A 250286-nucleotide genomic window follows, 5' to 3' on the forward strand; every position below is an offset into this window, starting at 1 on the left:
CTGCACCAGGCAAGGTGAGGACACAGCACTGGACAAGACCCGCCCCTCCCGCCCGGTGTTCCTTCTGGTTAACGGCACAGACGCTCTCAGTGAAGTGGGACTTGGCCAGCAACAGAAATGAACGGGGCGGACTCCTCCACCAGCTATAGGCTATGGCACTGACATCTGCTGGATGGAAGTGGTGCCCGTCCCGCTGCTTCCAGGAGACAGGCAGAGTTACCGCAATGGTGGCAGCCCCTCTGCTGCTTTTCCCTCCCCTCCCCCGGGGCACCCCGCAGCACCCCACTTCTAGAACTAAGAAAGGTGGGCTGTATTCTAAGATGTTGCTTGCAAGTCAGTCATTTGAAATGTGAGATGTATTTTACCCCAGCAACACTGTGATGAAAGGCAAATGCTGGCCCCAAATAGCCCATGAAACCAAGTCAGCTCATGTGTTTGAAACAGTACACACTTGTCATGAAAAATAATTGAAAATGATTGTCCTAGAATACAAACAGGATCCTTGCTTCATGTGACCTCAGCAGCCTGTGGGTACAGATGCGTCTAGATTAGCGAGGGCACCAAAGACCTTACCTGCTCTCACCCCACCTCTCACACGGGTCCTTCTGGCCCTGAGAGCTACGCCCGCCCAGATGTCTCTAGGAGACCCATGCTGTCGGTTCTCTCTCCTACGACTGCAGCATGTGCCGAGGCCATCTTGGGGGCCAGCGTTGGTGCTGAGGACAAAAGATGCCTTGGGGCCCTTGAGCAGCCTCCTGCGGCACCAGAACCTTGAATCTGGTGACCGTCAGCCTGTGGGGCCCCCTCTGGCCCTTGGCCTGGAGGAATGGGGTAGGGAGGGGTGCAGTGAACCCCTTCACAATGCCCAGCACACTGGAGTCCAGTCTGCAAGTTGGCCAACATACTTGAAAGGAGTCACTGTTGGGTGTCTTTGGAGGCAGAAAATGTCTTGGTGGCTGGTCATTTCTGCTAATGCCATTGAAAGAACTTTCCAGAACTTAGGAGGCGAGGAACCAGAGAGTGATTTTTCACTCCCCTCAGTTTGCTCAATCTGTAGCCATTCACTGAGCATCGCCCACCTGTTTCTCTAGTTTTGGATCTAAAGAAGTATATTTGCCATTGCCTAGCACTAGAAGGCCTGGATTCCTGCCTTGCTATTTCAATAGACATATAAAGCCTCCTTGAGCTTTCGTCTCCTTGTCTTTGTCTTTGAAACAGTTCTTTTTTGTTTGTTTGTTTGACAGGGTCTTGCTGTTGCCCAGGCTGGAGTGCAGCGGTATGATCATAGCTCATTGCAGCCTCAACCTCCTGGGCTCAAGCAATCTTCTCATCTCAGCCTCTTGAATAGCTGAGACTACAGGCAGACGCCACCATGCCTGGCTAATTTTCTACTTTTTGTAGAGACTGAGTCTCATTATGTGGCCAGGTTGGTCTTAAACTCCTGGACTCAAGCAATCCTCTTGCCTCAGTCTCCCAAAGTGCTGGGACTGCAGGCGTGTACCACAGCGTCCGGCCTGAAACAGCTCCTGCTTCACAAAGTTGTTACAAGGGTTAAAGAAGATAAACACATGCCAGCATTCTGTAAATTGGAACACACTAGGTAAATGCCAAATAACTAAGTAAACACAGAATGCGTAGGCAGATGGCTTTGGGGTACAGGTTCTTCCAGGGCTTTATTACTGTTTTATTTATGATAAAATTAATGATAGAGTATGCAAATGCTTAAACCCACTACCACCTCAGAATAGTACCCTTCCCCATCCAAGCATGGTGGTGAACTCACAAGGAGTCAAATAAAATCAAAGTAAAATCTTCTGTGTACCTATACATATAGTGGGATACGAGGATGATATTATAGCACATGCATATTTTTTTCACGTAAATCCTGGTCAATTACCAATCCTGGTCAAAACATACAGGTCTAGAGTGAGGGCCCTTTGCCTGTCATGCAGATGGGCTCCAAGGCATGGGAAGGCCTGGAAATCCTGGGAAGAGTTCACAGGGTGTCACATATCACGTTCCCATGGGAGCCTATAACCTCCAAGCCGAGGATGCTGCTTCAGGTCGGTGCTTCCCCAGCACCCTTGTGCACACAGATCATGGGGGCCTTTATCAAAAATCAGGTTCTGGGTCGGGCGCGGTGGCTCATGCCTGTAATCCCAGCACTTTGGGAGGTCGAGGCGGGCGGATCACGAGGTCAGGAGATCAAGACCATCCTGACTAACACGGTGAAACCCCGTCTCTACTAAAATTATAAAAAATTAGCTGGGTGTGGTGGCAGGTGCCTGTAGTCCCAGCTACTTGGGAGGCTGAGGCAGGAGAATGGCGTGACCCCGGGAGGCGGAGCTTGCAGTGAGCTGAGATCACGCCACTGCACTCTAGCCTGGGTGACAGAGTGAGACTCTGTCTCAAAAAAAAAAAAAAAAAAAAAAAAAAATCAGGTTCTGCTGGGTGCAGTGGCTCATGCCTGTAATCCCAGCACTTTGGGAGGCCAACGCAGGCAGATCACTTGAGGTCAGGAGTTCAAGACCAGCCTGGGCACCATAGCGAAATCACTACAAAAATAGAAAAATTAGCCAGGTGTGGTGGCTCATGCCTGTAGTCCCAGCTACTCAGTAGGCTAAGGCAGGAGAATCGCTTGAGCCTGAGAGGTGGAGGTTGCGGTGAGCTGAGATCACGCCACTGCACTCCAGCCTGGGCAAGAGAGCAAGACCCAGTCTCAAAAAACAAACAAACGAAAAACAAAACTCAGGTTCTAGCTCAGAAGTTCTGGCGTATGGCCTGAGATTCTGTGTTTCTACCAAGACCCCAGGATGCTGCTGGGGCCCAGGCCTGGGTCTCGCAGCCTTCATCCCAGGCAACAGGTTCGGGTCACCTCGAGGGCTATAGGAGTAGCGTCTGGGCTCCAGCCCCCGAAGCATTTCTGTTTTCTTCATCTGGGTGAGCCTGAGCATTGGCACATTTTAAAAAGCTCCCTAGGTGATTCTTACATTAATCTAAGACTGTCCATTCCAGGGCAGCAGATTTGTCAACCGAGCAAAATGTTCATATTCTCTTACTATTAAAATAAAACATATGATGCTGTTTAATGATCATGTCAAAATAAAATAAAATAAAACATGGGGATGCAAGGAGAAAGTGGGAAAGCACCTACCGCAGTGGATGTCGGCACACAGCCACTCAGGCAGTGTGAGCCATCATCAACAACAGGGCAATATTAAAGACAGTTAAGATGGGAGGATAGCTTGAGCCCAGAAGTTCAAGACCAGCCTGGGCAACATGGCAAAACTCGGTCTCTACTAAAACTCAAAAAATAAATAAAGTAGCTGGGCCTGGTGGTGTGAACCTTTGGTCCCAGCTACTCAGGAGGCTGAGGTAGGAGGATCACTTGAGTCCGGGAGGTCGAGGCTGCAGTGAGCTGAGATGGCACCAATGCACTCCAGTCTGAGCAACAGAGTAAGACCCTGTCTCCACCACCCACCCCCAAAATAAAGTAAAACAAAAAATAGTTAACAATTGTGTGACGCAGAAAGTGAAATCTAATGTCAACTGTGGACTTTAGTTAATAATAATGTATTGGTATTTCAATATTGGCTCATCAATTGTAACAAATGTACCATACTAATCAAGGTGTAAACAGTGAGGAAATTGGGGTAGGAGAGTATATACTCTGAATGTTCTGCTCAATTTTTCTGAAACTTAAAAATGCTCCAAAAATAAAAAGTCTATTAATTAAAGAAAAATTAATAACTGGTACCACACAGACACTGGCCAATGCTGAGTCCCACAGGCCCCCTGAGAAGCAGGGAGCAGCCCTTTAGTTACTGAATTATAGGGAGGGAGGGAGGGAGGGAAGGAAGCAGAGAGGGTCTCAAGGGATGCGGTGGGCTGCAGAATTATTTTGATATTTAAACAACTGGCATGGCCCTAACACCTGGATATCAACTCTGATGAATAATTTTTTTTAAGAGACAAGGTCTTGTTCTGTCACCCAGGCTGGAGTGCAGTGGCACAATCATTGCTCATCGCAGCTTCAAACTTCAAGCTGCTCCCACCTCAGTCTTCCGAGCAGGCAGGACTACAGGTGCGTGCCACCATGCCTAGCTATTTTTTATAAAAAAGTTTTGTAGAGATGGGGACTCACTATGTTGTCCAGTCTGGTCTCGAACTCCTGGGCTCAAGCAATCCTCCTGCCTTGGCCACCCGAAGTGCTGGGATTATAGGCGTGAGCCACCACACCCAGCCTATTTTTTTTTTTAATATTTATTTCTTTATTTATTTTGAGACCAGGTCATGAGACTGGCTAATTTTTGTATTTTTGGTAGAGACAGGTTTTCATCATGTTGCCAAGGCTGGTTTTGAATTCCTGGGCTCAAGCAATCCACCCACCTCGGCCTCCCAAAGTGCTGGGATTACAGGCGTGAGCCACTGCGCCCAGCCCCAGCCTATTATTATTGTTGTTATTATTTTATATTAGTTAAAAGGAGAAATGAAAAAAGCAAAGAAGTAGCAACCCAATAGAACAGGTACAATTATCCTCATTTTACACATGAAGAAACTGAAGCACAGAGAAGTTTGCTTTGTCCAAGGTCACGCAACGGTCCAATGGAGAAGCTGGGATTTGAACCCAAGTTTATCTGCCTCAAAAGCTAAGCTCTTTTCAGAAGAGAAAGACTCTCCCTGGCCAAGATTGCTGGCACCTAGCTCGTCTGTTACCAGTTTACTCCTTCATGAAGATGGTCATGAAGCTGGCGTTTGCAAAGTGCCAAAAGTACAGCTGCACTTGCAATCTGGAGGTGAGAGCTCCCGCACAGCATGGCCAAGCCCCTCCCTGGGCGGATCCCTTCTCTTCCCAGTGCCTCACCTTTACATCTGGAGAAAGTCAGTGTCGTAAGGACCCTTACACCTCATCTGATCGGTTGTCCTGACTTCCCATTTTATAGATGGGAAAAGTAGGGTTCAGATAGGGAGACAACTCGGCTAAAGTCACGCAACCCCTGTGTGCAGAGCTGGGGCTGGGCACCAGGTCCTCTGCCACCCAGCACGCTGCTCTGCCTGCCCCCGTGGAGCCACAGCGCACACATGTGCCGCTGCCCTTGGCTGGAGTGCAGATCAGAGCATGTGCGTTTTCATTGCCTACGTACAAGTGCCCATGTGCTGTGTGCAATTAAGCCGTGAGGGGCCGTCTCCACCTTCAAGCCAGTGGGCCACAAGTCCACTCTCTGTGAGCCATGCTCAGTGACATCACTGGGAGTTGTCCACAGGTGACTTCACAGAGGTGTGACAGTGTCACACATACCTCCCTTTGCTTCAAATGCACAGGTCAGCATCTTTCTGGATTCTTCATACAGGTCAGTGTGTGCTTTGCAAAAACTAAGGATAGATGAGAGCCGATTTAGTACAATCAGGGGCTTGCTTTTATGAATAGGAAGAATAGGTTTTGTCCAGCAGCATGAAAAAGTTGTTTTAAAGTTAAAATTATGTCATTGGGTGGCCCTCAGACTCTGGCGATGAATGACACCTCACCAGACGGTTACAGGGGTGATTTCTTCCAAAAGGAGGTTAAAGCTGAGGATGCACAGTTCATGGCTTAGGGGGACACTCCCACTTGCTTCTGAGGCACTGTGTGAGCAGACTTTCAAGAAATATCCTGTCCTGGACCAGATTCCCGCCCTGAGAACACAGTTATTAAAGGCCCAGGTTGAAAGGGGACCACAGTCCTAATGAGTTCAGGTTGTGTTAAAAATGCACGTGCCATTGGGTACGTTGGTTGCCATTTGTATACCTAATGTCAATGTTTAAGGCTTTGACCTAGAGCTACAATGTCCAATATGAGAGCCACCAGCTAGGCATGGCTATTTAGGTTTGCACAAAGTAAAATGAAATATAATTAATAGGCTGGGCACAGTAGCTCACGCCTGTAATCCCAGCACTTTGGGAGGCCGAGGTGGGCGGATCACCTGAGGTCAGGAGTTCAAGACCAGCCTGGCCAACATGATGAAAGCCCATCTCTACTAAAAATACAAAAATTAGCTGGGCATGCTGGCACACGCCTATAATCCCAGCTACTCAGGAGGCTGAAGCAGAGAATTGCTTGAGCTCGGGAGGTGGAGGCTGCGGTGAGCCGAGATCATGCCATTGCACTCCAGCCTGGGCAACAAGAGCAAAACTCCATCTAAAAAAAAAAATAGAAATACAATTAATTCAGTTTCTTAGTCACCCTGGCCACATTTCAAGTGCTCAAGAACTACACGTGGCTCATGGCCACTGTATTGGACAGTGAAGATCCAGAACACTTCCATGATTGCAGAATCCACACGTGGGTCCAGAGAGCAAGTGCTGTTGATGGGAGAGAGAGTATCAGATACAGCCTGGGGAACCAATTGGCAAGGCCAGACCACCATGAGCACGGCACTGAGAGCCTGACAGCTAGACTGAATGGATTGAGGATCTTTGTCTCTTCTCCAGGGGCCACGCAGGCCTGAAGAACAGAGAGAAGCCACTGAAACAGATGCTTTCTCTAGACCTCGTCCGAAAATCTGGACCTCAGGACAGTGTGCGCCATCTCATCCTAAGACCAGCGGGGGCAGAACCAGTGACTGCACCATGGAATTAAAGCTGTTCTGCCTGGCATGAGTTCTAGAATAAACCTGCTTGGTGGGACACACGGAGGATTCACGCGGGGATTACAAGCAGGCTCTTACTTTGCAATTGGCACGTATCTTTGGTCCTGGAAAGCCAATTATGAGCAGATTATTATAAATCAAATCCTATTTTTCCAGGAAAATGTTTCTGGTTATTACTGAGGAATGTTTGGTTTCCAGGAACCAAATTGACCTCAATTAAGTAAAGGGAGATAATTCTCAGAAGTTGGGGAAATTGTGTAAAAGCTGAGGGAGGCAGTTCTGCCCTGACTGGGCTGGAAGTGGACTCTGAATGGCCAGGTGGTGCCCTATCCTTCCCATGTGCCCTCATTGCTGCTGTCTCGGCTGTGGATGTCATTCTTTTCTGTGCATACGGGCTTGTGTGGCTCCCGCATCAGCCCGCACGCCGTTCATCGTGGCTGACTCCAACGACTGGTTTCCATCCCCAGCCTCCCACGTTAGCTCCAGTGCCTGGGGCGCCCTCAGACCACAATCCAGTCTGAGGGAATCTGACCTGTCTGGTTTTATCTACACATCCAATCACTTGAGCCCGAGGGTAGATATATTCTAAGACTGGAAGGCACAGGTGCTCTCAAAAGGGGAGGAGGAGGAGGAGGAAATGGCGGCCTCTCGGGTATAGTTTGGCGTAAGTCAGAGCCACCTTCGTGGTGTGGTTAGAAAAGAGAAAACAACTGGAAACTCTATGATCATTCACAGTGATCAAACTCAGCTGGAAATTCAAGATGTGAACCTAAATTTACAGTGTCCAAGTATCAAGAAAGAGTCTGCTACATAAACAGCTTAATGAATATTTGTCCAACGAATACATGAATGAATGGACCCACTGAATTTCAAAAGACACAAAGGGGTCTGGGCACAGTGGCTCAAACCTGTAATCCCAGCACTTTGGGAGGCCAAGGCGGGCAGATCACTTGAGGTCAGGAGTTCGAGACCAGCCTGGACAACATGGTGAAACTCTGTCTCTACTAAAAATACGAAAATTAGCTGGACATGGTAGTGCATGCCTATAGTCCCAGCTACTTGGGAGGTTGAAGCAGGAGAATTGCTTGAACCCAGGAGGTGGAGTTTGCAGTGAGCCGAGATGGACTCACTGCACTCCATCCTGGGCAGGAGAGTGAGGCTCTGTCAAAAAAAAAAAAAAAAAGACAAAGGGTAGAGGAATTTTATATCATATATTTGACTGTAAGAAGGAAAAAAACTCCTTCCTTCTGCACCTCAAATGGACATTAAGTTTCCGACATCTTTCTTTTGATGGACATTTATTGAAGACCCACCCTGCAGCTCACACAGCAATGAAGGCGTAGACACAGAACCCGCCTCCCAAAACTCCAAGTCCTGAGTGCAGTCTAGTGGGGAAGACAAAAGTAGTAACCACATTAAAGTATGTGCAAATACCCCTAAAGATGAAGAAAATCTGAACGTATATTTCCTCACTCTCTTGATAAATTTCACTATAGCAAATACAACATCAACAATCACTCCAAAGTATTTTAAGAGGTGCTTAATGTTATTTTGAAGAGAAAGATGTTTCTCCCATCCAATAGCATTTTAAATATGTTTTAAGTTAACAAAATAATTTGCTTGTTGATTAAAAGTTAAGTACAGAATAGCATAACTGATCATTATATCAGGACTGACTATACCAGGCAAACCAGGATCTTCTCCCCACTGAAGTGTCATGTAGGATCCCATGCCTACTTTAAGTCAGCACCGAGAGTCTGCATAGAATGGGATGCCAAATATCTGAAATCAGGACCTTACTGGAGACTGTGTGTGTGTGGTCTCTGTATTTCCGTGAGCTTGGTTTCTATGTGGGCGCGGTGAGAAAACATCGTCGTCCATGAACCATGCAATCTCATGCGGTGACAAGACAGCACGCACACCTAAACACTAACAGTCCACCTTGTCAAAGGAACAGAGACCAGACAAGACGAGATATGGCCAAGGTAACGAGCTCCCAGGAAGGCCAGAAGCAGTGCGGTTACTGGGGCTTCATGATTTGAGATGAGACAGATTTCTTATTTTTTTTTTTTGAGATGGAGTCTCGCTCTGCCACCCAGGCTGGAATGCAGTGGTGCGATCTCGGCTCACCGCAACCTCCACCTCCCGGGTTCAAGTGATTCTCCTGCCTCAGCCTCCTGAGTAGCTGGGACTACAGGTGCGTGCCACCACGCCCAGCTAATTTTTTGTTTCTTTTTAGTAGAGAGGGGGTTTCACCGTGTTAGCCAGGATGGTCTTGATCTCCTGACCTCGTGATCTGCCTGCCTCAGCCTCCCAAAGTGCTGGGATTACAGGCGTGAGCCACCACGCCCGGCCGAGATAAGACAAATTTCAATCATCAAAGATCTAAGCATGACGTCTAGGTGAGGGAAGCAGCACCCTGTTGATGCAGAAGCCGGGAAGCGGGGAAGGGGAGGGGCAGTGCAGTTACTGAGCCCCTACCAACATCAAGGCTTGCGCTAGGTTCTTTATAGTTTAACTGATAGTCTTACAACCATGACCCTGCAAAATCCTATATCCAACAACCCTACAAAATAACCGTTAGATCCAGCCTCAGAGACGTGGAAAGACTTAGCCAAGACTCCCTGGGTAGCTGCAATGAGAGCTAACATGTACCCTTACCAGGTGTGCGTTCCAGGCCAGGTGTGGTGGTTTAGGAAGGGTGGGTCCAGGGGCGCTCTCTGCCCCAGGTGCAGGCAATAAGGACACGCATTGTCTGCAGATCATGTTAAAACAATAATAAAACTGACTAAAAGTTGCTCTGCTTGTTATTATCATCATGCCCATCAATTCTAAACAGTGTCACTGATAAAATACTCCTCCCTGAAAAAGATCCCTTTGTTCTAAACAATTGCTGAGGTTATGATGGTGTTTTAATAATACATATGTGAACTTCAGGTTTTTATTAGTTGTCCTTTCATAAACATATTCCGCACCTAAATTAATTCAGAGAACTCCTGGTTCCACAGCTGGCCTCTGATTCACACAGACTTGGCTACGTGTTCATTGGGAAAGTGTCCAAAGTTTTTTCAGTCCTTCAGCTGGCGGGCCAACTTGTTCCGGTTCACCCAGGACTTTTCTGATTTTAGCACTGAAAGTCCCAGACCAACAACTGACCACCTCACCTTTGCGCCCAGAACAAGAGCAAGACATATCTCCAACTCTCATGACATTTGCAAGAAACAGTATCACTGTGATTGTGAAGGCAAAGAGGCAGCATTTAACCAGTTAAATTCCATCATTACACATGGAGTTTTGGTGTTGAAAATTTAAACAGTGAAAATGTTAACTGCAAGATGGAATATTTTTGTTTGATACATGCAAACAAAATTTATTGTTTTAATTTATACATGAAATGTTTAACTCAGTTTGAATAATATCTTTAAAATTGAAGTTTCTTCTTTTAAAATTTTTTGTTTTACACCTAAAGAACACAACAGGAAAATCATGACTGCCTATTTTTACATAGGTTATCACAGAAAGTAATCCTATTGTATTGCGATGGTTCATACTGAGTGTCAACTTGATTGAACTGACAGTATTGATCCTGGGTGTGTCTGTGAGGGTGTTGCCAAAAGAGATTAACATTTGAGTCAGTGGGCTGGGGAAGGCAGATCCACCCTTAATCTGGTGGGCACCACCTAATCAGCTGCCAGCGGATATAAAGCAGGCAGAAAAACATGAAAAGGAGAGTCAGGCCTGGCCTCCCAGCTTCCATCTTTCTCCTGTGCTGGATGCTTCCTGGACTCGAACATCAGACTCCAGGTTCTTCAGTTTTGGGACTTGAACTGGCTCTCCTTGCTCCTCAGCCTGCAGACGACCTATTGCAGGACCTTGTGATTGTGTAAGTTAATACTTAATAAACTCCCCTTTATATAAATCTATAGAGAGAGAGATATCCTATTAGTTCTGTCCCTCTAGAGAACCCTGACTAATACATATACCAAGGAAGGGATGTCGAGAAAAATTAACTGTTTCAGGGGTCAAATACAGTAGCCACAGCCTTGGTGCTGTACGTAAATAATCTCATTTAATTCCCTTTGAGGTGGCTTCTATTATTTTCTCCATAGAGAGATGAAGAAACTGAGATTCAGGGAAATTAATTAACCTGCCTATGAGAGGCTGGGATTCAAATCCATGTGCTCCGTCTCCAGGGCCTGCCCTCTTGATATATTAAAACCCAGACATACCCAACCCCAAAGCTGGGCTCTTCCAGACAGAACTTCTTGCTGGGCTATAAGGGTCCTGGCTAAGAATTTCATTATAAGAATATTGTAGCTGCTTCTTTCAGTTGCATGGCTGCATAACAAATTACCCCAAAACTTAGTGGGGTTAACAACCATCTTTTATATGTCTGCTGGATTCTGGGGGTCAGGGACAATAGGTACTGGTTTGTCTGCTGGTTGATGTCTGTGAATGCAGCGCTCTTCAGGGACCGAGCTCTGTGGATTGCAGCCTTATAAGCGTCGCATGTTGCACTGAGCTTCTACAGTGAGCCTTGCACAAATCCATCTCCATTCTTCAAAACAACCTGGGGAGCCCTGGAGTGATCTCAGGTTCAGCCCCAAGGTGGGTATCCTCTGCCGTTCTCCTCTCCTTTCTTCTAGCAGTCCAGCCCTGCTTTTGTTCTGATAGTGGATGGTTCCCTAGGGCTGCTGTAACACAGCACCACAAACTGGGGCTTAAACAACAGAAATCTATCATCTCACAGTTCCAGGGGCCAGAGGTCTGAGATCAAGGGGTTGGCGGGCTGGCTTCCCTCTGAGGGCAGCGAGCATCTGCGCTGTGCCTTCCCCGAGCTCCCAGTGACTTACTGGTTGTCTTTGAAGTTCCTCGATGTGTAGAGGCATCACCCTTATCTCTGCCGCATTCACAAGGTGTTTTCCCTGTGCGTCTCCATCGTCCCCCATCTTTTTATGGCTCACTGCAGCCTCAAATTCCTGGACTCAAGCAATCCTCCCACCTCAGCCTCCTGAGTAGCTGGGACTACAGGCATGCACCACCACACTCGGCTAATTTTTTTGTTTTTAATTTTTTTTATAGATACCGGTCTCCCTATGTTACCCAAGCTGGTCTTGAACTCCTGCCCTCAAGCAATCCTCCTGCCTTGGCCTCTCGAGGCACTGGGATTATATGTGTGAGCCACTACACCCAGCCCCAAATTTCCCCTTTATATCAGGACACCAGCCCACCCTAACACCCTCATTTAACTTAATGACCTCCATAAAGACCCTATCTCCTAATAAATTCACATTCTGCAATACTAGGGTTAGGACTCAACATATGGTCTCGGGGGCAGGGGACATAAAGTAACCCATAACAGAGGGCATCTTCATGCTCTTCGTGGGAGGCCTGAACCCATTTCCACACAAAAGAGTGGATCCTAGTGGGTTTAGTCAACCATGGAGGGATGGGGGAAGGCGAAGGGATCCGTGCATTCCTCCTGGGGAGCCGAGGGGAAGGATGCTGGTCAAACTGGTTTCTTAGATAAAAAGAGACATAGAGGAAGAGACGCTTCTCCCTCTGTCCACAAGCCTTCCTGGGGCAGCCTTCTTGGAACCATGAGGAGAGCTGGGCCAACACCTGGGCAAGGAACTGCAAAAACAGGAAAAGAATCCAGGTCTTTAACGTTGTTCTTGAGGCTCCGAATACATGAAACTGGAGACTCCCTTCCCCAAGCCGCATTGCTACGTGAGATGACTGCTTTTCCTTATCGCTTAAGCCAATGTGAAATGTCACCGGTGCTTACCAGAACTCTGGTTAGAAACTGTCCTACAAGAAGGCAGAAGGAAGACTCTGACGGGCCTACCACAAGGGGCCGAGCCTGCCCTTGCCCGCCCGCTCTCAGACCCATTCCCCACTCCCACTGTGGCTCTGCTGTTTCTCTGGTGGAGTGGACAGGGCTGGCCTCGGAAAATTACACTGCCCAGGATCTCTTGTCAACAGGCTTCTGACTGGGAAGTGCTGGTGGGAGCCTGGAGGATGGGCGGAGGGGAGAGCTGGCTCCTGTCCCTCCTCTCTGTCTCCATCTCCCTCTCCCTCTCTTGGCTTCGCAGCCTCCCCAGCACTAGCTGCTTCCCCTTGGTGGTCAGTGTGTTTCTCTGTGGTCCCAGTTCCACTGGACAGCCCACAGGTGGCTGCCATGCTGCTGAGGACCCTCGTCCCCTTTCATCCCCAGTCCTCTGGGTGATAGTGGCTTCCTGCAGCTGTAAGATATGTCATCTCTGTAACTAGTTCTCTTGCTAAATTCCCTCTGCTGAACTGCCTGCCTGGGCCCTGAGCCATACAGGGCATGGAATGCCAAAGTGAAACATTCTGTGCCCGCATGTGGAGGCCGACCTGCCTTCTACGATGGCGGGGCCCTGCTGTCAGCCAGGATTTGGATGGACTGATGGAGGCTGGAGCTGGGTGAAGTAGCAGCCCCTGGGGGTGAGAAGCTGCTCCCCAGAGTGACTCCTCCTCTGCTCTCCCCTTCACAGCCCTCAGTCCTCTCCCAGAGGAAAGCTGGGCTTGTGGGCGGGAGCCTCCCTTGGTGCCCACAGGTCTTATTCTTGCCCTGGGTGCTGCAGGCCCCTCCCTAACTCTCCCTGGCCCTGGATGAGCCTTTCCAAACCCAGGCCCCTGCTCCCTCAGCTGCGTCCACCTCCTTTGTCTGTGTGACCACTGTCCCAGGGAGCAGAACCTAGAGAGCACAAGCCTGGGGGCAGCCTCCCCTCTGGACCATGAGCTCCTGGAGCACAGGGACCTCCTTGGCCTCCCCTCCTTCTCCCTGGCACCTGGCAGGGGCGCTGGCACAGAGCAAGTGCTCACAGCTGTTAGAACAGAGACAGGGAGCACTGCCCTCAGGGTACCCTACCCCTTGGAGGGCCCGCAAGGCTTGGTGTAGCAGACCCCAGCCACAGGCCCTTTGGATGGTCCCGCCTCTGACTTGGCAGGGACGCAGAGCTCACACTGCCCCTGGGCAGAGCACTCACCTTCCTGAAGACCCAGGTTGTGCAAGGGCCCTCCGCATGCTGCTCCCTGTCACGAGAGGAAAAAATCTTGCAGGCGCTGGGGCTTCCCAGAGGTGGGGCCCCACCAGGGTGAGGCTCTGGCAAAAATGGGGCAGTGGCAAAGCCCAGCAGAGGTGCTGCAACTTGTTGGGTCAGAGGGAGTCACCAGGAGCTTAGGAGAAAATAAAACAAAAGAGGCAGTTTCCTTAGGCACTGGGTAAAAGCGAGGCTTCTCTTGGCTCTTATCAATTCCCTGCTGGTCCCCAGGAACCCGGCCCAGCCACAGAGGGTCCTCCCTTGTCCTGCCTGCCACTTGCACACAGGTGGCACTCAGCAGACACGTATGGAATGAATCAACAAACAACTGACTAAAGGAAGAACACCCAGGGTCTTTTGTTCCCCTAATCTTAGATAGCACGTGGGGAGAAATTCTCCTGAGCTAATCACTCGTATAGCAACCACAAATGACCATTTTTCAGCACAGCCTCGCTTTCTTTCTTTTTTTCCCAATAGCCCACAGGTGCTACTAAACCCAGTTTCAACTTGACAATATTGAATGGCTTTGTGAGCCAGGAACCGGGCTAGAAACTGAACATATGGAGAGAAGAAAATCACGGTACTGATTTCAAAGGGAGAGTTGCGGGGAGGGGAAGGCAGGATGGAGGCAGGAAACAAAGGTGCCCACACCACGTGACCCACGTTACGATGGCAGGGGCAGGGTCTGTGGAACATCAGTGGCTCAGGGAGCTGGAGTGGCAGAAGAGGCTGGGAGGGTGGGCAGGGCAGGCCTCAGAGGGTCCTGAGTGCCAGGCTAAGGTGTTTGGACTTTACTCTGTTGACCAAGGGCCACCAGTGAAGGGCTTGAAACAGACAAGCCAAGTAGGCAGATGGCAAAGCTTCTGTCCACGTGTCGGATGGCATGTCTGAATACTGACTCGGTACAGGCTTAATGGGACTCTGACTTCTGCCCACTGAAAAAGACAAGGCCGTGGGAAGCAAAATAATGATAAACATCACTTTCCCCATGAAAATGAACTCCTCCAGGCCGGGTGCGGCGGCTCACACCTGTAATCCCAACACTTTGGGAGGCTGAGACGGGCGGATCATTTGAGGTCGGGAATTTGAGACCAGCCTGGCCAACATGGCGAAAACCTGTCTCTACTAAAAATACAAAAAATTAGCCAGGAGTGGTGGTGCACGCCTGTAGTCCCAGCTACTCAGGAGGCTGAGGCATAAGAATAACTTGAACCCAGGAGGCAGAGGCTGCAGTGAGCCAAGATTGTGCCACTGCACCACTCCAGCCTGGGTGACAGAGTAAGACTGTGTCTCAAAAAAAAAAAAAAAAAAAAAAAAGTACTCTTCCAAACTCTCAGCCTCCAGACAAGGGCCCCCTCTTCTCTGCAACTGTGTGTGCCCACTGACCTGCCCCCAGGGCCCTTCTGGGCTCCAGGAGGCCCTGGCCTAGTTCCTATTTGGCTCCTTTCCCAGCAGCTTCCCAGTGAGCCACACCAGGGCTGGGGCAAGGTAGGGCCGTGATGTAACACTTTATAAAACAAACATCCTGGGACTTCCACTTACACATGGGCGTCCTCTGCTTCCAGCAGATCCTTTTGGAGGAGCTCCACTTTTCTGATGATGCCACCATTGCTCAGAGGAAGGAAGGCCTCCCTGAAAGCTGCTTTCTATGCCTCAGGCACGCCATTTGGATTATGGGCAGAGATGGCACACTTTCCACCTTGGAGGGTGGATTGGATTTTTCGGAAACACCTAAAACCATTCAAAGGGCAAGGTTAAAGGACTGGTGAGTGACTGAGCTAAGGAAAACTATTTTTGGCCAAACATCCAGATGGAACTAGAGCATCTGTGACTAGTCTCCATTACCCAGGTGTCCTGAGTTAGGGCACCCTTGCCAGGGCAGAAGCTAACCTCCCAAAGTCCTCATGGGGCTGGAGGTCATGAGTCTCACTCCACAGTCCACTCTTCTATGCTTCTGGAAGAAGTTTGGTGAAGTAGAGTACAACCACGGACACATAAGCAGAGCCCAAACCCATTTTCCAGAAAGCTCTCAATGTCAAACTTTCCAATACTGAGTAAATGGATACACAAATGCTTGCTGGTTATTGTCTTCTATGTGACCTACTTCTTTTCGATAAGGGTGAGGCCAGGCATGGTGGCTCACGCCTATCATCCCAGCACTTTGGGAGGCCAAGGCAGGCAGATCACTTGAGGTCAGGAGTTTGAGACCAGCCTGGCCAACATGGTGAAACCCCATCTCTACTAAAAATAGAGAAATCAGCTGGATGTGGTGGTGGGCGCCTGGATTCCCAGCTACTCAGGAGGCTGAGGCAGGAGAATTGCTTGAACCTGGGAGGCAGAGGTTGCAGTGAGCCAGTATTGCGCCACTGCACTCCAGCCTGGGCAACAGAGCAAGCCTCTTGTCTCAAATAATAATAATAATAATGATAAGGGTGACTGCTTAAGTCTGCAATCACTATATACCTTTATAAGCCTTTTCATGTAAGTTAGCAAAGAAGAAAAAAGATACCTCCTTCATCAGACATGTTTTTGTTTTGGGTTTAGAAAACTTGGCCAGCGGATTTATACAGAACTCTGTGAAATAAGTAGATTCTTAGAACATTAGAAGGCAAGAAGAACCTGAGCTTTCAGCCAGTCCAACCACCCCATTTTCAGAAAGGTAGTCTGGAACCCAGAGAGGCAGAGTGATGTCCAAACTTTCATAATGAGCGGGGCAGGGCGGCGGGGGGGTGGTGAGGGGGCCCCAAGGAATCCTAAGAAAATGGGAGTTGGTCCCAGAACTTAGGTGAGATGACTAAGCTCTTAGAAGCATGTCCAGTGTAGTATCTGATGTTTTTATTCACTCTTTTAGCACCACACACAGAAGTCTCATCTCTGGCCAGGCACGGTGGCTCACGCCTGTCATCCCAGCACTTTGGGAGGCCGAGGTGGGTGGATCACTTGAGGTCAGGAGTTTGAGATCAGCCTAGCCAACATGGCGAAACCCCATCTCTACTAAAAATGCAAAAATTAGCTGGGCATGGTGGTACATGCCCGTAATCCCAGCTACTCAGGAGGCCGAGGCATGAGAATCACTTGAGCCCAGGAGGCAGAGGTTGCAGTGAGATGAGATCACGTCACTGCACTCCAGCCTGGGCAACAGAGTGAGACTCTCAGAAAAAATAAAAATAAAAAAGAAATCTTATCTCCACATGAGGGTGATTCCTAAGTGCGTGGCATCACGTATTTTTTTTTACAAAGATCTGTTGCTTTTTTCCGAAGAAAAGAAAATAGTAATGGAGAGGATGAAAATACATTGAAAGACAATAAAGTCATGCATTTTGAGTAAGGCCAGGTTTAGTCACCACCACCTGAGCTTCTGGAATCCAGCTGAGTGGTTGGGTTTCACAACTCCAGCCTTGCTGTCCACAGTTCTGCTGCCCAGGGCCTCTGCGGGTCTTCCTGCAGCCGCAGAGCAGAGCTCGGGGGAAGCAGCAGGCCTCCTTCCCTCCTTCTATTTCCCCTGCTGGGCTCTCCAGGCAAGGGCTCACCTTCCCAGCATGCGGGCAGGAGTTTGGGCTTTGGGGTGGGCTGGCGGGAGAGGAAGGTATGTGGGCGATAGCAGTGTGAGTGGCTTGTATGTGCAACAGTCAGAGCCCTCCTGGCTCCCTGAGCCAAGAACTGGCCTCTACGTTCCAGTTAATGTTTCTATCTGGCCACCCCCAGGCTGCTAGGGGAACCCTACCTGCCAAGACATCCAGGCCCTCTGCCTGGAGGCTGCATACTGGGCAGTGCTGGGAACGACTGGCTGATAGGTGTGCCGGGAAGCTGGGCGATTCTGGCAGTGCAGGACACTTCCGGAGTGTGAGGAAAATTGCGTCACTGGAACAAAGTGTTTCCTCACAGAGAGGCACAAAGTCCGCATCACCACAGAATCAAAGATGTCTCATTCAGCGCTGGAGCTATAACCGTTCTCTGATGGGTTTTGATGGTTAATCTCATCAAAAATTAAGCTTGTTAAGGGTGGAGCTAATCCCCCTCTCCCTCCCTCTAGTCGGGGGAACACGGTGCCCGGTGGGCGCTCAAGGACTATGTAAAGATAAAGTTGATAGGGGCGTACCACCCCCACATCCCTTCACATAGGAAGAAGACTCACTTCTGCTTACGGCTCGCGTTTGCTCCGTTTCTGTGGAAGTCGTGCCTGCTCCAGGAAGAGCTGGATCATCCATTCATTCATTCATGCATGCATTCATTAAACAGGTATTCACTGACTGTGCCTCAGACCTGGTTTTGGGTACCAAGGAAGTTTTTCAAAACCTCACAGGGCTTTGTAGCTATAAAGATACGTAAGGATCCTTGGGTTCGTTATCTGAAGCCCAGAGAAGGGAGATAACTTATCCAAGAGCACACAGCAAGTTGGGGGCAGCGCTGGGCCAGTGCTCTGAGCTCCTCCAACCCCGCCCCCACCCACCCAGGGCTAGATCTAGATCTACCCTCTCCTCTCCTTAACTCTTCATCGGCTGTACTCCCACCCTAGGGAGTCGAAATCCCCACCCTAGGGAGAGACATATCCTGTCTGGATTGTCCAAAAGGGAATGAAAGGTAAAAATGAAAAAAAAAAAAAAAGTGTCCCCAATTCAAGTCCAGTGCCTCCCTGGTGCGGGCATTCCAGCGTGGCCTGGAGTGAGTGGCAGTCCACCCCCAGAGGCGTCCCCTGGGCGCTCCTAGGGACTCGAATTTCCCACGCGGCTTTTTGCTTTATGTATTCACTGTTTAGACGTTTTCGGTCAAAGCATTTTGGGACTTCCGTAACTCTCAGAGCGCGCCAGGGAGCCGCCCTTAAAGATACCTAGTTACTGATGAGTTCCATCCGGTAAAGCAGAGGGTAGTGGGCGGCTTGGAGACTCAGGATCCGGCTCCCCTCACGCTCCTGGCTGAGTCCCTGGCTTCACAGGGGAAACTACCTCCGCAGGCCAGGACCCATCTAGTTACAGGATACCTCGATGTTACAAAGACGAGGCTTCCAGCGCGGGGGCGTGGAGGCGGCTGCTAGCCCTGCCCGCAGCGTGCTGGCGACCCCCGGGATGCCCCTTCCCTCCCGCGCCTCTGCTCCCTAGCTGGTGGGAGCAGAGCGGCACCGGGATCACTTCCAGGTCCCTTGCACCGGAGCAATGGGCGGCAGCAGGGTCCGGAGTAGGCCCGGCGGGGCCCACGTGGCCAGCACATCGGTCCTCCGCTCGCGATTTCCCTTTTCCGCTCTCGGGCACGAGGTACTGAACGCCAGGTGTAAGCACAGCTGTGCAGCTACAGGCTCTGCCGTTCAGCTGCCGCGGGCGGGGGCCGGGGCCTGCGGCGTCGTGCGCGTGCGCGGACCAGTTCCAGGCGGGCGCGACCGCCGCAGGGCGGGGCGGGGCGAGGCGGCCGCAGGGCGGGGAGGGCGGGGCGCGAAGCCGGGGGCGGGGGCCACGCGTGGGGCAGGCGGTGCTCGGCTCGGCTGACGTCGGCCCGCCGGCGCCCCACCAGCTCCGCGCGGGCCCGGGTTGGCCACCGTCGGGCCCCCGCCCCTCCCCCGGCGGTGTCCCGGCCGGAACCGATCGTGGCTGGTTTGAGCTGGTGCGTCTCCATGGCGACCCGCCGGTGCTATAAGTAGGAAGCGGCGCGCCGTGGGGCTTTGTCAGTCCCTCCTGTAGCCGCCGCCGCCGCCGCCCGCCGCCCCTCTGCCAGCAGCTCCGGCGCCACCTCGGGCCGGCGTCTCCGGCGGGCGGGAGCCAGGCGCTGACGGGCGCGGCGGGGGCGGCCGAGCGCTCCTGCGGCTGCGACTCAGGCTCCGGCGTCTGCGCTTCCCCATGGGGCTGGCCTGCGGCGCCTGGGCGCTCTGAGGTGAGGGACTCCCCGGCCGCGGAGGAAGGGAGGGAGCGAGGGCGGGAGCCGGGGCGGGCTGCGGGCCCCGGGTCCCGGGCACCGGGCACGTGTGCGGCGCGCCTCGCCGGCCTGCGGAGACACGTGGTCGCCGAGCGGGCCACGACCTTGAGGCGCCGCTTCCTCCCGGCCCGGGGTTCTCCCGCGGCTGGATAAGGGTGATTCGGGCGCCTCGTTCTGCCCCCGTCTTCACAGCTCGGGGCTGGAGGGGCCTAGGGGAGACCCACCCGGAGACCCTGCGGCCCCGCGCCGGCCTCTTTCCCAACCCGTCGGCGGCCGCGCGCTGGCCGGGGAGCCGTTGGGGAGGCCCTGGCGGCCGCGCAGCAGGTGCAGGGGCGCAGAGCCCGGGCTCGCCTTGGTACAGACGAGCGGGCCCCGGCCTTGGCGCCTTCAGTTTCCTTCCAGTTTTTATTTTCGCTGTGTCTACAGAGCAGATGACACCAATTTGGAAACCCGCGAGAGTGGGTAGAGCTAAGATAGTCTTGCTGTAGTAGCTGTGATATTAGATGCTCGGCCATGACTTAGAGGTGTTTATTTAAGGACTGTGAATGACTCGGTGATTTCGGAAAAGCTTGGCTTAGATGAACGGACATACACAGGGGAGACAGCCCTAAGGTTTGCAGAAAAGGCTGATTGTGCTGTTTGCGAAGTCGAAATAATTGGTGAAAGTGTAGAAGGCAGAACCTCTCAGGAATGTCTGGGGAGGACAAAGAATGTGTTGGCTGACTTTGTTTAAACATAAAATTGGGCAGACTTTAATTGATTTGTGAAATTTTTTTCAAAGTTTGTTTGAATTAGCCCCTATCTCTTCTAACATTATCCTCTTGTGCTAATTGATTGACCATTTTAAGTAACTTAGCTGTTACAGAAAGACCGAAAGGTGTTCTTCAGTAAAGTATATTTAAGTAAGTTACTTAAGTAACGCCTTAAAAGATACAGAAAAGCAAAAAAGTGTTGGCGTATTAAAAAGAAATCAAAACTTTCCAAGTTTAGGCCTGAACACTGCCTTAAAAATATTTAATAAGGCCTTAAATGACCCAGTTCGTGACTGCATGAGCCTATTTATTATTAAATTGTAAATATTCTTCATATAAACAAAAATATATAACCATGTCTGTAACAAAAATGGTTTTGCTAGCGTTGTTACTCTCTTCCCTTCTCCGAGGGGTGATTTAGGCAACTTCGGAGGTTGACAATGCCAAGCAGTCACAATAGATAGAGCTTTAAAGCAAATTCTATGCATGGGTTTGGATTTATGACAGGCCCGTCACCCTGGGCCTGTCATAGTACCCCATGCCAGAGCAAACTGTGTCCCCGAACCATTGCCTGGCCTCTGTGCCCGTAGGCTGCTGGCACTGAAGTGGGTTGCACAGTGGAAAAGAAGAAAGCTCTACCTGGCAGAAATTTTTAAAGGTTAAAATAAATAATTTTAAGAAAGCTGGTTCACAAGGTGCCACATTTGATGAAAGCAAAATACAGTGGCTTTTATTGTTACTAGAGTGATGTTCTTGCTTGTTTTTCTTACTGGTGAAGTTAGCCCCAAATTATTCTCATAGCTAAGCAAATACGAGAGTGACTGTAAGGACAGTTGGCATTCCCGGAATTGCTAAACTTGGTAGGCAACGCTGGTTTAAGAATACTGAGTTCTAGCCAGGCGTGGTGGCTCACGCCTGTAATCCCAACACTTTGGGAGGCTGAGGCAGGCGGATCACCTGAGGTCGGGAGTTGGAGACCAGCCTGACTAACATGGAGAAATCCCATCTCCAGTAAAAATATAAAATTAGCCAGGCCCCGGGTGTGGTGGCACATGCCGGTAATCCCAGCTACTCGGGAGACTGAGGCAGGAGAATCGCTTGAACCCAGGAGGCGGAGGTTGAGGTGAGCCGAGATCATGCCATTGCACTCCAGCCTGGGCAACAAGAGTAAAACTCTGTCTCAAAAAAAAAAAAAAATACTGAATTCTGATCAGGTAACAGCAACTGTAATACAATGTGATAAGTTGACTTGAAGATTACAGTTTTTAAGAAGTATATACCCAGCTAATACATGAAAATTAACTCGTAAAATCTCAAATGCTCCAGACATTTCCATGATGCCTGTTGGTCAGTAAAAATCATTCTAAGACTTAGTGGAAGTAGGAAATGTTTGTATGGCTGTGTATAAAGGCTATAATGTAATCCCAGCACTTTGGAAGACCGAGGGGGGTGGATCACCTGGGGTCAGGAGTTTGAGACCCGCCTGGACAACGTGGTGAAATCCTGTCTCTACTAAAAACACAAAAATTAGCCGGGCATGGTGACAGGCGCCTGTAATCCCGGCTGCTGGGGAGGCTGAGACAGGAGAATCGCTTGAACCCGGGAGGCAGAGGTTGCCGTGAGCCAAGATTGCACCGCTGCACTCCAGCCTGGGTGACAGCGTGAGACTCTGTCTCAAAAAAAATAAAAAAGTCTATAATGCTATTTTAAGTTTCTAAGGAACTGAAACTGCTCTGAAATAAATCAGACCATTATAAGACTTTTTTCCATATCAGTGAGCTAAGTGCAGATAAGCTTCTGAAACTTGCATGCTAGATTTTTTTGGTACAAATATTTGAAATGCTTAGTGTGCTGCCTTGGAAAAACCTGGTATTTTTTGTGGTGTCCTTATACTGCCAAGGTTTATGGAATCATGTACCTTATGCCTAGTAATAATCAGGATGACCAGGCCAGTGAGTGGTTCATATCCGGGGCATGATTAGCTCTGCGTGTGCTCGGCCAGTGCCCCATCTTCAACTCGATGTGTTCCTAAGGTAGACAGCAAATTCCCTATTTTATTTCTCAGATTGTCACTGCTGTTCCAAGGGCACACGCAGAGGGATTTGGAATTCCTGGAGAGTTGCCTTTGTGAGAAGCTGGAAATATTTCTTTCAATTCCATCTCTTAGTTTTCCATGTAAGTATTCAGTTTACATTTATGTTGCAGGTTAATCTTAAGAATTGTATTGCTAAGGCTTCTAAGTGAATTTCTCCACTCTATTTGCATTTTGTTGCATTTCAGAGGAACATCAAGAAATCATGAACAACTTTGGTAATGAAGAGTTTGACTGCCACTTCCTCGATGAAGGTTTTACTGCCAAGGACATTCTGGACCAGAAAATTCATGAAGTTTCTTCTTCTGTAAGTATATGAGGCCCATGCTGGCAGTGCAGCTGGGAGTGCCAGGCAAGTGGAAAACTTCGGCAGGGTCTAAGGAAGAGCAGTGAGGCTTACGTGTCTTGTTACGGAATGTAGAAGTTAATTCACTGGTGGTAAATTAATAGTGATAATGGTGATACTCATATCAGTGGCTAGACTCAAAAGAGCAGGATTCATTGTGACTGATGGGAATGAAGGTCGCTGGCTGCTGGTGTGGTGTGTGGTGAGGCTGCTAGTGAGTCACCTGTGACCACTCTTGTTTCAGGATGATAAGGATGCCTTCTATGTGGCAGACCTGGGAGACATTCTAAAGAAACATCTGAGGTGGTTAAAAGCTCTCCCTCGTGTCACCCCCTTTTATGCAGTCAAATGTAATGATAGCAAAGCCATCGTGAAGACCCTTGCTGCTATCGGGACAGGATTTGACTGTGCTAGCAAGGTAAGCGATAGCAGCAGGCCTCAAAAGTGTTGTATAAAATGGGCCTGGTATTCCCCACGAGGCAGATACAAGTTGTGTTTTTTGGGCAATAAATGCTCACTAAAGGCAAATGGGGCGGCGGGGTACATGACAACTTCCCATGCTTTTCTGTTTATTCCACGTGTTAAGCCACGTATGGATAGCATGACACCACTCTTCTTTTTCAGACTGAAATACAGTTGGTGCAGAGTCTGGGGGTGCCTCCAGAGAGGATTATCTATGCAAATCCTTGTAAACAAGTATCTCAAATTAAGTATGCTGCTAATAATGGAGTCCAGATGATGACTTTTGATAGTGAAGTTGAGTTGATGAAAGTTGCCAGAGCACATCCCAAAGCAAAGTGAGTTATTCCCCCATCTGAGGGCAAGATCGGGAGCATAAGATATGTGGATTCTTATCAAACAAACTTAAATTTCTGATTATTATATTTCTATACTTTAGTAGAAAGTAGTTGAAACCCCCTATTGAGTCATGAAGCCTGGGACTCAAACTACAGAATATATCAGCGACAGTGTTTAGAACAGGATTGTTTTTATTTTAATCGTGGCTATAAGTGAACATCTATGATGAGACATTTGCTGCACTTTCCTTGCTTGTAGGTTGGTTTTGCGGATTGCCACTGATGATTCCAAAGCAGTCTGTCGTCTCAGTGTGAAATTCGGTGCCACGCTCAGAACCAGCAGGCTCCTTTTGGAACGGGCGAAAGAGCTAAATATCGATGTTGTTGGTGTCAGGTGAGCTTTTGGTGGGATAGCTAGAGGTCAAGACATTGAACAGTTTGAGTTTTACAGACTTTCTCCTAGTGTTTGCTATTATTTTAAGAAATACTAAGACACAGTGTCTCGTCTCTTTATTTTACCCCAGCTTCCATGTAGGAAGCGGCTGTACCGATCCTGAGACCTTCGTGCAGGCAATCTCTGATGCCCGCTGTGTTTTTGACATGGGGGTGAGTATACGTGACCCTGTTAGGGAAGGGCGGGACACAACTGACAATAACTAGTCTTAATTCTAGAGTTAACTTTTTATGGCAGTTGGTTCTGTATTACATGGGTTTCAACCTATCTGCTGCATACATTTTTGTTATTAGCTGTGGATCTGGCTGACTTATTTTCTTGATTCTAGGCTGAGGTTGGTTTCAGCATGTATCTGCTTGATATTGGCGGTGGCTTTCCTGGATCTGAGGATGTGAAACTTAAATTTGAAGAGGTAATTTAGAACAAAACTGTAATACTCAGTAGCCGTTCTAATACCTTTTTGGAATATTTCAAAATTTAAGTGTCTTAACTAATACCACGATGGGCTGAAGTGTCTTGGTGTGATATTTTGAGTGATTTCTTTGTGCTGTCTGACATTACACTTGATACCATTTGGTTTTCTAAAGTGTGAATCAGCTTTCCCAGAAGTCTTGGATAATTGGTTACATTGGAAATCATGGCTCACACCTGTAATCCAGCACTTTGGGAGGCCGAGGTGGTAGGATCACTTGAGCCCAGGAGTTCGAGACCAGCCTGGGCAACACAGTGAGACCCCATCTCTACAAAAAAATTTTAAAATTAGCCTGGTGTGGTGGCGGGCACCTGTAATCCCAGCTACTTGGAAGGCTGAGGTGGGAGGATCACTTGAGCCCAGGAGGTTGAGGCTGCAGTGAGCCACGATCATGCCACTGCACTCAGCCTGGGCTACAGAGTGAGACCCTGTCTCAAAAAAAAAAAAAGAAAAAGCATGTTGCTGTGGGCGTCCTAGAGAATATGCTGACTGTAGCACATCATCACCCCAAATGTGCTTTGCTAGACCTATGCTTCCTCTCCTTAAAATGCTTGAAATGTTTAGTCACTTAGGAAGTTAAGCCATTATATTGGTGCTTGAATTTATAAAATACATCCACATGGTTTGTTAAAATCATGACGTAGGCAGAATAGGATTTTTATCCTGTTGGCATGTATTTGTTAAAATGTTTTGACATCTTGATGCCTTCCTAGGTAGTAGTTAGTTGCGTAATGTTCTTTGATAAAAATCATACCCATAACATCCTAAAGGAGATAGGGTGCCTGGAGGGGAATGAAAACGAGCCACCTGGGATATGTAGCCTGGTTTTCAGGGAGATGTTGATGTTTTTTTGCTTTTGTTAGTTAATGATAAACCTGTCTGTTGATGCCTGGTCTCATGATGTCATGTCACAAGGCCCTGTGATGTTACTCCCCCATGTGAATTTCCCACAGTGAAGGCTGCTCTTTCTTTTCTGTTTCACTCTCTTAGATCACCGGTGTAATCAACCCAGCGTTGGACAAATACTTTCCGTCAGACTCTGGAGTGAGAATCATAGCTGAGCCTGGCAGATACTATGTTGCATCAGCTTTCACGCTTGCAGTTAATATCATTGCCAAGAAAATTGTATTAAAGGAACAGACGGGCTCTGATGGTATGTATAAAGGACGAATCACTTCATGTATAACTGAAAGCTGATGCAAAAAGTCATTAAGATTGTTGATCTGCCTTTCTAGACGAAGATGAGTCGAGTGAGCAGACCTTTATGTATTATGTGAATGATGGCGTCTATGGATCATTTAATTGCATACTCTATGACCACGCACATGTAAAGCCCCTTCTGCAAAAGGTAATTTCTGAGCATACTGTATGAAACAATTAAGAGGACTGGTCACAACACGTGTAATTAAGCAGTACTTCCTCTCTCCGTCTCTTTATATAGAGACCTAAACCAGATGAGAAGTATTATTCATCCAGCATATGGGGACCAACATGTGATGGCCTCGATCGGATTGTTGAGCGCTGTGACCTGCCCGAAATGCATGTGGGTGATTGGATGCTCTTTGAAAACATGGGCGCTTACACTGTTGCTGCTGCCTCTACGTTCAATGGCTTCCAGAGGCCGACGATCTACTATGTGATGTCAGGGCCTGCGTGGTAAGTAAGCCATGCATGTTGATGGTGCTGCCAAGAATAGGCACCTTCTTGGATGTGTGCTTCTTGTCTAGACGAATAAGAAATTGTCTTGCCTAAGATTAAATATATATGGATATTTTTCCTAAGAAAAGTTTTAGAAAAGACTGATGAGTGTATTTCTATGTAATTGGAATATATTTAAGTTCATGCCATGTGTCTTGTGGTTTCCTTATTACCAAAACGGTGACTGAAGAAACGCTTGCTTTAGAAATACATTGAATTGGCCAGGTGTGCTGGCTCACACCTGAAATCACAACACTTTGGGAGGCCAAGGCAGAAGGATCACTTGAGCCCAGGAGTTCGAGCCTGGGCAACATAGTGAGACCCTGTCTCTACAAAAAATTAAAAAATTAGTTGGCCATGGTAGTGGGCGCCTGTAGTCCCAGCTGCTTGGCTAAGGTGAGAGGTTTGCTTGAGCCTGGGAGGTTGAGGCTGCGGTGAGCTATGATAGCACCATTGTATTCCAGCCTGAGTAACAGAGAAAGACCCTGTCTCAGAAAAAAAAAAAATACATTGAATTGTTTTCTGATGGGAAGTAAATACTCTCATGCCCAGTTAGGAGTGAGTCAGGGTTTTTAATATGCCACTTTTTCTTTCTCAGGCAACTCATGCAGCAATTCCAGAACCCCGACTTCCCACCCGAAGTAGAGGAACAGGATGCCAGCACCCTGCCTGTGTCTTGTGCCTGGGAGAGTGGGATGAAACGCCACAGAGCAGCCTGTGCTTCGGCTAGTATTAATGTGTAGATAGCACTCTGGTAGCTGTTAACTGCAAGTTTAGCTTGAATTAAGGGATTTGGGGGGACCATGTAACTTAATTACTGCTAGTTTTGAAATGTCTTTGTAAGAGTAGGGTCGCCATAATGCAGCCATATGGAAGACTAGGATATGGGTCACACTTATCTGTGTTCCTATGGAAACTATTTGAATATTTGTTTTATATGGATTTTTATTCACTCTTCAGACACGCTACTCAAGAGTGCCCCTCAGCTGCTGAACAAGCATTTGTAGCTTGTACAATGGCAGAATGGGCCAAAAGCTTAGTGTTGTGACCTGTTTTTAAAATAAAGTATCTTGAAATAATTAGGCATTGGGACGTTTTTATGGTGTGTTCATTCCAGACAGTTCACGAATCCCGTGTAGCTCGCTCTGATTCTCAGAGAACAATGAGTGGGTCCACCCACACACAGGTAGGAGGACAGGTGAGACGGAAGCCCCATCCTCCCATGTGGACGGTGCACATCTGCTCAGCCCACCCCACATGTCCAGAGTTGGCTGCGAACTCCGTGTCCAGAGCCCCTGGTAGTGGGACCTACTTAAGTCTGACGGACCTGTCCTGTCCAGGCCAGTGCCCAGGGAAGGTGTGGGAGGCCCTTTGAGCCTGGCCTGCAGAGACCATCCGTGTCCCCTCCCACTTTCATGCCCGTGAGAAGTTAGGAATGTATACGGTACCACATTTGGCAGTCAGCTTATTTTAATAAATTCAGCAACAGCAAGTCCCTACCATGTTGTGTATCTTCACCATCTTGTCTGACCATGACCACTGGCCTTGTGTGTTCTTTTACTCAACGTGTACCCCCGCTCTCCCCCAAAGTGTGGCAGGTTCTCATGCTCCTTAACCCCCACTGTGGCAATGTCTTACGGGTAGCGCTGAAGCTGCAGGAGGAGGGAAGGACACGTCAGAGCCACCAGGCAGTGGGAGCATCTTGGAGTCCCCACCAGCCTCATGAGGGGGACAGGAAGAGAGCAAATGTGTAGGGAGGAAGGCTGTGGCTCCTCCCGGGGTGGGAAGGTCAAGCCGATGCTGTCACCCATTTACCAAAGCTGAAGAGAGTGACTTCCTGCCTTTCTCAAAAGCATCACCTTCCCCTGAGCCCTGAGTCCAGAGAAGCCAGGGGCCCTCATGTGGCTGCCGAGTTAGCTCAGGGCTTGGCTTATCACCAACTCTGGTCTCCCTGGGCCAGGGTTGCCAAAACATGAAAGATTTTTTCAGGAGTCATAGAGGTTGGTTCTGACTGGAGGGGGAGGGCGGGAAGGAGTGCTGTAGTCCACAGCCCTGCCTTCCGGGAGCCTGAGAAGTAGGATGCTGGTGTGTTTGGGTAACTCTGAGCTCCCCAACAAGGGCAGTTCCCTGGGATCCGGGACCCACTATGTTGAGAGAGTTGGCACTGAGTATGTACTGTGTGCCAAGAAATTTGAGCTAGACACCAAGCCTAGAATCTTGGTAAATTAGGTCTTCCATCTTAAAAAGGAAGAAATTCCCGAGATCGCTTAGTGGCAGTGCTGAGCTTGGACTGAAAAGGGGGGTATTCCACTCAAAATCAACTAAGGCTTTGGAAACAATGCTCTTTCAGCCAGTTAGGGAAAATGTAATCCAACAACGGTCAGTAGTGCCAGTGGGGACAGAAACAGCCGCAGGTAATCCCGTGCTACACGTGAGCGGCCCCTGAAACCTCGCTTCTGACCACAGCTTGGCGCAGCCACTTACAGGCCCCAACAAAGCCAGACTTGGGTCTGTGAAATGATGTGGCCAGGCTTGATCAAGTGATCTTCCTTGGCCCTTGTACATGGGAGCAGGCAGGCGAATTTGGCAGAATAGACCAGAGAACGAGGACAACCAGACGGTAGCCGGGGCTGTGTCGACACCAGGCACCGTCCTCCAGGAGGCTTAAGTCCTGCTTTGCATTTGGGTATCTCCACGTCATTTTTAAAGATGGTGCTGTCTGGTCATGCACAGATACTGGGCCTTTCTAGACTCGTGACTTGAAGTGAATACAGCTCCACCATGACCACTTGTGAATTTCTTCCTGGCGTGCTGGCCCCCGGGAGAGGGGATTCAGGGGAATTGAGCTATTGGGCAAAGGTAAAGGCAGCCAGAGTGCATTAGAATCACTCAGGGTGCTTTTTAAAAATACTCATTATTGCTCCCTGACCACTTTCCCCAGACTCTGGGGATGGGGTAGTGTTGGAGCAACTGGAGAACCATCTGGAAGACATAAAAGTATCCCCAACTCCTGCTCCAAAATACATTCCAGATAGATGAAAGTTTTAAATATAACAGATTAGACCATAAACCTACTGGAAACAAAGTCAAAAGGCAAGGGACAAACAGGGCTACGATGCCCGTGAAAAGGACTAATTTTCTTCATATTAAAAACTCCAACAAATCAATAAAGTAACAATGCAATAGAAAGTGGGCAAGGCATAAACTTGGCTCACAGTAAACTTTTTTTTTTTTTTTTGGTAGGCAGAGTCTCACTCTCACCCAGGCTGGAATGCAGTGGCACCATCTCAGCTCACTGTAACCTCTGTCTCCCGGGTTCAAACGATTCTTCTGCCTCAGACCCCTGAGTAGCTAGGACTACAGGTGCATGCCACCACACCGGGCTAATTTTTGTGTTTGTAGTAGAGACGGTTTCACCATGTTGGCCAGGCTGGCTTTGAACTCCTGGTCTCAAGTGATCCACCCATCTCTGCCTCCCAAAGTGCAGGGATTATAAGCATGAGCCACTACACCCAGCCAACAGTAAACGTTTTGAACATGAAGACATTTGTCAACCAAAGGAAACACACAGTAAAACTATGAGAATCTATTTCTCACCTATCAGATTGGCAAAGACAAGAGTTCCCCAGCTCGCGGGGTGAGCAGGTGTGTTCAAGCACTGGGCGGAAAAGTAAATTAGAGCAACAGTCTCTTTGGAGGGAACTTGACAATATCAATAATCCACATTATCTTTGACCCAGCAGTTCTAAGAATTTCTCTGATGATACTCTTCGAAAATTATTCATTGTGGCATCATTTGTAAACAATCTCTTGTATACAAGCAGGTACTGATGAAATTGTCAATGGAACGGGATATACAGTGGTTAAGGAATGAAGCAGATTCATCAGTACTGATAAGGAACAAGCTCCAAGCTAGATTCAATGAGGATAGCAAAGCAAGGGGCACGTGTAGTATGCTACTATGTGTGTAAAAAGCAAAATCAAACCCCAACAAACTGTGTGTGTACATACATACTTGCATATGCATGGCATATTTCTGGAAGAGCTTGTAAGAAACAGGTAACAGAGGTTGCCTCTAGGCAGAAGAACCAGAGGCCTGGGCCGAGAGTGGGGACTGGCTCCACACTGCGCTTTTGACATTGGAATGTATTACTGACTTTACGAGGATTGTAAAATAGGTTTCCCACGTGAAGACATAAACTCAGAGATGAACTCAAGTCACGCAGATAGTGAGGCAGCATTCAAGCCAGGTCAGAGGACCCCAGCATTCATTCGGTGTTTCCCTACCCTGGGAACATGCTGTTAAGCAGCTGGAGGGTGGCTTGGGCAGTGGACTGGCTCAGGGGGACACGGTAGAGTTGCTCACGACCTGGTCCTCACCTTTGCAGGGTCCAGGAGGGCTGGCTCATGCCAACCCAGCTCATGAGGCCGACGAAGGCAGCAGACCCATCAGAAGCCAAAGATGGGAACATTCCTGGCACATCAGCAGGTGGTCAACCCCTCCCTCCCCGACAGTGTCAGGGCCAGGCACTGCCCCTCACAGATAGCCTGCAGCAACCAAGGGCAGGCCAGAAGCCGGTGGGCAGAGCAAGCCACGTGTGCCCCCTGCGGCCCTCTTGAGCCCTGGCTGACGCCCACTTTGCACTTTCTCGTGGGTAGGGCCTGCCCCTTCCCGGGCCTCACTCGGCTTGTCTTGTGAAGTCATGTGCTCGTCACACCCCCAGCAGTGACCTCTTCTACTGGGACCACACATCTCTTCGCAGGTTCCCTCCTTACTAGATTTTCCTAAGTGACTCGAAGTGGCTGGCTAGCCCCCTCCGCTTTAGGGGGTTTTCTGGCTGTCACCCTGTACCCTCTTTGACATGGGCCCTCCCCCATGATGGATCTGGGGGTTTGCTTTGCACCATCTCTGGGCCCGGCTGGAAAACTGCCCCTGAAGGCAAGAGTCGACCCGTTTCAAATCGGGCTGTGTCCCCACCAGGGATTCCCGAGAAGCCTCAGTGCCTGGGGGTGAGGGGGGCAAGTGGGGGGCTCTGCCTTCTCCGCCTCACCCAATCTCACCCATCGGGTTTCAAGGTAGGATGTCATGTGAAGCAAAGGCTTTGCTGAGTTCTCCCAGTTCTTGTGTTTTACAGATGGGATGAAGCCCAGAGAGGTCAAGTGACTCGTCCAAGGCGAGTCCGTGAGTTAGAAGGAGGGCCTGGGTGTCCTCAGGGCCCTGCCTCACCAGCCAGCTTCTGCTCCTGGGCTCTTGCTGAACAATGACCATGACTAGAATGCGGCATCCTTCTCTCACCAAGGGCAACGTGTTCCCGGCCCCTGCTCTCTGCCAATCCTATTCCCTGCCAGGGTGGCAGAGGCAGCCCCGAGCACCCATGGCTCCGGAATACCACAGAGGGTGGCACCTGGCCCTGCATTCCTGCTGTGGCTTCAGCTTCGGCTGGAGCTGGACAGACGAAGCTGGACCCAGGCCCCACACCTCACTAGGCACTAGCCAGACCCAGGCCCCATGCCTCACTAGGCACAGGGGTCCCCACGGCCGCCTCCTTCTGAGTGGGGGTTGAGCTGGTGCCCCCCACCCACGGCAGGGCAGCTACAAGGGAGGATAGGTGAAGGCCCGAATGCAGGGCACAGAGTGGAAGCGCCTCCGGAATTCTTGCTGCTGTTGGGAGTTAGGAGAATTTTATCCACGTGCAGCGTTGACTCCAGGCTGGAGAGGGCTGTGACCAGGCGTGCTCTGCCACTGGCCAGGGGTTACCTAGGTGGAGCTCAGTCAGGTGACTTGTGGAGCTCAGGCCCGTGAGCTTGTGAGCTGGGGATCGGGGGTCTCCAGGCTGGGCCAGCTCGGGGGTGGCTCCGCAGGGGAGGAGACCTGGTGCCCTGCTGGGCAAGGGTCAGTCTGGGCCTGGGTGGTTCCGCCAGGAGGGTCATGCACCTGGCCCTGGGGGTGCCTGTCAGAAGGCCTGGCCCTTCCAGCTTCTCACCCGCCCCAGGGCTGTGCAGGCCCCACTCCCTGGCTTCTCAAGGAGGGTTGCCAGATTTAGCACAAAGATAAGATACTGCACGGGACATATGTCAGCTGCAAAATTGCTTCTTGTTGATCTGAAATTCAAGTGTAACTGGGTGCCCTGTATTGTATCTGGCATTCCTATCTGGCAATAAGGCCTCTGGTCCTGGGTACCAGGAGCCTGGCCTCAGCTTTTGTGTGCCGTTTGGCCCACCATAAGTCAGGGGCTCCTCTGGGCCTCAGCATCCTCCTCCGTCATCAAATGCCGCCCAGGACAGAAAGCTTTTCTCGAAAGCAGGCCCACCTGGAACCAGCACACCCAAGCCCTGGATGGCCCTCCTAGCTATGGACACCAGGGGGCAGCAGCACCCCGCATTGGCAGCGCGGTCAGGGCCAGGAAAAGGTGGTCAGATCACTCGACCACTGGGCAAACACTGACAGCTGGACTATCACAGGGGGCCCTTGACAGCCTCAGGGCTGTGAGACTGGAGCGTGGCCTCGATCCAGAGCTCCCGACTCAGCCACTCCAGGGTCCCGGGGGCTTTGAGGAAGGGGCACCAGGCAGCCCAGTCCCCGACCAGACCACTCCCCTGACCCCCAAAACACTTCCTGAGGCCCCCCAGGTGAAGCCCCCAGCCCAGCCCCTGCACCCCTGCCCCATGTTGTAGAACCAGACCTGTGTACAGCTGATGGGGCCCTGCAGCCTTGGTCCTGCCTGTCCCCCTGCCCGTCCCCGAAGTGGCCCCAATCCCCTCTGAGGTGTTCCCAATCCTCCCCTGTGCCCACCAGCAACTGGTGACCCCACCCGGCCTCCCCTGACCACCCCCCATGATAGACTGAGTGGGCGGAGGGCAGATCTCCCCCCGCCACCCCTCCTGTGGGGCTGGTGCCTGGCACCTGTCCCTGAGCCAGAGGCAGAGCCCACCTGAGGCTGCCTGTGACGCCCTCCCCATCCCCCACACACCACCACACATGCAAACACACCACACACATCCACAGCGCACACTAAGACCACATGCCCCAGCCTCACACACACCCCACAAGACACCCGCACACATGGCTCCCATGCTCTGCCATCCCCGCCAGGGTGCCTGACCCTAACCCTGGGGCCCCCACCTTCCGAGGTCCCCAGGAACCTGGAGGTCAGGTCCTGCCCCTGAGGACCCTTGCCATTCCCCTCAAGGCCCTGCAGCCCCTCCCTCTGCCCCTGGTTCCCTGACCACATGGTTTACAGGTGAAGACACAGCGCTTGTCCAGTGCCAGGCGGCTCATTCGAGGTGGAGCTGGGACTTGGCCTGGGTCTCAGTGTGTGTCCAGGGCATAAGCTTGTGCGGTTCCAGGTGCGTGAAGACAGAGCAGAGCCACCTGCTGACCCTCCCTTCATTCATTCATCCCCACTCATTCCTGAGCAGCCTCGCAGGGATTCAGGGTGGAGACAACCAGAGTAATTTGATGAGGTCACCGAAGGCGACCTCTGGAGGAGGGGACATGGAGGCCTAGGACAGGCCTGGTGCAGGGAAGCTCAGCGTGGAGGGAGGCCACTGTGGGCCCAGGTGGGCCAGGAAGGGGAGCAGGGTGCCCAGAGCCCAGGCCCAGCCTCTCAGGCCACGGAGCCAGGCACCCCACCTGGCCCTCCTGGAATGAGCTGCCAGGGCTGCCACTCAACAGCCTCATGTGGCACTCCAGAAGCCACCCACCTGTGGACCCGGGTCCACCACAGCACACGCAATTCCACACACACACACACACACACACACACAAACACAGCACAGTACACACCACCACACACATCCACAGCACACGCAATGCCACACACACAGAGCACACACCACCACACACATCCACAGCACACAGTTACACCATGCCCCACACACCATGACACACAAACACACCACACACATCCACATCACACACACACAGCACAGTACACACCACCACACACATCCACAGCACACACAGTTACACCATGCCCCACACACCATGACACACACACACATGCATCCACATCACACACATGTACACATAGTTACACCATGCCCCACACACCACCACACACGCAAACATACCACACACATCCACAGCACACACACAGTCACACCATCCCTTACACACCACCACACACGCAAATACACCACACACATCCACATCACACAAAGTCACACCATACCCCACACACCACCACACACACACACAAACACACCACATCCACAGCACACACACACAGTCACACCATGCCCCACACACCACCACACACGCAAACATACCACACACATCCACAGCACACACACACAGTCACACCATGCCCACACACCACCACACATGCAAACACACCACACACCTCGACATCACACACAAAGTCACACCATCCCCACACCATTCCCACACACCCAAACACACCACACACATCCACAGCACACACTAAGACCACATGCCCCAGCCACACACACACCCAACACAACACACAGACGCACACACACACACCTAGTGGATGAGCCCGCTCGAGCCCGGAGGGCCTGGCTGCAGCTGGAAGAGGCCGTGGGCAGGTGGCTCCAGGGCGGGCCAGGGTCTGCCTTCCCGTGAACTGCAGGAGGCAGGTGGCCCCTTCAGGTCGGGGCCCCATGGTACAGTCCCACAGCCCGCTGGGAAGAGCCGGAGGAGCTGAGGCCTTCCAGGGGCCCTCCAGGGGCTGCCGCCCCGCCCGCCCCCGCTGGCCTCAGCCACCCCTCCTCCCGAGCTCCCTCCCACCCTCCCCAGCCTCCTGCCCCAGGCAGGCTGTACCCGCCCCCGCAGCTCCTGCGCCCCGGCAGTGCCCTGCTGTGCCATGCCCCACGCTGGCCCTGGGGAGGTGTTTGCTGGATAGACAGCTACCCCCCGGGGCCCAGGCCCGCAGTGCTCCTTCGCCACCATGTCTCCAGCATCACCCCGTCTCCTCTGAGACCTCTTCCCAGGCCACAGTAAGGGAGCCCCAAGCCAAGGAGAGGTCGTGCCCAGCTTAAAGGAAACTGACCTTGGCCCTGCCCTGCCCTGCCCTACCCCGCCCCACTCTGGGCCGGGATACATCGCTGCCGACCCGGAGCCGGAGCCCAGGACCAGCGGGCACCAGGCCCCTGCGCCGCAGTGGCGGGGTCAGAGCGGCAGGACTGGGTGGCTGGTGACAGGTGGGACTAGCACGGGACCACTTGCCTCTCGAGCTGAGCCCCGCCCCTGCCCCACAGCTCCATTTTCCTCTTGTTCCTTTCAGGGCTGCCAGGCTGCTTGCCCAAGCCGGAGTCTGTTCCCCGACGGCCGAGGCTCCCGCTGGCTGGCAGCTCCCCAGGTGTGTGGGCTTGATTCACAACGGCGCCCAGCCCAGGGCAAGGCGGCTGGGGGAAGGTCACGTCACGGATGAACCCAAGGCCGAACTCCTGTTTTTCTAAATACCTTTTCCTGGGCCCACGAGGTCCCTCTCAGAAGCCTGAAGGTCCTGTGGGTTCTGTCTCCTCTTGGGGGGCTGTGATCCTAACTGGACCCCCGTTTTGGGTCCCTGCTCATGCGCACCCCTGATCTCAAGAGGCAGATAGAAGATCTAATGACGTACCTGCCTAAGCCCGGCAAGGAGGGGAGGGTTCCATTGGGAGTCCAGTGCCCCGCCCTGAGAAACAGGCGCTCAGGAGGGCGCCCCTCAGGCAGTGGTGGGGAGGTGCGCCCCCTTCTCCACTAGGGCGTGACCTGGCACGGGGTGGGGAGGGAGTCAGGCCTGGGTGCCACAAATACAGTGAGTTTAAGTCTTGTTCAGGGACCCAGGGAGAAACCCCTTCATTTCTCTAGACACCAGGGGCCCTGAAGGAGGCCGCTGGCGAGGAAACATGGACCCGGCTCCAGCCCAGCTACTGGAAGACCTTTCTGGAATCGGGAGAAGATGCACCTCGGACTTGGGAGCTGATCCTTCTTTCAATTCCTGATTCTGCCACCTCTTGCTAAGGATTTCGGGCTAGTTACTTAACTTCTCTTAAACCAGCATTATCAATCTGTATAATGTGGTAGTGATACCACATTGCAGGGTTGATGGGAGGGTTAAATTAGACATTTAAAGTTTTAAACAGTGTCTGTACGTGGAAACCCTTGATAAATGGGAGCTAATGTTTTGCTAGCTCAATGCTGGTTCCCACGCGGGAGGCCAGTCTACCCAAGCAGAAAATGCCTGGGGCTGTATTAATTAAGGCCTAAGGTTCAGAGTAAGGAAGGTGACAGTCTTGCCCTACTAGGGGATAATCGTGGCCTGACTAGATGAACTGTCTTGGGACTAACACCCCATACTGCCACCCTCCCCTCCACACTCCAGGGCTTCCTTCCTTCGAGTCTAAACATTTTCCTGTCTCAGGAGTTGTTCCCATTACCCTGTGTTTACTCAGTGAGCATGGGACACCATGCAGTGAGTGTCAGGACAGCTGGTGGATGGGACCATGGAGCCACCGGAGCCATTTTCCAGAGTTTCTGTTGAGTCCACCCACATAAGCCTTGCTTAGGCAGGTACATGATTAGATCTTCTATCTGTCTATAGGATAAGGGACACTTGTATGCAACTCCCAAGGAACTTTAACAACTTGGAGTGCCCGTGCAGGATGGCAAAGGGTCTGGGATCCCCTGGGGCAAGGAGAAGGCAGGACAAGAGAGAAGCTTGCAGAAGGAGGGGGTTGGAGGTAGAGGAGGCAGGCCCAGGGCCAGTACTGCAAACTACCAGGGAAGGACAGATGGAGACACTTTCTTTCTTTCTTTCTTTCTTTTTTTTTTTTTGAGACAGAGTCTCTGTCACCCAGGCTACAGTGCAGTGGCACCATCTCGGCTCACTGCAACCTCCGACTTCTGGGTTTACGCCATTCTCCTGCCTCAGCCTCCTGAGTAGCTGGGACTACCGGCGCCCACCACCACGCCCGGCTAATTTTTTATATTTTTAGTAGAGACGGGGTTTCACCGTGTTAGCCAGAATGGTCTCGATTTCCTGACCTCATGATCCACCCGCTTTGGCCTCCCAAAGTGCTGTGATTACAGGCGTGAGCCACCGCACCCAGCCGAGACACTTTCTAACAACCCGCCCTGAAAGATCCTGATCCCGGACAAAGGAAGAGACTGAGGAGGCCTCCTGCTGGGTGGGTGGCATGGACGACAGTTTTGGGTTCACTTCTGGGTTCTTTCCCCCTCTGATAGGCTGGGCTTCTTGGCACAGGGACACCATCTTTGGGGTTCAATTCCCTGCCTTCCCAGAGAGCACTGGACTCCTGGACAAATCATACTGGCTTCTGTGAGCTCCTTGTAGGGCAGGGTCCACTAGGATCCCCATATCTACCTCCTCCACATCTGAGCAGAGGTGGTTATAATGGTTAATTTTATGTGTCAACATGACTGGGCCATGGGGTACCCAGACATTTGGGCAAACTGATTATTTTGGGTGTGCCCGTGAGGGTGCTTTTGGATGAATTTGACATTGGAACTGGTGACCAATGGGGGAACCAGGTGGGGTAAAGCAGATTGCCCTCCCCAGTGTGGGGATCCTCATCCACTCAGCTGAAGGCCTGAATAGGACAAAAGCCTGAGAATTTGTTCTTTGCCTCACAGTCTTGAGCTGGGACATTGGCCTCCTCCTCCCTTAAGATTCAGACTGGAACTACACCATTAGCTCTCCTGGGTCCCCAGCTTGCTGACCTCTGTCTACAGGGGACAGGGCTGCTTGTCTCCTTGGGACCTCTCAGCCTCCATAATCACGTATAAGCCAATTCCTTATGATAAATATCTCTATCTAACCATCCATTCGCCTACCCATTCATCCATCCATCCATCCATCCATCCATCCACCCACCCACCCACCCATCCATGCATCCACCCACCCATCCAACCAATCACCCACCCATCCATCCATCCATACATCCACCCACCCGCCCACCCATCCACCCATCCATCCAGCCACCCACCCCCCAACCCATCCATGCATCCACCCACCCACCCAACCATTCACCCATCCATCCATCCATCCATCCACCCACCCACCCCCCAACCCATCCATGCATCCATCCACCCACCCAACCATTCACCCATCCATCCATCCATCCACCCACCCACCCCCCAACCCATCCATGCATCCACCCACCCACCCAACCACTCACCCACCCATCCACCCATCCATCCATCCACCCGCCCACCCAACCATTCACCCACCCACCCATCCATCCATCCACCCACCCACCCATCCATCCACCCACCCATCCACCCACCCACCCATCCACCCATCCTCCCATCCATCCATCTACCCACCCACCCATCCATTCACCCACCCATCCACCCAGCCATCCATCCACCCACCCATCCACCTATCCATCCACCCACCCACCCATCCATTCACCAACCCATCCACCCAGCCATCCATCCACCCATCCATGCATCCACCTGTCTATGCATCCACCCACCCATCCATTCACCCACCCATCCCCTCACCCACTCATCCATCCATCCATCCATCCATCCATCCACCCACCCACCCATCCATCCACCCACCCCTCCCATCCATGCATGTCTCCTATCAGTTCTGTTCCTGGAGAACCCTGACTAATGTAGTGGTCACTCCCATCTGTTTCTGTTGGACTCTGTCCCCATCATAAGTGAGCCCTCCCCACAACAAGCACTCTTGATTTAACCTTTGCCAGTCCCAGTTAAATGTTTATAAAATTCAAGCCATTCACTGGCTATTCTTCCAGGTGAGGCAGTGTTGCCAAAGGCACCGTCTTGCCTCTTCGTAGCAAGCTAGATCTGCCCAGGGCACCTGGCCTCCATCTCTGCACCCCACCTGGTTCCCCCATCAAGGCTTGGTGGCTCTGGGTGCATGCGGAGTTTTACTATGAAATAGCTCTAGCAGTGCCATTGACTCAGAAGGCACTTGGCAAACAGACTCACCATTTCTATTAAAAGAGACATGGAGTCTTAAAAAATATTAAAATGACTAAAATCAACAAATTAGCTGCTGTTGCTGAAGGCCTGCTGGGAGGCAGGTTACAAGCCATGCACTTTGCATATGTGACCTTGAGCCACCCAGCTCCCCCCATCCCCTACAGTGAAGACACTGAGGCACAGAGGAGCCGACAGCAGCAGGCAGGTGGGCAGACGCCGTAGTGCCCGTCCTGGTAATAGAACCTCCATTCCACTCACCCCTTCCCAACCCTATGCCCTCTGGGGGAGGCGGATGCCTCCTTGGCCAAGGGCCATCTTGACCAGCGTAAGCCAGCCGTGGCCATGACATGGTCATCTTGTGAACACAGGCCATGGTTTCAGCCATGAGATGTGGGGCTGGTGGGGACGGGGTGGTGGGCGGATTCTGGAGGGTTTTCCTGTCCCTCAGTGGGAGGACAGAGGCTTCTCTCCCTGCCTCTTGATGCTCCCATGTCAGCTGTACTGCCCAGAACCACAACAGCAGTTGTGGGCACCCCAGGAAGACAAGCCTGAGGTGAAAAGCTGACTGTGATTAGGAGGCGCAGTGCTGTTCACCCGAGGTCCCAGCTACTCAGAAGGCTGATGCGAAAGGATTGCTGGAGCCCAGGAGGCTGAGGCCAGCCTGGGCAACATAGAGAGTCACTCTCTCTTAAAAAAAGAAAAAAAAAAAAAAAAAGACAAGCTGATGCCTGGGGATCCCCAGCGATGCTGCCTTTGGATCCCTTGGCAGGCGAGACCAACCCCCACTTCTTCAGCTGGGCCTTCTGCTGCTGGGACCAGAAGCACTGACGGCAGCGGCGAAGGCTGGATGGAGAACCAGGCCTGCCACCTCTGGGGCCAGCCTGACTGCACCCTTGGCTATGCCCGTCCTCTCTTGGAATGTGGCTTTCCTACGACCTGAAACCGTGGAAGGAGAAGGAGAGGGAAGGGCTGGGGGGAGGCAGAAGCCTGACCGTCAGATCTGCCAAGAACACTCATCGTTTATTTCCACGAGTATTTCTTGGCATTAGGCAGATATTGAAGAACAGGCTGCGCAAGATTTATAAACGCGGGGACAGCTGGAGGGACGTAAGAGGGGCCGGGTTTACCAACAGTGGTGGCACGCAGCAGACCCACCTTGCCTGGAGAGTGCAGGGGCCACGGCCTGAGGAATGGGGGCTCCCGCGAGCAGACGCAAAACTCAGAAAATGCCATTTATTTTATCATTTTAATACCGGAAATGCCAGACCAATCAACAGGGAGGACAGACCAGACACAAATGCCTGTGCTCACAACACGGATGGGAGGATCATCACGGCTCAGGGCACACATGCATTTCCTTAGAAACAGGCAGACAAAGAGAGCATAAATACCACACAACAGCCAGGCTCAGGGGGCTGCGGGCCACAGGGGGCTGCGCTTCAAAGGCAGTCAGAGGCATTAAATACGGGACCTACACAATACACTCCACTTCACCATACATAATTTATATATTAAAAGAAAGGGGACCACAGTATCTATACGTGCAAGCGGCTGTGGTGGAGAAAATGAACGGGGGGGCAGCCATGCACGGGAGAGGCTCCCTGTCTACCCTCCCGACGCCTCGTCCCCACCCTTCCCACAGAGTCACTTGGGATCACAAAACGCATGGGCCGGCCGGGGCGCAGCCTCGGGAGGTCCTGCCTGGTCTCCTCGGCGTGGACCTCTGAGCTCCCCGTGAGCCGGGAGGTGCCTGGAACCAAGAACACTTGAACCCTGCATGTCACCACATCCCTGGGAGTTGCCCTGGAAAGGACCGGGCCAGGCGTGAGGGGAGGAATGTCGCGTTGGTCAGGTGGAGGAGGGAGGCGCAGCCACCGGGCCGGGCAGGTGCGACGCATGCCCCAGGCCCGGGGCCCGGGAGAGCAGGAACAATTGCGGGGCATCCACTCTTGCAAGCAAAGCTTAAACGGCACGACAAGCCTGTGTTTCTCTGCAACTGTCCAGGGGCCGCTCGCTCAGAACTGACTGGCACTGCTGGGGTCGCACTGCAGCAGGCGGACGATGGAGGGGTCGCTCTTGGCACCTTTGATGAATTCTTCCAAGGACAGTTTGCCTGCAGGGGACCAGAGACAATGGGATTAGCCAGTGCTCACTGTCCTTTATGCTTCCAGAGAGGATGGGGACAGCTCTCAGGTCAGGGATGCTCCCTTTGTTGAAAGTCCTGAGCCTTCTTGAAGCTGGACGGTGTCTAGTCTCCATTCACTTTACAGGCATTTCTGAAAAAAATCCTTTTTCCTTTCCCTGCTCCCTGCAATACATCAGGTACCTCAAAGGGCTTACCCAGCAAGCTCAGCAGGACGTGGCTGATGAAGGCCATTTAAATCCTTTTAGAAATCACCCCACACTTTGCTTATTAAGGAACGTGTACACTGTGCAGAAAAATGAAGCATTTGCCTCTAACCCATACAGAATCCAGGCTGAGAAGGCCATGCTGGTTGGGGGCCCCCGGAAGCACGGTCCGGATCCTCCCTGGCATCAGCGTAGACCCGCTGCTCAGGCTTGGGGTACCGAACTCATGCTCTGTACTGTTTTGGCCCCATGCGGTGAGAGGAAAACCTAGAAAAAGATTGGTCGTGCTAAGGAATCAGCTGCCCCCTCATCCTCCGCATCCAATGCTGGTGACAACATATTCCCTCTCCCAGGACACAGACTGGGTGACTCCACACTGGGCTGAGTGGCCTCTGGAGGCTCGTGGCCTAGGGCGGGGCTCCGTAAGGCTGATCGGCTGAGCTGGGTGGGGTGAGGTTTTCTGACCCTCCGCTCCCCATCCCATAACCGCTGTCAATGAGCTCACACTGTGGTCACTATAGCCCTGGCTCTGCTAGTCCACAAGCAGGATAGGCTGTAAGGATTCTGCCCGTTCAGACGTGGCCTCAAGGGCAGGAGGCGGTCCCTCTGGCTCCAGCTGGTGGGGAAGGATGAGGTTTGAGGTTGGCTGCGTCCTGGCGGCCTGGGTCCTGGGGCAGCCCCTCCATGTGTCTGTTTGAGGCTCTGTGCTGTCAGCTGGAATCACTAGGGCACCCTGCAAAATGTCTGTGCAGGCAACACAGACGCATGCAGCCAGGCCCAGCACAGGGGAAGGCATGCAGGAGGGGCTCTCGGCTCTGGCACATGGCAAGCCACCAACGTTTCCAGGTCTCAGGATCTTCGTCTCGAAGGTGGGATAATGGGAACACCCATCTCAAAGGCGCCTGAGAGGATGCATTTGAGGACTCAGACCAGCACCAGGACGGAGGGCCCCTGCACAGTAGGGCCCTCCTGGGAATTCAGCCCCTCCAGCCCACTGGCAGGCAGGGACACCTGTCCTCATGGGACTCTGGCCCAGGCTTGGGCAGGCTGGCTTCTTCCAGGGCACGAACTTGATGCCTCTGGGGCCTGGGCAGCCTGCTGGCCCCAAGAGAGCCCAAACAATGCCCGGGCTAAGGGGTGGGTAGGGAGAGGGAGGGACAGCCAGGCCCTCAGCAGACAGTCCCCAGGACCCTCTGCCAATGGAGAGAGTGGCTCCCCACCCTCCACCTCTGACCACTCAGGGCAGCCAGCTGTGTGGTCATCTCCTTGGCTAGGTGTGGGGCCTCAGAGTCCACGGCCCCAGCCTCCCCACTTCCAGTTCCTGACCCCAGGCCCTCCTGTCTCAGGCCGAGAGAGAGCGGGCCAGCCCAGATGGACCTCCAGTCAGGAGAACCAGAGCTGCCCCAGGACGACTCTGAGCGCTGCTGAGATGCTGGGAGCTTCCGAAGGTTCCACTGGCTCCTCCTGATGGAGGGCAGGGCAGGCGAGGGGGTTGCTGAGCACAGCCTGTCCCACATGTGCGGCCTGACAAGCTGAGGAGAGGGTGGCTTTAATGATACTTGTGTCCTGGAGAAACCCATCAGCCCAGCCTAGAGGCCTGGAGCAGCCAGGCACCTTCCAGGGTGGCCAGGGAAGTTGGGGCAAACTCCAGGGCACCATCACTCCTGAGCAGTCCCCGGAGGAGCTTTGAGGGCCGAGGACCACTCCCTGAACTGACTCTGGCCCCTGGCTGCAGCCCCACCTTCCTGGTATCACTCTTCCCTCCTTGCCCCAAGCTCCAGGGACAGGCGGGTCCCCTGGGCTCACAGGAGGAAGTGCTCCATCCCAGCAGGCACATTAGCAACGACCATGCCATCCAAATTCCCAACCAACCTAGAAGATGCCCTCTGAAGAGGTGGGCAGGGCCAAGCCAGGAGGCAGATTCGGGCATCGAGTGACCATGGGTGGCTTCCCCAGGGACACTGTGGAGTTGGGAACAACAGCCATTATTTGTGGAGTGCAAGCCCTGCTAAAAGCTTTAAGGCATCATCTCGCTGAAACCTCACAACCCCATGGGACCGGATTCACCATCCCCACGAGGAGCGGACAGCCTCAGGAGAGCAGCAGCAGGTGCCCTGCTAGGCTGGAGGGTGGAACACACATTTCCCATCAGCCCAAAGGCAATGCCAGGCACCAGGCAGGCTTGTTTTCTGTGCGTGTGTGTTTTGAAACTGTGACCTGGCTGCCTGGAATGCTCTTTGCTGCTTACAGCTCCCCCACATCCCGTCTCCCGCTGGGGCCATGCTTAACTCACCCGAGGGCTGCACTCCAGACTTTGCAGAGCAGCTTCTTGGGCATTAGCTTATCTTTTAATCCCCAGCACAACCCAGGGAGTATTTCCTCTTTATTTTTTTGAAATGGAGTCTCACTCTATCGCCCAGGCTGGAGTGCAGTGGTGCGATCTCGGCTCACTGCAAGCTCTGCCTCCCGGGTTCACGCCATTCTCCTGCCTCAGCCTCCCGAGCAGCTGGGACTACAGGCACCCGCCACCACGCCTGGCTAATTTTTTTGTATTTTTAGTAGAGACGGGGTTTCACCGTGTTAGCCAGGATGGTCTCGATCTCCTGACCTCGTGATCTACCCGCCTCCGCCTCCCAAAGTGCTGGGATTACAGGCGTGAGCCCCCGCGCCCAGCCTGTATTTTCTCTTCTTAAGGTCGCGTTTCTTTATTGCTCAAAAGCAAAGCAAACCTGGTGCTGTGGCTGCTCTTGACAAAGCCGGCAAGAAGAGCAGAATGGGAGGGCCCCACAGCCCCCCTCACCTCACAGCCAATGCATAGGAGGGCACTCGAGGCACAGCCCCGTCACCACTGCTGCCACCCACCATCGTGAGACTTGCACTTCTGCAGTGGGGCTGAGTCTCCACAGAGCTGCTGTAGGTGGACAAGGTGGCAGCGTACATCCTGACAGTTCCCCTTGGACACTGGGGCCATCTGGGCAGCTTCTTCTCTCAGGATGGCAGCAAGAGAGGCATGGCCAGCACCCCAGGACCCCAACATCTGGGATCCTTTGATCTCAACCCCTCCAGGTTCAGGGCCACCAGCATGCTTGCCTCCCTGCCCCTAAACATTGTACCCACGGGAATATGGGTATGCCTGATTCTATAAGTGGGGAGACAGTGGCTCAGAGAGGCCACAACATGCCCAGCATCACAAAGCTGCACAGAGGAGCCAGGATACAGCACGCATGTCCCTGACTGCATCCCGCTTTTCCCTGGGCATGGCAGGCGCCAGGCAGGTGGCGGGTAGGGGTGGCCCTCAGGAGACCAAGAAGCTGCAGAGGGGAGGGGGTGCCCCAAACCACATGGTTTTGCCCCTACCGTGGCGTACACATGCAGCCCCGCCCCTACCCCGCACTACCGTCATTGTTGGTGTCCATCTGCCTGAAGATCTTGTCTGTGCGCTTCTCCGGGGTGGACTCGTCCTCCGGCATCTTCATCACAGACGACACCATCTTGTAGATGGCCTGTGGATGGGGGCAATGACAGTGTGCTCAGAGGCCCGGGGGCTTGGGCGGGTGCAGCAAGGGTGGGCTTCCACCCAGCCCACAACAAGGCTCGGAGAGGTCAGGGGCTCCCGGTGGCTTTCGGGACCCTTCCCCAGTGGGGAGAATGTTCCCTAGTGAACCTCACGGGTGTCTATGTGAAGTTCAAGAGCACAGCTGGCAGAAGGGTTCTACTGGGAGGGTGGTGAGGGTGCTGGTATCTCTGCCTGGGGGTGGGTAGTGCCAGGAAGGTGCCTAAGTGTCCCTGTCGGGGGCTGGGAATGCTGAGGGAGAGTGGTGGTCACAGATGTGTGAAATTCACCACACTGCCTACTGAGCTGTGTGCATTTTACTGCATGGCTGTTGCCCCTCAGTTTAAAAGAGACTGAGCCCCTGAAACTCACAGGGAAAGCCCCATCACCAGCCCCGACAGGACAGGAAGCAGCAGCACTGGGGTCTCCATGGCCTGTTTAGGGCACTGTCAGCCGAGGGCTCAGTCTAGCCACTGGTCTCTCTGCGTGTCTCTGCCTGAGTGGCCCAGCCTGGGGCATGTGACTCTGTGCTGCTGGTGGGTGTACAGAGGAGATGGTGATAGGACTGGTGAGTGGCCACTGAGCAGAGTGACATGCGTGGGGAGTGGTGGCACTGCTGCGGGATTTTCTGAGCACTCCACGTGAAGGTGGCTTGATATTCTCATTCCTGACAACAGACCATTTTCTCATTTTGAGAAAGAGGTAGCAACCAAGTGTCCCATGAGAAACACCACCCAGCCGGCCAGGGAGCCATCGATGGCGTGGGGGGAAGGCCTTCAGGGTTTGGGGACTTGGGGGCTGTCCCATTTGGACAGAAGTGGCTGCCCCTCACTGCTCGGAACAGTTCTACCAGTGCCTCGATGTTCTGACCAAGCCTCTGCGCGGCCAGTGACAGGCACACCTATTTGCAAAGGGTAAGGGTTAACACACAGGACAGGATGGGTGATTCCTGGGGAGTAGAATTCTTACTTCCGCCACTGCATGAAGCTAAGAGCCAGAAAGTGACGACAGTACCAGAGTTCCCCGAGCCCATGTTAATTTACTCTGACGGTGTGAAAACCATCTACGTGGGAAATGGGTCGCTCACTCCTGAGGCGGGCCACTGCTGCTGCAGAAGTTCACGGATTTGATACCCGCTACTGGAGGCCCATCCCTGAAGTTCCCTACCATGGGACCACCCCTTCTGAAGAGTTCCATTTTTTTCTTGTTTTGTTTTTGGTCTTTTTGGAGGTAAGGTCTCACTCTGTCACCCAGGCTGGAATGCAGCAGTGCAATCACAGCTCACTGTCACCTTGAACTCCTGGGCTCAAGCAATCCTCCCATCTCAGCCTCCCAAGTAGCTGGACTACAGGTGCATGCCACTATGCCCTGCTACTCTTTTAATTTTTTATAGAGATGGAGTCTCACTATATTGCCCAGGCTGGTCTCAAACTCCTGGGCTCACGCGATCCTCCAGCCTCGGCCACCCAAAGTGTTGGGATTACAGGCCTGGCCATGAGTTCTAGAACTGGATGCTCCTGGGCTCAGGGAGGCACTCAGGGGAATGCCAGGGAGGGGCAGCTCTGCTCTCTACTCTCTCTCGCATACCTAGGCACCTGGCCAAGTGAACAAAACTTGGTTTCCTTCTGAAACATGGCCTTTCTGCTAGAGCTGTTGATAGGCATGAAGGCGAAGAGATGCCTCCTAAAATTACGTCTTTCCTGTGCTGAGCTGATTCTCGTGATCGTTAATGCTTCAGTTTTACTTGATGACTGCGCATTCCTGGGGACATCACAAGCTATCTGTTGAGTTCTCAAATCCAGGGCTTTCCCCAGGTCTTGGCAGGTACCTCTTGCAAGTGCCAAGGAGCCCAGCAATCATATAATTCTTGGCCAGGCACGGTGGCCCATGCCTGTAATCCTAGCACTTTGGGAGGCTGAAGGCAGATCAACTGAGGTGAGGAGTTTAAGACTAGCCCGGCCAACATGGTGAAACCTCGTCTCTACTAAAAATACAAAAATTAGCTGGCTGCGGTGGCACATACCTGTAATCCTAGCTACATGGGAGGCTGAGACAGGAGAATCTCTTGAACCCAGGAGGTGGAGGTTGCAGTGAGCCGAGATCATGCCACTGCACTCCAGCCTGGGCGACAAAGTGAGACTCTGTCTCCAAATATATATAAAATATAATTTTTAGAAATTCATCTATTTGAGTCTCAGACTTTGTAAAATGCAGAGAATGACCCACGTTGTTGGGTTATGAAGATGAAAAAGGATCAAAGTGCTCCACCCGGCCCTGATGTATAGCAAGTGATCAATAAACATTGGCTTTTACCATTGCCCTTTGCAAGGGTCTGCCCAATCAGGTGACAACTGCTCACTTTCAAAAGTGCACCAGGTAGCAACCTGGCCAAGAAAGACCCAATGTCGAGTGAACATAAAGAACACAGGGAGGCCAGGCACGGTGGCTCACACCTGTCATTCTAGCACTCTGGGAGGCTGAGGCGGGCAGATCGCTTGAGCCTAGGAGTTCGAGACCAGCCTGGATAATGTGGCAAAACCCTCTCTCTACCATCAAAAATACCAAAAAAATTGACAGGGCATGGAGGTGCTCAAGAGGCTGAAGTGGAAAAATCACCTGAGCCCAGGAGGCAGAGGTTGCAGTGAGCTGAGATAGTGCCACTGCACTCCAGTCACTAGAACAAGATTCCTGTCTTAAAAAAAAAAAAAGCCCTGGGCTGGGAGCTGGGAGGGGACCTGGGCCCGCGGTGAGACCCGGGGCCTCGGGCACCGGTACCTGCACGATCTCCAGCATCTCGCTGCGGCTGATGTAGCCGTTGCCGTCCAGGTCGTACATGCTGAAGGCCCACTTGAGCTTCTGCTCCAGCTTGCCCCGCGAGGTCACGCTCAGCGCGATGATGAACTCCCGAAAGTCGATGGTGCCGTCGCCGTTGGTGTCGAAGGTGCGGAAGACGTGCTCGGCGAACTTGGAAGCGTCGCCGTAGGGGAAGAAGTTGGCGTAGATCTTCTTGAACTCGTCCACGGTCAGGTGGCCGGTGGGGCAGTCCTTGAGGAAGCCCTTGTACCACTCCTGCAGCTCGTGGTCGGTGAACTCCGTGTTCTCCCGCAGGTCCTGCAGCACCTCGGGCCGCAGCTTGCTGTTCTGTTTGCCCATGGCGGCTGGCGGCGGCGACTACACCTGCAAGACAGGGGGTCAGCCGGGGACGCCACCCACGGCCACGGAGCAGGGCTGAGCCATGTGCCGGAGAGACCAAATAAGCCCATCGCTGTGCAAGCACTGCGACTCAGCAACTCCCGGGTCCCCCATCGGAAGGCATGCCACTATCTTATGGACCACCAAGAAGGCCGAGAGACTCTAATTAAATCACGACAGCTCACCCTCACACTGCGGGACATGTTCTCACTTGGAGAATGTGGAAATGCGGGGGGGAAAATGCAACTTAAAATCAGTGTAACAGGGCATCATCCGGTGCCCACCAGGGTTTGTACAAGAGGCAAAGATTAAAATCAGTTCTTACTTTCATTCCCCTCATCAGCTCCAGGCAAAGTGGCCACCTCAGCCACATCCCAGACTCTTTGGGGCAGTTCTTCCCTCTTTCAGGCATCACATTATGTTTTTATCTTTAGAAGAGGCGTCTAGAAACTTTCAGGGAGTCACCCCCACCCACCTTCTTTATTTGTTTATTTGTTTGTTTATTTTGAGATGGAGTTTTGCTCTTGTCACCCAGGCTGCAGTGCAGTAGCAGGATCACAGCTCACTGTAACCTCCGCCTCCCAGGTTCAAGCAATTCTCCTGCCTCAGCCTCCTGAGTAGCTCGGATTACAGGCATGTACCACCGCGCCCAGATAATTTTTTGTATTTTTAGTAGAGACAGGGTTTCACCATGTTGGCCAGGCTGGTCTCGAACTCCAGACCTCAGGTGATCCACCTGCCTCCGCCTCCCAAGGTGCTGGGATTACAGGTGTGAGCCACTGTCCCCAGCCCACCCTCTTTATTTTGCCTTTGATAAACTGCCCCGGGTGGGAGGAGGATCTGGAATTAGCTCTAGGCTAATGATGTTCTGAATGGAACCAGGGAAAAATGAGGCACCTGTGGGAACGAGGAACTGCTCTGCTCAAAACCATCCCCCAGGGCGGTTCTCCACAAGTCCTGAATGCAAGACTGATTAACCGGCATTCACACAGCTGCCACTGCACCACCTCATGTTATTTTCTTACATTAACAGTTAACTGATATACAGGGCATAATAATTTTTGAAGTACATGGAAGAATGAGAAATAAAAAGATGTCTCCTACCCTAGCCACAGTGGCAACCACTTTGAACTCTGTGTTTGTGAATTCTAAACAGTAGGCACCAGCTCTCCATTATGAAAGGTAAGACAGACCACCCACACTGCCCACCACTTCCTTTCTTCTCTGCCTCTATCCCAGGGTTTTTTTTTTGTTTTTTTTTTTTTTTTTTTTTTGAGATGGAGTCTCGCTGTGTTGCCCTTCCAGGCACTTATGAGGAGTGTGCAGTGGTGTGATCTCGGCTCACTGCAACCTCCACCTCCTGGGTTCAAGCAATCCTCCCAACTCAGCCTCCTGAGTAGCTAGGATTATAGGCATGCACCACCACACCTGGCTATTTATTTATTTATTTATTTATGTATTTTTAGTAGAGACAGGGTTTCACACTATGTTGGCCAGGTTGGTCTCAAACTCCTGACCTCAAGTGATTCGCCTGCCTTGGCCTCTCAAAGTGTTAGGAGTATAGGCATAAGCCACCACGCCCAGCCCATCCCAGGTTTTATAGTACATACATGTTTTTGTTTTTACTTATCCTCTCTATATCAATCAATCTATCTATCTATCTATCTATCTATTTTTTATTTATTTATTTTTTGAGACAGGCTCTCTGTCACCCAGGCTGCAGTGTGTGATCATGGCTCACTGAAGCCTTGACCTCCGGTGCTCAAGTGATCCTCCCACCTCAGCCTCCTGAGTAGCTGAGACTATGGGCACACACCACCACACCCAGTTAATTTTTTTTTTTTTTTTTTTTTGTAGAAACAGGGCCTCACAATTTTGCCCAGGCCGGTCTCAAGCTCCTAGCTTCAAGCAGTCCTCCCACCTTGACCTCCCAATGTGTTGGGACTACAGCCGTGAGCCAAGATGCCAGGCGTTTTTACTTATCTTTATGACTTTATCTTTCAAAATTCCAAACACACATTCACCTTGACCCAGCCATCCCACTTCCAGAAACATCTAATGATACTCCCACCTGTGCAAATAATCTGTGCAGGCGGCCATTGCCTACGTGGTCTGTAACAGCAAACTACTCAGGTGCCCATCTTACGTACTCATAAGAAATATTCTTCAAGGTGTATTTTTATGTGAAAAGAGAAGCTGCACAACAGCAAGCAGAGCTTGTTACCATTTATGAAAAAAGAAGACAAACATACGTGCTTGTGTGTTTGTGCTCTGGAAGGGCTTATGAGGAAAGAATAACATTGGCCGGGAGGGAGAGAGACGGCTGGGTGGACATGGGCCCTGGGGACTTTTTTTTTTTGTTTTTTTTTTGAGAGGGAGTTTCGCTCTTGTCACCCAGGTTGGAATGCAATGGAGCGATCTCAGCTCACTGCAACCTCCGCCCCCTGGGTTCAAGCGATTCTTGTGCCTCAGCCTCCCAAGTAGCTGGGATTACAGGTATGCGCCACCATGCCCAGCTAATTTTTGTATTTTTAGTAGAGATGGGGTTTCACCATGTTGGCCAACCTGGTCTCGAACTCCTGACTTCAGGTGATCCACCTGCCTCAGCCTCCCAATGTGCTGGGATTACAGGTGTGAGCCACTGTGCCCAGCCCCTGGGGACTTTTTATTAAGAGAGAGGATTCTTCTCTCCTCCTGGCCAGTTAAGCCCAGCTCTGGATATGCAGCCACAGGAGGCCAGCCTCTCCAACTGCAGTTTGCCCCAGACGAGGACAAGCATGGCCCCTGTTTCATGGAGGAGTTGAGGAATCACATCAGACCCAGAACAATGTGCAGATAGGGGACCCCTGCACCCCCTGCCTCCATCATCCAGAAATATGACCCACCCTGGGGCTTGGGGATGACGCCTGCCAGCATGCTCTAAAGGGCTCAAAAAAGTCCTGGTTCTAACATGCAGCTAGTTCACTTTAGAAACTCAATTAATTCACAAGAGGAAATGGCCATAGAGATTTCTACATGGAAAAAAAAAAGGGGGAATGTAAAATCAGAAGATCACTATTACCAAAATACCTGACAGAAGAGAAAAAACAACAAAGATGCTACTGAGGTTTTTGGTTTGTTTGTAGAGATAGGGATCTTGCTACGTTGCCCAGGTTGCTCGAACTCCTGGCCCCAAAGTGATCCTCCCACTTTGGCCTCCCAGAGTGCCTGACAAGACTGCTATCCTGTTGGAAGAGCTCTGGACCTGGCTTGGAGATGTGGGCTCCCTCTGGATTCTGCTGTCACTGACAGCTCTCGGGTCTCACCCAGGTGAGCTCTGGACTCCTTCCTGTGTTGCCTTGGCGGATCCCAGACAGCTCTGTGCCCAGAAAGCCCCCCTCCGGCTGTCAGGGCTGTGTCCCCCAGAACTGCACAGTGCCCAGGGCATCACTCACTGGGGCAGTTCCACTTCCTAGGCCCAGATGCATGGGTTGAATCATGTCCTCCCCTAAAAGATGTTGAAGTCCTAACTCCCAGTATCTGTGAATGTGAATTAGGGTCTTTGCAAGGACCTATTTGCAAAGGTAGCCTGAGGACCTGAGGTTACCTTGACTGCCGCTAAGCCCTGAGGTGGTGGGAGCCCTCCTGACCACTGAGTTGAGGGCCTGGGCCATTGTGAAGGACCAGCCTTGCGTGGCACCTGAGGGAGAACCCACAGATGGATGGCAGAAGGACAGGTGGAGGATGGATGCCCGGCCTGAGGCCCTGCAGCACCCGTGGTGGCTCCTCCTGTGCTTTCTGCCCTGGCCCTCGGGTTGCTGTGTGGGGCCACTGAGTCAGCAAAGACGTACACACGCAGAGCCCGTGGAGCTCGCTAGGTGTTCACATGTCACTTCCACAAACAAGTCCCGGGTGGCACCGAGCCAGGCTCCAGGGCACAGGGGAAAGGCATTGAGTGTGGGCTCAGAGCCAGCTCCACCCACCCCTGCTGGGGGACCTTGGGGAGGTGGTCAACTTCCCGGAGCTCTGGACTCCCCCCGAATAACAGGGATGGCAGGGTGGTCGTGATGATGAAGAGGAGGCCTGGGGCACCCGACCAAACCGCATGTGGCTCCTTCACCATGCGGAAGCTTTTCCAGAACTTCCTGTGTGTCAGAGGGAGTGTGGGCAGTGAACAAAACCCATACAGTCCCTGCCTCGGGGGCTGACACCACACGGGGAGCACGGGGGTGAGGAGGAGAGGGGAGATGGCTCATAGACGGGGCATGGATCTGTGGATGGCTGCCCCAGAGAACCCCCAAACTGATAGAACATGGCAAGTGTCCTAGGAGCGCTTATGAGGATGAGGAATAACTGGTTTTATGGGAAGGGAGGGATGGGGGTGCGGGGCACCTGGGAGGTTGAGCTAAGCTGTGGAGTAGGGAATGGCCTCCCAGCCCCTCCAGCTCCCGCAGTCAGGCCAGTGAGTGGCAAAACAAGCTGCTGCAGCAGGTTGCCTGAGGCTCCCAGGCAGCACGAGGGACACCCAGCCCAGGGCCGGCCCCCCATGCGGCCTGGGGCAGGAGTCCCACCTCTCCGAGTCTGCAGAACCAGGCAGGGGTTGACCCACAGGGCTGTCCCACTCTGCGCTATGTCCCCCAGAGCACTGAGACTCAAGCTGGGGCACCCCGCAAACCCTGCACATCTCCACTTGGTCATTCCTAGGCTTCAAAAGGGCCCATTTTCCCATCCCTTCATCAGCTCAGCTGCTCTCAAGGCTTTCTATTGTCCACACTCCTCTCAAACTGTGGCGTTCTTGCAGCCAGCATCTGGAGGGGAAAGCAGGGTTTGTCTTAGGCGTCTCTAGTCCAGCCTCCCGTCTGACGCTGTAAGAGCAGCAGCGCACGTGCAGAATGGACCAGTACGTGAGAAGGCTGTGTTCTGCACCTGCTCGTCCTCATTCCTCACTCCTTTCAGCTGAAAGGTGATGACGTTCCTCCTGGCAGCGTGTCCGTGTGTGGTTTAAGGGGATGGCATCGTACTCCTCTCTGGCACGTGGCCAGAGAGAACCAGCTGTGAGCAGAATGAGACAGCTGCTGCTATGGCCTCAACTGTGCCTCCCCCAAATTCCCATGTTGAAGTCCTAACCCCAGGTCCCTCAGAATGGGACTGTACTTGGAGACACAGTCTTTAAAGAGGTCATTAGGTTAAAATGAGGTCACCAGGGTGGGCCCTAATCCAATATGACTGGTGTCCTTATAAGAAGAGGAGATGAGGACACAGACACACAGGGGAAACCGTGTGAAGACACAGCAAAATGACGGCCATCTGCAATTCTAGGAGAGGGGCCTCTGGAGGAAACAACCCTGCCAACTCCCAACCCTGCCAACACCCAACCCTGCCAACACCTTGGACTTCTGGCCTCCAGACCATGAGAAAACAGAGTTCTGTAGTTTAAGTGCCCAGTCTGCAGTCCCGTGCTACAGTAGCACAGCAGCCACCCTTGGGGAACTGACCTACAGCTGACAAATGTGTGTTATCGGTGTCTCTGGGGCAGGAGTGATGCCAGGTACCTTACACCTGCTCTCAGCAGGGACAGCCAGAAGCAGCAACCGTGGCCTGTGGGGCCCATTTTGTCAGATACTTTACCTATTAGTCACGCTTCACCACAAGTAAACCAACCCTGGGAGAGCCCCGGAACCTCTGAGAGGCAAAGCCAGGGCTTGGACCCAGGCGGTCTGGCCTCCTCCCCAGGCCTTGCATGGGCAGCAGAGGGGAGGCTGGCCCAGGCAAGGGCGACGTGGTGATGGACACATTGTTGGCTAGTGGCAGGCCCTTTCTGCCTGATTTGCACCCCTGCATTTTTCATTATCAAAATGAGCCACCTTCTGTGAAGTTCTAGGCCCTGGGAGTTGAGGATCACTGCCTTAAGAATCCACTCACCTCAATGAAAACCAAATCACCGCTCAGAACGAAGGGAGAAATTTATCCCAGGATGGATCGGTGATTTATGTTCTTACCGATCCCATTGGAATGCCAAACTCATAACACTTATCTGCCTGAAATCACAGATGCGTATAGAAAGGGAGGCACCAGATTAGGGGCAGTGCCAAACCCAGTGAGCACACCGCTAGAAGGTAACAGGCGGAGTGCATCATGGTCTGCTGGGGAGAAGCTCCCTGCATTCCCAGCACCTTCCTGCGTGTGCCAGAGGGCAGACGTGTGCGCCTGCGGCCTCCTGCCTCACTCAGCACCTCCTCTGGAAGTGCTTCCTACCCTTCACCCTCTCCCAGGTGACCCAGCTGGGCCTGGCACAAGGTGGGTGTCTGTGTTGGGTGAATGGACACTCTTGCTGTGGTTGCAGTTGCTGTGTATACACACATGCACAAGAACCTGCTTTGAGGTTTGGCTAACTTCAGAGGTAGGGAGGTTTGGACAAAGCTGGTATCCCAGTGTGACCCACTTTCGGAATGCAAGGGAGAGAATTCAAGCCTCACAGAGAGGAGTGACACCAGCCAGGAGCCTCTGAGCTGTGTCCCAGGAGCCCCAGGGACCTTCCTAAGGCTTTGGGGGTCCACAGGATGGGCAGGAGAGGAGGAAGGACTCTGGGCCTCCGGGCCCAGCACTGACCAGAGCAGCAACCCTCTGATCTGTTTCTGCATCTGTTCTCTTTCAAAGAAAGGATTCTGCTGATGCAAACAAAGTCTGATGCCAAGACCTGCTCATCCTAAGGTTCCAGGTCTAGCAGCATAAACACAACAGAAGAATGTGGAGGCAGAAGAGTGTAGGGACCCCAAAATAGTACAATACCTTTGCCGCTTCCTTTTGAAAAAATCCCCACCCCAACAAGGAGAACAAGAAAAAGAAAAGAAAGACTGTGCCTATGACCTTGATCACATCCACAAGCCCCAACACACATCAGTGGGAAGTGGGCAGGGAGATGGCAAACAGCTGAGCAGGGAGGGGGGCCAGGGAGGAGAAACAGGGCAACTGGAGCCCCAAAATTCCAGAAGGCTCAGGGATAGGGGGTCCCCAGAGCCTCAGGAGGTGTGGGAGGCAGAGTCTGAAGGAATGTGCAAGAATAGAGCCTGTGCCGAGACCATGTGCTCCTCTTACTCTATTGCCTTTTCTTCCAGGGCACACAGCCGGCCTACATTTCCCAGCCTCCCTTGCAGCCAGGTGGTACCATGTGACTACACTCTGGCCAATGGGATGTGGCCAGAGTGATGACCACACTTCTGGCCTGGGCCTCCATAACTCTCAGGGCAGCCCTTGCTGCACACGCCCTTTCCTGCCCTTTCTTGCTGGGCACCTGGAAGCAGACTATCCAGGGGAGGACTTGGAGGCCCCAGAGGGCATAGACCCTAAAGCATTTCTCAACCAGGCTTTCTCATCTGAACCACAGCCTGCAGTCAATGACTGGTGTGCCCATTTCCCCAACCAGTCATGCACCTAAGGATGGTGTGTAACTGGTTTCATTCCAGGTATGCAGGAGGAAAGTCGTTCCCTGCACACCATGATGCCTTTGCTGTGAGTCCTTGATTCCCTCCTGGAACCCCGGCTGAGAAAGGCTGTGAGACGAAAGACCTGCTAAAAAGAAGAAACTTAAGTCCTTGCGTGACTGCGTGGAATAGAGCCTTCGTCTCCTGCGGTGACATCCCACTGCAACACATCAGGAAACACTACTTCACTGGGCCAAGCAAAGGTTGGCACTTGTTTCTTACAGCAATTAGCCACCCCTGACCAACATGGAACCCTGTACTGCGACTCAGCAGTCGGGTAACCACCCCCACCCCAGCCCCATCTCCACAGCTTGGGGGAGGAATCTTCTCTGGAAAGACACTGGACAGGAGAACAACAGGCCCAGAGGAAGGCTGGTGAGGAACCCACAGAAGATGGGTGAGTTGAGGGAAGTCCGCCCTCTCCAGCCTACCTCCTTGCCCTGAGCAAGCGGGCAGCCAGCCGGGATCAGCCTCCGAGCAGGGGACTGGAGGATCTTTCTCCAGGGAAGTGGAAACATCAGCCTGTCCTTGGGGCCTGGTGCCAGCGGGGTGCTCAGTGTATTCCAGGCTGTCGGGCCCTCTGAGTGCCGAATCCCGGGCTGAGCACTGGGATGCCGGTCCCCAGTCACCAGCTCCCTGGGGGGCTTGAGTTATGGTGTAGGCACGCCCAGGATGGGGCATAAAAAGTGAATAAAGTGGGGTCCAGGGGAGTCACTCATTCCCGGGGCACTCGGCGGCTTGCCTAGGACAACGGCATTTGGAATCACAACCGAATGACAAGGAGGATTTCAAAGGCTGCAGGAGGCCCGGTCCCTGTAGGCCACATCCAGGGGAGGACACAGTGAAGATTCTAGGAGCTGGGAAAGTGGGGTCACTCCTGGCTAGGCCGAGAGGAGGCAATGTCAGCTCCACCTTAGGGACAAGGGACCGAGGCTTCGGTGGGGTGGTGGGCTGTGGACCCAGGAGGTCTGAGTGGAGAGCCCACCTCCTTCCCATTGTCCTGCAACCTCCCCTGGGCCCTTTCCATGCCAAGACCATAAGCAGCCGTGGAGGCCACCCAGGGTGCTCCTGGCTGGTGTCCAGCACTCTGCTTGTGCTCGCCAGGACAGCTTTGCAAGATGGCCTCCCCACTGGAACTTTTATGAAACTGGTAAATGGAGCCCATGAATGCCAAATGAAGGTGACGGCCACACACACACTCCCAGTCACTCACTGGGACAGCCAGCATTTGCTTATTAACAAGGGCCCAGATGAAATATGTAATCTGAAGGACCTCATTTTAGCTCTCTCCTGGAGGCTGTCGGGCCCGACGCAGGCTGCCTCACAAGAAACGGGGGGCGGGGGGAATGCTGCATGCTGCTGTGACCCCTCTGTCATTCATTAAGCAAAGGAACCAACCTTATTGGTGCTTGGCTGTCTAGTAAGACGACCGAGCAAAAGCAAGCCTTTCTGCAGAGACAGAAAGCCACCACTCACGTTTCCCAGCAGAAATGGCCACCTTGCTCCAGTAATTAGGCAAACCCAGCCTTCATTTCTCAGGAAGTCTTTCATCTCCAGGGAGGATGGTGGGGTGAGGAATGGGAGGCCCAGGGGAGGGCAGTCTATTTGAGAGCAGAACCATCTCCTGCTCGGCTTAAAAAGATTCATATTCAAGCAAAGCTCGGATCAAACTAGTAACAGTTGTCTGAGGGCATCAGCGATGACGTTTTAATTCATGGTGATGGAAACACAGGAGAGGGAGTTAATGAGTCACTTACAGCCACCTCTGTGGTTCTCAGTTACCCTGTTATTGTTCTTAATCTGCTGAATTGTAAAAAAAAAAAAAAAAAAAAAAAAAAAGAAGAAGAAAAAGAGGAACAAGGAAAGAAATGTAAACCTGCAGCTGGGGAGCCCTGTGAGAAATAGTTAACCCAGAGTCGGTATTGCCTGTAAATTAAAGCCTGTTTAGTGGCACAGTTCTAGCAGCTGCTCAGCGAGGCTCCTGGGAACCGAGGGCTTGATTGTCCTGTTAATCCCACCTCAGTGCCGGCTGACGGCATTGGTTGGCATCTCATCCCATTGCTCCAAAACGCTTTCATCAGTCAGATCCCCGAAGCTTGCCAGGCCAACCAGACTCTGAGATGCTTTGAGGGAAGGCGACCAGAGAGGTGGGAAACACCAAATGCTTATGAGAGACCCAGGCTGGCCGGGGCGCTGTGGCTCACACCTGTCATCCCAGCACTTCAGGAGGCCAAGGCAGTGGATTGCCTGAGCTCAGGAGTTCAAGACCAGCCTGAGCAACATGGTGAAACCGTCTCTACTAAAAATATAAAAAATTAGCTGGGTGTGGTGGCACGCACCTGGTAGTCCCAGCTACTCGGGAGGCTGAGACGGGAGAATTGCTTGAACCCGGAAGGTGGAGGTTGCAGTGAGCTGAGATGGTGCCACTGCACTCCAGCCTGGGCAACACAGCGAGACTCTGTCTCAAAAAGAAAAAAAAAAGACTGAGGCTCAGGAAGAGGCTGGAGAGGCGTTTGTTGTGAATTTGAACTTCAAGGAATCAGAGGGCTCAGGCCATTTGAGATGAGAGCTTGTTCTGCCTGGGGTGGAACAGGAAGGTGGAAGGCAGAAGGGGCCTGTGGAAGACAAACAGGTTTGTGCTCTTTCTTATCCAGCACCCAACCCAGTTCTTTCTCCCCGTGACCGCTGGACCCACACGGCCCCTGCAGCTAAGCCCCTCTCCTAGGGCTGACTGCATTTTTCAAAACAACTCGGGCCTGTGTCCTTCTTTTCTCCAAATAAGCAAGTGAGAGTCAAGCTGCCTGCAGCCTTAGCTTCCCGGTAGTTCTTCTAGGAGGGGCCCGTTTTGCCCCCGGGTGATTGCGGGGAGGCTGTGCCGGCTGCCAGGACCCAGGTGCAGGAAGGAGCCGATGCATCTGGGACCATCCAGGCTGAAGTGTGGCTGGGCCGACGCTAGAGGGAGCTGTTGAACAGGCTCCCAGGGCCTGAGCTGAGACCCCGCCCCTCTCAGGTGCCTCTGCGTCTCCACCTATAAGCTAGGGCTGCTTTGTCCACTATGGTCACAACCAGCCACACGTGGCTACTGAGCACATAAACCGTCGCCAGTCTGAACTCATATATGTGCCCTTAGTGTAAAATACACGCCGGATTTTGACGACTTCATATGAAAAAAAATAACATAAAATATCTCATTAATACTTTTTCTTTCTTGATTACATGTGAAATGGTAAATGATACCACTTGGGATCTAATGGTTTAAATCAAACAAGTTTTAAATTTCATCTTTTTTACTTTTCAATGCGGCTATAGAAAAAGTTACAATCACATAGGTATGTGTCTCCCACTATATTTCCCGTGGGCAGTGCTGGGTAGAAGTAGCATTCAGTGGGTGATACCAGGGACCCTGGATCTGGGGCTACCAAACAGGGACTCTTCAAGCTCATTAGCACCCTGTGGTATCCTTTATTTATTCACTCCTTAGTGCCCTTGAATGAAAGATCATGGCGTTTGTATTTCATAATTACCTGTGAGTCCCACACGGTTCTCTTTTCAGCAGGGAGGGCTAGCCTGAGAATGCTGCCAGAGGCCAGCTGCAGTGAGGACCCCAGGTCTGACCCCAGCTAAGGAATGAGGCTGGTGGGGAGGGGCTGCGGAAGGAAAAGGTTCCTCCTTCTCTTTGGAGCTGGAACAGCCAACCCTGCTGAGTCAGATCTGGGGAAAGAGGAGGTTAGTAACAACTCTAGAGTGACAGTTCCAGGGTGTGCCTGCACCTAAACCCAACCCACTGACCTAGAGCTCATTTCTGGAGGCCTTCCTGAAAGCTGTTGCATCACGGCATTTTACCCACTGGACGGGCTCCAGGCCAATGACCTGTTGTTGAGAAATCCAACCGAAACCTTCTTGACTTCTTACCCATCCCCAGCCTCTTAAACTCCCCACAACTCCCCAAAACCTTACAAGAAAAACATAACATATGGGAAGAGAGGGAGAGAGAGAGACCCAGCAGGGCATAGAAATCCCCTTCCTCTACCAATCTCTCCTTCTTTTCCACCCTCTCAAGGCTGAAATGCCCTAAATGAAGCTGGTGAGAAGGAAGAGGTGGAGAAAGGAAAAGGGAAATCCCCAAGAGCTGTACTTTCTCTTGCAGAAGCTGCTACTGCGACAGGAAGAGGAATGTGTGGGTGGCTGTCCCTGCACACCTTGTGCCTCTGCAGATATGAGTTCACCCATGTGGCATGCTCGCCTCAGCCACCCTGCCAACCCCTACTTATCCACCAAAGCCCAACGCAAAGGTCACTCCTCAGGCTTGCCTTTCCCAGCCCCTGCAACTGCTCTTCCCTTTGAATTCTAACAGCATTTTTCTAGTATGAACTCAGCTTTGAACGCATCACTTCTTTGTCTTTTTCCTTCATTAGACTGGGAGCTCCTGGGGGAAGGAGAATCCTTCATTTGTCCCAGTCAGAGAAGCTGCTCAGCGTGTTCCAGCCTCAGGGCCTTTGCACCTGCAGTTCCCTCCACCTGTCTGCTCTTCCTCCCCCTCAGTGTCTGCAAGGCTCACTCCCTCCAAGTTCATGTCCTTGCTCAACAGTCGTGGGGAAACCTCCTCCAAGGACCCACCTCAAAGAGCATCCACCCTCACCCTCTGGTCCCTCACCCTGACCCCTTTCTCAGCATTTCCTGCCACCTGGCACTATATTTACAAAATCTCTTGACTGTCTGCCTCCTTTTGTTCACCACTGTACCCCCACAGGGCCCAAAACAGGGCCTGGCACACAATTCAGTCAATAAATATGTTTGAATGAATGGTTGTGTATTCCAAGCGCCTAGCACAGTGCCTGAGCAAATGAACAAAGCAATGAGTGAGTGATTCTTTTTCTAGGATCCCTCTTATTCTAACATTCTGTGACTCTTCCAGTTTTAGGAATCGCTGGAGGAAGGTCAGGGGTTAGGATGGTCAAGTGCTCTCCTGCTCAGATTTGAAGCTGCTCCAAGAAGGCACATTCAGACTCAGTATTCTGGAAATCTCTGTTTTCTGGCATGGAAACAGCTGCAGCAGAGTAGAGTTTTGGGGCCATGCCAGACTTGGGGGTGTCCATTTATCAAACTGGTGCCAATCTCCTTCCCAGGTGAACACATCCCAGCTATATGGTCCTCAGCCAGTGGGGTGGGGGACAGGATGGGGGACTTCCTGCTACTCTCCAGTGAGATCATTCCCTGGACCAGTGCGGCGTCATCATAGAGCCAACATCACTCCAGCTTGAGTCTTTGGAGAGGAGCTCTTTGAGCTGCCTCCCAAGCAGAGAAAGGGAGGTGAGTGAAACGGACATACATGAGCCTCTGGGGAGAGAACAGGGAGACAGGAAAAGGGAAACGCCCAAGAGAATGCTCCCCTTCCGTCCGGAACCCTAACCCAGCAGGAAAAGGAAGCTCAAAGGCAGGACCAAAATGAGACCATAGACTTTCTGAAAGCAACCCCCGACTCATGTACGTCTGTCCCTGTGACAGTTCCGTGTTTCTACAGAGGTGGAGGGTGCCGGATGCCAGGCGGGGAGCAGAGCCATGCAGCACCCGTGCCAGGGCCAGGCTAGAGCGAGCCCGGTGGAAATCTGGGTGTGGAGTCCTGGCCACAGAGCCTGGGACTTCCTCTGCCCCCACCCAGGATCTCGCTTTGAAGGTGAAGTTGGGGTTTTCAGTGACAGACCCCAGAAACATCAGGCTGAAGTGAGAGTGGAGTCTCTGGACTGGTTCCTTCACCCACACCTCAGTGGTTCCCCAGTCCTGTTCCATGCTGGGTGTAGTCACACGTGGATGGACAAGACACAGACCCTTCCTGGGGCTCCTTGAAGTGACCCCACACACACGCCCATGAAACAGCAGTGATGGGCATGAAGAGACTTACGTGGGCTCAGGAGCTCGGGCGCAGAGCACAGAGGTCAGCTGGGATGGGACAGAGCTGAGGGCTGAGCCAGGGCTTAAAGGTTCCAGGAGTTCTCCAGCTGGGACAGACAAAGGGAACAGTGTGTGCCAGGGCATGGGGACAGCGAGCACTGGGTCCTGTGGCACTCAAGCCCTGCACGACGAGGAATCCCCACATGCCACAAAAGACTCTTCCAGTTTCAGTAATGCTGGAAGGAATGACTAAAGGAATTAGCGCGGAGCATGACTGTAGGAGAACGCATGTTGATGACAGCAAGGAGGGGTGAAGGGGAGAAACAGTAGAGGCTCAGTGTGCCCACCTCCCCACTACCCGGTAATGCTCCATAGAACACCAAGAATAATTCTATTACTATTCAATCACACAACAAAAACTCAAAAGCTGAAACAACCATGTGAATCACCCAACGTCCCACTTGCGGGGACTTGGCGCATACTGCAAGCTGACTGCTCTTTGGGAGAAAATGTAAGAGGGCACAGCAGGCTGGAGATACTGAGGCTTTAGACGCCCCTTCATCAGTCCCTCTAGATGTGGCCCCTCGTGCAGTCAGCCAGAGCTGGCAGGGCGCTGCTCCTGCCCGAGGCCCCCACCCTGGCTTGGCTGTGCTGATGACGCCTGGTGATTTGGCATGCCAGCTCCCAGGCATCTTGGAGCGCATTCTTCCTGGCTCTTTGTGCCAGCTGCAGAATGACTCAAGCACTGACCCATGCCTGGGGGGAAGATCTGCGCGTCAGATGGCAGAATTCCGTCTGCAAATTCCACCCTGATGTTCCAGGCCAAGAGGTGAGCAACAGCCCTTCCCCAGGGAACCGTGTTTCACCCTAGCGGGAGCAAAACTGAGACTACGGGGCCAACTCTGCTGTCGAGTGCCTCAGCCTGCCCCGCCAGCAGCCAGCACCCAGCACGCCCTGGAGGGGCCATGGAGGGACAGGCAGCTCTTCCAGGGTCTTGGAGCCATGCCCTGGAGTCAGGCAAGGCTGGGCTAGAGTTGCCAGTGTCAACGCTCCAGACCCAGCCTGTTTGCTCCTCTGTAAAATTGAACCAGAATGCCAGCTTCAGGGGCCTGCAGTCAGGATGAGGGTGTATATATGAGGGGTGCTGCTGGGAGCAGCCCGCAGACCCAGGGGCCCTGCTGGGGGCTCTGCCCAGCCTGCCCCGTCTCCAGCCATATGGTCCTGGCTGTCTCAACTTCTCTGGGCCTTATTTTCCTTGACTGTAAAATGGGAATAAGGGTCCCTGCCTGCAGGTTCTACTGAGCAGTTGTGAGGATAAAGGGAAATGGAATCTGTAAAAGGAGTGCCAGCTGGAAAGCACCAGTCAGATGCCTGGGGTATTGGCACAGCTTTACAAGAAAGGCGGCCATCTTGGGAGCCGATTCCTGACACTGAGCACAGCCCGGCGGGAGGTGGGGGCTGCGGCCTGGGCTCGGTGGAATCTCTGCACTGCCTGGCGAGCCCTTCTCGCTCGGCACACCCGAGCAGCGGCATTAAAATCTGGTCCTGAGGCCCAGCTGGGCAGAGAGCCTGGGACCACGGTGGCCTAGACACATCCAGCTGGGGCAGGGTGAGTGAAATTCCAACTCCTGTTCTTCAAAGAGAAAATAAAGAAAAAGGACAGAAGAAGCCCAGTCATGCCACAGCAGGGCAGAGCCCACTCGGTCCAAGATGCAAGAACTGCCCGACCCTGGGGCAGCAAAGGAGCCCGGGATCTGGGGGCTGCTCAGCGCCTGCAGGGCATGGGAGTGAGGCTGGGGCTGCCTCAGGGCATGAGGTCCCTCCTCTCATCTCCGTCTCTGGGGAGTCTGTGGCCGCTGACTGCTTTGGGTCTGTTTAAAAGGAAACGCAGCATCCTGCTGACCAGCACAGGCCAGGCTTTCTGCAGGATTTTGCAGACAATGTAGGAGATGGTCCCAGACTTACCCAGAGCGCTGGGGCTGATACCTGAGCTCAGCGGGGCTGGGAAAACACTCACCCAGCAAAGACGGGGTGAGGGGCATTCCAGGAGGAATCCACAGCGTGCTGGGAGGCAAAAGGGCATGGCTGGAGAAGGGCTGGCGGGGACACAGCTGGGGAGGAGGCCAGAGTCTGGCTGAGGTGGGAGCTCCTTCCAGTCCCAGACTTCATCCTGGGGTGTTTTCAAAGTGTGTAGGTGTCAATGACTCGCAGGCCCAAACTTTTGGGGAGACCACCACCAGCAAGTAATTGTCCCTGCTACAAACCTCTGGGCTGGTGACCTCTCCATGTACCTTCATGGGTAATGAATGGACAAATGATAGAGAACATTATGGAGCAGTGTATAGAGCAATAAAGAACAAACAGAATGTGGAACAAATGGGTACATTAACAAATGCAGGGTATGGGGAGGAGAGGCAGCCAGAAGAAGGAAGAGAAAAATACCATCGAAACCTAGGAATTCAGACCAATTACTTGAATGGTAGTTCAAATTTGTAAAGTCCGAGTCAAAAAAATACCTGAAAAATTGCCTCTGAATTCTTGATCAGGTAAGGACTGGAAAGAGTGGGCGTTTGTAATGAACGGATAAGAACTCTTTGTTGGCCGGACTCGGTGGCTCACGCCTGTAATCCCAGCACTTTGGGAGGCTGAGGTGGGCGGATCACCTGAAGTCAGGAGTTCAAGACCAGCCTGGCCAACATGGTAAAACCCCATCACTACTAAAAATACAAAAATTAGCCGGGCATCCTGATGGCAGGCACCTGTAATCCAGCTACTCGGGAGGCTGAGGCAGGAGACTCATTTGAACCTGGGAGGCGAAGGTTGCAGCGAGACAAGATCACATTACTGCACTCCAGCCTGGGTGACAGAGCAAGACTCCGTCACACACACACACACACACACACACACACGAACTCTTTGTTATGAGGGCATCATTTTCAACTGCAGAATGGAGCTGGAGGCCTGGGTGACAGTGGCTATGTCACACACCCTGACGGCTCTCACTTTCCTCATCAGGGTCCAATATGCGTTTGGACAGTGTGGCCCCTGAGGTATGAGCTAGCTCTAAAAAACATCCTTGAGAAAAACATTTAAAAATAAAGAAAAATAAATAAATAAATAAATAGAAAACTTCTTTGAGTCTATCCCCAGAGGAGGCTTCCAAAGCACCTGAGGAGCTGCTCACTGAGCCAGGACTGGTGTCCCTCTCCCCGGGACCTTGTTCAGCAGAACCAGCTGCCTAGCTCTTGTCTTAGTAGATGGTAAAAAGCTACATTTCTGCCAGGTCCCTGCTTGAGAAATGACTAAACTTTCAGTTCATGAGCCCCAAAGGAACTATTTCCAAATTTTGAATTCATGTGTCCCAAATGAATGGGCTTTGGCCACATTGTAATATATCTCGGGTGGAAACCATTTGTAGGAAATACCATTGTAAATGTTAGACTGAAGAGGTGTTTGTGAGACGCGCGTCCTCCCTGGGGTTTTGCGCAGGCTGCATGGCTCTGTCTGCAGGGCAAGGTCCACCCTGTGCTGTGCTGCCCACGGCTGAGCTCAAGGTGGGAGGGCTCCCGGGTGCCTGCCTGGTGTCCACACCAGCACACCCGTCAAAAACCTTTTCTTTAATTCTTTTTTAAATTTGGAAGGGAACCTCCAGTGAATCATCACATGCATTATTTGATTCATGTTTAATATCTCTGGGAAGCAATACAAACAATAAGTCATTCTTAATAAAATGGCCTCAGCCCGGCTGAAATGCTAGGCACAGAATGGTGATGTTCCAGCCGCCCTCAGTGGCCCCAGCAGCTACAGTCTGGAGTTAACTGTTGGCAAGTGACTTATCCATGATCACCCAGGCCTCTGACTCATAGAGAGTGTGTTTATAATCAGGAGTGGGGCAGCTCATAAAAGCCACTCTTTGCCATCTTTAGTCTTTAAATCACAGCACCAGAGGCCACAGATTCTGCAGGGAGAGTTGTGGCAACGCAACCACCCATACACACAAAGTGTAATCAACACGCAGTCACGGAACACCCCTTACGTGCAGGCCACAGTGCTAAGTGCTGGGAAGACACCGAAGTGTAAAACGCCCTCAGAGCGCTTCCAGTCTGGTCGGGAAAGCAAGACAGGAACTCCTTCTTTCCTTCTCCTACCAAGGTTCAGTTCCTGGCCGGGTGCGGTGACTCATGCCTGCAATCCCAGCACTTTGGGAGGCCGAGGCAGGCGGATTACCTGAGGTCAGGAGTTCAAGACCAGCCTGGCCAAGATGGTGAAACCCCGTCTCTACTCAAAATACAAAAATTAGCCGGGCGTGGTGGTGCGCGCCTGTAATCCCAGCTACTCAGGAGGCTGAGGCAGAGAATCGCTTGAACCCAGGAGGCGGAGCTTGCAGTGAGCCGAGATCACACCACTGCACTCCAGCCTGGGAGATAGAGCGAGACTGTCTCAAAAAACAAAAACAACAACAACAGCAAAAGCTTCAGTTCCTGCTCTGAGCCTGGCGCCGGGCTTGGGTGCTGGATGGCAGAGGGAGACAGCATTCCAACATGGACCAGCAGCCTCAAGCCTCCAGCTTCCCAGCTGGGCCCCAGTTCTCTCCTGACCCTTTTCCCAAGGACAGAGAGCTGGGTTCCATTTACCCAGGGTGTGGCTAGGAATAATCCCATAACCAATTATTAGCACAGCGCCTAAACACAGGAAGCACACAGTAATTGTTTGACGAGAGGCAGGAAGGAAGTCAAGGAGGGAGAGAGAAGGTCCGGGTGATCTGGGCGCTCCTTCCAGACAACTTCCAAATCCTCTGCAGATCCGGCCTTGGAATAGTGGATCTTCGGCCACCGCGGCACTGTCTGTGCACCCTCCGAGAGCCCCATCAGACACATTCTAGCCCAGATAGTCTCTAGCCTCAGCAAAAGAGCCAGTTTCCCGGAGACCCTCTGGGGGCCTAGGAACACCCAAAAGAACAGATATTTGCTAAACATCGTCTATGATCCCAGTGATTACTTCTAAGCTAAAAATTTGCACATGGGGTCTGAGAAGTCCAAGAATATTCTAGGGGGTAACTGAGAGAAAATGTGTAATCTGGGCTGTCCCAGAAATACCAGGCCCTGTGCCTGGGGTGGTGCTGGATGCCTCGGGAAGGGGAGCAAAGATCACTGTGGACTCCACCTAGAGAGGCCGGTGACATGGGTGGGGAGGAGCCTGGCTGGCTCGGACCTGGCCTGGAGACCCAGGGCCAACAGGCAGCAAGGTCAGGGGAGTGTCCTTGTGCAGCCTCGGCTGTGGCTGCCTGTGTGGCTGAGCAGACTAAGGGGCAGGTCAGCCGCCCTTCCTTCCACCTCCGCCTGGCATCTCCCAACCAGATGGGGAGCCTAGGCCGGTCTTGCTCACGTGGGATCTGGATGCAGCCCTTCACACAGAGCCCGACATGGAGCAGATGCTCCGGAGATGCTGACAGCTAGGATTCCCCCGCCAGGCACCTGGCGGTCCTGCAGAAGGGCCAGGACAATGTCCCCAGCCCTCCACTGATTCCAGGGCAGATGAGAATGCCAAGTTGTGCCTGCCCGCAATGTGTGTATGTGTGTGCGTGTGTGTGTATGTGTGCATGTGGGTGTGTACGTGTGTGCAGGCACGTGTCTGCCCACAATGCTTGTCAGACAGGATCTGCCCTCCGTGGCTGAGGGCTGGAGGGGACGACCACAGGAAGTGATACTGCCAAGTCATCCCAAGTCACCCTAAATATAACCCTCAATGTACAACACAGGAGGATTGTCCCTTCCCCGCTGCCTTGCCTCATGACCAGTGTCTGCCTAGGAGGGCACTTCCAGAAAGGCCGCTCAGATGGCTCTCTGAGATGCCCGCCTGGGATCCACGGCCTGGCCAGCACTAGAGGGGAGGCAAGCCTGGGGTCCTGCTCTTCCGGCCCCAAATCTCCATGGCCCTGTTCATCTAACTTCTTCCAGAAGAATTGTTGGCTACACAAATCACTATGAGCAACAATGATCTCTTAAGCCTGGGAGGAGGCATCCTTATTTAAGGGACACAGAGGGCTGCCGTATGGTGGGGGTCTGGCTGCGCCGAGATGCTGCTTGTACCTGTCTTCCTCAGCGATCGGGGTTGCCAGCATCCTGCCCCTCAGGTGTGACCCACTCTGACCTGGCTGAGCCGCCTGCTCACCCCCCTCCTTGCCACGGGTGCACGTCTGCCACAGGCCCTTTGCACCAGCTGCTCCTTAGCTAGAAGCACGCCCGTCCTTGGCCTCCTGCAGGCCTTTGATCAGGTCTCATCTCAGGAAGGCCTTCCCCAAGCACTCTATCCAAAACCGACACTCATTCTTTATCCCCTTTCCAGCTTGATCCTTTCTCTCATTTCTGTTTTGTTGAGTTCGCTGTCTGTCTCCCCTTGAGTGGAGCTCAAGGTCCTTGGGGCCAGGTTTACTCTGGTCTGTTCTCCATCAGAAGCCCAGAGCCTGGAAGCTTGTCTGACACAGGGTACGTGCTCCATGAACCCACCTCAAGGGAAGGAATGCGTGAGTGTCTGGGGACGTGGAGAGGGAGGCTGGTAGGGGAGGCTGGGACTCGAGCCTTAGTATGCAGGTGCTGCTTCTCCACTGCCCGGGGAGCGGCCTGCTGTACATGACCAAGGGCCAGGGGCAGAGAGAAGCGGAAGGCCCTTCCAGTGCCCATCACCTGACCCACAACATCCACGGCCAATGGTGTGAATGTGCTGGAAAGTGCCTTCTGATCCCAGAGTCCCTCAACTCGTGGTGGTGGTGGTGGCAGTGGCGGTGGCAGTGGCAGTGGTGGTGATGGTGGCAGTGGCGGTGGTGGTGGTGGTGGTGGCGGTGTTGGTGGTGATGATGGTGGTGGTGTTGGTGGTGGTGATGGTGGTGGTGTTGATGGTGGTGTTGGTGGTGATGGTGGTGGTGATGGTAGTGATGGTGGTGGTGGTGATGGTGGTGGTGATGGTGGTGATGGTGGTGGTGGTGATGGTGGTGGTGATGGTGGTGATGGTGGTGGTGGTGGCAGTGGTGGTGGCGGTGGCGGTGGCGGTGGTGGTGGTGATGATGGTGGTGGTGTTGGTGGTGGTGATGGTGGTGGTGTTGATGGTGGTGTTGGTGGTGATGGTGGTGGTGATGGTAGTGATGGTGGTGATGGTGGTGGTGATGGTGGTGGTGATGGTGGTGGTGGTGGTGGTGGTGGTGGTGATGATGCTGGTGGTGGTGTTGGTGATGGTGGTGGTGGTGGTGGTGATGGTGGTGGTGGTGGTGATGGTGATGGTGGTGATGCTGGTGGTGGTGGTGGTGATGGTGGTGGTGATGGTGGTGGTGGTGGTGGTGATGGTGGTGATGGTGGTGGTGGTGATGGTGGTGGTGGTGGTGATGGTGATGGTGGTGGTGATGGTGGTGGTGGTGATGGTGGTGGTGGTGGTGGTGATGGTGGTGATGGTGGTGGTGGTGGTGGTGGTGATGGTGGTGGTGGTGGTGATGGTGGTGGTGGTGATGGTGATGGTGGTGGTGGTGGTGGTGGTGGTGGTGATGGTGGTGGTGGTGATGGTGGTGGTGGTGGTGGTGGCGGTGATGGTGATGGCAGTGGTGGTGGTGGTGATGGTGGTGATGGTGGTGGTGGTGATGGTGGTGGTGGTGGTGATGGTGATGGTGGTGGTGATGGTGGTGGTGGTGATGGTGGTGGTGGTGGTGGTGATGGTGGTGATGGTGGTGGTGGTGGTGGTGGTGATGGTGGTGGTGGTGGTGATGGTGGTGGTGGTGATGGTGATGGCAGTGGTGGTGGTGGTGGTGGCAGTGATGATGGTGATGGTGGTGATGGTGGTGGTGGTGGTGGCGGTGATGGTGATGGCAGTGGTGGTGGTGGTGGTGGCAGTGATGATGGTGATGGTGGTGATGGTGGTGGTGGTGGTGGCGATGATGGTGATGGTGGTGGTGGCCGTGGTGATGGTGGTGGTGGCGGTGGTGGTGGTGATGGTGGTGGCGGTGATGGTGGCGGTGGTGGTGATGGTGGTGGCGGTGATGGTGGTGGTGGTGGCGGTGATGGTGGTGGTGGTGGCGGTGGTGGTGGTGGTGGTGATGGTGGTGGTGATGGTGATGGTGGTGGTGGTGGTGATGGCAGTGATGGTGGTGGTGGTGGTGGCGGTGATGATGGTGATGGTGGTGGCGATGGTGGTGGTGATCGTGGTGGTGGTGGTGATGGTGGTGGTGGTGGTGGTGATGGTGGTGGTGGCGGTGATGGTGGTGGTGGTGGTGATGGAGGTGATGGTGATGGTGGTGGTGGTGATGGTGATGGTGGTTGTGGTGATGGTGGCAGTGGTGGTGATGGTGATGGTGGTGGTGGTGATGGTGGCGGTGGTGGTGATGGTGGTGGTGGTGGTGGTGGTGATGGTGGTGGTGGTGGTGGTGATGGTGGTGGTGATGGTGGTGGTGGTGGTGGTGATGGTGGTGATGGTGGTGGTGGTGGTGGTGGTGATGATGGTGATGGTGGTGATGGTGGTGGTGGTGGTGGTGGTGGTGGTGGTGGTGATGGTGGTGATGGTGGTGGTGGCGGAGGTGGCGGCGGTGGTGGCGGTGGTGGCGGTGATGGCGATGGTGGTGGTGATGGTGGTGATGGTGATGGTGGTGGTGGTGGTGATGGCGGTGATGGTGGTGGTGATGGTGATGGTGGTGGTGGTGATGGTGGTGATGGTGATGGTGATGGTGGTGGTGGTGATGGTGGCGGTGGTGGTGATGGTGGTGGTGGTGGTGGTGGTGGTGGTGATGGTGGTGGTGATGGTGGTGGTGGTGGTGGTGGTGGTGATGGTGGTGGTGGTGGTGGTGGTGATGGTGGTGGTGGTGGTGGTGGTGATGGTGATGGTGGTGGTGGTGGTGATGGTGGTGGTGGTGGTGGTGGTGGTGGTGATGGTGGTAGCGGCAACGGCGGTGGTGGTGGTGGTGGTGGTGGTGCAGTGATATTATTTGCTGTGCGTGCACTGAAATGCCCCAGGGGTCTGGGGAGGGGAATGGACACCTCAGACCACCTCCTCTACCCTCTTCTGATCCCTTCGCCTGCTCCAGCTTCTTGACACGGGTATCAGCCTCAGCACGACCTGTCGGGCCAGGCGCCTCCCCTGTGCACCCGTGCTGACAGTGGCCTCAGGCCAGGACATTTGTATGCAGGTGACATCCAGGTAACACGGACCCAGATGTTCCCCCGCTCTCCAGCTCCAGTAAGGCTGGTGGATGGAGAATGAAGGAGTGGAAGTGGCCCCTTCACATGCAGTTGTGTCTATTTTCTGCTGAGAAAAATCCTTTTTTCTCAGCTAACCACACGCTAACTGGCACCCTGAGGCTGAGGCCCCAGCCTGGATGTCTCCTCCCAACCCAGCAGCCACTCTGGCAAGGAGAAAGCGGAAGGAGAAATCGCCTCCCTCAGGAAGAGGAAGGCAGGAAAACCCACCCCACCCACGGGATGCAGATCTAAGGGCGGAGCAGGGGACGGGCAGAGGGTGGGGAGCTCACTTTGCCCTGGAAACACCACGTGGGTGCGTTGGCGCCCAGCGGGAAAGCAGCCACGCCCGGGGTCTGCCCTGGGCCCTGGGCCTGACCGGCTGCGGGACTCACATCTACCAGGGCCACAGATGGAACCTGCCACTGGTATCTGCCCTCCACCCCTCACACAGCCCAGAACCCCGTCACGAACACTGAAATTAAGACAGTGATGCTTTAACAGGTTTTGGGTCCAAATTTTAGCCTGACTGAATATTCAAAGGTGGTTCCTTCTGAGTGGGAAGATGAAAATTATAAAGAGCATCTCCCGTGTCTAGGGCCAAGAAAATTCCAGACTTTTGGAAAGCGACTTTGTATGAGGACTTGGAGGACTTTAATCCTTATACAGGACCCTGCCAAACTCACCAGATGCAAGTCGGTGATGAGGGCTCTCAGGGGCTGGGCATGGCCAGATGGGGCTCTGTCCCCAAATGTCCCTCCCCCAGGTGTCCCCCCGGGAGCCTATGACAGCTGACCCTTGCCACATCCATGGCCCCAACTGATGCTCACAGTATGCAGGAGCAGGTGGGGCAGGGTGGTGAGTGACAAGAGTCACCATAATAGTCATGAGACCATGAGAGGGAGGAGGGAGAGAGAGGAGGAGCTGTGGGGCAGCCAGGTCCTGCCGGTCCAGATACGACAGGGACACTTCACTCCAGGTCTGATCTCGCATTGACCCTGAAGAGGGTGTTTTTATCAACCTTAATATGCACGAGATTGGAAGGGGCTGTGAAGAGGCACAGCCAGAATCACACACTCTCCAGCATCGCATACCTGGTTCCTTGCTTACAAACAAAACCAAACCCTCAACGCTGGAAGGGCAGCCCCACAGCATGGCTGGCGGGCTCTCCAGACCCGAGGGCAGCCCCAGGACATGGCCGGGCCTTCCTGTCTCGGGAGCTGGCAGGATGACCAGGGTCATGAGGAGCCCTCCCGAGCTCACGGAGTTAGCTCAGGCAGGGCCAGGAAGGATTCCAGATGGAAAAAGCCCCTAAGCCAGGCTAACACTGGGGGAGAGGCGACCAGTGGCCAGGCCAGGGTGGTGCATTCAAGCTGTAAGCACTTTGCCCTCCCTCAAGCCTTCCTCGCACCCAGAGCGGGCAGGGGCCTGGGGGGCTGCAGGGTGGCGGATTCAGACAGACCCTGGGCCCGGCAGGCTACGCTAACTGCTCTGAGGGGAGAGCCACATGCCCAGCTCCCAGTGCAGACGGCTTATCTGGTGTGGGTGGGGGTCCAGAGGGCTGAGTGGCCCTGACCATGCACAGGAGCCTGGGAGAAGGAAGCTTGCAGGCACAGGGCCTGCAGGGGATAGAAGACAAAGAAACCCGGACACTAAGACAGTGCCCTCCTTGCCCTCACCCACACGTCCTTCTCAAAGTTCTGGGCCCCTCATTCCCCTGACAAATCCCCAAACAGAAGCACCGAAGGTCACGCGATTTACCCAGAAAGACCTGGCCAGCTTAGGGCGAGAGCTGAGATGGCTGTGGGTGCTGGGGGGGTGTTTCTGTGCATCTCCGAGCCACAGTTTCCTGACCTGTCTAGGAGTGCTAGGTGGGCTGCCCCCCACGCCGTCTTCCCTGCTCTTTCTGCTGAGCTGGGTCCAGTCCCCACACATGGGCAGGACCCCACGGCACAGCAGGAGCCACCCACTTCCATCCTCAGTCCTCACCCACCCTGAGCCAGTCGGCCTCTGGGAGTGACTTACCAGAGACCAGGCGGAGGCTGAGAGGGAGCGGGTCAGAACCTCCGGGGAGTGTTTCCGCGTCCTGACCGGGCCACTAGACCATGCCCCTGGAAGAGAAGAGCGACAGGTCACGCGGGCTGTGACGACCCAGCCCGGAGCCCATGCCCCTCCGTCTGGTTGCATCTGTGGTGCCTGCTGGGGGATCACAGTTTTTGCAAGTGCCATGCTAAATACAGAAACCCCTGGCTCCTGGCCTCCGGCCAGCCACCATGGGCAGGGGCACATGCTCAAGGCCGCTGTACCCCAGCAGGCGGGAAGCCCAGGACAACGTTGATAGAAGCCCCAAGGTAAGATGCTGGCCACCCTTCGAGTGAGGTTGCTGGTTACTACAAAACTGGCATGGAAACTAAGTGTGGCCGGGACCTCTGTGGTCCACAAACTCAGGTTCGAATCCCAACAGCATTGTCACTTGGGGCCATCACAGACGCACAGCCTCCGTCCTCACCCAGCACTCTGCACTCTGCACCCAGGGCTGTTACAAGGGTTCAGTGGAATCAGGCACACCCAGGCCTGCCACCCACGACTGTGCCCTGCCCCCTTCAGGGTCCCTCCAGCCTCCACGGTTTCTTGACTGGCATACCTGGGTTGGCCCCTCATCACCCGACCTCCTCCTTGAGGCCCACATTGCCCCCAGCATGCCTCCTGGGCCCAGCGCAGGGCACACACTAGGTGCTCAGGAAGAGGTCAGGACGCATCACCTGACATTCAGCCGGCAGCTCAGCTCAGAAAACCATCCAGAGACTGAGAAGGAAAATTTGCACTGCGGGTGTCTAGGTGCTCGGCCACTCCCACCCTCAACCCTCACCGCCAGCTCTGGCACAAGTGTTCCAAGCACCATTCATGTAGCGTGAACTCGGGACGGGCCCGCCTCCCCGGGCATGGATTGGTGACTCCTCCTCCGTGAACCTGCAGCCTCTGGTACATATGTGTATTAACAGTGTTGAGGCCGACAGCTCTATACAACCAGGCTCCTTGCTAAAGGCTGTCTATGCATTTGTACTCATTATCCAACATAATCCACACAGCAGCCCTGGGAGGCAGGCACAATCATCATCCCCATTTGACAGACGGGGAAAAATGGAGGCTTACAGGAGCTAATTACCTGCAAGATCATGTGTCTTCCAAGGGGCCGAGCCAGGATGGAATCCTGACAGCCGCTTCACCTGACGGCCCGTTTCTCTTCCGCATCTACCACACACTCCCTAATTACTTTTTCCCAACACAAGGTTCTCTCTCTCATAGCAACGATCCCGCTTTACAAACACCCACTAGACAAAGTGGCTTGTTCACCCTAGAACACCCAGCCTCAGCACAGTGCGGCGTGCCAGCGGGGCTCCCCTCGCTCCTGCACAATGGGGGTGCTGCACCTCTCCCCTCCTTCCGCCCACCCACCAACCCACCCCACTGACTGTGAGCGCCACAAGGTCGGGAAATCGTCCGTTTCATGTCTGCGCATCCAGAGCCTGGACACAGCAGGTGCCCAACAAATAATGTTTGACAAATGAATGCCTCCGAGATGCCTCACGTGTGATCGGAAATAGGGTGTATCTTGCTCAGAGTTAAATTTCTACTGTTTCCCAAATATAGAATTTTGTAGGCCAATTATGGAATGTAAACTCACTGCTAGAATTCAAGACCTGACAAAGTCATACATCTTCCCACCAGAAATTCTCACTGCAAGGTCCCCATGCTTTTAAGATAGCAGTGTGTGTGTGTGTGTGTGTGTGTGTGTGTGTGTGTGTGTGTGTGTGTTTTAAAGATAGATTTTAGGCTGGACACCATTGTTCACGCCTGTAATCCCAGCACTCTGGGAAGCTGAGGCAGGTGGATTGCTTGACTCCAGGAGTTCGAGACCACCCTGGGCAACATGATGAAATGCCATCTCTACTAAAAATACAAAAAATTAGCCGTGCGTGGTGGTGCGTGCCTGTAGTCCCAGCTACCCGGGAGGCTGAGGTGGGAAGATCACCTGGGCCCGGAAGGCTGAGGTTGCAGTGAGCCGAGATCACACCACTGCACTCCAGCCTGGGTGACAGTGAAATGTTGTCTCAAAAAAATAAAATAAAATAAAAGATTTTATTTTTTAGGTCTTCCCAACAAGATTGAGCAGACAGTTCCCACACACCCCTTACACCACTCCCGGCCACAGCCTTCCCCACGATCCACATCCCCTGCCAAAGCAGGCCATTTGTTACAACTGAGGGACTTGCACTGACCATCATCACCCCCCAGGTCCACAGCTCACATTAGGGTTCACTCTTGGCGTGGGCCACTCCGCGGGCTTTGACAAACGTGTACCGACGCGCAACCACCATTACAGCATCACATAGTGCGGGCTCGCTGCCCTAAAGCTCCTCTGTGCTCTCCGCCTTGCCCCATATTTTCTCATGGCGTTTTCAAATCGATGATCTCAGCCAATTTATCTCACAGCTCCGTGCGCACTGCTTTGACACTCCGAGAAATCAAGACCTGGACAGGGTCAAGGGCTCTCCATGAGGAGAAACCCAGCAATGGAACCAGCAGCAGAATGTACCAGGTCCTCATTTCATCATCCCCTTCCTACCGGCCTGGCAGAGAGCTCATTCTCAACCGTTTATGGAGAAGGAAAGAGACTCCGGGACACCAGCTCAGGTGACACTCGGCTAAATGGGGTGTGGGGCGCCCAAAACACAAATCCCCAAACCCATGCTCTGTTCTTTTCAGCTGCTCTGGTTAGTTACAAGGTTTTTTGTTTGTTTGTTTGTTTTTCGGGAGACAGGGTCTCGCTCTGTCACCCAGCCTGGAGCGCAGTGGCACAATCAAAGCTCACTGCAGCCTCAACCTCCTAGGCTCAAGCAATCCTCCAGCCTCAGCCTCCCAAGTAACTGGGACTACAGGTGCACCCCAATCTTTTTTTTTTTTTTTTTTCATTTTTAGTAGAGATGAGATCTCACTGCATTGCCCAGGCTGGTCTCAAATTCCTGGGCTCAAGCCATCTGCCTGCCTTGGCCTCCCTCAGTACTGGGATTACAGGTGTGAGCCACCACACCCGGGCCTAAAGGGGATTTTTAAGAGGCCATGGAATGCAGTGAGTAAGCACCCTCCTGGGGTAGGAGGGGCCTCTGCATGCCCCCAGCTGGAGCAGGTGAGCACAAGCCTGCTGGCACGCTCAGCAAGCACACCCAATCTCCACATTGAGGTCCCTCGCTATCTGGTTGCAAAGGCCCCACTGTCTCCAGCTTCCTGGGGCAGGCCTGCCTGGCCAGCACTCTCAGTGACCAGCTCCACAGAGGCATCTTCCCTCTGTCCCACCACAGCCAGGCCAGCTGAAGGGGAAAATGCTGGGTGGTGGGAGGGTGGAGAGGAAGCGCTGGTTCCAGGTTGGCCTGTGCCTTGGGCACATCCTGTGACCTCTGCCATTTCCAGTTTCCCCATCTGTGACAAAGTGGATGAGCTGGACTCCGCAGAGGAGGCCCAGCCAGCTCTGACACCAGGCTTCCTAGCAGGAAGGGGGTCTGCTGTTCCGGAGACCTTGAAGGCATTGGCGCTCAGGCTGCTTGGGAACACTCCATTAACTCGAATTGCAAATTTCCTCCTGGCTCTATCTCTAAGCCACAGGGGCTCCCTGGCCACCAGCTTCCCAGTGACAGATAGAGATTACAGTCATTGCTCGAGACAGAATCAAGTAGCAGAAGTCATTATGCAGAAATAATTATGTTGAGTTATGTCTGGTTGCTCCCGATTTCTGTCTGGCGATTGTCTTACAAATTGCCATGCCTCTTCCTCTAGCAAAGCAAAATGCAGAGGCCTGGGTGATTCATACAGACCTGCTGGGCACAGATCTACTGCTCCAAAGTCCTGCCAGCTGGGGCGTCACACCCTAGGGTAGGGTGCTCTGTGCTGCCCTTTGGCTGAGCGCTTGGGAGAGGAGGTTAGAAGATGAAAGCCCCGGAAGGGGACATCCGAACTCCCCAACTGGGAGTCTGAGCCCTTTACACACATACTTTTCCTGGGGCCCTTCCGACCCCACCTCCCCCAGCCTTTTGTTCATGTCAGGCCTTAGGCCCCTCTCCAAGTCTCTGGAGAATGGCAGAGGGAGGCGGCAAGGCCAGGGGCTGCATGGCTGGACTGTCTGGAATCAAAACCCAGCTGGACTGTTTCCTATTTCCTAACAGTGTGACCTTGACCTGTTATCTCACCTCTCCCTGCTTCCACTCCCGCATTTGTAAAATGGAGATGACAATAGTACTACCTAGCTCATCAAGTTTTTGTAAAGATTAAATGAGCTAATGCACAACAAATGCTTGGTACATAGAAAGAACTCAATAAACGTCAACTATGACTGAAAGAGCAGGGAGAGGCCTGCAAAATCTAAGCCAAGTAGAAAGACACAAACTACCAGAACTGTCTCAAGAAAGAGACAATTTGAAAGACTTATAACACGTGAAGAGATTGAATTAGTAATCAAAACACTATCCACAAAGAAAAGCCCTGGCCAAATAGCTTCACTACTGAATTCTATAAATATTTAAGGAATACCAATTCTTGGCCAGGTGTGGTGGCTCGCACCTGTAATCCCAGCCCTAAGGGAGGCCAAGGTAGGAGGATCGCTTGAGCCCAGCACTGCGAGACCAGCCTGGGCAACATAGTGAGACCTCATCGCTACTAAATAAATAAACAAGCTAGGCATGGTGGTGCATGGGGGTAGTCCCAGCTACTCAGGAGGCTGAGGCAGAAGGATCACTTGAGCCCAGGAGTTCAAGGCTGCAGTGAGCTATGGTCATGCCACTGCACTCCCGCCCGAAGGATAGATCGAGACCACATCTTAAAAAACAACAACAGCCTGGCGTAGTGGCTCATGCCTGTAATCCCAGCAATTTGGGAGGCCAAGGTGGGTGGATCACGAGGTCAGGAGTTCAAGACCAGCCTGGACAAGATGGTGAAATCCCGTCTCTACTAAAAATACTAAACATTAGCCGGGTGTGGTGGCACGCGCCTGTAATCCCAGCTACTCCGGAGGCTGAGGCAGAGAACTGCTTAAACCTGGAGGGGCGGAGGTTGCAGTAAGCCGAGATCGTGCCACTGCACTCCAGCCTGGGCAACAGAGCGAGACTCTGTCACAAAAACAACAACAAGACCCCAAAAATATAATGAAAGACGCCAGACACAAAAGGACAAATGTGGTATGATTCCATCTATATAAAATGTCCAGAACAGAGACAGAAAGTAGATTCGTAGTTTCTTGGGGCTGGCAGAAGAGCGGACGGGGAAAGAGGGGCTAGCAGGTAAAGGGTACAGGTTTCCTTTTGGAGTGATGAAAGCACTCTAAAATTGACCATGGTGATAATTGCACATACAAGTGAATATGCTAAAAATCACTGAATTGTATACTTTACATTGTATACTTTAAATGGGTAAATGGTAGGTTATGTGAATTACATTTCCACAAAGCTGATTTTAAAAAAAAATAATAAAAAGGAATCTAAGTCAATATCCTCCTACTCCTATATGCCAGTGGACAGGAGAGCAAAGAGCAGAGTCACAAGAGCAAGGGGACAGAGTGTAGAGCTTCCAGGCCCTGCCAGCCAGGGGACATAACAGGTCTTAGTGCTTGTCACCCCTTACAGAGGGGAAGGGATGGATGGGTACCAACTTAGCTGACCGCAACCCCCCCTGGCAGCCTCAAATCCAGGACTGGGCCCCCAGGAAGGTGCTGGAGCTGAGCTATAAAGCTGCCTTGGAGAACTCCCCAGCAGGCCCTGCAAACCCAGGCCGAGTGCCCACCATGTGTATTAGGTACAGGGACAGCGTCCCCACCTTTGAGAAGCCCATGGCCCAGTGGGGTGCATGCAGATTAGTGCTGGGCATCGGGTAGGCAGTCAGACATAAGCTCTTAAGATCTCTCTGCCTTCAAGAAGGTGATCCAGTCCACTGAAGGTGGTGCCGGACCCCAGGCCCTCAGGAATATTCATGTTCTCTAAGGAGTTTACATTGGAGGAACTCTCCGCTCAACTCCAGAAACAGCCCAGGCTGCCACCATGGGCACTGCGGGTCACAGTGTAAGCAGGTTATGGTTCCGGGGCCATTTCTGGGGTCAGTTCCTCCCTCTTGGCCCAGTCCCAGGCCGGGGAGTGGGGTGCGTTCGGTGCCCATTTCCCTCGCTGGCTGGTCTTTGGGAAAGGGTACTGGAAAAGCTTCTTCCTCCCAGTATCCAACCTCTTGCCCAGGCACAGGCTTCACATGCTCACTGGGACCTGCAGAAAACCGGAAGTGGCCTCTCCTGCTTGCTCATAGCAGGCAGATGTGTGCTCAAGAGATGACAAATTATTTTAATATATTCTGAAATCCAACATAATTACAAAGCAAAGTCCCTTAGGGAGAAAAAATTATAATGGAGTCTGAAGTCAAAGATGGATGGTTTTGGATTATGACTATTTTGGAGGTGACTGGTTTTCAAATGACTAATTCCACTGTGGCCCCCAGGTGATAAGCACAGTTGCTCCAAGAATACTGTCACACAGACGTTTTGCACAATGACCTCTCTTCATAGAGGCATTTTCTTCCATTGTTCAATTCAAGAAACTGAGTTACAGAGGAGCCTACGTGTCCTGCAGAGACCACCAGGGTGGGCTGTGGTCTGAGACCAGACACAGAGCACAGGGTGGAAGCCAACATGTCCACATGAGACCATCCAGGTTGCAAGCTTCACACAGGTGAAGGTCTGGAAAGACCACCCAACACCTGAGCCGCGAGTGGTCATGACTAGTGCCCAGTACCAAACCCCTGGTTCCTGGGGCACTGGGAACTGGCTGGCAGGGATCCCTGACTTCCAGAGAATGTGCAATGTCTTACTGTAGCTCCTGCTGCCACTCCCACTACCAGGGCATTTGAGCTCTTGTCACATAATAAAAGGAATCTACTGTCTATGACCACTTTGAAAAACTGGCATATTTACTAAAGATGACCACACACATGCCCCGTGAAGCAGCAGCTGACCTCCTTCATGTATGTCCAACAGAAAGGACGCATGTCCACGAAAAAGCATGTGCAGGAACACTCAGAGCTGCACAATTTGTCCCAGCCCACCCTGGAAACTATCCAAACATCCATGTACACTCCACGGGCAGAGAAACTGGAGTACAGTCACAACAGAGTCCCATAAAGCAATCAGAATGAACCTCAGTGCCCCACACAACAGATGCATCTCACAACCGCAATGTTCAGTGAAGTCAGACACGAAGCCTTACTTAATACTGTGTCTTCCTCCAGGCCGCTCTAACAAATTACCATAGACTGGGTGGCTTCAATAACAAACATTTACCTCTTACAGTTCTGGGGGCTGGAAGTCCAAGATCAAGGTGCCAGCACAGTTGAGTTCTGGGGAGGACTGTCTTCCTGGTGTACAGATGGCTCCTGATCTTGCAGGGCAGGTGAGCCCCCAAATTGGGACTTAGCCCAGGAGGGTTCTTGGCTTCACCCAGGAAAGAATTCAAGTGTGAGCCGGTGGTATTAGCAATCTTACTGAAGCAGCTGTGCACAGCGGCAGCAGGGGGACTGTTCCTTGCGGGGCAGGGCTACCCCACGGGCAGTGTGCCCAGAGCAGCAGCTCAGAGGCAGCATTGCAATCATATTTATTCCCACTTTTAATTACATGCAAATTAGGGGGTGGATTATGCAGAAATTTCCAGGAAAAGGGTGGTAATTTCCAGGTCGTCAGATGATTGCCATGGAAAGGAGCAGTAACTTCCGGATATTACCATGGCAGTGGTAAACTGACATGCACACTGGTAGGCACGTCTTAGGGAAAGCTGTTTCTACCCTGGCCCTGTTTTAGCTAGTCCTCAATTTGGTCTGGTGTCTGAGTCCTGCCTCTGGAGTCGAGTCCCGCCTCCTACGTCACCTTCTCATTATATACTTGCCTGGTAGACAGCAGAGGCAGGTCTGGCTCGCATCCTCTTCCTATAAGGGCACTAATGACCAAATTACCTCCCAAAGGCCCCGCCTCCTAATAACATCCTACTCGGAGTGAGGGTCTCAGCACAGGAATTTGGGGGCACACACACAATGGGTCCACAGTACACACCAAGATGCTGCAGCGACCTGGACTCTTAAACACCGACGAGGCACTCACAGCTGCTGCTGGTGACAAAGACGGGGCTTCCCAGTAAGAGACGAGGTCGGCAGGGAGTGGGACTTGGGGGCTGGGGATGGAGTTTATATTTCATTTTAAGCACAATTGTTGTAGGAAAACTTTGAAAACCAGAGAGTGCTACAAAAATACCAGGCACCAGGGAGAGAAATCGCAGGAGTCCCTGGACCTGGGGGCAGCAGAGACAGACGGGAGACCGTGAGACCTGCAGTCTTCTCCCAGTGACAGGGGTGGGGTGGGGACAGGTCACCTCGAAACACGATGTGTTGTCTTGAGACTGAAACTTGTTTGTTCACTCAGGACCTTCCATAGGCAGGAAGGAAAATAAAACAGCTCGCTGCTCACTAACAGAATTCTGGAACCTCCCGAGCCCAGTCACTGCCACCCTCACCATGGCTCCCAGATGCCACTGACCTTCTCAGGCAGCATCTGAGGCACTGAGGCACCTCCTGTTCTGGAAGGAGGAAGATAAAACAAACCTTTGCCAACATCAGAACAGTGAGGCAGCCACAGGGGAAATGCCGACGGCCCCGGGGAGGCAGGGGACAATAAATCCGCTCCCAATCCAGTACTTTCTATTTGGGGAGCCTCCTACCCTCAGACACGCCGACTGTCTGCTGTCTGTCTTGGCCGGACAACGAGCCTCTGACCTTCTCAGGAGACCTTAGAACCCTAGGCCAGAAGCCTCCAATTGTCCTCTGGGGGCTGAGGGTCCCATGGGGGGGCCTGCGAGTGCAGGGAAGAAAAAGCATCCAGGCCTCCCTCCACCCCTGCATGGCCATTCACCTGCCGAACACACAGACCTCCACCTGTGATTTCAGTGGCAAGAAAAATGTTCAACTGCAAAGAAGGAGAAAAGAAAAGAAAGATCCGTCTTGCCCAACCCTTCCATTGTGCGGTTGAGCAAACAGGCCCTGAGAAGAAGGGTCTTACCTACACTCACAGGCCCAGGTATGACCAGCTAACACTCCAGGTGCTGTCATCTGCTGGGCAGAGATGCAAAGATTCAGGCATCGGAATAAGTGTCCCTTGCAGGTGTTCAGACCACAAGTCACCTTTCACCTGTTGGTCACTGTCACATGAGTCGGGGCCACAAGCCTCTCTGAGTACCACTGTTAAACTTTCTAAAGCTGTGTTCGTAATGATACCGGAAGAGCAAGACGAAGGACCAACAGGAATGCAGTTTGGAACCAGGGTCAGTACCGCCTGCTTACCAGCATGGGGCCACACTGTCCCTGGTGAGGTTGTCCCTGTGCCCACCTAGATGGCTCAGAAACAGCAGGTACCCAGAGCACCAGGAACGCTGTGGGGGTGAGAGGGTGGGGGAATACACCAAGCGCTTCTCCACGTGGACGTGCCCCACAGCAGCTAGAGCCGGTCCCCAATGCGTCACCGCATGGCCCTGGGCCAGTCACCCCCCCCTCCAGGACTGCTTCCTCCACGGTACCGTGGGCATCCCACTGCTCCTCCATGCCCTTCCTGAGGAGGCCGTGAGGCTGGCACAAGGAGGTGGATTCACACGGGACTACTCTTTGGACTCATGGTCCTTAACACAGAAGGCTGAATGTGGCACTTACGGGTCCCCTCAGGAGCCCTTGACTGCCACATCCTGTTCCACCTGCTCCTCATGGGTGCTGACAGGTACAGACCATCCCCCCATCTGCAGATGAGAAACAGGCTCTGAGCCACTTGCCCCGGGCGACACAGCCACCAGCACTGCACCAGGAATCACACTTGGGCCCACCTGGCCTGCAAGCCCCGCTTCTCCCACTGGCCACTCCCTGGGCACTGTCCCTGCCTCATGCGGAGGCCAGAGACCAACTCTCACCCAGAGAGCAATAAGAGAGTGAGGAAAGCAGCCCCAATGAGCCATTGCAGTGAAATTAAGCAATGCCGTGCAAGGCGGTGCAGAAGGTGGGTAGGGCCTGAGGTGGGTCCATGGAGAGGTGGAAGGGGTCCAGGCAGCGGGGCTGGTGGGGGGTGCTCCAGCTGGCCATCTGAAGCGTGGTCTCCTCCACCAAGCTCCAAGGCCTCTGCCACTGATGACAACCTCCTGCAGCTCCCCCAGCCTGCAGACCTTTGTGGTTTGGCATTCAAAGCCCCTGACACCCACCTGAGTCCTCAATCTCACCCAGTGGGCAGATTAAAGATGCCAAAAATTTGAGACTCTCCCACACTGCCATCTCACACCCCCTCACCCCCTCCCAGGGCCCTGGGCCACTTGGGAGGGCTTACCTGTAACCTGGGGGGGGTCTTTCTCCCCACATCGAAGCCCCTGCCCAGCATCTGCAGGCAGGGGGACTCTCAATAAACATGTAAATGATTCCACAGACCCACTCAGTGCTGAAACAACAACCAAAGAATAAACATTAAATGAATGAGTCAGTGAGTAGGCAGCTCAGAGCATGGAGCCACGCAAGAGAGGCCAGGGAGGAAGGACCAAGCCCATTCATGGAGGGCTTTGAATACTGAATTCAGGCTGCATTTGGCAACAGGGAGCCACGGTGGGCTCTTGAGCAATGGACCCAGAGGATCAACATGGTGGCCCGGGCAGGATGGAAGGCACATGTCTAAACTGACATCAGGCAGGCCCTGAGGAGGTGAGGGAGCAACCTAGGCTGGGGTGTGGCTGGCCCATGTGAAAGTCCAAGATGTTCAAGAGCGACTGTGACATTATGTGGCTCAGCTTGTCACACGCAAGTCCTGCTGTGTTATCGACATTAATATTCTAATTGCCAGACAGCCGTAAAACCCAAGGCCAGCACATGCTCAGTGGCCAGAGGCTTCCCAAACAGGCAGAGCAGGAAGAAAAGCCCCCAGAGAGGAGAGGCTCCGGACACCCCCCGACACGAGGCCGACAAATCAGCAGCCTGGAACCAGGCATCCAGGGCAGTGGGGGATTAAGCCAAATTCTCCTGCTGAAATCACTTAATCAGGAGCCTACAGAACATGTGGGGGCTCGGCTGCAGTGTCTATGATGAAGGAATAAGTCATCTGAAAACAGAAATAAATTATTCATTCCCCGCAAATGAGCAGCCTCTGGGTTCCCACAGCAGCCGTCGCGCCACAAACATCCAAAAGGCTCGGCAAATCCTATTAGTGACACCACGCGGCCAAGCAGACACCGGATTCTGCCATCATCCATGCAGACAGCTTGCCGTGATCTCCTCTACAGCTTCTCATTCTGCATCCGCAAGTGAAATCAGCCCAGCACACTGGATGAAAAAATCACAGCCCAGCCCGGCCTCCGAGAGAAGCAGCAAGTGTCCGCACCCAGGGAACTTGGATCACCAAGCCTCCCTGCCAGGGAAGCAAGCCTGGAGCAGGTGCTTGCTAGAATGCAGATTCCTGGGCCCTGTCCCACACAACCTCCAGGGGTTCAGCCCTGGACACTGCATTCCCGACAAGTGACTGGGAGCTGAAGCCACCAGTAGGAAGCACTGGGGTCCTGGAGTCCCCCAGGGATGTAAGCTCGGCAGGCCGGCCTCACCCCACTGGGCGGCCTTAGGTCAGATTCTCAGTCTCTCCAGGCCCAGGGGCTGGGAGGGGCTGATGGGAAGATAGCAGGGACCACCGCACAGCTGCTCACTCACATGCGCACTCAGTGGAGGCCACTCATGGTGGGGTCTTCCTGTCACCTCTTTTTTTTTTTTTTTTGAGACGGAGTCTTGCTCTATCGCCAGGCTGGCGCGATCTCGGCTCACTGCAACCTTCACCTCCCGGGTTCAAGTGATTCTCCTGCCTCAACCTCCCAAGTAGCTGGGATTACAGGTGTGTGCCACCATGCCCAGCTAATTTTTGTATTTTTAGTAGAGACGGGGTTTCGCCATGTTGGCCAGGATGGTCTCCATCTCTTGACCTTGTGATCCACCCACCTCGGCCTCCCAAAGCGTTGGGATTACAGGCATGAGCCACCGCACCCAGCCTGTCGCCTCTATCTTTATTTTCACATCTTTGATTTCAGTCTGCTCAGCTCACTTCACAATCAGAAAGAGAAGTCTTGAGGCTTTCTTTAAAAGTGCCAGCCCCGGCTGCCACTGCACTGTTTACTCTGCCTAGAACACTCCCTAACTCCCCAGTGAACTGCTCTTCCTTCAGACCCCAGCTCAGGGTCCCTCCCTAGGGAAGCCCCTGAAACTCCCAGCCACTGGCTTTTATAGCACTGAGCACCTCCCCTTCATCCCACTCTGCCACCGAGATTCCACTTTTCTGGGATTTGCAGATTAGCATCTGTAGCCCCATGGGGGAGGGGGCCTTGCCCCAGTGCCCAGCACAGCACCGTGCACCAAGCAAGCATGGCAGTTTGTGGAGGGCAGTAATGAGTGTGAGCGAGGGGACACCACAGATGGTAACCTGGGCTCTCCTCTCTCCCCAGGGTGGGTGCCCAAAACCCTTCCCTCCAGACACTCATCCCACGGGGATGAGTGGACGGTGTTCTCTCCCTCCACCCCTCTCCTCCCACAAGGGGTATTTTGCAAGAACACCACTGGCAGCCCCATCCACTCCTAGTGAGGGGAAGCGGCTCATCTGATGTGACTGAAGAAAGAAATGACCTTCCTGCAGGGCTGCCACCTCCCTCACCTTGTCCCCACCCGGAGGGAGGAGGTCTGGGGTTGTTCTCTTGTCTGCCTAGGATTGGGAAGTTTATTTTAAAGGGTGGGGCAAGTATTAGGATGCTGATTCTTGCCATGGAGCCAGCTTACCAATCCAGAGCCACCAGCAAAAGGTGTGTGTGTGTGTGTGTGTGTGTGTGTGTACGTGATGTGTATGCATGTGTAATTATATGTATACACATATAATTTAGTGACTTCAACCTGAGTGATTTTCCAGGGTACATTTGGCAACGTCTGGAGACATTTTTGGTTATTACAACTGGGGAGTTGAGGGGACATGCCTACTAGCATCTTATGGGTAGGGCCAAGGATACTGCTCAACACCCCACAATGCACAGGACAGCCCCCCCTTCCCTGCACACACCAAAGAATTATGCTTCTCCAAATGGCAACAGCACTGAGGTGAGGAGACTCGACAAATATATTCCCCTATTGGTCACCTCTTAGATTTACCTTTTTTTTTTTCTTTTCTTTTCTTTTGAGAAAGGGTCTCACTCAGGGCTGGGTGGCTCACACTTGTAATCCCAGCACTTTGGCAGGCCGAAGTGGGCAGATCACTTGAGGCCAGGAGTTTGAGACCAGCCTGGCCAACATAGTGAAACCCAGTCTCTACTAAAAATACAAAAATTAGCCGGGTGTGGTGGCAGGTGCCTGTAATCCCAGCTACTTGGCAGGCTGAGGCAAGAGAATTGCTTAAACTTGGGAGGTGGAGGTTGCAGTGAGCTGAGATCGCGCCACTGCCCTCCAGCCTGGGCAACAGAGTAAGATGCGGTCTGAAAAAAAAGGGGGGTGGGTCTCACTCTGTCACCCAGGCTGGAGCACAGTGGCGCGATCTTGGCTCATTGCAGCCTCAACCTCTTGGGCTCAAGTGATCCTCCTACCTCAGCCTCCTGAGTAGCTGGGACCACAGGTGCATGACACCACGCCAGGCTAATTTTGTTTACTTTTGTAGAGAGGAGGTCTTACTGTGTTGCCCAGGCTGGTCTGGACTCCTGGGCTCAAGCGATCCTCCTGCCTCAGCTTCCCAAAGTGCTGGGATGACAGGCATGAGCCGCCGCGCCCAGCCAGATTCACCTTTTGACTAGTTGCAGACTCTAATGGTAAGGGGTGTGCAGATTAAACCACGCCTCATTCCCAGAGGAGGAGTCAAAGGTGCTGCAGGGTGTCCCGCACACCACTGCCCTGGAGAGTGGTGCATGAGCGAGCCGCCACTCCCCTCCTGTTCTTAAACAGGAAGGAGCTCGAGGAAACGCAGCTTCAAGTGCTCAGGAAAAGGGCTGAGTGCCCTGTGGTGTGGCTGGGCAGAAACAGGAAAGTGTGCAGCCTTCATGGCTGGTTTGCTGTGGAGAGCACACTCCCACACTCAGCAGCTGCAGCCGGGCACAGGAGGTCTTTACTGGGTCCCACACGGGAGCAGGGAGGGGGTGGTGCATGCGGCTTCTCATCCAGAACCTCATAGAGCTGTTTGGTTCCTGCCTCTACTCTAGCTGACTTGCTTGGGATGCGTGGCCCTCCACGCAGTGCTTTGCATGTGGCCATTTCCCTTTTTTTTTTTAATTAATGAACTTTATTTTTTAGAGCTGTTTAGTTCACAGCAAAATCGGGTGGAAAGCACAGAGTTCTCTACATACCTCCTGCCCTCCCTACTACCAGGGTGGCTGTTTGTTACAACGGATGAACCCGCCTTGTCTCTTCACACGTCTTTATCACCCAAGTCCGTAGGTTACATTAGGACTCACTGCTGGTGCTGTATATTCTATGGGTTTTGACAACTGTGCAATAACATGGCTCCCCCACTACAGTATCACACTTAAAAAGACAGTTTCACTGCCTTAAAAATGCCCTGTGCTCTGCCTGCTCATCCCTCCCTCCCTCCTAACCCCTAGGAACCACTGATCTGTTTATTATCTCCATCGCTTTGCCTTTCCTAGGATATCATAGAGTTGCAATCCTCCATAGGCATAGCCTTTTCAGATTGGCTTCTCTCACCTACTCACATGCAGATGAGTTCCCCCATGTCTTTTCATGGCTTGCTAGCTCATTTCTTCTTAGTGCTGTGGAATAATATTCCATTGTCTGGATGCACCACAGCTAATTTATCCATTCACCTGCTGAAGGACACCTTCGCTGCCTCCAAGTTCCAGCTGTTATGAATAATCGTGAATAAAGTCGCTATAAACACCCATGTGCAGGTTTTTGTGTGGATATAAGTTTTTTTAACTCCTCTGGGTAAATATCAAGGAGCATGATTGTTGGATCACAGGGTAAAAGTGTGTTTAGCTTTCTAAGGATTTGTCAAACTGTCTTCCAAGGTGGCTGTACTGTTTTGCGTTCCCACCAGCAGTGAGTGAGGCTTCCTGTGGCTTCACATTCTCCCTCGCATTTGGTGCTGAGTGTCCTGGATTTGGGCCATTCTCATCGGTGTTTGCTTTGATTTACAATCCCTGACAGCCATTTGTTTTTAAGCCACATTACTTTAAGATCACACAGGACCAATCTTTACTGTGAACCAAAGTCTCAAAATGTGCCATCAGGGATCCCAAATGACATGATGCTCTGGTGGCGCAGAGCACCTGGGCAGGAGGTGATATAAAGGGAGGATACCCCAAGTTGCCCAGAAGACAGGCTGACAAACATTGTCCCTGTAGTCCTGCCTGATGTGACAACGCCCTGTCTACACTGGGACACGAACATCTCCACGCAGTGCGCATTACAGTCCAGAAGGAGCGTCGCATCCACTTTGTCACTTAATGCCTGGAAACCCAGACCTGAGGCGGGAGGAAACTTGCTGGAGCCACACAGCGGGAAGGGAGAGTCAAGGTCCCTGTGCGGAACTTCGGCTGGGGCTCAGCAGAGCCACGTCTCTGTTGTTCAAAGCACAACGTGACATCTTTGTGGAATCCTTTAAGGAGCTCAGATGCCTCCTTGCTTAGACTAAGGGCCTATCTGGTATTTCACAGATACATGCATCTCCTGGGTGGTGCCCACCTCAGGGGCACCTGCACACCTCAGACCGGGCCATCAGGCATCCTGGGGCCCCACTCTGCTCACCAGCCCCCATGAGAACTCCGGGGCTGCCTCTGTCCTGCACAAGCACTGATCCAGAGGACCCAGGCCATCAAGATCCCCAGCGGTTCCCACACTTGAACTTTCTTATTAGGGTGGCGGGCTGGTCTTCATGCTGGAATAGAAGTCTCATTTAGGCACTCTTTCACTTATTCAAAACATTCTTAATTGGACTCCTACTATGTGCCAGTCACCATCCTAAGATGCAGCAGAGAACAAGAGTGATTCCTGTTTTCAAGGAACCCGCAGTGTGATAAGTGCCCAGGAGATTTTGCGGCCAATGATATGTGCCATAGGTGAGTGAGTGCAGGATGCCAGGGGAGTCTGCAGAAGGGCCTCCAGCCCCACCTGGAATCTGGGAAGGCTTCCCAGAGGAGGTGACATCTAAACAGAGACTTGAAGAGTGAATAATAGTCATGTAGAGAGAGAGAGAAAATGGGGAGGGATGGGTTGTAGGGAGCAACCCTGCTAGGGACTTTACAAGAAGCTACACCCAGACAGAAGTAGCTCAGCCCTGCAGGAAGGTGGCCCTCTGTGGACACACCATGGAGGCCAGTGGGTGGTGGCAGTCAGCACCCCCAGCTTTCTAGGCCTGAATGGATCACAGCTGGGGAGGCCTTTGGCCCAGAGCCAGAAGGCTTGTCCCAGCAGACTGGTCTGGCTGGAAAAATCCCAATTCAACAACACAAGCAGCACACACCCACCCACACCCCTGCCCCAGCAGACCCTACATAAATAGTCCCCAGATCTCGTGGGCCCTGGTGTGCCCACTAAGATGGGGGCTGAGCCCAGGGGACATACATGTGGCTTATTTGCCAACCTGCCCACACACTTCCTCACTACCCCAGAGCACAGAAGCTGCTGTCTCCAGACCAAGCAAACCTTGCACACTTCTGACTGAGAGCTGCATTTGTTTTTCTTAATTGCGAATCTACTGTGTCCAAGGGAAAAGCCGCCCAACAATTGCACAACACGCTCAGTCTGCAGCTCTGAGACACAGGTACTCGTGCAATTAAATCTGTGCAGAGCTTTTCTGAAGTGGTTCTAATTCCTGCCTGGACCTCCAGGTGGACTCAGGTCAGGGAATCCACCTTCCCTAACAACAGGGCATGCCTGATTGGGGGAGCTTTGTCCAAAGTATTCATGGTTGGGCCACATCTGATTCCAGTTGAGGGGGGCTGCAGTATAGCCAGCATGGACAGACTAAGAAAGAGCCACTGGTTCTGAGTGTGCGCTCAAGCCTCTCCAATGCTATTGTCTCCCAAACCTATACTCTCATGAATGGACGACTCTATACTTAAACCAGAGTGCAAAGCCTGCCTTTAACCCTGTGAAATTTTATCTTATTTTCAGCTCATCTTTTCAAGCGACCAGAGCCTCTGGAATTTAATAGCATTCCAGTTTTGCACCCTTAGCCAATCTGATGTACATACCAGGGCTGATAAAGCGGATGGGGGAATTGCTGGCATGGTTAAGGCAAAGCCTATTGAGAGACATCCAGTGGTCATGGTCATCCCATCACTCAAGGCCTTGGAGGCCGGGTCATCGGACCATCTGCGCAGCCATCTAACTGTACCACTGCTCAGCTCCCATTGCAGAAGGGTCAGCCACGGCCATAGCTCCTGCCCATAGCCCAGCCCAGCCCACCAAGAAAAGGAGCCAGGCCTGTCCACTCCCACATCCATCCACCCTCAGGAGCCTCATGGGCCACACCCATGGGGTGTCACAAACACTTTCCCTCCAAAGTAACTTCCACAAGCAACACCTCGCTCATCCTCACAATTTTTCTGGGAAACCAGTTGTGAGGGACATTTACAAGCAGAAAGAGGGAGGCACGGGTTTTTGGAAAGCTGCAAGGCTGGACTTCAAATGTAGTCTTCGGAATCACGCACTGGCCCAGGTGGACAAATTTTTATATTTTTAGTAGAGATGGGGGTTTCACCATGTTGGCCAGGCTGGTCTCGAACTCCTGACCTCAGGTGATCTGCCCATCTTGGCCTCACAAAGTGCTGGGATTACAGGTAGGAGCGACCGCACCCGACCGCAAATATTTTTAATGATACAGGAAATGAATGATATTGTCTTAAGTGGAAAGAAAAAGCGGGACCTGAAACAAATACATAGCATGACTCAATTTCAGCATGAGTCTGTCCGCCTCGCTGTAAATGAATACTGACCAGAAGAAATGGACCCATATGTCTGCTGTGATGATCTCTGAATTGTAGGATTATGCATTATAATTGTTTCTGTATTTTCCACATTTTCTACCATGAGGATTTAACATCTATAACCAGCTCAGGTGCCCAGCAAACAGCAGCCTCTCCCCAGTTCCTCCCTGGAACATGCAATGTGGTCATGGACTGAACGGCTGTGCCCTCTCCTCAAATGTGTACCCAGGCGCCCTAACCCCGAGGGCGATGGTGGTAGGGGGTGGGGCCTTTGGAAAGTAATTAGGTTGCAGTGAGGTCAGGAGAGTGAGGCCCCCATGATGGTATTAGCGTCCTTGTAAGAAGAGGAAGAGACTATAGTTTGCTCTCATTCCACAGGAGGACACAGAGAAAAAAGCCACCTGCAAAGCAGGAAGAGCCCTCCCCAGAACCTGACAATGTGGACGCCCTGATCTAGACCTCCCGCCTCCAGAGCTGAGTATGTGTCTGCATTTAGGCGGCCCGGTCCATGGAGCTTTGTTATGGCAGCAGGTGAGGGCTGAGGCAAGCACCCTCCTTTATCGGGACAGGAAGTAAAACTAACAGCTGCAACCAAATCTGTCTGGCCCTGCACAAGCCTTGGAAATATTAACTGTGTGTGTGCAAACGAGTCCCACACCTCCCTTCAAAGCAGTAAAAAAAAAAAAAAAAAAACATGAAACCACCTTTCTCTACTTTTTCTTGGGCAAGGTAGCTGCAGAATCCTGACTCTGCAAGACGGCAGAGAATTCAGATGCTGACACCATCCTTAGGGTCCCGCCATGTCCTAAACCCCATCAAGAACCTTAAACCCAGACAAGTTACCCCAGAAGAGCCAGTGTCATCCCATCCTCCAATGTCCAGCCTGTCTTGAGGTCACAGGACTGGAAATTACCACCTTGGTCAATTAAGGCCTTCAGTCCAAAGTCGAAACGCCTCCCCGCCTCACCTGTGCCCTCAACCAGCATCTTCGCCGCCTCCAGCCCTCCTTCGTTGCACTCCCTGAAATGCCCTCCCTGTGCCTGCCCCGTCCCCTTGGTGGCTTGCCGCCCTTGAATACCCTCCCTCATGCCTGGCCCCCCTCGGTGGCTCACCACCCTGGGGATGGGGATGGGGATTCTGGTGTCCCTTTATGTTTCTGTGTTCACCGTTCACACTGGACTCAGTTCCTCAACAGAACACCCTCATAACCTTTTGTATCTCGGTGCCCGGCCAGGGTCTGCCCTCAGAGTGCATGCTCAGCCAGGGCTGCTCAGGAGGTGCCAGTGTGGGGAGGTGGGCAGGACACGGGAGCCAGGGGGAGGAGGGGGCTGCCGAGAGCTGGCAGGGGGCTTCAGAGGTGGCAGGGGCCCTGCCGACAGAGGGTGGAAGAGTGTGTGCGGGCAGACAGTGCGTGAAAGGACAGGGATGGGGGTGTGGTCGTGACACTCAGATGGCAGCAGGTGGGCACAGCAGGTGCCCGCGGCGAGTGAGAGTTGTTGACTGCACTGGTGTCCACAGAGTTGAGCAGCCGGCAGAATGCCAGTTACATTCGCAAGCACTGTCCAGACACCTTTCCAGGTAAAGCGCTGCTGGTGTGAAGCAGTGGAAAGGTGCAGCCTGGGGCCTGGCTCGGGGGCAGGGTTGCATTTGCTGCGGCTCCACTCAGCCGCCTTCCACCTGCCATTCGGGGCGGCGCGGCCTGCGTGGCAGCCTCCTCACACCTCTCAACAGTGCTTTCTAGAAGGATGCAGCCTCACTACTGAACAGCAGGATGTTCGTTAAAGAAGTTAACGGTGCACACCCAGGAACAGAGTACTGCCTTCAAATTTGGGCCACAAGGGATGATTTTAATAACACAGGACAACATATCTGATTAATACAATACAGTATGTATTATATTACATACATGTATTGTACTACATACAATATAATACGGTATGTATTGTATTACACACAATACAATACGGTATGTATTGTATTACATACTGTTACAATACGGTATGTATTGTATTACATACTGTTACAATACAGTATGTAAAAATATTCTGTTTATGGCAAACTTAAATAAAATATGCATTTTGTGACAGTCAAGAGATATAAAGGCTGGGGGCAGTGGCTCACACCTGTAATCCCAGCACTTTGGGAAGCCGAGGCGGGCAGATCACTTGAGATCAGGAGTTCAAGACCAGTCTGGCTAACATGGTAAAGCCCCATCTCTACTAAAAAATACAAAAATTAACCAGGTGTGGTGATGCACGCCTGTAATCCCAGCTACTTGGGAGGCTGAGGCAGGAGGATTGCTTGAACCCAGGAAGTGGAAGTTGCAGTGAGCCGAGATTGTGCCACTGCACTGCAGCTTGGGTGAGTGAGACCCAATCTCAAAAAAAAAAAGGGATTTTTTTTGTAAAGTCAAGTTTATTAAGGTATACTTTACACACAATTAAGTTCATCCTTTTTAGATGTACAGGTCACTAAGTTTTGACAAATGTGTAACCATCAACATAACAATTTCAGCACAAGACTGAAATCTTTTAAAATTATGTTAATAAATGGCTATGGCTAATGTGTTAGTCTGTTTGCATTATTACAAAGGAGTACCTGAGACTGGGGAATTTATCAAGAAAAGTGTCTTAATTGGCTCACAGTTCTGCAGCCTGTACAGGAAGCGTGGTGCCAGCATCTGCTTCTGGTGTAGCTTACGATCATGGTGGGAGGTGATGGGGAGCCAACGTGTCACATGGCAAGAGTGGGAACAAAAGAATAGGGAGGTGACACACTCTTTTAATCGACCAAATTGCTCACTCATCACCAAGGGGATGGCCCAAGCCATTCATGAGGAATCTGCCCCCCTGATCCAATCAACTCCCACCAGACCCCTCCTGCAATGCTGGGGATCACATTTCAACATGGACTTGGAGGGGACACGCATCCAAACCACATCAGCTACTATAATTATTTATTGTCTCCGCAGCTACTCTCTTGAATTATGTCATTAATTTGAGAGTTTGTCAATCGATTCCTTCGGGCCGTAAGGGAGCCAGCACCTGCTGAGTGCCTACCACGCATAAGGGGCTGTCATCGGGCTGTGTTTGGTTTCACTTCTTCCTTCAACTCTCAGAGAAAGGTATGATCCCTGTCCCTGTTGTACAGTGAGGGAACTAAAGTCTGGAAGGTAAGCACCCTGTCCCAGGCCACACAGCTGCTAACAGGATGATCTGGGCTCAAATCGATGTCAATTCTGACTTCAGAGTTTATGTTATCCCAACACGCCACACTGCAAACAACATCACTGTAATTTGTGTTCTTGGCTAACCACTTTTCTTCAAGCTTCCTAAAGGACACGAAATGGGAGTGGTGGTCGTACCTATGCCCCCTGGCCCCCCTCCCCCATGGCTCTGATGCACAGGGAGCTGTTGCTCCACAGCTGAGGCCCCCAGGAAAGCCCCGAGTCCTGGGAGGGGCCACTGAGTGTCCAGGTGGGAGGGGCTCCCTCGTCAGCCCTGTCCTGCCTGGTGAATTCTAGGGAAGAACAAAGTGTTGCTAAGTGGAAAAAACAAAAAACAAAAACAGGTTGTAAAATAGTAGATATGGAATGATCTGACTTATAGAATTATATCTATAGGAATATGCATCCAGCCAGGGCCTGCTGGGGCAGGGCACACTGTACTCCAAAATGTTACCTCTCCCGACAGGACTGTGGGTGGAAATGCTTTCCTCCCCTTCCCCGCCTCTTTTCTCTTCTGTGACTTTCTAGTATTTCTTCCCTAAAGGCAGCTGACTATGGTGGGAGAGGTCTTCAGCTCCTCTCCAGGCTCCCAGCTCCCTGCCAAGGCCTACTCCTCTGTGGCTGGCCCAAGGAATTCTTCCATGACACGGCCCCCAACCCATCTCTTCCTCCTTCTGTCCAGTCAGTATTTTAAGGCACCTATTCTCTGGGTGAATAAGGACAAGGGGTCCGGCCCCAGGGAGTTCTCCACTCTGGTGGAGGACACGTCAACAGCCAACATCAGCCAACAACAATCAACAAAAAAGATAAGATTACAGGCAGGGCCACGGCTGAAAGGCAGTGATCAGGGCACCTCCTCTACGCCGTGGGGTGGAACTGCCGCCTCCACTCTGAGACCTCCCTGCTGGTGCCCAGCTCAACCCCAGGCCCTTTCCAAGAAGCCTTCTCAGAACCACATGCTGTATTTGAATTAAATACCCCCGTGTCTGTCTCCCTGCATTTCTGGAGGGCAAGGTCTGGTTCCACCGCACCTCTTGCCCTGTCCCCCGCATGGGCCCTGCAGACAGGATGCCTCCCGCTGGACCGTCAGCTCCCTGAGGGCAGGCTCGGTCTCCTTGCATCCTGAAGAGGAACAGCTGTCGCTGTAATCCTTAAAGACCACAGCAAGAACAAGAATGGTCAACACAAAATCTTGTAACGCAGGTGCCAATACTGCAACAAAGCAACCAAAAGCCAGAAGGCTGCACACCACTGTGTGTGACTGTGTGAGAAGGCGACCATCAGTGATTTTTTTTTTCCCTGTATTTTGCCAATTTTCTGATATGTTCTTACATCACTCTTATAATTAAAATAAGTGTTTTATGCAGCCCGTTGTCCCAGGGCTCTGGCGTTCTGCCCCACTGACCTCGAGGACTCAGCTGAGACTGGGGATTCGAGACTCGGGGGACTTAGGACACCCTGAAGGAAGGAAGGAGCCTGCAGCATCTGGAGCACTGCAGGCAGCAGAAGCAAGAGCCGCTGCCTGTGGGGAAGCAGGCGGGCCGGGCCAGGCCACCCAAGCTCCAGGGCCAGCCAGCCATGAGACTAGGGAACAGAGGACTTGGCCAGGACAGACTTTCCCAGAGGCCCGAAGGATAAAAACAGACCTCCTGACCCAAATGCATCATAAAGGCAACCCCGCAGAAGCCCCTGTGATGGCCGGGTTGTCTGGCCCAGAAGTTCCCAAGGACCCTGAGTTCCAAAGATTTGACCTCGGTAAGATCCTTGGGGCTAAAGTGGACAGGTCCCAGTGTGGGGGCTGAGCCTCCCACTGCATGAAGATGGCATAAACCTCTCGGGGTGGTGCTGGTGACCTGGGCTGGGCCGCTGTGGGGGGCCTGTCTGTTCCAGAAGGCTGAGGAGCAGGTGAGAGGGGGCAGCTGCTCGAGGCTGGACGGTGGAGGCTGAGGAACCCCAGCACCTTAAGAATAGAGAAGCCTTTCATCCTTGCCTTAGAATTCTGAAACATAAAAAAACAAAAAACAAAAAAAAACCTCAGCCCAGGGGACGTTGTGTCTGATATCATCTATCCTGAGATCCGCTGAGCACCCAATCTCCAGTTTCTAGGAACATTTCTGTCACTCGTCACTTTCAGCGACTTTAAATTTTAATTTTTCTATTATTGAGTCGGATGATCTGATGATGCCGATGCTTCCGGGCGTCTGTGACCCCCTCATGTCTCACTCATGCAGAAGCAGCATGAGATCATGAACTGGGACCTGCTGGGGGCCCAGGCCCTGCCCCTCCCTCTGCCCCAAGCCTCAGTTTCCCCATCTGCCTCTCATCCCAAGCAAGGGATCTTACCACCTCCCTCGCCTCTGAGTCCCACTGGCCCAAATGCTGGCCCAAAGCCACTCTCCTTCCCAGAGCATCCTCTCCCTCTTCTTGGCCCTTGTAGTTACAGAAACCCAACTCATCCCTCCTGCTGCTCCAGGAAAACCCCGGCCCCGGGTCGCAGCTCTCAGGCTGCTGCTCTCACCCGCCCTGCACAGCCGTGTGGCTGAGCCTCAGAACACTGCCCAGGGCTCAGGCCAGCTTGGAGGAGAGCCAGGCAGCGCCTGTGTGTGAGGCTCCCTCTCTTGGGTCCCTTGTAGGGCTGATCCCTCCTTCTGGGGGCGAGAGGGGCTGAAGTCATGGAGGCCAGAAGAGGGGCTTTAGAGGCAGGAGGGGGGCCGCAGTCCCAGGACCCAGAGCCTGGCCACCTTCTCCAGAACTGGCCACAGTTTTGGGGTCAGGGAGTTGGCTCCTTACACACCCACAGGCTCCAGATCCTGTCCTTGGGGCAGGGAACAGGAACAGCTGTCACCGTCTCCACAGGTGATGCCCGTCTGAGGAGCAGCACAGGTGTGCTCTGGCCATGGCTGACGGAGAGCGATGGGACCCATGCCACCCTCCGGGCAGGCAGGGAGGAAGAGCTCTCCAGGCTGATCTCAGCTGTTTCGGGAAGGCTGCAGCTGGGTGTGGGGGCTTCAGGCCCCGGCTGCTGGGTTCTGCCTTGGTGACGCCACTTGCCCCACTGTGTCACAGCCATACGCTCGCCTGTCCGCCTCCCCGATCCAACTGGGAGTTGCTGAGTGTGTCACAGCCATACGCTCGCCTGTCTGCCTCCTCGATCCAACTGGGAGCTCCTGGGGGGCGATTATGCCTTACCCATCAATGTGTCCACTGTGTTGGACACAGTATCCGGGACATAATAGGTGCTTTGTAATTGACAGAAGGCATGGAGTGGGTGCTCCATTCGCTCCTATGACCCCAGCGGGGCCCCCATGGGGCTTCCCCCACCGACAACCCTCGTTCCCCACCTTAGCCGCACAGCACAGGGCACCACCCAGCTTCCTCGCCATGGCTCAGGACCTGGAGATGCGATTTTTCTGATCTTTAGCCCCGATTGAGGAATGACCAGAAATAAAGCAACACTAAAACCAGACCAGATGGTGAAAAGCGCTGGACTGATACATATTCACTGTGCACCCAACGTGTAAGCAACGTGTTTAGCTTTCAAATAAGACAAAGATGACCATTGTGTGTATTCCTTCATCTGCAAAAATAATCAGGGCAAACAAAAGAAAGGATGTGAAACACCCTCTAAGAAGGAGAGAAACATCTGAGGCACTGGCGGGCCTGGAGGAGGCGGCTGGCGGGCCTGGAGGAGGCGGCTGGCGGGCCTGGAGGAGGCGGCTGGGCCCGCTGGCTTAAGGCTGCAGCACAGAGCCAAGCCCTGAACTGAAGCCAGTGAGCAGCAGAAAACCCCCCAGACAAAGCCAGATGTCCCCAAGGGCACATGCCTCTCCCTATCCTCCATGGCACGCTGACCCCTGACAGCGAGGTTCCCGGAGCACACCAGGCCCAGGGACCTTTCCGGGCAGGCCCAGGTCCAGTGCCTGGCTGACACTCAGGTGACCTCCTCTAGCAGGTGAATAGGGAATCTTAGAGGGAGGAGGAGGAGTTTGGAATGGAAGGCAAGGGGAAGGCTGCCCTGGGAACAAAGGCAACAGTGTTGACTGGCGTCGAGGAGATAGACATGGTGTCTCCAAATTGTCCACTCTTCCCACTGACTGACCCCTCACTGCAACAGGACACAGGGCTCTGCAGGACCCCCAGGTCACAGCCAAGGTGGGGCCACACTGGGGGCTTCCTACCCAGGTGGGGCTATCCAGTCAGAGACCATCCCCCCACCCCACCCCACCCCACCCCCTGGGCCTACACCTGGGGCCTCAAAGCCCAGGTGAACAGGGCGAATGATTTAGGAAAAGCTCTTCTTGGAGGAGAGCCAGAAAAGGGTAAAAGATGGGGGCAGGTGTGGACACAAGCCTGGCTTGTCCACTCAGTTCTGAGGGCACAGTCACCTCCAAGGAGACAATGTATAGTCCCACTGGCATTCCCCTCCAACCCCGGTGGCCAGCCAGACCCACTAACCCAAACTGCAAATGACAGGGCCACAACAAACCACATGCCACCCCAAACCCGCCCTGCCTGGCCCCAGGGCTCCACCCCTGCTGCTCCAGGCCCTGGTAACACCCACCTGCCCACTGGCCTCCTCTGTTTGCTCCATGCCAGGTCACTGGACCCTGCAGCCTGGAGGTGCCTCCTCTGTTTGCTGGCTCCATGCCGGGTCACTGGACCCACAGCCTGGAGGTGCCAGCTCTGCCTCGGATCCCACAGGGGAAGGGGGCTGCCCCGTCACACGTCCAATTCTGTGACAACTTTAGATGGGCCCCCTTAGCTTGGAGATGAGGAAACTGAGCCCCATGGGGATGAAGGATAGCCAAAACCTGGTAGAAACGTTGGAATTTGAGCCCAAGTCCTCCCAGAACGCTGTTGCTACCTGGGAGCCCCCAAGACCCCCAGGAGCAGGGCACCACATCTTTGGGATTTTCCAAAAGCTGGTACACCTGTATGGGTGGCTCCAAAACACACCCCTGGCAGACTCCTGTGCTCTGCAAAAGGCCAATGCCAGCAGTGGCCCCATCATCTGGAGTCTGCCCTATGTGCCCTGGCATCATGGGGCAGCCTTGCCTGAGGGCCAGCTCACAGTTGCTGCTCAGTTCCCACATGTTAGACCCCGCTCTGGGGACCAGACAAAGTGGCTGGCCCTCAGCCAGCCCCTCCTCTGCTCCTTGGAGCCTCTTCCTACCTGCATCCAACTAAGTGTTCCCCAGAGAGCCAGCAGGATCTGCACATGAGGGTTTAGGGCTTGTATGGGTTGGAACAAAACAGGTCAGTGTCAAGCCAGCCTGGAAATCCTAACCCCAAAATCTTCCCCCACTGCCAAGTCCCAAGCATGCACCTGCAGGCAGGCATGGGTGAGCACAGGCTGCTTCTCCGTGCCCCCGCAACATACACAGGTGTCCCACCTGCTCCACGACTGATGGGAATTCGATTGGAAGAAGATAAAAGCAGAGGCGATTTGGGGAATGGGAAGGGAGCCACTACTGAAGGGAAGGAGAAATGCAGGAAGGAGAGTGGAAAGAGGGTGAGCAGATTAGCCAGGCATGCCCAATGGGCCCATACAAAGGAATGTGGAGACTCCACTTGGGCAGAAGGCCAAGGCCAAATACAGTATCTGTGTGCCTGCCACTCCTGAGGCCTAACCCAGCACATTTCTTGAAGATAAGTGGGCCAGGTAGGCGCCTGCACATTGAGATAAGGGCTAAGTATAGAAGGAGAAAGTTGTTTTTTCCAAAACGTTAAGAAGCACATTTCAAGGAATAAGGAGGTCTCAAGGACACACTGGGGGCAGCCTAATGAGGCCAGAGCCTTTTCCTTTTTCAAAATTACAAGCTGAACTTCTATGCCTCCTTTGAGCTCAATTTCAGCTTTCCCTAGTGGATCCGAACACGGCATATTCATTATTATTTGATTAATAAGGACCTGGTGACAGTTTCCAATGGACAAAGTTAGCTGGCTTAACCACCACCTCCTCCAAGAAGGCCTCAGGGATCCCCTCTCAGTTCTCTGCTACATTTAGGCTGCCCCTGAGTCCTATCAGAGCCCACCTCCCTCTGCCTGGAGCCCTTGCTGCTGTCGAACTTGCTCCTGCCTGGGACAGGTGTTCACAAATGCTGTCAAACGGGCCTGAGCTATGAGGCAGCCAGGAAGCCAGGGCTCCGGCCCCACCAAGTGTCAACATCCACCTTGATCCAGCCTCCCAGGCCTGCAAGTACTATGGACTCAGAGGCAGACATTCCTGTAGGGCCTCTATGGATTCTGCAGACGGGCAAGGCCAGAAAAAATCCCGAGAGAATTCCTCAAGGGCTGGAGGAAAATCCTAACTAGCCATGATGGCTGTGGAAGCCATCACAACCCCTCACAAGGGATATGTGAGCCCTGAGGTCAACGAACTCTAAGAGGCAAGATGGGGGCACAGAAATCAGGCCACGGGCATCATGTGACTCACATGGCAGGACTCAGTGGCCCTCTGCTCCCCACACCACAGAGCTGGAGGGGAATCCTTGTGTTGCTGCAGCCACCCCGGCACAGGGTTTTCAGCCTGAGAGGGCTCGTTGATGTGATGGGCAGGTTCCAGTGCGAAGGTGGCCGGCCTGAGGCGACCGTGAGTCCCCAGGCTTCCCCCAGTCACAGGGCAACGCCATCGGCTGCCGCCAGCTTGGGAGATGTGCTTTTGGGAAAATCAAGTCACCACAGCATTCTCCTGCTGTCCCTCCCCACTCGGTTTAGATGTTGGTGAAGAAAACGAAGCCAGTTACGGCAATGACTTCCAACAGATACAATCAAATAATCTATTCCTGGATTCCGCAAGTACTGAAATGTCGGTAATTCAATTCCTGAAATGCCATTTTGGAGCTGCCAGAGCAGGCTGCGGAGAAAGCTCAGTAAACACACACATCAGTTCAAGCCCAAACACACACCCACTGACCTTGAGCCCCGGTGCCCGGCGCTGTGCTGAGAGGCCAGCTCCCCAAGGGCGGCCACCACCAGACAGGGCCTGGGGAATGGGCGGTCCAGGAGGGAGGCAGCAGCGACAGCAAATAAATATTGACAACGCTGCAGGAGGCGTGCTGCTGGGAAAATGTGGACGAACTGCACTGAGCTCGAGGAAAGAGTACTCAGTGTGTCTGGGGGAGTCAGAAGGCTCCCAAAGCAGGCTTGACTTACTCTGTGATTAAAAGCCAGGCCGGAGCTGGGAGCTGGGGGAACAGAGAGGTGGGAACCACCCTGCCCTCAAGGAGCTCTGGCCGAGTGAATGCAGACACACATATGCTGACACGCACACACACCTACACACACATATGCACACACACCCACAAACCTACACACACTGCACACACACACCCACACATGCATATGTGCACACACATGCACACCTACACACACGTATGCACACACATGCACAAACCTACACACAATGCACACACCCCCACACATGCATATGTGTACACACGCACACCCCTACACACACGTATGCACACACATGCACAAACCTACACACAATGCACACACACACCTACACATGCACGTGTGCACACATGCACACACCTATACATGTGTATGCGCATATGCACACACAGGCACACACCTACACATGTGTATGGACACACACATGGAAAGCTTTGGAACTGAGGTCACCATGTGCACACACATCTACAATGCACACGTACACACATACACACCTACACAGGTATATACACACATGCACACACCTATATACACATATGCACACACCTACACATGCATATGGGCACACACGCACATACACACATGCAAGCACACAGGCACACAGTCCCAGGGCAGGCAGGGTAAGGCTCACATGAGGAATCCTGAACACCCCACACTGTGTGGGGATCCAGGGCCGGCGGGGGTGGCCGCAGCAGCAGAGGCTGCTCATGTCCGAAGCTCTGTCACCCTCCACTCCAGCACAGGGCTCACACTGACATCAGTTCTAAGGCTTTCCATGGGAGTGTGGGTCATGGGACTGTGATATGGGACAAGGGCTTTTCTGGCACTTTCGACACATTTTTGCAAGGAAGCATAAAATTTACATCTAAACCAACCCGTGGGATGACAGTGATTGTTGTTGCTATTATGATTTTGCTTTACATATTATTATACTTTCTGAAATGTATGAATTGGAGATTAAAATTTTAGTTGAGCCCAGGAGTTTAAGACCAGTCTGGGTAACATGGCAACATCCCATCTCTACAAAAAATTAGCCATGCGTGGTGGCGCACACCTGTAGTCCCAGCTATTCAGGATGCTGAGGTGGGAGGATCACTTGAGCCTGGGAGTTTGAGGTTGCAGTGAGCTATGATCGAGCTCGCACTCTAGCCTGGGTGACAGAGCAAGACTCTGTCTCAAAACAACAACAACAACGACAGCAACAAAATCCCCCCTTAAAACAACACTACCATCCGCCCGTCATCTGTATATTAAATATCTAACTGTAAAAAGTCTCAGCCTATTTTGAGAGATGAAGTTACCCTCAAGTCCCAAGCAGATGACAATAAACTGGAAAAGCAATGGGAAATCTCCAGACAGAACACCCAGGTCCTCCACCAGATGCTCCTCCCGGTCTCTGTTGGGCCATCTGGAGGGTGTCAGATCAGCTGGGCGAGCAAGGGCAGGGCCAGCCTCACTGTGGGATCTCAGGCAGCCTCCTCGCCCAGCCAACGTCTTTGCCCCAACACATCAAGGAACCTGGCGTCCCTCACCCCAGGAAAATCCTGGGCCTACACAGCCTCCTCAAACAAGGTCACTGTATGAGACACACTCAGAGCTGCCCCCGGCCCCAGCATCCTTGGATCTAGCAGTGAAATAGTTGGTGCCTTCACCGTGCTGTGGTGGGAGGCCCAGAGGTCAAGGTGCAGAAAGCCCGTACCACAGAGCTCCTAGTGGAGAAGACGGGAGTGGAAGCACACAATGCAGGAAGCCCGGGGCTGGGGAGCCGGGGCAGGTGCCAGAGAAGGTCTCCAGACCAAGCTTGAGCTGCGGGGCGGGAGTCGGATCATGGCCAGCACTGTGAGCTTGGTATGGGTGAGTCTCCTGATGCCAGACAGATGTGCTCTTGGAACAGCTGTCTGTGAACCTCATCTGGGAGAACCAGATCTTTATTTAAAGTAAATTAAGGGGCCAGGCGTGGTGGCTCATGCCTGTAATCTCAGCACTTTGGGAGGCCAAGGCAGGTGGATCACCTGAGGTCAGGAGTTCGAGACCAGCATGGCCAACATGGTGAAACCCCATCTCTACCAAAAATACAAAAATTAGCTGGGTGTGGTGGCGGGTGCCTGTAGTCCCAGATACTCAGGAGGCTGAGGCACAAGAATCGCTTGAACCCGGGAGGCAGAGGTTGCAGTGAGACGAGATCACACCACTGCACTCCAGCCTGGGCGACAGAGCAAGAACTGTCTCAAAAAAAATTAATAATAATAAAAAAAACAAAATAAAGCAAATTATGAGACTTTGCTCCTTAAGGGACCCAAAGACACACCCACTGACCTTGAGCCCTGGTGCCCGGTGCTGTGCTGAGAGGCCAGCTCTCCAAGGCCGGCCACCACCAGACAGGGCCCAGGGAATGGGCGGTCCAGGAGGGAGGCAGCGGCAACCGCGAATAAATATTGACAACGCTGCGGGAGGTGTGCTGCTGGGCAAACGTGGACGAACTGCACTGAGCTCGAGGAAAGAGTACTCAGTGTGTCTGGGGGAGTGAGCGCCTCCTCATGAGGCGTGCAGCCCTGGTCTATATCACGTATAGCTGATCTCAATGGGAGGCCGAGGACATGCGGTGTGGGCTCAGCACCCAGCAGGCGAGGCTCGCTCACAGAAAGGCAGCAAGAGGACCTCAACCCAGAATGCAGCAGGCCTAGGTCCAGTCTGGAGGGCCACCCACACCCCCTCACGCACCCTCTTCTCCAAGCCTCATCCCTGAAGTGAACACAGAAAGGCCCACTCAGGTGGGTGTAGGGAGCCTGAAGGAGGGTGGGCGGGGACCACCAAGCACCTGTTAGCTGTTGCCACACCTTAGGCTTTGAAGCAGCTAAGGGGGAGGGAGGTGTGCGGTTGGGGGTTGGGCGGGACATCATAACGCCAGGGCTGAAGGGGAACCACCCAAGGTCAGGTGGGAAGAGAAACAATGGCTCCTGGCTGCAGCCTCCAAGAAAAGCCATCCATGGGAGACCCACCAGTCCCTCCGCAAGCCTTTGACCCGCTCTACCTCCAACTCCTGCACAGACTCCGGGCTGTCTGTTCAAATAGCTGGCACCTCATCTGCCCATCTCCATCACACGAGGTGTATTTATTTCCAAGAACATGCCCCAGAGGAGGGGCTCACGCTCTTGCAATTACCGCGCCACCACCTGGAGGCAGGTGCACAGTGAGGGCACCCACTGGATGACCAAGATCCCAGCTGTCCTGGAATGCCACCCAATACCATCCAAGAGGAGCAAGGTCAGGGTCGGAGGCCTAGACCTCTCTGGCGCCCTCCATTTCTCCTTCTGTACATGAGGTGGCTAAGTTCAGAACTCAGGGCGGGTGGTGTGGACACTCTCATTTAGGGATGGGGATAGGGGTACATGAACCCCTTCCACCAAGCACCTGGAACTCTGGGAGATTTTGAGGCTGGTGGCCAAAGGCATCAGGACACACACACCTGGTGGCACCTGGGTGACATCACAGAGATGTACAAGCTCACATTGTAGAAGGCCCCACAGTGGACAGGGCTTGGGGAGGAGGGCTTGGTCCCCCTACCTCAGAGAGGGAGAAAAGGACATAAAAGCGGGGAGGGATGGTCAGGTGCAGTGACTCACACCTATAAACCCAGCACTCTGGGAGGCCGAGGCAGGAGGATTGTTTGAGCCCAGGAGTTCAAGACCAGCCTGGGCAACATGGCAAAACTCATCTCTACAAAATATACAAAAATTAGTCTGGTGTGGGGGCATGCACCTGTAGTCCCAGCTACTTGGAAGGCTGAGGTGGGAGGATCACCTGAGCCGGGGGAGGTCGAGGCTACAGTGAGCCATGATCGCACCACCGCACTCCAGCCTGGGTGACAGAGTGAGACACTGTCTCCAAAAAAAAAAAAAAGGAGGCGGGAGCTTAGGAGAGGAGGCAGTCAGGGCCGGGGAGGGAAGTTCATGGAAACCATCCCGAGGGAAGCAGCGAGGAGTCTCCCCCGGGACACCCGATCGGCCTCCTCGTGCCCCACACAGCCTCCAGCTTCTGCCTCCCTGGCCATCGCATTCCAGGTCACTGGCCTTGGGGCCCCTCCCTTCCCTGATGTCGGCAGTCGTTCCCAGGAGGGTGGGGGAAAGAGTAGGGGGGGCCTCACCCTCACCTCTCGGTGCTCAGGGCTCTGGCCAGTCCTTACTGTTCAAGAAAACAACCTCAGCTTCCCGGAGGGACCCCCGCCTGCCAGGCAGAAGTGGGGGCTCTGGGCCCAGCTCCCACACTCGACCCCAGGCAGACACCCACCTCTGGGTGCTCTCTAGGACCTTTGCCACCCACGTGCTGGGAGCCTGTGCACCCAGGCAGGGCAGGAGGACAAGGTCACTACCATCTCCAAGGTCACTGCAAGCTCCTCCCAAACTGAGGCCTGGAGGCCCTAATATAACCCACTCCCAAGGTCCACCCCTCCTCCAGGTGGCCTGCCCCACCAAGCTGGGACCAGTGCCCTTCCCCCCCACCACCCGGCCAAGCGCCCTGAATCACCAGGCCTCCCTGAGCACCAGCTGAGTCGGCTCAGGGCACTAAACGCTTACCAGAAGGCAGGCAACCCCGACAGTGCCTAAAACAGAAGGGGCAAGATTGCCACTTAACAGACCAGAGAACCAAGGCTCAGAGATGGGAAATAACTCATCCAAGGTCACGCAGCCCACACAGGGACTGGAGATCCGAAACAAGCCTGGCTCCCCAGCCTTGCCGTGCCCAAACTGTGGCTGGCCTCAGAGCCACCTCCGGAGCTTGTTTAAAATGCAGATTCCTGGCCCCACCCTAAAGATTTGGCTTCAGCAGGTCTGGGATGACCCAGGAATCTGCACTTCAGCTTGTGAGCTCCCCGGTGGTTCTGACAGGAGGAGGCTTCGGGTCACACACTTCCCAGAAATACAGCTACACCACATGGCTCTCCAGACCTGAAACGCCACGTGTAGAGGGTATAGGCAGGACTATGTAAGAGGCATCCCGAAAGGTCGCTTCTGGAAGCTCCTACAAACAGCCAAGAAAGCCCCAAGGTTCTTCAGTTGATCCAAGTTATCAGAGCAGCAGAAATGGGGGTGCTGGACGGTAAACCTCTGCCCAGCACCCCCAGCAGCTCCTGCCCACCTGTCACACCATGGAGCTCCAGGAGTCAGAAATACTTTTCTTGCCATGGTGTGGCAGCGGCCTCAGAAGGGCTGCAGGGGAATCACTCTCCCACCACTCCGCCCCCTAATGCATTTACAAAAAATAACAACCCTCCCATCTCAAGCCTACCTCAGGAAAAAAATCAGATACAGTATGGGTTAGAGTGAGAATGGGTTTTATTTTTTATTTATTTTTTGAGACAAGGTCTTGCTCTGTTGGCCAGGCTGGAATGCAGTGGTATGATCATGGTTCACTGCAGCCTCAACCTCCTAGGCTCAAGTAATCCTCCCACCTTGGCCTCCCAAAATGCTGAGATTACAGGCGTGAGTCACTGAGAGAACCATCAAAGGGGCGCCTAGCTGTGTGACTCTGGGAAAACCAGTTTCCCTCTCTGGGCCAGGGATTCCCCAGTCCGACTGTCCTCTGAGGTCCCCCTCTGCTCAGGAATGGTCCAAACTCATCCTCTCTAACACAGGCCACAGCTGTGCTAAAGCCACCATTCAACCCAATCTCATGACTCAGCATTCCTACCTGATGCAGGGGCTTCTGGCTGCCCTCCTCAGCGTCTGGGCTGGGGAAGGTGCCAGGAGAGCCCCTCTGTGAACAGACTCGCATTTGGGATGGCCTCAGGGCTACCCTCCCTTCTCTCCCAAAGCAGCAGAAATGGGATCCCGGTCTGCAGATAATCAGCCTGGGGCTGATATGTCCCCGGTGAGGCTGCCAAGTGGCAGAACGTTACAACAGAACACCGTGGAGGCCTTCCCCATCGCCCAGCTCACCTTTCCTTTCCTGAAGGAAAGAAGCAGACATGTTGCTTCCCTGTCCTCTCCTCCTCTTGCTCAGCCCGGCCCCCTGCATTCCGGGGGGTCTATCCACAGGAGTAGGACATGGAGGAGCTCAGGCTGGCCTCTCTCTGGAGCCAGGACTCAGGCATTCGAGGCTCTGCTTGCTGTCATGTGGCCCTCCCTGGACTGTTGTCCCCCACGCTCCTGCCCCCGCCCCCCATGCTGCCACTCCAGGACTGAGTGCCAACAGCTCATTCTCGACACCTGGGTTCCGAAGCTCCGTTTGCCTCCATGAGGCTGGCACACAGCAAATGCTCCAAATGCTCAATTGACTCGCTGGCAGAGCAAACTGGATGCAATGGCAGCAGAGTCAAGTGAACCAGCTCCACAGCCCTGCCCATCACTTACTAGCTAAGTGATCTTGGGCACATGACTTAACCTCTCTGAGCCTCAGTTTCCTCATTTTAAAAGAGATGAGAATCCCAATTCATAAGATTATTGTAAGAATTAAATTAGCTAATGTCAGCCACACATGGCAGCTCACGCCTGTAATCCCAACACTTTGGGAGGCTGAGGCAGATGGATCACTTAAGGTCAGGAGTCTGAGGCCAACATGATGAAACACCATCTCTATTAAAAATACAAAAATTAGGCAGGCATGGTGGCGGGCGCCTATAATCCCAGCTACTCGGGAAGCTGAAGCAGGAAAATTGCTTGAACCTGGGAGGCAGAGGTTGCAGTGAGCAGAGATCATGCCACTGCACTCCATCCTGGTTGTCAAGAGTGAGACCCTATCTCAAAAAAAAAAAAAAAATTTTAAGAAGTTAGCTAATGTACATGAAAGCATCTGGCAAGCTTTCGAGAACTATGGAAACGTTATTTATGTGATTATCAAAAGATAACAGTCGCCTTATGAGAAATCCTAGCCCTCTGATATATTAGGGTAATACTGATAACATAAGAAGGGCTTTCACACATGTGTACATGGCTGAGGAAATCAGTTTAAAAGAATTAATGAATCATCCACCTCAAGTCCCTAAACCTGACTGGTTTCCCAAGAACAATGAGAAGATAAGTCCTCAGCTAGACAGCTGGGATCTGTCAGGACCCTCTGCTGGCGTTTTTCCCTTCCAATAATTTGAAGGCAATTAGGGCAACTGATTAAAATTCCAGAGACAGAGCAAAACAAAGCATGACTTATCTGTACACTCTCCTCATTAGACAACGAGGCCACAGTGGAACCAGCCTGCTCTCTCTCTCTCTCTCTGGGATCCACCCATTCCCTCCCATCCCTCTACAACCATTGCTTGGGATCTCCCCACGAGCCCGACCACCCACCCGGGAGCCCACGGACTCGCCTGGAAAACCACACTGGCCACCGTCCAGCACTGGGGAGGCCAGACACGCCGGGCTTTCCAGGGCAGTCTCGCCTGTCTCATCTAGTATGACAGAAAAGGAGTCCCCAGGCCAACAGGCTCAGGACCATGTCCGGCTATGTCATTCCCACGGATCCCAGCCCGCAGCACACGCAAGGCACACGCCAGACACCCAGGAGGAGACCGTGGAGAGAATACTGCTGGACAGGCAAACAAAAGCATATTCAGAACATCCAAAGGCACGTGGTGAGGAGAGAGACAGAAAGCAGGGGAGGACGGAGCAAGCAGGCCAGATAGGAGGAAGAGGAGAGACAAGAGAGGAGAAGAGAGTCCCAGGTTAACTATGCTGGAATGGCTACAGGGCTGAGGCCTCACCAGGAAAATGGCTGGTTTCCCATCACAGGAGATTCGTTTTCCAAAGGAATGTGTGATAAGATTCAGGTAAGGCCGGGCGGCATGGTGGCTCACGCCAGCACTTTGGGAGGCCCAGGTGGGCGGATCACCCGAGGTCAGGAGTTTCAGACCAGCCTGGCCAGAATGGTGAAATCCTGTCTCTACTAAAAATACAAAAATTTTGCCAGGTGTGGTGGCGGGTGCCTGGAATCCTGGCTACTGGGGAGGCTGAGGCATGAGAATCGCTTGAACCCGTAAGGCAGAGGTTACGGTGAACAGAGATCGCGCCACTGCACTCCAGCCTGGGTGACAGAGCAAGATTCCATCTCAAAAAAAAAAAGATTCAGTTAACATCCACCCAGCAGGTGGAGGTTCTGTTCTGTTTCTGTTTTCCATTCCTCCATCTTCTGTATTTGAGCTCATTCGCTTTGTGAGAGAAGTCTCCCATGAAACGGGACCTCAGGGACTCTCCAAGGCCCTTCGGCTCACCCTGCCTGGGAGTCTAGGGAACTTCTCTTTCCCTTGGATGAGGCTCCTGGTGCCTGCTGCCTGGAATTCCCTTCCCTGGTGGTGCACCCCTCCCTTGCCAGCTCCTGGAGACCGCAGCAGAGTCACCCGACACGCTCTACCCGGGGGAATGAGGACATGGGTCCTTGGCACTGCACTTCCTCCAGCAAAGCTCTCCCCAGGGTCTGAGGCCTGCTGCACCAGGAGCCCGTGCTGGGTCCCGACACCCCACACAGTGAAGAATGAATGAAGGAATGAGTTAGTGACGGTGTGCTCAGCCCACATCAAACCTGGTGGGCGCTGTGGACCCGGCGGGCGCTGTGGACCCGGCGGGCACTGTGGACCTGGCGGGCACTGTGGAAGGAGGCAGGAGGCAGGTTCGGAGTGTGGAAGCTGAGGGGAGATGCAGCCTGCTCTGGAAAGGGCCCTCCCTGTGCCTTCACAATACATCAATAAAACCGCCACCGCTGTGGGGGACACGGGGATCTGGGTAAGGCCCCTTCCTCAGAGTGGAGAGGTGCTGGCCTGGCCTTGCCACTGCCCTTCAGGGAGTGTGGTCTGCCTGCGTTTGGAGGTGGGACCGCCAGCCACTGAGTGGGCCTGGAAGGCCACCGGAGCTTGGTCCTGATGGGCTCTAAAGAGTTCCAGGCCCTCAATGGGGCCAGAGCCCTGACTTCATCCTCCAGGCCACCTGGGAAGTGGGGTCCCCGAGGGACAGAGGGTGGGAGAAATGTTCCCTCTGGGCCAACTCTGCCTCTAATCCTGCTGCTGTCACAGAGGCCATGAGGCCGGGGCCTGTAGGGACTTTCCTCTGGGAACAAAGACATCTCAACTTCTTAATCTCTGCGTTGAAGTCTCCTGCCTGCAGGGGCTAGAAGGGAAAACAGAGGTGAGAGGAACCAGGTGACACGGAGCCACTAACCCATGCCAGCCGCAGGGTCCAGAGAGCCCCCAGCTGCCCACCTCCCCCTCGCCGAGCCAGCCCGCAGCAAACGTAGGCACACACCAGACACCCATGGACACCAAGGGAGCGGCCACCAGGAATTTCAGAAAACAGCAGGAAAATGTGGCTGTGAAACGGGAAAGGTTCCCTTTTCCCCCTCAAAGGGCGTGTGATGGGGGTATGGCTCGCTTCGTCAGTGTCCCACTGCTCAAACCTCTAGGGGAGCATGCAGACGGGTCAAACCTCGAGGGGAGCATGCAGACGGGTCAAACCTCGAGGGGAGCATGCAGACGGGTCAAACCTCGAGGGGAGCATGCAGACGGGCAGGCTGTGGGGCTCCAACCCCATGGTAGTGTCTAGGAGTGAATGTTTACAGCTGAAGCCCCGGTGGGCATTCAGGGTGCTCTTTTAGTTTGCCATCTGTAGGCAGCTTGTGTTAGTCAGCTCAATTATACCCCTGCCTTATCATAAGGACAGAGGACTTTCTGTATCCCTGGTTCCTGCCTTGGTGTACCAGAAGATCACACGTGGGCTTGGAGAATGAGTGCAAGGTTTTATTGAGCTCCCCCAGCAGATGGGGGAGCCAGAAGGGAGATGGTTTTCCTGACTCTTCTCCGACCGCCCCGGCCAAACTCCGGGGCATTCTGCTGGTCAGTGGCCTGCCAGCGTGCCGGCATCTGTTGTGTGCTCTTCCCCAGGGCATGTTCCCCCGACGTCCTCTCGACGTCCAGCCACGTGTGTCTTCTTCCACCCACGTGTTCCTCTCAATGTCCAGCCGCTTCTGTGTGTGCCTGCTAGGCTCTCGCGGTTTTTACAGGCACAGGATGGGAGTGTGGTGGGCCAGGGTGGTCTTGGGAAATGCAGCATTTGGGTGTAAAGGCAGGAGTGTCTGTCCTCACCTAGGGCTGTGGGCATGGGCCCAGGGGTGGAGCCCTCGACAGGGACCCGCCCTTCTCCCAGCACTTCCCTGCCCCACTTCCGTATCAGCTGGGAGTTCAGGACCAGTCTGGACAACATAGTGAGACTCCGATTCTATTAACAAAAATGGAAGAAGTGGTTGAGATCGTGACACTACTGATTTGTGCTTGTTTCCCTCCTCATCCTTTCTATCACAAAATAGGGCCTGACAACCTGATGTTACCGCACATCTATCCTGTTTATTAAAGTGGGGCCAGAATCATCCAGCCATCGGCCACGATTTTAGCCAGAAGCTGGTGCTGAGCCTTCTCCTTCTTCCAGCAACTCCTCCAGGTACAGGAGAAAGGCGCCTTCCACCAGGGCTGCTATACAGCACGGGGCCGTGTTGGACACGTGAAAGGAACCCTTCAGACAGGGCTGGGGTTTCAGCCCTGGGGCTGGTGCCGGCTCAAGGTCACAGCTTGTTTTCCTCAGGGGATCCCTGGGTAAAAGGTGACTGGGGGTAGGGCAGGTGTGGCCCCCTCCCTCTCCCTTCCCAGCTGCTCCTGCTTTCTGGCATAGCACACTTTTTTTTTTTTCCTGCCTAAAGAAGTCACTGCTGCTTCCTAACAGGAGGACGGTTTTGTTGTTGTTACAGTCGGGGATGGGATTATGCAGGGAGGAAAAACACGCTTTCTTGATTTTCTTCTGTAAACTGCAGGTGGGGAAAACAAAACGAGTAAATAACTGTTCTACAAACACCTCATGGGGAGGGAGGTCGTGATATTTACAAGAACATCGGCTTTCTGCTGGATTTCCATCTGAAGCGATCTAATAAAGATGCAGGAGGCATTTCTGCTCTTCTTAACACACTCCTCGGAGGAAACGCTGTCACAGGCGACGATCTAAAGCCAATCAGAGCAGAATTCTGCCATGGCCGAGCCCCACAGGGTCCACTCCCTCTGCATCCCCCTGGGGTGGTTCCCGGGCCCCTGCCACAGCTTCCCCGGCCCGCATCAGCACCACATAAGGTAAAGACATGGCCTCAGATGAAGAGGAAAGATAACAGTGCAGAAGAACAGGGGGAAAGCACGCAGGAGAAAGAGCAAAACCTGAGAGAGCTGACAACCTGGGCTGGGCCAGGAGTTGAGAACTTGGCCATGTGGCTGGCCTGGCTTGGTGGGTACTGCAAGCCTCTCATGTCCCACCTCAGCCACCCTCACCTTTACTAAAAGGAGGCTGTTCCTCAAAAGGAGAGCACAGGCCCTGAGGAGGAACGGAAGGCTCCTACGTCAAGCCTGGACAGCATCACCATCTTTTTTTTTAGACACAGAGTCTCGCTGTGTCACCCAGGCTGGAGTGCAGTGGTGCAATCATAGCTCACTGCAGCCTCAACCTCCTGGGCTCAAGGTATCCTCCCACCTCAGCCTCCCAAGTAGCTGGGACTACAGGCATGTGCCACCATGCCTAGCTAATTTTGTATTTTTGGGGGTGATGGGGTCTTGCTATGTTGCCTAGGCTACCATCACTATTTTAAAACACTCTACAGATGTGGATATGCAGCTGGGATTTGGAGATGGGTGGCCCCGCAGGGAGGAGTCTGTGGGAGAATGCACAGGGGCACAGGCACAGGTCCACCTGGAGGGAGGGGGGAAGCCAGGGCCTGAGGGAACACCAAGAGCATGGCTGGGCCTGGGAGCCCACAGGTGAGAGCATCTCAGCACCTCCGCCTCCCTGACTTACACACTGGGGGACGTGATTTCCTGTTGGCCAAGCGCCAGGTGGTGTGGTGTGTGGGGCACGGGGCCTGGCTATGGAGCCAGGTAGACCTGGGTTCAAATGCCACCTTATACGTAGGACCGGTTACTTAATCTTCCCGTGCCTCAGGCTCCTCTCCTGTCATTCAAGGAAATGCCACCTCAGGGAGTGGCTGCAGGATGGAAGGGGACAGTGGATGTGCCCCCCACCACCCTCTGAGTCCCACCGTCCTGGCACACACCGCCCTCCTTCAAGCTTCTCCTCTTGCTCTTACCCCAGTCTGTCCTTCAAGTCCCAGTTCAAAACCACCACCTCCCCAGTCCCTCAGGCAAAAGGGGTCTCCACTATGAACTCCCTTGGCACTAAGAGGCGTCCTGTGACCTTTAACACTCTCATGCTGCACTCATGATTCACTATAGGCCCGTCCTGTCTTCTCTTCCAGGCGAGCGGGAGGTTTAGTGGCTTAGGAGCTGCGTGTCCTTAGGCGAATTGCCCTACCTTGCTGGGCATCAGTTTAAACAGAAACCAGAGGTAACACCTGCCTCATAAGGTTGTTGCTGGACTCAGAAGAGCAAATGAATAAATGAACTGGCGGTTCCCTCGCCAGTTGGGAATGAGTACGTTTTGCCAAAAGGCCCACAAATCAATACCATCCCACCTGCTCTGTGCGGTCCCTGGGGTGAATTACTGAGCTGTGACTAGTGTTCCTGGGGAAGAGAATGCACTCTCCAAGCCTGAGCCCAAGGCTGTCACTAGAACATGTCCTCCAGCAGGGGCTCCCGGTGCCAAATAAGAGGAAAGTAGGTACCAGTTTCTGAGACCCTCATAGCCATGCCCTGTGCGTCCCCTACTCAGACCCAAAAGAAACCTTCACAAGGTTACTCTGTATCTATTTAGGAAAAAAAAAAGTGTCCATCTCTGTGGAGCCTAATCTTCAAATGCCTTTGCAAACTGCTCCCCAATCTCCTTGAGCCCTGGACAGTGGGCAAGAACGGAGGAGGTGACACAGTTCTTGATTTTCCCACCCGCTCTCTGGGTGTCCCTGTATAAGCCAGCAAAGTTGCAGCAGTGTCTCCAGGAAAACGAAACCCTCTTCACTGCTGCCCACTGAACAACTTTTTACATTTTCCAGAATGCTGAAGATTCATAACCCACCTACTTCTGAGTGATCAGTGGTGTGGCTGTCCCGTTAAACTCTTATGCACCCTTCAAAGCCCAATTCAAATGTCCCCTCTCTTTGCTGCTGCCACCACCTAGCCCCAGGAGGATCCTACCAGCTGTTCCCTCAGGCTTTAAACACATGATACACATGCCCACTTTGCTTCCTGTCCTTCTGCTAGTCTGTTACCTGCCTGGGCACAGGCCATCATCCTCCTCATCTTCATCTCTGCAGCACCTAACACAGTGCCTGGTGCACGGTGGGTGCCCGGGGGCTTGTTGAATTCAATTGTTGAATTGAAGGATCTATGAGGAGGGGACCACAGTTTGCAAAGCAAACGTCGCATCATTAAGTTCTAACACAAGGTCAGCACGCAGGGCTGTGTATTTAAGATCAGACACGTTTGGAAAACCCAGGGCATTTGTACAATAAGCTCACATCCATATCCTCCCTCCTTGAAGCCTATGCAAGAACCCAGAAAGAAGTCAAAGTAAAATACGTAAACAGTAGTTTTTGAGTAGTTAAAATTCCTGTCTCTGCCTCAGTGCGTCGGATAACGGAAAGAATGTGAGCACAGCCAAGGGCCCGGAATTTGAGTCCCGACACCTCGGCCATGGCTGTGCGATGAGCCCTGGGAGCTCTGCTTCTGTAAAACAAACCAACCCAGGACACCCTGGCAAGTCAACCTGGAAGGTGGCCGACCATGACCGTGGCCTTAATGTGGCCAAGTCGACATTGGTTTCAGCCCAGAATTCACTAGAAGAGATTGAAGACTCTGTTCAAGTGAACAGTTGAGCAAAGTGTCCCCTTACAGTACAGGGAAGATAGCAGGCCCTGGGAAGCTTCCAGAAGGTCCTCTGAAGTGCCTGAAAGGCAGGAGGCCCTTAGAACGTATTTGTGGAATGAAGAACGAGGACATGCAGGATTGTATGGCTGAAGGGCTGCGCCTGGAGAAGACAGAGAGGACTTCTGCTGGGCCTGAGGGGTTGAGAAAGAAGAGAGTGAGTTGAGGCTTCAGGAAGAGCAAGTTAAGGAAGGATTAAGCAGTAGAACTACATAATTCGACGGCTGGAACGCATCGCCGTGGGAGGAGTGAGTGCCTTGTCACTGGAGAAATGCAAGCCCAGAGGAGATGACAGATCACATCACAAAACCACAGTAAAAAAGATCTAAATATGGGTACTTACCATTAAAAAAGTCCCTCAACCCAGGGATCCAGCATTCCACATTCCAGACCAGGGGTCAGCAGATCTCTGCCTGCTGCATGAGGGTAGCCGGACACAATGACATAAAGCAAATGAGTGTAGCTGTTCCAATAAAATTGTATTTGAGACCAGGTGTGGTGGCTCACGCCTGTAATCCCAGAACTTTGGGAGGCTGAGGTGGGAAGATTGTCCAAGAGTTCAAGACCAATCTGGGCCACATAGTGAGACATCGTCTACTAAAACTCAAAAAAATTAGCCGGGCATAGTGGCACACGCCGTAATCCCAGCTACCTGGGGAGGCTGAGGCAGGAGGATTGCTTGAGCCTGGGAAGTCAAGGCTGCAGTGAGCCCTGATCACGTCACTGCACTCCAGCCTGGGTGAGAGAGCAAGATCCTGTCTCAAAAAAATTTAAAAAATTTAAAAAGAAACCTGCCCAGAGTCTGGCCCTACATGGAAAGCTGATCATTTCAGTCCTGCCTTCTCTAAAAGACAAACCAGTTGCCAGGGGCCACTGGCCCTGAACCAGTATCCCCACACCTGCAGACAGGGCCCCCCACGACAGCACTGGCACAGGAGCTCGGCAGAAAGAGAAGGATGGCACTGGGGCCTTCTCTGCTCTACAGACACTCTTTTAGAGGACGGGCTTTCCTTCTGAGACTGTGCTTGTTCTTGCTGTTGCAGGTGTTAAATGTCCTTGGTATTAATATTATGAAGAATAATAGTAGGTCCCATGCGCAACACAGGCCTCAGCTGGTTCTCAGACAAACTTGTGCCCAGCATGCCCAAAACACTGCCCATTTGACAGATGAGGAAACTGAGGTGCAGAAAGGCATAGCGGCCTTTTTCTGAGTCTCCTGGCAAATTGACAGCAGAGATGAGAACTGCATCGGCACGACTGCCTGCCAGCTTAGGACCCTGGGGATTCATTCTTCCCTTACCCTAACCTGGTCAACCAAAATTCCAATCGCCTTTCTCTACAGAGCTGACAAAGCATCATTTTCATGAAGAGTCTTCTCGTTCAGTGACCAGAGCATGTCAAAAATATTCAGTATCCAAACGGCTCTGAGTTTTTTCTAATGTCAAGAATGGTACCCACCTTCAAAGAGCTTACTAGTTGGCCAGAAAGACTAGAAGAGTCTTTTCATTCAGCTATAGAGAGGGCAGAGGGCTGGAGTGATCTCTGTGTGCTCAGAAGGCCTGGGCAGAGCCAAGAAAGACTCCAAAGGTCCCTCCTGATGGGGGGCACCAGGCCCTCAGCTCCCTCCCCAGCTCTCCCTGGGGGGGCCTGAGCTGGCTACTGTAGCTCTCCTGACACCCTGGCATTGAGACACCCATGCGAAGGTGAGCTAAGCGTGGCCCAACCAAGGAACCAGATCCCAGACGTCCCCAGGGGACTGCAGAGGAAGGGATAGGCCTGGATCTTGCCCCAGCATGCATGGCCTCTGCTGATGGCACAGCTGCTGGAAGATGAAGTCAACTGCTTCCGGGAGGACTAATTTAGCTCCAAACATAAACCCTACTGGGAAATCAGTTCTTAAGAGAGAGAGATTCAAGACTAGAACGGAAAAGTTTTAGCAGAGCGTAGGTGGGAATCAAGGTGTCTTCTCTCTCTTGAGAAGGGGCTACAAGGGATGGGGAAGGGAAAAAGGAAGTAAGGTCCCAAACAGGCTGAAAGGAAAGCAAGAACCTCCCTTACCAGAACAGTGAGATGGGGAGAGGGAAGGTGAGTGGGAGGCATATGGATAGGCAGAACACTTGTGGTTCACATACCATACAATTCACATATTTAAATTCCACGGTTGGCTGTGTAATCCCAGCACTTTGGGAGACTGAGGCAGATGGATCCCTTGAGGTCAGGAGTTTGCGACCAGCCTGGCCAATAAGGCAAATCTCCATCTCTACTAAAAATACAAAAATTAGCCAGGTGTGGTGGTACGCACCTGTAATCCCAGCTACTTGGGAGGTTGAGGCATGAGAATCTCTTGAACCCAGGAGGTGGAGGTTGCAGTGAGCTGAGATCGCGCCACTGCACTCCAGCCTGGGCAAGAGTGAGACTCCGTCAAAAAAAAAAAAAAAAGAAAAGAAAGAAGAAAGAAGGAAGGAAGGAAGGAACTCAATGGTGACACAACTGTGCAACCATCGCTCATCACCATGATCAATTTTGTAAAGAATCACTGCCCCCTTTTTCAGACAGGGAGAATTTTACCCTTTATTTGTTTGTTTGTTTGTTTTATATTTGAGACAGGGTGTTGCTCTGTCACCCAGGCTGGAGTGCAGTGGCACGATCATGGCTCCCTGCAACCTCAACCTCCTGGGCTCAAACAATCTTCCCACCTCAGCCTCCCAAGTAGCTGGGACCACAGGCACACACCACCACACCTGGCTAATTTTTTTCTTTTTAGTAGAGACAGAGGTCTCGCCATGTTGCCCAGGCTGATCTGGAACTCCTGAGCTCAAGCAATCCTCCTGACTCGGCCTCCCAAAGTGCAATGATTGTTGGCATGAGCCATGGCACCTGACCAGAACATTTTTATCTTCCCCAAAAGAAACCATATACCCATTCACCGCCACTCCCCATTTCCCCTCAGCCTCCCAGTCCCAGCCCCAGGCAACAACTAATCTGCTTTCTGTCTCTACAGATTTGCCTATTCTGGACATTTCACATAGATGGAATCGTATTATATGTGGTCTTTTGTGACTGGCTTCATTCACTTAGCATATCTTTTCAAGGTTGGTCCATGTTGTAGCATGAATCTCAACTTCATTCCTTTTACTGCTCAGTGATATTCCATTGTATGGATAGACTACATTTTGTTTATCCATTCATCAGTTGATGGACATTTTGGTCATTTTCACTTTCTGGCTGCTATGAATAATGCTGCTGTAAACATTTATGTGTAAGTTTTCATTTCTCTTTCATTCTTATATGCCTAGGAGTACAACTGCTAGGTCATATGGTAACTCTAGATTTAAGCTTTTGAGGAACTGCCAGGCTGTTTTCTGAAGAGGCTGCACCATTTTCGTCCTACCAACAGCGTATGAGGGTTCCACCTTCTCCATTTCCTCATCTCCGCTGGAGTTCATAGAACTTTTTGATTCTAGCAGTCTTACTGGATATCTCGCTGTGGTTTTCATGTGCATTTCCCTCATGACTAATGATCTTGAGCATCTTGTCATGTGCTTCTTGGCCACTTGTATATCTTTGGAGAAACATCTATTCAAGTCCTTTGCCCATTTTTTAATTGGGTTGTCTTGTATTATTGAGTTGTAAGAGTTCTTTATATATCCTAGATCCAAGTCTAGAATCTATACAATTCGCAAATATTTTCTCCTATTCTGTGAGCTGTCTCTTCACTTTCTTGACAGTATTCTTTGAGGCACAGGTGTTTTAAATTTTGGCTGGGTGTGGTGGCTTACCAGCACTTGGGAGGCTGAGGCAGATGGATCGCTTGAGCCCAGGAGTTCGAGACCAGCCAGGGCAATATGGTGAGATCCTGTCTCTACAAAAATACAAAAATTAGCCAGGCATGGTGGCATGCACCTAATAGTCCCACCTATTCAGGAGGCCGAGGTGGGGGGATTGCTTGAGCCCAAGAAGCAGTGAGCCATGATCATGCCACTGCACTCTAGCCTGGGCAACAGAGCGAGACCCTGCCTCAAAAAAAAAAAAAATGACATAGATTTTTAAAAGGCCAGAAGAAAGCAGACTTCATTAGCTGCTTCCCCTAATTGCCCCTGGACTATGGGGCATGCTCTGTCCCCTTCTGGGTGCATAGAGCATGTGGGACCCTTCGGGCAGATGCACTCTGAGCCCACCAAGACTCAGTTACGTTTGTTTCCAAATCTGCTTATACCAGTAGTACTTATGTAATTACCAAAGTTAATTAAATTTTATGCAAACCCTCAGAAGAGGAATTAAAAGGAGTTGGTTTTATGAAACAGAGTTGAATGTTTGGGGGAAGATGGCTGTTCAATTAGGCATGAACAAAATAACTGTATAATATCAGCGGTATATGAAATCGGCAAGGATTTGGTGCTAGTTCCTACTTTACTTGACAGAAACAGAAACTGAGAATCTCAGAAAATGCATTAACAGTGTGGATAGTGCAAAAAAGACATATCAGGACAGAAGCCAGTGGACCCATAATCCAAGAGAGGTCTTGGCCCTGTATCAAGAGATGGGGAATAAATGCATGTTTTATATGAAAATGAAACGTTTTATGTCAAAACGAAATGCTCAATATGTCGATATCATTTTTTTTTTTTTTTTTTTTTTTTGAGACAGAGTCTCGCTCTGTCACCCAGGCTGGAGTGCAGTGGCATGATCTCGGCTCACTGCAAGCTCCGCCTCCCAGGTTCACGCCATTCTCCTGCCTCAGCCTCCTGAGTAGCTGGGACTACAGGTGCCCGCCACCACGCCCAGCTAATTTTTTGTATATTTAGTAGAGACAGGGTTTCACCGTGTTAGCCAGGATGGTCTCGATCTCCTGACCTCATGATCCAAACGCCTCAGCCTCCCAAAGTGCTGGGATTACAGGCGTGAGCCACCGTGCCTGGCGTCTATATCATTTTTATGATCCCCTCTTTAATAATCTTTTTCAGTTACCCAACTCCCTGCCAGGTCAGATAATACTGGAAAAGCAGGCTTCTTACAAGCACTCAAATAGAAGAGTGGTTGCCTGGGCAGGGGTGACAAAATATTATTTTTTGTCTCCTTCTTACCTCTTAGTATGTTTGAGACGTTCTAATAAGTATGGATGACCTTTATGGTAGAGAAAAAGTATGTAAAATTTATTTTTGAAGATTCAGATTCCATTACCACCTGTTAATAAAGGGAAGAAATTTGGAAACGCTGCACTGCCGTGGCCAGCATTGTTACTGCAGCCAAGAACATGCCCCTGTGCCACAAAGATAAACAAGCAGGAAATGTGCAAAAGGAACAACATAAAACAATAAGACCATCAGGCTCAAATGCGTGGCTACTTTAACTGAAAGCTAATAAAACGCTGAAATAGATGCTGAATGTGATTGAATTCAGACAGGCCCTTTCCTGAGCTCTCTGGTTAAAGCTACTGGGCACCGTGAGAGGCAGACATACTTTTGGAAAGCCGGGCTGCTGGACTAAATGGGTTCAAGGAACATCATCCCAGACAAATCTGGATTTCCCAGGAGAAGGCCAGAATCCAGAGTTTTGTTTTGTTTCTTGAGACAGAGTCTCACTCTGTCGCTCAGGCTGGAGTGCAGTGGCGGGATCAGAGCCCATTGCAGCCTCAGACTCCTGGGCTCAAGTGATCTTCCCACCTCAGCCTCCCAAGTACCTGGGACTGTAGATGCACACCACCCTGCCTGGCTAATTTTTTTTATATATATATTTTTTTGTAGAGACAGGATCTTGCTATGCTACCCAGGCTGGGCAAATACTCCTGGGCTCAAGCGATCCCCCCACCTTGGTCTCCCAAAGCGCTGGGATTACAGGTGTGAACCACCACAGCTGGCCCAGAGTTTTTTCTGTTGTTGTTTTTTGTTTTTTGAGATGGAGTCTTGCTCTGTCATGCAGGCTGGAGTGCAGTGGAGCGATCTTGGCTCACTGCAACCTTCGCCTCTTGAGTTCAAGTGATTTTCCTGCCTCAGCCTCCCGAGTAGCTGGGATTACAGGTGTGTACCACCATGCCCAGCTAATTTTTGTATTTTTAGTAGAGATGAGGTTTCACCATGTTGGCAGGCTGGTCTTGAACTCCTGATCTTAGGTGATCTGCCTACCTTGGCCTCCCAAAGTGCTGGGATTACAGGCATGAGCCACTGTGCCCAGGCTGACCCCTAGTATTTTTAAAGAAACACAATGTCACTGCTCTGATATGTACAAAATAAGTGATTAAGAGGTCTGTCTCACTGACCCTAAATCCCTGCCCCCTTGAACTTGATCTTGCTTTTATATCCCCACCATGCTAGGCTTACAGTAGGTATCTAATCACTGTGTTAAAGCATGAACAAATGCAAGCTTAAGAGTGACTTATGAAAATACCAATCTTTCTCCTGTAAACCAGGGCTTCTGAAATGGTCCTTCTACAGCACTCCTCCCCTCCCCCATTCCCACGCTGCATTTTCTTATGTTTGAGACACAGTTTGCTAAACCCAACCTTGTCTGAATTAATGAGGACACAGAAGTGAAGGGTTTGGGGAGCTAAACATTAAACCGATTTGGCCCACACTCCGTGCCAGGCTTCATACTGGATCCCAGTGAAACACAGGAGGCCTCAGAAAATGCCCAACCCCGCCCCGCAGACACAGTGCCCTGGGAAAGGCTGCTGCTGGAGTGTTTAAACCTGTGAGGAACAGCACCAGAAAGGCCCAGACAGCCAGAGCTGGGCCTGAAGGAAGAGCAGGGTGGGTGCTGAGGACAGACACCCACAGATCAGCTCCTGGGACCCCAGGGTGGCAGGAGGCACTTCCAAAGGAGAAGTAGTGGGTGTGGCCATTTTAAACCTCTTTCCTCCTCCCCACGCCCACCTTTGCCCCACCGTGGTCCACACCTGGGGCTGGAGCTTAGGCGAAGTGACCATTATCAGGCGCTGGGGGGCACATTTTATACCATCAGGAAATTCCTGTGAGCCAAGTCAGCCCCAGCTCATGGGCCTTCCCTGAAGGCCCTGCTCCCCATGAGACTCTGAGGCAGGGCTCTGCCTGGTGTGGATGACAGGCTCAGAAAAGGGTGGGCCGGGGGCTGGGTGACCAAGCCAACGACGGAAGGAGCAAGTTGTTCTAAAGAACAGGCGCCCACCGTATGGGTCACGGATGCCAGGGAGGCAGACACTCTCTCTCACTGAGGCTGGCCTGTGTGTCAGGCTGAACTCCAGCACCTGCGGGGGGCAGGGGCGGTGTGGGGCTCTCTAGAGACTTCTGAAAGTGAATCCCAGTAATGTCAAACTCTTCTATGAGCACTCTGCTCCTCTGAGGATGAAAACAGTTTGTACCACTCTGCAAGCAAATATAAATCCCTTAGAAACTAATCTGGGTGGGTGGGTGGGGTGGTGGGGGTGACAAGAGGAACAAATGTTTAAAATCTAACATCCTCAAGGGTGGTCCTGACCCCAGTTAGAAGGAGAGAGAAGGAAGAGGGTGGGGGGAGGGAGCCAGGGCCTGTCTGTGCTGGGGAGGGAGCAGTGGAGGAGCACAAAGACATGGAGAAGGAAGGGGAGGAAGGGGAGAGAAGTGAGAAGCTCTCACAGTCTCGTTTTTGTACTATCATGGTGAAAACACAGTACACTTCATTCTGTTTGATGATGCCAACGCTTGCTACTGGAAAACACTCTCCTTGCACATCATACCCATAAATAAATGCCAGTCCCGCGTCTGTGGGGCTCAGCCTGGTAGACCGGTTATGTCAACTGGACAGTGCTTTTAATGGACCATTTATAGCCTGACTGGCTCACAACAAAAATGCCTGCACGGAGACCTAGAGGGTTAAACATCTCTCTAAGACAGAACTGCCTCCCAATTGAAAGAGGAAAAAAGCCACAGAGGGGACTGGGGCCAGGCAGACAAAGTTAACATTTGAGGATGAGGGAGCACCTCCCCCAAGACTCCACAGCCAAGCCCTGAATGAGGCACGTGGGCTGTGATGGGGTCAGTCCCATTCCATCCCCTCCCAATTCTGGCATGAGGGCTTCTCCCACCATATCCCCAGAGCCTCTTGAGACAGAATACCAGGAGGCTCCCCATGGCCCCCACAACATCAGCAGTCACTGCTGCTCCCCAACTTTCTCCCCGTCACCCCCCCTCAAAGAAGGACATGAGTGCAGCTGTGCTAGTGTCCTACTGGGAGGCCACCAGCCCCTGATGGACCAAGGGGGGTCTGAGGACCCCAAGGCATTGCACATAAGTGTTTGCATGCATACACACACACACACACACACACACACACACAGCCTGGCTCTCTCACACATACACAGACACACACACCCCCAGGGCACACACTCAGACACACCCACACACTCACACTTCCACTTATTCCCACAATTGTTCTTCCTGGTTTGGATCAACAGACCATCTGTGTGCTTGTGTGACTTAGGAAATCTTCCAAAATACGGCAAAAGTTCGCAGTCCTTGCCCCTTTTGTGGTGGGGGAGGGGCATCATAAATAGTTTTCTAGTTTCTTTATATTTTCTATTTTACAGTGAACATGCATGTATCACTTTTATATTCAGAAAAAGTTAAAACACAAAATTTTTAAAAGTTTTTCTGGATGGGTGCAGTGGCTTATGCCTATAATCCTAGCACTTTGGGAGGCTGAAGTGAGAGGATCGCTTAAGCCCAAGAGTTCGAGACCAGCCCAGGCAGCAGAGCAAGACCCTGTCTCTACAAAAAATACAAAAATTAGCTGGGTGTGGTGGCTCACACCTGTAGTCCCAGCTCCTTGGGAGGCTGAGGTGGGAGAATCGCTTGGGCCTGGGAAGTCAAGGTTGCAGTAGGCCAAGATTGTGCCACCACTCCAGCCTGGGTGACAGCAAGACCCTGTCTCAAAAAAAAAAAAAAAGTTTTTCTAGGACAAATAATAAATAGTACCATAGTAGGTCACATTCATCTCATCTTGACCCACACAACAGCACTGTGAAGTAGTGCTTCCATTTTACAAATGAAGAAACCCAGGATAAGGGAACTTGAAAGCCGCCCAAGGTCACCCAGCTAGCAAGTGGCAAAAACGCAGAGTACAGTATCATCACTCCTGGGAAAAAGGTTCCTCTAGTCTGTCCCAAAGACGGAGAGAGAGACACACACAGAGAGACAGAAAGAAAGAGACAGACAGACAGGCAGGCACAGAGATAGAGAGATTGAAACAGAGAGAGCAAGACAGACAGAAACAGAGACAGACACACACAGAGAGAGACAGAGACAGACACACAGAGAGAGGCAGAAAGAGACTGAAAGACAGGCACAGAGAGAGACAGAAAGAGAGAGAGAGAAACAGACACATAGAGGCAGAAAGAGACTGAAAGGCACAGAGAGAGAGACACACAGAAAGAGAGAGAGAAATGGACACATAGAGGCAGAAAGAGACTGAAAGGCACAGAGAGGAGACACACAGAAAGAGAGAAAGAGAAACGGACACATAGAGAGAGGCAGAAAAAGACTGAAAGGCACAGAGAGAGACACACACAGAAAGAGAGAGACAGAGACAGACACAGAGAGAGAAGCAGAAAGAGACAGAAAGTCAGGCACAGAGAGAGACACACACAGAAAGAGGGAGAGAGAAACGGACACATAGAGACAGACAGACAGACACAGAGAAAGAGACAGAGACAGAGCGAGTCCTGGGAGGAAGGGAAGGGGGAGCAGAGTACTGTGGAATGTGGGATGCCCGTCTTACTCATTTGATTATAAAATATTTCTGAGCTGCCAGATGGTATAATAGTGGCTGCAGATGCCCCGATAGCTTTTCTTCATTTCTTTGCACAGGGCTCCATTTCAGGGCCTGAAGAGTGATATCTAAGAAGCTATTCTGGAGTTCCATAAAGACAATCACTATACAACTACGGAATCGCCGCTCGGTGCATGCGCTTAACAGATGTGCACTGGTTCTGGCTTCCTGGATAAACGGGCCTTATGCTAATCGCGAGGCACCTAGCGGCACTTCAGGGCCCCCCTTGCTGGCACATGGCCTGCTCAGGCAGGGCTGGGATCTGGGCTTGTTACATAATTAATCCTTGGCTCAGGGCTGCTGCACACCCCACACAGACGCTGGTCGAAGTGATGCCTATGGGGAAAGCAAGCATCAAAGACCACGTCCCCAGGGTCCTCTGAGCCAGGAGCGGCCGAGACTTCGAGATCAAAGCTGCAGGGTTAATGAGTTCACTGCAGTCCTCAACCATCTGCTTGTTTTGTTCTGGCTTTTTCGTGTTGTGTTTTGTTTAGTTTTTAATAAGGGAGTCTTCATCCCTGCTCCTTCGACAGCTCAGTAACCCAGTTAGAAAGCAACAGCTCTGTGCAGGATGCACCACACAGCCGCCGGTACTTCTGCCGGGTCTGAAGCCAGCGTTCTCTATATCCCAAGAGGTGCAGCCTCCCAGGAGGCATGGAGGCCCGAGCCTCACTCCAGAACTGCTTGCTTGGGAAGCGCACAGCCATGGGCCATGTGTTCATCCCTGAGGCCTGCCCCCTCTTCTCTTTCTGCCCTCATCTCTCCTCTCTCCCCTCAGCCCTGAGCCATGCCCAGCACAAGAGAACAGCAGAAAGACTTTCTATGCCTTCTGCCACTGATCGAAAAGTCCCTTCGCAAGGATGAGTTTTGTTTCTGCTCTTAAAATTTAGCCTGGTTTCAGCCTGATCTCCTGGACTTGGCATTGGCCACGGTCAATCCAGTGTCTGCAGTCAAAGCAGTGGCAGCTTGCAAACCCATATAGTGGAGGTCCCACCTAAAGCCATGCCCACCCTAAAAATCCTCCAGACTTCAAGAAACCTCCAAGTTCAGAAGCAAAAGGAAGACCCAGGGAACAGCAGGAATCACTTGCATGGAAGTCTGTGGACAAACTAGGCTGGCTCACCTGCCTGCCTATGCAAACACCCACCTCCCACCCGGGAGTCCTGGAGGGAGATATGGTGCTATCAGTCCTTCACATGCTAGTGAGAATTAGCATCATCTTGCTCCTAGAAGAGAGTCACTACTCCGAGGATTGAGATCAGCCTTCTCAGCAGAGTGGCAGGGGAAGAGGAGATAAGTAATTTGAATGTGGTGTGTTTTATGGGGACGGGGCAGGCCTCCATGGTGTGCTAGAGGTCCAGGGTCCCGGGAGAGGGGGAATGGGGCTATTTACCAACTACCATGGAAGTTATTTTAATATTGTGACAGTGCATTGCTTGCCAGTGCATACCCACTGCACATCAGAGCTGCGGGCCCACTTGGAAACACAGAGGGCCTGGAGCTGGGGAAGGACCCCTACTCTACACACACATCCACAGACACATTGAGTTTAAAACTTGCAACAGCTGGCAGGGCACTGATATCCCACACAGAAGACAGAAGCTTCAAACCAGGGCTGGCCATCTCCAAAGCCAGGCCCCAGGGAGCAACATCCTGTCCAAAAAGGGGCCGGGGGAATGCAGCGGGGAGAGGTACCAACTGCCACCCACAGGCCATAGCCTTGGTCTCCAGCCATGAGATGGACAGAAGAAGAGAATCCTCAGAGGCCGGCCAGAGCATCCTGCGTAGCTACTGGAGGGCAGCTGGCCCAGCCGGGAACAGATTGTGCCTCTCTTTGCCCAGGAGTCCGGCTGGGTGACAAAACAAAACTCAACGAGAAAGAATGAGAGTCATGAGAGGGAGCTCAGAGCACAGTGCAAACACACGGGGTTCCTCCAGCCAGCACCTCTGCACATGCTGTTCCCTAGGCCTGGAATGCTTGCACCTCAATTTCCTCCCCTGCCAAAAGTCTGGCATCCTGCAAAGTCCAGCACAAGCCCCCCTCCCTGGGAGTCCCCTCCCACCCTCCCCCAGGCTGGGCTGATCAGTCCTCCTTGGAGCTACGTTGTTTCTGCACGCCTCCCTTTCAGGCTGCGCACTGGAGGCACGGACTGCACATGTGGCTATATCCCAGGACCCAGACTGACTGGCCTCACACAGAAGGCAGGGCTGTGGCATTCCAGGGATGCTTCCACAAAGAATGCAGTGTGCCCCTGGAGGCGGGCAAGGCAGGGTCCCCACCTCGGCCTGTTGCTTATTCAACAGGTTAATGATAACCACTCAGCAAGGAAAAATCTGTCTTAAATCCCACAAACTCTCCATCTAAATGAAACGGGGAGCAAAGCTTTATTATTATTATTATTATTATTATTATTATTATTATTATTATTTTTACAGACAAGGTCCACTCTGTCACCGGGCTAGAGCACAGTGGCACAATCAGAGCTCACTGTAGCCTCAACCTCCTGGGCTCAAGTGATCCTTCCAACTTAGCCTCCCAAGTAGCTGGGACTACAGGAGCACACCACCACCACATCTGGCTAATTTAAAAAAAAAAAAAAAAAACTTTATCTAGAGACAGAGTCTCACTATGTTGCCCAGGCTGGCCTCAAAGCAATCCTCAAGTGATCCTCCCACTTTAGCCTCCTAAAGTGCTGGGATTACAGGTGTGAGCCAGCACGCCCAGCCCAGAGAAACTTTGAAATAAAGGACTTCTTCAACCCCAAACTTGTAGATCTTTTCAAAACATTTGAATTTTTCCCGTGGTAATCAGGAAGGTATTGCTTTTAAGACAGTCACATCTCTTGGGAAGCACTGGACCCAGCCAACACCCGCTCTCCTGCCCCCTTCCACCCTCTCGGGCAGCCTTGCAACATAACCTAGGCAGGAGGGAATCCCTCCGCACTTTAGAAAAGCCCACTGCTCGTGTTTAGGTTTCTGAAGTCCTTCAGCGGCTTTCCTGTGTTGAGGGGAGAGTTTCTGCTTAAAGACCCCCCGTCTCTTCCCCCAAAGCCCCCACCCATTGGTCATTCCTGAGCCTACTATAGAGAAGGCCCTCAGTACCTCCATGCATACATTTGTGCCACAATTTGTTGTTGTTGTTGTTGTTGCTTTTAAGATAAGGTTTTGCTCTGTTGCCCAGGCTGGAGTGCAGTGGCGCAATCATGACTCACTGCAGCCTCGACTTCCTGGGCTCAGGTGATCCTCCCGCTTCAGCCTCCCGAGTACAGGCATGCACCACCATGTCTGGCTAATTTTTGTATTTTTTTGTAGAGATGGGGTTTCACCGTGTTGCCCAGGCTGGTTTTGTACTCCTGGGCTCAAATGATCCGCCCACCTCAGCCTCCCAAAGTGCTAGGATTACAGGCACCCCAGCACCCCAGCACTGCACCCCAGCCCACAGTTTCTATCATAAATCTAGACCCTTGAGTAGTCAACCTAGGCTTTAAGAAAAATCGCGCAGGACAGCCAATTTAAAGCATAACTCCACAGAAAACCTGCCTCCACACACATGAAGGGAGGTTAGTTCAGTGGCCATCACATGTAATTTATTCTGATTTTATTACACATCCAATATAGTATCTAGAATTTATAATGATATTCTATGAGGAAGGGGAAAAAGTGAAATAATTTAACCCAGAGAAGAGGAGTTTGAGAGTTAATTTCATGAACTCGGCATGAGGCATGATTATAAGAGTGCTGTCTTACCCGGAGGGCAGTAACAGGACAGGGATTCAGGAACAGGGGAGGACAGGCCCCAGGCGTGGGCTGGCTGGAAGGGCAGGGATATGGGGGAACTGCGGGGCCCTGCAGCCTGGAGACTTTCTTCTCCAACAGTGCTTAGGGATAAGACTCAGTCTGAAAGGAAGCCCTGATGTCTGAAGTGAGAGTTTGAAAGCAAAGCTTTGAGATCAGCAAGCTTGGGGTTGCGTCCCAGCTCTGCCGCTTACAGACTGCATGGCCCTGGAAAGTTCAGTCCCCTCTGAGCCTGCATCCCCATGGTGCCAACAGGTATGACACCCCGTCCTGGGATGTTCCTGTGCCCTCCTACAGAGGACCTCTCAAAGCTACCTATTCTACTATCTGAGGGATATTCTGAGTCATCCAACGTTAAAGGCACATTAATAACTAGAACATTCCACCACCAGTCCCTGGAAAACATGTTTATCAAGATAGTGGCACAGTTCTTAGCAACAGGCCCTACAATACTGTGGCTACACCTTACATGGTTAGAAAGCAGCCTAGACACTGCACACCAAGAAGCTCCAGTAATCAATGAAGGAAGCATTAATATCTTTCCTGTTCAAGAAAGGTAACTGGGATCAGAGATGTTAAGCCGCTTCTCCAAAGCCACACAGCTGGTTGAGGGGCTGAAGTGCACCCTTGGGTCTACGTCTTCCTTCTGCTTTGTTGTGGAGAGGAGCCGAGGCAGGGATGGGGGAAGGTGGTGCAGGCACACCCCACCACTGAGGCCAAATGTTGAAGGCTCGTACTGTGAGAAGCAAGGTGATATTACAGGACCACAGATTTTACCAGATCAACAAAACCAAGTGAAAGAACTCATCCCAATGTCATGAAGCCCAGACTAACCAAGAATCCCCTCCCCAGACCCCTCACATACACACCTGTGATGCCCAGTAGGACCACAGGGAGAGTGCTGGCTCCGCTGGGCGCATGCAGGGGCTCAGGCCTCAATGCACAGGAACCCCAGGAGGCCCACAAGCCTGGGGCCTCCGTTTCGCCAGCCCTGTTGCTACGTCCTGCCGGGCATGAGCGTGGCGAGCTATCTCCGAATCTTGCTGTGTAATCTTACATGCTCTGAGCCTCAATTTCCCCATCTGTAAAGCACAAATAAGAGGACCTACCTCATAGGATTGTTGTTTTTTAAACCTTTTACTGTAAAAAAGTTCAAATATGGCTGGGCGCAGTGGCTCACGCCTGTAATCCCAACACTTTGGGAGGCCAAGGCAGGCAGATGACTTGAGGTCAGGAGTTGAAGACCAGCCTGGCCAACATAGTGAAACTCTGTCTCTACTAAAAATACAAAAAAATTAATCAGGCATGAAATCCCGTCTCTACTAAAAATACAAAAATTAGCCGGGTGTGGTGGCATGTGCCTGTAATCCCAGCTACTGGGGAGGCTGAGGCAGAGAATTGCTTAAACCCGGGAGGCGGAGGTTGCAATGAGCCGAGATCGCACCACTGCACTCCAGCCTGGGTGACAGGTCTCAAAAAAAAAAAAAAAAATTAGGTGGGCATGGTGGCGCCCACCTGTAATCCCAGCTACTCCAGAGGCTGAGGCAGGAGAATCACTTGAACCCGGGAGGTGGAGGTTGCAGTGAGCCGAGATCGTGCCACTGCCCTCCAGTCTGGGTGACACAGCGAGACCCTATCTCAAAAAAAAATTTTTTTTCAAATATACATAAAACAGAGAGATGAGTATAATGAATGATGGGCACCCATTCCTCAGCTTCGTGCAAACAAGTCCTGGCATGTGTGTCTGTCTGTGCCCTCACTCCCATCCTGCTGCTTCCTGGCAAACACATGGCAGCCACACATCCCTCCATCTCCAGCCACCTCAGTGCCACAGGGCTGCTTTGAGAATTAAATGAGATAACAGGAGTAAAGCACTTAGTTACAGTAGTGGGCAGGCAGTAAGTACTCAATAAACATTAGCTTGTATTCCATGTGATTATCAAATTAATGACCAAACCCCACCACTGCACCATGCTTCTGGCTGCCTCCATCTCTGCTTTCTCCTCTATCAAGTGGAGGCGACGCCACCTCTCCTGGACACTTTGTGGATATGCCTCAAGGCTCTGCGGAATCCATGGAGGTGAGCTCTCCGGCCTGCACCCTCCACGCACGTGGTGTCAAGGGGTCTTGCCAAGCTGACTCTGGGTGCATGTGGGGTCTGCCCCATAACTCAGGACTGTGGCTTACTGACTTCATACATACCTGGTCACCAACACAGCACTGGGCACAGAGTAGGTGGCTGAACAATCACAGGTCCCGCTCCGTGACACCTGCCCCAGCCAAGTGACCCACCAACTTCATCTCACTGAGTCTCATGCCAACCCTACGAAGTAGGAATGATCCCTACTTCACAGATGGGAAGACTGAGACTCAAAGAGGTTATGCAATCTATTTGAACACCACACAGCTGATATCCAGGCCGCACTGATCCAAAGTTCACACCCCATTCTCTTATGTTGCCTCCCAATAATTTGTCAATTTGCTTTGTGTGTTTTTAAGGGGTACGATTCAGTGGTTTTCAGTTTATTATTCACCAGGTCCTACAGCCACCACCACTATCTAATTCCAGAACACTTTTCATTACCCCCAGAAGAAACCCCGTGCCCCTTAGGAGTCGCTTCCCATCCCTCCTCCCCACTCCCTGCAATCACGAATCTATTTTCTGTCTCTTTAGAATTGCCTATTCTGCACCGCTCATGTACACAGAATGATACAATATGTGGTCTTCTAGATGCGCCACTTCTAAAAAAGTCACCCTCCTTCATAAACAGCCACCTCTCTGCAGTTCTGTTGACTAACAGGATTTATGGAGCTCCCCTGACTTTCTCTAAAAATAGTAAATCCCCTCCCCAAGTCCAGTGATAGTCAGTGATACCTAAATACAGACTAAGCTGGCGCAGCCATGGCTGACCCATCCTCAGAGGGCAGGCTCGGAGGTACTGCCGGGAACATTGACAGAGACCATTCCTAAGGACCAGCCTGCACGTCCTGGGGGACTGAGAAACCAGCCACTGAGGACTGTGAAAAACGGGGCACAAGAGCAGGAAGGGAAGGTGGGAAGGAAGGGGTTGGGGGAAGATCTTAGCCACAGCCTCCAAAGGCCAGAGTGGAGGAGAAAGAGCCCAGAACAGAGCAGGGCCAGGGTCTCGCCTCATCCCCAGCTGTGCAGCCCGGAGCACATTTCTCAGCCTCTCTGAGCCTCAGGCACCTTGTCAGTGGAGGAGTGGAGAAGCACCTGCAACCCCACAGGGAGGCTGTGAGAAGTAAATAAAACGTGGAAGTAATTTGAAAACTACCAAGCTAGATATGCTGTTATAGTCACGGTGGGCAACCGGGGAGCCAGGGAGTATTTCTACCTAATAATATTGTTCTTCTTTTTTAAATGGTCATCAGGATGAATAATTACCTATAATTCACAGCAAATGCAGTGACAGTTAAAACCTAGCTGACATAATAAATAGTAAATACTTTACAAATATGCATATTCCTAATGTAGCAATTCTACTTGTAAGAATACATGAGGAGGCATGAAGACACGAAAGGAGGGGGAGGCAACTGCTCATCACAGCACGTGGTGAGTGGTCTTGGCTCAAAATCCTCCCTCCCTGGCCTCCCTATGGGAGGGGTCTACTTCTAACCCCGCCAACACTGGTTGGGCCCCAGGGTTTGCTTCAGCCAATGCAATGTGAGGGGAACTGACACACACCACATGGCCATTCCCACGTCTGAGCAGAAGCTTTAAGAGGTATATTGTTCCTGCCGGGTCCAGTGGCTCACACCTGTAATCCCAGCACTTTGGGAGGCTGCGGAGGGAAGAACACTTGAGGCCAGGAGTTCAAGACCAGCCTGGGCAACATAACAAGGCCCCCATCTCTACGAAAAATATAAAAAGTAAAAATTACCCAGGTGTGGTGGTGCATACCTATAGTCTCAGCTACTTGGGAAGCTGAGGCAGGAGGACCACTTGTGCCCATGATTCTGGGGCTGCAGTGAGCTATGATAGCACCAGAGCACTGCAGCCTGGGTGCCACAGCAATATCCTGTCTCTAAAGAGGAAAAACAGAAATAGAATTATGTTGTTCCACCATCTTTTTTCCCTCTCCCATGAGACCAGCAATGTCTCAGATGGGGCTGCTCTGAAAGCCTGGCTCCCTGAGGGACAATGTCATAGAGCAGAGCCACAACCAACAGGTGATGGTCATGTCACTTGAGGGACAAAGAATTCTTCATTGCTGCAAACCACTAAGATTTGGAGGGTCATTAGTACCAGAGCATAGCCCAGCTGACCGACACACAGTCATGTTCCTACTAATGCAAAAGTGCGAACAACCTACACATCCACCTAAATAAATAAATGACCCATCTCCACAATGGAATGCCAATAAAATGATGTATACATTGGCATAGAAGAACATTCTCAATACGCTGCTAACTGAAAAAAGCAGAGTATAAAATAGCATGAACTGACAAAGGATTAGTCTCTAGAGTGAAAAAAAGAAAATCTACAAATCACTAAGAAAAAGATAATCCACCCAAAAGGAGACTGGACAAAGGATATGAACATGCAATTAATTTACAGCAGAGGATACGCACATGCAATTAATTTACAGCAGAGGATACGAACATGCAATTAATTTACAGCAGAGGATACGCACATGCAATTAATTTACAGCAGAGGATACGAACATGCAATTAATTTACACCAGAGGATACGAACATGCAATTAATTTACAGCAGAGGATACGAACATGCAATTAATTTACAGCAGAGGATACGAACATGCAATTAATTTACAGCAGAGGAAAGCAGAAAGGACAATAATGTATCGAAAATATGTCCAACTTCACTAGAACTTAGGGAAGTACAAATTCAAATAATCGTGAGATACTATTTTACACCCATCAGAGTGTTCAGATGTTAAAGTCTGACAACACAAGTGCCAGAGAGGTATGAGGAAAAGGAGCTCACTGACCCTTGTAGAGGGGAGTGAAACTGCCACAAATGCCTTGGAGATGAATTTAGTAATAAACAGTACTGTTGAGCGTGAGAATACCATAGCACCTGGCAATTCCACTGCTAAATATTCTAGACCTCTAAGGAATTCTCAGGGTGTGCTCGTATTGGTTATCTGTTACCATGTAACAAATGACCCTCCAAAAGTCAGCAGCCGAAAACAACAAACATTATCTCACAATTTCTCTGGGCTGGGAATCTGGCTCAAGGTCTCTCATGAGGTTCCCCTTGGCTGTTTTCAGGGCAGCAGTCTCATCCGAAGGCTCAGCTGGGAGTGGGGAGCGGATGGAGATCTGCTTCCAAGCTCACTCACATGGCTGTTGGCAGGCCTTGGTCCTTTGTCACGTAGGCCTGCCTCTCCACAGGACTGCCTTGAGACATGGCATCTGGCTCCCTCCACGGCTGGCAATCCAAGAGGGCAACAGAGAACACCCAAGCTGGCAGCTGCAGTCTTTTTATAACCTGATGTCAGAAGTGATGTCCCATTCCTCCTGCTGTGTTCTATTGGTTAGAATCAAGTCGGTTAAGTCCAGCCAACACCCGAGGGAAGGGATTACACAAGGGTGTGAAGATCAGGATGTGGGGACCAGTGGCGGCATCTTAGAGGCTTCCTTCCACAGCACTCAAGGAGGATCAATATTCATATGGCACTCTTTATACTAATGAAAAAATGGAAGTGACCTAACTGTATATGACTAGAGAAACGATGGCTTATTTAGACAATGGGGGCTGGCACAGTGGCTCACGCCTGTAATCCCAGCAATTTGGGAGGCCAAGGCAGGTGGCTCACTTGCACTCAGGAGTTCAAGACCAGGCTGGGCAACTTGGCAAAACCCTGACTCTATAAAAAATACAAAAATTAGCCAGGCATGTACCTGTAGTCGTAGCTACTTGGGAGGCTGAGGTGGGAAGATTGCTTGAGCCTGGGAGGTGGAAGTTGCAATGAGCCGAGATCATGCCACTGCACTCCAGCCTGGGTAACAGAGCGAGACCCTGCCTCAAAAAAAAGTCAATGGAATTGTATACAGCAGTTAACAAAAAGGAGAAAAAAGAAGACCATGAACCACATCTATGTATCAACATGGATACAGCTTAAAAATTGTTGACAAAGTAGTCAAGAACAAATTACAAAGTGATATATATATATACCATTTATGAGTATTTCTTTCTGTTTTCTTTTCTTTTTTTTTAAAGACAAGGTCTCACTCCACTCTGTCATCCAGGCTGGAGTACAGTGGTGTGACCACAGCTCACTATCACCCCAAACTCCTGGGCTCAGGAGAGCCTCCCACCTCAGCCTCCTAAAGAGCTGGGACTACAGGTACATGACGCTGCACCCACCTAACTGTTGTTGGTTTTTTTGTTTGTTTAAAAACAAAACAAAACAAAACAGGGTCTTGCTATGTTGCCCAGGCTGGTCTTGAATTCCAGGCCTCAAGCCTCCTCCTGCCTCAGCCTCCCAAAGAGCTGGGATTACAGGCGTGAGCCACCATGCCTGGGCCACCATTTATGAGTATTTCTAACACATAAAAACTAATGTTTTGTTTAAGGTTACGCACATGTGTAGCAAGAGTGTAAAACGCGCACAAATATGATCCCTACTTCCCTCCGCAGAGTGGCTATTGGTCACTGGGGAAAGAAAAGAGTAGAGAAGAGGAGAGATGGGCTTGGGCTGGCTCTGTAATGCTCTACTGGAATTTATAGTACAATCAATCAAAATAAAACAAAAATATGGTCTTATTTTTGCTAAAACATACCCACATTTCTGTTACACATATCTACAAAGCATCTGTAAAATCTGGACACAGATGACATTATTTTATTCCTTTACAGGTTGATGTTCTTGATGGCATTAGGTCTCTTCACCTATGTTTCTAGACTTTATGCACACTTCTGGAGAGGCAGAAATGAGTCTGGAGGGGTATAGCTCAGAATGCTAATAAAAGTTATATGGAGGTGGGCAGGGTAGTTATGGGGGAATTTTTTCTCTGTTTTTCTGTGTTTTCCAGTCTTACTGAAGAGACATAGAATATTTGGGTAAATAAATAAAAACTTTCTTCAAAAATCAAATCAAACTCAAAGCCAAAATGGCCACAGCTGAACACCAAAGCACACCAGCTCTGAGAGCACAGAGGAATTCCAGGAAGGTTTGCCTGGGAACACAGCTGCCCACGTGGGAAGAGAAGGTGCTGGGCTACAGGAGGCTGGCTTAGGCTGGCTTGGGCTACGGTGATACATCTGCCAGCAGGATCCCGAGAGGTGCCAAGAGGCTGCAGCCCACCCATCCCTGGAGGGAATGGCCTCCTGACTTTGCTGAAAGGAGGAAGTTGTGAGGCCAGGCTGGCTCCTTGACCTCCAACAGACAGCAGGGGTCAGATGGAGAAACGTTACACTAGTTCCCCAAGACAGACACAAACATCCACAATTCACTGTGACCACCTGATTCACGCTCCTTGGTAATTTCCTGAGTCTCTCCTGTGAAAATGCATTAGTTTTATCATAGGGAAATTAGTAAACTTTAAAAAGAGAAGAATCTTTGTCTAGCATTTACAATGCCCAAGAGGCTGATTAAAGACCCAGTGCAGAGATCGTCAGCAGGTCAGGCCCCTGGTGGCAGCGTCCAGGCATCATGGGGCTCAGGCAGGGCCCACTGTGCCCCACACATCCAGTGAGCCCTGAAATCTCCCACAGAGCCCCAACAAAGACCCACCCTGCCCCTCCCCCCTGCACCCCTCACCCCAAGATCAAACTTCACTCAGGCTCCTCTGAGCCCTCTTTCTGCCTCCTGTCTTCAGCCTGCCTGGCCCAATCTCAGCAAGAATCCTGCTTAGTCAGTTTAGTGAGACTCTCACGCCCTTCACATCTGACCACCCTTGAGATCCAATCAGTCCTCATCCCCACCTTTGACATCAAAGTCCCCCCCTGCCTTTGGCAAGAATCCCCCTACCTGTGATGTCTTCTCGCAGCTACTTTCCACTCACCCAGCCCACTCCACTTCCCAGCTCTGTCCCTTCCTTGCTGTATTAGGAGTTGGGCTGATCTCTCCCCTGCTGATAAGGTCAACCCCGACTGCATTTTTCTCGAATAAAGCTGTCCTCACTGTTTTAACAAGCGTCTGACTCTTATTTTCCTCCAAGCCTGCAGCCCAGCTAGGGAGTACAGGGGCCCGCTTCACCCCTTCCCTGCACGGCTACCCCCCACCTCCCACCCTGCCTTGCCCATCCTAGGCAGAAGCTGTTGTAGATAAGGGGCAGGGGGCACCGAGGGGCTTCCCGAGAACCGCAGAGGGGCGGGCCAGGGGCTAGAGAGGAAGGAGGAGGGTTCTAGAGAAAATGGAAACCTGTGGGCAGATGGAACTTTGAAAAAAGGAGAACATCATGATGCAACTCAAATGAAGCTTAAATGGAAGGAAACGGTAAATGCTCAGATCAGATGGAGAAGGAGGGGGAAGAAGCTGACGGGACCATGGGTGGGTGGAGAGAGCAGTCAGGCTCTGGGCATGACCTCAGCCAGGTCGAGGTACTTCCCCTCTGAAGCCACTGTCCTGTGATCGTCCCCAAAAGCAGGAAGGGAGAAGCAAAGTGAGTACACCTGACAACGGGTGACAAGGAGCGCTCCCTCTGAAGCAACAAGTGACACAGGGCTCATAAATGACAATGGGTGACAAGGAGTGCTCCCTGTGAAGCAACAACAGGTGACACGGGGCTCATAAATGACAATGGGTGACAAGGAGTGCTCCCTCTGAAGCAACAAGTGACACAGGGCTCATAAATGACAATGGGTGACAAGGAGTGCTCCCTGTGAAGCAACAACAGGTGACACGGGGCTCATAAATGACAATGGGTGACAAGGAGCGCTCCCTCTGAAGCAACAACAGGTGACACGGGGCTCATAAATGACAATGGGTGACAAGGAGTGCTCCCTGTGAAGCAACAACAGGTGACACGGGGCTCATAAATGACAATGGGTGACAAGGAGTGCTCCCTGTGAAGCAACAACAGGTGACACGGGGCTCATAAATGACAATGGGTGACAAGGAGTGCTCCCTGTGAAGCAACAACAGGTGACACGGGGCTCATAAATGACAATGGGTGACAAGGAGTGCTCCCTGTGAAGCAACAACAGGTGACACGGGGCTCATAAATGACAATGGGTGACAAGGAGTGCTCCCTGTGAAGCAACAACAGGTGACACGGGGCTCATAAATGACAATGGGTGACAAGGAGTGCTCCCTGTGAAGCAACAACAGGTGACATGGGGCTCATAAATGACAATGGGTGACAAGGAGTGCTCCCTGTGAAGCAACAACAGGTGACACGGGGCTCATAAATGACAATGGGTGACAAGGAGTGCTCCCTGTGAAGCAACAACAGGTGACACGGGGCTCATAAATGACAACAGGTGATGAGGAGAGCTCCCTCTGAATGAACAGGTGACACAGGGCTGTCTCGTAAATGACAACGGGTGACAAGAAGGGCACCCTCACCACACACAGGCAGCAAGCCCAGCTGGGGCCACCACAGGATTGGCCAATGTCACCAAGCAGTTGATGGCGGCTTGTTTATGTCCCCATCCACAAAAGACTAGAAACACCACGCCAGACGGGGAGAAAGATGCATGGGGGGGAAGAGACAGATGCCCCTGACAGCCGGGCGTGCAGTGGGGGGCAGACAGCCTCACACCCATCCCCGGACCCCGGGCACAGTGCAGCTGGGCCCAAAGCACACACTGACTTCAGCGCAGCTCCACCACCAGCCAGCGCTTGGCCCTGGAAAAGCTCCTGGGAGGGAGTTCCTGCCCCAGAAAACCTCGTTGCTGCATCCGTTCCACCAGCAAGGTTTCCTGAGTGTCTCCTGGCTTCAGAAACGGTGTCCTGTGGGACAAGGGACATGAAGAAAGGAGCCAGCCCTGTGCCTGCAGAACTCCGAGCTCCCCGGGGAGACAGGAGGAAACGCAGGAGGAGGGGTGACGATGCGTAGGTGGCGAGGTGAGGAAGGAGAGGGCGCTCGGGTGACAGGAAGGGTGCCTGTGGGCTCAGGAGGCAGGAGAGGCGGACGTGTTGAGTAACAGGCAGCCAGCACCCTGCGGCTGGGCCGGGGGCACCTGGGGGCAGGCAGGAGAGTCCAGGCTGTCCCCAGAGCCTGCCCCGCACTCTGCAGGCTCTTGGCAAGGCCCGCATGCAGTAAGAGGGTGCGGTCACTTGCGAGGCTTAGAGAAACCGCTCCCGCAGCTGGGAGAGCAGATGGGAGGCCACGAGATGGAGCGAGAGGCGGGATGAGGAAGCAGCCAAGATGGCAAGACACAGAGAATTGGAGAGGCCGGGGCTGCAAAGGAGGCACAAGCAACAGGCTTCCCACTAAGGCTCTCCGAATGCAGGGGTGGGCTTGCTGCACCCCCAGGCTGCACCCAGAAGCTCTGACTCAACCAGCATGGTGTGGGCCTGGGAACCTGCATTCTCACAAAGATGATCGGGGTCCGCACTCGGAGACACGCTGACTTAGAGAGCCCCTGCTGTGGGCAGGAAGTGAGTTAACGTGGACTGAGTGTGTCCCCCACAAAACCCCTATGTGGAAGCCCCAATCCTTACTACCTCCAGATGTGACTGTATTTGGACACAGGGACTTTGAAGAGGTCATGAAGGTAAAATGAGGTCACTGCGTGGCTCCTGATCTAGGGCTGGTGTCCTCACAAGGAGACTGGGACTCAGACACACTCGGAGGGATGGCCGTGTGAGAACATAGGGAGAAAGGGCTACACGGAGCCGAGGAGAGAGGCCTCGGGTGACACCAACCCTGCCGCCACCCTGTCTCAGACATCAGCCTCCAATACTGTAAAAAAAAAGAATTCCTGTTGTTTAAGGCACCCAGACTATGGCCCCGTGTTCCAGCAGCCAGAGAGGACTAATACACCGGGAGGGTTAGACGACTCAGGGCTTGGTGGGGAGGGGCAGGGTGGCCCTTGCTCCAAAGCTGCTGCCCTTCGCCACTCTCCTATGAGGACTAAATAAGAATAAGCATTCTGGGAATTGCAAACATCCACCAAACAGTCAGGAATTCTCCTTTTGTCCGTGTCAGAAGCATCTAGACTGGGACCTTCTGAGCACGACTCACCAGCCCCCATTCCCTGTGGCGCCGACAGACAGCCCCGAACACAGCATAAAGGCCGCTCTGAAAAAGAAAGCATCTCTAGCTTGCCACATAAATTGTGCAGAGTCTCTAAAAGGAAAAAAAAAAAAATCAAAGGACCAAGATTTAAATAACAGGAAGTGTTTTGAGGGCTGAAGACCATTTGTGCAGGTGTCACGAGACCAGGAACTCCTTCCATGTGGCCCGACTAATCCTAAAGCCAGATTCTTGGAACCTTACCCTGCTCGATATGGCCTCGGCCTGCATCCCCAACTAGGTCAGTCAGGCAGGGCCTGGAGCTGTCTCTTCTTTAGAAAAAAAGCAGCAAATCTGAGGCCGAGCTGATGTGACCAACGTCACCTCAAAGCACTTTGTAGAACCATGAACTTTGCATTCCTGCAGCTGGGAGCCCCAACCCAGGCCCACCTGGAGCCCAGGATCTGGGCCTGGGCAGGGCTGGGATCCACGGGTCAGAAGCAGGGGAAGGGATCACACTGGAGGAAAAGTCAAAAGCCGAGACAAAGCCTGGTGTCACTGCTGTAACAAATCAACCTAGTGGCTTACACACCACAATCGTGTTTTCATACAGTTCTGTCTGTGGACACAGGTCCCACGGGGACTGTGTCAGTAGGGCTGGTTCCTCTGGGGGCCCTAAGGGTGATCTGTTCCCTTGCCTTTTCCAGCCTCTGCAGGCCAACACACTCTGGCTCAAAGCCATTCCTGTCAGCAGAGCCAGCAGTGTTTCATCTCTGCGTCTTCTTCCAGAGTCACACCTCCCTCGGGCTCACTGCAGCTGGGACAGGTTCCTTACTTTTATGGACTTACATGAATACAGTGACTACACCCTGGTAATCCAGGATACTGTCCCCACCTCAAGGTCCTCAATCTTCATCACATAGCAAAGCCCTTTACCGTATAAGGCAACATATCCGCAGGTCCCAGGGATTCAGATGTGAGCCTCTGAGGGGTGGGAGTTATCCTGCCTATCACAAGACTGTTCAGGAAAGATTCAATGAAGCTTGGAGCAAGGAGTCTCTAAATTCTAGGTGCATAAGAACCCCTAGAGACCAACAGTGGCGGCTCACATCTGTAATCCTAGCACTTTGGGAGGCTGAGGCAGGAGGACACTTGAGCCCAGGAGTTGGAGACTAGCCTGGGCAACATGGCAAGATCCCATCTCAAAAAAATTAAGTAATTAAAATTAAAAATTTAATTTAATTTAGGAAGAACCCCTGAGGCAGCTTACAGGCATTTAAAGCCTCACCACTAGTGATCTTGATGAAGGAAGGGAGTGGGGGTGGGGTGTCAGCAGGAACCTGTATTCTAATTAGCTTCCCCAGCAACCCCCCACATGTCGAACAAAAGGGGCTGAGAAAGTTCAGATGGGGAAGTATTAGTCAGGGTTCTTCAGAGAAACAGAGCCAATAAATATATAGAAATAAACAGACAGAAATGTATTATGAGGAATTGGTTCATGTTATTATGGAGGCTGAAGAGTCGCAAGACCTACTGTCTGCAAGCTGGAGACTCAGGAGAGCCGGTGGAGTCACTCCAGCTCAAGCCCAGAGGCCTGAGAACCGGGAGCTCCATGTCCAAGAGCAGCAGAAGGTGGGTGTCCCAGCTCAAGCAGAGAGAGCACATTCACTCTTTCTCTACATTTTTGTTCTAGCTGGGTTCTCAATGATTGGATGATATCCACCCACACTGGTGAGGGCAGATCCTTATTCAGTGTGCCAGTCTCTTCCAGAAACTCCCTCCCAGACACAACTTGAAATTATGCTTTACCAGCTACCTGGGCATCCCTTGGCTCAGTCAGGCTGACACATGATATTAACCATCACATAGGTCAGCAAACATTACTGAACACCTGCTCTGTGCTGGCACCACTCCAGGTTGGGGTTCAGATGCATCTGAGCGCCAATGTAAATCCTGCCACCCAGGAGCTGTTAACCCTCAGACAAGTCACTTAACCTCTCTGGGCCTCAGTGTCCTCCCCTGTAAAATGAGATCCTGGCCATCACCTGCCTATTGCAGAGAGTTCCTGGGGATACAAAGGAGACCACACACAGAACCAAGTGCCACAGGCATGTGCCACTGTCCCCCTTGGCTGTCTTTCCACATCACATAGGGCCAGGCCATTCCCACAGCTGAGCTACATGAACAGCTACACCATGAACAGCTTGTGGACAGAAATGACCTCAACTTAAGTCTTTTACACTTACTAAATCTAATGCGCCTTTATACATGAAGCTTCTGATATATCAGTCAGGAAATGAAAAGTTATGGATCCGGGGCTAACCATAAATCACCCACTTATGAATGTATATGCAGTAAGTCATTAACGTTACCACTGTCTGCAGAAAGTGCTACCCAGAGAATTCAGTCCCCTACAGTTTGGCTCTAAATAACTCCACTCTCTGCTGGAATAAGCCAAGGCTCTTGGCCAAAATTAAGTCCTGGCTGAAGGTAAGAGTACTTATACCTACAGATGACTATGGAAAATTGGTTCCCATCCTAGTCTTAAAATAAAAATCAAATCAGAAAAAAAAAGCCATTGATCCCCATGTTAACAAAATAAAGGAACTAACACAAACACAGTTACTTGAATATATACTACGCTCTATAAAGTATGATATAATATACTTTAGTATATAATAGCTCATATAATCCTGACAATAGCCTTACCAGGTCAGTATGATTTGCATGTCAGGAAACTGAGGCTCCAAGAAGTTAACTGACTTGCCTGGGGCTCACAGGGCCAGGAAGCAAAGAACCAGAGTCTAATCCCCCACCCGACGCTAGCCACTCAGCAGGGGGCTCAAAAGAAGTAACTGGTATGATCCTTCCTGCAGGCCATCCATAACAGCTACCTAGAGAGTTACTTTACACATTCTGGATGACAGAACTACTACCTACAAAATGCATGTTTTGAAATTCTGTTTAACACGATCTGGAGCAATGCAAACAAGGCAAAGTTCTCCCACTCTTAGCTGTGGCTGCAAATCCCAGGAGTTGGGGGAAGGTGAAGCTGGATTCCCAGTAGCATCAGAGACCTCCCCACAGGCTCACTTCCTTAGGAGATGCTGCAGTGAAGAGGCACTTGTACTCCCCCCTAAAATGTAGGACCCACAGAAGAAAGTCAGGGTCACCTCAACATGCTCTGGCCACCTGGGAGAAGGAGTTCACTCTGGTTGGGTGACAAAGGGCTTCCAAGGAGCTGGCACCCAGAGCTGAGCCAAAGGGACAACTGAGACAAAGAGCCGGGGCATGTGGGGCACAGCAGGGGCCCAGCTCAGCCAAAATCTAGGGAGAGTGGAGGACAAGCGGCTGCCATGGCCAGCTGCCAAACGGGAGCCTTGGCATCTGTCAGCGAGCACCAGCCAACTTTCAAATGCACAGGGAGGGAGAAGGGGGCACTCTCAGATTCTGCCCAAAGGGACCAATCACAGCCACACCCTCTGCTCATGAACGCTGCTGAGGAGGAGCTTGAGGACCAGGGGCGCTGGACAGAAATCCCTCCTCATGCAAGGGGCTCAGCAGGTCTCCAGCCAGCTGAACACCTCCTCTCCTTTGATTCCCACCTTAACCCAGTCTGCTGGCTGGTGCAGGGCAGCCTCACCTACCTTCACAGCTGAGAACGAGGGGCTCATGGCACGGAAGTGGAAGGCAGGCAGGCCAGCACGCACCCCAGGTGGCCAATTCCCCCGCCGAAGTCTCCAGCCAACACTGCCTGCCCCCACCTCACCCCCAAGGAGCAGCCAGCCAAGGTTCTGAAGCAGGCCCAGCCACAGGGCTCCTGCCATCTGCTTTAGAACCTGTGATGCCAGCCTCCTTCAAACACACTGAAGCTACCTCCCGCCTTCTGTCACCTCACTGGGGCTGACTGGGCAATATCTGCCTGTAGCCCCTTGGCCAGGGACCCCTTGAGGCAGGGAGATCTCCCATCTGCCCTTATTTTGAGAAGAAATCCTAAGAGAACATGGCTAAGTTAACGAACGTTTACCACCCACCCCTCTTCCTTCTGGGTTGATTCTGTCTGGGATGCCTTTGTTCACCAAGCACCTAACAGGCATGAGTACCCTGAGATGGTGTCGAGCCCAGAGAGGATGACGGATGGGCCTGACGAACACCATCCTTGAATCTCATGGCCCTCTGCAGCCTCGTGGACCTCACTTCCAAGCAAACACTCCATGACTGTTCAGTGGCTTAAATGTTAACCCAACAGCCTGTTTCCTGCAGAAAGTTTTTAAATCCCCAACTGCTTCCTCATTTCCCAACAACTTTCCCCCCACACAGTGGAAAAAGGCCAGCGGCTCCCATGCAGCAAGGAAATGGCCATGGGGCCCAACAGAGGTGCTAATTGGCCGTAGCTGGGCCTGGGACCAGCAGGACCAAGGTGCAAAGACACCTGCAGCAGGTGCTCCCGGGCTTCTCCCAGCCAGGAACGCAGATGTTTAAGATGATGCACCTGCACCTGTGGCTTGTGACGTCTTAAAGCCATGACTGCATTAGCAGTTCCCTCTGCAGGGATGCCCTGAAATAAATATCAAGGCAGCTCTGGCCCGGTGTGGGGAAGCAGGGAAACCACCCTCCAGGGCCTGCTCAGCAGGATGCTGGCGAGGAAGGTTGCTGGAAACCTGCTCTAAGCAGGCCTCTGCAGAAGCAGGCAGTGGGGACAAGCAGAGAGGCACAGGGAGAACAGTGGCACCCTGGCCTGGCACTGGGGACCCCCACCAACGCTGGCACTGCCACCTTGGAGCCCTGAGACTAGGGACAAATCACCCTCTGAGTCCCGGTGTTCTCGTCTGTAAAATAATGATAGCCTCAGAGGCTGGGGCTGAAAAATAAGTAAACTTAAATGGGGATGTGGGAGAGCACGCCTGTGAACTGAAAACCCTGCAAAAATATAATTACGATGTCGGGAGGATCGCCTGAGCCCAGGGGGCCAAGGCTGCAGTGAGCTTTGACGGCACCAGTGTGCTCCGACGGCACCAGTGTGCTCCAGCCTGGGCCACAGAGTGAGACCCTCTCTCTAAAATCAAAAACCAACTAAAACAGCAACCCGGCTGGGCACAGTGGCTCATGCCTGTAATCCCAACACTTTGGGAGGCCAAGGTGGGTGGATCACTTGAGGTCAGGAGTTCAACACCAGTCTGGCCAACATGGAGAAACCCTGTCTCTACTAAAAATACCAAAAAAAAAAAAAAAATTGCTGGGCCCACGTTGTGCAGGCCTGCAATCCCAGCTACTCGGGAGGCTGAGGCAGGAGAATCACTTGAACCTGGGAGGTGGAGATTGCAGTGAGCCAAGATCATGCCACTGCACTCCAGCCTGGGTGACAGAGCGAGACTGTCTCAAAAAAAAAAAAAAAAAAAAAAAAACCCACAAAAACCAGCAAACCCAATATTGCAAACAAAATGTAAAAACCAACAACCCCACCCCCAACACAAAGCAAAGCAAACACCCCCTCCCCCAGCAGGTATTCACTAGCCACTAGCCAAGATGACCCAAGAACTCCCAGTTTCACCAAAGGTCTGCTAGAACCGGTAAGGCAGGATCAGGGGTGGTTTCCTATCATTTGCATTTCCCCAAAACATAGGCTGAAAACCAGCCGGCAAATCAGGAATCCCCAAAATTTTTGAGCAGTGCAGCAACTTTTGAGAAGTGCTGAATGGCCACAATATACTCACAGCTGTGCAATGGCTATCCCCAAAGCGAGGAAACTGAGGCAAAAGGGGAAGGGACTGTCTCCCATGGTCACAAAACTGGTAGTTCTGGCTGAACCCCAGTTTTTGCTCACCAGGTCTCCTGGCCCCAGACCTGACTCCAGAGAACTCCGTCCCCTTCCCTGAGAAATGAAATCAGTTAGCCTGACCTAAGGAAGAATTCCCAAATAACAGACCACTTACTCAATAGAGCTGTTGTCATGGTAACCACAGCCTTAACAACTTTGGCATTTCCACAACCTCTGATTGATCCGGTTCTCAAAACTGACATGACAATGAAACAGTATTTGCATTTAATTTATTTTAATTGGCTTTTACATAAGGAAATGTCTGGGTTTCGCCCTTAATAACAACAGGATGAGTGAGTTCTTAATAGTGGGACCCTGGAAAACAGCAAGATGAAAGCCAATCATTTTAAATTTTCATTAACTGGAAAAATTCTTAACTGACTTTCTTGAAGTACATTTTACTTAATTCTCCTTCCTTTTCTGAAATGACAAGAGCTTTTGCATGGTGAAGTACATCCTTTAGACTACGTTCTTGTGCCACATTTAATAATGGGAAGACTAGAAAAATCAGATGTTCCAGATGTTTCCATGAAGTAGCCAGTGGAAGTGTATATGGAAGTTCCGACAAGACGCGGATTTTTGTTGTTATTGTTATTGTTTTTTAAATGTCTCCCCAGAGCCTGGAAGAATCCCTGGCATACAGTAGGCACTCCATAAATATTTGTGGAATGAATGGATGTGGGCTAACTCTCATTACCTGAGGTCATGCGTATAAAGCAGTAGGACAGTGCTGGTCATTTGAGCTTTTATTATTTTCATTAGAGTGAGGCGCGACTGGTGCTTACCTAAGGTAGTACACCACTGGGCTGTGAGAGATGGGGCCAGCTCCAGGGTAAAGGGTACAGGCTGGGGAGCCTCATCTGGGGCTGACACCTGTAACTGCCTCAGTCACCCGTTGTCTTTAGCAATCCCACCTAACGTGCGCCCACTGCCAGGGCCAGGTGCAGGCCTGGGGCCAGATCCAGCATGAAACAAAGCTGAATGGGAATGTGTTTGGCCTCTGCTGGCCAGGGCACTCTGTCTACTGGAAAGGAAGGCTTTTTTACGCCATTCCCCCTGAAAGGTGCTCTAACACTGAAGTTAGGGTACAAGGGGCACGGGGGACAACTGAGAAGGGGGAGCAGCCAGCTTGAGAGGCTGGACGGGAACCTGCAACCAACGGTTGAGAGCGTGGAGCACCGTGACCCCATGCATACATGCTGGGACTCCGTGGGGAACGCGTCTGGGGAACCGGGGGAGCCAGGTCAGAGAGTTGTGCTGGAAACACGCCATGAAGCGGCCAGTGGTGGTGGCTGCAGCACAGTCATGGTGGACCTCAGGGTCAGCCTGGGATAGCTGAATCCTGATGCCCACCTGAGAGACCAGCTTAACACGATGGAGGGACAGGAAAGCAGAAGGGGCCAGCGTGTGTCCCAGGCTTGCCTGCTGTCTGTCTGTCAAGAGCCCCCAGGGCTCTATCTGGGGGACTTGGGGACAAAGTTGGACATTCCACCAATGAGGAATGCATTTGGCTGCAAACGACATAAAACGTACACACCCAAGCGGTGGCTTAGATAAGAGTGGCTTAGATAAGAAAGGGTCTTCTTTGTGTCACAGAGCAAAGTTCAGGTGCAGGAGATCCAAGGTTCAGGCGGTAGCTCAAGAATGCCATCAAGGTCCCAGTCTTCTTCTGCTCTACTGTCTTTAGCACATGGATTTCAACCTCATGGCCACAGAACAGCTGCCCCATCTCCAGGAATCACATCTGCTTTCCAGGCAGGAAGAAGATGCATGGGTCAAAAATCATCTGTCTTGGGACTTTGACTCTTTATTCAGAAAGGGAAACCCCTCCCAGCAGGCTGCCCCTCAGCCAGAAAGGGCCAGTGAGGCCTAAACTCACTGGGCCCCTTGGTTGGGAGGCAGCTGGTGAAGTCAAGCCTTTCATTTTCCAGCCCCTTGGTGGAAGCAACCTTGCACTTGCTGTTCCCTTGCACCTGCTGTCCTGCTGGGGTTTTCGTGTGGCTTCTGCCCTTATTTTCTTCAAGTCTTTGCTCAGATGTCACCTTCTCATGAGGCCTTCTCTGACCACCCTATTTAAAACTGTGGCTGGGTGCAGTGGTTCATGCCTCTAATCCCAGCACTTTATAAGGCTAACTTGGGAGGATCACTTAAGCCCAGGAGTTCAAGACAAATTTGGGCAATCTAGTGAGAACTCATCTCTACTAAACATTTAAAAATTATCCAGGAATGATGGGGTATGCCTGTAGTCCCAGCAACTCAAGAGGCTGAGGCAGGAGGAACATGTAATCCATAGAGTTGCAGGCTACAGAGAGCTATGATGGCGCCACTGCACTTCAGCCTGGGCAACAGAGCAAGACCTTGTCTCTAAAAAAATAAAAAATAAAATAAATAAAAAATAAAATTGTGTCTCTCTATTTGCCTAAGAGAAATGAAAACATACGTCCACAAAAAACTTGCACGCTTGTACAAAAAAAACTTGTTCCTCACAGCATTGTTCAGAATAGCCAAAAGTGAAAACAGCCCAAATGTTCATCAACAGATGAATGGATAAACAAAATGTGGTCTATCCATATATTGGAATATTATTCCACCATCTACAGGCATGCAGTACAGATACACACGCAGCATTGGCGGTGCATGAAAACATTGTGCTTGGTAAAGGAAGCCAGATGCAAAAGGCCTCATATTGCATGATTTCCTTGATATAAAATGTCCAGAAGGGGCAAATCCAGAGACACCCAAAGTAAATTATTGGTTTCCAGGGCCTAGGACACGAGGAGATTGAGGAGTGACTGCTAATGGCTAGGAGATTCTTTTCTGGGGTGCTGAAAATGTTCTGAAATTAGTAGCTACTGGTGCTCAACTTTGCCAGTATACTAAAAGCAACTGAATTGTACATTTTTAAATGGCGACTTTCATGGTATATGGTATGTAAATTATATCTTATTAAAACAACAACAACAACACTTTCCCCTGAAAAAAAAAATTGCATCTCTCACTGATACAGCTTGGATGTCTCACCCAAATCTCATGTTGAATTGTAATCCCCAGAGTTGGGGATGAGGCCTGGTGGGAGACGATTGGATCATGTGGGTGGATTTCTCATGAATGGTTTCTCACCATCCCCTTGGTTCTGTCCTCGAGATAGTGAGTTCTCACAAGATCTGGTTGTTTAAAAGTGTGTGGCACCTCGCATTTTTCTCTCTCTTGCTTCTGCTTTCTCCATGTGACGTGCCTGCTCCCCCGTCACCTTCCGCCATGATTGTAGCTTCTCAAGGCCACCTTAGAAGTTGAGCAGATGCCAGCACCATGCTTCCTGTACAGCCTGAAGAACCGTGAGACAATTAAACCTCTTTTCTTTATTAACGACCCTGTCTCAGGTATTTCTTTATAACAATGTGGAACGGCCTAATACACTCACGCTCCTCCATCCAATACCCTCACCCTCTTCACTAATGTATTGTTTTCCACAGTCTCATCACCTTCTAAGTATTACTATATTATACAATATAATCTACTTATTTAGTTTACTGTTGTTGCTCCTAGCTAGAAACAGAAGCCCTGAGCGGGCAGGTCTTCTGCCTAGATCATTCTCTTAGCACAGAGACTGGCACATACACTAGGTACTATGTGAATGAATGAGTGAGTGAATGAATGAATGAATGGGAGCTCCACCAAGGTGCCAGGTGGAGCCCACTGATGTGAGAGCAGCTTTCCCTCCCCAGGGATTCTCTCTCCAGGCCCGGTCTCTGCTTAAACAGAGGCTCCCAAACACACGGTCCCTGTCAGTTCTCGCACTGCTATAAAGAACTACCTGAGACTGGGTAATTTATAAAGAAAAGAGGTTTAATTGGCTCACGGTTCCACATACTGCACAGGAAGCATGGCTGGGGAGGCCTCGGGAAACCTACAATCACGTCAGAAGGGACAGCAGGCACGTCCTACATGGCTGGAGCAGAAGGGAGAGCAGGGGGAGGTGCTTCACACTTTCAAACAACCAGATCTCGTGAGAACTCACTCACTATCATGAGAACAGCAAGAGGAACTCTGCCCCCATGATCCAATCACCCCCCACCAGGCTCCTCCTCCAACACTGGAGATTACAATTCGACATGAGATTTGGGTGGGGACACAAATCCAAACCATATCCGTCCATGTCCGTGGGGAGGCCCTAACCAAGTGGAAAGATAAGACTCATGTCTGGGAAGTGAAAGGCCAGGACTGAAGCCCTGCAGACAGCCAGGCCATAGGAGCTCAGGCATCAGTGGCCCAGCAGTGCCACCACAGGATGCCTGAGCTAGCCCAGGAGGCTTCTTGGAGGAGGCAACCCCAAGCAAGACTGGGAGCTGCAAAGGGGACTCGGGGGGCTGCAGGAGCAAGAGGGCCTCCCAGGCAGGCAGGTTGGCAAGAAGCAAATGCTCCTCTCCTCAAATGACGGAACCAAGAAGAAGATGGGCATTGTCTTTCTCCCTTAATTCAAGACCCAGACCTGCAGCAGGGAGTCAGTCCCCTGCAGCCCAGAACCTGCTCCACTTAGCAAGGCATAAGTCGGCTGGGAAACGAATCCCTGAGGATTTCAGACCTTCTGCTTGGATCACTCTCTTAGCACAGAGACTGGCACATAGTAGACACGATGTGAATGAATGAGTGAATGAGTGAATGAATGAATGAATGGGAGCTCCACCAAGGGGCCAGGTGGAACCCACTAATGTGAGAGCACCTTTCCCTACCCAGGGATTCTCTCTCCAGGCCCGGTCTCTGCTTAAACAGAGGCTCCCAAACACAGGGTCCCTGTATTAGTCTGCCCACCCCACCCCACCTGCCCGTCAGCCTATCATCCCCTGCAAAGGTGATCACACAGCTGGCTGTTTGAGCAGAGCTGCTTGCTAAATCGATGCTCTGATTTGAGCCATGCCTGGCTGTCTGTGCTTGAACAAGCATTTTTCATCTGAGAGTCCAGCTCCCAGACTGCCCGGTACATAACGGCAAATTGCTCCCCTGCCTGGCAGACAAAAAGACGGAGGAGGCTGCATGCTCCCACAGGCACGGGGGCTTGCTTCAAACATGGTCCCATTTCCCCTGCAAGCCTCCAGGCCTCTCCTATGGGCTGACATCTTGCAGAGGGAAAATGAAAAATACAGGTTGACTCCAGACTGGGGGATGGAAAAGTGCAGAAGGCTCAGAACTCAAATTTCCACAAGGGAAGCCCCAGGAACCCATCACGGAAACCTGCAGTTTCAGACACTCCCGTGCTGGGGCAGCAGGAGGTGAATTTGGAAAGACTCACGATGAGGACGACAATGATGTTGATGATGGTCCTTACATTGATACAGCACTTTAGAGTTTAGGAGAGGTTTAATGGCAACTATTACAAGCAGCCTGCGAAAGGGAGGCTGTGGAATTCCCATTTCACAGATGAGGATATAGACGCTACAAGGCCGTGTCCATCAAAAGCATGGCAGTGGTCCCGGCAGACCCAAGGGCCGGCATGGAGAAGGCACGGGTGGGTGCTATTCAAGCTTCAGGGAGGGTAGCAGGATAGGAACAGAGTCCATAGGGAGGCACTTATTTTCCTTTAAAAAGGATGGCCTGTTCACTACCCATTACACTGCAAGGGAGTGGGTCAGCCTCAAGACAGCAGCTCTTGGCTGCCCTTAGCCTCCCAGATGGAGTTGCAAGCACCTCCTCTCAAGTCTCTAAGCCCGTGGCACTTGGGGCCTGAGGTTTGTTTTCTCATTCAGATCACAGCATCCTTTGCCACTAGACAACCGAGCCCACCCAGCCAATCACCGGCTGCACATGGAGGCTGGAGTCTGTCACTTTCCTCACATCGCCAATGTCCGGAGCTGTCATCAACTCTATCCACACCCATATGCAGCCTTATCAGGCCTGTCACAAGGCCACTTGAGGACCCCATCAGTTAACAAGCATGGGCAAAACAGGCTGTCCGGCACCGGGACTGCAGTAGACCCTTGCTGACCACAAACCCAAAGAAGGGAGAGAAAGAGTGGCCGCCTTTTTCTCCTGAAATAACTGCAAAGACGTAACTTCTGCAGGTGCGAGCTGGGGTTGGGGGAGTCTGGGGCGGGGGTGGAGGAGTAGGATACCCACCTGGGGCCTACAATGGCTGCCATTGTGGGATGCTCTGTTTCAGTGAGTTTGAGGATGCTGGTGCTGAACTGGATGAAAGGAGAAAGACTTGTCAATATTTGACAAGTCCTAGGAAGTGTAAAGAGCTTTTTACAGCCAACCACCAAGTTGACTGCCTTTAGAAATGGGGAGAGACCCAAGAATATGCACAAATAGGATTTTTTTCATGTATAAAATTATCAGAAGCAGACTGATAAGGCACTGTTCTCCATTCTGAAAAATGCCTCTGAATAATAACGCATCAAACAAAAACAGATGATGTTATTGTCCATCCAAAGAGGCATGTGCCCACTCGTCCCATGGGGACAACAAGAGAGGTTCCAGGCCCCAAGGCTTAGCTGTGGCTGAAAGTGAATGTGAGCCAGGAACGGGTCAGCCCAGGGCCCCCTTGTGGGCTTCATGTGGTCTAGGATCACGACCCTAATACAAGCTCCGCCAGGGCAGGGCCTCCGGTGGTCTTGCTCTATCTTGCATCCCCAGCGCCCAGGCCAGGATCTGGCAAACCATATATAATAATTGTTGAGGCCGACCATGGTGGTTCACACCTGTAATCCCAGCACTTTGGGAAGCCAAGGTGGGTGGATCACCTGAGGTCAGGAGTTTGAGACTAGCCTGGCCAATCTGGTGAAACCCCGTCTCTGCTAAAAATACAAAAATTAGCCAGGCATGGTGGTGCATCCCGCTACTCCCAGCTACTCAGGAGGTTGAGGCAGGAGAATTGCTCGAACCCAGGAGGCACAGGATGCAGTGAACCAAGATCACGCCGCTGCACTCCAGCCTGAGAGGCAGACTGAGACCCTGACTCAAAAAAAAAAAAAAAATTGTTGAATTATTTTAAGGGGTAATCATCATTCACACCAAAGCAGGCATCTCTAGCTTTAAGAGATTTTGTTGGTGAAGTTGTTGTGGCTGTTTTGGATAGGGGGTCTTGATGCATGGAAGTGCTTCTGATAGGAAAAGGTAGGGTTATGTAGGATTCATAATTAAGCAAAACAAAACCGAGGACAAAATTATGTCAGAAATCACACTGTAAGTCAACAAAAACATCTGATCTGTGTTTAGAAAAACTTAATTCACACACACTATTGCAGAAATATCACATAAAGTAAGCTGATTTCTTTTCTAGGACAACTGGGATACCCAGGAAACCGCAGGGACACACACCTGGTCTCCATAGCAACCTACCTGTCTCCAGTGATAGGCGAGCAGGCTTCCTGCCTCTGTGTTAAATCTTGTAATAACCCGAGGGCCCAGAGTTTGAAAAGAACAATTTCTGAATGCTGAAGCCATACGAATTTTTTTTAATGTGGTATCACAGGTAAAGATCCTGAAATTATTTACCAGACGTGATAGAATTTTGCTGAAAATTACATTTTCTTCTCCAGACCATAAATATGAACAGTAGACTATAAAGATGGGATTCTTTCAATATCTAATCCAAGAAACAGCAAGCAGCCACTGAGTGAGTAGCGAAGGCAACCTCTGGTTTCTCGGATTTTACAGTGATGTGATTTGCCTGGGGAGGCAGCCTGGCCCCAGCATCCCTCTCCTTTGTTCACCCTGGAATTAATCTTTCATATTAGCCAATTTTTCTGATGGCTGGCCTCATCTTCATAACTTTCCACTGCTGACTCAATATCCTGGACTCAAACAGATTAAACCTCTGAAAAACGATGGGGAGTAACGGCCTAAGAAGCCTTTGGAGGGAAGCCATTGAAAGTCAGGCATGGCCCTCACAAGGGCTGAAGTGGCCCTGCTTACCAGCCAGCAAAGAAATACGGTCAACCCAACGTCAACCGTCTGAGTCACAGAGAGAGAAAGAAGGATCATCGCCAGGAGTCTTCCAATTCACAGAGGCTAGAGACCAGCAGGCCCATTCTCTGGGGGTCATGAAGAATGGGCAGGGAAGGGAAGCAGAAAAAGTTATTTTCAAAAAGGGAGCTGAAACATATTAGAATGACAAACAGTAAGGAGATTATTCCTGGAAAAGCCAGGGCCATGAAAAGCAACAGCAGGGGCTGGTAGTATCAGGACATCAAACCACTTCATTAAAATACCCAAGGTTCAAACAGCAGGCGCCGAGATGGCTCCTTCCAGGTCAACAAACGAAGTGAACGCCCAAGTTCAAGAACACAAAAAAGAAAAACCATATTCTAGATAATAAACAAACTCTACACTATGCCACACTGAAACAGTGAATTTCCTGGAAGACTCTGGATGTTGTTTTTTTTTGAGAGCAAGTCTCACTCTGTTGCCCAGGCTGGAGTGCAGTGGCCTGATCTCAGGTCAGTGCAACCTCCACCTCCTGGGTTCAAGCAATTCTCATGTGTCAGCCTCCCGAGTAGCTGGCACTACAGGCGTGAGCCACCATGCCCAGCTAATATTTGTATTTTTAGTAGAGATGGGGTTTCACCATGTTGGCCAGGCTGGTCTCGACCTCCTGACCTCAAGTGATCCGCCTGCCTCAGCCTCCCAAAGTGCTGGGATTACAGGCATGAGCCACCGCACGCGGACTGAATGTTTTTCTTTATGTCCTAGGTAACAGATTTGCTCAGTGTTGAATTTCAGTGCAGCAAACAAATTTTAATAAGGGATTATGATAAATTTCCATTAATTTAAATAATCACAAGTATGGAAATTATGGATTCCACCAGTCTGACCATAACAACAAAGTTTGGTAAGCAAATTAAGAGGGTAAATAAAGGATGGGTATTTGGAGTTCCTCCTGGAAGCTCTTTTCTGTCTAATTGCAAAAATAATAAATGCCCACTGGTGAAAATTTAGAATGTGGCAAAACATGAAAAATCAAGAAAGACCCATGATCCCATGGAATACAACCACCGTTAACATTTAGATATGTTTCCTTCCCATCTATTTTCTCTGACTTTCTTCTCCGTCCAAACATAAATGAAAGGAAACTGTCTGCATAATTCTTTTTTTTTTTTTTGAGACGGAGTCTCGCTCTGTCGCCCAGGCTGGAGTGCAGTGGCGCGATCTCGGCTCACTGCAAGCTCCACCTCCCGGGTTCACCCTATTCTCCTGCCTCAGCCTCCCGTGCAGCTGGGACTACAGGCGCCCGCCACCACGCCCGGCTAATTTTTTTTGTATTTTTAGTAGAGACGGGGTTTCACCGTGTTGGCCAGGATGGTCTCGATCTCCTGACTTCATGATCCGCCCGCCTCGGCCTCCCAAAGTGCTGGGATTACAGACATAAGCCACCGCGCCCGGCCTGCATAATTCTTTATCTTGCTTCCTAGCCCCACATTTGGGAAAAATGTTTAAACAGCTGATTTTCAGTCTCTTTATACCTACATCTACTACCTACTATCCCAATCTAATCTATCTAATATCTACTATCTTATTACTGCTAATGTGCTAATTTCAAATAATTCTTAGCAATTCATTTTAAAAAACCAATTTGAAGCAAAATCTGGTCAGTAGTTTACATTACTACATATACTTTTGTCTGAAAATAATACAATTACTTATCTCTATAATACTCCCTACTTCTGACTTTTCTCTAATTCACAATTAGTTAAGAAGTTTGGCTGACCAGTTTCTTAAATAATCAGTACTATCACCTCCTAAGACATAAAGACATCATTATAATGAGGAAAGCAACAACCCTAGCAGTGGTTTTTCTTGCTAGAGGATCCTCTTAAGGGAACAGTAAACAGCTTCTAAATAAGGCCCCCGATCTACAGCCTAAGAACCTAGCTGACTGCCAACCTTCAATGCTCCCACAGTGAATATCCCACTGCAGTCACTCACCTCTATGTCTGTCTCGCCCTTACGCCACGAGTCCCTGTCTTCTTAATCTCAGCCTCCTTAATATAGGAAGTTAACAGGAAAGGTTGAATGGTGAGCTGGATGCATGAAACCAACCCACAGAGCTCACCTCCCTAAATTCCAACCTTAATATCTTCCTGCCACCCCCCACCCCTGCACCAATCTCTCCTAATCTGTGCTCCACAAATGTATTCCTCAATGTTATCAGTTTCTTCTGAATCATAATGCTGCCTCTTAAGATGGCAGTTGCTAAGATGCCTGCATATTATAAGAGGATTCTTTTTTTTTTTTTTTCCCTGAGACGGAGTCTTGCTCTGTCACCCAGGCTGGAGTGTAGTGGCTCAGATCTCTCAGCTCATTGCAACCTCTGCCTCCCGGGTTGAAGCAATTCTCCTGCCTCAGCCTCCCGAGTAGCTGGGATTACAGGCGCCCGCCACCAAGCCCAGCTAATTTTTATACTTTTAGTAGAGACGGGGTTTCACCATGTTGGCCAGGCTGGTCTTGAACTCCTGACTTCGTAATTTGCCCGCCTCAGCCTCCCAAAGTGCTGGGATTACAGGCATGAGCCACCACGCCCGGCCCAAGAGGTTTCATTTTTTTGCAGTCAATTTAGCTAGGAAAATTCTCTCTTTGCTCTATGTTGGATGTACCTACAACGCAAGTATGCATTTTTAAACATCTTTCCTGAATTGCAGAGCTGACAGAGGATTTAGAGGCTGTTCAACCCTAAGCCCCATTTGTCAAACGAGAGAACTGAGATCTGGAGAGGCAATGTCTCCCATGCCAAGTCAAAGCCAGACATCAATGATGGGATGGGAGTCACTCTGCCAACCCTAAAGCCTTGTTGGCTTCCAGACCACTGTCCCACAGTTTTAACAAATGCGTGAAACAAACTCTCACCAATTGACTACAAACATAGAAAACACTAGCAGTGCCCTGACCTAGCCACTCAGACCTGCAAAGCCAGCCCTCAGGCAAGGTGTTAAGATTCTAATGAAGGCAGCCGCCATCCTACAGTTAAGGAATTGGGGGGTTGTTCAGTCACACATCTGGGCAGACATTGTGTTCCAGGCTCTGTGCCCAGAATGCGGCGGTCACCAAGGAGAAATCCACAGGGTCCTACCTAAAGTGGCCTACCACCCTGGGAGAGGTGGACAAGCAGTAAGGTCAGGCTCCAGCCAGAATTTGTCCTCCCTGGAGGGACAAAGGAGAGCTCCACAGAGCAGGTAACACTGGCTTACTCCTGGGCCTGAAAGAATACGTGAGATTCTCCCAGAATCTTCTAGATCAGTGGTTCTCATGAAGACCCTTTCAGAAGAATCACACTCCACCATCATCCACTTGGGTTCTCTATGCCTATACTCATCCTGTCCTGACTACCCTAATCACCACACCAACAGTAGAAAACCCCCAAAGAACAGCTAACTCACCAGGAATGTGCCATGTCAAGCACGACCCAAAGCAGCCCAAAGGTTGAGAAGCACCATGATGTTGGTGACAGTGATGGTGATGGTGGTGACAGTGATGATGATGACGATGATAGTGATGGTGATGGTGGTGGTGGTGATGATGATGGTGATAATGACAGTGATGACAGTGATGATGAATGGTGATGATGACGGTGATGGTGATGATGGTGACAATGATGATAATGACGATGATGGTGATGATGACAGTGATGGTGAATGGTGATGACAGCAATGATGGTGGTGATGGTGATGATGATGGGGATGGGGATGATAGTGATGATGATGATGGTGATGGAGAAAGGTGATGATGACAGTGATAATGATGGTGATGGTGATGGCAATGGTGGTGATGGTGATGATGATGATAGTGATGGTGATGATGATGAGGATGGGGATGACAGTGATGATGGTGATGGTGGTGGTGATGATGATGGTGATAATGACAGTGATGATAGTGACGGTGAATGGTGATGATGACAGTAATGATGATGGTGATGGTGATGATGGTGATAATGATGATAGTGACGATGATGGTGATGGTGATGATGATGGGGATGAGGATGATATGATGAAGATGATGATGGTGATGGAGAAAGGTGATGATGACAGTGATAATGGTGGTGATGGTGATGGTAATGATAGTGATCATGATGGTGATGACAGTGATGATGGATGTTGATGATGACAGTGATGATGATGGTGATGGTGATGATGGTGGGGATGATAGTGATGATGATGATGGTGATGGAGAATGGTGATGATGGTGAGGATGATAGTGATGATGGTGATGGAGAATGGTGATAATGATGGTGGTGATGGTGGGGATGATAGTGATGACGATGATGATGACAGTGATGATGAATGGTGATGATAACAGTGATGATGGCGATGGTGATGATGGTGGTGGTGATGGTGATGACAGTGATGATGATGGTGATGATGACAGTGATGATGAATGGTGATGAATGGAATGATGATGATGATAGCGACAGCAATGATGATGGTAATGATGATGATGGGGATGGGGATGATAGTGATGATGGTGATGATGGTGATGGAGAAAAGTGATGATGTCAGTCATAATGATGGTGAGGTGATGGATATGATAGTGATAATGATAATGGTGATAATGGTTTTGGGGAGCCAGCAACTGGCCCAGCACAAACCACAGGGGTAAGGAGCTACAGGCCACAGTGAGCCCTTTACACTGCTTGGCGATCCCTGGCCCCAAAACCTGGAATTCCTTACCTGTGCTCTACATCTTCTCCCCCCACTCCCACCCACACTGTGAAAATAATTCTCAAATGCATAACCTTTCACCTTACAATGAGCTCTGAGAATAATCAGCCAGGCCATATTGTTTTTAGATAAGGTAATAGCATATCACCAAGAACATCTGCTCATAAAAGCAGCAATTCTTTATCCCTGGATGTCTTCAGAAAGAAGAGGGAAAAGCACCTCCTAAGAAATAAGAATAAATTGTACCTGCCAACATTCCAGCATGAAGGCAAGCAGGGCCTTAGCACCTGCCAGAGCCCTGTGTCTACCTTTACTCGCTGGGAAGAAAGACACAGAGAAGCCACGGCAGCCACATCTCATGTCCCACCCCTGGAGGCTAAGCCCCTGCCAGGCATCCAGGCTGCATCACCAGCACGGGCTCCAAACTGCATGACTGAAGAGTTTCTAATAAAGCACACCTCAACCACTGCTGAAGGATTGGGGGGTGGGGGGACAACCAGTTCTGCCACCCACGGCCCTATCTCAGCCCCTGAAGCTGGGGGCTTTTCTGGACCTCCTACATCCCACACTCATTCTGCCAGGAGTGTCTCCAGCCACACACAGTAAACACGGAAAACTGCATGATGTTAAAAATGATTTTTTTTCAACATAGGTGATCGATTTTGAGAGGTTCTCACTTCTCTCCAAAAATTGATTACAGGGCAGCAAATAGAAAAGATGGGAGTGAAAGGGAGGAGTTGGGGCTGTCATCAATTCTGCTCTCTGGAAACGTCTGTTAAATGCACAGAAAGAAGGCAGAGAGCTGAGCATTTTGCTGCTAGAGAAAAAGAACGCTGCAGTCGATACACACTGCTGTACAGAACCGCGATTCTGCAAGTGTGCCCAGCAGTCCTCCTCTGGCCTGCCAGCACGAACACTCCCAGACCCGATCCATGCTCTGCACACACTCACAGAGGGAGGGGACCACCAGCTCCGGGCCTCGTTATGCCTGAGGAACAACCTGCAGCTCTCTCTGTGCAACCCCTACCACCAAGCTCAGGGTCTCTATAGGTGCATCAGGGACCCTGACAGATGCTTCTCAGAAGGCATGAGGCTAGGACAATCCAAAATGGCAGCTCCCCAAGCTCCAAGCAGTAACCAGCACTGGCTGCCTTCCGGAAGCCTCCACACACACAGCAGTCACAGACTCCAGCATCAAATCCCTTGCTACGACAGCCTGGATCAAAACATGCCTCATAAGCCCAAATTTGAAAAGGAATTCTGTACTCAGTGGCAGAGGAGGTACTAGATCCAAGAATGCTTAAAGAGTAATGGCAGCCACCACCACTTATTCCACACGTGACCAGCCAGACTCACCTAGGTACTCACATCTGCGTTCCCATCTACGTCTGAGCTGCGCCTAGAAACCCTTTCTGCACATGACCAAACAGACTCAGAGAACATCACCAGCCAGTAAACAACAGAGCAAAGACTACAGTTCAAACCCAGTCTGCCACATCTGCAGACCTGGGTTTGAATTGTAGTTCCTGTCAATATCTGAGCTCAGCCTAAAACCCCTTTCTGCACATGAGCAAACAGATTCAGAGACCATCACCAGCCAATAAACAACAGAGCAAAGACTACAATTCAAACCCCAGTGTCCCTGATCTTTCCAAGGTATTTTGCAAATGAGGTTCTAATACCCTGATTCAAGAATGTCTTGGTTCTTTCCACCATGATTTCTTTCATGGTTTCTGTCCACCATGAGAGTTCTCTACAACCACGGGAGAGAACGGTCATTTGTGATCTACCTGGTGTACAATGGGCATACAATTTCTGTGTCTTGGTTTGTGCATCTGTCAAATGGCATCTCATCCTCTGCTCTCTTCCTCAAAGAGTGAAAATGATCCAAGGTGAGAAATGCATCAGAAATGCACCAAGCCACCCAAGGCCACAGCACAACTGCATTCAACGCCCTCCCCCAGCCCCTTCTATTTACCAGGAGACCTCTCTACACACACACATTGCTTGAACCATCTCTACCTGTTCAGTTGTGGACTAGGTAGGTACTGGGGCAACACTGTGTGAACATGTGTCACACAGCACTCATGCCCTAGAAGGAGCTTCCATGGCTTAGGAAGGGATGACAAGACTCGTACAGGAAAATCTGAACACCAGCCCAGGCAAGGCCATAAAAGGGCATATCATTACTACCAAAACAAGGGCGGAAGAGAAAGTGACCTCGTTTAATTCTTGATCCTTCTACTTTCTGCTGATGCCCTTGGGCTACTTATTTGCTCTGGGCCTCCTCAGTTTTTTCATTTAGAAAAATGGCTTGGGCTGAGGCACAGTAGTTCACACTTATAATTCCAGCACTTTGAGAGGCCAAGGCTGGAGGATTATTTGAGCCCGGGAGCTCAAGACCAGTCTGGGCAACATAGCAAGACCTCGTCTCCACAAAAAATTTAAAAATCAGCAGGCATGGTGGTGTGTACCTGTAGTCCTAGCTACTCAGGAGACTATGGCAGGGGGATTGCTTGGGCCCAGGAGTTCAAGGCTGCAGTGAGCTGGGATCACATCACTGCACTCCAGCCTGGGCAACAGAGCAAGACCCTATCTCAAAAAAAAAAAAAGTTTGTTAAGAAGCAGGGTCTCACAATATTGCCCAGGCTCAAATCCCTGATTTCAAGCAATCCTCCCACCTCAGCGCCCCCTAGTAGCTGGAACTACAGACAAGAGCCACTGTGCCTAGCTTAGAAAATAGATTTGTTTTGTTTTGTTTTTTTTGTTTTTGTTTTTGATTTGCCATTTGCCTCACAAGTTCTTGATGAAACAGGTTAATGTATGTATGTAGCAGGGCTCACATCACCTGACACATCAATACATGCCCTATATTTTAAATCCCAACACTCTGCTAGATACTCAGGAGTTATACAAAAGAAATGTGAGGAACACAACTTCAGCTGGTCCAGCCAACACACCTTGGGTATTCTGTAGGTGCCAGTGCTGTGCCAGGTGCAGGCAGGAGAGGCAGGTAAGAGAGCTCGCCATCTAGCAGCGGGATGGCCAAGCACCCAGCTCACTTCGTCGGTGCTGGGGGATAAATTGATTCTAACTAGAAGACTCTAGGAAGGCCCAAATGAAACAGCTCTTGGGCCGAACCTATGAAAACACACTAAGAAACATAGAAAGAAAAGGCAAATCTAGAGACAGAAAGCAAATCTGTGGGGGACTGGCGGCTTGAGGATGGGGACAGGGAGTTTGTACAAAAGAGGGATCTTTCTGGGGTGATGGATATGTTCCAAAACTGGATTGTGGTAATGGCTATGAACTCTATTAATTTACTGAAAATCATTAAACTGTACACTTAGAATGGGCATGCTTTATGAGAGATAAATTCTATCTTGGTATTAATTAAAACAAAAATGAGTAGGAGTTTAGCAGATAAGGAAGTCTGGGTGAGACAGAAGAAAGGCATCGAACAATCCAGCCCCAACTCCAACCCCTCCCCTGCACCCCCAACTCTCCCAGGTATCAGCTTAGAGGGTGCTTCTCCAGGGAGCCCCCTATACTGGGGTAGGAGCTCCCCTCCGTAGCACTTCACGCTCCCTGGTCTTATTTGATAGGTACCCCACATACAACCCCCAGCCCAAGACCTTAAACTCTGCACAGGTAGGGAGGATGCCTGGGCCCAACCTTCTCAGACCCCAGCTTGGTCCAAGGCACATAGTAGGTATCAGAAGCACTTACTGCGTTAAGAGAACAAACCAAGGTTTGGTGGGGTTGGGGAGGCAGAAGAGAGTGGGATGATGAAATCTGCGTTTTAAACCGGGAAGTGCTGCCAGTGTGGCTGGAGTGAAGGAACTGGAAGCATTCTCTGGGCCAAGGGCAGATAAGGCTCTGCTGTGTCGGAAGAGTGGGTGTGAGCCCTCAGAGAGGGCTGACCCAATTAGACGGCAAAGTGAAGACAGACAAAGAGCTCCAAAACTCTCCAGAGATTTCTAGCTTTAACAAATGAGTAGATGAGACGTGTTGACCATAATAGGTAGGAGACACAGCTTCAGTGAGGGAGATATGTCCTCGGCTCTGTTTTGATGTGGAACAGCTCGGAGCCCACACCCAGTGTTGGGTCTGCAGCTCGGGGGGACAGCTCAGGTGTATATCTATATCACCTGCCAATGCACAGATGTGGGCATAGGTGAGTTCAGCCAGTGCACCTGGGCAGGTGGAAGGAACTGTCCTCTAGACATGCACTTAATATCATGCCTGCCTGAGAGGAGACCTCACTTGCCTAAGAGGACACAGAGCAAGGAAAGATTTAAGCTAGGGCAAGAGAGTACCGAGGCGAAATCTGGGAAGACTTCCAAGAGGAGAACCACGCACCACCCAAAAGCCTTCTTCCTTTTTTCACCGTCACAGCAACCTTATCCACGCAGTACGCATTTAACAATCCTGAGTTTTCTTAGCCAAGGGTCAGAGACCCATCGCTTGCTGGAGAAGACCTCTTGTCTCATGCCACAGGTGGGGCTAAGACACCTCCACCCCCAGGCTCCTGGCTTCCTGCCAACTTGGGTAGTACCTCAAGCACCAAAAAGATCCAAATACCCAGACAACCCAGCTGCGGGATTAGAAGCATTCAGGGTGCACTTGCTTCTTAAGGTAAAGGCACACAGCCCCAAGAAGTCATCTTTCCTGCCCTGCTGCTGGCAGAGGAGGGCGGCAACAGGAAGAGAGTGGAGGTCTCTGGGAAGGATTTCTTTAGTTCGTCATGCCTCCGATGTGAAGCTTTGCCTCTGAAATTCAATTTTACTTGAAACAACATGGCCAAGGTAGGGCTCTTTAAAGGATTTACTGTGCTTTTCAGATGATTTAAAAATCTTGAGACTTGCGCCCTGCTCATCAGCATCTAAGAAATGTTCCACCTGTCAAACCGTATTGATTACCTGAAGTCATATTACAATCTGCACCACTAGATTCCAACCATTTTTTAGTCTTTGTAGAAAGTGATTTGAAGAAACCTTTTTTCTGTAGGGTAACTGGCACCAAAAGAGCCCCTAAGCCCATGCTGCTGTCTCCATATACAGCCACCCTCTGTCATTCCCAGATTAGAAACTCAATCTAAGGGGAAAAGGACAAGAGCTACCTGACATTCACAGATGTGCAGCTTTACATGAGGACATAAGAACGACACAGAAACCCACTGCTACCATAGGAGAGCAGGGAGCCCCAAAGTAGAGTGTGATTAAAATCTACAAGTGTCTGCTCATCCTAACTCCAAACATGCCTCCCCCACCCCCCAGCACAGTGACATCAGGTGCTGACAAACTAGCAGAATACACATAATCCCCCATCAATCCTGGCCTGGCAACTCATCAGTTGAACGCATTATCCCACAATGAACAAGCACGGTTTAGGGCTTGCTGGAATGCAAAATTTTAATACAAACCTAACCCCAATCTAGATAAAAATTCAGCTGCCAAGTAGCTTAATCTTCGGTGCCAAAAAAACTCCGGGGCGCCCTGTTAGTACCCTGGATTATCACTGGTTCATGAGTGAGTGTGGTACTCTACCACTTACGAATAGCAAAAAGGGTCTTAGAATAAGTGTCACAGGGAGACAACTGCTCTGACGCACACTCAGCAGGGCATGCACTGTACCCGCGCTGCAGACCTTGCAACTGTGCTTGCAGAGCCCTGAAGGTAGGGGGTGTGAGCACCAGCGCTTCAACAGGAGGAAACAGCTCCAGGGTGAAATGGTGCTAGGTGAGTATGGGGCGCCTGGCTGGGGCGTTTGCACCAAGCGAAGTCCAGTCCTTGTCCTTCCATAGACTGCACTTCTAATTCTGCACAGCCCTGTGGCCAGAAAGGGGACGGAGTGTGTCCACGTTCTTGTATTTCACTTAGAATCTATCTCTAGGAGGGCTTGTTGGAAATAAATGGGTCATTGGCTGGAGTTTGGGCAAATCTCTGTTCTTCTGGGGTTTTGACTTGTTCTGGTTTCTCCACAGATCAAAGGACCTTCCATTTATTGGATTCCAAAGACAAAGTCTCCCAAATTGTTATCACACATTGACATTTATGTTCCACCTTAAAAACAGCATGAAAGTGGGACGCAGAGGGAGCAGGCAAGGCTAGAACGTGCCACCGTGGCACCACATCCCACCGCAAGGGAGAGGCAGGGCCCCCGGGCCTTCCCTTTGCCACATTATCCAATAAAACCTCAAGAGCTCAGTAATTACAGGCACTTTCAAAAGTGAAATAGAAATAGATCTAAGGCCAAAACACTGGCTTGCTTGAGACAAAGGGCTGGCTTTAACTAGAAAAAAACAAAAACAAAACAAAACACAAACCTGGGTTTGGGTCTGTCTTCTGAGCTGAGAAAGCCAGGCTGATTTTTTAAAATATTATTATGGAATCTGATTATGAGGAAAGAGTAGGATTCACACCAAAAGCCCTTTTTTCTTGTAGGACATAAAATCATTTGATGAAACAGAAAACAGGGTGCATTCTAAGTGTGCCCCTGTCACTAAGTCAGGATGAAAAGTGAGAAAATGAGTTCATCGCATCCCCCTGGCCTGCCATGGCTGGGATTGCAGGGCTTCAGTCTCGGCCGAGGGAAACCAAAAGAACCGGACCAGGTTTCTGTTCCTGGCTCCTAAAAGCCCGCAAAGCAGCCCGCCTCTCTGGGAACACCATCAAGTAGCCCCTGACAGTTGGGAAGCGCATCCACACCAAAGGCCGCCCATGCCGCCCCCTCCGCAGCCCAACCCCATGCCGGCGCTCCATTTTGAGAGCCTCCTGCCCTGGTGAGATCTGTGGCTCCCTTGGTTAAAGGCGATTTTTTTTCCCCAGAGAAAGACACCAAGGCGATGAAGGGAAAGAATATCGCTCGCTCTGGCCGAGGGCCACCCGACCCCGAGAGCTGGCCTTGCTGCGTCCGAGCCAGTGTCGAGGCGCCAGAACTCTCCAGGGAGTGAGTCGTGGTAAGAGCTGGGTGCTCGTTCACTGCGGTTCAATTTTACGACTAGTAGGTTTCAAAAGTAAATGTTTTAAATTAAGGTGTGGGACTAGGAGGAGGTGTCCCATGTGGCACCGCCGGCATGAGGCTGGCTGCAAGGGAGCAGGGATGGCAGGGGCTGGGGCTGGGGGTTGTCTAATGCCGAGGCCAGCAGCTGGACTCGGCGTCCTGGCAAACATCCTCCTCTGGTGGAACTGGGGTCAGCCAGGAGGAAAGGGGTGGCCTTTGGCGGCCGGGACACCCCGGGAGCCCGAGATCTGCATGTGCGGGAAGCGCCAATTTTACGCCGTGACTCTCGGACTCCACGAGCTGAGCTGCATCCTCCCGGACTAGGCACTTGTTGAACCAAAGGGTTCTCAACTCCGCAGTCGCTGCCTCCCGGCCAGGAGAGGGACCCCCACGCTTGCGCGGGAGCCTGGGGGCTGGGGCAGGGCCGGCGCCCACCGCGGCGCTCTCGGGCACTCGCGGAGGCGGCGCCGCCCGGGAGGTGCTGCAGGAGGCAGCGCAGCTGGCAGCTAAACTTTCTCGAATCTCAGTGCTTCGCGGTTAAGTTAGAGCCAGGGAGAGGCACAAAACACGCCCGGGGAAAATGTAAGGCCCCACCCACGATAAAGGGGGAAAAAAAGATTTTAAGCAGGAGACGCTAATCCAATTAACACAGCACCTACTGTATGCGGGGCTTTGGACCAAGAGCTGTCTTCAGTGCGTTCTCATTTCATCTGTCACCACAGCCCCCAAGGGAGGAGCTGTCCTCATTTTAAAGAGAAGCAAACCGCGACCGGGGAAGGTGGCGCGTCTGGCCCAGGTCGCAGTGCGGGTCGCGGAGAGGCCAGGGCTCTCCTCGTCGCCCCATGGCCCTGGGAGGAACGAGCGGATCGCCTCCGCGTGGGCCCCCACACTTGGCAGAAGCTCACAGGCGACCCACGTGGGCCGCACGGACCTGTTCCCCTGAGGGGCTGGCCCAGCCTGCCCGCGAGGCCCGCGCTTGCCCCGTCGGGTCCCAGCTGTCCTCGAGGCTCCTAAGCTACGCACTGCGCCGACCAGCAGGGACAGGGGGCTCTGGGTGTGGGGCTGGACCACCCACACCCACCCCGCCACCCCGCTCTGCGCACAGCTGCTCACACACCACACCCGCCAGGCACCGCTCCCCACCAGCAACTGCGCCCCGACACACAATTCCACAAACGCAGTCCAAAATGTGCACACCTAAGGCACACATGGATGCCCACGAGTACATGCCATTCGAAAGACACACCACCGTCCGCAGTCACCCACAACTCCACCGCGCAGAGAAACGCGGGCACTCCCGGACACACACACGCGCGCACAACATACACGCAAAGAGCCGGATCGCAGCGCTCGCCGGTGCACACGCCGGGTGCACACGCCCGGGGCACACTCCAGCAGCCAGCAGCCCGCAGCCCGCCCCTTCCCTACCTGCTCCGGCGCAGGACGCGGTCCGCCGGCTTCCCGAGCCCAAGTTCGGCGCCGGCGGCGGCTGCAGCGGGCCCGGGCCGCTGCCCGGGACAAGCGCGCCGAGGCCGGGAGGAGTGACTAGCAGCGCGGGCCTCCGTGCGCCCGCAGCTGCTGCGCCGGCCCTGCGCTCATCGCCGCCCAGAAAGACAAAAGGAAGCCGGCAGCCAGGGAGGGAGCAAGGTGGAGGCGCCCGTCAGTCCGCCCGTCCGCTGCCCGCCGCCGCCGCGGCCCGCCTGCCAGCTCCGGGAAGGAAGGGACGCGAAGGCGGGACCTGGAGGCGGGACCCGGAGGCGGGGGCCGGGGCGGGGCGCGCGGCCAGAGGCGGGCGCTCAAGTTTCCTACGGCCCCGCCCCCTCCACGCCCCCTGCCGGACCCTCAGCGCCCGGCTCGGCCCTCGCAGCCCCTGCACCTCGCTGCTCCTCGGCCCTCGCGGCCCAACCCAGGCCCTGCCGGGTCCCAGCCCCCAGTGGCTTTCGGGACAGGGGCGGAGCCGGGCACCGGTTCTGTTCCCCTAACCCTTGGCCTCTGGCCTGCTGGTATAGAAGAGGCCGAGAGGCGGCGCCCGGGAGGGGCCAGCCCTGCGCCCGCGCCCCCCGCCCCCACGCCGCAGGAAGTGGCCCGGGCGGCCTAGGAAGGGGAAGAGCCGAGTTGCCCCAGCCCCGCACCCCCAGCCCCAGCCCCGCATGCAGCTCGCACCCCTTCCCACGCCTGTTCGGGGGAGATCCCCGGGCCTGGAGTGGGAAGCCTGGCTCCAGCTCTGGTTACCTGCAGTGACTCCCCAGGCCGTTTAGGCGAGTCCATTGGGCCGCCTATGCCTCGGTTTCCCCACCTAACCAAGGAAGGGAACAGAGGCGGGCTTCCTGCGCTCCTCCCTTCCAGGCATCTGTGGTCTTCGGACTGCACGCGGGAGAGGCGCCGGTCTGGCACCTCCTGCCCAGGGTCGGCGCCTCCTGGCTCTCGGGGAGGGGGGCATCCTCCATCCCCTGCACCTGCCTGGAGAGGAACTAGGGACAGAGCACCCCCACCCCCACCAGGAGCTCCGGAAAAACGGCTTCAGAAGAGCAAATATACACACACACCCACCTCCCGCCCCAAACATCCCCGAAGAAAGGTAACCACAGAAACAGCCAGAAATGTGGAGCTGGGCGATCGTATGAGGCTGAGACAAAACTGTCTTTCTAGCGTCTCTAGGGGAGAGCTTGAATCCCTCCTTCCACTCCTCCTCCACAGAAAACAGAGTGAACTGCTACAGAGGCCGCCAGAGCAACATGCAAGACCAGCTTTGAGGGGAGTGGGCGCAGGGCCTTGCAGGGAAGGTGGGCCGAGCCCAGACCCCTCATTCTTACTTGGCTCTGAAGGCGGAAAGGCAAAGCTAGACCTCGAGGAAGTTCCCCTCCCCGTGGGCCCTACAGTGAGGATTACATGAAGGCATGTGGGCGGTGGACCAGAGTGCACCGACTGATGCAGGCGGCCCGGTACCTGCGGGTGCCATGCCTCCTTCTTAGCCAAGGCCACTCTAGCTCCCCGTGAAGTATCCAGGCAGAAGGCTGGTGGGGTTACAGGTGAGAAGCCGTCGGCGGGGTCCAGGAGCCAGGCCTGGGGAAGCACACGTCACTTCCACCCACATCCATGGGCCAGAAGTAGTCGCACAGTCCCACCAGGATGCAAGGGGCTCTGGCAGCTGTGGTCTTCATGAGTGTTTCGGAAGTAAACAAAGCCGGTTTGATGAACACGTAGAAACATCCCTGCCACAGAAACTGAGCACATTTCTCCCAAGCACAGACAGGGCAAAGGGGCAAAGTCTGTCCACAGACTCACAGGAAGGGAGGTGCATGGCAGACACAGGCAGGAGGTGGGGTTGGGGTGGAAAAGTTCAGGGAGGGCTCAAAAGCAGACCAAGGCCTGTTTCTGAAACCCAGCCCACTCACTGGTTCCTCCACACTTGGCCCATGCTGTTCCTCTCCCATGTGACTTTTCCATCTTCCCCCTCCAACCTGTCACCCATCCATGCTTCAAAACTTAGGTCAGTTAGCTCTCACCTAGCCCTCAGCAGCTTAGCCCGCAGATGCTTCCTCTGTTTCTGAACTTCCAGAGAAACACACTTAACCGCAGACTTCTTATTCCAGGAGTGTATCTCTCTCAGATGAGATACAAGTTGGTCCCTTCCCTTGCGTCCCTCCTGTTCCTTCAAGAGGAGGACTGTCTACCCACCCCGAAGCTTCATGGAGAGAGAGCACACCGTCGTTATTCAATATGTAGTTTTGAATTTAACTAGAGCGAAGAAGAAAGCAAATTCAGGTAAGATGTTGTATAATTTCCTGGGGCTAATGTAACAAGCACCTCCAACTGGGCAACTTAAACAACAGAAATGTGTTGTTTCATAGCTCTGGAGGCTGGAAGTCCAAGATCAAAGTGTTGGCAGGGCTGGCCCCTTTGGAGAGATGTGGGGGGCAGTTTGTTTCATGTCTGTCGCTTAGCTTCTGGTAACCTCATGCATTCCTTGGCTTATGGATGGCCATGTGCGCTCCCTGTGAATTCACATCTTCTCTATATACCTGTCTCTTTTCCCTTTTCATAAGGACACAGTCATTATTGGATTAGGGCACACCCTAATGACCTCATCTTAACTTGATCATCTGCGCAGACCCAATTTCCAAATAAGGTCACATTCACAGGTACCGAGGGTTAGAAGTTCAGCATCTTTTGAGGGAAACAATTCAACCCATAACAGGTGTCATGCTAGATAAACAATTTGTTTTTCATATGATGACTGTAAACAAGACAGAAGTAATTCTGATTGTTCTTAATATCTGACTTAGTTTTATGACAATTTTTTTCTAACTTTTGTTATAATATACACATAACATAAAATTTATCATCTTAGTCCTTTTAAAGTGAACAGCTCAGTGGTATTAAATACATTAATGATGTGCAACCAGCACCACCATCCATCTCCAGAACTCTTTTCATCTTGTAAAACTGAAACTCTATACCCATTAAATAATGACTACCTCTCTAATACCTTATATAAGTGGAATCATACAGTATTTCCTTTTTGCAACTGGATTATTTCACTTAGCATAATGTCCTCAAGATTCATTTTTGATGTAGTGTATGTCCAAATTTCCTTCCTTTTTAAGGCTGAGTAATATTTCCATGTGTGTGTATACCACATTTTGTTTACCCACTCGTTTGTCAAGAAATCATTGGGTTGCATCCACATTTTAGCAATTATGAATAATGCTGTGACGAACATGGGTGCACAAATATCTTTTCAAGATCTTATTTTCAGTTGTTTTGGGTATATACCCAGAAGTGGAATTGCTGGATTATGTGGTCATCTATTTTTAATTTTTTGAAGAAGGATCATAATAATACTTTCCACAGTGTACCATTTTACATTCCGCCAAACAGTGCACAGGGTTCCAATTTCTTCACATCCTCACCGCCAGCACTTGTTGTTGTTGTTGTTGTTGTTGTTGTTGTTTTTGAGACGGAGTCTCGCTCTGTCACCCAGGCTGGAGTGCAGTGGTGTGATCTCGGCTCACTGCAAGCTCTGCCTTGTGGGTTCACGCCATTCTCCTGCCTCAGCCTCCCGAGTAGGTGGAACTACAGGCCTGCGCCACCAGGTCTGGCTAATTTTTGTATTTTTAGTAGAGACGGGGTTTCACCATGTTGGCCAGGCTGGCCTCCAACTCCTGACCTCAAATGATCTTCCCACCGCAGCCTCCCAAAGTGCTGGGATTACAGGCGTGAGACACCGCACCAGCCCGATTTTGCTTTTTGATGCACCAAATTTTTGTGAAATCCAATTTGTCTATTTTTCTGTGTTGTCTGTGTCTTTAATGTCATATCCAAGAAATCACTGCCAAATCCAACATTGTGGAGATTTTGCTCCAAGTTTTCTTCTAAAAATTCTATAGTTTTAGGTTACTTTTAGGTCTTTGATCTATTTTGAGTTAATTTTTGTATATGGTGTTAGGTAAGGGTCCAGCTTCATTCTTTTGCATGTAGATATCCAGTTTTCCCAGCACCATTTGTTAAAAAAGCTGTCCTTTTGTCATTAAGTGATCATGGCACCCTTGCCAAAAATCATTTGACCATATATTCAAGGGTTTGTTTCTGGGCTCTCTATTCTATTCTATTGATCTATATGTCAAGCTTTATTCCAGTGCCACACTGTTTTGATTACTGTAGCTTTGTAGTAAGTTTTGAAATCAGAAAGTGTGAGTCCTCCAGCCTTGTTCTTTTTCAAGATTGTTTTGGCTATTCAGGGCCCCTTGAGATTCCATATGAATTTTAGGATGGGTTTTTCTATTTCTGCAAAAAATGTCATTGGGATTTGGACTTTATTGTTTCTGAAGTACCTTTACATACACTGTCTCCAACATTCTAAAGATTATTTCCATATTTTACAGATGAGGAAAGCTATACTTGGAAAAATGAAATGTCCAAGGCCACATATTAGAATCAGCAACAGCCAGGTTTAACAGCCAGATTCAGTGTCATTGTGCTGGGCCCACACAGGCTCTGGAAGAAATACTATTCTTTTTTTAATTCCTTGTAGCACTTTAATACTTGAGTGTATATCCACCAGGGAGAATCTTGCAAATAACATTGTTCCAGCTCACAAACTCCTGCCCCAGAATGTTTGAGGAAGTAGAGGCTAGCTTGTTTCTAGGTACTCTTTTGATTCTATTCCCCAGTTTCATTTGTAATTACAGAGTGGAGAAATGCAGCTGCTGGGAATAGCATGGGTGACGCTGACTTAGGGTAGAGGCAGCATCTCTGGCCACCCAACCTTCCCCTGACCCCAGGGGCTCACAGGCGGAGGAAATGCCCTGATAACTCCCCAGCAGCAGCTGCAGCAGGAAACCAAAGCCGTGCCTGGAAAGGGGAGAGTTGGAAATTTACCATGACCTGTCAGCCAGCAGAATCACTGGATCCTGCCTCAAATCTGTAGATGGACCAGAGCTGGGAAAATTGGATCATTAGGTCAGCTTGTTTATCCCTGAGGCACGCTGTTTTGTAACCACTCCTGATACAGATGCTGTGGCCCATGGCTCATCCAGGAAGTGTGACTCAGAGGCAGGTTCCGATGCCACCCCCCCACCCCCGCTCTTTCCCCTTCATCCTTGCAAGCTCAAGATAAACTAAAATATCCCCTCCCCTGCTGTGGACCACCACCACCCCAATTCCTTTGTTGAAGCCCTAACCTCTAATGTAATTGTATTTGGAGATAGGACTTTTAGGAGGTACTTAACGTTAAAGGAGTTGTAAGTCATAGGATTGGTGGTCTTAGAAAGGAAGAGAGAAAAATCTTTCTCCCTCTCCATGCACCAAGGAAAGGCCATGCGAGAACACAGCACAAAGGTGACTGTCTACAAGCCAGAAAGTGGGCCCTTACCAGAAAAGGAATCAGCCAGCAGTGCCTTGATCTTGAACTTCCAGCCTTTGGAACTCTGAGAAATAACTTTCTGTTGTTGAAGCCACCCAGTCTGTGGTATTTCATCATGGCAGTCTAAGCATAAGACAGGAAGCATGTCCTGGTACATTTTCTTCTATTTCCCATTCCGTATGCCCTCTGCCTCTCTCTAATCTCAAGGCCGGGGTCCTGGGACACTGCCCGGCAGGACTAGGGACGTTAAGGACCTGGTTTTGTTTCTTGAGCAGTGCCTTACCCTCTTGCCCTGCTTCCCTGACCCCTCTACCCGACCGTGGCTGCTGGGGAACAGGGTGGGGTATGGGCCGGAGCGGGACTTGCCAGAGGAGGGCTCCGGAACTGCACTGTCCACTCACCGAGCGGCCTTTGGAGGTACCCAGGAAAATGAACAGGACTCCAAGTCAGATAACCCTGGACTCCCAGGCTCTTCTATAAAGTAGACAGCTTGACCTACGACCTACCTCTTGGGGTGGTTGAGAGCCTTAAATGAGCTAACATTGGATGCTCTCAAAAAAAAAAAAAAGAAAAGAAAACTCAATGCCTGTAACCCCACCACTTTGGGAGGCCGAGGCAGGTGGATCACTTGAGCCCAGGAGTTTGAGACCAGCCTGGGCAACATGGTGAAACCCCATCTCTACTAAAATTACAGAAATTAGCCAAGCCTGGTGGTGCATGCCTGTAGTCCCAGCTACTTGGGAGGCCGGGGTGGGAGAATGGCTTGAATCCGGGAGGTGGAGGTTGCAGTGAGTCCAGATCATGCCACTGTACTCCAGCCTGGGTGACAGAGCCAGACCTTGTTTCAAAAAAACCCAAAAAACAGCTGCTTTCCTCCTCCCCCACTCGCTGTTCCCTCCTCCTCATTAGCAAACTTAAAGCATTCCCTTTAGCAACCCTGATTAGGCCCCAATCCAGGGTCCCAATTTTCTAATTTGTAAAATGCGCCTATGAATCATGTCTCGCTTGGATTAAAAGAGGCAATGTGTGCAAAGGGCCTCTGGCGAGGTAGCTCCTCAAGAAGTGATGGGCATGTTACTTCATTGTCATGTCCTCACCCTCATCATCATCCTCCCACTGACTGACCACTCTGCCCACACAAATAAAGAAAGCCATCGCAGCCATCAGTCGGAGCCCACCGGTGCTGGCCCAGCTCAGCATACGCTATCGGCATCACCTGAGCAGACACCCAACCTCTCTGAGTTCCTTTCCCCCTGAGGGCTCTCTCTCAGATGACCCAAGGGAGGGAGGCCAAGGCACCAAGGAATGGGAAATGGCTTTGTAAAATGTGAAATGTGCTCCCGGACTACACATCTTCAAGTAGTGTCAGAGGTATTTGAACCAGAGTGACTCCATCTTCAGTAGGAGCTGGGTAAAATAAGGCTGAGACCTGCTGGACTGCATTCTCCGGCTGTTAGGCATTCTAAGTCACAGGATGAGATAGGAGGTCGACACAAGGTACAGGTCACAAAGACCTTGCTGATAAAACAGGTTGCGGTAGGCCTCCTGGTACTTACCCACAGGCTGCGTTCTTACACTGGCTGTACAGAAAGAGGAGCTAGAGTAAACCTACCTAATATACACCTCAGCCCAGGCCCTGTGCCTGGTCTGTATTGTGAATGGGGGGGACATAGAAAAGAAAAAATAAGTGAAAAACAAAAAATAAAACAGGTTGCAGTGAAGAACCTGGGCAAAACCCACCAAAACCAAGATGGCAACAAGAGTGACCTCTGGTCATCCTCACTGCTCATTATATGCTAATTATAATGTGTTAGCCGGCTAAAATACACTCCCACTAGTGCCACGACAGTTTACAAATGCCATGGCAACATCAGGAAGTTACCATATATGGTCTATAAGGGAGAAGAGCTCTGAGTTCTGGGAGTTGCCCATGTCTTTCCTGGGAAGCTCATGAATAATCCACCCCTTGTTTAGCATATAATCAAGAAATAACTATAAGTATAATCAGTTGAGCAGCCCATGCCCCTGCTCTGCCTATGGAGTAGTCATTCTTTATTCCTTTACTTTCCTGATAAACTTGCTTTCACTTTACTCTGTGGACTCGCTCCCAATTCTTTCTTGTGCGAGGTCCAAGAACCCGCTCTTAGGGTCTGGATTGGGACCCCTTTGTGGTGACAGTAGTGGCTCCACAGAGTTGGGTTGGACTTCTGTGCCCTTGCTGGTTTACACAGTGGGGTGGAGGCAAGCCTGAGGCCATGACACATGGTTGTCCAGTACAGGTTGGGACGCCACATCAGCAGCAGCTCAGGCCCCAACATGGAAGTCAGAAGCCCCAGCCTGGGGCTCCGCACAACACACAGACATCTTTTCCATGTCAGTGGAGAGAGGGGAGTAGCCCAGAGCCTGGCTGGCTGCAGAACACTCATGCTAAAACACAAAACCCAAAGCCAAACACAAGCAGCAGCTCTGACCTCTGCTTCAAACCAGTTTGAACCGGAAAAGGCTGCCTGCCTTTCCAGCTCTGCTTCTGATGATGGTTCCTGTTCTGGGAGCTAGAGCTCCTGGTGCATATGCCAAGGACGTGCCCTGCAAGGAACAGTAGGTGAATTTCTCCCTGAAACATATAGCTCCATGACTAATGGGGGATGGACGTAATGTTAATCATATATGTATATATACATATTATTACTTCAACATGTAATCAATCTAAAAATTATGAATGAGATATTTTGTATTTTTTTATACTACTGTCTTTGAAATTCAGTGTGTGTTCTACACTTACAGCATTTCTTAATTTGGATTAGCTGCAATTCAAGTGCTTGATAGTCATATGTGGCTAGTGGCTAACACATTGGACAGCACACGTAGAGATCTGTGAGTGCAAAACTTTAGGGTACATCAGAATCCCCTGCGGGGCTTGTTAAAATGCTGATTGTTAGGCCCCACCCCCGGAGTTTCAGATTCAGCAAGTCTGGAGTGTTGCCTGGGAATCTGCATTTCTGACAAGTTTCTATGTAATGCTGCTGGTCCAGGCACCACACTTTGAGAACTACTGGCCTAGATAGTCCTCTGAGGCAAGCAAGAAACATGCTTTCTAGTTTACCTCTGGGGAAACTATATCATTATTACAAAGCTACAGTAATCAAGATGGTGTGATACTGGCATAAGGACAGAGATCTAGATGAATGGAATAAAATTGAAAATGTAGAGATAAACTCTCTCAATTATTGTCAGTTGATTTTTGGCAAAGATGCCAAGACAATTCAATGGGAAAAAAGAATAGTCTTTCCAGCAAAAGGTGCTGGACAACAGGATGGTGAAATTCATTTTATTTTATTTTTGAAACAGAATTTCACTCTTGTTGCCCAGGCTGGTGTGCAATAGTGCAACCTTGGCTCACTGCAGCTTCCGCCTCCTGGATTCAAGTGATTCTCCAAGGGATGGCCAAATTCAAAAAAAAAAGTTGGATCCCTACCTCACACCATATACAAAAATTAACTCAAAATGGATCAGACCTAAATGTAAGAGCTAAAAGTATAAAACTCTTAGAAGAAAACATAAGCATAAATCTTCATGACCTTGTATTAGGCAGTAGTTTATTAGATATGACACCAAAAAGCACAGGCAACCAAAGAAAAGGTTGATAAGTTGGACTTTATCAAAATGAAAAACTTTTTTGCTTCAAAGGACACCATTGGGAAAGTGAAAAGAAAGCCCACAGAATGGGAGAAAATATTTGCAAGTCATGTATCTGACAAGGGACTTGCATCTAGAATATATACAGAACTCTTACAAGTCAACAATGAAACAATAAGTAAAATTGGGTCAGATGACCCAATTTTAAAAATAAGAAAGGATATAAGTAGACCTTTCTCCAAGGAAGATATACATTGGCCAATAAGCACATGAAAATAAGTTCAACATCATTAGTCACCAAGGAAATGCAAATCAGAACCTCAGCGAGATACCACCTCACACTGCTAGGGTGGCTGGAATTCAAAAGGTGGACAATAACAGGAGAGGTGAGGATGTGGGGGAACTGGAACCCACACACATTGGTGGTAGAAATACAAAATGGTGTATTGGCTGTGAAAAACAGTGTGGCAGTTCTCAAAAAGTTAAACATAGAGGCTACCATATGACCCTGCAATTCTGTGCCTGGGTATGTACCCCAGAAAAGTGAAAAGCTATGTCCACACAAAAACTTGCATGTGAATCCTGATAGCAAGACTACTCATGATACCAACAAAGTGGAAACAACCCCAAGACCCATCATTGAAGAATGGATAAACAAAATATGGTGTATCTGTATCATGGAACATTATCCAGCCATAAACAGAAATGAAATATGGTTACATACTGCAACACGTTGAACCCCAAAAACATTATGCGACCTGAAAGAAGCCAGACACAAAAGGCCACATACTGTATGATCTTATCTATATGAAATGCCCAGAATAGGCAAGTCCACACAGACCAACAATTAATGTGTGGCCTCCAGAGGCTGACGGCAGAAGAGCGTGACCACTAGTAGGGACAGGGTTTCTTTCTGGAATTAGAGTGGTGGTGATGGTTGCACAGCTTTGTGAATATACTGAAAACCTGAGTTGCATACATTAAAAATAAATACGCCTTTTTAAAAAGCAGAAAGGAGGACATTTACCTCAAATCATATAGATAATAAATGTCAGGTGGGAGCCAGCCCCTGGACTGCAGATGCCTAAGGAAGGTTTTTTCCTCCATACCTTACCTGGCCTGTGGGGTGCCACTTTTTTTTTTTCTTTTGAGACAGAGTCTGGTTATGTTGCCCAAGCTGGAATGCAGCGGCTCCATTATAGCTCACTGCAACTTCAAATGCTCAGGATCAAGCAATCCTCCCACCTCAGCTTCTGAGTAGCTGGGACTACAGGGATGTGCCACCACAACTGGCTAACTTTTAAATTTTTAGTAGAGACGGGGTCTCACTATGTTGCCCAGGGAGATCTCAAACTTCTGGCCTCAAGCAATATTCCCGCCTCAGCCTCCTAAAGCCTCTATCCCAGCCAGGGACTACACTTTCTTAAGTACTGCTGGAACATGACATTAGAGGAAACCTGAAGGGCAAAACCCTTTTATAAAGTGAAAGAGAAATTTCACAGAAGAAAAAAATCCAAATGGCCAATAAATGTAAGAAAGATGCTCAACTTTATCCAGGACGAGGAAAGGCAAAATAGTCACAGTGAGATCGCATTTCCCACCCAGCCATGCCAGGGATGGAGGAGGAAGTGGGGGGGGGGGTTCCACACACACTGGGGAGGAGTGTAAATTGGGAAAAGCACTTTGGAGAGCAATCTGGCAAAATCCAGGAAGGTTGAAGAGGCACGTCCTCAGCCCAGCAATTGCTCCCTCTGGTTACCTACCCTCAGGAAACTTCCCTGCAGAGTCCAGAAGCCATGTGCAAGGATGCCATTGCAACATTGTACGACAGAACTGAAAGCAGCCCCAATGTCCAGCAATAGAGGGAGGAGTACATACAGCATGTGATATTCTCACTACAGACTACTGAAACGCAGTTAAAACCAACTAGCTAGACATGTGAATCAATATGGATTAATCTCTGAAGTGATGTTGAATTTTGAAAAGCAAGGAATAGAACCATATAGTAATTACTGTATACGTGCATTTAAAACATGCAACACAACATAATGTATATTTAGGCCGGGCATGGTGGCTCACCTCTGTAATCCCGGCACTTTGGGAGGCCGAGGCAAGCCGGTCACCTGAGGTCGGGAGTTGGAGACCAGCTGGGCCAACGTGGTGAAACCCCGTCTCTACTAAAAATACAAAAATTAGCCAGGTGTGGTGGTGGACACCTGTAGTCCCAGCTATTTGGAAAGCTGAGGCATGAGAATTGCTGGAACCCGGAGGCAGAGGTTGCAGTGAGCCGAGATGGTGCCACTGTACTCCAGTCTGGGTGACCAAGGGAGACTCCATCTCAAAAAACTATATATATATATGTGTGTGTGTGTGTATATATGTGTATATGTACATATATGCGTATACGTATATACGTATACATACATGTATGTATACGTATATACGTATACGCATACATGTATATATACGTATATACGTATACATATACGTATATGTATATATCACATATACGTATACGTATACGTATATATGTATGTGTATACATATATGTATATATGTGTGTATACATATATGTATATATGTGTGTGTATATATATATGTGTATATATACACATATATATATAGAATGAGAGAAAGAGTATATTTGAATAGATTAGAATGTGGTAAAAGTATCAGACAGAATGTAGATTCAGGGTAGTGATTGCTTCTGGGACAGGGCAGGTGAGAGAGACTGGGGTGATAGAAAGGAGACTTCACCTGCACCTGACATTGCATTGTTTCCAAATACACTGTTTTTGGAAACAATAATAAATTTTAATAATAAAACAGTGTTTTTGGAAACAATAATATATGCATGTCTGATATATTATTCTCTGTACTCCTCTATATTTAAAAATATTTTTCATTTAAAAAGTAGCATTTAAAAAGCATCCCTTATCCCTTATGTCATCTCTTGTTAACTCTGGATTCTGCTCTATGGTAACATCCAGCCTAACAGTCAAGGTTCCAGGAACATTGGCTTTTGGGAAGACAGTCCTGGAACCAAGTAGAGGGGAAGCTGTAGGTGTGGACGGAGGGGATGGTTGATAGAGAACTGGTGGGCTGAGTTCCGGAGAAGCCTCAGGCGGCATGCCGAAATGAGGGCGGGAATGGGAGGCAGTGGGGTGTTCCTGGGGCAGAAGAATGCCAGTGGCTCAGAAGGATATGACATGCCAGGTCTTTCAAGTAGGGTCAGAGAAGTCACTGTGAAGCTTACAGTGAAGAAGGACCAGGCCAGGAGCACGCATCGCCAAAGTCACGTATGTCGAAAGACGTCAGAAATGGCCACTAGAGACACTCATCCCCAACAAGGGGCAGCTCAGGAGACAGAAGACAGAAGGGATCTGAAACCCCCGCCTCCCAGGCGTGGCGGTGATACCGGGAGGGGATCCAGGAAGAGCACACGGAGAACTTGGAGGAAGATGAGCAGGGGCTTGGGAGGCGCAGAGCTCTCCTGACACTCCTGGCCCTGACCCCAAGGCCAGGCCTCTGCTGCCCTCACAGCTTCGGGACCCACCAAGCGCCAGGCATGTGCCCATCAGACAAATCACACAGAGAGCAGGGGCTATGGACAGGCAGAGCCCTGGAGGCCTATGGTAGATTCATGGGTACCAGGGCCTGGGGTGCAGGAGAGTGTGGAGTGGCTGCTGGGGGGTGCAGGGCAGATGCGAGAAGTACCCTCACATCTAAGTAGCCCCGGGGGAAACCAGCAGCTCATGTGGTATCCTGGCCATGGCGATGTACCTCCTGACTCCCATCAGTGCCAAGACATCCACTGCCTCAGTGGTTGCGGGTGTTGCCTGCTGATGGCTCATGGCTGAGTCACTCCCTGGGTACTGCCGTAGGCTAAGGTTCGCGTGTCCCCAGGGATAGCCCACTTCCGATGACTGGTCAGTGTGGGCACACCAAGGCTCAGGCCCCTGCCCAGGCCATCTCTGAAGCCGTAGCGCACCCTCTGTGGGGGCTGCCCCATCCTGTGGCCCCGCACTTACTACACAGGTGTGTCCCTGAAGGCCCTCTCTATTAAACCTCCTGCTGGCAAATCTCATCTCCAAATCTGTTTCCCAGGAAACCGATCTAAAGCACAGGGTGTCTAACGATGGTCTGGAGTTATCAAGAAAATATTACAGTGTTTAGGGGCCTCTATTTGAAGCTGTAATATATCTATATTCAGTTTTGCATTCGAATCAGCTGCAAATAATAGAGGCCTGGAAAATATTGGCTTCAGCGAGATGAACGTTTAGTTCTTCCTCTTGGAAAAGTAGCCCAGGGCAAAATGAATCTATAGGACAGAAAGCAGATAGGTGGTTACTGTGGCAGGTGTGGTGGGGGAGGAGCACTGAAGATGGACTGCCAGGGGTACAAGGAAGCTTCTGTGATTTGTGGGAATGCTCTGTATCTTAACTGAGATGGCATTTGCGTGGGTGTCAACATTTGTCAAAACTCGTTGAATTAAACTCTTAAAATGGGTGCATTTTATTTTCTCTGAATTGTAACTCAGTAAAGTTGATTGATTTTCTGTTTTTAAGTAGCTGAGAGGCAGACAGTCTGGGAATAAAATGGCAGTGCCAGCTAATGGGGACCCAGTCTTCTTATCTCCTCTTTCTCTGCCCTGCATGGTCTTTATTCCCGAAGTCACATCATGGCCCAGAATGGCTGCAAAACCTCTAGTATTTACTTCCTTATTCCAGGTGGAAGGAAGAAGAAAAGGGAAAAGGGCTGTCCCCATCCTTCTAAGGAGATGGTGAGTGCAAGACAACACTTCTGCTCACAGCTCTTCAGCCAGAACTTCATCACACAGCCTATTAAGAAGGCCAGAAAATGTGTAATCCTTTAACTGGGATCTTTGCATTTCCAAAAACTTGGGGATCCTATTATTAAGGAATAGGAGGAAAATGGGGCCATTCTCACCATATCTTAGAAAATTTCCGTGAAAAAGTAGTTGAAATAAAATAGAGCACGTGTGAGGAGAAGCACTAGGAACTGACCGCGTGGGTGTGTTAAGACTTTCCCAGTGAGGTGCAGGATCATCGTGTTGGCACACACTTGTGTCAACGCGGCCAAGACAGATCTAGGATCTGCAAAGATCCAACTTCCAATGCAAAAGTTATCTCATTTTCCTAGTAGATTTGCCATTCCTAGGGCTGGAGGAGGAAGGGCAGGCGGGGTTTGGAGAGAAATGGAAAGTAACTAAAATGTATGTGGCTTCTTTTAGGGGTTGATGAAAATATCCTAAAGTTTATTGTGGCGATGGGTGCACAGCTCGGTGAATCTATGGAAGACCATTGAAATGTGCATTCTAAATGGGTGAATTGTATGGTATGTACATTGTATCTCAATAAAGCTGTTAAATTTTTTTTCCGGCCAGGTGCAGTGGCTCACCTTTGGGAGGCCGAGGCAGGCAGATCACTTGAGCTCAGCAGTTTGAGACCAGCCTGGGTAACATAGTGAAACCCCATCTCTACAAAAATAAAAAAATTAGCCAGACATGGCAGCGCACGCCTGTGGTCCCAGCTACTCAGGAGGCTGCGGCAGAAATATGCCTTGAGCCAAAGAGGCAGAGATTGCAGTGAGCCAAGATCATGCTACTGCACTCCAGCCTGGGCAACGAAGCAAGACTCTGTCTCAGAAAAAAAAAAATCATCATTTTTCTCTGTCCACTTGGTGGGTCAACTGAATGGTATTCCTGTGTCTTCTACTCTCCTCCCACTTGGAAACCCACTGAGATGCTCTTCCGAAGGCCAGTGCATGCTGGGCCGCACGAGACAGAGCTCAGGCTGGAGGAGGCTCATACCCGCCCCTCTAGACACTTATCAAAATACTTCCCACCTTTGAATCAAGTGGAAAAAGAGGCTCTCCAGTCAAAAGCCGCGACTGTATAGAAAGCCCTGAGTTGCCCAATCTGTTCACATGGCATCACCAACCTCTGTGTCATCATTAAGCTGTCCAGGGGACTCGACGGCCACCTGGCCAGGAACTGCGGGCTGATTGGAAGCTGTTGTTCCCATTGTATAATCACACACATCATAAAATAATCAGTCTTGTCTCTATTTACAATTTTGATGTTTTGTTCATCACCAATTTTTATATTAATTTTTAGTTTAACAAACATTGCACTAAAATAATGTTTCTCTTGATGACCGAGTTTGGGTGCCCTTTCTATTCTGTGTACAAGATGAGAGCCTCACTGGCCTCCCCCGATCCTGGCACTGCCGGAGGCTTTCCTGCGACCCCCTGTGTATTTGTAAGTGCTTATGGAATAGTCTAATGCCACCTTTTTGTTATAAGCTGAATATTTGCCTGTCTTCAAAAGTGTGAGTTCATCAAAATGTGGGCTTCCTGCAGGCAGGGGCTTGTGTCCTTTATTCATCTCTGTGTGCAAAGCCTGGACAGGCTGCAGCAGAAAGCATGCTCAAGAAATACTGGCTGAACCAATGAACTGGCCCCACCCCCAAATTTATCAGCTTTTTCTCCCTTCTATATTAAAAGAACAGAGCCCCAGGATCTAGGGTCCCTGCCTGCCCTCTTCCCCTTCTAGAGAGTAAAACAGAGGAGTAACCTAAGTTACGTTTTCTTTCCAAGGCAAAGCTTTTCGGGGCCTGGGTGTATCATCGGGGCTGAGCTGGGTGATCTGGGCAGCATGGTGTCCTCACGTGGGGAGAAAATGGTCCCATCTGTGCCCACTTTCGTGGAGCTCAGACAGGCTGCCAGCAGAGTCCCCAGCTTGGACTGCTACTTTCAACCTCTTGGATGCCACGACCTAGAGGGTCACAGGAGGCTCCAGGGGACTGGGGCCTGAAATTCCCATCTGTGGCAGGTACCGGCGGAGGGAGGCAAGATGGATCCCGGGCCAGGCTGTGAGCCAGGGGCAGCTCCGGATGAGAACCTGAGAATCCACCTCCCGACTCCACCCAGCCCACTGCTGGTGCCACCCACACTGCGGCACCCCCTCCTTCACTTCCCATTGCCCTGAAGCCACCGTGGGCAGAAGCTGTCCCCATCACTGCCTTCAGGAGCGGTGGACAGGGCACCAGCAAGCAAACAAAGCTGAGAGTGCTTTGCAGGCGCTCGGGCACCTGGCCAGCTCTGGCTGCACACGGCTGCAGGCTGCAGGGCTCCCGTCGGGGGCGGGGGGGCTACTTTCTGGTTTGGGTTCCAGGGCTGCTGCCGCTTCTGTCACCTTCCCAGGAGGCCCTGGTTACCCTCTATGAGGTCCCAGAGGAGGCATCAGCTCAGAGGGGCCAGGGCTGTGTGCCCAGGAGTCAGGAGTAATTGGTTTAGAACCATGGCCTCTCAGCGATGCTTTGGTGGAGTCCCCACCTGCGAAGGCCCGTCCTTTCCCTCCCCTGCCATCTCAGCACGGTCTAACAGAGGCCAGGCTGCCCGAAAGCGGCCGTGGGCTTGACTGCCCCACTAAGGACAGAGGCCAGTGACACCCTAACGGTGGCCGGCCCCACCCGTGGAGCCCGGTGCTGCCCAGGCCAGGGTCCTGCCTCTGCCTTTCTATTCAGCTCCCAGGCTCTCCTCTCCCTAACCAGGCTGCTCCCTGGAAGGGAGGCCCTCCCAGAGCCTTATAGCTAGGGAAGAATGCAGGAAGTGGGACCCCTCTACAGGGTTTGCCTCCAGGACCTCCACCTCCTGACTTCATGGGAGTGGGAAAAGCCTTGGGCCTCCCCTCCCGCTGCTGCCCCTGGGCCGCCCTCCTCAGCTTCCCTCTGCTGCCCACAGGAGAGGCCGCCTGCCCGAGCCCAAGCGCTCCCTCCTGCTGGAAGGCCCCTCCTGCCTGTCTCCACTTCTCAAACACATTTCTTCCTTCAAAATGCAAATGTGCCCCCTCCCAGTACCCCTCCTCAGCCAGCACCAGCTCCCTGCACACAGCCTGCAGCCCTGCACTTCCGGTTCGGACACTCCTCCCTCACAGCCCTCGAGGGGGCTGGCCACCGGCCTGCACATGCAGTGTGAGAGGCAGGGAGGGTTGGAGGCTGGTGGCCTCCCGACACCCCACGTCCTGCGGAGGGCAGTGCGCTGGCTGGCATGCAGCTGGGCGGACCCAGGGAGGCTGGAAGGCCTGGGGAGCAGAAGTCCTAGCAGTCACCACAGCTGGGCCGCCCCGTGCCACTGGCCAGAGCCAGCGTGACTCAGCACTGGAGACGGGCTTCCTGCCCAGAGGGGCTGCCACTTCTGCCAGCCAGATCATGTGACTTCTCGAGGCCTGGGGTTGTGCTTCTGAGAGGCCATCGCTGGGCCGTGGTCTGGACCTGCAGGCTTGGGCTCCCAGTATGCCAGCTGCAGAGCCTTCGCCGGCTGCAGAACTCTCTGAAGCCGGGTTTCCTCATCTCTGAGAAGGGCTTGGGACTTAGCATTCCGCCTGAAGCTGATTCCAGAATTCAACGAAGCCGACTCCTCCCCTGTGTGCCTGGTTCCTTTTCTGCAGGCACCACTGCCTCATGCCTCTGCAGAGTTGCACCTGCCGTCACCCCGCTAGGCAGCCCTTCCTGTTCTAGCCCTGGAGAGTGACTCTTCCCCCGGTCAAACCTCCCATAGAAAGCCTTTCTCCATGTCTGCAGGAGGGGCCTTGCTCTCGGAGCACTTTGCACCCCTCCTCCATTATAAACCCCTGCTTCTGCAGGGTGACCTCAGGCAAATCACTTACTCCTCTGAATGTGTTTCCAGCTTCACAGGATGAGTTTAATGCCATGGGCTTCATTCACTTGGTGTTCTGGGGAACTCATTCACACCCCTCAACACCGGCATGAATGAAGCAGTTTCAGTGTGGAGGTGCTTTGATCAGGAGGATGGAAGCTTAGGAAGGTTTGTGCAGTTGGGTCAGGACAGTGATGAAGGTGACAGCCAACCTGTTCCCTGCAGATGTCTTGGGGCACATGCTGGCATGTGTTCCGTAGCTTTATTTTCCAAACCCCAAATCAGGACCCCCGGCCTGAGTCTGACCATGGGAGGGCTTTTTATACTTGGAGTTGTCCTGGACAATCTGGGTCCCAGGCTGCTGGAGTAGGGGGTGTCTGCCAGGTATGCAGGCAGCAGGTGGGCAGGGAGTTCTGACCTCAGGCCCTGCGGAGGCATCCACTGGTGCAGAGCCCCTCAGAGCCGAGATGGGGCTCAGCCGGCTGTGTGGGTCCATTAGTGCCTCCCAGGGAACACAATGTGGCTCTGTGCTCACCCTGGCATCTGTCCCAGGCTCTGACAAAGCAAACCCATGCACAGACCTCAGCTCCCCGCACCAGGATGGCAGAGGGGCTGGAGCACCGGGAAAGGGAGGGTCTGGATTGGGTGCCCTTCCTCAGGTCTCAGTTCCAGAGGGGTGGGAGCCCAGGGTCTTTCTGAACGGAGGCTCAGATGGCATCTTATAGCTCCAAGTTCCCCCCACCCAAAGTGTTGAAGCAGCCCCACTGTTTGCCTGAAAGCCTAGGTCATGGGGCTGGGCCTGAGAAGCACAATCCCACCCTGACCCAACACACCGAGGCCATTGGGAGTCACCAGGGACCCCAAGCAGCCTGCGGCCAGCACGTCCCTCTGCTGCACCACCCTTGTCTTCACTCAGATGCCACCAAGCAGAGCTGAGAGCAGGCACATGGCCCTGTTCATCTCTGGATCCCGGCCTGTTGTTAGAGCCCAGACAACAAACCTCTCAGTGATGTGAGATGGGAAAGCAACGCACAGCCTGGTTTCATAAGGAAACTGCAATTTTTTTCTCTTCATTTTCTTTTCTTTTTCAAGCTTTTTTTTTTTTTTTTGAGACAGGGTCTCACTTAGTAGCCCAGGCTGGAGTGCAGCCTCAACTTCCTGGGCTCAAGGGATCCTCCCACCTCAGTCTCCTGAATAGCTGGGCCTATAGGTGCGTGCCACCGCACCCAGCTGAGTTTTTGATTTTTTGTTGAGATGGAAACTCACTATGTTGGCTAGGCTGGTCTCAAACTCCTGGGCTCAAGCGATCCTCCTGCCTTGGCCTCCCAAAGGGCTGGGATTCCAGTCATGAACCACTGAGCCTGGCCACTCTCTTCATTTTTTTTGCTGCATAAGAAGGATCCAACCCACTCCAGGGTTGAGCACACTTCCCGGAAGAGCATGCAACTATCTCCCCTTACACCTAGGAAGTTCTAGAAATCAAGCTATCCTGGCCTTTGCAGAAAGGGAACCTGACCCTCAGGGTCTAATGTGAAAGAAAAAGAATGCAAAGTGAGGAAGGCCCTGGGTGGAAGGATAGAGAAGGCGAGTAGTGGTCTGAGGCGGGTGAAAGGAGAGAGAAGGTGGACACCCCCCACACACACACAATGCCCAAGACACCAGCAGGCCAAAGAAGGGCTGCTGGGCCAGCAGTGGTGGCCCCACTGGAAGTGAGTCAGGGTGAGTCAGGGTTGGGGCGGGGCGGGGTTCGGGGGAAAAGACTATGTGGTGGCCCTTGGGGCAGCCTGTGGCTCTATTTGCTGCAAAGCGGTGACTGTGAAACTGTCTTTCCTTGTGTCTTTAGTGCTGGCTCCTCCTCCAGACCCATTCCCAGGCCTCTAAGAAGCTCCTCAGCCAGGCGTGCTCGTTGAGAGCCTGAGGAGAGAAAGGAGGCCGTGGCCAGGCCTTTCTACACAGATTCCTCACTGTCACAGAGGGCCGGCCCCTGCCTGTGGCTGCTTTGTCTTGTGGAAGGCAGCTGAGCCCGGCGTTCATCCATCCCCATGCTGGGAACCCTTACACTGTGAACACAATCCCGGGCACCTCTCAGGTTCCCGGCTGCCTGCTGTTTCCCCTAATGCAGGTTGACTCTCACCTTGGAGTTTGGCTGAAACATCACCTTCCAGGACATGCCACTTGGCTTCCCTGTGGGGTCCCGGGGGACTGGGAGACGTTGGGTTTGCAACAGACAGCACCCTCCTTTCTCTCTGAGGCGGGGCCATGGCATCTCCTTTGGGAGTGGTGGTCAGGGTGGCTGTGCACAGCATTGCCTGGTCTCTTTCCCAGCCTCACCCTCACAGCCCTGGGCTTTCACTTCCCAAATCAAGAGTCAGCCTTTCGTCTTTGCCCCAATTTCTCCAGGGATGCAGCTAACATGCACACTGGCTCTGTTCTTGCAGCCTGGTGAGGGAAGGGTGTCGGCAGGTACTGATGGCCCTGTGCTGAGCCGCGTGGGTGAGACGTCAGCTCAAGGCTCTAGGGGCCTTGCCCAACAGAGGCAGAGATGCACAGAGCAGTGTGGGTGGGTGGGAGTTACCATGGAGGAGACTGGACAGGCTGGAGGTACCTGGAGGCCTGTAGTGGGGTCAGACCTTCCCAGGGGTCTGCAGGACAAAGCAGGACCATGCTGGTTTGGGTTTGTTCTTTTGGGGGAGTTTGGGGAAATGAACAAGGATGTATGGAAGGGTGCTGTAGGAGGGTGTTTGAGAGTGTGGCCCAGCTAGAATGTCCATTGAAGGCATTGGACAGTCATGAAGAGTATTGGACAGTTATGGAGGGTATTGGACACTCATGGAGGTAGTGGATGCTCATGGAGGATACTGGACACTCGTGGAGGGTATTGGATGCTCATCGAGGGCATTGTACCATCATTGAGAGTATTGAACATGCATTGAGTGTATTGGACAGTCATGGAGGGTATTGGATGCTCATCGAGGGTACTGGACAGTCACTGAAGGTATTGGATAGTCATCAAAGGTACACCAGGACCCCACAGTGAACAAGGCAGGCACCTGCTGGAAAATCAGTCCAGGGAGTGGGAAAAGTCTCAGGCCTCACCTCCTGCTGCTGGCCACTGTGCCTGCCCTCCCCAACTTCCCTCTGCTGCCTGCCAGCACCTGCCAGTGCCCAAGTGCTCCTTCCTGCCGGGAAGGCCCCTCCTACATTTCTCCATTTTTCAAACACATTTCTTCCTTCCAAATGCAAACATATCCCCACTGAGCACCCCTCTTCAGCCAGCACCAGCTCCCCCCATAAACGATGCTCATTTGGACAGTCAATGAGGGTGTTAGGCACTCACTGAGGGTGTTAGACAGTCCTGGAGGGTACTGGGCAATTGTGGAATGTATTGGACAGTCATGGAGGGTTTTGGACTGTCATGGAGAGTATTAGAAAGTCATCAAATGTACTGGACAATCACTGAGAGTACTGGACAGTCATGAAGAGTACTGGACAGTCATGGAGGGTTTGGAAAGTTATGGAAAGTACTGGACTATCATCAAGAGTGTTGGACAGTCATGGTGCATCTTGGACAGTCGTTGAGGGTATTGAACAGTCATCAGGGGTGTTAGAGTGTCATCAAGAAACAGACACGGCTGGCCAGGCATGGTGGCTCACACCTGTAATCCCAGCGCTTTGGGAGGCCAAGGTGCGTGGATCACATGAGGTCAGGAGTTCAAGACCAGCCTCGCCAACATGGCGAAACCCTGTCTCTACTAAAACTACAAAAAATTAGCCAGGCATGGTGGTGCATGCCTGTAATCCCAGCTACTTGGGAGGCTGAGGCAGGAGAATCACTTGAAACAGGGAGGTGGAGGTTGCAGTGAGCCAAGATCACACCACTGCAAAACAAAACAAAACAAAACAAAAAAACAACACTCTGGGCCAGCTGTAGTGGCTCACACCTGTAATCCCAGCACTTTGGGAGACCAACGTAGGAGGATCACTTGAAACCAGGAGTATTTGCCCAGCCTGAGCAATATAGCAAGATCCTATCTCCACAAAAATATTTTTTAAAAACATTAGCCAGGTGAGTGGTGTGCATCTGTAGTCTCAGCTCTTTCTAGAAAGAAAGAAAGAAAGAAAGAAAGAAAGAAAGAAAGAAAGAGAAAGAAAGAAAAGAAAAGAAAAGAAACAACTGGGTGTGGTGGCTCACACCTGTAATCCCAGCACTTTGGGAAGCCAAGGCAGGCAGATCACTTGAGGTCAGGAGTTTGAGACCAGCCGGGCCAACATAGTGAAACTTCTATTCCACTAAAAATACAAAAAAAAAAAAATTAGCTGGGCTTGGTAGCGCATGCCTGTAGTCCTAGCTACTCAGGAGGCTGAGGCAGGAGAATCCTTGAACCCGGGAGGCAGAGGTTGCAGTGAGCCGCGATCATACCACTGCAGTCCAGCCTGGGAAACAGAGTGAGACTTCATCTCAAATTTTTTTTTTTTTTTTTTGAGACAAAGTACTACTCTGTCATCCAGGCTGGAGTGCAATAGCATGATCTCAGCTCACTGCAACCTCTGCCTCCTGGGTTCAAGCGATTCTTCTGCCTCAGCCTCCCGAGTAGCTGGGATTACAGGCGCCTGCCACTACGCCTGGCTAATTTTTGTATTTTTAGTAGAGACAGGGTTTCACCATGTTGGCCAGGCTGGTCTCGAACTCCTGACCTCAGATGATCCACCCGCTTCAGCCTTCCAAAGTGCTGGGATTACAGGCATGAGCCATTGCACCCGGCCAATCTCAAAATTTTAAAAAGAAAAGAAAAGAAAAGAAAAAAGAAAAAGGAAAGAAAGAGCCACACCTTTCTGAATGAGGTGGGGAACCCCTGGTGGACTAGAGGCCACCACTGTTCTTTAGGGGGCATGAGCTGAATCAGAACAAGTGCAGGAGGGCACAGATGAGCGAGGCCAGTCTTGTGTGAGGTCAGGTAGGAGGCAAGGCTGTCCTGAATTAGGGCCCAGCTGTGGGAGTGGGAAGGGCAGGCCAGTCATCACTGGACTAGCGTAGCAGAGCTTACCGAGGCGTGGTGCTCCGTACTGAGGGAGAGAGAAGAGGAAGGCATGCAGAGCTTTCCGAGGCAGGAGTCAGGAAAATGCGAGGCTTCCGAGTGGTCCAAGAGGTCAGTAGCCTACCCCGTGTGCGAAGAGGCCAGGAGGAGTTAAAATAGCAGCTAACACCTGTAAGTACTTTATGTAGGTTACCTCATTTAATCCCTAGAGAGACGTCCTTTACTATCGCCATCTTATAGAGGGAAACTGAGGCACAAAGCAGTTTGTTAACTTGGCTGAGGCTCCACATGTATTAAGTGGCAGGCACAAGAATAGACCCAGGGAGTCGGAATCAGGGGTCTTTGCTCTGAGCCACGGCACTCTGCAGGTAAAGGCGTCCTCAAACGCCAGGCTAGGGTTTGGGAGTTTAACTTACAAAGGGTGGAGCTGGGGGTTCTGAGCTGGGGGAAGCAGATGCCCGTGGAAGTCTTGGGTAGGCTGGGCCAGTGAGGGGAGGGATGGGCGCAGGAGACCACCTGGGGTCCCATACAGGGCTTGGGAGTCACACACCCAACTCACGACTGCTTTCCCATGGCAGCCTCTTCACAGCCCTGAGCCGGGCAGAGCTGCGAGGACGTTGTTTTATGTCTTGCTCACGCCCAATTCCTGCCCCCATCCTGAACAACTCAGGTGCCATGTGGATGACCCATTTGGTGCCCTGGCTTCTTGGGTCTTCCACCTCCTCTTCTCCACCACATCATCTCCCTCCATCTCAGCCATCAGCTCCACTCACAGTAAGGGACAGCCTGGACATTACCTCGGAATGCACCACCTCCCAAATCCGAATTCCAGTCACCCACCTCCTGAGCTGCCCCCCTCTTCCAAGCTGCCCGCCCAGTGGCTCCTCCGAGGCTGTTCCTTGGCCTTACTGGGAGTCCACTCCCCAACTTCCCAGCCTGCTGGAAGCCCACATCTACCTGGTCAACCGCGCTCTTGAATTCTATCTTGAACTAGCCTGCAACCCCCACATCCTTCTCCATTTGATTCCCCATCTTGTTTAAGGAGGGCTTTGTATCTTCTCCACTCTCTGAAATTCTCTGACCTGTTCTGCACACTTCACACTCTTGGTAGAGCTCCCGGCTGTCTTCATGATGTAGAAGCCATCAGACAGAAAGCCTTTGACCTCTGTGGCCACATCTACAGACTCGAGCCCCTCCTCCCTCATCCCTCCTGCAGGAGAGGAGCCATGGAAGCCGTTTCTGTCCTTCTTCCAAAGCCTGGTCTCCTCGCCTGGGCTTTGGACAGCTGCCTCTCCCCCTACCCCTGCCTTCTCAGGAACCTGAAACCAAAAACCATCTTCCTTTCTCTGTGACTTTGGCATTTCTCATTAATATTTAAGCGGAATGTGGCAGAAGCTGCCAGTCACCCACCAATTCCCTTCTCCTCTTCCTCCTCGGCCACAGAAGCCCAAGCAGCGGGGTGGGGCCATGTGTCTGGGATCTGGCCAGTGAGACACAGGCGGAAGTGGCCAGGACAGTGAGCAGAAAGGAAGAGGCAGCGTGGGTGTCTGATGACAGAGGCGCTGCCATTCCCACCACAAACTGCTGGCCTCTAAACTTCTCTCCTAACGAAATAGTGTCACAGCCAACCCCAATCATAACCGACCACGTGCTCCACCACCCACATCTGAAAACACAGAACAGTCAGATCTTCCCAGGATTCCACGCTCCTTTTCATCGATGGGCCTATCCTTTCCTTTTTAGGACAGTTTGTCATGGGAAAAGCCTCAGGGTTTGTTTGCTCCTGGTGCACTCTGGCACGGACTCCATCATATGATCAGAGCTGCTTCCCCCAAAGCCCCCGATGGCCTTGTGTCCCTGAGTCCAGCGGGCACTCCTCCGCCCTCCTCTGACCCCAGTCCATCGGGCACTCCTCCTCCCTCCCCCGACCCCAGTCCGGGGGCACTCCTCCTCCCTCCTCCGGCCCCAGTCCAGCGGGCACTCCTCCTCCCTCCTCCGACCCCAGTCCAGGGGGCACTCCTCCACCCTCCTCTGGCCCCAGTCCAGGGGGCACTCCTCCACCCTCCTCTTACTTGAGTCTAGTGGGCACTCCTCCGCCCTGCTCTGACTCGGCTGCTTGCCCTGGCCTGAAGCTCTCCTCCTGCGGCTTCTACGGTACTGGACAGAGCCTTGTCCTCCCCATGTCTCAGGGTTTCTTGCTCAGCCCCCTTTGCCGGCTTCCCCTCCACGTGTTCCTCAGATGCAGAGTTCCTCAGGGCTGAGACCAGAGTCCGCTCTTCCCACACCATACCCTCGCCCAGTGCTGCCACTGCCCGGAATGCAGCAACACTGCCAGGCAGGCCTGCCACAGGACGAAGTTCCTCCCTCGCTCCAGAGATTAGGGTTCAGCAGGGGAGCATTCCTTCCCACGCAGGTCTGCCAGGTGCCATCCACTGGCCATGGCTCACTTCAGTGACCTCTAGCAGGCGAGTCACCTCCTCCCTCTGCCTCTGCCTGGACCCCACTTCTGCCTGCCAGCGTAGCATCTCCACCTACTTGTCCTCAGGTGTCCCAGGCTGAACGTGTCCCAAATTCATCAATTCTCTTCCTTCCCCAGCCCATTGCTCCCGGCGTTCCCCGTCTTGGGAACTGGCCTCACTGGCCCCCTGAGGCCTTGAGCCTGCAGCTGGGAGTCACCTGTGGCCTGCTTCTCCCCCCTCCTCCATCTGGTCCACCACCAAGTCCCCACAGCCCAGCCTCCTAAACATCCCTCGAAGGAACATGCTCTCCTCATCCGTGCCTCCGCAGCCACTGCAGCGGCCTTCCCTCGGCCTGCGTGAGAGCTTCTCTGTGGGTCCCCTGTGTGTCAAAATCAGCCCTTAGATCACGAGTGGATCCCAGTACTTCCCTGCTCCAAGCCTCCAAAGCCCCCCAAGGCTCCGAGGAATGGAATGCCCTGCCTCATCCCGGCTCCCTGCCTCATCCCCGCTCCCTGCCTCATCCCCTCCCACCACTCTCTAAGAAAGCAGAGCCCACGTCGCCCCTCCAGTCCTGCAGAGCCCCCACTCAGGTTCGGGTATCCACACACATCACCTGCTCTGCCCGAAATGCTCTGGCCCCACTCTCCTTCTGCCCAGCTTCAGCCCCTTCTCAGGACCTGACTTTAACGACTCTCCGTCAGGCAGGTGGCCCGAGACTCACTCCTAGGCGCCAATAGCACCCCTGGGATTGTGGTCAACTGACCAGGTGTGAGCTGATCTGACCACCCGCCGCCCCCTCGGCTGGCGTGAGCTTCCTGAGTAGGGACAGTGCCCTGCACACAGCAGGTGTTAAGTGCTTGCTGAATGCCTGAAAGCCCCTCTGTCCTGACAGGAGGGCTTGGGGCCAGGCATGAAAGCAGAAGGGGAGGCACAGGGTGGTGGGGGTCTGAGCGACTCTGTCCCTGTTTGGAAGGGAAGAAAGCAGGGGCAGGCAGAGGGAAGGCGAACCCGGGCCTGGCCCAGGGGTGGGTGGAGAGCAGCACCAGTCTTGGCAGAGGGCACTGGAGCGGCGAGGGTCAGGGACGTAAGAAGTGTTCATCCCTCAGGTGACAGGATGCAGGAAAGAGGTCTGGGCGAGGGGTGAAGGGGTGGCAGCCATGGGGAGGTGAGGGAGCTGTGGGAGGAGAAGAGCCACTGGGGCGGACGGGAGGGAAGAAGAAAAGCTGAGACGGAGCCTGGGGCTGTGATGCTAACACCGTCACCTGCCCGCCAGGTTGGGGCTGCAGAGCTGCCGGGTCAGCCCTCTTCAGTTCATGAAAACGGAAAGGAAGAAGCATGCAGTTCTTTTCAAACAGACACTGAGCCAAAGGTGGCGGGGGCAGCAGCAGGGTAATTCTTGGCAGGGAGCACTTACTTCTGGTCCAGGCTACCAAGGGTACAGGTTTGCCCTGTTAAGCCACTTTGGGACCCAAAGCTAGAAGAGGTCAAAGTGTCTGAGGCATTCAAACCAGAGTGACTCCATCTTGAATAGGGGCTGGTAAAATAAGGCTGAGACCTACTGCCAGTGGGCTGCATTCCAAGGAGGTCAGGAGGTCAGGCATTCTTTTTTATTTTTTTTATTTTTTTATTTTTTTTTGAGACGGAGGTCTGCTCTGTTGCCAGGCTGGAGTGCAGTGGCGTGATCTCGGCTCACTGCAACCTCCACCTCCCGGTTAAAGCGATTCTCCTGCCTCAGGCTCCCGAGTAGCTGGAACTACAGGCAAGTGCCACCACACCCAGCTAATTTTTGTATTTTTAGTGAAACAGGGTTTCACCATGTTGGCCAGGATGGTCTCGATCTCTTGACCTCATGATCCGCCCGCCTCGGCCTCCCAAAGTGCTGGGATTACAGGCATCATGCCCGGTGGAGGTCAAGCATTCTTATTCACAGGATGAGATAGGAAGCCGGCACAAGATACAGGTCATAAAGACCTTGCTGATAAAATAGCACGTGGTAAAGAAGCCGGCCAAAACCCACCAAAACCAAGATGGCGAGGAAAGTGACCTCTGGTCGTCATCCTCACTGCTCATTATACAATAATGATAATGCATTAGCATGCTAAGAGACACTCCCATCAGCACCATGACAGTTTACAAATGCCATGGCAACGTCAGGAAGTTATCCTATATGGTTTGAAGCGGTGAGGAACCCTCAGTTCTGGGAATTGCCTATCCCTTTCTTGGAACATTCATGAATAATCCACCCCTTGGTTAGCATATCATCAGGAAATGACCATAAAAGTGGACCCCTCGGGGCCGCACTGCCTATGGAGTAGCCAATTCTGGTATTCCTTTGGTCTCTTAATAAACTTGCTTTCACTTTATGCTGTCTTTTGAGAGATCCAAGAACCCTCTATTGGGGTCTGGATCTGGACCCCTTTCCGGTAACAAAACGGTTCATCATGGGCCCCTTCTGTGCAAAGCTGCCTAATTAATTGGACATTTAAAGTGTCATTCGAATGTCTGAAACTTTGATTGACACACAACCTTCAGGTCACTGCATGAAGGGATGTCCACAGGTATTCAGAGAAACCCTCAGAAATGTTCTTCCCAAACTTTTAGGACTGGCGTTGGTTTTGTTTAGCAAAAATTTGGTTACAATGAGAAATTTTTTTTTTCAAGACGGAGTCTCGCTGTCTCCCAGGCTGGAGTGCAGTGGCACGATCTCGGCTCGGTTCACTGCAAGCTCCGCCTCCCAGGTTCATATCATTCTGCCTCAGCCTCCCAAGTAGCTGGGACTACAGGCACCCACCACCAAGCCTAGCTAATTTTTCGTATTTTTAGTAGAGACGAGGTTTCACTGTGTTAGCCAGGATGATCTCAATCTCCTGACCTCGTTATCTGCCCACCTCGGCCTCCCAAAGTGCTGGGATTACAGGCGTGAGCCACTGCTCCCAGCCTAAATTTTTTTTAATATTCACATATATCCTTATATTTTTATTTTTAACCTAAAACATACAAAAGTACTTTCATCCGTCAAATCCGGATGTCTGTGCAACGCCTTCCCTGGGCCTGGGCCACGTGGTTGGAGTACACACCGACTCTGGCATTGTGGTGCCCGGGGGACCCCTGACTCGGAGCCTCTGCTTCTTAACTGAGAGTCCAGCGCGGTTGCTCACATCTGTCATCCCAGCACCGTGGGAGGCCAAGATGGGTGGATCACTTGAGCACAGGAGTTCAAGACCAGGCTGCGCAACATGACGAAACACCGTCTCTGCTAACAATACAGAAAAATTAGCCAGGTGCGGTGCTATGCACCTCTAGTCCCAGGTACTCGGGAGGCTGAGGTGGGAGGATGGCTTGAGCCCAGGTGGCAGAGGTTGCAGTGAGCCAAGATCGTGCCACTCACTCCAGTCTGTGCGACAGTGAAACCCTGTCTCAAAAAAAAAAAAAAATGTAATGTGAGTTTAAAAACATTTGTAAACAACAAGGTGCAGACTCCACTTAGGCCCCCGTTTCCTGTGATGTGCTGGTTGGCTATTGCTGCCCAGCCAACGACTCCGCCCCAGCACTTACAGCACCGACCCTCATTCACACTCTCTCATGTTGTCTGTGGGCAGGGATGTGGGAGCAACTGGACTATAAGGTTCCCCTGAGGTTGCAGCCGACGTCAGCAGGAGCTGCCCTCAGGAGCATTGCCTGGTGCTGAAGGTGCCGCTTCCAAACTGCCTCATTCCCGAGGCTGGTGCTAGCTGTGGGTAGGAGGCTTCAGCTCCTCTCCATGTGGCCCCTCCAAAGAGCCATCTTCATGGTGTGACAGCTTCGTCCAGAGCCAGAGACCCAGAGAACCAAGCAAAGGCTGCAACGCCTTCTGTGACCCAGCCTTGGAGCACACAGAGTGTCACTCCCATGGTATTCTATGTCTCCCAGTCGGTCTTGATTCGACGTGGGAGAGAGCCACACACGGTGTGAACTCCAAGAGATAAGAAGCATGGGGCCATCTTGGAGACTGGCTGTCACACCAAGCTTAACTCAACAGCAATTTTGTAAAGCAATTCACCTTTAATGAGTCTTTTCAAGGCATTTAATGAGTGTGCATAGAAATCACTTTCATATTCATATTTTATCATTTTGTGTATACTCAATTACACAATGCCATTATGATAAGCATAACTAATATAAACAAATTGGGGAAACTTCACTGACTGACAAGCGAACAGACCCAGGCAGCCATAGCAGCCCAAGTACGTGGGCACATGGGGAGAAGGCTGCAGCCAGGGCGGAAGCTCAGGAAGGCTTGTCGGGGGCCACAGGTCGCTGGCTAGATCTGATGGGGCCTGATGTACCCTTTGGTGGCCCCAGAGTCACTGCACCCGCACCAACTGTGTATTTCTTCTGTGAGCCTCAGAGCTGTATAAAGTAAGTGTGTTTAGGCCAAGAAGAATTTAATTCACGCCAGGTGCAGTGGCTCATGCCTATAATCACAGCACTTAGGGAGGCCGAGGTGGGTGGATCACCTGAGGTCAGGAGTTGGAGACCAGCCTGCCCAACATGGTGAAACCTCGTCTGTACTAAAAACACAAAAATTAGCCGGGCGTGGTGGCGTGCTCCTGTAGTCCCAACTACTCAGGAGGCTGAGGCAGAAGAATGGCTTGAACCCGGGAGGTGGAGGTTGCAGTAAGCCGAGATCGTGCCACTGCACTCCAGTCTGGGCAACAGAGTGAGATTCCATCTCAAAAAAAAAAAAAAGAATTTAATTCACTTCAGCAAGTGTTTCCTGAACACCTGCAGAGCCAGGCACCAAAGGCATTCAGACAAATTCTTCTCCAGGCCAGTCCTGGTGCAGGGAGGGAAACAAGGGAAAGAACCTTTCAGCCTGGTGCTCACTGGGCTGGAGGAGGCCCGGAGGCACGGGAGCGCAGGGGAGAGTCTCAGTCCCCTTGGGTGCGTAACAAAGTCCCACAGACTGGTGACTGAAACCACAGACATTTACCTTCTCATAGTCGTGGAGGCTGAAAGTCCAGGATTGAGGTGTCGGCAGGGCTGGTGTATTCTGAGGCCGTTCTTTGGCTAGGAGGTGGCTGTACTGTGGCTGTGTCCTCACGTGGTCTTCCTGCTGTGTGTATCTGTGCCCTAATCTCTTCTTAAAGGACATGAGTCCTGTTGGACTGGGGCCCATCCAAATGACCTCATTTTACTTCCATGACCTTTTAAAAGGTTCTATCTCCAAGTATAGTCACATTTTGAGGTACTGGGGGCTTCAAGACGGGGGCACAATTCCACCCGTAGCAGGGAGGAACAGGCATCCACTTACCCGGGAGATCCTAGTGGGCTTCCGGGAGCAACCACGCAGAACCCTGTAGGATGAATGGAGTTTTTCTGACCAGGCAGGGGTAGGGTGGGGAGACGAGCTCTGTGGGAGCTGCAGCTGGGCAGGAGGGACCACCACCATTCAGCATATGGAGGGTGGGGCAGGCAGGGGAGCCCTCCTTGTTCCAGAAGCAGACCCTGGGTCCCCTCCCCGCGGCCCACCTTCTCCCTCCCAGAGCCTCCCTCAGGTCCCACCTCTGCAAAGAGAGCCAACGCCATGCACCAAGCCACGAGACACTTGTCACTGGTGACTCAAAAGGGAGGGCTTGTGTGTCATTTGGCCTTGAGCATGGAAAGTTAAATCAGCTGGAAAGAGTAAAAGGAAGTTGGGAATTTTTTTTAAACCAGCCGCAAGTGCAGGAGTGATAAAGGGATGGGGAGGCCACTAGGCCTTTTGGAAAATATTAATCGCCCAGAGTCTGAAGGAAAAAGCGAAAAGCAAGGCCTGGCGAGCCCCTCCACTGTCTGAGCGCACAACTGAGGGGAGAGGTGTGTGTGTGTGTTTGCGTGTGTGCATGTGAGTGTGGGTATCTGTGTGCATGTGCGTGTGTGTGCATGTGTGAACGTGTGTGTGTCTGTGTGCACGTGTGTGTGTCTGTGCGTGTGTGCATGTGTGTGTTTGCATGTGTGCATGCGTGCATGGGTCTGGGTGCACATGTGCGTGTATGTGCACGTGTGTACGTGTGTGGGCATGTGTGCACATGTGTGTGCTCACGCGTGTGTGCATGTGTCTGTATGTGCATGTGTGTGCACATGTGTACATGTGGGCTCACACGTGTGTGCTTGTGTGTGCGTTGTCTGTGTGTGTTGTGGGGGGCTGCCTTCCTGGAGCCCATCAGCCCAGCACAGCTCTGGCCCGTTTGACAATGTCCCCTGAACCACTGAAAAGGACCTTTTTTTTTTTGGAGATAGGGTCTCACTGTCACCTGGGCTGTAGTGCAGTGGTGTGATCTTGACTCACTGCAACCTCCACTTCCCAGGCCCAAGTGATCCTCCCACCTCAGCCTCCCTGGTATCTGGGACCACAGGTCTGCACCACCATGCCTGGCTAGTTTTTTATATTTTTGGTGGAGACAGGGTTTCGCCATGTTGCCCAGGCTGGTCTTGAACTCCTGAGCTCAAGCAATCCTCCTGCTTCGGCCTCCCAAAGTACTGAGATTACAGGCATGAGCCGCTGCACCTGGCCTGAAAAGGACCTTTGACATCAGGGTCATCACAGCCTCATGCCAGCTTTGCTGCAAGTGCTGGACTCCGATTTGTGGGAAGACGAAGGCAGGTTACCCTGGGACTCTCTCCTGCCTCACCTGGACTTCCAGACGCACGGGGAGTGTGTGCCTTCGCAGCTTGGTGTAGTGAACCTGTGAACAGCCAGCCCCTGAGAACAATGACCTCATCTTTATGAAATTTTAGTTGTGGAATGTTTCATAATTTGCACAACACTTGTGTGTGATCTGTAAACGAACACTGTGTACCTGCTGGGGTGCAAGAAACCTCCTTCCTGGCAGGGAGCATGATCAGATCGCTTGGGGCCCACTGGCTGCAGGACATGGTCCTCCACGGCGCAGGGCTGGCACTGAGGGCTCTGCGGGAACTTCCCAACCTCTAAGCCCAGGAAGCACCTCCCTTCTGCCCTCGCCCACGGGGTCTCTGGAGCAAGCCTGCCCCCTGGGGCAGGAGCTGAGAAACTGGCTGGAGGCCTTTCGTTCTGCCCATTTCCTGAGGTCAAGGAGGAGTCCTTCCAGTGTAAATGGAGGTAGGGCCCATGTGTGCACGTTTGCACACACGCAGACACCCACCCAGCCTGAAATGTTGGGTTTGCAAGATCCAGATTGGGGTGTCTTGGGCAGGACTGGCCATATAAGTCTCCTGTGCTGGTCTGAGGAAGGAGGTTGGCACACACAGGGCCCCTGAAGCCCTGGCTGATACCCTCCGCCTGTCTGCCAGGCGAAGCCAGGCTGCTCTCATGGGCTCAGTCCCTGGGCACCTTCCTGATAGAGATGCCCTTAGCAGCCTGGGTGAGGCCCCTGGGGAAAGGCTTCAGATCCTGGAGCAGAGTCCAACCCCCTCATGTCACAGCTTAGCACACTGAGGCCTGGAAAGAAAGGACACGCCCGAAGTCACCTGGCTGTTCAGCTGCAGAGCCAGGCATCAGGTGGCAAGCCCTGCACTCCTTCCGCCGAGTCTCCAGGCTTGCCCTGGTGCCCCTGTCCCTGCGTTTCCAGACCTGGGCACTCAGGACACTGTGAGTCCAGAGGGGTGGCCTGGCAAGGGTGAACCCAGCCAAAGCCGGAGCCACAGGAGGGAAGACCCTTCTCCCAGCCGGGACTCACAGCCCTGGCCTGGCTCTGCCTGGCTGGAAACAGTCACAAGGCTGGGACCAGCCAAGAACACCCCGGGCCTCCTCTCTGTCCTCACTGCCTCCCACCTTTCAAAGTCAGAAAGCCTTTCCCACCTGGCTTATGCCAGGGCTTGGGGTAAAGGCACAGCTGGCAAGCAGCCTGGAGGGGAGAATGAAGCAGCGGAGGTGGGGAGGGAGGAGAGGAGGAGAGAGCACTCCCTGCCTGCCGCTTACGCAGAGATTCCGTCATCATTAGGCTTCTTTTGGTGACACACTCCTGATACCCAGGGACTCGGAAGATCCCATGGAGGGGATGAAGAGTTATTATTTGCACAGAGCATGCAGCTCAGAAGCGTAGCTCCCCTCTCTCCCGACACTCTGCCTCATCTTTGATCCTCTCGGTGGCTCTGAAGTGGGTCCTATTATCATTCTCCCTGGGCAGAGGAGAAGACGGAGGTTCAGAGAGACTCAATGATTTGCCCACAGCCACTGGGCCCTGGTGGGGCAGAGGCTGCCTCCAACCCTCAGATCCGATCTGAGTTCAGAGTCGGTGAGGGCATCCTCGTGTGGCTTCACAGCTCTCAGGCCGCGGTGGGGCTGGCTCGGACAGGAAGCACTACATTGCATTCCCAAATGTTTTGGTCTCAGGACCCCTTTCAGTTTTCAAAAGTATTGAGGACCCCAAAAATGTTTTACACATAAGGGCTATATCTACAGATTTACTGTGTTTAAAACTAAAACTGCCAGGTGCAGTGGCTCATGCCTATAATCCCAGCACTTTGGGAGGCTGAGGCAGGTGGATCATCTGAGGTCAGTGGTTCGAGACCAGCCTGACCAGATAGGGTGAAATCCTATCTCTACTAATAATACAAAAATTACCCAGGCATGGTGGCGGGCACCTGTAATCCCAGCTACCCGGGAGGCTGAGGCAGGAGAATCACTTGAACCCGGGAGGTGGAGGCTGCAGTGAGCTGAGTTTGAGCCATTGCATTCCAGCCTGGGTGACAAGAGCAAAACACCACCTCCAAAAAAAACAAACAAACAAACAAACAAAAGACAAAAAGAACACCTAAAACTGAAAAACTCTAGAAATATTTTAACTCGCTTAAAAATAATAATGTCTGTTACACGTTAACATAATAATTTTTTATAAAAAAACAAATATTTTGCAAAGCAGAAAAGATGTTTAGAGAGAAGCGTGGCATGATTTTACATTTGTGCAAGTTTCTTGAATGTCTGGCTTCATAGAGGATTTACATATCTGCTTCTGCATTTAATGTATTGCAGTAGTGCACAGATCTGGCAAACTCCACTGCACATGTGTGAGACAACGAGAATAAAAAAGCAAATAATATTTTAGTATTGTTATGGAAATAGTTTTGACCTACAGACTTCCCGAAAGGGTTTCAGGGATTCCCAGGGGTGCCCCTGAGCCACACTTTGAGAATCACTGCACTGCAGTCTCTGAGTGTGGTCTGCGTCATTCACAAAGCAAATTCCAACATCTCCTGACTCTAAAATGCATCCCCCTCCCCGCCGACACATTACAGGATTTGTGAAATCCAAGTGTTTCTCCCAATTGCCCTTGGTTTGCGCCTCTCCCTGCATGCTTGGTTCAGTGGAGGATCTGTTAGTTCACGGAATCTTACAGCCAGGGGCGTCACATAATCCTCACAGTGGCGAACCTCTGGATGCCATCTTGCCTCCAGAGGGAGACTCTGGGACCGCTTCTCCACACAGCTTCCGAGGGCCTGAGCGGCAGGTAGCTGGAACCTAATGGAACCTAGGCTGGGGTGTGGGGCACTGGTTTGGGGGTAGCCCTGACCAGGCCAATGTGCCACCGGGCAGGAGGAGCGAGTCAACACACCTCCTCTGTGCAGCCCATCCTGCCCCCGCCCCCCTCCCTGCCCCTCGCCCCTCCTGTGGGCCCCCGTGCACCCTCCTAGTACACGTGAGCTCTCAGGGACAAGCTGTCGCACTGTTTGTCATGGGTTTGCCTCCCCACCTGGCTGTAGGCATCTGAGGGAAAGAGAGCGTCCTATCTGTCCATACAGCCCAGGACGGGCCCTGAGCCAACCCTCAGATGCCAGGTAAAGAAGGCCGGCAGGCCCTTCCCTGTCAGTGAAGAAAGAAGTTTCCAGAGGCCCGTTCCCTGAGGAGCAGGTGGAGGGCAGGGCTGGGGAGGGGCATCCCACGGATGGCAGCTGTCGCTCGGCAAAGCCAAGGGCATAACTCGACTCAAAGGAGGCCGTGTTCGGGCAGCGCCTGGTGCCCAGATAAGCTGTGCAGGCCGCTGGGCTGGAGCCTGGCCCGCATGACAGGTGTCACCGGGAGGTCCCTGTAAGAGGAGGGAACTTGGGAACATTGTGGCTCCAGGGAAGTGCACGGATGTCCTGGGCCCCCCAGCTCCCAGGGAACCAGCCCCTCCCTCACCCGGACATGGCGCCCTGCCTTGTCGCGGTTGTCGGGGATTTTTCCCTTATCCTGTGGTCTCTGGGAAACCCAGCCCTGCACCCAGCACTTGGCACCTGATAAGGGTTTGCAGAACTGAATGTTTTAAATGCATCAAGAAACGCATATTGAGAGGAGCTGCTCGGAGTCAGCGGAGTCTGAGTATGGACTGAGGATAGTAGCCCCGTCACACACATGGGCTTCTCTAAATTAGATTTCCTAAAAATGGAACTCGTTGGACACTCATAGCTAAGGCAGCCAGAATGTCCAGGAATTCTCAGCAATTCTGAGCAGGATCTCTCCAGAGGAGGTGAGGAACCCACCCTCGGAACAGAGCAGGGTTCCAAGGCCGCTGTCTCTAGAACACGGGAGGCTCGGGCTCACCTGGCCCCTCTCAGAGCCTGCATGCAGCCACTGGGGCTTTCCTCATGGAGTTGCCAGCCATGAGATGGAAAATTCTAGAAATCTCATAGGCCTTTAAGAAAGGCAAAAGGAGAAAAAGGCCAGACACCAGGGCAGCCTCCTGGTAATTCTAAGGTGCTCAGAACCTCTGCGGAGAAAGGGGCCTGCCTGTACATCCGGGTCTTCATCCTCTCCCAGGCAGGGCTTGAGATGTGGCAGGTGGAAGCAGGTGGGGATGTGGGGGGCCCAGGAAAGACCCTTCTCCCACAACCACATGTACACATGTTTTTCTCTTTCTCTTTCTTTTCTTTTCTTTTGAGGCAGGATCTCACTCTGTGGCCCAGGCTGGAGTGCAATGGTGCCATCACAGCTCACTGTAGCCTTGACGTCCCCCAGCTCAGGTGATGCTCTCACCTCAGCCTCTCGAGTAACTGGGACTACAGGTGTGCACCATCTACAGTAGGTGGGCACTACAGGTGCCCAGCTAATTTTTGTATTTTTTGTAGAGATAGGATTTCACCATGTTGGCCAGGCTGGTCTCAAACTCCCGGGCTCAATCCCTTGAAGTGCTGGGATTACAGGCATCCCACTGTACCTGGGCTTCTCCCACTGTACCTGGGCTTCTTTTTCTAAAATTCAGTTATGGTCTCGCTATGTTGCTCAGGCTGATCTCGAACTCCTGACCTCAAGTGATCCTCCCGCCTTGGCCTCTGAAGTGCTAGGATTGTAGGCTCAAGCCACCGTGCCTGGCTGTACACATGTTTTTCTACTGTCATCCTGGAATCGTTTCTAAAAGCCTCGTATTGATGACTCACTTTTTGAGGTTATGAAGATCTTTTTTACAAAAACACTGTATCTGAGAAAGTGGGCTTTTCAAATAGGGGTGTGAGTGCCTTCGGGTGGGCCGTAGGGTGCAAGCAAACAAAGCCACACATGGACACCGCCCCCTCCCGGGCCATCCTTTGCTGCAGACTTGAAGAGAAGCATGATTTTTATGTTAAAGCAAACATGAATAGCTTATTGAAGTGAAGGCAGAAAGTGTGCCTGCCTGTGTATCCAATGAAAAGCAGGAATCTTCAAGGACACTTCTAGCCCCTAGGCTACACTAAGACGCTCCCTCCCCCAGGAGTGCTCAAATGTTTGATGAAGTTGGGAGCTGGCTGGTTGCAGGGTGTGGGGCTGGCGTGGCAGGAACGCAGAGACTGCCCTAGTGTTGTGCGTGAGAACACTGAGCCCAGGGATGTGGCCACTGGCCCAAGGAAACACAGCTGGCCTTAAGTATGTCAATGCCACCCTGGACTCCTTCCTCAAACTGTTGACAAAGACAGCAGGCTCCACAGAACCCGGCCACCAGGACAGATGTCAGCTAGTGCTAAGAACTGGGCCCCGAACCTGGGAGGCTTCAAAACACCAGGGCAGCCCACCTCGTGCAGAAGCCTGCAGCGGCCCCGTGGGGAGTGGGAGCAGAGCAGGTGTTGGAGCCTCTCTTGGGGAAGCCGTGCGTCAGGACTTGGAGCTGCAGGGGGTGATAGTGTAGAGAGCCAAGCCTCAGACTAAAAGGTCCTGGGTTCAAGGTCTGACCTGTCACCTAGGGGCTGAAGCTTTGAGCATACCCTGCTCCCCGCCCCCACCGTGAGCTTCACAGTGTCCTGGGGTGAGAAGGGCCATCCTCGTGAAGGCCCCTCCAGTCTCAGATCTAACAGGACTGGGAGGAACAGAACGGGGTCCCTGCGGCGGCTGGCCTCAAGCTGACCCTGGGGAGTAAGCACAGAGGGGAAGGGGGCAGGGAGGGGTGTTCTTGTCACAGGGAGGGACGCTGGACTTCCCAGACTGTTGGGCCTTTGCGCAGCCCAGGACTCCTGTCTACCTGTTGTTGGCTGAATAATGGTCCCCAAAGATGTCTGCGTCCTAATCCCTGGAACCTGGGAGTGTTCCCTGGTGTAAGGAAAGGGCTTTGCAGGTGGGAGTACATTCAGGATCTTGAGACGGGGAGATTATCCTGGATCATCAGGATGGGCCCAAGGCACAGCTGCAAGTCTCCTCTAAGACGGGGGGCAGAGGGAGGCAAGGAGAGGAGAGGGCGCCGTGAAGACGTGAGATTGGAAGCTGCTCCACCGCTGGCCTTGGAGCCAGGTGGAGGGAGGAACCGTGAGCCACAGGACGAGATGCCAGGAACGCAGCCCAGAAACTGGGCAAGGCGAGGAAGCCGTTCTTTCCCAGAGCCCATGACACCGCAGTGTGAGCTGCATGAAATGGATTTCAGACTTGGACCCCCACAACTGAAGGAGAACAAACGTGTGCTGTTTAAAGCCATCAGACGAATGGCATTTTGTCACAGCAGCCACAGGAAACAGATACACCATCCACTGGAGAAATGACCCTCAGGTTTGAGAAGCCATGATTTACCACACCCCACACAGCCCCACGCGGGACGCTTTGCCAAGCTCGGGAATGTGCGGGTGGAAGGCAGGGGCCGGCGAGGGCAATGCCATGGGCTCCCCAACCAAGGAGAGTGCATCGTGTGCCTGTGGAACTGGTGGTGTTGGGGGGCCTGAGAAGGTCAAGGCCCCATTCATTCGAGGGTATGACCCTCCCCCACCCCCAACCCTGGCAGGCATCTGACAACTGGCAGGCTTCAGAATCCGGTTGTAGTGAAGAGTGAAGACCTCCAACCCAAGAGACCTCCAGACAGGGTGAGACCTCCAGACAGGGTGAGACCCTCCAGACAGGGTGAGACCTCCAGACAGGGTGAGACCTCCAGACAGGGTGAGACCCTCCAGACAGGGTGAGACCTCCAGACAGGGTGACCCTCCAGACAGGGTGAGACCTCCAGACAGGGTGAGACCCTCCAGACAGGGTGAGACCTCCAGACAGGGTGAGACCTCCAGACAGGGTGAGACCCTCCAGACAGGGTGAGACCTCCAGACAGGGTGACCCTCCAGACAGGGTGAGACCTCCAGACACGGTGAGACCTCCAGACAGGGTGAGACCCTCCAGACAGGGTGAGACCTCCAGACAGGGTGACCCTCCAGACAGGGTGAGACCTCCAGACACGGTGAGACCTCCAGACAGGGTGAGACCCTCCAGACAGGGTGAGACCTCCAGACAGGGTGAGACCCTCCAGACAGGGTGAGACCCTCCAGACAGGGTGAGACCTCCAGACAGGGTGAGACCTCCCGACAGGGTGAGACCTCCAGACAGGGTGAGACCCTCCAGACAGGGTGAGACCTCCAGACAGGGTGAGAACTCCAGACAGGGTGAGACCTCCAGACAGGGTGAGACCCTCCAGACAGGGTGAGACCTCCAGACAGGGTGGATCCTGAGCCTGCAGTTCCTCCCAGCTGATTGTAGAAATCCCATCACTGTTGGGAGCTCAAGTATTTTTTCTCCCAAATCCTCCAAAACTTGGGGTCAGCACGGCCTTAATCCCCGGTGGGTCCCCGCATCACATCAGCCCTTCCAGCTATACCTGCAGGCTGCGGGCTCGCCTCTGGCTATTGGCTGGCTTTGAGTCAGACCTTCTCAAAGCTAACCTTTCCCCAAGTCTAGCAGAGCCTTTTGGTGGCCTTGGAGAGGTCCAAACAAGGCCACATGAGAGAGAACATGAAGTCCAAGTTTAGGAAGGGGGAGCGTGGCTTTTCAAAGAGTTTTTGTGTTTTTTTTATTCTTTAAGTTCCAGGGTGCATGTGCACAACATGCAGGTTTGTTACATATGTATACATGTGCCATGTTGGTGTGCTGCACCCATTAACTCGTCGTTTACATTAGGTATATCTCCTAATGATATCCCTCCCCCCTCCCCCCACCCCACGACAGGCACCGGTGTGTGATGTTCCCCTTCCTGTGTCCAAGTGTTCTCATTGTTCAATTCCCACCTGAGTGAGAACATGCGGTGTTTGGTTTTTTGTTCTTGCAATAGTTGCTGAGAATGATGGTTTCCAGCTTCATCCATGTCCCTACAAAGGACATGAACTCATCCTTTTTTATGGCTGCATAGTATTCCATGGTGTATATGTGCCACATTTTCTTAATCCTGTCTATCACTGATGGACTTTTGGGTTGGTTCCAAGTCTTTGCTATTGTGAATAGTGCCGCAATAAACATACGTGTGCATGTGCCTTTATTTTTTTTTTTAAACAGAATTCAAGAATGGAATAAAGGAGGTGTATGATAAATGAGGGAATGAAAAAAAAAACAGGTTAGCCCTCAATTAGACAGAAAGAAAATTAATTTCCTGACTTTTAAAAATCGGTTTTCCTCTGCTGTCACAGAGGGCTGCACTATCAGCAGTCACATATTTTATAGAACAGTGAAGATGTGTAGAAGAGAAAACCTTGATTAACTGGAGTCTAGACCAACACTGCCCTCCCCCAGTTCTCGTGTCTGAAGCTTTCACTTAGCAAGAATCCTTTCAGTGGATTTGGCTTTAATCAAGAAGCAAAAATAGCTTCAAGACAAGGAAAAAGCTTCCGCACAAGATTTAAAAAGCCAAGACCCAGCATCCTGTGTCGTGGGCTCAGAGAACATTCATTTCACCTGGCCCCAGGCCTCCGCCCCTCAGCATCTCACTCTCATGGCGACCCCAGAGGGGAGTCTTCCTTTAAGAGGGTTCTGTTTAGGTCACTCCTCTGCTCAAAAATCTTCAGGGCTCCCCATTGTCCCCAGAATCAAGTTCACATTTCCTGGCCTTACATTCTCAGGCTCCCGGGTAAGCTGCCTTACCCCTATTCAGGGCCTTGATAGGGGGCTCCCTGCAGGTTTTTGACCTCTGCTCTTTGCACCTCCATGGCCTCAACTGTCTCCCAATGCGTTCATTTAGACGTCCCTCAGGTCGCTCATGATGAGACTCTCGGAACTCATCACCTCCACAAACTTCATTCTTCCTCAACCTTTCCCGCTTTGGTTCCTCCAAGCCAAAGCCTGATGTGGCACAGGCTGCCAGCTGGCCACCAAAGCCATCTCCTCTCCTTGGACACACAGTGGGACTGGCAGTGAGACCAAGATGGAACCCGGGAAATTTAGGCAGAAGTGATTTATCACCCTTCTAAGCCAGCCCCATAAAAACCTTCTCCTCCTATTCCTCCATACCCCTCTTTCCTTCTAGTGGCTGCAAGGGAGACAACCTCCAGGGTGGCCTGGAGAGCCATGTGTTGAAATACAGCTCCAACAGGTGGAAAGAGCCTGGGTCCCTGAATCATCACTTGGAAAATAGCTGCCCAGGAGAGCTGCCCCACCAGGGACACCCAACTTGAACAACTGCATGAGCAAGAAACAAGCTTTTGTTGTGTAGCGCTATTGAGATGTGTTGAACTCATCTGTTATAGCAGCTAACACTACCTGTTCTAGTATACCTGGGCATCACGCTGGACTCTTCCCTCTCCCTCATCATCCCTACTCAGAAACCAGGCCTTGTCCGTTGTAGTGCCAAATGGCTCTTGATTCACTCCCTCTCTGCACCCCCACTTTACTAGTTCTGGCCTCAGCATCTCCAGTCTCCTAACTGGTTTCCATGCTTCTCCAGGTAGCCACTTTCTCTCAGTCTGAGTCCCAAAGTCCACACATAGGGATCAGGCCTAAACCTCAGAGGGGAGAAGAGTCCAGCTGAATACAGAGACTGAGACAGATCGGCTGAACCCAGCCTGGATCAGCTGATCCCCAGACAACCTTTAAGATGCTGAATTGGCTGGGCGCGGTGCCTTACGCCTGTAATCCCAGCATTTTGGGAGGCTGAGGTAGGCAGTTCACCTGCGGTTGGGAGTTCAAGACCAGCCTGGCCAACATAGTGAAACCCCATCTCTACTAAAAATACAAAAATTAGCCAGGTGTGGTGGTGCATGCCTGGAATCCCAGCTACTCGGGAGGCTGAGGCAGGAGAATCGCTTGAACCTGGGAGGTAGAGGTGGCAGTGAGCCGAGATGGCGTCATTGCACTCCAGCCTGGGTTACAGAGCGAAACTCCGTCTCAAGGGGAAAAAAAAAAAAAAAAAGACGCTGAATTGTAGAGGTTTGCTTGGGAGCAAAAGCTAACCGGCGTGATCATTCTATCATGAGATTTCACATATGTCTGCTGAAAGGGAGGCTTTGTTTCAATGTTTGTCCCTCCTAGAACTCACATTGAAATTTAATCCCCAATGTGGGAATATTGAGAGGTGGGGCTTTTTAGAAGTGATTGGGTCATGAGAGCTCTGTCCTCTTGAATGGATTAATCCATTCATGGATTAATGGATTAGTGGGCTAACATGGGACGGGAACTGGTGGCTTTATAAGAAGAGGAAGAGAGACCCGAATTAGCACACTCAACCCCTTCCCCATGTGGTGCCCTGCACCATCTCAGGACTGCAGAGTCCCCACCAGCAAGAAGGCCCTCGCCAGATGCAGCCCCTCAACCTTAGACTTCTCGGCCTCCACAACTGTAAAAAATACATTTCTTTTCTTTGGAAATTACTCAGTTTCAGATATTTTGTTCTAAACAACAGCAAATGAATAAAGACAGACAGGGTTGTTTTTGTCCTTGGTTTGGCTTCATGTTGGAAGGAGCTGTCTGTTCCTCTAAGTCTAGAACATGTCTGAAGCCAGAGAGAATGAAGCAGACACACAGAGAACAGCAGAGATGAGCAGAACTCAGAAATGGAGGAGCTCGAGACAGCCCAGAAAACATAACTTAAGGCCCCCGGATCCAGCTCCTGGACTCCCAATCATGCAAGCCAAAGACTGTAATTCCTTTTTTATGTTGATTTCTTCTACAGGCAACTGAAAGCCTCCTGGCTGTTAAGATGTTTCTTTCTTTCTTTCTTTCTTTCTTTTTTTTTTTTTTTTTGACAGAGTCTTGCTCTGTTGCCTAGGCTGGAGTGCAGTGGTGTGATCTTGGCTCACTGCAACCTCCGCCTCCTGGGTTCAAGCGATTCTTATGCCTCAGCTTCCCCAGTAGTTGGAGTTACAGGCACGCGCCACCACGCCCAGCTAATTTTTGTATTTTTAGTAGAGACAGGTCAGGCCCAGGTCTCCTGATTCCCATTCTAGTCCAATTTGCTTTCAGTGATGCTACAGTTCTTGATCAATAAACTGAAAGCCTGCATACTCAGTGCAGTGCAGTTCTTCAAGCCTCCCCTACAAAATCAACAAAAATGTATAAAGGCAATTGGGGGATGGTGAAAATGGCAAAAGGAAGCAGAGTCACAGGAAGAGAAGGCCAGGAGCCCAGGAACTAGAAGCCGGGTGGGTGTGATTTCCCACCTGGAAACATATTCCCCAGGCCGTCGCAGAAATGGAGAATTGTTTAAAAGGCAATAATTTGCTCAGCTGTAATTGCAGTTCTCTCTGGCTGAGGGATGCTCTTTGCTCCTAGCGAAATGTAATAGAGCAATAACTGTTTTAATGGCACCCCTCCCAGTACTGTTCACCCCACCCCTGGGTGCCAGACGGTCAAAGTGTGCTCTAAAAAGATGGGCATTAGTCATCCTCCCAGAGCGGCTGTGCCCTGCAGCCCTGAAGGCTCGCATTTGTCATCCCCATAAATCTTGACCGCGAGTGTCCCTGGGATCGGTAAACTGAGGCAGGTGGAGGGAGCTGACTCTGGGAGGTTCTGGCTCCTCCATCACTCTCTAGGGATCTCTCCAGCCAGGGCCAGGCTCCAAGATTTAAGGACAGCCTCAGGTGAGAAGGCCCTTTGGACGCAGAAAGAGCCGGTTCAAATCCCGGTTCCCTCATTGCCTGCTCTGTCCTTTTGGGCAAAGGCTTAAGCACACTGAATCTGTTTCATCTACAAGACGGCGCTCATAATGCCACCTTCGTGGGGCCCTGCTGCCAGGGTCTGAGAAGGCGTCTTATAAAGCTGCCCATACACACAGACAGGCCTGGAACACAGGAGCCCCCAGCACTAGTGATGGCTGTTCTGCTTTGCTTTCTAGATAGAAAATAGTGCACAGGCCTCAAGATTCCCCAGACTTCACCACTACATACTTCCATGCACAGGTGCCTGGGCTCTGAGACTTCACTCTGCACAAGGTATGCGCTATTTAGTGTGAGCTCTCATTACACTGGGCAGTTTCTGACAGCATTTTAGCTGGGAACACAATACCCTATGGGTTTGCTTTGGGTCACAGGTTTATGTGACTTTGGAGAGAGCACATCTGGGCTCAAATGGCAATACACACAGGTTTGCTTGTCGTGGTTTAAGAAATAGGAATTACTGATCAACCCAAGAGTTGAGCCCTATTTCTTTCTTGTGCTAATACAGTGGCTGATATTAGGAACACCCACCGCCCCTTCCCACCCAGGCCACAGGGATGGTGAAGTCCAAGGAGCAGTTGGGGAGAAATTCCTCTCACCACTCATATTTAAAAGGGAGGCTTGGCCAGGCTCAGTGGCTCATGCCTGTAATCCCAGCACTTTGGGAGGCCGAGGCGGGTGGATCACTTGAGGTCAGGAGTTTGAGACCAGCCTGGCCAACCTGGTGAAACCCCATCTCTACTAAAAATACAAAAATTAGCCGGGCGTTGTGGTGCGTGCCTGTAGTCTCAGCTGCTCAGGAGGCTGAGGCAGGAGAATCACTTGAACCTGGGAGGTGGAGAGTGCAGTGAGCAGAGACTACACCACTACACTCCAGCCTGGGCAACAGAGTGAGACTCTGTCTCAAAAATAAAAAGAAAAAAATAAAAGGGAGGCTCTGGGGAAGCAGACAGAAGGGTCTAGTGGCAAATGGCCAGGGTTACTTTCTTCCTGTCATATGAACTCCTCAAGGATAGAGACCCTGGCCTCACCTAGGGTGTCCAGTCATCCCACTTTGCCCAGGGCTTTAAGATTGAAAGTCTTGCATATTGAGCCTAGCATCCCAGGGAATTTCTCAGTGCCAGGCAAATCAAGATGATTGGTTGCTTTAGTTACTCCCAGTACACATATATAGTAGACACTGAACAAATATTTGTTGCATGAACAAATACAAACACATTTAATTTAGTTCCATTTAATACCAACGGATCTCACAGACTCATGTTGGACAGACGACCCATTTCCTGTGTGCTTTGCAGTTTGCAAATCTCCTTTGTGAAAACCACGGTGACCAGGTCCTCCTACTACTAGAAGGTGGTCGGAGGGTGGAGAGGTGGGAATCCCTCATAAGGAAGCCAAGGTCATTACTGTCTTCCTCCTAGCTCAGGGCAGCTGCAGGTCAGGGCATTGCTCATGGAGCAGAGCCTTGTGGGGACAGAGTGGGGCCCCGATGAGAGCAGGACCTTGAGGGGAAGGGGGTCCCCAGTGCTCTGTTAACCCCCAGGGTGAAGCTTCTCCTTCCAGAGCCTATGGGGAGGGAGGGTCTGCATCTTTTTTCAACAAGGTCGCATCCTTCAGTTCCCTCCCGACATTCTCAAAGGCATTTTGGTAGAGGGTGAGTTGGGAGAGAGTCTTGGAGAAAATAACAGCTCTGCCTGTAGAAGGGGAGTACCCAGGGGTTCAAGGTGAGCAAGGAGGAGGAAGGGACCCCACATTTCACCAGCAACACGACTCCCACCACAGCGGGCAGTAGGTTCTGCTTCCGAAGCCAAGAGAACTGTAAGTGCAGCCCAGACAACCCTGCTTTCAGCAGAGGCTAAAATTCCTCCCTCTCCAAACTATGGCCCACACGCGTGTCATTAGGAAACTGTCAGGGGCTGTGAGCATGGTCATCGCCTCAGATGGAGCCTCCCTTTTCCACAAGAGCAGTTCCTGGGCCACAGAAAAGACCTTCCCAGATAGTGAGGGTCACTCTCTTCCCAGGCCAGAGGCAGCTAAGATCCATCTCTGAACTCTGGAGAGAATATTCCAGAATCCTCAGTGGGCATTTGAGGGTTGATGAGTCCATCACATACCACGCACTGTGTCCACCAGCAGCACCCACCCGACACATGCCTCGGAGAAGCAGCTTTGGCTGGGTGTCCGCGGGCCTCGGCTCTCGGAGAAGCAGCTTCGGCTGGGTGTCTGCGGGCCTCGGCTCTCGGAGAAGCAGCTTTGGCTGGGTGTCCGCGGGCCTCGGCTCAGTGTGGAGGCACAGGGAGAGAACAGAGAGAGACTCTGAGTTTCAGGAGGAGCAGGGGCAGCTGCAGCAGGGGCAGCCAGACCCAAAGTCTTGGGGACTGGTGGCCACGGGCAGGGTCTGCCGCAGAACTCTGCCTTGTGCCTCCTCCCTGCACTCACTGCCGCCACCATGGCCCCCATCCTCCCTGAGCAGTGAGGCTCATTTTGCTCCCCACTTCCCTCTCTCTGCATGGGCATCCCATGATGTCCCTGTGCACGGTGCAGGCCAGCAAGCCTCCAGCGTGTTGTGTAGGGCTGGACATATCGTGTCCATGGTTGTTTGTGCCCTTTTTTCTGGGGCCACACCAACAAGGTGTGGTGTAAACGGGGTGTGTGTGTGTGTGTGTGTGTTTGTGTGTGTGTATGGGGGCATAGCCATGCCCACCAAATATAGGACATCACAAATGCATGATGGCAGAGATATCAGTGACAACGATGGGGACAGTGAATGTGGTGGGAGGGCAGATGGGTGGGGGAGATGGCAGGGGTGGTGACCGCACACTCATAGTGCAGAGAGTTCCCGTGCTCAGCCTGAGGGTCGAGGCAGCGGTCTCTCTGGGTCCTGCAGGTCTGGGCCTGCCATAAGCCCTCTGCAGACCTGGGCCCATTGTGTACCTTAGCTGCGGAGTCCAAGTCACTCCTTAACCTGTGGCGTGGCTTGGTTCATCCTGGTCAAATGCTGCACGTGATTATAAGAGCAGAACTCTAGGAAGAACTGGTCCCTGTGAGGAGAGGAGGGTGGCAGGGAGAGGCACAGCCTGGTGCTTCCCGCACCTGCTGGTCAGGGGGTGCTGCGTGAGGGAGGCATGTCCTGCAGCCTTTCTCCTCCATGCCCCTGGGAGCGAGCATTCTCACTTCACAGATTAGAAAGTCTTAACCACATTCATTTCCTGGCAATAGCCCAAGCAGTAGCTGTGGTGGGCCCGGAGCTGTGGACACCTCGCCTCGGAAGGCAGAGTTTGTTACCTCTGCAGTGTAGCACGCTGGGTGCTGAGCTGCTGCAAACACACTGCCCATGAGAGGTGCCACCAGGCCAGCGGTGGAGGGTCTCAGGAGGCTGCCCTTGTGGCTGCGGCCACACGCCAGGCAGCTGCCTCTTGGTCCCAGTCAGGACAGACCCTGCAGGGACGAGGTCAGCAGACGCCCTGCACTGGGGACAGGGAGTGAGGAAGCAGAAGGAGCTGAGGCCTGGGTTGTCCAGCCTGCTTCTCCCCCAGGCCCCTGGTACCTGCTGTGCTGGCTGTGTCCATCGCTCAAATCTCACTCAGCTGCTTCCCCACCGGGTCACCCGCGCCTTGGACCCACCTGTGTCTCTGTCCACCTTGGGGCCCACCTTGATCTCTGCTCCACCCCCAAACTCTCAGGTTGACACTGCAGATGCAGACCCCGATGCCGGCACCCAGAACTGGTTCTGGCCCTGCCCCCAGCTTCAGGCACCATGCCTGGATAGCCGCTGCTCCCATACCTGCCCTCCCCTGGCTTCTCCTGGTGTCTGCGGGCCTGCAGGCTGGGCTCCCTCTGCCCAGGTTCCTTCTTTGCCGGCAGAACCACTCCAGCAGCGAGAGCAGGGGATGTGGGCACCGACCCTGCCCATGACTGTTCTCACCCCCTCCAAGGCCTGTGGGAAGGAGGCCTCACACACCGGGGCCAGATGAAGAAAGAGTTGGCCTGAATGTGCCCTCCCTTCAGCAAGCCGCCCCTCCCAACACTCGTTTTCTGACCCCCACCCCACCCCCAATTTGGCACTCTCTGCCCCTCCCTTGGGGAGCTCTGTCAGTCTCTTAGGGGGATGATTTTGTTTCTGGGTGAACTGGCAGTTTCAGGCTTTGGCTAGAAGTGCTGTGCCCTAGCTGGGCTGGCTTCAAAGAAGGAAATGTGGGTTCTGGCCCATGTGTGGGTGCTGGGGGTGCACCCAGACTCCAGTGTGACTTCTCTAATGGGGAGCTTGACCAGCTGTGGCACAGGTGGCCACAGAGCAAGCTCACCTGGCTAAGGCAAGAATCCATTTTTTGCCCTGAGGAGTGAACCATGTCACGCTGCATGAGGAAGCATCTGTCCCTCCTGATAGCACAGCCTGGCCCTGCTCCCTGCACACCAGGAACTGGCCTCAGTGGCCAAGGACACCCCCTCCTTCCCAGCCGGCTTGCCTCCCAGGCCCCGAGGGGTCAGTGTGGCTCTGCAGGGTGTGGCTCCCTCTCCAGTGAGACTCTTTAACCTCATAACCTCATCCTGCCCCCACTGCAGAAGAGGGGCTCTGCCAGCCCGACCTGGCATTGTCCTCAGGAGCACCTGGGACAGAGGACCTCTGGGAGAACTGGACTGAGCGCCAACAGCCCTGGACTTGAAGCTGGTTCTTCTGCTTCCTAGCGTGGGCCTCTCAAGCAGTTACTTAACGTCCTTGACCTCGGTTTTCTCATCAATAAAGTGGGTCGACAGTAAGGGGGCCTCTGAGGGTGAAGGCTGACCCCAGTGCCATGCACACAGCAAGCGACTGTCCGCTGAGTCAGGATCTAGACTCCGTAGCTGTGACCAGAGGGAGGGGCCAGTCCACCCGGCTCCTGGTCGGGGCTTAGACTCCGACAGCCCTGGCTCTGAGTCCCTCCAGCCAGTCTTCCTGCCACATTCCCTGGGCCTCCGAGTCCCCATCAGCAATGAGGAGAACACACTAGTGTCTGCTCCCCAGGACCCCCCGGAGACGGGGCACGAAGAGCACTCCTGACATCGTTACTAACAGCAGCCAGCGCATCCCGGCCAGGGCACCCCAGGGTATTCCAGGTTATCCCAGGGTATCGGCATCATTTCCCAGAACGACTCATTGTTTCCCTCAGGGTGAGCTGATGCTCCAAGCCCATATTCTCCCAGGCTTCAGACGAATGAGGCCTGGAGGTTGCCTCCCCCTGCACCTGTGACTCAGCAGCTGAGAACCCAGCCCCAGCGAGGCTGATGAACACGGGAGCCCTCCAGCTGCCTCTGGGCAAGCCGGCCCTGGGCCAGGCCTGCTGGGGTCATTCAGATCTCAGTGCTAGAGTCCTGCACGCAGCGTTGCCAGATGGAGCAGACGAAAATATAGGATGCCCATGCCCTTTGGGGACAGATACTAAAAACTCATTAGGTGTTTATCTAAAATTCAGACCTGACTGAGCGTCCTCTGTTTCATCTGGCCACTGACCTGCGCAGCTCTGCCTCCCTGCCTTTCCCCCCATCCCTAGTGATACGGGGCTGGGAAGATCCGAACCGCTGCACCAGGCCCGGCTCAGGGCAAGCTCGCCAGGAATGCCGTGTCCTGAGTTAGACCAGCTCTCTCCAGCCACCAGGGGAATCACAGTCTTCTGTCCCCTTGCTTGGGAGGCTGATGTCCCCAGCGTGTCACCCTGCTCCGAATGTGGGGCTCCAGATCAGAGTCTCATGAAGTCGCTGGTAGTAACGTCTCAAGCCAGAAGTCGACCACACCCAGCCCCACCCGTCAGCCCTCTTCGTCCCCCAGGCCAGCAGAACCTGGGAGGCTGTGTTGGAGGCAAGGCCTTTGAGAGGGTTTCCCAACACCCTGTTCTCTCCCAGCGCCCACCCTGGTCTCCAGGCAGTCAGGGGGACAGGGGCTGTTCATGGACGGAGGAGTTGCCAAAGCTGGCCTCACTCCCCAAGACCCACATTTCCAGGGAGCAGCCACCACACTCGCCTCAGGGCTCACTTCTTTAATCCTGGGGCCCAAGCACCCACAGCCTCTTCCCTAGCCCTCTGTAGACAAGGAAGACCCGGCTTGAGGGCCTCTTGCCCCAGAATCACCTCCAAAGCCCTGAGTCCTGCCCGACCTTCCGCCCTGACTGGAATTCTTGGGCTGGGCCTGGGCTGCCTGTTCATAGTGACTGCCATGAACATTCGAATTTGAGAGCCTCCAAGGAAGGGGACAGCCCCAGGGAAATAAACAGGGAAAGTATGTGACCTGAGGCGGCAATCTCTAGGACATGCAGGCCCCACCGCCTGCAAGCACAGCCCGGCCCTCTGGGCTCCTCGGAAGGAGGAGCTGCTGGGAAGTCCTGCTTGGTCAGGCAGCGTGTGAAGAGCCTCCCCTGTGGGTTAAAGCTGGTGCTCCATCCTGCCCTCCAGGAGTAGGAGACAAACGGGAGACAAATGCAGGAGCCTGGGGGCTGGAACAGGAAGAGTCCCGCAGCTCTCCAGAAGAGGCGCACCCTCACTGCATCTTAGCCAGGAAGGGTGTTTTTGGGAAGGGGAATGGCGTGAGCAAAAGGCTGGAGGCTTGAAGAAGCAACTGTGTGCCCCTCGGAGTCAGAGCAAGGAGAGAGAGGCAGGCAGCTGCTGCGGAGTCCTGTCCTGCTGGGAGAGCTCAATTTGAACTGGGTGGGCGTATGCCAACTTCAGGGACAGAAAAATTACCCAGGGGGCAGGACGTGGTGGCTCACACCTGTAATCCCAGCACTTTGGGAGGCTGAGGCAAGAGGATCACCTGAGGTCAGGAGTCCGAGACCAGCCTGGCTAACATGGTGAAACCCCGTTTCTACTAAAAATACAAAAAATTAGCCGGGCCTGGTGGCACACGCCTATAATCCCAGCTACTCGGGAGGCTGAGGCAGGAGAATTGCTTGAACGTGGGAGGCAGAGGTTGCAGTGAGCCAAGATTGCACCATTGCACTCCAGCTTGGGCAACAAGAGTGAAACTCCGTCTCAAAAAACAAAACAAAACAAAAAAACAGAAAAATCACCCAGAGAACATCCACTTAAACACACCTGTTTATTTCCTCCTCCAGTGAATGCTATTAAAATAACAGAAAAGGAAGTCAAGAAGGGTGAACTTGGAGGCACCAGGTCCCACAGAAGGCAGCAGAGAGAGGCAAGGGCAGAAAATAAGCAGGGAGACTGGATGACAATTCAAATGTAGGGTGGTTAGGTTCCCTAGACAACCACAAACACCAAGGGTTTCCTCCTGCCCCTCTCCCCACTGCTGCCACCACCAGAGGAGCGGCAGGAAGTCCATCCACTGGAGAGCTCGAGAAGGCTCTGAAATTGGGAACTCCGGGCACAGTAGGAGGTGGTGGGTGAAGTGGGAGTGGCTTAGGCAAGTGCCATGGGAATTGTGGGGTGCCCCTCCTAGAACCCCAACAGCTGGAGATATATCCCCTGGCAGGACATGAGAGGACTCTTTACTAGAGAAACACAATCACCCTAAGAGGAATAACTGCAAATAAGGTATTCTGAGGGACCTCTCACAGACAAAACCCAGCTGGCCGCCTAATCACCCTTCTGTGACACAGATCAGTCAACAAGCACCCCTCCCACCACCACACGCACATGCACACACACAGGCATACACACGACACACACACGCATGCACACACCAGTCTTCCAGTCAGCCTCTGGTGTCTCACTCTACACGTGAGTCAAGCCAAGGCTCCCAGACATCTGAGAAAAGCTCTCATATCAAAGACAAACACCAGCTTGGGGAAACTTGGAGGTGGAGTGGAGAGAGTAAATTCTGCAAGGAGAAGTTTTACAAAACCAAATCAGCATCCTCAGAGGAATAGAGAAGATATTGCAATCATGAAGTAAGAACAGAGTGCTTGTTTTAAAAATTCATAGACAAGAAAGAGCTGAAAATCAAAAATATGATCACCCAAAGGAAAAGTTCAATAGAAAGAGTTGGAAGCTAAAATCTCCTTGAAAGATTAACAAAATGACCGGGGGGAAATGGAGAGAAAAGCAAATGAAGAGCTTATTCTAGAAGGTTCAGCATGTTAATAGGAATTTCAGAAGGTTAGAAGACTAATCAGCCTGGGTGCAGTGGCTCACAACTGTAATCTCAGCACTTTGGGAGGCCTAGGCAGGAAGATCACTTGAGGCTAGGAGTTCAAGACCAGCCTGGAAAACACAGCAAGACCCCATCTCTAAAAAAAATAAAAATAAAAATTAGCCTGGCATAGTGGTGCACACCTGTAGTCCAAGATACTCAGGAGGGTGAGATGGGAAGATTACTTGGACCCAAGGACTTCAAGATTGCAATGAGCTATGATCATGCCACTGCACTCTAGCCTGGGTGACAGTGAAATCCTGTAGAAGAAGAAGACAAAGATGAAGAAGAAGGAGGAGGAGGAGGAGGAAGAAGAAGAAGGAGGAGAACAAGAGAAGGAAGAAGAAGAAGAAGAGGAAAAAGAAAGACCAATCAACCAAGATGCCAACAAACATTATATAATTATATTTTATATAATTATATATACATTAGATACATTATATGTATATGTTATGTACATTATATAATATAATTATATTATATAGTATAATTATATTATATAATTATATTTGTATATGTATATACATGTACATTATAATATACAAATATATATAATTATATATATTATATATAATTATACTGAACCTTCTAGGACTGAAAGACACAACTCTAGGTTGGAGGCCCATTGATGGCCTGGCACAGTGGTTCTCAAACAGTGGTCCCTGGACAGCAGCAGCATCCCTCCCTCCAGGTGATTCTGATGTGTGTAAGGTAAAGGTTGAGAACCACTGGCCTAGCACGTGAAGGTGTTCCATCAAGTAAATCCCAAACACCTGAGATACAGAAGTTCTTAAAATGCTTCCAGAAGAAAAAAGAAAGTCTACATCCAAAAAAAAAATAAGAATTAGAACAACACCCTTCTTTCCAACAGCAGTCCTGGAAGCTGGTGTTTTCCAAACTAGAATGAATATCAGTGTGAAGGTAGAAGAGAGACAGTTCAGATATGAAAGGACTATATTGCATATTCCTTCCTTAAGAAGCTACTGGAACATATGTTCCTCAAAATGAGAAAGCAAACTAGCAAATTAAGAAATAGAAACACATGGAATTCAGGAAATGGGGGACTGAATATAAAAGAAAGGCAAAGGAAATCCTCAGGATGATGGCCCACGTTGTCAATCAAATTCAACAAGTGTTGAGGAAGCCCTATGATGTGCCAAACACTGGGTGAACATGGCAAACAAACCATTCTTCCCACAAAACTTCTACAGGAGGAGATTATTGAACATCCAATTGCAATGCAGCATGACAAGTGTTTTACAGAAGAAGCACTCAGGGGGTACACCTAAACTAGACTGAGAGATCCAGGAAGCCATTAGGGAGCATGGTAGCCAGGATGAGATGGGAAGGTTGAATAGGATGGTGCCAAGAAAAGGGCAATGTTTTCCTTTGACCCTGTTGTCATTAATAAAAACATTTCATCTGAAATCTTAACATTAAGCATCACACCCTCTGGGGAACAGCTCATTTCTTTCTACCTCACCTCCTCTATTATCTCTACTCTAGCAATTCTTTAAAAACTTACTATGCATAAACAACTATTAAAACTGACTCAGGATGAAATGGAAAATCTGAACAGAATCAAAACAAATGAACTGACTGAACTAGTAATTTAAAAATTTTCCACAAAGAAAAACCCAGGCCCAGATGGCTTCACTGGTAAATGCTACAAAAGAAGAATGAATGCTAATCCTTCACAATCTCTTCCAAAAAATAGAAGAATGAATACTTCCCAATTCATTCAATAAGGTCCTAGTATTATCCAGATATCAAAACCAGACAAAGATATCACAAGAAAACTACAGACCAACATCCCTTATGAATATTGATGCAAAAAAATCCTCAACAAAATACTACAAACAGAAACCAGAAATATAAAAAAAGAATTATATACTATGACCAAGTTGTATTTATCTCAGGAATGCAAGGTTGGTTCAACATATGAAAGTCACTCAATGTAATACACTGTAATTACAGAATAAAGGACAAAAAACACATGATCATCTCAATAGACACAGAAAGAACATTTGACAAAATGGAACACCTTTTCATGATAAACACTTAACAAAGCATGAAGAGACAGGAGCTTTCTCGATCTCATAAAGGGCATCTATGAAAAATTCATGGCTAATGTCCTATTTAATAGTGAAAGACTGGATGTTTCCTCCCAGTGATCCAGAACAAGAGAAGGATGTCTGCACTTGACACCTCTGTTCAGCATTGTACTGAAAGCTTTTACCATGATAATTTGGCCAAAATTTTTAAAAATAAATTAAATAAATAAAAGGAATCCAAATTGAAAACCTTCCTCTATTCACAGATGACAAGAGCTTATATACAGAAAATCTTGAGAAACCCACCAAGGAAAAAAACAACAACAAAACTGTAAGACTAATAAACAAGTTCAGCAACATTGCAGGACACAAGATCAGTGTACGAACATAAATTATATTTCTATACACTATCAATGAACAATCCAAAAAATCAAGAAAATAATTCAATTTATAATAGCATCAAAAGGTACTCAGGAATAAAGTTAACAAAAGAAGTACAAGATTTATACTCTGACAGCTACAAAACATTGTTGAAAAAAAATTAGAGAAGACCTAAATAAATGAAAAAATATCCCATAATCATAGATCAGACAACTTAATTTTGTTAAGATGACAGTACTCTCCAAATTGATCTACAGATTTAATGCAATTCCTGTCAAAATCTCATCTTTATTTGCAGAAATTGATAAGCCGACCCTACAAAATTCACATCCAAGAGACCTGGAACAGTAAAAACATCATAAAAAAGAATAAAGTTGGAGGGATTGCACTTCCCAATTTCAAACTTATTATAAAGCCACAGTAACTACAACAATGTGATACTGGCATAAGACACAGACATACAGACCAATGGAATAGAATTGAGAGTCCAGAAATAAACCCTTACATTTATGGTCAATTGATTCTTGACAATGGATCCAAGACAATTCAATGGGGAAGGAGATTGTTTTTTCAACAAATGGTGCTGGGACAACTGGATACGCACATTCAAAAGAAAACAATTTGGACCCCCATCCCACACTATGAATAAAAATTAACTCAAAATAGATTAAAGACCTAAATGTGAGAGTGAAAACTATAAAACTTTTAGAAGAAAACATAGCCATAAATCTTCATGATTCCTGGATAGGTAAATAGTTTCTTAGATATGACATCAAAATCACAAACGATTTATAAAAAAAGATAAATTGGACTTAATCGAAATTTTCAAGAACCTTTTTTATGCTTCAGAAGACACCATCAAGGAAGTGAAAAGACAACCCACAGAATGAAAGAAAATATTTGCAAATCTTATATCTACTAAGATTTTTATTTTATTATTTTACTTATTTATTTACTTTTTTGAGATGGAGTCTCACTCTGTTGCCCAGGCTAGAGTGCAGTGGCATGATCTCAGCTCATTGCAACCTCTGCCTCCCAGGTTCAAGCAATTCTCCTGCCTCAGCCTCCCAAGCAGCTGGGACTACAGGTGTGTCCCACTACGCCCAGCTAATTTTTGTATTTTTAGTAGAGATGGGGTTTCACCTTATTGGCCAGACTGGTCTTGAACTCCTGACTTGTGATCCACCTGCCTCAGCCTCGCAAAGTGCTGGGATTACAGGTGTGAGCCTACTAAGGGATTTTTTATTCAGAACATATGAAAGACTCTTATAACTCAATCATTTAAAAAAAAACCTCAATCAAAACATGGGCAAAGGATTTGAACAGAGATTTCTCCAAAGAAAATATACCAATGGCCAATACAATAGGCCCCTGAGTGTCATATTTTCACCAGTAGTGTATGAGGGTTTCCATAGCACCCATATTCACCCTAACAGTTGGTATTGTCAGACTTCTTTTACCAATGTAAGTGGGAGTAAAATGGTATTTCAATGTGATCCAATTTTAATTTTATTACTAATGAAGTTGAGCATCTGTTCTTTATCTGAAAATACCTTTATTTGAACATTATTCTTGAAATTTTGAAGATATCATTTTATAATTTTATTGTTGCTGTTGAGGAATTTGCTGCTGGCCTAATTGTTATTCCATCCTCGACTTCTCTGCTTTTTGTCTCTGGCTATCAGATAGATAGATAGATAGATAGATAGATAGATAGATAGATAGATAGATAGATAGATGAATATATATAGAATACATTTATAGAATATATATAATAGAATTTTATATATATATACTATATAAATTCTGTCACTGGGGATCTGAGGTTTACAAGGAATTAACTAGGTATGGATTTCTTTTTGTTTCTTCTGCTTGAGAATTTTGTGTTAGGGGAATTTCTAGATTTTATTTTTCATCAATACAGAAAATTTTGTCATTATCTCTCTTTCAGTGTCTCTATCTGCTCTTTATATAACTCCATGTAGCATATATTATATACCTTCTCATCCTGTCCTCTATATCTTTTAATTTCTTTCTCATACTTTTTAACTATTTATTTTTCTATTCTGTGTTCTGGCAATTTCCTCAGCTGTATTATTAAGTCATTAATTTTCTCCTCAACTGTGTTTAATCTTCTATTTAACTCATCCAATAGAATTTTTATTTCAATGATTATATTTTTTGGTCCTAAATGTTTCATTTAGCTCTTTTTCTCATCTGTTTGATCATACCAAATAGGCTTTGGTTGTCTGTTCCACTTTGGGATTCTACCCTTTATTCTTTAAACATTTTATCTAATTGCTCCATCCAACTGTTTCCAAATTTGTATCTGAGGATTTCAATATCTGACATCTCTGAGAGACTTAATCATTTGTGGTTGTTTCTGCTCTACGATTTATGATGAACTGTTTCCTTATGCATGTGGTGATCTGTGATTATGAACTCATGTTTGTTTCATTTGATGTGCGGGAACCCTGTGGGCCTAAATGAGGGATGTGGTCCTCCAGAGAGGGTTTGCGTTCGTTTCTTTGGGGAACTAGGCAATTCTACTACTTCGAACCCCTTTAGCCCCATCACAGGTCCCACAACAATGTAGAAGTCTCAAGTTTAACTTCACAATCTTATAGTGGTCCCAAAGCTTAACTTCCCAATCTCAGAGCTGAGTTGCATTTCCCTATTTCTCATTTGCTTACAATCCTTTATTCAGGTTTCATCTTACAGTTCTTTTTAGCAGACATGAAGACGTTGCTTGGAGATTTTTTTTAACTCTCTTGTGAATTCAGCAATACATTAAGAAATATGTTTGCTGTAATTTTTCCAGAATCCATCAGTGTGGTAATGGGAGGGCCCTTCCTGGGTACCTCGCGCTGTAGTCTTGCTCTGTTGCCCAGGCTGAGTGGTGTGACCTGTGCTCATTGCAGCCTCCTCGTTCCAGGCTCAAGCAATCCTCCCACCTCAGCCTCCCAAGTGGCTGGAACGACAGGTGCGTGCTACCACGCCAGGCTAATTTTTGCATTTTTTCATGGAGATGGGGTCTCATTCTGTTGTCCAGGCTGGTCTGCTGGTCTCAAACTCCTGGGCTCAAGCGATCCGCCTTCCTCAGCCTCCCAAAGGGCTGGGATTACAAGTGCAAGCTGGGCCACTAATCAATTCTTGAACCTCACTTAGACCCCCAACTACTGACAATTCATCCTCCTCACTATCAGTCACCCTCATGTCTACACTTCCCTCTTTACCCGCTGTAAACCCCCGGCTCCTCGTCATCATCCCTGCATTGCAAACTCATTCAGGTTCCTCAGCTCTTCCTCTCTTCATCCAATTCCACGGCCCAGGCCCCAGTACCAGTCAAAGCTCTATGTCTCTACTTGAGAAGATCAACATTCCTGGAGACAGAGAACCTTCTGAATGGTCACAGACCAAGGTCACGGCCAGAAATTTCAAGGCTCAATATCAATGGGCACTCGGTGTTGTCCTTCTCAAATATGTTCTTTTCCCCACTCAGATATGTCACAAATAATGTCACACCTCCTCCTCTCCAAACCTACCACTGCCGTCCCTCCTGCACATCGCCAGCGGATGATTCTGCCCCGTAATTGAGGAGCAAGAGGCAACCCTGCCATGCTCCTATGGCCACGTCTCTGAGGCTACTAGCCCCAGGCATCTGGGCCCAGCTCACTGCTCCCCTCCTGTCACCACGGAGGCCATGTCCCCACTCCCTGCCGAGGCCAGGCTCCCACCTGTGTTCTAGGTCTCAGTGCACCTACTTCTTAGGTCCCTCTGTCCTGTTCTCACTCGGGCTTCATTCCTTTGGTGCACACAGGTGCGGTGCTGTCTCCACCATGGGAAACAAAAGCCCCCTCTTGGGCTGCACCCCTTAAGCCCCCCACCCCTTTTCCCAGAAGAACTTTCTAAAAGCATCATCTTTAGTTACTGCCCAACATCCTCACCCTGGCTTTCTCCTCCACCCCTTCAACCAGGCTCTTCCCCCCATCCTCTGAGACTGTTCTGGACAAGGTTACCAGTGACTTCCTGTCATCAAGTCAAAGGTCTCTTCTTCGTCATTATCTTCCCTGAGCTCCTAGGGCATTCAGTGTGGCTGGCGACACACTCCTTCAGGGACACTCCCTTCTCTTCCCTCTGCAGCCACCCACACGGCCCCCTCTGGCTGCCTGGTATTCTCTGTCTCCTCCTGCTGATGGCTGGGCCGGCGATGCCCAAGTGACCCTGCTGGGTCTTAGACTCCAGTCTTTCTCATTTGTATCTCAGCCCTGGGCTTTTCTCAGAAAACCACCTCCATGAGAGTACCGACAGGTGCCTCAGGGTTGCCAGGGCCCACGCGAAACTCGAGTGCCTCCCCCTTGGGGCAAAAATAAGCTTTTCTACAAGTCTACCACAACTCAACTCCTGTCCCCATCCCCCATCCACCTCTTCCCTCTTCCCCACCTCCTTGGGAGCATCAACTGGTCCTACTGACTCCCTCCAAAGCATGACCTGAATATGGCCCCTTTCCCCCATCTGTTCCAACAGCAGCCTGGCTCAATCCACCATCATTTTTCGCCTGGGCCACAGTCAAAGCACTTCTCTCCACTTCCATTTTTTGCTCCATTCTAATCCATTCTCTATATAGTGGCCCATAGGATTTTTTTTTTAAAGCTTATTTTATTCGCGGTAGCCTCAAACCAGGAACTATTCAACGTTCTTCAACAGGTGAATGATTAAACGAACTCTTTCACATCCATACCATGGAATACTGCTCAGCAGTAAAAAGAAACAAACTACTAATACACAACGACTTGGATGAAATGCAAGGGAAGGATGCTGATTAGAAAAAGCCAAGCTTGAGAAGATACATACTGCACGGTTCCATTTATGTAACACTCATGAAATGACGTGATCATAGCAATGGGGAACAGATTCGTGTTTGCCAGGGATTAGGGTTGGGCGAGGAAGAGACAGGTGTAGCTGTGAAGGAGTAAGCCGAGGGGGCCCGGCATGGCACAATGGGGCAGCTTTTAATTCTGGCGGGGATTATGCAAGACTGTGTGTACGATCAGACTGCATAGAGCTACACACACAGACACGCAGGAGTGCATGTATAACCGGTAACATCTGTGGATTGCACCAGTGCTAGTGTCTTGGTTTTAGTATCGCACTATAGTTGTGCCAGACGTTACGATTGGGGAAGCCTCAGTAGGTAGGGACATGCCCGTGGGACTTTCTCATACATCTCTTGTTCACAGCCGTATTTCTCCCAGTTCCCCACCATCACCCCAAATGTCACATCCCAGCACTCTGTCTCCTACCACGGAGAGCCTCTCTGCAGGGGTGATACGAAGCTGAGGCCCGAGCCACAAGAAAAACCAGACTTCTGCCGGTCGGAGGAAAAAGCGCTGCTGGCAGAGAGGATGGCACACACCAGAGCCTGGGAGGAGGCCAGCCGGAGGTGTTCAGGGAGCACAAGAAGCCCGGAGAGTGACCAAGGTGCAGGGGACAGAGGCCACCAGACCCGGCTTGCAAGACCCTATAAAGAGTGTGGCTTTTAGCTGTGATTGAAGCCACTGGAGAGTTTAAGCAGAAGAGGAATACAATTTAGGATTCTGAACCAGCACACAGGCTGCTGGAGGAATTACAGCTCGTAGAGAGGCAAGAGTGGAAGCGAGGAGGCCACGTGAGGCCTCCGGCTGGCATCGCAGTGAGAAGGGACAGGGTTTGAGTTGGGGGAGAGGCCAGGGGATCAGAGAGGCTGCAGACCCGGCATGCCCCGGGACGGACTGTGGGTTGTAGGGAGTGATAGAGTGTGGGACATAGCATCTACGTCTTGGGGGTATGCTCCTACTCCAGCCCTGCTCTGCCTGTGTAGCGTTGTGGAAGTCACACGACCTCTCTGAACCTAATGGGTCACTGACCTCTGTCCTGCCTATGCCACAGGTTCACTGGTAGGGTCACACCTTATGGGCAGGGTGGCCAGGCCTGGGCCACCTCCTCTGAGAAGCCCTCGGGCCCTCCCCTCCTGGTGTGGCCTCCCTCTCTGGATACCGGAGCACGGGCACCACCCACCCCACCGCTCTGCCTTGGGTCATGGCTCTGAGCTCGCCTTTCCCACCAGGCTGCGACTCCTGGCCCGGGCCTATCTCTCTCCAGCCTCTCCCCGGTGCCCAACCTGGAGTCCGACATCCAGTGGGTGCCATTTATGCTGTGGGAGTGACACATGGGCAGGTGTCCTGCCAGCATCTCTGCTTGTCAGCCCCTCTCCCCAGGTCACAGCGGAGGGAACAGGTCAAGTTCTTGTGTCGTCACCAGCGAGGATGGCCTCCCCAGGGCACCTGGCAGGGCCAGGGCTTCTTTTGTTTTCTCAGAGCCACAGGGTTTCTCCTCAGAGCTCAGGACCCAGCCTGGCTTTAATCACTCCCAGATGGGGTGAGGGAAGGGGCTGTCCTAGCCATGTGTGAATCCCCCACAGAGACCCCGCCTTGCCCACACACTGGCTCCCAGAGTGTTTGAGGCCTCCCGGAGCTGGGCCAGCCCTGGCATCACTCTTCCTACTCTGTCTGCAGAGGAGAAATAATTTCCTGCAAATATTGTTCCACGTCACTCCACTCCACCGATCAATATTAATCATGAAGATAATAGCTGAGGTTTATTAGGCACCTATTGTATGCCAGGCACTGCCAGAAGCTCATTGTCGTCATCACTTTGTATAAGCTCGTCATAGCCCGTGGGGCCCTGAGGAGCCTCCCGCCCCCCCGTGGAGCCCAGTTCCTTCAGAGAGCAGCAAGGGGTGCACCCCAGGCTCCAAGGGGACCTCCCCGACTGTTGACTTCCTAGACCAGAGGAAGATCCTGGAGGGAGGGATGGTGCCCGCCTGATTGGCCTGGCTCTGGTATTGCTCTGTGCGAAGGCTTTGGGTGTCGCCACTGTCTGCAGGCCTCAGTTCCCTGTCTCTGCAGGATGCAGGACCTGGAGGAACCAGGTGCTCCATGATTCCGCATCGGAAATAATGACAGCCGCGCGCGCTTTGCTTGCTTACAGGAGTCCTCATTTCCATTGCTTCCATTAATATAGTCACATATTTTTAACATCCGCCAATGCCCTCAATTTGTTTTCTCATTTCAATTGCCCGTTGGGGCTTGGAACCTAATTTTAGCGAAGGTCAAATGCCGTTTCTTGGGGTCACCTCCTTTCCCCGTGCCCACCTCTGCAGAAAGGGGGAGCAACAGGGTGCTTCAAGCTATCTCAGTTCCCGGCTCTGGAGAGGGGGCATCTGGATTTAGGGTGGAGGCTGGAAGTAGGGTCTCTATATCTGGTCAGGACATGGCTTAGCCAACTGGCCACATGGAATCTGGCTGGGGACGCTAGCCTGTGTGTCCCTCAGAAAGACCCTGAGTTCACTAGATATGGGCCCAGGGCTACCAGAGGGCTTAGTGGTGTCTGCTGCAACCTTCTCACTTTTAGTTGGGGAAACTGAGGCACAGAGAGGGGATTGGATAACCAGGCCAAGATTCAGCTAATATCTGTAGCTCAGCTCCATGAATCGGCAACAAGAGTGAGGAAGGAAGTGGGAGTCCCTCTCTGTACACGCCGCAGCATCGGGCACGCCCTGCGTCACAGCCAATGAACTCCCTGCTCAACAACTGGGAAATGAGGCAACCCCCTTGATCTTTCTTCAGACCAATGGCTGGCTCAAGACGGGCCTGGCCTGGAGGCAGATGGAAAGCAGTGATTCCGGTGTTCAGCAGCAGGTGTGGGGCCAATCCACCGTTGGTGAGCGCTGCCCATGAATCTGAGTATTATTAGAAATGCAAGGTTGAGTTCGAAGTGCCTTTGGTTGACCTGGTTTACAAAAATCCCTGGGCCAAAAAGAAGAGGCTGCTTGAAAGGATGCGGCGAGGCAGGGGCTGGGGGCGGAAGGTTGGCCAAGGGAGGGGGAGTTTTGAGAGCACCAGTTTCATGAAGTGGACAGTCCAGGCTCCCCACCCCCAGCCCCTCTGTGAGGCCTGCCCCCGGTGGGTGTGAGGATGAATCACTCCAAGCACCAAAGCTCCAGGCTACTCCTCCCAGTCTTGTTTTGCGGCACCTTTAGTGGCCGTGGCCAGCCTGCTGGGGCCTGCTGACTGAAGCCATACCCCGGTGGCCTCTGCCCACGGCCCCCAGGCCGGGCCTCACCCCTTCTGTTTGCCGTGTGCCACGGGGCTGGCGGTGTTTGCTCCTGCTGATTAATGTCTGCGTCTGGGCTCTGGGTAATGCTGGCTGTGGCCATGGGCTGGGGCTTTTGATTATGGGAGCCATGGCTGAAAGGAGGCAGCTCTGGGTCTCCCTCTAGAGAGGTTTGTTGCCGCCCCTCACCCCATGCTGGGTGCAGGGCCCTTCCCCTGGGCCTGCAGGGGAAGGACAGTCCTGGGTTCCCCAGGATGCAGGTCACATGCTCCCAGGCCTGGGACCCAAGAGGGTGGCCTAGGGGGCCAGCGGGCAGGGCCAAAGGGCTGAGCTCCCCGCAGGAAGGGTCAGGGCTAGGGTTAGGGTAAAAGCATCTTCTATGCCGGCCCCGGCTGGTCTTTCCTCAAACATTGCCTGAAGGAACCTCCTCCTTTCAGGTCTGATTCTAGTCGCTTGGACACCATAGGAGGGTGGGTGCTCTCGGATAGCTCAGGGGACAGGGACAGGCAAGCGGGAGTAGGCTAAGAGGAAGGCCTGAGATGGCACAGCTTCAGCCTACCCACGCAGCTCCTCTGTGGGGAGGGCAGGACTGTGAAACCCCCTCTCTCCAGCACCCCCCTCCCACCCTGCACCCAGTCCCCCCAAGCCCTCAGCCTCACCCCCTTCCACCTGGAGATGTTGACCCAGGCCCCGTGCTTGCCTCAGTTTCCTCCCTCCCAAGGCTTCCCTGCAGACCCTCGGCTCAGCCCTCTGCTTCCCTGAGGTAGGGTTGTTAATGCGCACGTGCGTGCGTGCTGTGCGCGTGTGATGGCAGCAGCTGCCCTTTCCAGACCCTTCTGTGCTAGGCCGGCCTCTGGGGACATGCCTAGGAGGATGGCACTTCTCAGGGAGGTCAATGTGGCTGGCCTTGTTCGACCCACAAGGATGCGGAGGCTCAGGGAAGTGAAGACACCTGCAGAGGAACCTGGGCCTCTGGCCCGGTGCAGCTGCAGGTACTAGGTGGTTCTCATGGGGGTGTGAGTGGGGTGCATGTGGGTCCATGTAGCGTGTGTTGTTCTCAGCCAGGCCCAGCACCGCCAGGTCCCTTGAGCTGTCCGCAGGCTGAGACCCTGCACTGTGAGGCTATTGTGGAAGAGGCAAAGGGCATCTTGCGGGAGGCACTCCTCAAGAGTGGGCTCTCTGCCTCCTTCTAACCACTCCCCCATCAAAGTCCAGGATCGTAAGGGGGACCACACTAAGCCCCTCTGAAGCCCTGTGCTTCCCTGGGGTCTTGCACATAGGAGGGCCTATGACTCTGGGCTGGGCTGAGGTGTACAGTGCTGGTGACTTCCTCCCCAACAGCACCCTGAGTGCAGCTACCGATGAGGCCCTGTCTGCGCTGGGGGCCGGCCTCGCCAGCAGGGGCAGCACACGCAGTAGGGGTCGAAGGAACTAGAAAGAAGCCCCGAAGGGCTCCCAAGGACAGGCAGTGCTGGTGCTTCTCCTTTCGGGAGGGGCCGTTGCCTGCATGCCCCCGGACACCATCAGGGAGGGCAGTGTGAACTCCCCCGTGTCCCTCACATGGACAGGCTGTTATCGGAGGAGGGCGAAATGGAAAATTGTGCACGTGACTTTGCCTCCCTGAGTAACCTCCCAGCACTCAGCGCTTCCCGCAGCCCAGCCTCCTAATTGCTCGGAGCCTGTGAAAGCCTTTTAGAGCACCTGGGACTTTTCTTTGCTATTTTTTCCCTTCCATTTAAAAGAGAATTAAGTAGGTGTGGACACGCTGCCTGCGGACCCTGGGGTGGGAGTGGGATGGAAGCCTACGGAGGTGGATGCCTCCATCTCGGCCAGCACGGCCAGCACGGCCAGCCTCTGGAGGGACCCAAGGAGGCCCCTCTGCTGCCCGTGCATCCTGAAGACCCTGCACAGAGCTGGGAGTGTGGAGGAAGGGACTTTATGGGAACCAACCAAAGAGGACAGCTCCTTTTGGGGACCCAGATGTCCCACCGGCCAGCTCCCCCCATGATGGGTGGGCTCTAGAGAGACCTGGCCCCAAAGCCTAGATGCAGGGCCCACCTGGGAGCCCTGCCTTGCCTGACTCCAGGACTCAGGACCCAAGCACAGCCCTGGACCCTCCTCTGCAAGACGGGGGGGTGGAAGGGGCTGCCGCCGAGCCCGCAAGGAAACACCCTTGGCCTCACTCGGGCTCAGGACTGACGAGCAAGAGGGGGCCAAGTGCTGCCCTGGAAACACCAAGGTCAGCTGGGCGCCGTGGCTCATGCCTGTAATGCCAGCACTTTGGGAGGCCCACGTGGGAGGATCACTTGAGTCCAGGAATTTGAGACCAGCCTGGGCAACCAGCTCTACAATTTAAAAATTAGCTAGGCATGGTAGCATGCCCCTATAGTCCCAGCTACTCTGGAGGCTGAGGTGAGAGGATCCCTTGAGCCCAGGAAGTTGAGGCTGCAGTGAGCTGTGGTCGTGCCAGTGCACTCCAGCCTGGGTGACGGGGCAAGACCCTGTCTCAAAACCAACAAACACCAAGGCCAACGATGTAGTAGTCCATGGTAGCAGGATGTCAGGATGTCAGGACCATCAACGCCAACCAGAGGGTCTGCAAGGAGGAGGTGGGGAGTTCCAGGCCAGAGACATGCTGCCATGATTGACCCAGCCTCAGACATACACGTGAGCAGCAGAGACCCGTCCAAACAGCAGGCCTGCTGGACAGCTCTGCCACCAATGTCACATGACCCTGGGCAAGTCGCAAGCCCACCCTGAGCCTCCATTTCTTACCCACAGAGATGGGCTGCAATTAGGTGACCTCAACCACCTGAGATTCCACAGTCCCCTCTTCCATGCTGTATTCATACAGAGGCAGAGGCTGGAGAAAGGACTTTCCCTTCCGGGAGGGGCGGTGGACACAGTCCTAACGTTGGCCTTCACCGCCTTACCTGACTCCCAGGTGTGGCTGTGCTGCCTGCGAGGCTCAGGGGTCGCAAGTGAGGAGCCACCAGTGAATCAGAGGGGACGTTCAGACCAGCTTTGCCAACCCCCAGTGCTGTCCACACGGCTGGAGCGTTGCTGCTGCCGTTACTTAGGGGCTGCCCTGAAGGAACCATCCTCCAAAGGACTGGCCTCCTGCCCCTCCCAGAACAGTCGAAGGCCCTACAGCTTCGCGTGGGGGCCGGAGGGACCTGGAGACCATTCCAGCCTCTCCGTGTCCTTCCTATAGAGGAAGGGGAGCGACTTCCTGAAGGTCAGGAGTGAGGCTGAGTCTCAAGTTGATTTCCTCCATCCCAGAGGTTCTGCCAAGGGCTTCCCCAGTGTGTCCTGAGAAGCAGGGTCAGCCCTGGGAGAAGCTCGGCCAGGGTGTGCCCAGAGGAAGAGCAGGCGTCACGATGTCAAGGTCGGGTGCTGGGGGTGGAGGCAGGATGGAACCCCAGCTCTGACCAACACCAGATGGGTGACCTTGGAGGGAAACACTGTATTCTTGCCCATAAAATGGGAGGAGACCAAATTCTGCCTCTAAGGGGTAAATGGGGCAGCTGTATATAGCTGAGTACGCAGTAGGAGTGCAGTCAGCACTGCTGTGGCAGCCGCAGGGACTGCGCCCTCAGCCCGGGGGGGCTGCAGCAGGCTCCAGCACATCCTCCTTAGGCCCCAGAGCCCAGAGCGGGCTCCAGCACATCCTCCTTAGGCCCCAGAGCCCAGGGCAGGCTCCAGCACGTCCTCCTTAGCCCCCAGAGCCCAGGGCGGGCTCCAGCATGTCCTCCTTAGCCCCCAGAGCCCAGGGCAGGTGCCAGGGGCTCCAGCACATCCTCTTAGCCAACTCTTCTTCAAACAGGTGGCAAAGGGAAGGTGCATCAGGTTGGGGTCACAGGGCTGAGCACTCCTCTGCTGCTGTGGGCAGGCAGGTGGCTGGCCCATGGCTGAGCCCCCTTCAGTTGCCAGCATTCTAGGCCAGGGCAGCTGCTGCCCACACATTCTAGCTCCTCCCAGACAATGCTGAGCCATGGTGCCCGGGGCACAGGAGCAGCCTGCAGGGAGGAAAGAGGTGGCCTGGGTATTTTCCCAGCATCTGTGTGTCACAAGACTAAAATGGCTAGGATCTTTCAATCCCACCCCATCACCTCCTCCCTGCCACTCTTAGAAAAGGTGACAGTGGGAGGAAATGGCTGGACCTGCTTTCACAGCAGCAAGTTCCCCAGCCCTGTCGCCACCTTTCCCTCTGCTGGTGGGAGACATCACCTCTTCTCCAACCAAATCACCCAGGCAGGCTGGCGCATGAGCTACAAAGAGAATTGGCTATGTATTTGGGGAATAAAGCTAGAAAGCACTTGATTTGATAAATGTCACCCACTGGAGGCATTTTCAGAAATGTATGCAGCTGCAGCAGCCCAACCAACAACAATGGCAAGGAAAGCTGGCATCGTGCTGCCCTGTAAGTAATGGCTTTGTACTTTTCCAGGATGCTCCCAGAATGGAGCCCCTGGGAAGCCATTCCAGAGCAGAGCATGACTTACCCGCACCCACGGCAGCCGGGTAACTGAGCGCAGCCAGGAAGCCATGAACTTCACAGGACCCTTCTGATGCTTCTAAGCATCACTGGGTTTGGGAACCACCTTCCACAAGAGACAGGTCCTGGGCTCCATTACACCCTCAACAGGCTTGGATGTGAATTGAGGGGATCCCTCCTACTCTGTCCAACACCCCCCGATCTAGAACATTTCTCTGAATGTCCATTGGTGCCATGGGAACCACGAGTTAGCTGGACAGAGCTGGAAAGGAGGAGGAGGTGGCACCTGGTGATGTCTGGCTGACTTCGCTGGGGTCCTGGGGCTCTGCATATGGATGCAGATAGGTCCCTCATGGTGAGGACTGGTGGGGGTCAGTGGAAGACGGGCCCCTCAATGGGAAGAACGGGGGTGGGGATGAAGACGGGTCCTCCACGGTGAGGATGGGGGTGGATACAGATGGGTGCCTTTTCCTGAGGTCCTGCCTGTGGCCTCTGGGCAGCTGGGGAGGCACAGGTGGCTGGGGCTGCAGGGAGCCCTGAGGAGGATGGAGAAGAGGGAAGAGGGTGGGAAGGGTGTCACCCCCTGGCGCTGGCAAAGGCCAAGCTGAGAAAAATCTGCCTGAGGCAGAAGGCAGGGGACAGTGCCCACTGGGAACAGGCACCTCTCCCCGCTTCCCAACCCCAATTCATAGGGAAATACAATGATCCCCGGTTTGGGTGGAGCCCCATTGAATCAGCTGGGAGGTGGTGGAAACCGCAGTGGACTTTGTTTTAGGCCCTGGAATCAAGCATTCGAGTAAGGCACCTTGAGAGGGAGAGGGCTGTCTCCACTGTCCGGGGCAGCAGGTGCCCACCGGAGCTGTCCAGGACACAGGACACATGCCGGAGACCTAGCCTAGCCCTGGCTCCGCACTCAGCAGCGCGCACCCCGGCACACACCCACGCCCTCTGGACCTCAGTCTTCTGTTGGTGAAATGGGTGCAGCATGCGTAGCCCACAGGAAGTGCAAGGCAAGGAAAGAACAGCGGTGGATCTGCCTGCAAGCCACAGAGCGCGCGTCAGAAGCCACAAGGCACTGCCATGGGCCTCATGACAGGCGGCACCACCTACCCCTTCAGGGACGGTCTGGGATGAAAGACGAGGACGTTTCTGGGGGCGGTGAGCTAGTGAGGAGCCCCTCGGAAACCTCCGGCAGGCAGCCGAGTAGGGATGCCCGGTCACGCCTCACGTTTACCCGGGAAGCCCTTCCCAGCTGCTATCCCGGGACAGTCCCAAAGGTTCTTCTGCATGGAATTGGCATGGCACCTCCCAGGTGCACCTGAGGAAACTCAGTCCCCAAGACGTTGAAAGGCTTGCCTGCCACCCCACAGCTTATTAGTGGCGGGGCTGGGACCAGAATCCAGACCTCTGCAGCCCAGTCCAAGGCTTAAGCCCTCAGCCCACATCCCCAGATGCTTGGAATTACTGAGCAATTCCTCAAACCAGCGCTGGGCCAAAGGCCTTCTTTATGGTCCCACTGGACCCCCGCCCTAGGAGGAGGTATCTGTTCTCCCCATTTTCAGAGAAGGAAGTGAAGGCCCCCAAAGTTAACTCCCCAGCACCAGGCCCCAGGGGGATTAGGACCCTCCTGTGCCTGACTGGCCAGCTCCTGGCTCTATAGCCCACCGCCTCCCCCAGGGATGTCTCCAGAAAAGTAGGGAGGGTCTGGCCTAGAGCCCAGCTGATGGGGAGCAGCCAGAAGGATACCCACATGGATTTGTGCCTCCAGAGAGTTTGATAAAACGAAGTCCGCAGGCCCTGCTGGGTGGAGAATCCATCACTTCCTGTGGTGACCTGGAACGACCTGGTTTCCTCCTGAGACAAGGAGGCCCACTGACCCACCATGGGGGCAGCTTCCCCTCGAACCTGGGGCCTTCCAAGCTGCGGCCACTGTGTGGCCCCCTCCCCTGCTGGTGACCATCCTCCAGCACTGGGGAAGGCAAACCTCTCTCCAGCCCCAGGGAGGACGCTGAGCGGGTGAGTCTTGCGTCTTCCCAGCTGCAAAGCCACAGGGTGGCAGGGCAGGGGAACGATGCTGGGGGGATCCAGAAGCCCCACTGGCCTTGATCCCTGTTCCCCACCCAACTCCAGGGGCTGTTCCTTCACACCCCTCAGCCCAGTGCCCTCCTTTTTTGGGAAACCACTCCCCGCCCACGGCCATGGCACAAGCCAGGCCCCTTCAGGCATCCGGCCACCTGCGGCTCCCTGAGTGCTCCCTGGGCTGTACTCGGCCCCCTCATTGCTGGGAGCTGGGGAGAGGGCCGAGCGGTGAGGGCGGATGTGGGGCTCCAATTCAGGGTGCCCCCCGCAGGTAAGAGCTGCAGCTGTCTCTTTGCAGGGCCCTCACTACAGGGACGTGAAGGTTCCCTGGAGACCATGGGAAGGACGTCCCTCCACTTGGCATACTTTGGCTTTCACACTTGTGCCCCAGCTCCTGGCCCCACCACTGTGCTTGCCAGGCTCCTGAGCTCAGCTTGCTGTAGAGGAGGTGGCTAGAGTGGAACTGGGGCTCCCGTGCTCCCCAGGACGGCCGGCTCCAACCGAGGCTTTTCGCCCCAACTCTCCCCTTCCAGTCCTCCACTTCCCACTGAAACCCCAGCTTCTCCTTGAGGCCTGTATGTAGTACTGCAGCCTCCGACCCACACTCATGCACACTCACCCACATACACTTATGCACACTCATTCACACCCACCCACATACCCTCATGCACCCTTACATCCACTCACACTCACCACATACACTCATGCACCCTCACATCCACGACACCACATATACTCATGCGTACTCACTCCCACTCACACTCACCACATACACTCATGCACACTCACCCCACTCTCACCACATGCATTCATGCACACTCACACCCACTCACACCCACCACATACACTCATGCACACTCACACCCACTCACGCTCACCCACATACACTCATGCACACTCACATCCACTCACACCCACATACACTCATGCACACTCATACCCACTCACACTCACCACATACACTCACACACCCACTCATGCACACTCACACCCACTCACACTCACCACATACACATGCACACTCACCCACATACTCATTAACACTAACACCCACTCACACCACACACTCATGCACACACCCACATACTCATGAACACACCCACTCACATTCACCACATACACTCATGCATTCTCACATCCACTGACACCACATATACTCATGCACACTCACTCCCACTCCCACTCACCACATACACTCACACACCCACTCATGCACACTCACCCCCACTCACCACATACACTCATGCACCCTCACATCCACTGACACCACATATATTCATGCACACTCACTCACTCTCACACTCACATTCATGCACACTCACCCCACTCTCACCACATACATTCATGCACACTCACACCCACTCACACCCACCACATGCACTCATGCACCCTCACACCCACTCATGCTCACCCACATACACTCATGTACACTCACATCCACTCACACCCATATACTCATGCACACTCATACCCACTCACACTCACCACATACACTCACACACCCACTCATGCACACTCACACGCACTCACACCACATATACATGCACACTCACCCACATACTCATTAACACACCCACTCACACTCACCACACACTCATGCACACTCACACCTGCTCACTCACCCACACATGAACACACCTACTCACATTCACCACACTCATGCACACTCACACCCACTCACACCACACTCATGAACACTCACACCCACTCACACTCACCACATACACTCATGCACACTCACACCCACTCACACCACACTCATGAACACTCACACCCACTCACACTCACCACATACACTCATGCACACTCACACTCACCAGACTCAAAATGTATAACGGCTCAACAACCTGCTCACTCACACACATACAAACTCATACATCCACTCACTCGTACACACACATTCACACTCACACTCATGCACACACAGTCACACTCATTCACACTCACATGCACTCATTCACTCACACATAGTCACAGACATTTGCACCCATTCCCACTCTCTCACACACACGTACACACCCACTGGTTCACTCACACCCACACAATCACACACACTTTCACTTTCACCCACTCACACACACACTCACAATCTTCATCCTGTCACACTTTCTCTTTCACAGCACCAACTGCCACCACTTTTTTTCTTTTTTGTTTTTTGTTTTTTTTTAGACAGAGTCTCACTCTGTCACCAGGCTGGAGTGCAGTGGCGTGATCTCGGCTCACTGCAACCTCCGCCTCCCAGGTTCAAGTGATTCTCCTGCCTCAGCCTCCCAAGTAGCTGGGACTACAAGCGGAAGCCGCCACACCCAGCTAATTTGTTTTTTGGGTTTTTTTGTTTTGTTTTGTTTTGTTTTGTATTTTTAGTAGAGATGGGATTTCACCATGTTGGCCAGGATGGTCTCGATCTCCTGACCTCGTGATCCACCTGCCTCAGCCTCTCAAAGTGCTGGGATTGCAGGCGTGAGCCACCGCACCCAGACTTTTGTTGTTTTTTTAAAGAAATAAACCTGGGCCGTTGTTGCACTGCCCACCTTCTCTCCCACAACACAGCTCACTCATTATTACGTCCTTGTTCAATCTCTGTTCCCCTCCACACTAGGATGTGAGCTCCCTTTGGGGCTGGGGGCCAGCCCTGGCATTTCGTAGGAACCTGCAGAGCTCCAGCCAACCCATGGGCACCTTGTGCTCACAAGCCAGCACAGCCCCACACGGCCTCCGGGGCCTGACTCCACCTGCCGGTGCACCCCCACCTTGACCCTGAAGCTCCTGTTGCCTTTAGCCCTTGAAGTCTCCTGGGCTGAGGATGGTAATATTTGCTTAGCATGGTGCTTGCAAAGCACCACCCCAATCACCCTCATTTGATCTCCCTGTGAGGACGGCATTCTCCCTTCCACACAGATGAGCACGTGGCCTTGGTGGCTGCGCTGGCCTGCCCTGCACACTCAGAACTCGGATTCAGATTCCACCCGACGTTCCCAACTCCTACTCTCACGGCCGCTGATGGGGCCCTCGGCGCCTCCGGAAAAGCCCTTCCAGCACTGGCTGCCCTGACTTCCAAAAAGCGCTTCCTTAGTTTGAGCAAAATCAGCTTCTTTGTGTCCATCCCAGGGCCCCCTTCCAGAGCTGCACGGCACAGGGAGGTTGAGGACGGCCCTCATGACCTCCACAAGTGTCACTGCTCCAGCCTAGAACATTCCCACTTCCTTCCGCTTATTCCCCGAGACGTCGTTTTCCATCCAACTAGCTGTAGGGACAAGAAGCAGGTATTTCTGCTTTGGGTTTTTAGGAAGGGACCTGGAGGCTTCAGTAAGTCTGTCTCATAACTGTTGATGGCAGGGCTCAGTCTGCAGCCGAATGTGTGTTACTCAAAACTGAAATCTCTTTTTGAAACACAAACATAAGGGGCAGAGGGAGAAGAAGCACCCCTGACAGGCGTTTCCAACAGGGTTTGAGCTCCAGGCTCCGCCCCTCCCGGGCCTTCCTCCCCTTTGAGCCAGGCTGGGTCTGGGCTGCTCGCTGCCTGCTCTCAGGGAGGCCTGTGTTCGTCCAGCAGTGCCAGGGCTGGCAGGCAGTTCAGCCTAGCTTAGCGGTGAAGTGGTGGCAAACCCACTTCATTTCAAATCTGAAGCCACCGGCGTCAGCCAGTTTTATTATTATCATGAGAGGGTGTGGCTATATGGCTTCTCCGGACCATCCTGCCCACCTCCCATGAGAATCTTTTTGCAGAATAAGCTACAACAGCCAAGAGGTGGGGAGAGAGCTCTGGAAGCTCCACCTAAGTGCCGGGATACAGCCATACCTGATGACACATCACAAGCCTATCCATTGCTATGTGTGGATTTACCTATCATTCAATCATTTATTTTGCTTAAACCAGTTTCTTCTTTTGTTTGTTATTTTGCTTTGTTTTGCTTTTGAGATGGAGTCTCACTCATTCTGTTGCCCAGGCTGGAGTGCAGTGGCGCAATCTCGGGTCACTGCAACCTCTGCCTCGTGAGTTTAAGCAATTCTCCTGCCTCAGCCTCCTTGAGTAGCTGGGATTACAGGCACCCACCACCATGCCCCGCTGATTTTTGTATTTTTAGTAGAAATGGGGTTTTACCATGTTGACCAGGCTGGTCTCGAACTCCTGGCCTCAAATGACCTGCCCACCTCGGCCTCCCAAAGCTCTGGGATTAAAGGCGTGAGCTACCACGCCCAGCTGCTTAAGCCAGTTTCAAATGGATTTCTGTCGCTTGCAGCCCAAAGCTCCTGATTGGTGCAGCTTTGCCAGTGGCACCTTAAAGACTGGATTCCTAAGAAAGTCTAAGCTTCTACTAATTATAAAATACTTACGATTATGTATGTCATTTATATTAACTAATAATATTTAAAGCTAAGCCTTCAATTCAGACTCATAAAAAAGGACTGAGGCCATGTCTACCTATGTGCTTGGGAACAATTAATCTTAATTAGGAAAGAAAGAAACTAAAATCTATAAGTGCCCCCACTTTCTGTGTCCCAGGCACTATGCCAGGCCTTTCACATACTTCATTTCATCTTCCCAACAAAGCTGTGAGGCGGCGTATTAGTTCAGATAACTCTAGCTGCTATAACAAATAGACCCAAAATGTATACCGGCTCCACAACAGGGGTTTACTGCTCACTCACACCCAGTCAAGGCAGATGTCCCTGACCAGCAGAAGCTCTCCTCTGTGCAGTGACCACACAGAGACCCAGGCTCCTTCCATCCCAGGGTCACCAGCCACGAGGGCCTCAATCTCCCCTGCTTTCAGCTGGGAAAAGCTTGGCAGAGCTTGGAGGGGACCCAGCTATTCCTATAATAACATCCTTGACACAGGAATTGCATGCCTTGCTCCATTTGCCTTCAGTTGGCTGAAGCTCACTCACACCGAGCTGTTAGGAGGATGGAAAGTGCCCTTGGAGGCCAGGTGTGGAGGCTTACACTGTAATCCCAGCACTTTGGGAGGCTGAGGCAGGCAGATTGCTTGAGTCCAAAAGTTCTAGACCAGCCTGGGCAACATAGTGATACCTCATCTCTACAAAACAGCAAAAAAATTAGCTGGGTGTGGTGGCATACTCCTGTAGTCCCAGCTACTCAGGAGGCTGAGGTGGGAGGATCCCTTGAGCCTGGGAGGTTGAGGCTACAGTGAGCCAAGATTGATCCACTGCACTCCAGCCTGGGCGACACAGCAAGATCTAGTCTAAAAAAAAAAATGGAGGGGGTGGGGAGTGTACCTGGAAAGACAAGGAAATGGATATCTGGGGAAGAGCTTGCAGCTTCTCCTACAGGGAGGGATCATCCGCTCTGTGGGTGAATAAGAGGCTCAGGCTGCTAACGGACTAGATCAGGATTTGGACTCAGGACTCTCTGGGCCCAAGTCCCACTCACTTCCCTTCTCTTCATGCTGCCTGAATTGGTAACCGGGACAGGATACCGAATGACCTTTCTTCTGGTGGCGCTTACAGTCCCTTTCTAGGAACACTCTAAACACTGGAAGAACAATTCCAAATGAAACGGAACAGAATGGGAAGCACCGCAACAGTGAGGGCCCAGGCCCCATGGCCAGGCGAGTCAGTGGGTGCTGCAGGGAAGAGGGATGGGGCACGGCTCCCAGGTGGGGCACAGCAGAAGCACCTAGCTGGGCTCCAGCAATGGCCCTGGCCAGGGCCTGGACGTGGAAATGAGGGTCAGCCCTGTGGCTGTTGACAATGTAGTCCTTTCTGGGAGCAAACTGGGGGAAGGGAGCTACAGGAGCATCATGACTGCTGTTGGTGGCTGGGCCTCAGTTTCCCCAGCAAGGCCCCACTTGAATCAGATCATTCAGAAGAGGATGATGAAGTTGGCTCCATTCAGCTTTTGAGGCTGCTGCCAACAAAGAGTGAAGACATCCTGAAACGGTGGGTTCCTGGTTTGCTCCACCCCAATCCTCCAGCCCCTGACCCCCTGTGGAGCCCCCCACCCTCCCCCTGTTCACGCTTCTCCTCAGGTCCTGGAGGCCCAGTCTCAGAGCTTCTTTGCAGAGCCATCTGAGACAGGGCACCTAGAGCCCGTACGTCAGTGGCAGCCCGGCCCAGCTTCCCTACCTGGGGCCTTGGGCTGAGCTCCTCCCTTCTGAGTCTGTGTGTTTAAAAGAAAAAAGGCCATGGCTTCAGCCTGGGCAGTCTGAGGGGGCAGCATTGGCGAGGCCTTGCCATCTCTCAGCAAAACACCCGCATTTACACCTGGAGACAGATGCTCCAGGTGGGGCAGGGACTCGCCCCAGGTCGCCAAGCACCTTAATAAACATGGTGTATTTGTGCTTCCCAGGAAAGGTGTGCTTGGCCGCCCCTCCCTGATATCAGAGCTTTCATGGTGCTTTTTATTGACCAAGAAGATAAAGAGCTCAGTTAAATAACTGGGTAAATAACTGGCCTCGGACCAGGTGCTGGTCTGGGACATAGATCAGCTTTTTTCAATGAAGGAGAAGTCTTGCCCTATTCCCAGACAGCCCCCAGCCCTGCTTTGGGCAGTGAGCAGTGGCGCCTGGGAGGGAGTTGGCCGATCAATCGTGTCTCCTGGGGCAGACATCTCTACGCAGGAGCCCCTCGCCTTGCTCTCAACCTTGGCTGTGCGTTGAAATCACCAGGGGAATTTAAAATGCCAGTGCACCCGCCTCACTCCCAGGGACTTCGATTTGATTAGCTTGTGGTGCGGCCCAGGCACTTGACATAAAGGCCTCCCAGACATTGCAGCGCGAGCCAGGGCTGAACCCCCCTCACTAAGTGGGGTCAGACACTGTGTGGGATGGTTCCCATTTCAGTGGTGTAAAGATTCCCGCCAAGCAACCACATTTTAACAACCAGCTTGCAGCATTCCTCCCATGGAATTCCGGGCTCTCGGGAGCCGTGGAGCTGGCTCTAACTGTCCATCATCCATGAGGCACCTGGGCACGACCTCTCCTAGTTGGAACAGAACAGAACAAGAAGGAAGCTTCCAGGCTGTCAAAACAAAAAGTCTCAAAGCCTGTGCCCCACAGCTGAGATCTGATTTTAAATGACCTTTTGGAAGAGGAGACAGAAAAGAAATGCTTTCCTGCAAATGAAAGATGAGGGGACAAACCACAGTATGGGGTCATTCAATTAAGGGGCAAGAAGTGCTCAGCTCCAAGGAAAAGGACGGGCTTCCTGCAGCCAGCGACGTTCCAGGCAGTGACTCAGAGCGAGGGACTCTAAGAAGGCAGCTCTGGCCGGGCACGGTGGCTCACGCCTGTAATCCCAGCACTTTGGGAGGCCGAGGCAGGAGGATCACCAGGTCAGGAGATCGAGACTATCCTGGCTAACACGGTGAAACCCCATCTCTACTAAAAATACAAAAAATTAGCCGGGCGTGGTGGCGGGTGCCTGTAGTCCCAGCTACTCGGGAGGCTGAGGCAGGAGAATGGCGTGAACCCGGGAGGCGGAGCTGGCAGTGAGCCAAGATTTCGTGCACTCTAGCTTGGACAACAGAGCGAGACTCCGTCTCAAAAAAAAAAAAAAAAAAAAGAAGGCAGCTCTAAGGGGAGGGATCCTAGGAGACAAAAGAGTGAATCCTGGACTACACTAAGTGCCTCTGTTCTCACAGGCTAGCAGGGGCGTGGAGACAGATTCCCGGCCTGTATGAGCCTTGCCTTCAGCATCTTCCCTCCCCCATAGACAGGCAAGCAGCTCTCGATGCGTTTTCTATTGAAATCCGTGGCCTTGACTGGCCAGAGGTCTCTGTCCTGCAGGCAGGAGGAAGCGTACAGGGGCTGCCTGGGGTTGGGCCATGCTGTTAGGAACCTTGACCTTGGAGTCCTGCTCCAACCCTGTGAAAGGGGAGTCCAGGGCCAGGGATGTGCCTCTGGGATCAAGTTTGTGCTGGTGGGGAACAAAAGGAGAGCAATATCTGTGGGGTGAGTTTTTTCTAAAGCAAATACGTCCACTGTGAGTAACTGACCTTTGCACTCAGATGTATAACTACATCCATTTTTTTAAGTGATAAGATCTCACTCTGTTGCCCAGTCTGGAGTGCAGTGGCATAATGGCATGATCACAGCTCACTGAGGCCTTGTCCCCCCATGCTCAAGCAATCCTCCCGCCTCAGCCTCCAGAGTAGACGGGACTGTAGAAGCGTGCCACTATGCCCGGCTACTTTTTTAAATTTTTAGTAGAGACAGGGTCTTTCTATATTGCCCTGGCTGGTCTCAAGCTCCTGGGCTCAAGCAATCCTCCTGCCTTGGCCTCCCAAAGTGCTGGGATTACAGCCATGAGCCACTGCACCTGGCACATCCATTCTTTTATGAAGTGATGGGGAGAATGGATGGTGGGTCCTTATTTTTTAAAATTTCCTCCCTTGGTATGAAGGGAACTTAGCAACCCTCTGTGGCTCCTCCTCTGGCTTGCGGGAGAGGAGAGGCTACAAGAAAAGAGGCTTCAGCCCCACTGTTCCAGCTCTAGGCATATCTGACTGCAACCATCTGACGTCCCAGGCTAGGTCCTTCCGGCTGGGTGTGTCCCAAATTCCTGTCCACAGAAGCCATGAGAGAGAATAAAATCTTGGTGTTTTAAGCCACTGTGTTTTGGGGTGATTTCTTACAGCGGTAGATAACTGGAATACCTCATCTGCTGTGACTCGTGGAACACAGGCAGAAATCCCAAGTCAGGAAACAGAGAGCCCTGGCGAGCCCTGGCTGGGCTGGGTCCCACTAATAAAGTGGGGTCAGAGCTCTGCCCGCTATGGGGGCCGCTGCGGCTGCCAGGACTCCCCATCAGAGTGCCACAGCCAAGGTGAGGGTGGATCAGGAGAGGACCCATAAGTCTTCACTGGGCATCAGGCCAAGAGCTAAGGGCAGGTGACGGAGACGGGGAGAGGCGTCCTCTCGCAGCCCCAGCTCACCCTGCAAAGGGAGGCGAACGGCCATGGCCTGAATTTGACTTGTGAAACCAGAGGAAGTCACTGGACTCTGAAGCCCTGGAAAAGCTCAGGGAGCTAACAAGATTTTAATATTTCAAAAGCTTCCAGGTCGCAGCTGAAATGCTGCGTAAGAGGCTTGCAAAGTTCAGGGCCGTAAACAACTCAGCTGTGTACTCTGGAGGCTCAGAAGGCAGAGGATACAGGCTAGGGAACAGCCACCTGGGCTTCTAGTGACTTCTGGACCTTCACATGCTGGGAATGTCTCGGGGAGTGACACAAAGTTGGGCAAGCCTGTGCTGGGGTCTTGGCACGGGTGCATCCTTGCACGGGGCAGAGCGGTGAGGCCCACTGAGAGCACGAAGCCAAGACCCGTGTCAGCAGGGGCATTGGGAGGTAGGCTCTGGGTGCAAAGGGCCTGTGGCCTCAGCCCAGGACCTCCCAGCCAGGCCGCTGGAGCTGGGACGGAGGATAAAGGGAGGACTCAGCCTCAGAATAAAGCAGCCACCAGCAACTGCAGTCAAGGGGGCTGGAGAGAGGGGAGAGGAGTGAGAGAGGCCGTGGCTAGTCTGCCTGCGGGGCAAGGCAGCATTGAATGAAGGGAGCTTGCTGCCTGACAGCTCCTGGGGTGGAGGGAGTTAACCCAGCCTGGCGGCCCAGGTGCAGGGAGGCCTGCTTAATGAACATCTGAACCTCTCTTGGGGTCACACCCTCCCTCCTTTGAAAGCATTCCTGTGCTTCTGGCTCAGGCGCTGCAGCTGGGAGGACATTGTTTCCAATTCAAAGGGAAGGTGTCATTAGCGCTCTGTGATGACAGCCCAGCCTCAGGAGAGGGCAGGGGAGCAGGCTGGTGTTATTACTCCTTCCTTAATGGGCCAAGGCTGACTCTGGGGCGTTCGTGACCTAGAGTGGGCAGTCGTCTCCCTCCCTCACCCTCCCCGCTTCCCCACTCAGCACTCCCAGCTGCATGTCCCGGTGGCCGGGTCACGCTGAGCTTACAGGGTGTGTGAGTTCCCTATGACTCTGCCTTAACAGAGTTCCACAGATGGGGTGGCTTCAAACAACAGAGATGTGGCCGGGCGCGGTGGCTCACGCCTGTTATCCCAGCACTTTGGGAGGCCGAGGTGGGCAGATCACTTGAGGTCAGGAGTTTGAGGCAAGCCTGGCCAACATGATGAAACCTGTCTCTACTAAAAGTACAAAAATTAGCTGGGCGTGGTGGTGGGCACCTGTAGTCCCAGCTACTCGGGAAGCTGAGGCAGGAGAATCACTTGAACCGGGGAGGTAGAGGCTGCAGTGAGCTGAGATCTTGCCATTGCACTCCAGCCTGGGCAACAGAGGGAGACTGTCTCAAAAACAACAACTGCAGAAGAGATGCACTGTCTCCTCATTCTGGAAGCTAGAAGTCCGCACTCAAGCTGTCAGCAGGGCTCAGCTCCCTCCGAAGCCTGTGGGGGTGGGGGCACGGGGAGTCCTTCCTTGCCGCTTCCAGCTTCTGGTAGCCCCAGGTACTCCTTGCCTTGTGGCCACGCCACTCCAATCTCTGTTGTCACTTGACATTCTCACTGGGGGTCTCTTCTCCTCTCTCACAAGGACACCAGTCATTGGATTCAGGGGCCAACCTACTCCAGGGTGACCTCACCTTAACTGGATTTCATCTGCGAAGAACTCCATTTCCAAACAAGGTCACAGGGGTTTAAGACTTTGAATATCTTTTTGGGGGACCCAGTTCAGCCCACGGCAGACAGTTGGGGAGACCTGGGTCCCAGGGACATCCCAAGCCTCCTGGACATGGCGCCCGGCCCTCTGGTCCTCATCGCCCCCACCCCGCCTCCAGGCTGAGGACAGCAATCTCTCTCCTGCTCTCTCCTGGAACGCCGTGAGGGTCAGAGATGACCGATGTCCCCCCTCATCCACAGGGGGACATGAAAGGAGGCAGAGGACCGGGGTGGAAGTCGTCAGTGGCATCTGAGCCCCTGGTTCTTGGCAGCAGGATGGGGAGAGTGACACCTTCCTGCTGCCTGACTGCTGAGTATGGAAAGGCCTGATGCTCCTGAGGGCCCAGCACAGCACCTACGCCGGGATGCTTCGAAAGGTAACTGTGCCCGTTCTCTCCCCTCCTGGTGGGTTGGGACAATCTTCCCTGATGATGCCCCCTCACTCAGGGCCTCCATCACCCCTGGTACCTCTTTCACCTGCCAGGTCAGTCACCAAAGGATGATTTCTTCCTCACAGGCCCTGGGGCTATGATGGCTACCGAGCGCATTTGGCCAAAGTGTCGCTATTCACATGCCAGGCCTCTGGGAGGCTAGTGGGACCAGGACCACCTTCCTCCAATGCTTCCCCACTCAATTCAGGTTTCCTATGAAACAGAACATTGTATTCAAAGACCTGAGAATAAATTATTACCACCACTAATTATTATATTTAAAAGAGCAATTTATAATTTAGGAGAGGGTTTAAAGAAGTTAAAATCTCGAGTGTATTTTTAGCTGGAACACTTTCGGTTGCTAATGACAGGAACCCAGTTCTGTCTAGTGCAAGCAGAAAAGGGAGTTTATTGGCTAGTGACACCAGGATGTCCATGGGGGCCGGGGGATGCAGGCACAGCAGGATGTGGGGGCTCAAGGGACGTCCTGAGTCTGGGCTCTCTCTGGCCGCTCTCCTGGCCATTGCTCTCCTCCTTAGGCAAGGCACGCACGGCTGCAAAGGCCTCTGCCAGCTTCTACAGCCTCACACTCCGCCACCTCCACAACCCCGGCAGAGAATATGCCTGTCCGCAGAAGCCCCCGCCACAGAGAGGGCTCTCTGGCTTGGATCTCTCCCACCCTTGACCCAGGGAGTGTGGGCTCTAGTTGGTTCCATGCCACCTCTGGAATAGAGGACCAAAGTCTCAGGTGGGGGGGGGGGGCTGCCCTGAGCAGAACATACGGGCATCGAGCAGGTGAGGGATGGCTCCCCAAAAGAGGGACAGGGATTCTGGGATGGTTAAACCGCAGAAGCCCGCTTTCCCTGGGCACTTTACTCCTGGGGCCCCAGCAGCCCCTCACTACTCACTGTCACCCTGGAACTTTCTCAGGCTTGAGTCAAATGCCACGCTCTTATTAGTCATATGCAACCTCCTTCTTGGAAGCCAAAGGTGTTACTGGAAAGGGGTCCCAATCCAGACCCCAAGAGAGAGTTCTTGGAACTCGTGCAAGAAAGAATTCGAGGTAAGTCCATAAAGTGAAAGCAAGTTTATGAAAAAAAGCAAAGGAATAAAAAATGGCTACTCCATAGGCAGAGCAGCCCAAGGGCTACCGGTTGCCCATTTTTGTGGTTATTTCTTGATGATATGCTAAACGAGGGGTGGATTATTCATGAATTTTTCTTTTTTTAGACAATATAGGGTAATTTCCTGGCATTGCCGTGGCATCTGTAAGCTGTCATGGCCCTGGTGGGAGTGTAGCAGTGTGGACAACCAGAGGTCACTCTCATCGCCATCTTGGTTTTGGTGGGTTTTGGCTGGCTTCTTTACTGCAACCTGATCAGCAAGGTCTTTATGACCTGTATCTTGTGCTGATCTCGTATCTCATTCTGTGTCTAAGAATGCCTTAACCTCCTGGGAATGCAGCCCAGTAGGTCTCAGCCTTATTTCACCCAGCCCTTCCCTATTCAAGATGGAGTCGCTCTGGTTCAAACGCCTCTGACAAAGGGACTAATGAAATGACTCCAGGTCACCATGGGCTCTGCAAATGAAGTTATCAGCCCTGCTGACCCCAGCCCTGGAGCACAGCGAGGACTAGGCCCAGTGTCTGGTCAACCCTCTGACAGCCACGTGTTAACGTTTGCTTCTTCTGGCCTCTTCCCAATAAGAGTGTCAATCAGTGTTTCCACCATTCACTCTGCGCGGCTCCCCTCTGTGACATCGGCTGCTATTGGAAACTTGCTTGATTGTATCTCGGAGGAAATCGCTGGTTTTTGTTCCGTTATAACAAATGTGAATGGCCCATCACCCTGGCCTGATGCCTGCGCCCCACCCCCATTTCCCTGTGTTCAAGGCTGACCCCCAGCGTTGGAACTTGTCCTGAGGCAGGTGGAGTGAACTAGCTGGAGGTCAGTTGCAGTCGTGCCACCCTTGACCCTTTCTCCCATCAGATGGCTCCTCCCAGTTCATGCCCTCCCGCCCCATCCACCATGTCTCTTTGATTCTTCTCACCATGCCCGGGAGGCCAACTGGGAAGGCATGTCACACCTGTTTTATGGAGGACAAAAGGCTTCTCATCAAGCCACAAAATCCCTAACTCCCACTACATGGGGTGAGCTCTGTGATGGAATCAGTCATGCCGGTGTTAGAGTGTCTGTACTGGTGGCCATTTGGGCGATGCACTTCTTGACTCTCTCCGAGCCTTCCCTGGAAAATAAGGATAACCCTTGAACCCCTGGGATGGCTATGAAGATGAAATGAGATCAACCAGGAATAGGGGATGTCAACTGTAAAGGGCTGTGCACTTCAAATGAGATATCAACCAGGAACAGGAGGTGTCAGTAGTAAAGGGCTGTGCACCTCAAAGGGGTCATTGCCATCTTCATCATCATCACCCTGATTAACCACCTCCCCTCTGGGGGGCCCACGGCAGAGGTGACATCTAGCCTCCATCCTGACAGCTGAGCAGGGGGCTGGGGAGAAGGAACCCGCCACAGGGACCCGATTCGCCTGGCGCTGACAGCTAAATTCCTGCAGGAGAAAGAAAAAGGCAGGAAGTGTGACCCCTGCCGAGGCAGCTCACACAGTCGGACCCTGCAGCTGCTCTGAGTTCAAGAAAATAAGTGCTTCAGGGCATCTCGCAGCCAGAGAAAAACACAGTCATTATGGGGAAATGATAGACGCCAGCTGATTGAGTGAATTTTTCCCAGCCAAACCTGAAATTACTTGCGCTATTGATAAGGGCCTAATGGGAAAGGCACAAACCCCCCCGCAGGGAGCCCCTGCTCGCCCTTGATGGCAGCAGGGCCCTCTGGCCTCTGAGGCCTGGGGAGACCTCCCACCCCCATCCCCCCAACCCTTCTTCCTCACCTGCAGTGGTGCTGAAACCCACCCTCGGGCGCCCACAGCTGGCCATCTCCCAGGGTCCCACAGAGAGCAGGTGCAGCCAGCGCTTGCTGGTTTATGAATGAGTTAACCAGTCCTCACCACAAGTATTTTTTACTAGAACCTATCACCGCCACCCCCCACCCCCAGAGGAATTGGCTGCAGCTTCATTGTGCAGATTCGGGGCTCCGGAATTCCCACCTGGGCACTGTTTTGCCATTGCCAGGATGTACATAAAGTACCATTTTAATCATTTTTCAGTGTACAGGTCAGTGGCATGGAGTCCACTCACATTGTTGTGCAACCATCACCACCATCCATCCACAGAACTGATTCATCTTCCCAAACCGAAACTCTCTACCCACTAAACAACAGCTCCCCACCCCCCCAGCCCCGGCACCCAGCATTCTGCCTTTATCTCTATGGATGTGACGACTGTAGGCACTTCACAGGAGTGGAATCACACAGCACTTGTCTGTGACTGATGTATTTCACTTAATGTCTTCAAGGTTCATCCATGTACTGGCATACATCAGAATTCCCTCCCCTTCTAATAAGGCTGAATAATATTCCACTGTATGGAGAGACCACATCACATGTTTTATCCATTCATCACATGTTTTATCCATTCATCACTGATGGACAGTTGAGTTGTTTCCACCTTTGACTATTGTGAATAATGCTACTGTACACACAGCTGTGCAAAAATGTGCTTGAGTCCCCGTCTTCAGTTTTTTTACGTATACCCGGAAGAGAAATTGCTGGATCATATGAGAATTCTGTGATGCGCTGATAATCCTGTCATGAATCTTTTGAGGACCCTCCAGGCTGTTTTCCGCAGCAGCTGCTCCATTTTACTCTCCTACCAATGGTGCGCAA

General features: G+C 52.1%; 2 protein-coding genes, 1 long non-coding RNA gene and 2 other non-coding genes across 20 annotated transcripts; 4 read left to right on the top strand and 1 right to left on the bottom strand.

The window, feature by feature from the left end:
- Nucleotides 1–19146: 19146 nt before the first annotated feature.
- ODC1 (ornithine decarboxylase 1) lies at nucleotides 19147–27287 on the top strand. 2 transcript variants are annotated; one of them, XM_009441962.5, is made up of 12 exons: nucleotides 19147–19552; nucleotides 22412–22521; nucleotides 22627–22745; nucleotides 23029–23202; nucleotides 23409–23581; nucleotides 23841–23975; nucleotides 24106–24187; nucleotides 24364–24447; nucleotides 25498–25660; nucleotides 25743–25855; nucleotides 25949–26163; nucleotides 26804–27284. In XM_009441962.5, the coding sequence occupies exons 3-12, from the start codon at nucleotides 22644–22646 to the stop codon at nucleotides 26946–26948; spliced, it is 1386 nt and encodes a 461-aa protein (XP_009440237.2). In that variant the 5' UTR covers nucleotides 19147–19552; nucleotides 22412–22521; nucleotides 22627–22643; the 3' UTR covers nucleotides 26949–27284. The 2 variants fall into 2 exon arrangements, with proteins under 2 accessions (XP_009440237.2, NP_001266840.1); NM_001279911.1 differs by lacking the exon at nucleotides 19147–19552 and adding an exon at nucleotides 19903–20052 and having other exon boundaries at nucleotides 26804–27287.
- Nucleotides 20831–20966, top strand: LOC112208261 (small nucleolar RNA SNORA42/SNORA80 family). The gene has a single exon (XR_002942677.1). It is a non-coding gene; the product is annotated as a small nucleolar RNA SNORA42/SNORA80 family (small nucleolar RNA).
- Nucleotides 27288–40346: 13059 nt separating the features above from the next.
- HPCAL1 (hippocalcin like 1) lies at nucleotides 40347–167531 on the bottom strand. Of its 15 annotated transcripts, none has more exons than XM_016942942.3 (7): nucleotides 166624–166923; nucleotides 72805–72890; nucleotides 61581–61677; nucleotides 59206–59392; nucleotides 47805–48206; nucleotides 44874–44979; nucleotides 40360–41240 (listed from the first exon to the last, which is right to left on the bottom strand). In XM_016942942.3, the coding sequence occupies exons 5-7, from the start codon at nucleotides 48180–48182 to the stop codon at nucleotides 41143–41145; spliced, it is 582 nt and encodes a 193-aa protein (XP_016798431.1). In that variant the 5' UTR covers nucleotides 48183–48206; nucleotides 59206–59392; nucleotides 61581–61677; nucleotides 72805–72890; nucleotides 166624–166923; the 3' UTR covers nucleotides 40360–41142.
- On the top strand, nucleotides 167271–181868 carry LOC107972476 (uncharacterized). Its single transcript, XR_010149193.1, has 4 exons — nucleotides 167271–168224; nucleotides 168789–168960; nucleotides 180427–180479; nucleotides 181104–181868. It is a non-coding gene; the product is annotated as an uncharacterized LOC107972476 (long non-coding RNA).
- LOC112208264 (small nucleolar RNA SNORA51) lies at nucleotides 173600–173733 on the top strand. The gene has a single exon (XR_002942680.1). It is a non-coding gene; the product is annotated as a small nucleolar RNA SNORA51 (small nucleolar RNA).
- Nucleotides 181869–250286: the final 68418 nt, after the last annotated feature.

The sequence above is a fragment of the Pan troglodytes genome, chromosome 12 (genome assembly GCF_028858775.2).
Source record: "Pan troglodytes isolate AG18354 chromosome 12, NHGRI_mPanTro3-v2.0_pri, whole genome shotgun sequence".
Taxonomy (NCBI): Eukaryota; Metazoa; Chordata; class Mammalia; order Primates; family Hominidae; genus Pan; species Pan troglodytes.

Excerpts from the sequence above, each read along its gene's own strand:
- ODC1 (XM_009441962.5), top strand. The coding sequence starts at position 22,644 with ATGAACAACTTTGGTAATGAAGAGTTTGACTGCCACTTCCTCGATGAA. Across the intron at positions 23,976-24,105 it reads ATCGATGTTGTTGGTGTCAG|CTTCCATGTAGGAAGCGGCT; the intron begins GTGAGCTTTTGG and ends ATTTTACCCCAG. Across the intron at positions 26,164-26,803 it reads GTGATGTCAGGGCCTGCGTG|GCAACTCATGCAGCAATTCC; the intron begins GTAAGTAAGCCA and ends TTTCTTTCTCAG.
- HPCAL1 (XM_016942934.3), bottom strand. The coding sequence starts at position 48,182 with ATGGGCAAACAGAACAGCAAGCTGCGGCCCGAGGTGCTGCAGGACCTG. Across the intron at positions 44,980-47,804 it reads AGATGCTGGAGATCGTGCAG|GCCATCTACAAGATGGTGTC; the intron begins GTACCGGTGCCC and ends CCCCATCCACAG. Across the intron at positions 41,241-44,873 it reads GATGGACACCAACAATGACG|GCAAACTGTCCTTGGAAGAA; the intron begins GTAGTGCGGGGT and ends GGTCCCCTGCAG.